This window comes from Calypte anna, chromosome 10, assembly GCF_003957555.1.
Source record: "Calypte anna isolate BGI_N300 chromosome 10, bCalAnn1_v1.p, whole genome shotgun sequence".
Classification (NCBI taxonomy): domain Eukaryota; kingdom Metazoa; phylum Chordata; class Aves; order Apodiformes; family Trochilidae; genus Calypte; species Calypte anna.
In genome coordinates, this window is record NC_044256.1 from 6,540,411 (window position 1) to 6,828,768 (window position 288,358).

Sequence of the window (288,358 nt, forward strand, 5' to 3'; positions counted from 1 at the left end):
ATACAATGAACCTCTACAACATAGCTCTTTGCCAAATGCAGAAGTCACACCCAAAGGATTCATCCAACCAAAAAAATGAGTACATTTTCATGGAAACAAACATCCTGCTTTGCTCCTCCCCCCTCATCAGCCTGCCCATAACCACCCCAAGCACGGCCAGTTCCCCATTTCCAAGCTGGTATCAAAACAGGATTGCAACCACAATACTAGAGAATTCATGAAATTCACTGGGGATCTGGTTATGGCCATTAATTTTACATGAAAAGAACTCCTATCGAACAGGAGCTGCTATCAAGACAAGGCCTTAACCTAACATCTGCTGAAAAAGAAAGGACTTTTCCCTGTCTGTTCTTGTCTCCTCCCTGATTCTCCCAGTATATCAGTTATAGCCAACCACTACCTCCTTATGGTCCATCTGCTTCTAATGGGCCTGGCTGTGCACACAATGCAGCGCCTCTCTCCTCTGGCTAAAAACTCCATGAGCATGGTGAGCTGTGTTCTGCCAGCTCACACAACAAAATAAAAAATAAGCAGCATGAGACTGTGACCCAAATAACGACTCTGAAGCTACAGACACTCCTGTGCCAACATGGCGCGCAGAATCTGCTCCACTGAGGTAAACCTCATGCCGGATGTAAGCCTGTCCCTGATTGGCTGGCCTTCCCTGGAAGGCTCCAGACCAGCCAATCAAATCCCACGAACCTCCGGTTGGGTGAGCGAGCTGCGCTGAGGTGGGAGGATAGTCCAGAACTGCTGAACCCTGTCATGGCCTCTGCCAGCACCACTGGGGGCAGGGCCAGGTTGCAGCAGCGCTTCTCAGCCGCAAGAATCTCTGGAAAAGCTGGTGGTACACAGCAGGGACAGAGACATGGCCAGGACAGTGTGTGGAGGAACATAACAAGATGAGACAGCAGCGAGGAGGGGCGGTAAGAGAGTGGCACAGCCATGGCTGAGGGGAAGCATGTGGGGAGGCACACAGAGTTATCAGGGTGCCCCTAGAACTTCTCTGTCAGTGCTGGTGCAAAGCTTGCTGGTAGTTGGCATCCAGGATAGTCCAGGTGTCCCTTTTTCTGTCCATTTATTGATAATAGTCTTTGACATTGGGGTAAGGACTGAGAACTTGTACATAAGCTCTGCCATTTCCTCACTCCCCTGACAGTGGCCCATGTTTCTCCTCAAATTGGAGGAGCTGCAGGATTTCTGCTCTGGATCTACAGTTAATTCTAAAGAACTGTCAGGTAGGTCTATTTAAGCAATCCTCCTCTGTCAAGGAGGAGGCTGAGCTCGAACTCAACTAAGATTGCTCATAATGGAAATGTTTTCCCCAGATTTCATCCTGGTACACATAGCTATGTCTCAAAATCAACCTTTTATTTAGAAATGTGTAAACACTTCCTGTAGATATGCTGAACAGGCCAAATGGTATGATATGTCTGCATCAAAATGATCTGGCTCAATTCAGCATTAAACCACATCCTTCCTCACTGGTCGTCTGCCTTATTCCTCCCTTTGCTGCAGCGATTCAAGCAAGGCTCACATTGTGCTGCAGTATTAGGAGAGCAGACCTGGAATACTGTGGTAGATACAGGTTAACAATGAGCCTGACTCAGAAGGGAAATGTTGCATGAGAACCTAAACCGTGTTTCTTCATGGAGTGCAGCAGTGTCATAAGCATACATTGCTCCCAAATAAGGCATTTTCATGTGCACAACACCAGCTTTTGTCTCAGCCTAACACCAAAAGCTATCTGAGCTTCTGCAACAGATGTTCATTTCCTCTTACACCCCCTCAAACTCCAAAATTTTCCATCCAGAAAGGCATCCAAAGAAGCCCTCCGGCTTTCTGAAAAGGTCCATCTGTAACTGAGACAGGAATTTCACAAGAATTAGTTTGGAGACACATACTGACAAAAAGGTTAGAGAGTTATTATTTTCATTTGTACTTTTAAGTAATTTGGATGCAGCAGAGTGCTACAGTGAGGAGAGTTTTGACAGAAAAGGGGTGATTTCAGTGTATTCCCTGTCAGCCAGCTGGCCTGTCACAACCTGTTTAAATCTACACGTGAACCCCATCTGTACAGCTGCACGGTGCAGCCTCGCTCTTTCCTGACACTTGTATCGGTTCCAACTTTACAATGCTTTTTTCATCCCTGCCTTTCAACAGTTCAGCGCCTGTTAAATTGTCCCTAGCGGTATCAGCTCTACCATGGCACGTCCCAAATCGTTTAACATCCGTCAGAGGGTCCGCCCCTTGCCAAGGGCCGGGACGGGAGCCCAGCCCAGGGAAGCCGCCTGCGCTATCCCGCCGGCGGAGGGCTCCGCACCCCGCAGAGGGCGGGACAGGAGCGGTGCCACCCCCTCCCGCCGCCGGCCCCCGCCAGCCAATCGGCCGCTTCCTTTCATTTGCGGACCGCTGTGGCGCGCGAAGGCGGGCCCGGCCCGGCCCGGTCCTGCCCGCGCGCCGCCGAGCGCCCCGCCCCGATGGCGCAGGATGTGGCTTGGCGGTGACGTCAGGGCCAGATGTTTTCCCAGGCCACGCCCCCGCAGGGGTCCGGGCGACTCCGAGGAGCGATAACGGGGAGAGCTTATTCTACTGTCACCACGCAATGGAAGGGCTGGGGAAACCGCATCTCTGTTTTCTGGGGCTCTCGAAAAACCAGCATTAATTCATACTCCAGGCAACAAGCTGCCACTGCCAGGATTTATTTGCTCTTGTTTCTCTTCCAGTGGACTTCCAACGCTCTTTTTTTTGTTGTTGTTTTTTTAATTTGGGGACAATCTGGGTGCGATCGTCACGAACAGTGTGGTTTTGATGGCTGCTAAATCAGTCTTTACTTCTACAAAGAGATCCAAGAAATAAGAGAGGCAAGAAGCCTGCTCCCATAATCGTTTTTAAAAGGGAAAGAGCAGTGTTGGGGGGGTTGTTTTGTGGTTTGTTGGTTGGTTTTTTTTTTTCCCTCTTGTTTGGATTTCTTTTTAAACTTACGAAAAATGGCAACAGCAGCATATGTGGATCATTTTGCAGCAGAGTGCCTTGTTTCTATGTCCAGTCGGGCTATTATCCACAGTCCCCAAGGGGAGCCTGATCCCAAGCCTCATGTGGGAATACCTTCTTCATCAAATGGAGAGGATAAGCGGGAAGTCAGAGAAACCGGGAAAGACAATGGATCATCATTACTTGTGGTAGCTAGCATTTTGGCAGATCTGAACCAGCATGTCCCAAACTCACCCACTCTAAGGACGGATAAAACAGAGACCTTTGATATAACAGAACAAATACACATTTCTATTGCTCCTAAGGAGTTTGAGGAAGAAAGTGTGTCTTCGGCTGGTAAGCGTGGAGGAGGAAGAGCAGCCACACCTACTAGCCTGGCTGCAGTAACTGAGCCAAGCCCCAGACAAAAGAACAAACACACGAGAAGCTGGACTGACCCTGGATCACCCCAGAAAAAGCACAAATGCCACTATGTGGGGTGTGAAAAAGTTTATGGCAAATCTTCCCATCTTAAAGCTCATCTAAGGACCCACACAGGTTAGTTACAATCCAGCCAGAGATTTATTTGTTACAGCTTGGTAATTAAAATGAGCATTGAAAAAGCAAAACCAAACAAACTTGTATTTGACGACCATTGTCGTTTGCTTCTCAGAACTCAAGCTCGGAAAAACCAAACAACAACAGCAAAAAAAAAAACCAAAACCAAAAAAACCCAAACCCTTTTGGAATAAGCCTTTACTGGGCACAAATTCAAAGCTAACGTTGCCCTTTTTATTACTTAACATCACAGTGAATGGTGTGTGGGTCATCTGTGTGGATTGTACCAAGCTGTAATTTTAAGTTGCTAGCCTTCTTGTTCCTTGCACCTTCTACTCTCCTTTCCAATGCTTCCTCCCTTCCCTCCTTCTGCTTTTCCTGTCACTACCTTTTTACCAGCATATCACTTTCCATACAAGCATCAATACTGCCGATACATTAAAATTAAATGTTCTAGAGGCACCTGAATGACTGTGTCTGTTTCTTTCTTTAGCAGACACTTGTGTGAAAGCTAGAGTAGACGCGGCAGCAGTTGAGAGGCTGAACATGAGTCACCAGGAGGCATAAGTGTAGAAAGGGGTACACAGGCAGTCTCAAAACAGCTTTTGGCAGCTCCATAAAACCAATTTCAAAACAAAAAGCATTTGAACGCAAACACTAACTTGTTCTGACCAGTGTTCACTGTTTACTTTTCATGAAGACTTACCTGCCTTGCTATTGTAATTCATGAAACACAGATAGAAAAAAAGAGGAAGTCTTGAAAGTTATGCACCAAAAGCATTGGGAGGGCCATCTTGAAACAGGCCCCACAGCTTGCCAGACCTCATGCTTCTGCCTGGTGCTTGGGGAACTGAGTGGCTTCCTGTGAGACACAAAGCACCAAACAGTGAGACCTATGAAGGCACTGATCACAGTGGCACACTGACTAGAGCAGGTTTGTGCAAGCTGCTTACCTGAGCAGCATGGTCAGTTCACTTATAAAGAGCATTTAAAAAAAAAAAATATCCTCAGAACTAAATATGATTTAATTACTCTGGAGTGGTTTTAGCTCAGAGGTGGCAGCTTTGGCCTTACCTCTTAAAGTGTGCCTTCAGCTTTTCCTGCTGCCTTCCTGAGATAAACCAAGAACCCTTCTAAATTGAGGGTATGTTTTGCTCTCCATGGGAGAGAATAAAGCCTCATCAAGTCTGAGCATATGGATGGACAATTCCCTGTGCTGCACAGCCAAAGGAACAGCATGTTCCTGGCACCCCAGGCAGCCCGCCCTGCTTTGCACTGTGTAACAGCTTTTTGCCTCCTGGGGAGTTACGCAGAAAAGGTGCTTCCACTTGGTTTGCAGGCATTGTCTCCATTAATTTTCAGTTCTTTTGCTTTCTTATTTCTGGCATTCACCGTTGTCTTAAAAGTGAAATATAAATTTAACAATGTTTCCGGGCTCCCAAATCAGCTAGAGACCAAGAAAGGGAATTCCTGTCTCTGATAAAGGGAGGAGTACTCGGCCTCGTCAGCCCTGCGAGGGGAGGAGAGGGAGGGCAGGGCCAGCGGGGAGTGTCGCTTGGGGCTGCTGCTGAGCAGAGTCATTCGGGGACGCTGGCTTGCCTCCAAGTTCTCTGCTGTGTTGGTTTTTTTAACTCTTCATGTACTGTATTTTTTTCCAGGTCTGTAGGGCTTAATTGGTTATTGCTGTAGCTAATGGCACTGAGAGAAGAGAGTCTGTGTACGTGTTTCTGAGAGCTAGAGGAAAAGCAGGGAAGGGACTGATTTTGCCCTGGGAGTGGCAGGACCCTTGAGGACTACAGCTTCTTTGTTTTCTTGCGTCTCCAGTGTCTGTGTGGGAAGCCGTAAGCAAAGCTGCCAAGTTTCCCTCCTCACTGGCAACAGGTCTGTCTCTCTTTGGATTGAGCTGGAAACAGGCTTAAATACCTCTTACTCATCTTGCAGAATGTTTCCTAAGAGGATTGAATTTTTTTCTTTAAAAGAAATTGTGTCAGGCTTGAAAACAGTTTATATGACACTAGGAGTTACCCTAGCAGAACAAGCAATGAATTCCAGAACTGGCAAATGTTTGTGTTTACAAAGAACAATGGGATTTTACTGATTTAGAACAAGGGATTTTGGTCTCCTCTGCTTTCTAGTGGTCCTGAACTGGTTAAGTAACATGTAAACCTCTGTCACATGGATAGGGTGATGGATATCCACCTCACCAAACAGTGGTGAATGTACTGCCAAGTACATGTGCAAGGTGCTTTAAACAACTTCCCAGTAACTCCCAAACCTGTTTACTAAGAAACAATCAAAAACTTCTGCTATGGAGTACAATTTCCATTTGCTGTATTACTAGATGATCTGGTTTTTAGGGGTGAACTGAAGGCTAAGAACAGTACTCCAGGCTAGAAGATACTGATGATACGGCTAGGAGATAACCGACTAGTGCATTTTATAACCTGCTTTAGAAACTTATCTGTTAACTGTGCTCAGAAACTAGGCTTATGCTCATCTTACTTGAAAGAAGGATAGACTAGATCACTGAGCTTATGGTGTGGTAAAGACATGAAGCCTTCCATGTACTGTTGGGTCCATTCCAGACCACTTCAGTAGGGACTGAAAGCTGGTACTATTTTCCAGCTGCTTGGTGCTCTATGTGAAATCCTTCTGATAGTTAAAACGAGATTCAAGTGCTCAAGTGCCCAAAGCAAGAACCACATTGCAGAGAATGATAATTATACTATTTCAAGTAGAAGAACCAAGATAGAACAGCCAAGGAAGCAGCATTTGCCTTTTGCCCTCAGGCCCTTGCTCCGAGTACAGCATTTTAGAATTAAGGTCTCTATTGGAACATAACTTGATAGAGCAGTCCATAGTTTCTTGTGTCTGGTACACTAGTGGCTACGCTATCTCAGCCTTATGAATGCTTTGTCCTTATTAAACTGACAAATCCTGGAACCAGCAAACATTAGTCACAAAAATCTTTGTCATTCTCTCCACCAGCTTTCAAACTCTTCCCCGTCCCTGTCCCCTTCCCTTCCCCTCCCCCTGGGTCTCTTTTAAATGTTTATGTTTTCCACCCTACTCTCTCACTGGGTGTCCTGGAGTTCAACATGATCATCAGCCACAAGGCTCTTGAAGTTTTGATGTTTACCAGGTTATATTTAGTGTCAGCAGTGGTAGATGTCAAGCCCACATTTTTTTCCACTGAAGTTCCTATGGACCATATAAGCTGTGTTGTGATCCACAGATGCAGCACCCTGTCTGTCCCAAGCTATATTGATACAAAAATTTCCTTGGCGTACTGGTTTTAAAAATCCTCTCCACTCCTGAGAAAACTCCTAAGCATGAAGGACTTCCAGAAAATGAGATAATGCAACTTACATGACAAAATTCTCCTTCCTCCAAGTAGTTCTTGAGCATGGGGTTACTGTGAAGGTTTGGAAAGTCTCTGAAGTTACTAGAAACCAGTTTGTCTCTTTTGATTCACCAGTGAGAAGAGAGATAAAGTGCAGAGCCTACTAGCCATTTATAGACCACAACCTCAAAACACATTGTCCAGGACCACTCATTTCAGAGACACTGTAGAGACCCCTAAATTATTCCAACATATAAACATGTAATATGTAGAGAAAAACTTGACTGGATTTTGGGCAGGAATCACAAGTATCCCATGTATTGCAGCCCACCCTCAAATCACTTATGACCTCTCAAGCTTCTAGCTAACTTCATTAGTGTGGCATCATGAATGCAGAGAAAGCACAAAATAAACCTCCACTTAATTCCATTGAAATGTCCCTCTAAACTTCCTACTTCTACTTACTAAGCAGTATGTCCTAACACAGAAACAGCTTTTAATCATCAGAACTAAATGTGTTTGCACAAACTGGCATAAGCTAAGGTTATGTGGGCAACAGTCTCAGCCTGAAATCTTACAGTGAAACAAACCTGGGGGCCAGGTGGCTTAACAATGGCTGCTCTGTACTACTGTAAACTAGCTGACTTCTCCATGGCTGTTGGGGCACAGGAAGTGAAGTGAAGGCCATCCTAACTATATTAATCTTGCTCGCAGATGTCAGATTAGGACTCGTCCAAGAGAAAGTGATCAAGACTTTGCTGGTCTCCAGCTGGCAGAGTGAGCTCAGGCAGCTCTGCATTCAGCTTATGCAACCTTATGGAGGATATGCTATTAGGCATATTGTTCTTTTTAATCTAACCCTTATTCACAAAACATCAGCTGAATTGAAATAGGTAGAAAAGACAGACTCATTTCCATTAACTTAACTTGTAAAAATATTGCCATTTCTTTATATTAAATCTCTACAATCACATTTAAAAAAACCCCAAACAGTAATAAACCCATATGAAAAAAGCTGGGTCTTAATTTATGTACCCATTTATTCCCCACAATTATTCTCTTTTCCCTAAGCAAAATTTTCTGATGACTGCAACTGGTGTATGCAAGATGGAGAAATTCATAATGTATTAGGAAGCAATATAAGAAATAAAACAATGAGACCTCACTGTGACAAGTATGGCAACAGCATGGCTGGACAAATTGGCATAGTATTTGGCCTGTGTTTAGGTTGGTAAAAAGGCCTTTATATCAAGTCTGGATAAAATGTTTTAAACAGGAAGTTGGCTTTCAGTTCTAGACTATCTGATTTGCCCCAGCTACATAAATCCAAAACACAGCAGTAAAGCACAACTTCTTTGAAATTGGTTTGAATCAAGATGCTACCCTCTGTGTGTTTGTGAAGACACCAATTAACCAATGTGAGGAGATGCAAGTTCACATATCAGTGAAATAAACTTTAATCTTCCATTTTAGCACACAGCAATTACCAAAAACAAGGCTGGTTTGCTAGAAAATGAGGACCAGATTTGGCTTGGGGTTCCTTTAGTTCGCTTGTTAGATAGACTGGGGCCCTAGGAGTGTGTGTCACAAGTGGGCAGTGTTGGTGAAAATCCAAGCCATTCCAGAAGATTACAAGAGGAAAAACTTAATCTAATGCCTCTTAATGACATTCAAGATAACTCAGGACAACAGGGCTGCAGATTGCTCTTGTGTAGAATAGGATGAAATGAGTGGGTACCACTGGTTCAGTCCATCCTGCAAGCTGCCAGTCAAGCTGCTCTGGATGCCAGGGTTGAAAGGGAAGCTGTGTTCCTCTGAATAAGACGCCACAGGAAACTGGAAAGGCCTTTCCCCAGTGCCAGTTTCCCACAGGCAAGAGTACAGACTGAAGTGAATTTGGCCCTCTGTGTTGGTCAGCAATTTCAATTTTAGTAACTATGCCTCCTGGTTTGGACTTCTTGTGCTGAAAGTTAGAAACAGCCAGCTGGCTCTGCATGGCTGCCTCCTTGCTATCATTAGCATACACTCAAATTATCAAAAAGCTCCAGAGTGCCTCTAGGCTGTTGTGTCAAATAATGCTCTTCTATTGCCTTCCACCTCCTCCCTCAGCTGAATGCATCAAAATCTTATGGGAAAAGCTCATATGGTAGCTTCAGAACACCTTCAAATGGCCAGCCTTGGGAAATAGTCTTTCCAGACTGAACCATAAAGCATTCTTAAACAGTTTAGCAGCCTGCTCCTGCACTTTTTGAATGCTCCTGAATTCTATCATTTTTCTAAAAACTAATTGCCTTACATGTCTTTAAATAAGCCTATATTTTTAAAAGCAATACAAAAATGCAAAGCATGGCTCTGGCAGGGGGGGTTGGATTAGATGATCTTTCGAGGTCCCTTCCAACCCCTATGATTCTATGATTCTATGGCTTTTGTTTGCTCTGAAAGAGCTTTACAATTCCTTTCTTACTTCCTCAAAACCAATTTCAACACATTAAAAAGAAAAATTACTCAATTGAAAACATGAAACACCTTCATTTTCAGCCCTGCCTAAATCCTCATCTTAATATGCAGTTCCAAAGAAGAAAGTTCATCCTTGAAAATACTGACCTTAAGGCTAGATCAAACAGCCAATGTTAACTGAAGACAGCAAAAAAAAAGCAATATTTGTGCTCTAAGCTTCTTAATTTTAATGTCTTTTAAATAACCACTGGGCATAAATTTCAAAAAAGATTTTAAAAGTTTTAAAACTTACATTTTTCAGAAGCAGCTCAAGGCAGAAAGAAAGGTAGATCAACTCCTGCACACTCCTTTTACCTGACTGAGTCAGGATTGATTAATAAGATTCAGTTAACACAGCTGCAAAAGAGTTAGGGTTAAATTGGTTGCATGGAGAATCCATTTGGCTGGCAAAGAAATTTACTACACACTTGAGCAGTATTAGCTACTAATGAAAACTAAATCTGATTGTTGTGGAGGTTTTCCTCTGAGAGGCTTCCCTTTCCTCATTTTTCTCCCCAGTCTTTACAGAGATCTTCATCATGCAGAAATTACATAAATAAAGCCTCTGATAACAATTAACAGAGTTTGGGTTTTGTATCTAAAAAGCCTTTAAAAGCAAAGCTGGGTTCACTGGGCTCATGTTTGTGATGGGCAAAGGTTCTACTAAAAACCTTCTCTGTCTTCTTGTTTCCTTCTCCACCATTGTTTTTGAAACAGGTATAATCAGCACAACTAAATGTTCCATCTCCATGATTTTCCCCCCCTTTTCCTCTGTTTGCTTTTGCTGAATACAGAGGGAAGAAGACAAGCTGTTAAAAAGATAAAAGAGCATTGCTTTGATTCTGAGGAGACACACAGACACACATGGTCTTGCTGTATGGCACTGAAACATACTCAATAAACCAGGAAAAATGTACAAAAAGAAATTTGTGATTTCTACAATTCATTGGAAATCACATTTTGCTGAGACCAAGACAGTTACTGAGCTGAGTCTAGCTCAGGCAGAGAGTTGCTGACCTGTGCAAACTGTGATCTTAGTGAGCAGAGGGTCATTAAGAGAAAACAACACAACACAACAATTCCAGTCACTGTCATTCACAGAACACACTGTTCAGAGACTGCCTTTTCTCCAGGGTGAAAACTTTGGATACATACTGGAAAATCAGAAACTTCACAGTATTCTCTTACCACAAACTATCTTCCTTTTAGCATGGAGGTGGTATTCAGATCCAGTATAATGAGACCTATTAGTACTGAAAGTGGTGAAGGTGCATCATCTTGCCATTTTCTTCATCATAGACACTGGTAGCAGAGCTTTCCTTGGGTCCTGCAAGACCCAAGTCTTACAGGTAGCATGGAGTAAATCAGTGTTTTTTAATGAATGGATGGGTGCAGTGGACAGCTGTGTTACTATTATAAATTAATCACAACTTTATGAAAAAAAGTGTTCTGCATGATCTGTAGAAGATTTTTCTGCAGTAGCACATACTGCTCTGTAGGACATTAGAAAGTATTTGAATGTGACATGATTTGGGCATGAACTAATCTTTTGCTGAACTGGAATTCTTTAAGATATTAACTCAAAATTGAATTTCATCTGAAAAGAAGGCACCTTTAACCATTTGCAATACCATTTCTGCCTTTTTGCTAATGTCTGGCTTGAACATGGTTATGGAACACCCAACAGCAGAAACCTGGAACTTGTTTATATTGGACATGTGGTTTCTAGTTCTGTTTTATAAGTTATGGTCCAACTTCCCCCCTGCTCCCTTCCAATTTTGGATCAGCTGTCTGGAAGTCAGTGCTGACAGAGCCAAAAAAGTACTCTGCTGCTCAAATGCAGAACAACCTTTGAAGGGTCCTTTCTGTAGTATTTCTATAGGTATACTTTTCTCCTTTGTTACCCACTTGGCTTTTATTAGATAGATTCGCATGGGCAGTGAGATCATTATCTTGCTGTGTTCAGTTTAACAATAGCTAGACAATGTGGGTTATTTAAGTGCAGGCACTAAAGTCAGACACACATATCCTGTATTTTTCAGGTCTTGCAGATTCAGCAGAGCTTAGAGGGCCTCCACTTAATATAAAAGTTTTTAAAAGTTCAGAGTGCTGCTGCTGTAGTTACTGCTAGAAAAACGACCTCAGAAGCTTTTTTGCAGCCCTACCATAAAAAACATTTACTAACCAGGAACTTGGCACAATTCAAATGGTAATAAAGTGAGCATATCCTGAAATGACCTCCAGAGCAAGCCAAAGATTTTTCTGTAATCAATTACAGCACTTCAGTAATGCTCTCAGGGATTACAGGAAAAATATTTGTGACTGAGTATTTGTTGACATTGCAGTCAATGAATCCATAAGCTATCTTAGATTAATTGCACACTATATTTTTACCAGACTGCTCTCTATTATTCGCTTATGTGAGTTTTTGAAATAGAGGCACCTAAAAAATTCACAGGAGAGAACAGTGCTTTGCAGCTTTCTGTCTGCTTTGGTCCTGCAGCCAGCTAGAATATCCCTGGACATGAAACATGCTGGTTATATATAATTTAATTACTTCAACAGCACCTTTTAAAACTGGTCAAGGAAAGAGACAGAACTGCTAATCACTTAGTTCTAGAGTAAGACCAGCTGAGGTATGGCACCCAAAAAGGAAGCACTGAGCTTTCTAAACTAAACAGCCATCAGTATTTCCACTAGAGGATCTTACAATGGAGCCAGCTGAGAAAAGTTAAAACACATCAGCCTAGTCCATCTTCAGATGTTTCCTGTAAAATTTTGCTGAAATGGTGAGCTCTTTGTGAATAGATCAGAAAAATATTTGTTTTGGAATCTGGGCTTAAATGAATGAAGTTACATTGGTACAAATTTATATACTAGACTGCAGCTTTATAGGTTCTTGCAAAACCTCACAGTGTATATGGGGCTTTCCTACATTCTTAATCTGGTAGTTTAGGATCCTGCTATAACAAATATGAACAAGAATGCTGCTAAAATCTCACTGAGCCAGAGGCTAATTCTTACTACATATTGTAGAGGCTAACTAAATTTAAATTTGGAATTTGTTCTAAATGCAAGCATAAGAACTGCAGACTAACATTTATCCATGATTGCCTGGCTGTTTTTTGATTGTTCTGGAGGCTGATATATTTTCCAAGACCAATGTGAATTGTACACATCTTTCTTCTGCATGCATGTGAAACTCTAATAGAGCCCTAAAAGCTCCTCTAAATCAATACAAGTTTCCATTTTGTGTATACATGTCCATACAGGCAGTGCCACTAGAATGTAGGCAGATAGCTCAACTTCCTGTATAATAAATACAGGATGCATTTGCAAAGTATGTTTTTTAGATTCACAGAACATGACCAAAACAAAACTGGATTTGATACCCCAAAGGATTACATCTCTGTCAGGATTCTTGGGATTCTTATTGATACATTTTTTTCCCATTTGTGCAGAGATGCACAGTATTTGCACCTTCAGACCAACAGACCATAAGTCTGTCGTAATGGAACCTATTACTCAAGTAATTACTCAAGTTTATGAACCTTGCAGCTAAGCATGCTGGAATTCCTGAATCCCAGCATGAAACCACTCATGGCTGCCAGACTTGTGCTCAGCAGGAGCTAGGAATATGGACAGGAAGTCAGGTTCAAGTCATTTTATAGTTCCCAGATTCAGGACTAGATTGACCAAGAGTCCAAATGGAAATAAGAACAGCTGGGAACTTCTATGATCTTTTTCATAATATACATTATGCCCTCTGCATAGAGTTTTGGAGCAACCCTGCAGACTTAGATGGCAGGAATATCTTTAGGAATTTGAGAGTAGTAGTTTAAAATAATGCGTGTTTCCTGTTGTATTTCACAGGTCTTTTCCATCACAGGAAGCTTCTTCTGAAAGCCTTTGGCCATAGTAAAACCCTGTATTTCATTAGCCATTCAGGTTTAGGCATGTGAGGTGTGCTCAGCTGATTTCCTGCAAACACAAGATGCACCATCTCAAAAAGCCAGAAGGGCCAGCAGGTTTCCTCTTCTCACCCAAAAGAGCAGACCTACTAACTAAGAGAATAGAGCTGCTAATTTCTCAAAGAAGTGTAGCAGAGCATGAATAAATGTGCCTGAGGCACTAGTAATGTATGTTTTGCCAAGTATTTGGAATCTTTCTACTCCACCTTGTCTACCTTTACACCAACAACATTTTAATATGATATGCATGATCTGTAGAATTCAGAATCTCTGCTCAGGAATCACTCACACAGTAAAATGGTTTACATATCAAGAGGGTTTTCAAATGCTTATAGGGAAAATGGTGGCTCTAGGCAGCTCTTCTAGCATGATTCAGATGTCTAAAGCACATTCTGTAGCAAGACATAGCTGGTTTTAATGCTAGACTGTCCTGTAAAGGCAAGATATGAAGACACAGGCGCAGTGTGCAAGAGAAAACAGAGTTATAGTTGGTAAAGAGGCCATGCTTCTATAGAGGTGTTGTCTGGAAAATTTTAAAATAGCAAAGTTGTTCCTTTCATTAGTACTTCAAAAAAGAAAAACACTGAAAGTAGTACTTTCTTCTGAAAAAAAAAAGTCCAGTTAATTTCTGTTGTATATATGTTGAGATAGTTGCTTCAAAAGTAGGGAGATGAGTTTTCAAAGTTATATATACTAAGATGCCTTTGGCAAGGCTGTCTTTGAATGATGTCCATTTTCTACTTAAGAACTTAGCTTTTCAATTATGTTTCACATCCAGAGTCATCCTCAGATAACTGTCTTGTACTCCTCCACAACCATACACTTCATTCATTCATTTCTTTCCAACACTCACCATGGCCTCTCTCCCACGCAGTGACCCCCATGTCAGACACAGCTGGTGAGGCTCTGAGGACCCTGCAACCAGCTGTCCTACAAAATGATCCTAGAACATGGAGAGATCACAGGAGCTGAGCTTCACCCAGCATGTGTTATGCTGTGGGTATTAACTCTCAGAGAAATGGTGCTCTAACAGTAATGCTGCTCTATTGCAGTCTGAATAAAACAGCCTCCCTTCTGCCACATGATGTACCCCCCTTCCATGTGACTTGCTGATGCCCTAAGTCTTGCAAGCTTAGGGAAAAGTTGTTTGGCAAGTCTGCATAAGGAGGAATGCTAAGGGAAACTCACTGCAACATCTCATTAGTAACCACTTGTTTCAGTTCTGTGTAGAGTGTGGCCAAGGTGGTCATGCTTTCAGAAACATTAGAGAGACTCCTGATTTTCTCAGAACCATCCTCTAGATTCCAGCCCTAAAGGTTCACTCCAGAGATTCAGACATTAAGACAGCCAAAATTAAGACAGTCTAATCGGTGATAAATGTTCAAAACCTTCTCTTATTTATATTCTGCTTACATTTGAGAATGAGGCCTAGAGATGTTTGTGCTTACATGCACTTGTAGTTTTAAAGAATTAACACAGAAAAGACTGAAAAACAAGCTGACACTAGAAAGGAACAGGTAACAGTGCTCATTTTTTCTTTTCATGCTAGATGAAATGCTAGATGGGGTGGTGCAAAATAAACAGGGAAGGTATTGTCAGAACAGAATGTGTAAATGTGTAAACTCAAAAGAGTTGAACACTGAATTGCAAATGTTGTCCTTTATAAAAAAGTTGACCTGCTTTAAAAGTGAGCACATTAGAATATGAATACAACTGTTATCATAGAATCTGATTCCTTTATTAAAACCAAAAACCTGAATCCTGGTTTAAACAGGAAGGGTGGCTTTACAATCTGGGCAGATTTTCTGAAGTGTATGTAGTGGGTTTAGGCATGCCTTGAAGCAGGCAGCTTCTTAGTGCCAAGCAACAAACAGACAGACCTACTGCTTGATTATCAGCCCATAAAACTACTTTCCAGAGCTGCCCCTTCCCTGAAGCTCCATGCTCCATACGGTCACATTGGCTGATGCTGCCCATAAACTACTTCAGCACCACCTTGCTCCCTGGCACAACAATCCATCCAGAATGAGAATAAAAATGAGATTCCCACTCCTTCCCTCCATACAGTTGCAATAGACTCTCAGTATCAGATTTTTCACGGAGTGTTACAGCTTTAGCTGTACTTACAAATGCAGAAGTCCCATGCTTCACGCATGCTGTGTTACTGTGAGGCTGTTGATTAAACAGTTCAAAAGTTCACAAAGAGACATTTCACAGTTACACCCAAGGGTAACTTAACCATCTTATGTTTGCTTGGCTTCTAGCAAAATGAAATCTCATCCTGTCCCCAAATCCTGAAAGATGCTGTGCACATAAAATGCCATAGCTTACCCACAGTATCTATTCATGCCAAAGTATGTGGACTTCAGCTGGAGACAGATTTCAGTCAACCTCTTCCAAAACTCAAATAAATAAACTATAGGTTTTAGTTTAGTTGAATAATCCTGTAGTCTGTTATTTTGCACAGCAGGACAACCTTTCATTAATTTTATAAGCTTTGCTTTTACAAACACTTTCTGTTTTTAGAAGAATAGAATAATAAAAAAACCATCGGTATGTCAACAGAGAACAGACTGATTCATGGGGTCATATGACTTCTTCTTTGCAGTTATTCACATAAATGCAGGGTAAATCTCATGGAGCTGAGATTTGACAATTTCAGCTTGAATTTGCCTACAATTCACACCAGGTGAATATAACTTTTTACTACCCATTTAACTGTGCATCTACTTAAAACATTTCCATTGTCATACCAAAGATCAGGCACATTACCATGCAGTTTTTTAATGAAAACCATCACAAAAGCCTGTGAGGTAGACTTTTACTGAAAGGAGTCTAAACCACTACAGAGGTCATTTCTGTGTTTATTATACAGACAGGTGTGGTATGTGATGTTTCAGTCTGAGTTCACATAGTCTTGCAATACAAACACCTTCAGGTTCAAGCTTTATGTTTGTTCTAACCTTTAAGTTCCTACCTGCCACAATGGTCAGAACTCAGATATAAAACCTAAGACCATCTGAGTAAGCTAGTAAGTTCCAACAAGGACTTGATGACAGCATTTTCAGGTAGAGAGAGAAGACCCTTGTTCATTAAAAGAGCAAGGAATAACCTGTATCCTATAAAGAAGCCTGAGGAAAGATAGGTGATCTCATTGATCAGAAAAGGAGAACAGTTATTTGTGGAGTTACATTCACAAGAAAACTTCTAAAACAGTTCAGACATTTAGAAGCCACTACATTGCATTTTTGGTTCCTGCCATTTGACCCATCAGTACCTATTGGCTAATTCTTTTCCATGTATAATTTCTCTGTGTTCAGACCATACTATGAATGGGTTGACAGCCTGTCAGCTCTGTTGCAATGTAGTCCTAGGTTTCAAGAAAAATTAGCACAGATTGGAAGAGGAGGAAGTGTCCTATAGTGAGTGAGCATGCAATCTTTTTTTCCACTGTAAGAGTGGGCTGGAGAAAGACAGGATGCCAAGGAATGTAATACTCTGTAGAGCTCCCATGGAGCTGCTAACAGTTAGAAGTCTGATCCAGAGCTGTTTTGAGTCTGCAGAGTGGGCTGGGTAGCCGAGTGAGCAATTCTGATGTAGCACAGGAAAGATCCAGGCAGCAATTTGTAATGGAAACCTTGTGCTTCTGTTGATACCTAGACTACACATTCCCTGTAGACATATTTGGTTCAGTTGTGTCAGCTCTTGGTAAGATTTTTTTTTTCCTTCCTGGAGAAGCAAGTCTGTGGAGTTTTCTTTCTTGGCTTCAGTTGCTGTCTGCATAACATTTTCATTAATCACTTTATTTGCTCTAACAGAGGGTGAGAGGTGCAGCCGAAATCATCAGCTTTTAGCAAACAACAGATCAGTATGCTAGCATGCTAGAACAGAAGTAACACAAGTCTGCAAATGGCTCAACGAGATCTCAGTCCAGCATACATGTCATCCATCAAGGTCCATATTATCACTTCCCTTTTCAAGTTTTAACTGGACTCATGTGATAAAAATACTGCATTTATTATTATTTATAATTGAAGAATCCTCTTCTAGACCCTTGTCACTTTAAAAGGTTTGAGTTGGCTCATCACTGTGACAAAAAAACGAACAAAATCCCACATATCTTCACTGCTGTTAGTCTGTTATGTCTTAAGAGGCCAGACTTCTCTGACCTATGCTGGAGACACAAGCTTTGTATGTAAGGAATGAAGAAAACCCTTGAAAAAGTTTTTGGTTCAAGGCAAGAATTCTAGGCTGAAATTCCTTTGCTGAGTGATACAAGAGGTCAGATTTGCTGATTAGCACTTACATTCTTTTGTTTTTGCAATCCCAGTATTCATTTGAAGTATTTTTATTAAAAAGCAGGACTGACCAATGGAAAAGAATAAACCCCCCATCTTTCAGTTTTGTCATTCAGTAACACCCAGATGTGCTTAGAGGCTTCACTTACGGTGTTTTGTTCTTTTATTTTCTGTTCACATTAGGGGGATTAAAAAACAGCCTCCTTTATTACCATCATAGATCTGAGTAGAAAGTACTGGAGATATACAGTAATTAAAGAGGTACTGTACTAAGCCCCAGAGCCTGCCTCTTTGCAAAGAGTCTGATACTTCAGTGTGGTTTGGAAATGATATATAGCTAAGACATATCTTCCTCTCCTCAGAATTCATCACTTCATCATTTCAGAACAACACAATTTAATTATCTTGCATTTAAGTACAAAGACAAAGGGTCAGATATTGATCTCCATTCTTGGAAGAAGCCACAGAAGAGACAAAATCAAGTGGAAGTTGTTGCTCTTTTAAGTTAGTGGCATTTCAGCTGTTTTACTGAGCATTAGTCTAGGATTTAATGCCTCAGAGATAGAGGTACCCAGTAAGAGTTTCAGGTTTACTGAACAGAAATTACAGAGAGCAATTGCAGGTGCTTGATTTTCACAGAAAACCCAACATTTAGTTTGTATTATTTTAGAACATATTCTCTTTGTCACTGAGGCTGTTGCCTTTATTTTCTCAATGAGTACTCTCATTGGTACTCAGTAAAAGAGTCTTGTTTACTCATAGATTCCAGGAGCAGAGAGGAAAAAAATGTTGCTTTTATAATAGGATGTGGCAAAAGTCCATGTAAACAAAGGCAGTGCACTTAATGGAAGCAGAATCAATAGAAGTTATTCCTGTGGGGCAGGCAGCATCCATTCTGGCCTGCACACTCACCAAGACATTGAAGTTGTCCCTGCTAGGTAGGATAAATCTCTGACCCCATGGGTATCCTACTAGCTCAGATGATCCTCTTTTCTTAAATGGGAGCTCACCATTTTGCCACAGAACTTTTGGTGACAGTTAAGCTTCAGAATTAAGACAGAATCAACAAAAGAGCAGCCTTAGATGACAAAGATAAATCCATTTGGAACTGTATGGGTATTTATCCCTTATCTTTGAAATCACATGCATTGTAAATACCAGCTCATACAATCATATATATATACACATATAGTAATATATATCAAATATAATCATATATACTGTAACATCACCATTTCTCTAGCTGATGGATTCCTGCCTTTTTAAGAAGTGCCAGAAGTTTTGATTACTCAGTTTTACAGACTACAAGTGTAAGTGACTTCAAGTGCACATGCTGTCAGTGCAGCCACATAGCAAGACCGCAGGAAATACAACAGAAAAGGGTCAAGAGAGAAGCAACGATTGTAGATTTTGACAAGGCCATCTAGAAGACAGAGCAGAAAGTTGTGCATTGTGTTTCTAACTGTTAGAAGAAAACTTTACCTGCTTCTGAGATACGGGGAATATCTTCCATGCTCATTACACTTCTGTGAAGAGAAAACATACATCTGCATGTTACTCTCCTGTTCCTTTTAACTATGCCATATTATCAGACTAGTGAGAAAAAAGATGACTGGAATGGTGACATTTGTCTAACACCATACTTCACCACCGTCTATTACCTTTCTAGTTTGCAACTAACCTGATCTACAACCTCAAACACAGCACAGCTCTGACTGACGAAAGCGAGATGTCCACCTTTTACAAAATGAGAGCATTCTGTATAAGCTTAAACACAAACCAAAAGATGTATGTGTATTATAAAATCACTAAGAGAGGCAAGAATATAACCTTTCTCGATGCAAAAGAAACTATTTGGATAGAAACAAGAATATTTTTTCTGTACCTTCTTGTCAAGGCTACTGGCAGTTCTATGCTGGGAAGCTGGAGAGGACAACAAAAACAAGGATGCCTGCAGCTCCCTTCATTTTGCTAGTAGCTGTAGATAGTCTGTGACCCTTTCTTAGAGGAACTATGACAAATCTCTACACCGTAGGTGTGTTTTCCAAAGTACATGTAACTGTTCCCTCACTTCAGTTTCAGAGTTGCCTTTCTGATGGCATTTCTATTCCACTGCATTCTATTCATGCATCAGTTTGAGTTGTTGTAATCTTACCTAAGTGCTGAGCATATGACGAGATTAATTATTCACAATAATGGTTCAAGGCTTTATTCACCTAATTCAGCCTCTTTACTAAGGTAGCTTTAAATACTTCTGCTACTTCTAATAGAGACAATGTATGTCAAAGAGATGTGTCTATACAGCTACCATGAAAGGAAGGAATCCTGAAGTCTAAAGCACCTTAGTTATTTTGTATCCATTTCTGTTTAAAGAGAAAAATTCTTTAAGGTATTTAACACAGAGAAATGCAACTACGTTTATACAGTCCCAGTTTTGATATAGTCTACAACACTTCAGAGTTCCACAAGCCTCTGGCCTCGTGACACTGATTTTCTTGTAGTTTCAAATGAAGAAGGAAAAAACAAGACAGGGAGGGGTTGTGTAAGGAAAGGAAAAGAGATAAAGTGAGAAGTCCTCTGAAACCAGGAAGTGAAAAACTGCAGTGGGGAAAGCCTGATACAAGCAATAACAAGTGCTGTGTGTCAGTACAAGGGTGGAGTACAATAAGTAGCATCAGGCTCTGTGCTGAGGTCTAAAGACACAGATATGAACTTCAACCTGTGGAATTTCGGAAGAGATTTTTTATGACACTTTTATGGTCTTCAATCAGTAAGAAAGAGTTTCTCAATTACCCAGCAGGATAACCTAATATTTGGAATACTGTCTAGCACAGAGAGAGACTACAATGTAAATGTGGCTGGAGAGAAGAAAACCAAATAAATGCAAACAACTACATATCCATGGAACTCTATCACTCTCTATCAGTCCAGAAAAGATGATAAAAATATATTTTCCTAAAATATGCTTGGTCTTTCTGGCATGGACTTTGGGTTGGTTGCTACTTTGCAGTGACAGAGTGAATCTTTACTTTTTGAAGGGACAACTCAAAACAGATACAGAGTTTCACAGGGCTGCATCACTTGCCAACAGTTTGCAAAAAGACTCAGGAGGATAAATGTACACAATACAAAGCAGCTTAGAAGAACACAGGCAAATAAGTTCCTTGTACTTGAGATGCTGTAGGGAATCACCTAAGATTCCTTGGGCCACAGTGCAATGCTAGAGGACATATTCTCAGTTACACTGCCAGCATAGGTCTAAAATCTTGCCAGGATTTATTGTTGGTTGTCCTTGGAAATCCCTTGTGCATATAAACACAGGGAGTCCAGTGGAACTTGAAAACACAAAGTTGGTCCTTTTGAGAAACAGATCTCCAGTTAGTCACCTAATAAAAATTTCAGGCATTTAATCTTCATGAAAAAAAATCTAACAAGAAATGTTAATGAAGAATATTAATAGCTTTGTGTTTCTTTATCAGCAAAAAACTATAGAAACTATTATTTTTGGTAAACAGTTGTCCATTGGCAAATAGCCTTTTATGAATAACAGAACCATATATTAGTTAAACTCAGGAAATATTTTAGTCCCCAAGCTAAAGGAATTCAGATAGAGTTACCAAAAATAATCCCATCATCCCAAAAGAAGTAAAACGTTTTGGTCAAGGAAAAATAAAATCAATGTGAGCTTCTTGGTTTGTGGCATTTTTCTGCAGTTCAAAGGGTTTTGTTTGGTTGTTTGGGTTTTGGGTTTTGTTTTTTTAAATTTTTGTTGTTGTTGTTGTTTTTATCAGAATAAGTTATCCACACAGCTCTAGCTGGTTTTTCACTCTTTCATTCAAAACTTCAGCAAAGCATGTGGCGCTGTTTCTTTTTAATGAATTTATGGCCATTTCATTTTAAAGCCAATTTGCTTTATGATTTATTTTCCAGATTCTGTAACATAACTTGTAGCTACTTACTGGTTGGTTTTGTGAAGTGGTCTGAAACCAGGCTTTAGCTGGAAGTGGAACACAGAGCTTAACGTACCAAGCACACACTGATGCACTTCACCAGAGATGAAGTGAGAATTAAAGAGGAATCAAACATGAGTTTACAGGGTAGGCAGAAAATTACTTGGTAAAGATAACAGGTTCAAATTTCAGATTCTGTGCAAAAATGCAGGATAAAAAAACATTGGTATTTTAAAAGCTACAGAAACTCACACAGAACAGTTCAGATTGGGCATCCCAGTTTGAAAAGCGATTGAGTGCAAATATGGAATGTGTATTTTAGACAACAGAAAGATTATGTGATGGAGTGGCCTAGGGGGAAAAAATGCCTAAAAAGGCTAGAATGATTCTACCTTGACAAAAGACCAACAAATGTTGCTGATAAAATTGTTAAAAACTGAGGTTTACCATCTGGCTGACATTACTGAACTAGTTTAAAATAAAGGCCTACAACCTAACTGAAAGAATGTTTTTTAAAAAAATAAATTGTTTCCATTATGTTGAAATTGACTGGGAATATTTTTAAGAAGTATCAGATAGCTGCATGGAACATGCCAAATCCATTATTTTGGGTTTTGGGTGGACCTGACTGTGGTTAAAGCTAGGGGAGGAATTATGCACTATGTGCACTTCTCTGGCATTGTAGCCATTATTATTATTATAGTATCTGAATGTTTGTTCATTATTTGCTATTCAACTTGTTCTTGTCAGATGAGGTTATACAGATAAGTCACATGGTGTATTCTGGGTTCCCAGATGGAGCCATACAAGTACTTCCAAGTAAACACATTCACCTAAAATGTAAATTTGCCACTTGGAAACTCTTTGCAGAAATATTCCTGCATGTCTAAATAACCCACTAAAAATGTTAAGGTACAGAAAATAATCAGAGGATTTAAATAATGGAAATTATGGTAGCTGTTGCAGCTCCTGGCTGGTAGTAGTGTCCTGTGCATGCAGAAGACATAAGATCCAATAATTTTTAAATTTTACAACTGCATTTGTTATTATTAAAATAAAGATTTTCCTGGAACTAGTCAAGCTTAATATAGCTGAATTCGCTGCCTGTTATATAGGGCTGAAGGTAGATGAGACATTCAAAAGACACACATAAGCAGATTCCAAAAACGTAGTTGCATTTAGCTTGTTTGGTTAGGAAATATCACCCAAAATTCATTAATTTAAAACTTAACTCGTTTCCATTTGTGAGAATTTGGAATTCTGAGGCTTTGAAATTTTTTTATTCCTTTTTAAATACTTGAGAAAGAAACCACTCTTCCTTCAACATCAAAGCTACACATTATACTCTCTATTGCACTCAGAAGGTTAAAGGTTTGGAGTTGAAGAGTGGTATTGAAGGATGACATTTTCTCTCTCCCTCTTTTTTTTTTTTTTTTTTTTTTTTCTTCTTTCTTTAAAATAACAGCCAGTCTCAAGAAACACAGTCTGGTTGACCAAGTATTTTTTGCCCCCAGATAGCATTTCCTCTCCTGGAGGAAGGCTGCTTCAGTCAGATCTCCATTTAACTGTCTACCCCTCAGCCTCTCCACCCTGCCTACTGATCTGTGTTGCCAAATATACCCTTAATTATATGTATGAAAATGTAGAAATACAAGAATAGCACACACTGGCATGTTCAGGTTTCTAGTCTGTTTTCATAACAACATACAATGCTTTGCAGAACAGATTGAAGATCACAGAAAATTGTTTCTGGCTTACTGTTTGCGGTTTTGCAGACACTCATGGGATTCCCATGATACAAATTTCTTTGTTACTACATGGCTTTGGCATATGCTTGAAGATTCTAACATAATGTGCAGAGTTATTACATGAGTTGGATTGAAAAAAGTCTCCAAATCATGGTTTGACTTAATAATACTCTAATTTATAGGCCAGTGGATATCACATTTCAAATTTTTCAGATACAATTGCCTAATTGTTTGCTTTGTAATCCTGAAAATGGTTGGTATCACAAGTGCCTCAACCTGTTTTGGCATTTCAGTCAGTATTTGTAGGTATGCTCAGGTCCACAGAGTACTTGGTATAATTTTTAAATGTTGGAGATGATACAGATGTAATGGTGAAACCATTGGTTCAGACTCCGTGTAAATCAGGGTAAGGACAAGAGTGCTCTACAAGTGTGGAACAAATCAAATTCAGTAGACATCAGATCAGTTTCCACCACTGCTGTAGTTTTTGTTGCCCACAATCACATATAGTTGCCTCAATATACATAATAGCTGACAAATACAGAATAATACAAAGGGACTTTATATAATATTATAGGAACAGGCTGGCTGTACTTCTGAATCCCTTACAGCAAGATGCATTTTTTAAATGCTGTTTCTATAGCCCAGGTAACCCTGCAGTGCATTTGGCAGTCTGCTCTGGCAGACAATGGAAGCAGCATGAGTAGCTGCTCCACTGAAGTGAATTCAGAAGTCAGTGCACCTGCAGATCTCATGTATGTTTACTCTGTGAGCACACAGCTTTTTCTTTTTACTGGGTAGAGCTCAGGAAGAAGCCAAATGTGTTCTTGCTCGTGTTATTTGCAGTTAAGATCAGTTGAATTTAATTCTCAAATCTGATATTTTTTCATCAGCATGTGTAACTATAACATCTGTGTGATGTCATGGTAGACAGAGGAGATAGAAAGGCTATACTTCAGTGGGACTTGTAACATGGAAATCCAAACATTTAAAATCACACCAAAAAAAAAAAAATTTACTCTGTTTCATACTTTTTAAAGGAATCTCTCGCTTGCCTCTCAAGAGTCAAGAAGCCTCAGCTGGTTTTGCTTCCTTTATTTCTAAGTATCTTTGTCTTTTGGAAACTTACCTCTGAGTCCTGCTAGTAATGTTCATACTGCACAAAAATCGTTCTGCTGCCAAAGATTCTCAATAAACACATTCACATGCGGACATGTTTCCTGATGTATTTAAGATATTCAGTAATATTTTCACATTAATATTTCAGATCAAATTCTGCAGTCATTATATAAAGGTAAAATTCTGTCTTCAACAGTGCCTAAGATGGAGCTAAAAATCTTTACTGAGTTGTGTACAGCCAGTCTGATGGTGAAAGCTCGTTGTTGAGTACAACATGACCATGGGTTACAGCTTATGCAAGACAGTTGTTCTGTGGTTGCATGTTCCCTAATGAGATTAGGCAATCAATTTGTATAATCTCTCATTCTGTTGATTGCTTTAGTGCCAGTTAAAGAACATTTATATAACTTACCTGCACAGAAAGCCACATCCCTTCTCTTTAAGAGATGAGACTGATGACAGACCATGAATTTCCACGTGTGGTTTTAAAGCAGCAGCTAGGTTATATCTTAATTAATAACCCACAGTAACTTTATTCCAGACTGTGTACTAATTTTTTATGAGCAATAATGACTTTTGTATCTTCACACAAGGCACCTAACATTTCCTAGCAATACAGCTTTTCTCTGAGGAGATATTACCAAACCTCAGCAAAGCAGGGAAGCACTCTAGAGAACCTTATACCACTACTAGAATGATGGCAGCTGTCAGACAGTGCATGGAAGGGAAAACCACTTGTCCAAGAAACTTAAAGGCAACAACCAAGAAGATAACTGGAGAGGACTGAGGAGAAACAGTAGTTCCTAGGAAGGAGGACAGGGAACAGTAGAGAAATGGGGGATGGAAGCCCACATCATCTTTGGCTTAGCACCCAAATTATCACCACCATCCTGAACATCAAATCAGGAAGGTGGTTAGCAACTTGGAAGTTCTCATCCACATCTGATGTGCAATGAGGAGAAGGGGAGAGAAGATACACATTACCTTCATCCCCTGACATCTTACACAGTGTTGCTCCAGAACCTTTTCTGTCATTATGAACTGGATTGTTGGGCCTACTGCTGGCTACCAAATGCGAGACATAGAAAAGAGCACCTGATGCCATGCTAACTAATCAGAAAAGGCCCCATTTTCTTTGTGCTTCATGGTGCTGTCAGTATCAGGAGCTCCATTTTAATTCTTGCCTTCCTTGTCTGAAAGCAGTCATTTCATGGCACGGTCCTTCTAGTGCAGGACTTTTGCTGACACCATTTGTAATGAAAACTAAATTAACTCGGGCAAAAGAAACATCCAAAGGACACTGTCTTACCAAAAAGATGCTGTAGCTCAGGAATGAGAAACTTCAGTCCTGCAGGCCAGATGCAGCTGTCAGAACATGTCTCTTGGCTTTTCTTCCTAGGGGTCCCAAAGTGCTCATAGAAGTCTATCTGAATTATCTTGGAGGCTTCATAAACAAAGTGAAAAAGAACCTACAAATCTTTTTCTGAGAAGGAGCCTCCTAAGTAGATCTTGGACATAAATGTTATGTCTGTGAATTTAAAACAGATTATTGGCTGTTTGGGGTCAATTTTGCTCTCAGACAATTTTAGTTAAAATTCACATAATATCTGCAGGAGGCTAGATTATTTATTTCTTTCCTATTTGTTATAGAATGTGGGGAACTTTTTTATTTTAGCACAGAATTTTTATAACTCTCTGGGCCTCCTGAACTGGCTATGCAGCAGTAGAAAGATTACAATTAGTGCAAGTAGGAAGTTATAAAAATTACAATTACAAAAAATTCGAAGTCTGTGTATTCACAAAAGAATAAGGTATTCTAGGTTAATAACACATAAAGAATGTGATGTTCACACTCAGTGACAGTAAGAACCAAACTGAAGTAGTGGACTGAACATTCAATTATTTGATTTTCCATTTTTAACAAGTGGAGAAACTAAGGATGGAAAGAAACAGTACAAGCTGCCTGAATTTATGCAGCGGATCAGTGATAACGCTGGGAATACATTCCAGGTACCCATTGACCCAACAATGCTACTTCTGTCAGTAACCTGGTACTTACCTCCCTAGCAAGTGGGCTGCTATTTCCTTTGGGCCCACAAGTCCTGATTTTTAGGTTAGCTACTGATAGAAGGCTGTTACTTTCAACGTAACACATTTATCTAGCTGAAATACAGTTGTTCTTTGCTTCACTTTTGAGGAGAATCAAGGCAGTATGCACAAAACAGGCATGGGTGTGGAGTATACAAGGTAGAAGCCTCACATCCAGTGCCTCAACATTGCCATTATGTATTTTCACCATAACTCTCTTTAAATTGCTGAAGAGAGAGACTTTGTCTCTTCTGAACTTCAACACTGAGTCACACAGGCACAGGGACAGCTTAGAGGAGGAAGTGTAAAGAGGAATAACAAAGAAGTTAAGTTCAGCAGACTGCAAGAGACATGAAATGTGACATCCATGAAAGGATCAGGAGCTCAGCATCCCTGAAGAACCAATTATCAAGGTATCAGTAGTTTGATTTACAGTACTTCTAAATAGGTTGGAATTCCACAGTGGCCTTCTCTGATAGAGAGTAGCACTTATCCATCCAGTTAGTGCCCAGTGGCTCCCAACCTTTTTCTCCCAACTTCCACTTATGAAAAATAAACCATGGAAAAATAAACCGCTGTCCCTTGTAACCACTCCCCCGTTTGTTTCCTGCAGGTGAGCGGCCTTTTGAATGCAACTGGCAAGGGTGCAACAAGAAGTTTGCTCGCTCGGACGAGCTGGCCCGCCACTACCGCACTCACACTGGAGAGAAGAAGTTCAGCTGCCCCCTCTGCGAGAAGCGCTTCATGCGCAGCGACCACCTGACGAAGCACGCACGGCGCCACGCCAACTTCCAGCCCAGCATGCTGAAGCGACGGGGTGGCAGCAGCTCCAGAACGGGCTCTGTCAGTGACTACAGCCGCTCCGACGCCTCCAGCCCCACCATCAGCCCCGCCAGCTCCCCGTAGACCTACCTGCACTGGATCTCAGCACTTTTTGCCTCTGATACCCAACGTGGAGTTTCGTTTGTGTTGCACACGTCTGGAAAACTCTGTCGCTTCCCGTTTTTTCCACCTCCTCCTTTTTTTTTTTTTTTTTTTTTTTTATTATTATTATTTTTTAAGAAATCAGTAAATAGCTGCCTCCTACTGCAATTTCTAGTTAAATTTTCTCTACCCAACCACACAAGTGGCTATTCTAACCTCATGGAAAGATAGACTTATATGTTCTACTTAGTGACTCCTGCTGTCTCAATGTTTCATACAATTTGCAACCATTAACACATCCTCTTGATTATTCTTTATAAGAAAACTAGAAATTAAAAAAAAAAAGAAAAGAAAAAAGAAAAAAAAAAAGACTCCATTTAATTCACCTCAGGTGTCAAAGTAGTTTTGTTGTAAGACCAGGTTGTACAACATGAGCATACATACGCTTACAAATCAACTGTGTTGGATTACATCCCCCTTTCTCCTTTCTCAGGGATGGATATTTATGTTACACAATAATTACAATGAAAATACACCCTAACCGCAGCCTTACTCTGTAAATATATTTGCACTCTGAAGCTTTTTGTTAGGTTCTTTCACACACTGGGGAAAAAAATAAAAAACAAACAATACTAAACCACAACCAGTACTGGAATCTAGCACCAGACTCTTGCATTGTTTGTTTTCCTAATCACGTACCTACATTGGGGAGCGTCCAAACAGGAGTCTTATCTTTCTTCAAGCTGCCCTCTGCTTTTGGTAGCAAGTCATCTGTTCACTTCATGCTGAAGATGCTCCAAAACCAACTCTATATCACAGAAGTCTCTGTGAGGCTGATAAACTTGTTTGTTTCATGCTAGATAAAATTCTGAGAAAAAAATTCTAAACAAGATGCCTTAAGTAAGTAACCTAAATCATAAGGAAACACATTTACACTGGGTAGCATTTTATTACATGGAATCTGGGAGGCATCCTCTCGTTACCCTCTCCAAGTTTTAAGCGCTCTGCACTGCCTGTTCAGTATGGGACCAACAGAATATTCACATCAAACCACACTGGCTTGAACTATTTCCTTTATTCTTTTTTCCTTTTTCCTTTGTTTTATGAACTGTGGAAATAGTATAGCTGAACCAATGCCCATCAAAACTTTTAACAAGGTACTTACCTACTGTTCAGCTGTATCTTAGCAAGGCAATTTGGCTAAGACACTGTTTCTGTATCCTCTTGCATCACAGTTGTGGTCACTGATAAAAGGAAGCAAAATTCATAAGGTATCTTCTGACTGGAAAAATAAAACATGCATTTTTAAGTTTTAGAATAAAATGACATTTCAGCTGAGTACTACTACAAGTTTCTCAAAACTGTACATACCAACATAAAGTAAGGTGCTCTCATTTCTGAATAAATGCCAAGTAACAAAAAGGGAATCCTGGCTAGTGTGAATAACCTTAAAATAGCAGTAGGAGGTAGGTTTTAATATTTTATATGGCAGAAAATACAGACACAGATCAGGAGCATTGTGGTAGACAATGACTGAGACGTCACTGACAGCAAATAGACTTTCATTGGTTTGGCTGGGTCTGATGGTGCATATCATAAATTCAGGTCCTTTTGACTCTGGAATTTTGGGGTTTTTTTTTTTGTTTTTACTGTATGGTATCAATGCAGTGAAGTGTAGCAGGGTGAAAAGAAACTACACCAAACCTACCTTTTATTATCAAGTGAATGCCTCCAATTTCCAAATGAACCTTTATCCTACTTGCTGCTTTGCATTGATCCAATTTTGCAAGTTTTTTGTTGTAGCAAATGTTAACTGTGAGAGGCTAATAGAGATTTCCAAGTAGTTTCATAGGTACTTCTGTAATCTTTTCATTATTCCTAATACTACGTATTCTATTCGTTGCATGGATTAGTACTTAAAGACAGTTCTAAGTGCAGGTATTTCAGTATTTTGTTCATGTTTATTTGCTTCAGATTTGACCTCCATAAAATCCCCTTCTGAATTGGAAGTCATGCAAGGCAAAATTCTACTGTTTCATTTCACAGAAAATAAGGCAACGTCATGAGGTTGTTTTGCAAGATGACAAGTTTTGTTGAGTTTGTGTGATGAGCTGCCTAACCACTGTGAGTTAGGGGAAAGACAGATCTGTTTGTAGATTTCCTCTTTTTTTTTTATTTCAAAAAAATGCATTTTTAATAGACACAATTTAATACACACAAATATGTATTTTAAAAAATTGTAACAACTTGAGACAATTCAGGCAACGGAAATTCACATTCCAATCATTTCTTTGATTGCTAAATGTGCTCATGTGCTGTAGTTAGTAAAGAGGCATTTGAGATATATAACTAAAGGAATTCTATGGCTCAGCAGTGTGTTGTGCACATACTTCAAAAGTAGTCATAAACATATTTCTCATCATTATACCTACATAGAGTGATATGTGGAAAAAAACAAACCAAACCAAAAGACACCTTCAAATCCAAAGGAGAACTAAGTATCAGCAAAAATCACACGAGAGCATCTTTTCTAACAAGAGCACCACTTAATCTCTAGCAAACGAGGAACCACTCCAGCCCATTATTAAGAGATATTAATTTAGCATGAATCAGTAGGTGCATTACAAACAAGTTGCTTTGAAGGCCCGGAGAAACAAAATTCACACCAGAGATTATGGAATATAAAGAATATGGGACAACGTATTCTGAGTGACAGAAAAATATGTAATCTTTAACCCAACACATAAACTAAGCATTTTGTGTATATTCCTCATAGAGATTACTAGTAATTTTCCAAGTTTTTGCAGGAAAAAAAACTGGTTCAGAGTTATATTTCCAGTTCAACCGGTTCATCTAACAAGAAGGCTGAGACTATATGTAGCTAACACAGATAGATTTTCAGAAAATTCTCTGAAATTCTTTGCTAAGACTTCCTTTGGTTTTTTAGCTGATAAAACTGTGTATTTAGGCTTAGAGTGTACACCAGGTTGGAAGTCAAATTTCTGTGTTTCAAAATCCTAGCTGGAGTTTCAAATATCTCCATTAAATGTTTAATATATGATAGCTTTAGGATAAAATTATGAATTCCAAACCACTAGTAATTTCCAAAACTTAATGTGAACACAACTTCTAATAATATTTTCATACGGAAAGAGAGTGTGGTTTTCTAGCATCTGCGAGATGAAAAGAAGCAGAAGCACCAGCAAGGTCATAGACTCCATTCTCACGATTTTTCCTCCTAGGTTCTAGAGATACAAGAAGTCTGAAAAGCTCAAATTATAGTTTGAAATCTGGGTGCTTAGGCTCCAATTTTTACCTTTCTATTGTTTCCTCCAGCGCTGAAACCTCAAGCAGTCTTCTGGCACAGCACCAAGCATTGCACACTGGGGAAATACTGCTCTGGCATGGGGCCTGTCTCTTCACAGCCCTCTACATGCAGGACCATGCATCTCTCCCTCTGCCTCCTTCTTTCCCCATGCAATCTGTTGAGGTGGATCCCTACAAACTAGAAAAATTTTCTCTTTCAGTTTCAGAATATAGTAACAATCTTATTACTGTTAAGAAAGCCCTGAAATTTTATTTTTCTCCAGCCATGATTCTAGTTCCCTCTCTAAGTCTTGAGCTTCAGTGCCTCACCATAGGAAACAGGTGTGAGGTAAAAATCCCCATTTCACTGCCACCACTCAACTGAAACTGAAGACACTCTTAGAAACTCATTCACCCCTTCCATTAACCTCATCCTCTGCTGGTGCCTGAAGTGCATTAATGACCACATGAATTCAATTTTCATCCTGCTTCTTAGAAAGCAGTCCTAGTAAACTCCTGGCAGCTAGGTTTTATTGCAGGAATTGTTTATATCTGTAAGTTAGTTGTTCCTTGCTTTTATAATATATGCATAATATCTGTTTACATTACATAACTGCAAAGGTATGTGTTTATAACAAGTCATCGGGAGCCTCTGATGGCAAAGCCTATTGCCTCTGTGTATCCTACCCTCTTTACCACATTAACCCTTGCAATAACTTTTAGCTAGGAGAGACTCCATGTACTTTGAGAACCTCATTACCTTCCATCCAGACATTCAGGGCCTTCTGTGTTTCCTGCAGCCAGGAAACAAAAGGCTATGTGAGTAGCTTACTCATTTCTAGATATTCACATTCACAGCACATTTTTTTGCAGTTCTTCGCCATGAGTTCTAGAATTTGTACTGTCTGAAGTGCATTGTTGTTTTGGAGAAAGAATATGGAAAATGAACTCTGTATACTTAAAGCTACCTTGCCCATTGGATTTACTGATTTCATCAGGTGAGGCCTACAAAACTGACTTTCAGGTGCTCTTTTACCCCATTACACCATCTGTGCATTGGGTGCTAACGTATACTCTATGTCAGTGAATGGTATGATGAACATATGTATTTTTATCTCTTTTGAGGATAAAGCTATAGCCTTAGGCAGAAGAAAACCAAATTATACTTGTTTAACCCTTAAGCCAGAATATTGATTGCAAAAGCCCATCCACTGGTGTAGGTTTTATATAAATATATAAACATTTATATATATATGGATTTATATAAGCATATGCACATATATATAAATAAGAATATATGTGTATATTGTACATTATGTGTGTATACTGAAATACCCAGCAGTGTGCATATGCTACACACTCAATATTGAAGGGATGTCTACAGTGCAAAAATGGGTATCCATTTCATTATAACTAGGGATGGGTCTGAACCAAAATCCTAAATCCAAATGCCATTGCATTTGGAAAGTTTGAAACTTTTTTTTTTTTTTTTTTTGAGATTTGAGGTTGAGTTTCATCTCTGGTTACAGCTGCAGCTAGTTGTGTGTATATATATATATATATGCACATTCTGGGGGATGTGTGTGTGTGCTCATGCATGTGCTTTTCCAGAAGCACATGACTGTGGGTGTGAGAGAATATGTGTGCCAGTAAGTGTGCACGTGTTTACATACATACTTCCAGCTTTGGTCAACTGTAATTTTACTGGTTTCATCTTTGCTTGTACAGTTTTATCAGCAACACATGAACACTTCCATGGGTCACTTTTCAACTCTTTGAATCACTACGTTGAAGTATTACAGTTGTACAGATATATGTTCATCTATTCTTGCTCTGCTGTGACTTTTTATGTATTTTGTACTGATGCATAGATTATATATTGTGATAATGTCCTATGCAACAACAATTAAAAAAGGAAAAAACCAGAAAAAAGGAAGAATATTAACAACTGTAAAATATTGTCTTAACTTGTATGCATGGTTAGTGATGTTTACATTTTGGGAATAAAACTTATAACTATGAAATACTGGTTTTCTTTAAATTTCCTTCTCTATGCATCTTTTAAAGCATCAGTCATTAGTATTTCTGCTGCTTGTTTGAGGCTTGATGTCTTGTCTGATATCTTGGTTTAAATTTCACCTTGTGCTGTTGTTTACAATGGAACTTTTTAAAGTTCCACAAGAGAGAAAGTGTCTTTGTTGTTTGTTTTCTACTCTCCTCTTCTTTAGCTGCCATACCATAGTTGCATAGAGAGATTCCTATCTCAAAGCTGGTACATGCTGTGTTTTTCTTTACAAGATGGTTCTGGGATTCATAAGCATGACTTTAAGTTCAGAGAGTTAACCACCCTTCCTTTCAAAGCTCAGCTCTTTACAGATATCTGATACCATCTCCACATGTGGCAATGCCCTATCAAAACAGTAGACATTTAACCTCACAGCACCCTTTGAAATGGTTCTTTCCTAATTTTAAATATGAAGCAATTGAGACACCAGAGATTTAAACTACTTTTCAGAAACATCAGGCAGTGGCAGAACTGTGCCTAAATATCCTCCTCTGAAAGTAGCACCAGACCCCCAGGAAAACAGTTTTGTGCCCTATAATGACTATCTGTATATAGAACTTGATAACTGATTGTAAAAACTATTTATTTTAACTACTATTCCTAACTACTATTATAAGATAAAAGCTAAAATACCCTTACTAAGCTAAGGGCAGTTGTGGGAATTACTTAAAAATTAGCACATTTTCTTGTGAAGAGCTCATGAGCACTGTTCAGAGCAAATAACCTGGAGAGCCACTATCTGCAGTAGCAGGTTGGTTTCCCCATGGATCCATTAGTGTTCAGCTGTCAGTGCTTGTCATGATCTCTGACCATGCTCTGGTCAGCTTGTACATCTGTATGCTCTATGAACAACTGCTATAACATGCATAAGAACTAGCTACAGCACACAAATGCTTAACTAGAGGTCAATTCAATGTTTAAGGCTTGTTATCTGAGAATAACATACTCTTGGGGCATGCAGTAGATAGCCCTGACTCATTATTAGCAAACACTAGAAGAGCAGTCTGAAGTTTCTGTCAGCAGAAAACCACAGGATTGTTTCATTCTCTTCTACTAATGTTAGTGAGACATAGCTTCTCACTTCCTATCTGTGTTGCATGTCTGTGTGGTTTTTTATTCATCTGGTGAGAATCCTTAGGCAAATCCTGGTAAAACATCTAATACCTGAGATGAAGTTCTTTTGCTGACCTTGTGTATCTGTCTTTTGTGCCTCATCCATTTTGGGCCCACTAAAGTAACTATCATCACCCTGCCCTTCCTTTCCTGAAGTCTTTCCTTATATGCTTCCTCAGATGTTGTCTCACCCCATTCCTAACGATTAGTTTGATTTTCACCCTTTAAAAGTCAGGCCAGGCAACTGCTTTGGAAGTCCAGTTGCATTTTGCTTTGGCCACTATCTCTATCTGAATTCACTGTTTGTACTAGGGAGACTAAGTTTTTCCTATTTACATTTACCTGTCTATCACTTCTGGTTTCAAAACCAGGGAGTGGAACATCTCCCTTATGAGGAAAGGCTGAGGGAGCTGGGTCTCTTTAGTTTGGAGAAAAGGAGACTGAGGGGTGACCTCATCAATGTTTTCAAATATGTAAGGGGTGAGTGTCAAGGAGATGGAGTTAGGCTCTTCTCAGTGGTGACCAGTGATAGGACAAGGGGTAATGGGTGTAAATTGGAGCATAGGAGGTTCAAGTTGAATATCCAGAAAAATTTTTTTACTGTAAGGGTGACAGAGCCCTGGAACAGGCTGCCCAGGGGGGTCGTGGAGTCTCCTTCACTGGAGACATTCAAAACCCGCCTGGACACGTTCCTATGCGAGGTACTCTAGGTGGCCCTGCTCTAGCAGGGGGGGTTGGACTAGATGATCTTTCGAGGTCCCTTCCAACCCCTATGATTCTATGATTCTATGAAAACAGTGCACACCTTAAGGTTAATCGCCCCAGCTTTTCAAGGAACAACACCCATGGTGTGCTTTGACTGCAAGACATTAAAGTGACATAAATCCACAGTCAGTAGAAACAGAGAGAAACACAAGAGAAGATAAAAACTGAGGAAAAAAAAAAAAAAAAGAAAAAAGAAAAAGAAAAAAAAAAAAAAGTTGAGTCCAGAAAGCCTCATAGGGCACAAGGATATGTATGGGCCTTCCTAAGCAATTCCAAAACAAGGGAGCTAGGAAGCATCTCCAAACAGCAGAAAACATATCATCTTTTCTAAGAGCAGTAGAGAAGGAAGCTAAGTCAAACAGTAATTCAAGCAGGCAAGGACACGTGTCTAGCCAGCTACAATGCATTGCTGGCACAGCTAAGAGTACAAAGAGAGAGGGAGGGAGGATTTTAATAGATTTCTCAATCTGTGCACCAGACAAGGGCGGGGTTTGAATGCCCAAACATCTGAGCAGGAAGAGGGGAAAAGGGAGGCATGAATGAGCACTGGCTTTCGGAACTGGATTTGCATTTTGGACAACTTGGAGAACAACATTACATTAAACAAGTCTGGAGGGGGGGAAAAAAAACAAACCTAAAGAAAAGAGATCTGAGAAAAATTCAATGGGGCTTTAAGGAAGAACAGGCCCCAAAGGTCCGATAACAAATACTGATTTTAGTAATGATTTTATGTCACTAAAAGAAAACAGCTCTGGAGTATGATTGCCGTCTCATCATAATTGTAAATAAAGGATCAACCTGCCCTACTTGGTTGGCACTGGCAGGAGTTTAATCCTTGCCTCCCTCTGGCTGAAATTAAGGCTCAACAGGAAAAGAGGGGTTAGCATCAGGTCCTGGCGAAGGGAGGCTCCGAGACCCAGTTGCTGGCACCTCTCTGCTGAGCTGTTTCCTCCCTGCATCATGGGACAGATGTGCCCACCTGAGCTCACTGCAGCAGGTCTGGGACTGCTGCACTGGAACTGGTACAATTCCAGAGGGTCACAAAGGCTGGCACTGCCCAAGCTGGCTTACTCAGAGCTAGCCTAAAGCTGTGGGTTTCCTAGGTATTTCTTCCCAAAGCCTACCTGGTACAACTGTGACATCTCCCAGGGGGAAGGTGCAATATGCTAAGTGGGTAGATGAGGAACACCATTGAGGAAAAAGGCTCAGTTGAAGGACAAGAGACATAGTGCTGGTTAGAGAGTTTCAGGTGTTTGGCAGCATATTATGGGGAATGAGATGAAAAAAGTGTGTGAAACAGAGATAAGAACTGCAAGCAGAGATGAAACATGAAAGGTAAAGGAGAAGATAAGCAAAGAAAAATAAAAAAGAAGTATAGGGCAGAGCGATTTGGTGTCATTTTCAAGAGAGAAAATGAAAGCTCTCACGTGCAAAATCCGAGGGGAGCCCAGAGGAAGGAGTAAGATAGCTCATGTGGTAGCATTTTCAACAGACTTAGAAGGTAAGGCATGTCAGTGCCTAATAAACAGGACTGTGCCTCTTTAAGAGATGAATGTTTGTGTTTTCCCATGCTCTCCTATTGTGGAAATAACTTTGAGTCATTTCTCTGATCCTGGAGACAAACTGAACAGACACAAAACATAACAAAACACAATAGCAACGGGAAGAGAGAAATTCCTCCCTCCCTCCCCCTCCCACCACAGACACATTTTATATCCACGATCTGAACACACTCAAAGCCTCCCAGTGGAAGGGAAGCCAGAAGCAGACTGACAGTGTTGTTTGGCACACACTTGGAATCAAGTTCACGTTCTCCACCACTGCATAAACAGTTAAAACATAAAAAGCACACTACTCCAGTCTGTTACTTTTACTTGGGTTATCCAGTGTCTTGGGTTAAAACTCTTACCTTCCAGATTTTCCACAGAGATCTGCAGCAGGAATTTGCTAGCTTTTCTAAACTTCAAAGCTTTGCACTTCAAAGACCCTGCAATTTTTTTCTCAAGCCTCATGCCCCACCCTCTGCAGAAAAGATGTCAGCTTGGGACTTTCTCAGAATGCCACATTCAAAACCTCACATACATCCAAAAATCAACATCACAGCTACGATTTTCCCAGAGGGGAATAATGAAATGGGCACCCCTACAAGTGACTGGCCCCAAACTCAGGCTGTATCGTGACTTCCCACACAAAAATGTGGAATCACCCTGATCATACCTGAGTCCATTTTCTCTGTTTCTTCCTTTAGGCTCTGTTGCTATGCTGAGAACTATCTCACCATCCCGTTGATACCACAGACATTAATGTCCCATGAAGTTGCAAGGCCTTAGGGGTCTGGTTTAACATGCAGCCATTTTGTTGTCTTTGGAAGTCATAAAACAATCCCCAAGCTTTCCCATGCCTACTGCCATCTGCAGCCCACTGGGAAGAATCAGGAAGAAAGTTCAGTTCAGGGCTGCCAATCCCTCCTCTGGCCCCAGCCTGCAGGGCTGGGCTGATGGCAGCTTTCTTGGGCAGCAGGTGTGGGCTGGCTCTAGGTTGGCAGATCCCCCAAAAGCAATGACCTACATCCATCCACCTTCCTCCCTGAGGGAGAAGTCACCCTTGGGGGCTGAGGGTTTGGAAGCAGGCACAGCCCTCCCCAGGCTTTCCCTGCAGACTGCCTTAGGGATGGTTTCCCCTCCCCATGCCCTCACAAGCAGCTGTACTGAGTAGCCTGGGAGAGCAAATAAGAGGCAAGCCCAGGAAACAGGAACCTTGTGGAGGGTGGGACTGCACAAACAACAAGACTGGGTGAATAAATCAGGCCTGGCTGTTGGCTTCCCTGTAAGAAGCCTTCCATTAAGGCTACACTGAATATTTTTGGACTCCACCTGTCTATTTTTAGAAGTGAAAATTAATGCCAAAGGAAATAAGGAAAAAAAAAATCAAGCTTTAACTCCAACAATGGAAGATTTAGTATTCTCCACAAAATTACTGTGATTAAGGAGGATTAAAAAGGAAGGCTTATATTTCAAGAGTAAAAATATACAAGTCACTTTAAAAATTGTATGTTACATGGTGTTTGCTAAGAGAGGGGAAGCATTCAAGAAGGCATCACTTCACCACTTAACTGTTATTAAATAGGAGTGAAGGCACAGCTGAAGGCCCAACTTTAAAACACAGCTGTACTCTGCTCATGTTTTTGTACAGCTCTTAGCTGTGCTGAGGCTATCATCTTCTCTGTGTGCTGTGATCTGGCTTTGGTGGGGCTGGCTCCAGAACAACTTGCTCAGGCTCTGCCCAGTTCTGTGCATGAAGTTACACAGCACCCTCACCAGGTCCTTAAAGTAATATGCCTGAAGTACAGAGCTTCTGTAAGCCTTGAAGATCTGTTTTATGAACTTAGATGGGAGGTTCTGAGAAAAAAAAAACAAACAAACAAAAAAAAAAACCCAAACCACAACACAAAGCACAAACATCCTCTTGGGTATCTGAAGCCAAAATAAGATGAAACAATTTCTACAATGCTTTCAAAATGAATCTGTTATATTGCTGATAGTAATGGTTTAGATTCACATCTCCCAGCATTATGGCAGTCTTCTTTCAGTGTTAATGTTACCATTGCCTGCAGAGGAGAAGAGGCTTTACTTGTCACCTTCTGTTCATGTGCTCACATCCCATCTTCCTCTGAACAGCAGCTGCTTCAGGGCAGAGCCTCCTTGCTTGTCTGCACAGCATCCTCTGCACAGCACCTTGCTGCCAACACTGACATGAATGGCATCTTCACCCTTCCCCAAGAAAAAACCTCAGGCTCCCTACTATCCAACCACAATCCTCATTCACCATTACCCATACAAATTTTTATACTGCAGGGGTCACCTCATCTTAAGACTGAGCCCGGCTTGTAAATTCCTAACACAACAGGGAACATTTGTGTGAAATATAGAACAGAAGAGGGATATGTCAGGGGCAATACCTAAAAAGCAGTACCTCCCTTTTAGGTGCCTTTAAAAAGAGTTACCTCTTTGCTATGGGGAGTATCACACAAAAATTATCTTTTTAATTTAGAACTGCCATTGCCTGTAACCATGACTGTGGTCTGGGAAGGACTGCTGCTAGGAAAAAAACCTGGGAATTATTCAGTATTATTTCATATTCATAATTTTCCTGCCTGATAGACATTGACCCTTGTGTCTCTAAGTACACAGAATCTCTTTGCAAACCTATGGGATGAGGATCTATTGATTTCTAAGCTCAGGGAGGTCAAGGTCATCTCCTGTGAATGAGACAAAACACCTGGAAAAATAAGGACATACTATGGAATGTCTTTTCTAATTTTAAAAAGGTTTGCAGGTGAGACAGGGTAATAACTAGCACTTCATGATAGAGATATTTTAATGATCTGAAGCACTATGCAGTAAAAGTGATGCTGAAGTATTTATATTTTATATTTGATTTCAATTAATTTTTATAATAAAATGTTCCAGCAGTACTCTCCAAAAATCCTAGAACCCCAGATTCCCAAGATATTTATGCTATGGCTTATGAACTCCTGGCTTCTCTGATAATTTGCTCCAAAAAAAAAAAAGTCATTGTATGAACAGCAGAAGCCAAAGAAGACACCAAGCTGTATCACTCATAAAGATACACTGACCCCTCTTGACTGTCCACATCTAACCCAGGGGGCACAGCAAACTCCTCAAAGGTCATCAGACAACAACAGATTTAATTTCCATGTGGGAAATTATCTCAGTGAGTTCACCCAACTCTCAGTTGGCAAATACCTAACAAGCAGCCCCTGGCATGGAGACACAGGCAGAGCTGACAAGCACAGGATGCTCCTCAGTCTGATCCTGATTCTGCTCCAGATAAAAGATCTGGATGCTGGAGCAGAATTAGCACTGTCTGGCTATAAGCACATCCCTGCCCTAGAGCTGCTTTCCTTCATGGATGTGTTCTACTCTCTCAGTCCTACTCCTTTAGCTAAAATGGCAAATTTATACCTTGCTTGATAACATATTAACCAGCCCTCTAAAGTGTTGATTACTGTATTAAGTCCCAGCTAGAACCCATAAATTCTGGAAAATTATCAACACAAGTGATGCGTCAGCTTTTCTAAAAGAAAGGACTATGGAGCTGTTCAAACTTTGTTGAAAAACACAGGGAGTAGTTACTTATTTTATGTAGTCACATTTCCAGCCACACATCCAGAATTTAAGTTCATGTCTGGAAACAATTTCCTTTTTTCTTTGTAATTTCCTAGAGCTAAAATCTTTCTTTAAAGAAGAAAAGCAACATATTTTTACACAAGCCTGCCAACATTTAAAACCCCCTATATGGTACCTTTGCCAGTTCTATATTTTCCTGGAATACAATGCAGAAGAAAAGAAGTCAGTAAAATATTTTACAACCATGATACCAAATTATACTCCTTATTCTTCTTCATTCACATAAAATTATGTCATTTGGCTTACACTCCCCATAAGCACTGCAGAAAGAGATAAAGGAATTTTCCCCTGCAGTTACATTTCCATCACTTATTAATTCCAATGCTTTGTACTCACCTTCAAATCAGATTCACTTCTAGAGCAGAGAAACCCCACCTGACTGTCTAGGCAGGTAATCAGACTTCACATCAATCAAGACTCTTTTGTTCTGTTCTTATCAGTGTGCCAAAACTACTGTGCTGAGGGCAGATACAAGCAGCAGAGGGTGCATAGCAAATGGCATTTGTGAAGATGTCTCTCCCTGTGCTGTCAGCATTCACCTTGAGGCCAGAGCACCTGGTGACCTTTTGGGACAGCTGACATAAGTGAAGAGCCAGCCAGGACAGAGCAAGTGTAGAGACTGAGCTGCCAGCCGTGTCTGCCTCAGGAGGTTTGGTCTAATGCCACCTCAGAGGGCATGGGCACTGACTAATGGAAGTGAGGATCATCTCTGAGGTTTAGCAATAGGTTTCATGGGGCCAGACTGGATGCTTGATCTCTCTGAAACTGTGCCAAGGAGTTTACTTGCTGCTCCTACCCATCTCACATGGGCAAGGCCTTAGATTGCTTTCTCTGGACCACCTATTGTAAATAGACTTACATACTTAGAAATGAAAATTTATCAATAACTGCCTTCTGCACTAGTTATTGCCATTTGCTCCACCTTCTTATTACTGACTTTGATTCAATGAGGAGGACCCAACCCAAATTATTCTATGGTTCTGCAATTTTTAAATTGTAACTGGCAGATGAAGTCTAATGTGTGGCATTTTACATTTCCAAACCCCATGAATGTACCATGACTTACACGCTGTTGAATCTTGTAGGAGGTATGGATGCTTGGGTCTGCCTTGCTTTAGTTCCAGTCAGTTGAACAGTTTTCAACCTTTGTGGGCCTCCTGAAGATGATTTACTGTAGAATAGAGAAAGTAAATTCAGTATTATTCTGCACAGCACTGAGACATGTGGCTTTTCTGTTCAGATGTTCTGCAACCTTCCAAAGTGAAGTGACTTATCATTTTTAGTGCAGGGAGACAGTATTTTCATCTTTGAAGTGTAAAATGGAGCATAGCAGAGGGAGGCTAGGTGTTTGTTTGGAATCTCTCCAGCCCCTGAAGCCATTTAAAAAGGTGACCTAAAGGAACTTATTATTTTTTAACACTGGCTTTCTTCTTTAAAATTTTTATGAGACAGATTAAGGACAACCAGCATAAATTAAAATGCCATTTTCCCAGACCTTTGGGTTGACAGAAGACTGCTCTGAGTACACTGTGAAAAGGAAACCTGTCGCAAAAACAACTTGAGGGAATCCAAATGCTCATATTCTGGCCACTCAGGGAGGTCAATCAATGCTGTATTTAAACATGTAAAGCCTTAAGTTGCTTTAACCCATGGGTTCTTCTCCCATGGGTTTCTGAGTGTAAGTTCAAGTTCTCCATGTAAGTCTGCCCTGCACTTACCTGAAGCTCTTCTGGAGTTGAAAAAGCTCTAGAGGGATTCAGGAATCTGATCATATTGAACAAACTGCTTGACTGTGACATTTGTATCAACAAAGAAAGGGAAAAAGGGTACCCAAGAATCATTTCATGTACCACTACAATAAAGGTAAAATAATTCCAGTATTAATCAGCCAGGAAGATAATTTATTACAATGTTCTTATATTTTAGAAACCTTTTCCTAGAAACTAGTAAGGCCAGCCAGCTGAGATGACTTCAGCAAATGCAGATTTGAGCAAGGCCTTAACTTCTGCTGAGTGAAGTGTGCTCACCCTTAGCTTCTCTTCTGTCTTTAGGTACAGCATGTCTAGGAAATTCTGACAGCAGGTTGGTGTACTAGTAGAGGGAAACCTTTGAGAGCTGCAGAACAGGTAATCATGTTCAAAAGTTTTTTTTTTTATCTTGTTCCCCTCTCCCCCAAACAATTGTACTATCTGATTTAGCCTCAAGTTTAAATTCAAGAGATATCAAACAGCAAGTGTTGAAATGTTGGTAAATGTGCTGTGAACACAGGCACAGTAATAAAATGGTTAATGTGGAACTTGAATCAAGAATGAAAGAAAGGTAAAATTAAAAATGTTAGTATTATGTTATAAAAAATAAGCCCTCCCAAACCTTTTTAGATTACCTGACAAGATGAGAAGTTAACAGTCACCAATATACTGTCTCAAGAGAGGGCCAGCCCTACACTAATATTTCTTTGTAATCAGTTTTATCAGTCACCAGGGGACAGTGCTTAAAAGAGTTATTAATAGTATTAGGATATTATATGACTGGATGCTAACAGAGGTTAATTTGAACAGCTCAGTAAACTGGGCACAAACAAACCAAGTGGTTCAATCCAAATCAACTCAAACATTCACAAGAGAAACAAAACAAAACAACACAGCAACTTGGCTATACTCACCAGAGGCAGAACTCCAGCTCAGGAAGCAAGCACGTGGAAAAACACCAGGTTAAAGAGCATCTGAATGTGAGTTCCTTGTACATCTTACAGCTAGAAAGACTAAAGACATCTTTGTGAATAAATATACAGTAATTTCAGTTAGGAAATAATCTCATACTGAAGTGTAGATGCTATCAGTTCCTACATAGTTTAGAATGGAGGCTAATACAGTCTGGAGCAGGTGGGCCTGAATAATTTCTTGTTGGGAGTTGGAGTGCATTTCACAAAAAGCTTCCAGTCTAATTCAGCTATCTGCAGGTCAAGGGAGATTTTAAAAGACTGGAGGAGACCTGAAGCACAGGCAAAAGAAATATCACATTCCAGGAACTGGAAATATGCTTTTGCAACAGCACAATCTGCTTAGCCCAACACAGAGATTAAGGGATGGCCCCATCAGAGGGTACATCAATTCAAGGGCAAGAGACAACTCAGACAGGAGCGAAATTAGATCCAAAGGCACAAACTGGACTTAGGCAAATTCAGGTTAGAACCAAAGTTTGTTTGCGGTTTTTTTTTGGTCTTTTTTTTTTTTTTTTTAATGGCTTATTAACTGTTGGAACAACTTACCACGTTAGTATAACTTCTCTGAAGTAACACTGTAGTTCAAAAATAGTTGTTTTACAAATACCTGTCTGCTGCCTGATTACAGGCACAGAATTCCTGAGGACAGAACAGTGACAATCAAAGCCCAGCCTGTCCTCCAGCAGCACAGAGCCACAGCAGCACTGAGCCTGCTTGCATGGGGAGGGGGGGGTGTCTTGCAGCTTTAAAGCCCAAGAACTTGGAAAAAACTGTAAAAATGATCAGGCCTGGCAGTGCCTGATTTCTGGCTTTTGCCTCAGAATGTCAGAGTTATCCAATTATCAAATTAATCTTCAAATTGAACTGAGTTAACTTCATGGCAGCAGACTGAAGGCTTGTGATGAGCCAATTAACAGCCCCCACCCCCTCCCTCTGGTTTCTGACATCCCCCTTGCCCCTTATTTTTCTTCCAGGCCTCGGTGATTTCTCAGCACACAAAAAGCACAAACAAGAATTCAAGCAAACAGATACTTTAGAAATAAGTTAATTTTATTGAATAGGCATTATAGCTTCTCCCAGTTTCAAATAATGGAGAAGCCAGTTCACACAGGTTACAGAGCTATCAGTTACTTTGAGTAATCTTTCATAAAAGAAAGAAATTAAATACAGTTCTGCTATAAAAGTGCAACAGTTATAACTGGAAGTTTTTCAAAACAAAAGCAAGTTTTACTACCTATTGCAAAAATTGGTTTAGTGCTTTAATACTTTACAAAGTAACAATCCAACTGCTAAAAACAGCTCTTACACATCATCTTTGTCAAAGTATGGATCAGATTAAAAATGACATTTAAGTTGAATTTGAATGAAAACCGCATCTAGAAAAGGTTCTCAAGAGCTCCCTCTTTCAACAACAACAAAAAAATCATTATCCTTTAATGTTTATTAATCCTCCTATTTCTTCTGAACAATGGATTTTAACATGATATGGCAATCAGCTTAAAAATGCTTACCTGTTTTGCTTGCAGACAAAAGTGACTGCAACAAATTGCATCTTTAACTTACAAACAGGAAAGGGAATGGGATAAGATGATTTCACTCTTTTCATAAGGGTTAAAAGCTTTGCATGAAAATAGCCAAACACAGAGAAATCTAAAAATCACTTCAGCTTCAAAGAAATATTGATAAAATCAATCTTTGCTAAAAGAGCATAAATTTATAGAAGACAAGCTCAGCTCAGACTTTGAAAAATGAGAAGGTTGGCATGACTATTAAGAAGCTGAATTCTTAGGGAAAAAAAAATCAACGAGACTTGCTTTGTTCCTAATTAACATTTATTTAAGCCCTGGGGAAAACCAACAACTATCATCTTGAACTATGGACTTGAAGTACAAGCACATTCATTGTACATGTCTACAGTGTTAAAAATGCTGACTATGATAGTTGATTAGAAAGAGTCACATTATCTGTCCTGATTTTTTAAACTTTATATAATTAGCTTTGGTTATAATTGAACAGAGACTATCAGTTAATGAACAAATGAATTTTTAGAATCTGTGTGACATTTGTGTTCTATTAACTCTTTTTTGGGGAGAGAAGCCACTCTGTATGCAAACTGAAGTGAGAAATCCAAATCTTCATTATTGGAAAATCTACCAAAGGCTTTAGGACAAAGAGTTCTAAAATTTGCCAAAGGAAGTAGAAGATGAAAGAAAAAAGTATTAGCAATAGAAAAAGAAAAAAAAAGTACAAACATTTTAGAGAGGTCATATTATGTAAAGTTACAATGAATTAGCTAAATGTAGCTCTTGTGTATGATAATTCAGACTGTCCTTCAATATTTGCCCATATCTGAGAGGCATTGGGTTTAAACAAAACAGAATTCTGTAAGAAAAAAGAGAAAGTACACCAAATGGCAGAATTACATGTTAACCGCATTGATATTTTCAATGTTTCATTCAGTGTTTTCCATACAAAAATGTTAGTCACAGGAATCAGTGAGGAAGAACGAGGCCTGCCAAGGAGAACAGTCTTTCAGCCACATAACAGTCAACTTCAAGGCATTATGAAAAGCTTTTAACACATTTTAGGTCTTGAAATGGAATGCAAAAGAAAGCTCTAGACGTATTCCAGTAAGAAAAGATGAGCTCTACACAGATTTGAAAAACTTCTTCATAGCTGCATCACAGTGAAAGTGGCACACTAGAAATGCAACTAGGAGTTAGCAGGTTAGAGCAAGGGGCCTGGAAAAGACACAAGTTATTGCTCCTCCCCAGGAAAGAGCCACAAACCTAATCTAGATCGTTGGGATAGAGTTTCATACAAAACTGTAACAGATGGCCTGGAATATCGTGGTTGGGAACTCCTAGCAGGTCTGTGGGGTGAGTTGCATTCAACATTTCATGTTGGCTTAAATCCTGTTTGTTCTCCTTGGCCTATGGTGAATGAACAGAGAGAGACTGGTGTCATGTACATGCAAAGCTCTTTGAGCGGCTCCAAGGGAAAAGCAATTTTTTGTCCTGCTCATGAACTGTGTGCATTATACAAAGACCATATTTACATGACTCAGAATCTTGAGCAAATAAACAATAAAATCGTTGCTTAATTTGTTAGTATTAAAACATAAGAGCACACAATTTGCAAAGTGTAGAGAGCTTCTACCACTCCCACATGGCTGTTTCAATTCATACCTGATTGCAAGCCCATTTAAAGGAGACATAGGGCATTCTCTGAGCCTGAGAAGCCGTGTGTTGGTGCTACATCTCCTGCATGTTTTAACCAAAAGCACATGGAAGAGGCTTTGTGTTACTTAAACCTGGAGGCAAATGACAACAAGGCAGTGTTCCACTTCATCTTTACTGCAGATACTGTTCAGACACCACAGGCCAGACTGAACTGTATCTGCTTTAAAGTCAAGAATGACCAGTTACTCTGTTTTGGCAGGCTGGCCATGGCTCTCGGGCTCTTGACGTACTGTCAGGCTTTCTCAGGCAATGTTCCTCTGCCAAGGGATTCTAATTTTATTTTGTGGCAGAGCAGTTACATGGGATTTAACTAAAAAGGGTGGCTTTTACCTCTCAGATTGCCTGTAAATTCAGTATAACTGCATTTTCAAGCTTATGCTGGAAGAACCTTCCAAGCTTAAACTCCCCATGCTCCACCTCTTTTTTTAAAGCAGGGGCATTTGGAAGGGACCAAATTATGAATATAAGAACCCAGCTTAGTTCTAAAGCTGGATCATATTTTTGCATTCTCAGATGATTCTGCCGGTAGAGTAGAATTTGCTTTGTTTAAGAAAGGAAGAAAACCTGCCATTTTCCTCTCCCTTCTTCCTCAATAGCAAGCCTCTGCAACAAAGTCAGAGACTATAACTAGATGCAGACGTGAATGGCAAAACATTTCTGTTTTCCCAGAATACAGGAAGATCTACATAACTCCCAGTCTGCACAGGAAATTTTTGATATGTCTTAACAATTTTCCTTCCTCTTAGTATTTGGTGCCATGGCTACTCTGCTAGATACCATTACCTGGTTTTACTCCTATCTCCTCTTCAGACACACTGACACTCAAAAAGAATTACAACTTTTGAAAGAAAAATTTCTTGCAAGATCACAGGTTATTCAGATGAATATGCATACACTTACAGACAACAGGAGGCCAGAGTGTTTTACAGACATAGTTAAGGAAGTGGGACAGAGGCTGCATCCAGTTAAGTGACTCTCAGTCCCCCAGAGAGTCATAATTTTAAGGCTGTTTGGAACGTGGTGGCTTTTACCCACATCACATGTTCCACAGTGCAAATGTGCATCAGCCATTTCAATTCTCTCGGCACAGCACGTGCATTCAGGGAATGGGAAATAAAACAGCAATCAGAGGAGCACATTCACTTCAGAGAAAAACTATCAAATGAAACAGTGATCATGACAGCCAAGAGAAAAAAAAAAAAAAAAAGTCATATATTCCCCTAAAAAAACAGTGGAATAAAACTAGGCCCTTTAAGAATGCAACAGTTGAATGCACAGTTATATGGTGTTTTGGTACAAGGCAAGTCTCTCCATATTCAAACAATCACCCTATGAATAAGCCCAATTATTTGTTCAAACATGGAAAGCTGCTAGAGAGAAAATGTAAATTCCATTGACTGAAAAGAAGCATAGACTAAAATAGGAAGCCCTGAATAAGTGCTGGAGTAGTGATCACTTGGTTTGCTAAAACCAAGAAAAGCTTTTGCTCGCACAGAAATTGATGCTCAGGACACCTGAAAACCAGTCTGTTCATTAGGAGAAACCTAGATGCAGAATCCTAACATTAGGAATCCATATTTCAGAATTTTGGTTGCAGTTCAAATCTTAATAAAAATTCTTAAACACACAAACCAGCCTCACCACATTAAACCACAAAAGTTATAGAACTTTAAAAACTCTACCGTGTCCTTTCTTACCATCTGCATGAGTTTGTGAAGTCTTTTTTGCACAGTTCATCAGTACAAAGAACAATGAAGAAATAAAACCTGAACACTTCACTCTTGAAGAAGCGAATTGGTATTTGATACATATTGGAACACAATGTATCTGCCATTTAGAGGATGACATTTCCATGATCTAGAGTGATTTTCTTCCCACAGATGCCAAATGATTGCACTGGTTATTCTTGATTTTTATTTTGAAGGAGTAATAAATCTCTGATTCTGTTCTTAAAAAAGTAACCCTACTCCAATGGGTTCAGGGTGTTTTATAAACACCCCAAGTCAGTAATATCTGTGCAGAAATGTTTCATTTGTTAAGAAAATATTCCAGATGAATGTTTATTCAGAAGCTGCTTATAAAAGTGGTTATTGGTAGGGACTGGAAGGAAGAGTGGAACTAAATGGGGGGGGATAGTGTTGTACCAAAATACATAAAGAAAAATGTAAAGGTTTTCAATTAAAAAAAAAATAATTGTATCTTTAACTTGCAATAGATATAGATGTGCACACCAGGCAAAGCAGTAAGAAACAAGTACATTTACAAAGCTTTCTATTCATGGTTAACTTCTAGCAGCATTTCTGAAGGTAACCTGCTAAAACCATGACCCTGGATATAATAAAGGCGGAAAATATTGCTCTATAGCATATTTGGAAATTAATATAAAAATAATTTCTATATTACAATTTAAACTTGGCTTGTAAAATTCCAACATAATACAGCCTTAAGTCTACAAATGGAACACACAAACATCTTTGTGTTGTTTTCCTCTCTTTTTCAATAATATAGTATTTTAGTCACATACACTGGAAAATAATGTGCAAATGAAAATAGATACTAGTGTTTGTTACTGAAATAATTTAAATTCTAAGCTATATACTGTTTGGTGATCCTCTCTGTATGCAGCCATACCCTAAAACAAATACTCTTCAAATACACTGACAGACTTAAAATGCACTAAGCTGAAAAGCCATCTACAATCAGCATCAGTTACTTTGCTTCTCTGGACCTACATTTATTTGAGATTATTGGGGTTTCTGTTCACATACAGGGTTTTACCTGTGCAAAACATTCCCATTGTTATGAAGACCTTGCTCCCTTGCTATCTCAAAAGTATTTTGTGTGACCACAAAGCACCTGGTTTAAGGCCCCCCCACTAACAGGATTGTCCCCAGATTTTGGAGGACAGTAGATTGAGCCCAAAGAGGCCAAAGGCTTTTCCCTCTACTCCTCAGGCAAAATGATGGATTCACCCACTGGAAGAGTCTGATCAGGCAGCCTGAGGGGAACAAACACTGGCAATAGGTCTTGATCCCACAGACATTTATGCTATTTCTGAACAGCTATGCTAGGTTTCTGAAAAAAAGCAGTCTCCTTACTGTCAGGGAGAAAGTCCTATTGGTGAAGCTGAGCACCGCTGTAACCTATTTACAGAAGTGGGGGCAGAGGGCAGGATTTTGTCAGAACTGAGCTGTGCATTTTTTGATATCTACACATTCATCACATGAGAAGTAGATTACCCTGAATATGCCCATATGTACAAGGACTGATATTGCCTCAGCAGACTGCTTGATCCGCAGTCAGATGGTGTGCAAATCCACATTAAGCATCTCTCCTTGATGCTTTCTCTATCAAATAATACTGCTCAAATCATGAGCTTTTGCAGTTTTAGAAAAGATGACTGAAGACTTCACTTGCCATATTTAAACTTCCTAGGAAATAAGCAACCCAAAACTTTCCAAGTACAGCATCTTTCTTTCATTGATCCCCTCAACATTACCTTTGACTTTGAGAGAAGGAACTAATTACTGAAGCACACACCATGTTTCCATTGCTTTTATAAAGCCTTAAGAACCATAATAACAAAAGATTAATCCATTGTTTTAGAAGTTGAAATATTTGAAATTACTTTTGATCACCACCTGCTTCTGAATGAGCTGCTTGTTAGCCATATGCTACAACGGATAACCACATCTGAAAAAATACTTGTAAAGCCTAGTAAGTTACTTTTTTAAAAAACATTTTAAATGGAACTTGAATATAAACTGACTGAAACACTTTATGTATTACAGGCATATGAATAGACATTGTAACATAGTTCATGAAAAAATTTAAAAATTGCATAATAGGTTTAAACGTTTTTTAAATTAGAAAAATTGCACATTCACACATTAAAAAACTCTGGCTTCCTCCAATCTAAATATCTATAGTATTTTGGATCTATTATGGGAATGTGTAGCCTACCCAGGACTTAGCCTGCACTTCTGAAATCTGGACAGCAGTGGGAATTGTTGAATTGCTGCAGAGGAGGGAGGGGAAGGAGAAGATCACATCCAAATGGAAGCATTGCAGCCACTGGAACTAACAAGAGAAATTAATCCAGTCCTGCAAAACTGGGTCCTGTACAGTTGGGAACTGAGCAGTGACTCCAACACTGCACAGTTTAGGGAGAAAATCAGGCAAAGAAAATGTCTTCCTGGCCTGTGGGCTACACATGCATTCAATGTAAGGAAAAATAAACCAAAAGAGTGGTCAAAGGTTAGCCATGCAGTGCAACAGGAAAATATATTTGAGGATTATTGCCCCTCATGCCTCACTAAGGAAGGACACAAATTTTTTCAGTGTTGGTGAATGCAATGCATGAGTAGCTGGGAATTCTCTCTGAAAAACATAGGTAAAAAATTAAATTTTGTCTTCCAACTATGGGACAGTAGCTTTCTCAGGATGAGGCCCTATTTCTGCATGATTGGACTGTTTAATACTGTGGTGTCCCCTTTTGATAACTACCACAAATAGGTCAGAAATAAAAATGAAAACAAACAAACAAAAAAAAAATCATTGTATTACTTATCCAGCAAAAAAGGACAACTACTGGGAAGAGATGGGTAGATTTTAACTGGAAAATTGTTTTGTAAGCCTGAGACTTCTTTTCAATATCAAATGGTAAGGGACAAGTGAGTAGTGGAATATCTGAAGAGTTCTCAAAGAAAAGAGCAATATTAAACAAATTATTCAAGGATAAACCAAGAAGGGGATTCTGAGAAGACAGGCACAACTAAACAATGTTTTGTCAGTACTCCCCATAACAGATATTTTTAAATGAGGAAGCAAGTAGTGGTAAATACTTGAAGAAACATCTGAGTGACCTGAATATGGTAGTAAACACTGGAGTTTGGTATCATGTAGAGAGAAGCCTGTTCTTATTCAGAAACCCAAGTAATTTTTCAAAATAATCAAATGCATAGGCACAATCTAGTCAGTAACTTAGAACTAAATAATTTATTGAAATATTGACCACCTGTAATCCTCTTCCTTTTGTGATTAACAGATCTTGCAAACATTCTATAGAAACAGCTCCTTTGAAAAGTGGGAAATAGCAAATATTTGTGGTAATTGCTTGGGTTTAGATATGTGCTGTTACTCTTTTCCTCATTACCAAAGGATAAACCTCACTGAAATACCCAGGCTGCTGTACTTTGCTGTTAATGTAATATTTCTTAAGCACAACTTTACATGGGAGCAGCTCTCAGATAATCAAATACTGCTACTCTAATGCTGTAAGAATTCTTAAAAAACTTCTTTCTTTCATGAAGCTGCATCCTGTCAGTTGTCCCAGTAAGAAACACCATCAAGTGTGGTATTCAATTTGTTTCAACGTTATCTGGCTTTCTTCAGCATAATCTGCAATTACAGGTTTATTTGGCAAAAAGAACTTTCAAGTAACCACAACAGCTAACTGGGAAAGACACTGCTTACCACTGTAGGCAACTGGAGGGGTTTTACAATGTGCTTACCTGAAGGACAGTCAGTCACATGGAGTTTCCATCCCTCACTACACATACCACTACTTCCCTTTTATTAAGGAACAAATTCAGTAACATTCAGTGTATGCTCAGTACATGGCAAGAAATACAAACTACAGGTTTGTATTCAGGATTCATGGAAGATTTAGCTTTGCAAAGACTGTGACTTAAACCTAAATATATGGTCAAATTTAAATACGTGCTCAGTTCCACAAGTTTCAGTGGTACATTAGCCAAACTTTTTGTGTTTTCCTGAAAGCCAGTACGTGCCAGCATAAATTTGTGTCTCTTGTTTCACAGAGCACTTTAGGCTTGGTTTCAAGGCTAACTATGACAAGGCTAACTAGGCTAACTCTATGCAAGTCAAATGGTGCCACTCATGTAAAGAGTAAAAATTGGGGTGGGGTAGAGCAGAAGAGAATCAGAAACAAAGTCTCTTTGGCAAAGAATCTTTCCTGTGCAGGCCAGAAAAGTGCTATTCCATTATGAGTAAGGCAGAACTCATATTCTGCACCTCTAGGTGGCAGAGTAAGCAGTGCTGAAAGTTGTACTTATTTGTGGACAAGGAGGGTGGATGTTCTTGTTTGGTTTTTTTTGTTTTTTTAGTAGGTAAGCCATTGCTTACAGGTGTAACAACACTAAAGATCTATTCCTACTGCTTTATGCCAGTTGATGGTGGAAGGGTGCAAAAATGGCAAGTTCTGTATTCAAGAAAACTCCCTTAGGTCATAATCTGCTTTAACAGTATTTGCTGTGTCTGCTTTACAGAAATGGTTATATAAATAAAGTTGTATTTTCAGAAGTTCTGCAAATACTTACGCAAGGATATGAATATCCCACTTGTGCAAATCTGTGCTAGGAGCTGCCAGTCATACAGGAGGTATTTTATAACCATCTTGGAACCCCCTGGCAGGAACATAACTGACTGCAGGAGAAGACTCAAAAAGAGGGGGAGCCAACAATTGTCAAGAAAGGCTCAGGAGTACTTACATTTGCAGTAAAACTGTCACTTGATAATGTTGAGAAAGGAAAAAACAGGTAATGGTTAAACTCATGCAATGGCTCATGGAATCAGCTGATGGAATACATTCATTTTGACAAGCAGTTCATTCAGCTTGAAAAAGATCATAACTTTCTTAGTTGGTCATAAGATTTCCCAAATGTAATAATTTTTTTATATTTTAACTATTTGGGGGTTTTTTGAGATGTGAAGTCTTGCAAGTCATAATGTATTTTTTACAAAAACCTGTTTAAAAATTCAGTACAAATAAATGTGGCTCAAATCTACTTCTTTATGGAAATGTAGAAATAACTGGTAAGAACTTAAAAGAACTACACCCCTCATGAACTCAGACTTTTCACTCCCATTTTTCCTAGAATCACACAATTTCAGACCATAGTGAGTACAAACATTAGTAGTAATGCAATATGCTGCCATGTTAAAAATGTGTAGTATGCAAAAATTGCTACTCTCCTGAAAAAAAAAGTCTATGAAAATTTAGGTTTTACTGAAGAAAAAATACTCTCAATAATAGCTATAGAATTTTAAATGTCTGCAAGGCAGATACTACCCTACTACAACACCACATCTCCGGCATTATGACTTTCCCCTATTATTCTACTACCTGAGTGATGTCAGTGTAAATTCAGGCACCGTTAGTAAATTTTTGACCAAACATATACACAGCACTGACAAAGGAGTAAACAACCCTTCAGCTTACCAGTGTATGTAAAAAAGACACTGACAAAATGGAAAATAATATTTTTTTTATGATAAATTAATTCTATTGTTTCTTCTTTGCCCCGGAAAAGCGAAAAGCTAGACACTATTTACTCATCAGTCCTTTATTCTTTTTTTAAGGATTCCTTTTACTGCAATTTAACACTGTTTACTTTGTAAGTTAAGAAAATGGTGAAACTAAGTAGTCAGGGAAGAATCCTCAATGCCGGTGTCCCTTGCTGTCTCTCTCCCTGCGCTTTATCTCTTCTTTGTAGCAGTATGAACAGTAATTTTCAGTCTCAGGACGACCATAAAAGGAACAGTTCTCCTTCTTACAGCGGTTCTGCTGGATGGAATATATTGAGCAAACTGTGCTTCTGCCTTGATTTTTATCATTGTTCAACCAGGTCTGAGGAGCATCCTCATCAGCATATTCTAAGCAGTCTCTGATATCTCCAGTATTGAATCCGTTTGTGTATGTCTGAGACTTGGGCTCAGTGGGCATGGCATAGCTCAGAGACTCCACTGTGTTCACGGTACGGATACCAGATATCCGGGCTGGGCTGTAGCTTTGAGAAGACAGGGATCTGTTTTGCTGGGGATAGGTGGCACAGGTTTTTAAGGTGCCAACCACTGGCTTGTAGGTATCATCTTGGAAGCTCAATGGCTTGGAGTTGACATCATGCAAATGGATGACACTTTGCCTCTGAACAGGTGGCGTATGGCTATAGTGGGCAGATACTGGGATGGGTCCGCTTCTCTTAGCACTGTTACTGGGTGAAGAAAATGACCCAGGAGTGGGACTGGTGCGGTCTTTAAATTTTAAAACCAGCTGGGTTGTATGGCTTTGAGGCAAGATGGGTGATGCCCTATCCTGAGAAGATGTTTCTAATTTTTCTTTCGAATATGCTTCTGGCTCCACTTTCCTATTTGATGACCCATTCAGTGCAGCCTTTTTCTCAGCATCCTTCCTTTTCTGTTCCTGTTCTGCATTGAAACGCTCCTGTGCACTGGTCAGGTAATAGCCAATCATCTCCTCATGGAACTGATGCCTGTGGCTGGTCAAAAGAAGGCCAGCAAAAATAAACTTGCGTTCACCCTGCATGGCAGCTCTCAAAATATTTAGGCTGAGTTTCACGTCAGTGCTGTACTTCCACGGGTCAGACTGCTTGTCAGAGAAGGATTTAGTGTTCATCTTTTCAGTGGGCGAGTTGCTAGCTCTGTCAGTTGGAGATGGAGTGGTCTTTTCAGATGGAGAAGTGCTTGCAGACTGGCCAGATTCCTCTTTGCTCCCTTTTCGAGACTTAGACTTCTTCTCTTTCACTTTCTCTATTGTGTCACCATTTTTTCCATTCCCTGAATTGGCTCTGCTCATTTTGCCATGCACCAGGCCTCCAAGACCACCCATATTCTTTTTCAGTTTTATTCCCAGGGTTTTACTGAGGCTTCCTATTTTATTGGCAACTGAATCCGTCCTGTTTTTGTCTTTATCTTTCCTCTGCTTGTCCTTTTCTTTCTCTTTACTGTTTTTGCCATTATTGCCGTTGGAATTACTACAGATGGAATCTCGATCCGAGTCCATTGAGTCAGCCAGAGACTGAACATCTTCTCCAGCTGAAGCTGTAGGGGATTCTGGTTGAGCCAAAGGGGCCTGCTATGGAAAAGTAATTGTAATTAGACACAGCAAAAACGGTTCCCTACAGGGGCTTGGTGCAAAAAAAAACCCAAATCCAAATACACCGATTTTTAATGTACTTTCTAACATATGCACAGACATTTCAGACTAGTTTCTTCACCAAATAAAACTTATTTGGAAGTGCTGACTATGCATCTCTCTTGTTCCTACAGTAGCTTCTGGATCATTTCAGGCACGTTTTTAGAACAGAGGTCAATCATTCAGAGGGTCTGTGCAAATCAGTGTCTGAATAATGGAGAGATGCAGGTTAGTGCTCCTGGCGAGCGGCAGCCTCTGGCACAGCCTCCCTGCTCGTGCTGAGCCACTGGCCAGCATAGAGAGCCTGCGCATCCTGCAGGAAGTGCTCTGGGATCCCTAAACACCCCACCACCCACCTGGGAGAAGAGCTTCATTTGGAAAAGGAGGAAGTGAGTGCTGAAATGATCTGCCCATGCTCAACTGATAAGTTTAAAGCAGGGAGAGGTAGCCCAGTCCCCACAAGTTTCAGGATCATAGCTTACATCTATAGGACCATTTTGCCTCTGTTGTTTCTGATGTGGTAGTTGCCAGTGTAAAAACTGTAGAAAAATGGATTTTTCCCCTCTTGCAGCTTGTTAAATGCTTTTTCCTTTACTGTTCTCTTCTTCCTTTCAAATCCCATCTGTGTCAGCTGTCTAAATCACCTCCATCCTCTCCTAGCAACCTTTTGCCTCCAGACTTACCCCTCAATCTATTCAGTGTAATTTGCAGAGAAATTTGGAGCTGACTAGGTGCCAGCTGGGCATGGTTCTACAATAGCTTTCTGAAGGAACCAGGCTCCAGTTCAGCACCAGTCTGGGGCTTTTTGTCAGCCACTCTAAACTGGGGGTTGTCCAGAAGAACAAATGTAGTCTCAGAAAGAGAAAGGACCTGGGACTGGGGACCTAACAGTGGCACTAGAAGAGCAAGCCTAATTTGTGAGAATAGGTCTGTTTTGAGACCTGAAATGAACTGCAGTTTTTCTTAACTACACAGACTACTAAGACATGGAAAGATTGTGGTAGAAAATACATTTCAGAAGAGTATGAGTTACTGTGTGATTAAAAAATATAACCAGAAAAATCCATAAACCTGGTTACTATGACAATGAGCGACTTGTCCCTGCTGCTGGGCAGCTTGGGTGTTTGCAGGCAGCTGACCCGACAGGCAGCCCACCCTACACAACATCCTGTTATTCCTTCTCTCTCTCCTCTTGTTTGCCCTAGGGGGGAAAGCTGACCTTACCCGTGTCTCAGATGGTATGCGTATCCATGTTACATTCATATAGTTGTGTAGAAGACTGAGCTTTGCCTCAAGAGACAGAATCAAACTAAGGATGAAAAAAGAAGGGAACAAACAGTCAAAAAATCTGAAAGAAAAAGGAATACTTCTTAACAGAAGATGTAACAGAAGCTTGAATTGTGACTGTCAGCTGGAGACCCTCCCATGCAACCACAGAACATGAACAAAGCCTCCACTGCCAGCAGATCTCCCAACACTTCAATCAGGTATGACTCAAGACATTTAAAACTAAAGTAACAGAAAGGTCTTACTTGGCCAGTCTGGTGTTATCATTGTCATCTTTTCCCCACTCCCAGTCTTTCCCAGGATCAACTGCAAAGTGCAAAGGCAGCAGCTTGTGTTCAGAGTCAGTCAGGGGGATCACCGCTGAAGTAGAGAAGAAACAAGGATTGGGGAAGGGGGAACAAAAACAAGGGAGAAAAAAAAAATACCTGTGAAAAGCAGCATAAGTGGTTGGAGAAGGGCACAATTTGAGTGTGCTGCAGAACTCTCAGCCAGAGCAGCACAAATAATTTACACCAAGCTCCATTTCCTTGTTTTGATGCAGGGGAGTGAGAGGTTAATACACTGATTGCCTCTGAAGTGAGAGTCACCTATGGAGGAGGTGAGACCTCTGAGAGAGCAACACTGCCATTTTGTAATGCACAATAAATATTTCCTGAAGACAGAACCATTAGAATAGAAGAAAACCATAAAATTTCAAATATTCCAGCCTGTCTCTCACACAGATGCACATATTCATTAATTATTTTATCTTTTCAGTTTAGTACCTTTTCATTTTCCACTGTCAAAGAAACAAAATATATTGATAACAGCATTAAGAAACAAAGCAAAAGCAGTTAGAAATTTTGCAGTTGGACTGTGAATTAACGTAATTGAGGAGCACAGATCAACATAAATACAGGGGTTAAGAGGTCAGTTTGAGGCCTATCTTGAGTGAATTGAAAAGCCCATGACTGCTTTACCCCAGCATTACAGCTGGTTTGCTGCTTCTGTCCTTTCCCCTCTGCTTGGGCTCTTGCCTTCTGACACATCTCTGAATGGCTCTGCTTTACACTCAACACAGGGCTGCACTCTGATTTCACAGGGTGCCTATCACTCATCTCCAGAAAGAAATGAAGAGAAAAGCACTGTCAGGTTTAATTAAAGTCAGCAATTTGCTTCAATTTCATTAGAGAAATCATGTAAAAGCTGTGGGTGGGATCCTCAGCATAGTGCAGGTCACTGCTGCTTCTCTGACAACCAATCAAGGAATTTAATTTTGTGTACTAGAAACCTTAAGGACTTCACTCCAGCAAAAAAAAAAATTTGACAACAGCTGCAGAAAGTATACATGTATTTTCATCTCTGCAGACTGGACTTAAAAAGGTCAAAACTCTACAAAAATTCATGGAAACGTTGCCCCCTACTGCTCAAATTAGGTAATTCTTGAAATGTTTTCCCCATATTAACTGAAAATACAGAACAGCTGGAGAATAATCAACTTGAGTTGCAGATACAATATTTATTTTTGTGCTTTCTTCTGGCAGTGGTAAGAGAATTTAGCTCCTTAAAGGAACTCAAAGTGAATAAGCAGCAAAGAGTCTAGCTCTACAGTTTAAAATTCACTCTAAAGTGAGCTCCTGAAGCACAAAACCATATATAATGTACAATGGAGGTGACAACTGAATACACTTTTTAACACTCCTGGGTGTAATATAAGGCCTTAACTTTCTGTAATCAATAAAATTATTACAACAAAAGGGCTGTAATAACCAAGAACACAGTTATCTGACTTGGTTTCCCAAATAACTGAATTACTGGCATGTACTGACTGCATTTGCAACTGACCTTACAATGCAACAGATCAACCTTTTTAAGGAAGACAGCAACTTAGAAAAGAGAAGCAATTTTAAGTTTACAACTGTTCCACTTCTGGTAGCACCCGAGCTTACAGGTACAGCCTGGCAGAGAACAAAGAATGTGATCCTGAGGCAGATGACGATAATTTATTGCACTATATGAAAACCATTTAGTTTCAAGCTGTCCTTAGAAAAGAAACTCAAGTTTACTTTTTGAGGTTTACATCCCAAAGAGACTGATTCAGCTCTCTGACAGATCTGTGGTCCATTTCACTGCTAAGCATCTGACAAAGCACAGGAGTGTGGGAAACTTGGTACGATGGAGCAGTCTCAGGGGCAGGTGAGAACTGATCTTTATTCTACATAAACAAATATACAAACCACCTACATAAATATATCCTGCAGGAACACAAAAGTATTTAATCAGATGTTACATATTTCAGAAGCATCAAAAAAGGACCATCAGAATGCCAGCTCTGTGCTGATCAAAAAGAAAACGTCAAAATGAGTTTAAATCCTCTCCCAACATGAGGGTGTTACCTCTTTTTATACAGTTATGGTAGTGTTAAAAATGATCTGATAAATGACTATATGCCAAAGCATAACTTCAGGCACTCATATCAGTGTTTATTTGACCACACATACTTCAGTAATACAGGGGACACTGTCTCCTGTACAGTTTCTCAGCAGCCCAAAGATGTATGTGCATGCATGCAGTAGTTCAGACAGCTTCCTACCTGGCTCCTGACATCCAGTTACAAGGCTGGGGTATAAATACTGTGAGATATGAGGACCTGGCTATCCGAAATGCTCCTTTTAAGAAGCTGCAGCTCCAAGCCCTCAGCTGCATTACTGACAGTTCGAAATCTGGCCATGTAGTGTGGCATCTTTGCCATTGTTTTCTGACTCTTTAACAACTGTGGCGCTCTCTTCTTTTGTGCCAAACATGCCAAGAGCTCTGTGCTGACAAGGTACAAAATCCCAGCACTATTAGAGCATCCTTGTGCCAGTTTATTTCCTGTCACAGCATTTGAAGAACAATAGCAATGCTGTGCTGGCTGTTAGACTGCTGCAGTCTCTAAGAGCAACCCAGCTTCGCAGCTGGAAGCTAAAGCATTCCTTTCATCCCTAACTTAATGCCAAGTGGTCTCTGCTGCTTCACAGAAGCTTCTTTATTTAAGGTCCTGCAGTAAAACATGTAAAGTCAGATCTTACAAATCAAATAATATTTTGATTCCTTGCAAATAACCCGGATAAACTTATCTATGAACAAAGCCAATTTTAATGTTACCAATGCTGAGCTGGATATTTGGTAGCTTTTTCTCTTATAGCACCTTTTCTCTGTGACTACAGGTATAGGAAACTGCAATAGAAAGACAGTTTCTAAACACAGTAAGTATACTTAGCATTATTTCTAGCACTTGTGAGAGAAATCAAATGTGTGCCCTTGTTACCAAACCCAAGATCTATCAGTGTGTAATTCTATGGCTTGTAGTAGCAGGAATATTTAATCAGGTAGCACTAAGCTCTACCACTGAGTAACACATACTGACAGGGAGGGAGGATCACAGCAGCAGAACAGTAGGTCCTCTCACTACCTCTTGTCAATCCTGTCACTTAAAGGATACCACAACAGAAAAAGATTTGATGGGTGTACGTCATCCTTTCTACAAAGTTATTGCAGAGATAAATAAGTTCTGTGTATTCAATAAAAAGGGTCAAACCCAAAGACATGGATGGATGTTCTACAAAAAGGCTACTCTATAATTTGTAATGTAGATGTATATGCAGGAGCTGCTTAAAAGCATGGTGACAAAGCTGTCCTTGATGCAGCATATTGTCAGCAACCACCAACAGTGAAACAGTATCCTTAAAAAGGCTCTCGAAAACTCTTCTCTTCATTCATCTTACAATATGCATTAAAATGATTTTTATTTGCTTTGCACTTTCATTCCTCACAAGGTATTTCACATCTTACCTCAGTGTAATATTTTGGAAATGGTTCCTCTATGAAAAACATTTTCCTAGGGGCCACTGTACAGACCGAGGGCTGAAAGTCAGTGTCTCAGTGTATGTTCAGGCAGACCCATGCCCCAGGCCAGACCCACTGCCAAGCACCTAACTCAAAATCCCTGAAATACTTATGTGCACCTGACAGCTGAATAGTTGACTGAATTAATTTCTCCACTGAATATCTGAAATCTAGATCAAACTTTTTTTCCATTATATTCTTATGATTCATTCTCCTCTTCACCAACACAAAGTTGGCCAATCCCAAATGCAACATTTTGTAGATTATTTCCCATCTCGTACAACCTCATATAAAAAACTACTCCATCCAAAAACTACTCCTTCTACTCCTTCCAAGCAGGATGACCTAACTAGATGTCAAATTCTTGCATGAAGATGTCTACAACAAAATCTCTTGTTCAAGAGTTTCTTTCCTCCTTTGCATCATGGACATCTTCCTACTTTGCCCAGCTGCAGCACACTGACTCCTAATTATGGAAAATGCCTAATACATCCCAAATCAGCTGAAATGTATATAAGGTCAGGGATTTAAATAAAGTATATTATTTGCCTCTAAACTACTCTCTGAGAAGGAGGACGAAAAGAAATTCCCTCAGGAGATCTTAACAGCCAGCACATATTCCACACTTACTGTACAGGTATATGGATCCATAAGGGATTTAAAACACCTCTGCAATGTAATCAGGCAAAAAAACCAACAAGACTCATACCAAACAGCAAAACTCCACTAAATTTTTCTAACCATGTGTTTTGGCAAAACATTTTTCCCTTCCCCACAAAACCAGCCAGGACAGATAGGAGTTCATCTCACAGCTTTCTACAATCAGGCAAAAGGTCTTCCAAATAAGGTCAGTGGTAGCCACCTCCTAGGCTACTGATGCAGGAACAAATCTAGTCCTGAACCTTCTGTCATGCCCAGTCCCATCCCCCAGGAGCTCAGACTTGACACAGTAATACCTGGTCAGACTTTGTTATTGCTGTTCCAAAGTAAAACAGAAGACAACAAGATGATAAGATAAAATATTACAACCAAATGTTTTTAAATTACAACAGTGCATTAAGCACACTAGGAGACAGATTTTTCTATTACATGAGTTCTCGATAGCAATCTGATTCACACCTAATCTCATACTTCACTAATGCAAACTAACAAAGGCCTTTGAGAATTCAGAAGCCCAGTGGGTAACTCATTTCCTATAACCTATTTACATGTGTGAAACCAACAGAAAAGGGTTAAGTGCCAGAGACAGACAGTGACAGCACAAGGATCAGGACAAGGATCCTGGCTCCCAGTCTTGTGATTAGACCACTCAGACTCCTAAGAATGCAGCAATAACACTGAGTGGATTTTGTTGCCTTTCTCAGGTAGAAGAATGTGTACTGTGTACATCACGTTCAATAAATAAACCTTAGGTTTCTGTGGTTATAGCATACCTTGTTCTCTCTGTTGATCTTTTTGTTCCATGGAAACAAGAGCAGAGAAATGGGCCTGATCATAGGCCAGCACAAGAGGTGAGCAGTGGCATCTGTTAGGTAGAACTTCAAGTGGCAAATAAATTCCTCCAAATGGTATAGGTGCAAATGCTGCAAATTTAAATGAGATTTTTTTTTTTAAACATTTCAAATTCAGTTTTTCAAAGACATATAAGATTGAGTTATGTAGTTTTAAAAGGCACCAAAATAACACAGCAAAATTAGAACCGTGTTAACCTAGACCAATGAGAAATGTATTGTGCTCTGTAATTCAGTGTTTTTTTAAGTTATCAGCAAATGTCCAGGATATATCTTCAGTGAGACTTATATAATTACCCTATATTTTCTTATTTTGATGTAACAGAAATTGATAGACTATCACTACTTTTTTTTTCTTTTGGGTTTGTCTGAAAAAGGCAGCAACTATCCCATAAACCCTACTAAATGGCACAGCTGAGTCTTTCGTCTGCCACAGTTTACCATTGATTAAAGTTACACAGGTGCATAAATTTCTAATTAAAAGCCCTTACCTTCTCCCCCTGAGTCTCGTAACATCGTGTCTGCTACTACAACAATTGGTCTTCTCAAAATATGTGCTAAGACAAAGACATGGAACTCTTCCAAGCTCTCATACACTGGATCTTCTGAATTATCAACTCTAGAAGACACAACATTGAAACTTTTGGAACCAACCATGGAAACTTTAGTGAGCCAACACACAGCAGCATCAGCTATGCCTTCTTACTTGTCACTCAAATTTCCACTCTTCTGTAACACATATTCCAGTTACTGAAAAAAATAACACTAGAAATTAGATAGAAAATGTATTTTTGGAAATAAAATAGTAGCAACAGAGAAAATGTTTTCACTTGCAGATTCCAACTAGTTCAGCAGTCATCAAAATTCATTACTTTCAGATACAGTATGGCAGCCTAATGGGAATATAAAAGATAATTCTGAGCCAGGGTCCTCTTCCTAAATGAAGGATTGATTTGGAATTTTGTCCTTAGCAGGATGGCAACAGTGAGCTTCCTAACAAAAATAGAGGCTATGAGACACTTTCCTTTTTTCAAAGCTGCTGAGTCAATTCAGTACCCCTGGTTTTCCTTGTAAATGGAGATAAACGAAACAAGGATGTTAATTTGAGGTTTTTTACGTTGACAGAAAGATGCATGAATCTGTTTCAGAAAGAATCTGCTTCCTAGTTAATTAGTTTGCTCTTCTGGAGAGCTTGAAGGATTTGATATGGTGGAAACAAGGCTTTAGAAAGCAGGTTTTTCTTTATCTTTTTCTCTTTTCCAGTTTCCAAGCCTCAGAACAAGAGAAGAAATCTTTGGAGATTTAGTGATGACTGCTGATCCCCTTTACATGTATCTCACTCTGAAAAATAACTAAAAGGAACTTGCAGGTGAATGAGGCAGCACAATTCCTCACTTAGGCTTGTCACTGAATTCTTTTGAAGTGGATGCAACTTTAGATGTTTCAACTAATTCTGTCACCAAAGGAGAACATATCATCTACAACTGAAAGACTAATTTGCAAGCTTTCTTAATACAGTACCTAACTAGAGAATGTAATATACCCCATCTCAAAATTACTATTTTGGTGTTCCTTTTTCTTCTCAAGGGCTTGGTTTTGAATATGGGTACATTAAACTGAGAAAATAATTGATTCTGGTACATTCATTCCATCTTTGAGATGACTGTAAGAGAAATACAGAAATACATAGAGATAGGTGAGGCTTTGTGCCTGGCCCCTCTTTCACAATTTAAATGAAAAATTAGCAGTTGACTACTTATCCTTACTTTATTTTGATTTTCAAAAAGATAAATGTAAACCATGATGAGAACATTAAAACCAATTGAAATTAATTCTTTATGAAACAGTGATACTCCCTGTTTAAGTATCTGGGAATAAAATATAAAGATCGTTGATTGACAGGCAAATGCAGCGTTTGAGGACATCTCTGACAGGTAGATAATGAAACTACACAGTACATGAAACAGAATAAGGCCAAAAAAATTGATGATGAATGACCAAAGTTAATAGAAACAGGAATTGAACTGCATTAGAAGACTAAAGAATATCAAGGGAAAAACTTCTGCATTCTTAAGGCTGGTCAATAATCCTGTGCTTTAGGAACAACTGCACTGAAAATTTAAAGATGGTTTATCATACCAGCTGTTTAAAGTAGATTCTATAAGTGCATCACTGGTATTTACATGTTCCAGATACATCCCAAATTTTTTCACAACTATGTTTCTTAAATTTTTTCAAATTAGCTTCTGAACATGTGAACTAAATGCATGCTATAAGTAGACAATCCTGCAGCCATCAAATTTCCTGGTACTGTTTCTAAGAAGCTAAGTGACTGAGAAGCTACTAAGTGAGTATCACACAGATATGACACATGCACAGGAAGCTGGTTTTCAAGAAAACACATTTTTTCCCAGTTTGCCTGGCTAGCACTGGGTATTATCTGGCAAACGTTGCAACTTCATAGAGTTTTATCAAGGTACCTACAATCAGCCATACTCCTATGGAACCGATCTAGATAAACAGATGTCAGAATAGATAAGAATCTGATGTGGTTCTTAGTAATGCAGACAAACCCCGTGCAGATCCTGCCAGTGACATCAACCTTCACTAGGATCCTAGTGAATCACTTTAATTTGAAATAAAGACTGATAAAATCTTAAAATAAATTCTTGCATTTGAGAGCACTACTTATGTGATGTGGACTTAACAAGTTTGAATAGTCAAAGAAAGGGCAAATGTTCCTACTGGAGCAAAATTATTTATTGTAATATTTAGTTAATTTTTCAACTGTTCAAAGATTAAAGGAACATATGGATTTTTTCAGAAGGGCTTCATGAGATCACAAAGTGTCACTCAGCATTCTCCTTTCAGTTTAAAATATGCTGTATCCAAATATTTAATCTTTAGCTTTATTATGTAAACTATTGATTTTCTTCCCCCAGTACATTTAGGGATAACAGCATTTTATAAGTAGAAAATGTGAAGAGCAATTGTGTGACTTGCCCTCAAAAAAGGAACTCTGAAGATTTTTTCTTTGAACTACAAAGCAAAAAAAAGAATTAAATAAGCGTACAAATATGAGAAGATGACACTGAAGCAATGCTAATGCACAGAAGAGGTGAGATCTGGGCACAAACTGCTGTCTTCTAGAATGCTATCAGAAGATGTGATGTTATTCTATTATTCTCATATTTTTAATGAAAATACCTGAGAAGTGGCTATCTTTCTGCTAAGTATTCCTTAAGAAATACTTAAGGAAGCTACGTATCTTCAGTGAGATGAGGCAGCTGAAGAAAAATGCCAACATGCTTGTTCCAGAATCCAAGTATTTAGGATTTGTTAAATCCAGATTCTTCTTAATGCCAAGTAACCTTCAAGTTACTGAGGAAACTGTACAAGTTAAACTTAATCAAAATGCTGAATATTGCAATGGGATGTTTAGGCAACTGTAGCCTGCCATGCAAAAAAAAAAAAAAAAAATCACAACTGGTTGAAAAGGCAGTTTGATTGGTCCCATAAACATCTTCATCTCTTTGTACTGTATTTTTTTTCCTACTAAGAGCAAAAACTAAAAGATTTTCTCATACTCTAAACTTACCCACCACCAGTGCCTCCATTTTTGCTGAAGTGCGTGCGAGGTTCACTTGATGCCAGCTTAAGCAGTTCATTCCACTCCCGTTCCCATTCTTCTTCTGTGTACACTAACCCTGACTATAAAAGAGAATAAAATACCTTCACAGTTGTGCTGGTAGGAAATACAAGTAGAGTTCTGCAGTATATTTACGTACTAGCTTATTCTTAACTTCATACATGACAGGGTTTGGTATCTTGGACCAATAACATGTCAACATTTCTATTCAGGTGAAAGAACTTGAACTTACTAAAAAAAGATGTGAAGCACTAGCTGTGCACTGGGTTACATTTCTAGATGTGGGGCTGGGGCTGCTGCTCAGACACTGCTCCCCTACAGGAGATTCAGTTACTCATACTCATTTGAATTCCTTGCAAGCATGGGTAGCATGCTTTACTGTCCAGTTCTGGAGGTTTGCTTTCCTCCCCAGTATACGGAACTACTATGAGTGCCCTCCTCAGCAGAGAGGTGATGCTTTCTCCCTCTGTTCAAGAGCAGAAAGGGGCTGTAAGTGCTTCTGTGCCCCTTTGTTTTCAGATAGCCTGAAGTAGCTGAGTCAGTCACAGCTCAGCAGTATTTGCACTGACTGCTGCCAACAAAAAGCAGATTACAAATAAAGTCAGGAAATAATACATGCTGAAGTTCAGCTTTTAATCAACAGTCAAACTAAATCTACAGATTGTTTTAGTTAAACAGCCACTCAATATTTTGTTGTATCTTTAAGAATCCTAATTCACCATTCTGGGGATTCTTAACTAAATGGAGGTTTCTTTCTTTTGTGAATTTTGCCTACTCATTTTATAACGCTTGTTCTAAATTAGCTAAATTATTCGTTTAATTTTGCAGCCATAATTCCCTAGGGTTCCAAACTCATATTTATGCCCACAAAGCTACAAATGCATTTGCATTCTGATGCAAAATTTCTAAATGCAAGAGTCTTTTTCCCCGTGAAAAATGGAAGCACAAGGAATTTAATTCATTAATAACTTTAACACCAAATTTCAGAAGAATGCCTTTGACCCTAAGTGATATTAACACTGACTGTCTTCAGTCCATACAGACCTCCTTATTCTGCTGGGTCTGCTGCCATCTCCATCTTCTTTTCAGTGCTTCCCTTTCAGCTCCACTTCTCATCATAGTATAGAGAGCTTTGCGTAAAACAAGGTCCCGGTCATGAAATCCCCACATCCCTGACATAGCAAAAGACAACATTCAGTTTTAAAGAAGCTACAGTCAAAGAGCAAAAGTACTAATACATTCAATATTGCTCTGTTATTGTAAGCATAGCTTATACATTATTTTATATTTGCCTTGGCAAATAACACATTCATTATTTCTAAGAAGCAACCAACATAGGTAAGCTAATGAACAAGTGGGAATTCTAAACAAGTTTAATATTTGATTAAGGAATTACTATGGATTTGAGTTGGTTCAGTGTTTGCTTACAGATAACTTCAATTTTGCTGCAAGGAATGGAATATTCTGTACACAGGTTGATTTTAGCTGTGGTTGCCAACAGGCCTTGCAGACACAAGGACATTGATGACAGCTGCAGGCACTCTGATGAACAACAAATGACACTGACATGCAAAGGCATCCATTCTTACACAGCATGATGGTGAGTTTCCTTTGGCTTCAACACCCAAATAAACAGACAAGCATTCAAAATCATTGAAAGGCTAAAAATACTCCCAGCCATAGGCTGACAAGCTCATTTTAAGACAATACATGTCTTCATGTAGCTCAGAGTAGTTACCTACAGCAAAAGAGTGCAGAGCTCTCATCAAGACATGTGCCCATGGACAACCATGTTTTCATTACCATATTGTTAGCTGCTGGCATTAAATATGTTTACTTAAGACTTTGCAAGTCAAAATACTCCAAATATTTGCTGTAAATAATATGCAGTTCCTCCTAATTAAAAGTGAAGTGGACAGAAAGATCACTGGGAACAGCAGAAGTTATTTTCTTATTATTTCTTAAAAAAATAAGAGCTTCTTCAAATATGGGAAATTCCAGCATTTTTTTTTTAAAAGACACGTTTTGGAGTTATGCTGTTGAACGGTTTTAGCAACTGCAAAAATCAATATGAGTTTCCTCAAAATAGGTGAGGACATAGAAGTTAAACCAAAGGATTTCAGCTTCATTGGTTTCTATTTATCTGATTTGAAGAAAGGCTTCAAAGATCTTGTAGTAATGATGAATTTATCAATTGCAAATTATTTTAAGTCACCCCAAACTGTATTTCTCATATACTTAAACACTACATGGAAACAAAAGATGTAATAGCTAAATACTGCAATACTGAAGACAGCAAGAGGACTGTTTAGCAAAAGCCAGAGAATGAATACACCTCCTTGCCCACAATGAGGACAGGACAATCCCAGAGAAGCACCTGGAATGTGCCTGTTCCAGAGCTGTTGGGTTTGGCTCTGTAAGGAGAATGCAAATCACTGGTGTTTCTGACTATGGTTTTTGATACTAATCCAATTATATTTCTTTTGTAACCTGTAAAACTGATAAAACATTTACCTTCATCCCTCAAGCATGCCTAAAGCCAATAATACTTAAGTGAAACATTAATAATATATTGCTCCAGAACCAGGTATTCAATGAAAGTTTTTGCATCAGTGTTGCTCAGTGTTTCTGAGCTTTTGTTGGGGATAGGGAAAATTGGTGAATGCTTTTTGGCAGTTTTCATGTACAGACTCTCCCTTACCTAAAGATGCAGCATGCAAGAGGCAGTTTCCATCACCTGTTGTAGCCAAGGGGAGCAGACGTTTGCAGCTGGTACAGACTGTGGACCACCAATTTAATCGTCCTGAAAAAAAGAAGAGTGAGTGCATGATGTGTACAGGGATACAGCCAGGATGTGTAATGTTGAAGGTTAATCACTAACATCCTTTCTGCTAAATAGATTTATATGTCCTGTCAGAAGTAGGAGCTGAAAAGATTAGAAATAAGAGGCAGATACACTTTAAATATTCTCTAGATGTATTCGGAATAAGAACCACCTTTAATTAATATGCATCTTCCATTCTCATACGCTGCATTCAAGGATGGATTCACAAGGAGTTCATGGACTAAATACTATTATGAGTCTTGGTATCAGTTCCCAAACATAATCGACATTGGCCATCCATATACAGATGGCAGACTGTGCTACAGTAATAAAATCTCAAAAGACAAAAGTAGTACATATTTATTAAATAAAATACATCACTGTTAGACAAGTTTGTTAAGCACTATTGCTTCAATCAGATGCATGGTTTCAATGGTTGAGTCTCCTCTCAATTACCAGCCTATATAGTGATCAGACATTTCTAACTCAACAGCTACACTGCCACAGAATTAGTATCAGATTAATGCATAGCCCGGGGCCTAGGATAACATGAAGATTTCCTCTTTGAGAACATTTAGGGAACCTGTTATTCATCATTTTTACATGAAGCACCATTTACAGATCATAAAACAGAGATAGATTATTAAAAGCCTAGGAAGAGGACAGATATTTGATATGTCTAATTGTATGGTAGCTTACTGTAGTGTCCAAGTCTTGGTTAAATGGCCATGTGACCATTTCTAATATAAAGAAAGCAAATGTGACTAATTCTATAACATCTTTGCTTATAAGCAAGAGCGGGTGATTAACAGTGATGAGCAGAGCTGGTATATTCTTCAAGAACTTTGGAAAGTCTGTAGGTAAAGCCCAATTGAACATCTGGATGAATAACTCGACAGGCAGTCCATGGTGACTCCAGTTCTTCCTTTGTCCTCTTCTGCAGACTTTTCCTCACTCCTTTACTTGCAAGCTGAGAGCAAACAGTATCTACATATTTGTACAGTCAGTCTTGCATTTAAGGTTAAATTCCCCAAAACAGAACCAAGTTCAAGTATTCACTGCCACAAATGTGCAGCAGTTGTTGGCACATAAATAAACCAAGTTCAAAACAAACATGAGGTTATCGAACACTAAAGAACCTTTACAGAAACTGTTATTAAATCCTTTAATCCCTCTTCATTTTCTCCAGTCCATATTTTCTTTTTTTTTTTGTGCTTTAAGCTACTAACAAACCAAATGGCACAGACTCCAATTCACTATAACTCTCTCTTGACAGGGGAAAAGGAGGTGCTACAAGGGCTGAGCCTCCTCTCAGGCTCCACATAACTGCGGGTAGCTAAGGTTTCACTGCAAAGCTGGAGGACACATTGCTACCTCCAAAGTAAGCACTTTGCTTCTTGCCTGCATCACCACTGTGCATTTTTCGTGTTGAAAAAGTAAAAATTCTTACAGAAAAAAATGGAATACACATCAAGAAAAAAACTAGGATGGCTAAAGATTGAAAAAATAATCAAAGTGCCATGTCAATTTTAAAAAGTGCCTGTACAATTTTAGCTCCAATTGAGTGCAATTGCCTTTTGACACACTGCACTGTGCTATTGACAGCACTCTGTCACACACACAGCTCAGCAAACCACTTCAGCCAGCTCCTCAACAACACTGAGAGAGCTGTCATCTCCCTGGGGGAAATAAGTCAATGTGTGCACACTGGGACACAATGTCCAGTTCCCTGTTGTATGTGTGGCTAAAGGCAAGAATTCTGATGGCTTTTGTTTGTGGTTGGAAATTCCAGAGGTCTTTCTTATTTAGACTGTCTAGAGATAGAGCTGCTTCTACACTTTACATGTTTCTTACATGTCTACCTTAGAGGATTTGCTTTGTTTTAGTCCCTGTCCTTTTGTACGATGAGTATATTTGCAAGTGCTGAACAGATTTTTGTACATGGGCTTATACTAATCGTTCAGACTGCTTATTCTTTAAAAAAAAGTGACCAAAAGAGAATTTACCAATACGATTTCTGTATGTGAAAGAAAGGACTTTCTTGTAGGGTCTCCTTCTAGATGATGGAATCATCTCTACAGTACCATATGCAAGGCTTTTACTGATGCAGAACGTAATGCAGAAATAAGTAAAAGTGAGCAATCCAATAAACATCTCTTTCAGCCTGATGCATAAGCAACACAGACTCTGTCACAGAAGCTACTGACCAGAATGCAGACCAAAGATGACAAAACAAGATGGCAGAGAAATATATGAGAATGTGTAAGTGGCTGCAGATAACCAATGTTGAGTTCAGTTATGTGCAGATAACTGCAGATCCAGTATTACCAGTTTTCTTCATTTGTTTCTATCCTAACCAAAGACAGACTGTTTTCTATGAAGTTATTGCATTTCATCCCACTCTGTGATATAATGTTTATTCACATCAGAACTGAATGACACAAGCATGTATTTCAGTGCCTGGAAATCAGGTAATACAGTTGTTCTGTAATTATAATGGTTGCTATCCCAGCACATACCATATGAAAATCTGTAAAACATTCTGGGTTAAGAAAATGGTTCTACTTGAAAAGGCATCATTTTTTTTCCGCAAGGCTTAATTTTTAACAGTTTGAAATCAAATATTTCAAGAATTCTGGAAGAATTGTTTTCTGGGATGTAAAACTGAAACTCAATAATGTACTACTGTCTATTTTCCCTGCAGCAGTATAAAATGCTCAAACATGAGCAGGTGAAGAAAAGCTGGAAAGCAAAGGTTCATACAGTTTACTTCTAGTGTTTGTATTGAACTATAATTCAGCCCTGCAATAGAAAGTGTTTTTCTCTTTTCATTAAAAAACCTGTGTTAGAGCAGCCTTATTTAGCCTACACTGTAGTTATTTCAAATCATCAGTACAGCAGAAGTAGTTTTCCTGGTATCTCTCTTTGTGTCAGCCTACACATTACCAACACACAGATGAACAAGTGCATATAATGAAAATTAACTCACTGCAGGAAAATATTATTTAGAATTTTAAAACTTCTTTCACACAGGCCCCATTTAATATTATCACTGTCTGAGCCATCCTCTGTTGAAGAACCACACTACGGCAAGAGCACTCAGATCAGGCTGCACATGGCTTCCAAGCTGACCTCATTCCAGTTCAGGAAATAATGAACAGCTGTTTGTAATATGCACAAAATCCCAGAATGCTTTTATGATTTTGCTGAATTCTATCCTCTAAGATAAATATACATAAAGGAAATCACACAAAGAGTAGAGAACACACTGCAGCAGCAGAGTGGGTAAATCATATTGCCTTTATCTGGGCCTTTCCCTTATAAATTCACACAGCATTTTTTAGTAAATGAGGAATTCTGCTCTTTCTGTACAGATAAGGTGTAACCTAAACATCCTTCCCCTTATAGATGTAGTGGTAGCAAGAGCCTAAGCATACAAGAGAATATAAAAACCTTCCAGGCTTTCATAGACATCCAGATCACAGAGCCACTTCAGACACTACACGTGACAATAATCTGTTAAATGTATTTTTGCTCTTTAAATCTATGCTTTGTGAGCAGGAACCTGCTCCATGTTCCTAATGAAGTTCCTCCTCCTTTAGCCTAATCATTTTTTTTCCTCCTTTATCTTCAAATTCATGCCCTTAAAAGCAAGCACACATCTCTCTCTTCCTTTAATAATATCTCCAACCTCAGCTACAGAAGCTATTGTCCTTTGTGGGATTTGTTTTGTTGTGAATTACATTTTAGGTTCTTTGCAGGGAATGCACCTTAACTCTTCAATTTCTAATGTCATTGACCAAAGCAGAGTCAAACTGATCCCCCTGTTGGTAGGAAACATTAAAATGTATAATGCTGAGTGACTTTCATTGTTAATTCATACTCTTTATTTCAGACAATGTGTAAAATTATCAGGAAAGAAAAGAAAACTTAATATCTGTCTTAAACAGAGACAAAAAGTCTCCCTCACTCTTTGTTTCATTACATAAATTTGACAGTTTCCTCCATAATGTTAAAGGAAACAGAAGATCAGGGTACATGTAATTTTGCAAAGAACACAGTATTTAAGTTTATTCTCCAGCATTTATTTCCTACACAGGCTGCCCGAGCTCCAGAAATGAAGCATGATTAGAAATGCCAACCCAAATGCCAGATTGCCCAAGGTTCTGACATCTGAAGTGTTTACTCACCTGCTTGCTCCAAAGCAACCATTGTTGCTTGCTCAATTAAGTCACGTTCAATGAAGCTTCTGAAATCCTCACTGTACACACTGAGGTCTGGCAGCTGGAATGTGTAGATGGGCATCTCCAAAGGAAACTGTTCATTGCTGCACTCATTTGCTACATGTGATCGAGCAAGGGAGACTATGGCTGAGCTGGCATGAGAAATACCTCTGGAAAGCCTCTTTTCTGTAGAAGAAACACAGAGATATTATAACCCATAAAATCTTTAAAAAGACCAGTCAACAGCAAGTCTGGCAAATGTCCAGTAATTTCACTTAGAAATTTTTTCCAATTCTTTTTTCTGTGTAATTTCCCTACTGTAAAGGATTGCTTTGCTCTTTGTGTGGATCCACAAGAACTTCACTCTCCTTCTAGCAAAATATATAATCAGCAAAAGTAGCAAGATATGAACGATGAATATTTTTAATGAAGACATGTAATGTGACTTAAGTTCTTAAGGAGGCATTGGAAGAAATGTTTACTGGCAGAAAATGAAAACTAGTTAATATTATGAACTCTTAATTTGAGTTGAATTCTTGTGAATCAAGAAACCCAGCATTCTACAACCATATGAAACATGCCATGCTGTTCCACCTCAGAACAATCAATCCCAAAGCAATTTTAATACTATAATGCTGTATGTAAGAAAAACTCAAGTTTTCATGCATATGTGTTTTCTATACTTCCAATAAAAAAAAAAAAAAAAGCAAAGCTAGTTCAATAAGAATGACAAAATAATGAAATAATCAAGCCTGGTATCAAAACAATTATGAGTTAATATGACTTATTATACTGTTCATTATGCTATATAAGGAGCAGTAAAGGTTCGTGAAAGCAAAATAAGCACTAAAATGTTAAGGAACAAAATATTACTATCATAATCCACTTCACTGTATGGCCTCAGTGCTGGTATCAGCAAACAGGTAGCAGAAACGCTCTTCAAGACTTTAAGCCATCAGTCAGTCAAAACTGACAGAGATATCTTCCCCTCTGCATAGTTACTGCCGTGCAGTCCTGTTCTTATTTTTAAAAACTGAAATCAACCTTTGGAGCTCCTTCAAATTTATGTTTATATAATGTTACTATTATTTTCTCAGGAGTTTAACATTCAGCAAGAAGCTTTTTTCTGCTTCTGAGAGGTGTCAAACAGCTTTTGTAAAAAGCTATTTGGTACAACTTCACTTCTGTAGTTTTATCAACACTACCAAAAACTATTCTCAAACACATACAATGCTACATTAAAATAAAAGTTCCTGTCCTTCTGTGCCTCAAAAAATTACGAAAGCGTACTGAAATACAGCTTACTATTTAAGATTAAAGTGTGTTAAAAACAATTCTTACCTGATTAGTTATTAAACATTAATTTTCCTGGAGTTTTTGAACTTTTCTTTATCTAATGGATCAACATGTTTCTAATTTTAAAAGCTAAATTGCACTCTCTAAAATATCCTAAACTGGGAGGGAAAGTTTGATTACATTTGCAATTTTTTCCTTGTGCTGACCCCATCCTCTAAGTACTTGCTCCATAACAAGACCCTTCTTTCCCTTCTCAGCTCCCCCCTGGACACCTCCACACTCCAGTCTCACTCTTCAGTCAGAAATGGTTCTCTGACTATGAAAGAAGTCAGTTATGCATTGAACTGGTTATAAAGTTATTGTCAGTCTGGGCATTTAAAGCCAAACTTACCCCACACTAAATAATGTGGGGTATTATTCCCCACTAAATACTTCTCCACTAAAATATCAAGCATAAACTGGGCAGTTTAATAACATGGAACTTTAGAGTGCTATTACCACCCTACAGGATGCAACAGTCTGAGAGAGACAGATCTGAAACAAAACCTACAAAAGATCTGCAAGTAAAAAATTAAATTCTAATGCTTATCTTCTTGTAATGGAAATCAACTTTTGTCCCATTTTTCTCAAGGTTTCAATTTCTGTTTGGTGGGGGATCTGAGGTTGACTTTAATTCTGTAGAACCATAGGAGAACAAAATCCTAAAGCTGAAAGTTATGCATAGATTTCACACAACCTAATCACATACTGTAAGAACACACAGACTGAAATCCAGATCTTTTTTAACCTTTTTTTGTCTCAATTCAAACTACGATCAATAGTGGCCTGTGACACCCTCTAATTAATTCCTTTTATATGTTCCAGCTGACTGCCTGGGGACAACATATTTTTGTGCTTTAATCACACATAAAAATATAACATGCAGAACTGAGGCAACTGAAATATGCGAAATGCAGGGTCCAGCAGCAAGTCTGTGAATCCCAGCACAGTAACCACTGCCAAATCACTTTGAATGAGCACAACTTGCAAGGAGCCAGGCTAGAAAGCTGCTTGTCCACAGAAGGCCTGGAGAAGAATCCTTACCTTGAGCAATGTCATCCTGCCTTTGCAGGCAGGGCCGCTCCACCTTTGTCACCTGGGGAGGCTGCTCGGGCTCCTGCTGCTTGTAGTATTTGCCCTCGTTGAACACCTGTGGCAAGTTGGCTGTGTGCACCTGCCTGAGCTGCTCATAGTCACTCAAAGCTGCTGTCAAGTCCCAGTTTTTGCCTGCCAAAGAGCAAAGGGGCATTCTGCTCACAGCTGCGTGTGATCAGATTGGTAATTTCAATACCATTTTCATATGCACTGAAAATATAAACTCAAAAAGAGAAGTCACTTTTATTGCTTTAAAGCATCAGCAAGGAAATGGAATTTCTTTAGATAAAACAGATTACAGTGACTTAACTCTCAATCAAAACGCACAGTTGATGAAAACATTGAAAGTACACAGCAAGTGGACAGAGCTAGTTTTATTTAAATTATATTTCAGCTTTACTTATACCATAACTGGAGACCAGGAAAGCTCTTGTCCTACCTCCTTTTCCAAGCAGCATCATGTATAACATAAGATTAGATATCTCAGAGCTTTATTTAATTTGGGTTTTTTAAATGCCAAGGATGAAGACCACACAACATCTCTGGGCAAACTGTTGCCATGTTTGACTGTCTTTGTGGGACCTATTCCCAACCTGAACCTCTCTTGTTCCAACTCTTTCCCAATGCCCCTTGTCCTCCTGCCATACACGCCCAGGAAAAGCCTGGCTTTGACTCCTTGACAACTTTCTAACTGGCACTGGAAAACTGTTGTTTGATCCCCTCAAAGCCTCCCCATTTCCAGCCTGAACAACCTCTCTCTTTCAGTCTCTCCTCATAGGCTTGTGCTATAATTCACTTAAGCTCAGTTGCAATAATAACAATTATACTTAGCAGCAACGATGGAAAGACACGACTTTTAGTGTTATAGCACAAGAGAGTAGGAAGCTTTCTTATTTTTCTACTTGCAGAGCAGCCAGAATGCAAATGCAAAATTCTTCAGGTCCCTTTTTCTTATACATCAAAGGGAACTTGTGCTCTCAGAGGTTTTAAGTGTCTTTTAGAAAGCAGATCATCAAGGACAGTATCTTGTAGAAAAACACAATGAGAGCATTCAGTTAATGTGGTTCCTTGTCTGTGTGAGCTGCTCATGGAACCTGCCAACAGAGAATCCTCAAAAAATTTTTCTTCCCATCTCCCACTTCATCATATGGCTGTGATCAGTGGTAACAGAACACAGGCTAAACACTGGAGATAAAGAAGTCTGTTTAGTACAGGTGATAACATGGTATTTTTCACTCTCAAGTATAATAATTAGAAAAAGATTAGATGTTTTTTATTTTCAAAATAATCCTGCTAAGTTAAAATGCACAGATGTCCCAGCATTCTCCAAGTACTTGCTTTCAACTAGATTACAAATACTTACTAGCAAGAAAAAAGACCCCACTAGTTATATGAGAGCAGTCCATGAGCACTTCTTTGGAGGTTTCAAAGGTAACCCAATTCTGACTAATACAGTATTTATTACAGCAAAAAAGGTTTTCACTTTATGTACTCTTAGAAGCTGCATTACCTGAGCAGCAGTTAAATATAACTTATTTGCTTACACAAAGGAGAATAAGCTAAATATAGTACAGAGCAGTATATACAGATAAAAGAAAGTAATTTACTGCAGCAGTCATTTCTATGAAGAACAAAATCCTAACTGAAGTAGGACAAAACCATCACAAGCAGCTGTTAACTACGGAATTGAGCTAAACAATCTCATGTTTTGAAGTACTAAAGAAAACTGTGAAAGGAAAATTAATATCATTGATCAAGAATGTTGTGTGCATCCTGAGTTAGTCCATAATACAACCACCATGTCAGTGACATGGGGCCATTATAGATGTTATGCACTAATCTTCTACTAGAAGGACTATAGGACAGAACTTAAGTTCAGTGAAAATTGTCAGAGATCCTAGTACAAGCACTTCAGTTATGGTCTGCATTTTTGTTCTGAACATCCCATGTAGATCCAATGCCTATAATCCAGTCAGAGCTCTGCTCAATATACACCACCTAAATCAAGTTGCCCAACCCAAACAGTTAAGAATGATGAGTGTTTTCCTAAGACTGATGCAATCATGTATCAATGTCTGGAGTAAGGATTGCTTTTCTTTGCTCCTGTTTTTAGGAGGCACTTAAAATATGCTTTTTACATTTTCTCAACCATGAGGTCAACAAAGTAAAACTTTTTTTAAAAAAGTGAAAGAGGTTAGGAAAATAATTCTGGCAACGTAGGGTTAAGCAAAACAGTGTTATACGAGTACTGGCAATGCTACAAGTCCAGTGCTACGTGACTCCCAGCAGCAGCCCAGGTTTACTCAGTACAGATCTATATTAATGGAACACAGATAACATTGCTCTAATGTCATGGCATCTCTTACAGGTCACCTGCTCAAGATATTTTCACGTTTAAGTTCTGAAATCTAACAAAAATCACTGTGCATGTACTGTGACTGAGGGATTTGATGCATGTAATAGGAAAGCAGAAAATCAGCAGACTAACAGAAATATTGCTGTCATTAGTTTCAGGCCAAATGTAATCATCTTATATAAAAGCTCTATAATAAAAATTGCACTCACTTCAGTAAGCAGGCTCACAGTGTGCTCCATTTAAAATCTAAATTGCACAGTGACTCTTGAGTTAAGCCCCATGGTACAATGTAGCAACAGAACTTCTAACACAAACTTTCAAGTATACATAAAATGTCTAGATCTGAAAGTATCTTATCTAGAGATACTTTATTTTCTAACCTACCCTTTCTCTCTGGAGTTGCCCCATCTCTTGAACCAAGGACCAATGAGCACCTAAGCCTTAAACTTCAGAGAATCAACATAGGAAATTGATTACTGGACTCACTTTCCACAACTTTGCTGAAGCCTCCAAGCATTGGAGGCTAAATTAGAGAACATATTAAGCACTTTTCTATGTCCAAGAAGCAGTGTTTTTGAACAATCAGTGACCCTGACTAGTGCAAGTTTTTTCAGCTACTTTGTGCTGGAAAGATGTAAGCTTTCCCTTTTTGCAGAAGCTGCTTCTCCTTTTTGTTTATATTATTCACAGGGAAATAAAAATGAAAGGCCTTTTATTTTTCCTATTGTCCATAATAAAGAATATTCATCCACTTGGGAGGATTAAAGAAGAAAATGCATAAGTCAAAGCAAAGGAAACCAGAAGCAGCAGAGAGAATTAGGGGAAAGGAAGAGGGGAAAATAGAACAGAGGCATTTATAAAGACACTATATGAAGAAGTACAAATAAGTACAAAAAGTTAATGCAGTGCAAAAAACCACTCAGAACAGAACATAACTACTAAGAAGTGTGAAGTAATTTGGACCACAGAAACGGACTCTGAAAATCTGAAAAAGGTTATTAAATCCAGAGATGTCTACAGCAGATGATCTGAACAAAGATTTCTAACATTGTTACATGGCAGGTGAGAGTTTCAGCTTGAACTTTCTCAGGGAAGTTGCAGGACTCGTGATGGTGGAGATGATTAGAGAAAACCCTGCCTAGCTCTCATCCTCTACACTTTGCATACCAAAAGCTTTTCAATTTCTAAATCAATACATTATTACATTCCAAAGTAAGTTTTGATATAAAAACCCTGAGGTCAGATGGGTCAGAAAGGAGAAAAATAAATTCATATAACATTGAAAACCAGCATTTCCCCCCCCACAGTGCCTCACAGAGTAGTTGTCCAGCCTTGCTACTTTTCCAACAAGTTTCAGCAGCCTTTTGGTCTGGAGCAGATTGCACACAGTTCTTTTTCTGAGTCCCTAGGAAAATACTTACTCTATTATCTAAGTTCTATTTGTATGTCTGTTCCCTGTTCTCTGAAATTTCCCAGAACCTGCTGCTCCTTATACAAGTCCTTGTTCTGCCACATCTTTTTAATTTTAATTGTCATCTCCTGCACATATTTTCAACAGAAAGCAAAAACCGTTCTATCCCACAGAGGTTACACCTGCCATAGGCCTCCATCCCAGAGCTGAAAGAGAAGCCACAGATAATTCATCTATTTTGCACTGTTTCATTAAAAAAATGAACTCAAGTAAGACTTTCTGTTGCAATCTGAATGACTAAACCGTAAGTTTAGTCATTCAGTCCAGTATTTTTTTTAATGTTACTTATCTGATGCACCCTACTGTCCACTGACTTTCTTCTTTTGTCTGTATGGCATATTACTGTATTTAGAAAGATATTCCACAGGCATTATTTGAGTACACACAATCACATCAGCTAACAATAGTAGCACCATTTCAGTCACCAGTGACTGAATTGCACAGACACAGTGGATTTTCATGAAAGGTTTTAAGTTTTTAATGGTCAGAGAAAATCAGTCAGCAAAAGCTGGAGCAGCACAAAGCTGGTTAGAAAACACAGGTACTGAATCATGATCAGGATGCTAGACTCAAATTAATTCACTAACTTGACAGAAAGAACACTCTTACTGAGCAATTATTTCCAGAACAGCTGCATGTGCTGTGTGAGTCAGCAGGTGTGAAATGTAAGAGGACTGAAAGGTCTCTGCTTTTAAACTAAGTGTGTCTAGTGTGGAGGAAAAACAACAGCACAAAAAAAAACAAGTGCAGCTGAGTAAGGAATGGAAAATGCATCCTGGTTGAGGGCTGGTACTGACATTTTAGTGTCAGAGACAGCAGGCATCTACATGAAAGTGATATTAAAAAATAAACTCAGTTACACTCTGAAGTTTCTGTCCTAAATAAGTTTCCTGAATAACAATAGGTGTTACTGTCATCCTGAAGAAAAAAAAAAAAAAACAAACAGCCTTGGATAAAAGAATATATAATTTAAGAAGCCACTTATCTATTTTTTGGTTTTCCACATCAAACTGGATTAGTGAAGGGTTGAAAAAAAAAAAAAGACACTCAAGAGCTGCAAGAGGCAAGAGTAGGACTTACCTCAGAAGCATTCCAGATGATTCAGTTTTTCCTGATCAGCAGCAGAGATTTCTGCCTTCCCCCAACCCCCACCTCTGTCCTATTTAGACAACTCAAGAATCCAAGAAGGGACTTTCAGAAGGGGCTTTCCCAGTGATCTGATGCTCTGAGACCAAGCTGAGAGACATAAAACTTTCCCAGGCCTTGTTCCTGGACCCAAAAGCGTAGCTTTTCTAGGGTGCCTCAACCAGGGATGACATAAATGTGCCATGTGTAGAAAAAAGGGGCAGAGGATGAGAGCCAATTCTGTGGTAGATTACCTGGACTATGAATTCCAAGAAGAAAGAAACTGAAAAGCAGGTGACAATTAAGACTGCAGGATCCACAGAGAAGGTATTCTCACCTTGGCACACTTTGAGCATCACATCTTTAATGAAGACTGGGCAAAGCGACCACAGTGTGATCAGAGAAGATGCCTCATTGTTTCCACCTTGTCTTCTTGTCCTCAGTCTGTGGATACCAGCCTCTCCTTAGAAAACATTTGATAAAAGAAAGCAAAGACCAAGATCTAATTTTTTTTATTTAGCCTGACTACTACTGATTTTCTCTGGAGCCACATCAGCAAGAAAATTAGCCCAGGAACAAGGCTGGGAATGACGTGGACAAACTACTGAGCCAGAAGGTTAGCCAGTAAATTTGAACAGAACACTGGGATTTTCCTCAGTTTCAGAGTATCTTCCTAATAAAGTCCTGATATTTTCTTTCAATAATTATATTTCCACCTCACTCCACATTTTAATAAGCTGATCAGCTTGAAAACTGAAACTTGGAAACAGAACAGCACTTGAACCTTCGGACTTTTTCTTTAAACTATTTGCTTCAGGACTATCATATATTATAATTCTTCAGATGAGAAACACACACTACCTTCATAAAAGCAATACAGTTAGCACCACACAGGTTTGCGATGGTTTTCACAGTGCTCAGGCAGCAACATTCATCTTTTTTTTTTTTTTTTTCTGGGGAATAAGGGTCCTTTCTTTTTGGTAACCTGGTCTTTCCCCTGTCAAGTCTCTGACTTGACAAGAAAGTGACTTCATAATGTTCTGCAGCACATGAGTAATCCTTGCTTGCTCAACGTTAAGCAGATGCTTTGTCAGATCACAACTCATACCCTCTAATAACAAGAATCAGGCACCCATTAAGCAGCCTACACAGGTTATACCAACACAAGATTTTACATTTTTCAGGCAGCAGGATCTGAGTGAAATGCTATTCTGTAGTCTTTGAGATTTTTTTGCATTTATTGTTTTGGCTAGAACTGAGTAGCTTAGCAGGGTAACAGCTAATAAATCTATTGCCTTTCAATTCTTAAAACAGATATAATGAAACTAGAGGACATTTATCATTAATTGGTACAAATAGCAGGCATGCAACTATAATGCACTCCCCCTTGCCAAGCTTTCAAATACCCACCCACTCCAATATGTTAAAAAGAACATTTGAAAGGTTACCAGCAATTCTTGATTTAATGATAAACAAAATGCTAGGAAGTATTTGAGATACAGAGAGCTAGGAAAGATCTAAATAGCAAGGACCACACTGAAGGGCAACTTGCAGCAACAACATATAGAGATGACTTTAGCAAATAAAATTTTAAAAGAGGCAGGAAATCCTACCTAAAGAGGACCAGAAATATATAAGAAAAAGGATGCAGAAGGGGAAGATTGGGCAGAATTTAAAAAATTATGATGCAGTCTTTGTTCACAGTTCATTAACTGCTGGTGCCTATATCTACCAAATGGAAGCAATAAAAATATCCAGTAAAGAATTACTGTGAAACTTTCATAACACAATAAAGAAAAAAAATAAGCCAAGACACTGCACATCTTACAGAGAAAGCAACCTGTTAAAGGTTGCAGAACTGTGTATTTCAGAACATAAAAAATGAGGTCTATAGAAGTACAAAACTTCTTGTTGAGTTTTGTTGTCTTTAAGCTGAAAGGAAAAGAGAGCATCAAAAGTATTTTGGTGAGACAGCAATAAAATTAAAATGGACACACCTTTTGGAATTTTTAACCATTCTAATCTGATAGAATATCTGCCTATCTACTTTACATTTGATGCTGGTTTTGTTGTCAAAAAACCTCACTCTTAGAGGTTTAGAAAACATTTTCAAAGAAGGAGAGTACTGAAGAACCAGTACCAGCAATGCAGCTTTCAAGGTTTCTGGCACATTTTAAAAAATATTTTACTATAATTGTCTGTTTTACTAGCAAAATGGAAAAAATACAACCCCACTAATACTAAAGCTGATGCAAAGCTTCCACAGGAAGAAACCCTATTAAAAAAAAAAAAAAATTAAAAATTCAGCAAATCATTCCTGCCCACAGAACAGGAAAAGTCTTGCAGGCCAATATTTTTGTTTGTTTTCAATACCATCCCTATCATTATAAATCCTTCAGATCTACTGTAGAGAACATGTCTCTGTGACTCAAGTACTCCACACCAGCACACAGAAAGGTGTCCTTAGCCCATTCAAAAGAATCAGTGTTTTACATGAGGCTACACTGTAGATCAGTAACAGTTCAGCTAAAGAGGCACAGGAATTCTCACTCAGCAGGAATGCTTGATTCACTCAGTCCTTCCTCTTATGAGGGTGAAAACTACTGGTAAGGATGTACAATCTGAGATGTTTACAAACAGCCAGACACAAATCCAGTGCTTGGCAGGCTGTACCCACATACTTCTAAAAACAAAATCTAGGGCTCTTATTCCATTTACATTCTTGTGTGCCACCTACCAGCTTAGATTTTGAGCAGTTATGCATGTTAAAAAGTAAAACAATATGAATCTCTACATCATGGTGTCTTCCTTCCAAGAACACAGGAAAGAGATGGTAGCTGCAAATGTTGGCTGTAAGGCTGAGAGAAATGAGAAACACAGAGTTTTACTGTTAGGTCTGAACAAAATAATTCCTCACAATGTTTCATAACATAAATCTTACACAAGTGTTATCATCTTGACTCACACACAAGTCATCTATTTGACACAGTGGAGTACAGCCATTCTGGGACAAAACAAAGGCAATAAGCCAGCTTTCAGGTACAGAATAACCAGGCTGAGGAAGGCAGTGAATATTAAAATGGGCACAATCTATGAAATGGACCTATAAGCTCAATTTGAAGCCAACACAGAAAGTAGTGCTCCAGGCTAATGCATTTATGGTGATCTCTTCCTAATTTACTGGGATTCAGGCTTCTTTGTAGTTTTACATTATGATGAAGTAACTTGCAACAATTTCCCCAAGAATTCTGCTTTTAGAGCTCCTCATGTACATGGATTTACTTAAGACAGAACAACTGATGGCCAACTGCAGGAAAGGAACCATTTTTGTTCCTGAAGATACATGGTAATTCAATTGTACAGAATTTAAAAAGGCCTGAAGGTCATGAACTGATTTAGCTCTCCTAAAACAGAAAAGCTTTTGAAATTCATCATTTGCCTATTAATGTCAATTCATTCTTGCCTAGGTTTCAAGGTAACTTCTGTGCTCATCATACTCTGTGCATTTGGGAAATGGACATGTTCACACTTGCCACAATGGTAATTAAAAGCTGAGCATGGTTAATGTTTTGTCATTGACAGGAATTCTCTCTGCATATTTGTCTCTCTGGGAGGATGGTGTCCTGTGAGATGCTGTTGGTTGCAAAGATTCAAAATTGCCAATAATCATATGAAAGCCTGAGTTTTATTTAGGTTGAGAAGGGAATATTATTGCCTTTATACAAGTAGGGACATTGTTCAGTCTTTCTACTACCTTGTCCAAATCTTTGCAGGAGTCCTATTTACATGTCTCATCTGAATCTAACTTCTATACTTCAGGGTTTTTTAACATAGCATGTGTTTTAAGTTTCATGTGCTAGTGAAGTTAAAAATACCTCTTCTAACTACCAGAGAACTGACACTTGGCCTTCACTGTTTCACAGGACTTTTTTTTCCATAGTAGTCCAAAAACGTAAATTGTTATTAAGGGCACAAAGCAGAATTATCATCTAACTAGTAGCTCCAGCTTCAACTGCAAAAGCTCTTTTACTTCTTCAGTTATTACTAGCACTGATAACTGTAGAAGTTCTTTTACTGGACACATGCTATATATTAAGTCCAGGAGTCACCCCATAGGTGCCTCTGCTGGAAAGGAATTTGGAGAAATTATAAGCAGCTTCTGTCTTTCAAGATTACTGATTGACTGTTGTCACCAACATGAAGATATTTTCATTTCTGCCTCTAGGCCTGTGCACAATGATTTTTAAAGTATAAATATTTTATATTATTTAAATTTATTTAAATTAAATTTATACTTATTTAAAATATAAAATTAAATCCCCCTAATGACCCAAAAGTCTGGTGAGATATAAAAGTCTACCATCAACTTCTTTCCCCTGTCAGGAAGTCTGTTCATACACACCAACTGATAAGAAAGCAGTTCACAAGCTCAGTTTAAATGCAACCATCACTTGCTTCTATTTGGCACAATGCAGATTAACAAATATTAACAAGCATTTTATAGGAAGAGGAACTCAAGACCAGCTTTATTCCTTCTGGAAAACTTATATGCAAAACAGATCAAGTTAGGTTTTAAGTGTAAAAATAAGATTTAATTTTGGTCCATGCTCTCAAAGAAAAAGAATATAACAACGACATTTTGCTAACATTTGCTTCATTTTCTGCTAAAATGCAAAGTCACTCAAAGCTGAACAGACAGCTGGAAAAGACAATTTTGATCTCTGTGTAACAAGACATTGGTGGCAGCACTGCTTCCTCTTCCCTTTGGCAAGCCTTCCACAAGAGAACTAAAAAAGGAACTGTCTGAGGGAAAGAAGAATAAGAGACTATTTTGGCGGAGGTAGCTTTTTACACTTCATCATACGACAGCACTGTAGATTTCTTTCTCCCTCTCCATTAATTACATACATTTCATTGAATTCTGCTTATATACAATATTTTTTCAGGAGACATCTCTCTGCTGCACCTCTGCCATTTTCCACAAGGTCAGGCTCCTTTGCTGCATACATTATATGATTGGAAAGCCAATCTCCTGACTCTTGACTTAACACTGAACTCCATAGACCTCAGTTAAGCACTTTATAAAGCTGGAAACAGACATCAAGTACTATATCATTTATTTATATGAATCAAACAACTTATACAAGTAAAAGGGCAGGTTTTCAGTTAAATATATTAACTTAGATGCAGCTTGTTTTTTTACTGTTTTCATTAATTTTTAATTTGTTATTAATATTGCCAGTGAATTTCATATATATCCTCCTCTGTACTGTTGGCATTTTAAACTATTTTGTCCTATGCCCTCCCCTTATATTCAAGTGGTCATTGCCTGCACACCTGCTTTCCTGAAAAGTAAGCTGTTTTCTAACTGATTTATTAATAATTTCTAAGTTCATCCACACCTATAGTCGTGGCATTGTAAACCAAATACAGCATAAATTTTTCTAAAGATTGAACTATTTACTTTGAGAGTTTTCTTTCCATTTTAGGCCACATTTTAAGTAGTTTATACTTAACAACTCAAGCATTACTGATTAAGGTTGCCAACCTAGACTACCTAGAAAGGACAAGCATTCCTCATTCCTGGATATTGGGGGAACTGGAAATCAAAAACAGCTACAGAGGACTCAATTCTCTACCATGCAGACCTATCTGTTTATGCTTCAGAATTTTCCCAGAGCTTAGGGAGACGAAGTTTCTCCACTGACACCAAGGTGCCTTTGGGTCTGGCTGCAATTAATAAGTATGTACATACAAAGATGACATCTGGAGAGTCTTGCAGCTGATTTCATGTTTTCCTGTGCACTAATTTAATACGTACCCCAATGTAATCCTGCACAAAGCAGCAGTACACATGTCTACCAGCATGAGCTACTTTTCAAACTATTTTGCTGAGATTGTTATTTCTTTTATCAGTGTCACATTTACTGTCAAACTACTCTAGAGGGAAAATGAGTATCAAAAGCAGAGACCTGAAAAGGTGATTTGGTGACCTGTATAATCTAACAGCATCAGGAGCAGATCTTCCAGGCAGTGAAGACTGAGTAGAACAGATTAGTTCATTCTGATGTGGAATTTTACTACAAAGTTAAACATACAAGTGGACTCTAATAGAAAGTTCTGCCTTTCCGGAGTTCTTTTCAAAAATGAGGCTGACCTAATGTAATGAAAGCACAAAATGCTCCCATTTAATGGAAAGTACTCGTCTACAATAACACAGAACTAATTGTGTTCTTGTTTTAAAGTATCTGATTGTCTTTCAACCATCTAGTTTCATATAGCTAGGAAGTTCCTCACAAAAGACAGGATAATAGTAACAACCCCTAAAAAAAGGGGTCAATCCATTCTGGAAAAAAAGACAAGGGAAAAGAATTTGTAATAGACTTGTCCTGCTGTGCAAGATTTGAAAGCAATATGAAAAGTGTTTTTAAACTTTGGAAAAGATAGAAGTGCTTTTGGATACTGCTAATTCAAAATGAAGCCTTTGTCTCAAGGAATTATGTGAAAGTTTGTTAGAGTAAGATTTACAGCGATGGAATGCTCTTGTTTTTAAGCAGATTGACTGAATAAATCTGCTGTGTTTTTTTTCTGGAGGATGACAAACTCCTACAGCCTTCCCTCCTCCAGAACAAAAGTACAGAGAGACAAGACCTCAGGTCTGCAGGTGCATAGCAGATGTTTTTGATGCAAAGCAGTCTGCTTTACACACTTATGATTCCTGAACCATCACAATGTGTAATGTCAGATCCAGTTTCCATGTCCCCTGAGTCAAAGTCTACTCAGAGAAACAAACAACTGTCACACTCTCTCAATCTGCCAACATGTCTGGTGCTCAAATATTCCCCCAACCCACGATTTTATTTATGATCTAGTACAGTCAGCAAGTAGCTTTTGGTGTCTTTTTATATGTGTTGGAACATACAAGTCAACCAAAGAATGATGAGTAAGTATTAACACAAAACCATCAGGATTTATGATGTCCTAGAGGTGCCATGAATTTGAGGACACTAATATGCAGAAGTGCAGGCTTTCAAAATGTAATTCCTACTGGATGTCTGAAGTCTCAGCAATATTAGAGAGTGTAAATATCTATCGAACAAGTGTCCTACCTGGAGGACAGACATTGCAAAGTCTTATATTAAATACCAAGCTAAAAGGACTGTGCTTCTCATTTTAATAATTCAGTTGCAATAGAAGCTCAGAATTTTGCCAGGACTGGTAGAAAGCTGTTTTATCAAATGAAAAGAATGATAGAAGTAGTCTGAGTGGTTCAGGACAACATCCAGACAATGCAAGTAGAGGAAGAAAAAGCTCTTCATTACAAAAAGTGTGGGAAGATACCAGGAAGAATAAGCAACCAAGAACAAGCATGAAGGGTTCTATGCACCATACACTGCCAGCAACTAATAAAATGGATAAAGAGTACTGCAGCTTCTGATGGAAGACAGATTCTGATGTGAAGACAGATCATCTGGAGAACTCAGCCCAGAAATAGCTCAGTCAGGAATACAGGTGCACTGTGGGCACAAGAAAAAATTTGTAATAGAGATAAGATGCTGTTACAGAATGTCCATGAAAAGATTTTTCTCATGATGTCAGTTACCTTGGGTTCTCACCCTAGAAGTGGGCTTTCAGTTATTGCAGTGTTCAAAAGCAAGAAGAAGAAAAAAGCTGGAAGCACAAGAGTATTCACACTAAAGCTATAAAGTCATTCTAAGATCTCATTAAACTGAGTTGTATCCATACTGATCCAAAGCACATCAGAGTGGAATAAGCTTTCATCACTCATATCATGAAATACATTTAGTAGATGCATGTGAGTGATTTTGTGCTACTAAAACCTCTGCTTCAAAACAATGCATAATCTATACCTAACAATTTTTCCAGTTCTATAACTCTACATAACTGTAAATCTAACATTTGCTTTGCTTAATTATTACTACAAATTATATAAATTTACAAAACACATCCAGTCATAAAACCATCACTGTTAACCTGAACAGTTGGGAAAAGGCCTTAGTTTTGATATATTTATATATTGTTTAATGAAAAAAAAAATCACCTAATCCACTATAAGAGAGCTTTATGATATACTAGATTGTAATATCAAGTTCCAAAAGTTTTCTTTAACAGCAGAAATGTTATTAACCATCTACTATATTATCAGAATGAACCATGTTCTTCACGCTACTCAAGAGAACCTCAAGTGAATCCAAACAGTAACGGAGATGAGTTACTAAGGTGTAGGTCTATCTACTGTCAAGTGCTAAGTCTCTTCTGCCTCCACATACCTTCCCTTGTACTTCCTCCAAGTTATCATAGATGTATCATATAAGTAGCAAATAGCAAGTAACCTACAACTGACCTTTCAGACTCAGTAAGTAATTGAAAAGTAGGAATGACACACAAGTTATGCATTGGAAAAACACAAACTAAGCATTTTCTAAAGCAAGTTTATCTACCAATGAATGCCTTCTTAGACAGGTATTAGGCTTTTCTGAACACAGACAAAGCAATGTAAGTAAAATAAAATTAATATCTTAGTCAGAACTAGGAAAAACCCATTTTTTATTTGACACAGCTTTAAAAGTCTGCAATCCCATCCATTTTCAGATGTCCATAGAAATTATTTCTTTAAGATTTTAAGCCTGTGAAACGTGGACTCTTGAACAGTCAAGCAACTGCACAGAATGCTAGAAGTAATAACCCTGAAATGTCAAACTCACCACAGGTTTGACCATGGGCTTCCTGTGCAAAAAAGCAACCTTTGTATTTACTGCTGGTTGTATTTTTGGCCATGTAACTGTGATCTTTCCACCACAAAGATCTATAACGAAATAGCCATAACATTTCTACATTCATTCTTACAATGACAGAGAAAATAGACAGAGGGTGAGACTTGCAGATCAACATGCTGAGCTTAACAAATTAGACAGAAAAGCAATTGGGTTTTAGTATTACTTACTTTGGAATACTAATAGCTGTGGAAAAAAATACAATTGGTATATGCATATCTACATATTTTTTTTAAAAATTAACCTCTCTTTATATCTTCATTTCAAATCAAGAAGAAACACTTCCTGAAAGATATGGATCTAGCACAGCAAAAACTGATGAGATTTTACCAGCAGCAGAGGCAGAGTACAGAAATGTCAACAGAGCCAACATTTAGGGCAACCTCAGGCAATTTATAATGCAATGTATTGATTTTTTTTAACTACTTGTACAAAGAGTGTATTTAACTTGCTCATTTGTCACCAGGGAGAGCACCACATATTGTGCACAATATTGTTCTGATGCATCTAGGACAATGAAAGCAAAACTGATTTCCTTGATTGTTTACAGAATAGTGGAATTCAAGAAATTTCTCCCAAAAGTTGAACAAAGTTAAGAGTAATAGAAAAGACTTTGAAAAATCAGTGTATACTTCATGAGAAAATTCAGTCTGAGGAAGTTATAAAAACAGAATCTCTGAGCAGACCAGAAGAGAGAGGGGCTATGGGACCCAAGAAGAAGCAAAAACTTGCAACTATCTGGAAAAAAGGCTGTATATAAGCAAGCTGCTTTGGCTTAAAGTATGCTGTGACAGTCATTTTGGGGGCTACAAACTACAACGACATCCTGACATTTCCCAAAAATGTTTGTGTACACATTTTTTCAAATTTTGAACTGAAAATATTATACAGACATCTCCATTCCAAGACCAGTTGCAATTATAGCCTTGTGTACCAGGAGTGGAGGATGTGTGCCTTGATCTACTGAAAACTGTTTAAGAAGATACTTCAGGGGTTTCAGTGCTGCTCACAGAGCCCACAGCATCTATGCACTGTGACAACTGTGCAAGACATTCACAATGGTGTAATGATGTTAGTCTCTTCTGTGTCATTTTTAAGCAAGTGGGAAAGCATTGGATCAATTACTGTGCCTCAGAACAAGAGATGGCCAGTGATAGAAGCTGCTATATGAAACTCAGCCACAATCATATGTGCTGAAATCTTCCCATGAGACATCTTATCCAGAACTAAGCAACAATCACTTTTACTTTGATAAATTCTTGTGCAGGAGTAAATAATTAGTAAATAAAAAATGCATACAAATGTTAAGCCTGGTCAGAATAATTAAATGGCTTAGTTCTTTCTTAATATGTATGGTGTATGTGTATTCATCTGCAGAAATGAGAAGTACTACACAGAAAACTACTATTCTATGTTTATCTGGAAGCCTTGTCCCTTTTAGCAAAGAAAAAGTATAGTGAGTAAAACAAGTAACTCTTCTGAGCCACCTCTGATATGTAGACACATTTTTTCAACTTTTGGCCATGCTCTATAAGCACAATAACTGACAATCTGTCCTGACACTGATGAGAAAAAAACTTACCCTTTTCCAAGAAGACCAACAGACCCAAGAAAGACTCTAGGCTAAAAGGACAGGTTAATCAAATCAGATAAAACATAGGTCTCATACATAGTGAGCCAATGCTGATGATCACAGCTAGGTATTCTAAGGTTTTTTTCCATGTAACACAGATGACTTGGGAAATGCTGCAAAGTTGTGTTGACCCAAATTACTAAGTCTTCTCTGCTTCCACAGGACAGAGTTCTCTGTTTATGACTGGTTCTTCTTTTAAACAAGCAGTGAACACTGGAAAGACTCGAGTCCTAAAAGCTTACCTTCCAGTAAGTCTCTTGCCAGACCTGGTTCTGCCCCTGTGGACCGAACAAAGTCTGACAGGACTGCATCCATATCAAGAGTCATGTGATCATTCAGAGATGCTGCCAGACATGCAGCAGCAGCAGGACTCACTGGTTGGCTAGAAGGCATCCATCTGCCAAGGAGAAAAAGAAACAGGATTACATATCCTCCGAAGTGATGCAAATGACATTGTTTTCCTCTCTTAAACAAGATTATTAAAAATGCAAAAACATTCAAATTCCAGTATTAAATAAAAGAGCATTTGTCACTCATCTCTGCCTTATCCTAGTAGCTGTTGATCACTCAGGCTGAACGGCTTTCTCTTTTTTAACATTTCATATTTTTATTGATATTTCTTACATGCAGCTTGCAGAATCCAATCCAGCTAAACACAGGCAATGTTCAGTCAGAGCACTGTACCATAGTCACTGCTCATCCTCTCAAGTGTACCAAGTATGTAAATGTTTAACTAGCTAAATTATACTATTAAGAAAATACTGAAATAAATAATAAATTTTCTAGAGTCTAAGCTAATAAATATAAATCCAAAATCAAGTATTTATTTCAGCATTTTCAACAGTACCATTGAAAAGCTATCTTTTTGACAAAAGACAACAAGATCAATGTCTTTTCACATTTATGACATCACTCATCACCTCACAATTGCCTCTTGATTACATGATTATCAGACCCCATATGGCAACCATGTCAACATTTCATTCTCAACATTTCATCCTAGCAAAGGCTATGAAAGCTGCCTCTTCCTACAAAAGAAGTTCTTTCTTGTAATGCTGAAAGTTCTCTATGTACAGAACACTTGTAATATCTGTGCATTGACAGCTGATGCAAACACAGCCAGAGATAGGCTAGATGTTGTTTAACTGGGAAAAAAAAGCAATTAAAATTAATTACTTAACCCTTAAAACACAATTAAGACCTTGGTTTTCACTCATTTTCTAACCCAATTTCTTCTGTAACTGATTTTTTTATTGAAGCAATGCAATTAAAGGGAGGCAGTTCAAGAGAATAACTTGCTGTATATTGTAAGAAAAAGCATTTTAGATGTTTGTAAAGAGAAGGTATTGATTTCTTCTAAACATCAAGATGGGTTAATGGGACCTGAAATGAGTTAAATACAATTTCAGTTATATTTGACCTTTTCTTCTCCTTTAAGTACCTCTCTCTTAAAACTGAGCCATACTTAGAAGTAAATAGTCTTCATCTGAAGCCAAGTATGACATCTTTAAAATCTTTTTTTTTTCCAACAGATGGAAAGAGATGCATAGGGTTAACTAATAAAGTTAACATGAAATCCATGCCTTCAGAACACAAATATCTGACAAAACAGAGGTGAGGAACAGGAAGAAAACACTGCACAGTGCACAGTGAACAAACCCTCTGGAAGACAATGATTAAATGGCAAATCGTATCTTGGACTTTCATAATTTTCACAGGAAGGATGAAATAAGCACCACCAATAACATACCCAGTCTCAGTGCTCTGGGAAGCCAGTGAGAGGACACTGAGTGCATTAATTCAGTTCTCCCCTCACTTTTATTTCCCTGCAGTGTGGCAAGGCTAAATGCCTGTTAACATTACTGATTCCTCTCAGCTGGTTTGGCAATGTGCAGGTTAAGTGCAGACCACTCTTTGTTCAGTTGTAAAGACAGGAAGACCACGTTTGCTCAGCTCCAGACTTCAAAAGTATCTCTTCCATGCAGTCTTTGATGGAGATCATGATAATTCTCCAATCTTGACCATATCATGAGGTTTGAACCAAGTCACCAAAGAAGATTGTTTCTTCTCAGTGAAAAATTGAAATTTTTTGAGCTCAGGCTGTGTGATTTTTCATTCTTTTCTGCATTGATTTAAAGCTTCACACAGACTTGAATTTGTTAGTAATCTAGACAATTTTTATCTGGTTCTTGCATTCCTAAAGCTGCTCCGTTCTTTATTAGATAACACTTTGCCAAATGCTCCTATGCATGAAAGCCACTATTAAGGTAAAAACTGTAGTTAAACAATCAAGTCCATTAGAGAAGATTGGTTTAGGAGAGGAACATCAGCTTTAAGGGAACGGAAAGTTAATGGAGGCACTGAGCTTTTCAGATTGCCAGTGCCACCATGTTTACAGAAGGGTAGTTCAGAGCATTTATTGCCCAGGTAAAAGGCAATTAAATACTAAACCCAGGACCAATCTGAGATATAGACATATAATGCTGTGCCAAGAATAGCTGAAAGGAATAACATGGAATTTCTAATGTTTTTGCACCAATGAAGACAGAATACTGTGAATGCTGTAGTTTGCCTACAGGAAGACTGCCTTATTCCCAACATGCATTGACTCAACATTACTTAACACACTATGACCTCAGTTCAGTGAAGCTTTCTATTCAGAGTAACACTTCAATCTTGCTTTGTTTCAGTGTTGCCCTGAATAGCTGTGGACTTTTATCCCTATTTTTAGACACGTATATTTTTATTTCTGTACAGATATAGTCAGTTCTGCATCCAAGATATAATTGGAAAAATGAGAAACAATAGAAATATGTTTCTTTTTTCCAGTATTCAAAATTGAACCGAAGGTAAAAACAAAATACAGATGTTCTCTTCTAGAATGCTGGGAGCAAGTTCAGTAGCTTATTTTTCAGAGAGATCAGCTCAGACACAAAACAGGTGAAATGAAAGCTACAGATCATCAGTAATCAGGTGTTTTGTCTTAGGACAAGTCACTAAAAGGGCCTGGGCTACAAAGCCAATGAATCACAGCCAAGACCTGGATTGGCACTGCTCTTCATAAATACACCAAGCCACAAGCAAATGTTGTCTGGAAATAAAGACAGTGCTCCCAATGACAGAAGTACTGGGCAAAAACTTTCCCTAGAAGCTGGGAAGAAAATAATAAGTTCTTTTTTTAAAAACAGAGCTACCTAAGTACATGTAAAGTACCATACAACATCCAGCAGTGATGGGAAACAACTAAAACTCAGCTGTTGTCTCACAGTCCTGTGGCCTCTTTCTTTAACACTAGCAAATGAGCTGAGTTATTAGAGAACATTTTCAGGGGCTATTCTCACTGGGTAATGGAATAAGATGGTCCTCATTACAACACTAAAACATTTCTATACAACATGAAAATCTGTATTTAACCTCTTCCCTTTGTCTCTATAATTTCCATTTGAAAGATTTACATAAATGATTTACACACGTAGAGGAATTTGCTTACTTGTGTAATAGGACAAATATGGGTGGGGTTTAGATATTTTATTAGATCTTTTAGATAAAGATTTAGGTCTTTTAGATAAAAAGAAAATAATGTAAGTTTAAAAGTGCGGTTCTTTCCAAAACCAACTTTACATAGTAATTTACATTGCTGAAAAACAACACCCAATTTCCTTCTAGGTTTTTTTGTTTGATGGTTGGTTGGCTTTTAAGTAATATTAGTCTTACTACAGTACTTGCTCTTCGAAGCATGAACTTTTTTTTTTTTAATAAGCTAAAAAAATAACCAGGAGGAAGAGCTCAATTTCAGAAGCAGGCACAAAAAGGTATACCTAGTGCTACTCTAGGTATCATGTAGTACCTTCTGGGTTTCAACTACTCCTCCAGAAGTATATGGGTCTGTGTCATATTACCTATTCCCATGTGGCCATCCCAGATAATACAGAGCTTTTAAAATGAAGATACATGCCAGTGTGTAGTAAGGTACCCAGAATCACCTATTTCTGCCTATGAAACTGATCAGGCATGTATTTAGGTACCTGAACCACAGCTGAAATACTGAAAGATCCAGAACTTTGAGTTTTTTATTTATTTACTTATTTAAATGTTCACCTTCATTTGTCAAGACTGCACAAGACCAAAAATATTTTTAAATAATTAATAATGTTATAGTGATACTAAATAATAATAAAAAAATAAATAACTGCATAGCACTGCAGCTCCCTCTGCAGTGATTTCACTGTTCCCAGAGATTCCAGCCCTTCAGCTTCTACAAAATTGCTCTAGTATTGTCCTAACTTGCTTGACACTGATGCTGCTTAACAGCAGGATACTCCAACTCACCAGAAATTAACATTCAACCTTTAATCTCTGGACACAGACAGCTTTTTAACACAATGAGTAGAGCTGAATAAGCCAAACACTCTCACAGAACAGATCTCAGATCATAGTGCACTTAATTATTCCAGCTAAAAGTAGATGGTCATGCTCAGACTCCCATAACACAGAACTAAAAAGGCATTTTAAAAACATCTTTCAAGTACCTTATTTTTACATTTTGCATTTACCCCAGTCAAATTAGAGATTATTTCTCCAGTCTCACACTTGTTTTGTTTTAAAGAGACTTTTATCTTCAAATAGCTTCCAGTTTTATCTGCCAACAATATCAAGATGAAAGCCAGCTTTTAGCCTCACAGTCAGAAAAACATCTGCAATAAAGCTGAATGTGTATTATACACTTTTACCAGAGATGAAGAGGACCTAAATTTTGCCATGTTTTCTTCCAATAAGCTCATACTACTCACAAAATCCCGATGAAAGAAATAAAATATTATTCAGGAAATATATCTGTACAAACAGTACCATTTAAGCCATTGTACGCTTCATAAAAATAGTCCTTATATAGGAAGACCAGCTCCTAAGTCACACAAACACCTTTAATCTGACTCCATTAAATTTAGTTGCACTTGACTGAGTTCTACCACCAGAATGGCAAATCACTCCTTTAAGAGGCACTGTGTAGTTTTATTATAGAAAAGACATGGTCACAATTTATCTGTGATAATAATCACTCAGTGATGCAGAATTAGTGCTGCAGTACTGCAACTTTAGAAAGTTGCTGGATGGGTAAGACCTTGACAGCAGATGTAGTTATGATAACTAGCTAAAAATAAAGATAGCATGCACTAGACTGATGGCAAAGTGGATTATTTGTGTGTTAATTATACAAAATGGCATCTCGAAACATGTAAGACTAACAAGACAACATTTAGTGATCAGTACAATTACAGGCATTACCTTCTCAAGTGAAAAATATCAATGTTACAGGAACAGGAGATGAAGGAATGTAAAAAAGAAAAAGAAAAGCTCCACTCAGGCAAGCTCTGAACTGTTACATTAGACACAGAGGTGAAAAACAAGGAATGAGGGAACCTGTTGTGGAAAATCCTGAGTCAGAACACTAAGTCCCCATGAGAACCAGCAAAGAAGAGCTACTATCCAAAAGAAGAGCATTGCTCAACTACTTCATGGTCAGTTCTAGGAAAAATACCACCAAAGTTCATAGACCAAGTAGGAAGTGTTTTAAAAATTCAGCTACATTTCAGTTTTCAGAAATGGTATTTATTTAAAAGGTCTACTATTTGCTTATTTATTTCTATTCTTGGAAGCTAGAACTATTGATAAAGAACACCATTAAACCATCTTTTGGGGTGATTTATTTAAGAATTAGAGTCTATAACCTATTATTGAATGCTAAAACAAGAGCAAGTAGAAAAGAAAAATTGCAAATATCATTCTGTGTTCCAGAGAACTAACACACTCCTACTGAAAAAGCATTATGGAAAGCTATAGACACTCAATACCTCAGAATACCTGAGTCCCCATAAAATGTTCTGAAACACCTACAGTCACTGATAACAACTGGGAGGTCCCCTGACTTGCACTCCACCACTGGTGACAGCCTAGCAAAAAGCACAGCAACAACCCTATGTCATATGCACGTGGAGGAGGAGTAATTCATCTGCTGAGGTGTTCAGCTGGAACATTTTTACAACTGTGTTTTCATGGAGCTCCAGAGGGTATGCATGATGCTATTGTTCATGCTCCAGAATGATTGCATTCTCAGAGGGAAAAAGTGTCATAAATAAATGAGAAGTCCACAGAAACTGGGCCTGGAACTGAAAGTAGAGAGAACCTTTCTAGGTAAGGACTCTCTGTATCCCTTCATCAGTATTTTTTCGGGATTAAAAAAAACCAAACCCAGAATTGTTATAATGTTTCTGCTTTCATACAGGACAACAGATAAAAAGCATAAACATAGGGTAATGACACTATTTCCTTGATTTTATTCACAAGGCTCTTCATAGTGCTTTAACTGTTATCTGGCAGAAAGAAGCACAAGAGATAAACGTAATGCCACTGACAAAATTGGAATTTCCCTAAAAGTAAAAGATACATTTTAAATCAAATTCAAGTATTAAATTATTCTTTAATAGGGGACACTGATAAATTAGGAGGCATTAATATACTGTCCTGTAAATATAATCATTAGGGTTTCAAGTCTTAATATGAGACCTCTTATTAAATTCAGTTTCATTAAGTAATGTGAATCTCCTCCCCATTAGAATAAATCTCTAAAGAAGCAACATGAACAAGCTAGATTTATTCCTCATTGAGAATTTTTTCCTTCCCCTTACTTTGCTCATTTATAGGTTTTTCCTGACATTGCAAGAACATACTGTTTCCAAATACTGAACATATTCCTCCAAAAGTTATTCTTCCAAATAAAGAAGGTATGCTGGCAAAATCTCTAATCCTAACACTGTTTTCTCTCATAAAAATATATATTGGATACTCTGCATACAAAAAATTTACTTTGGTATGTACAAAGCACAATGTCTGAATAAACATTTTAGAAAATATATATAAATATATATATATATATAAGTGGAGGGGGTTTTAATTTTTTTCAAGTTTGTGTTGCACTTGGAGGCATGAAATGCACACAGCTCAACCAACTGTAGTTTTTTCGATTCTCAGTTATTTAGCCCCCTTTTTCTACATTGAGAATTCTAAAATTAATTGCCATAGCAACAGGCATTTAAGTCTTAATTTACAATGCAGATAATCTTTTCCATCATGTTACTCAGGCATAACCCCACAGCTTCTGATTTGCAACCTATCAGTCAGCTTTCCGGGGGGTGTGGAGCAGGGAACAGAATGCCCAGGTAGGACACACTGGCACACAGCAGTCATGGAACAGCTCAACCTCTGCTTCACAGCACATTATTTCCTCCTGCACTTCCATTTAAAAGCAAACAGCTGCTGCTGAAAAGCCAGACTGCTAAGATTAGTTATCCTGTTAAGGCTGCTCATTCTTGAGCTGTAAATAGATACAGAATGGATTAAAGCTACCTTTAAGCAAGTTTTAAATTTTACTTACTTACAACAGACTTTAAATAAGAGTTCCTTGAGGCATGTGTCAGATGGGTGTTATGCTGCTGGTTTTTGGTGAGGAAAAAAATCCATTTTTGCCACAGTAGAAGGTATGAATAAGCAAAATTTTGTCCCCTGAGAAATCTGGAAGGAAAGAAGTATCATATTAATAATTGTTTTTATTCTGTGCTATGTGAATAATAACAACTGGCAAAAATCAACTTCATCTTTGACCTTAGGAGCCTATTACTCTCAATGCACATAAATTATCATATACAATAATTTGCATCAGGAAGTTTACTTGGGCACAATCCAAAAAATTTGAGAAAAAAACCCCAAAAGAATAACAGAGGTACCAAAATATCCTTATGCTATCCTATGTAAAAATGGTAATTCACACTTAAAAATTGTTCCAACAGTTCTCTTTATGATTCAACAAATACACCTTTAGAACTTCTTCTCATAAGATAACAACATTTAACACTATGAACTAGTTAAAAGATATCCAGGAAAACACTCAATTAGGACTGCAATTTTCTCTCATGAAAAAAAGAAGACAAACATGAAGAAAGGAGGAGCACTATCTCATGGGATTTATTTTTAAAAGAAGCAGCATTTCCCTTCCTTTTGCATGTAATCTACTCCTGTCTCTTAAGTATAGGTCCTGCTACTTACAAATACATAATCCAATTACTGTAAGCTTCACCTTATTTTAAAAGGAACTTAGAATCAGTTTTACTGTTCCTGGATTTTGACTTTTCACAGAACTCATACACTTGGAACCGAGTCCAGCCTTACCAAAATCAGGATATCTGCTCAACTCTTTTCATCATGGAAAATATTGCTTCCAGTAATGCTTTTAAAACAGATAGATATATAACAAAGTCCATAATTTTAATGACTTTGTGAGAACATTATATTATTTCTCATTATTTCCTAGAAGACACAAAGAAATAACAGAACCTCAATGGGTAATAGTCCCTGTGCAAAAAATCCTTGTTATATGTACATTAATTCAGTGGTAATATGAAGTGTTTGTGAGCTAATATATAGTACTTAATAACATTACTAGATTTTTTTTCTCACCATGATATATTTTCATGCAAGAATCATACATATGACTGAAGAACTATCTTCAGTTCTTTGTTGTAAATTACAGACACACCACGTTACAGATACCCTCATGCAGAAGCAGATTATTTTAAAGTTCAGAATAACACAAAAATAGCCTTTTCATAAATTGCAAAGACAATAAAAGCAGCAAACTACATTCACCTATGAACCTTGTCTTTATCATTCTCGGGTAAACTCTAAAACCCTCATCAACTTACAGGACTAACTTTTCATAGCTCCATTTTCAAAGATACTTGAGCTGCAGTTGAGAAATAACCACTAGGTGTGAGTTTGCCTTACCACTTCTGTGTCTACCATGTTAAAAACTGAAATACCTACTTAATGAAACACCTTTTAACTATGGAGAAATCACTAAGAACTCTGACAAAGCACCTTCAAAAGCAAATCAGGTTTCTGCTAAGAAGAAGTAGCTTTTATCACTGCCCTTGAAATAATCAATCCCATATTCAGTGTGTCTGCTACAAACTATAAAGACTGAAAACTTTCAATACTTCTGTTCAAGCATGAGCTGCACAGAAAACCACACGACCTCCTACTTGAGTTAAAAAAGATTTAACATGTGCTTGCAAAAAAGATTTAACATGTGCTTGCAAGTACATACATATTTTCCACATTTTTAGCAATTCACAATGTACCATTTAACCTACACTAAAAATCATTCCATTTAGTTTGCTGTTGTAAACACATGATCCAAAGATTACTACAGATCCTGTGATTTTTAGGGTATGGGGAAAAGCATTTCACTCAGCTCTTTTTGCATTTCATACGCATTTCAGCTTCAAGATTTAGTTCATTTTCTGTTTCTTTTTTTTTTTATTTCACTGAAAACTAACTTGATATCACACTGTGCCAAATCTCAAGCTTTGAGGTAACTTGCAGTGAGATTTTCAGCAGGTATTGCTATCCCTGCAAATGATTTCTTCAGTCATTTTCTGAAATGCAAAATATTCCTTACTAATGGCAATTCACCTGACTAGCATATGGGAGACTATAATCATAACCTGTGTAGGATTTGAACATTAAGGCTTCCAATCTTAGAGAACTTAATTTTTTTCAGGTTAGCTGATGTGAAAACACAGTTTAAGATCAACCTTAAATACTGCTTACTCTGTCTTGTATTCCCCTATACTGTGAGCCAAAAAACTGAAGCATACTCCCCATACAACTACAACTTGGTCTGTGACAAATGGTACAGAGATACGAATTTTCAGAATAAAATTATCATTAGCCAGAAAAAGGTTTCAGGTGTGGAGTAATTTCTGCTGCAATTCCTTTATAATTCTGGGGCCAAATTTTTAATTTCTCGCTTCACATTTGCATGGTCCCTGAAATAACTTGTGTGAAACTAGCAAGGAAAATGAGGAAACAGAATAAAGATGCTACATACTTAATTCACAAGGAAGAACTTATCTTATACAGGTCTTTTGAGGAGAAAGAGTCTTAGAAAAAAAATCAGATGAGGCCCAATGACAAAGTTCTTCTTTAAGAAGGAATACTCACAATTAAATTCCTCAGCTTTTAACTACTTTTTTCTGACATTTCTATGTAATCACTGACAAGAAGATGGAGAAGCTTCCTTCACTCAGTTTTCAGGAGTATTTCTCTTCTGAGACTCCCATGCAATCCTTATCCTAAACTCACTAGAGATCCCATTTTCCACTTCTGGTTCTGACAGACAACTGCAATCTCAGCAGCTCAGAAATAGCTGCACAGTGCTGAAAGCTTTCTCTGCTTTTATTCTGTTGAACCTTGATCAACATCTCCCCTCTAAGTCTCGTGTGTGCTCACTTCCATTTTTTGTTTCATGCATCCATGAAGTAGTTTTAGGACAAGACAAGAGCTTTTCTTTTATAGCATTATCTTTGTGCTTAGTTTCTGTTAAGGTTTCTTCAGTTTTAGTTCTGCATTCAGAACTAGGGCTTACAGTCGCCTAACTCAGTCACTCTTTTCAAGAATCTCATTTGGCTCAAGCAACACAGAAGCAAAGAGATGCTTCTAATAATAAGGACACAGTAATATTCAAGAACTTATAACAAGAGCACCTAAAGAAAGAGGTTTTTATGTTAAAGATGAAATTAGAATCATTGACAAAATGTATAGAAAGTGGTTCTGTCATGTCCTGCAGATGTTCATGTTGAAAACTGTGAGGAAGGGTACAGAATCTGTCACACACCATCTGCCTGTAGCCCATCCACAAAAGATCTATGACTGGCTAACTTTTCACATTCCTGCAGACACTGTTCACATTAAGTTATTCCCCAGAGTAAACCAACATTTGATGATCTAACTTTTTTATGCCCAGGTCTTCAGCAGAATCTGAAGTGCTACTTTTTTTTTTTTTTTTTTTTTTTTTTTTTTTTTTTTTTTACTGAACCTTTGTCACTGGAAATCTCTAGCAATTGCATGCCAAACATGTAGTGTTTTATCTATTTTTTAGGTCTCTACAGTCTGTCACAAGCTACTGATGAACTAGAAGACTGTTCCTCTAGCTAGAAAAATCAGTTACCCTGACTAGTGGAGTTCTTTCATGTGGGAAATGGAACACATTTCTCCCCTCCTTGGTTTATGCTAGCTTGATTCAGAAAATGTGTGCAGTGGATTGAGCTGACAGGGATATGAAGACAGAAGCTTAAAGGACAGGAGAAGTGTTAGCATTATAAGCTCTGTCTAAACAGTCTTATTGATATGATTCTCCGAGCACCCTTTATCTTCTTGTACTCAGAGATTAGAGCAAGGCTCAGACGTTTAATTGTATGTCAAGTGCACAGTCAAAACACATAAAGAGTTCAGCTCAACATTTTAAAATGGAGTTTTCAGCATCTTCGTTCCTTAAGCTAGGCATTTCAGTTGCTATTTTAAACACAAGGCTTGACTGTCTGTTACTTCCAATTTGCATTGCTCCTCACATCAAGGCAAAACATTTAATGGTGATTTTTCCATGGCCCCTTAAAAACACTGATCCCACCACACAATTAGTTCATCCCATAGCTTCAGTGACAGATTGATGGGAAAGTTCCCTCTCTTGCAAGTACCCTAAAAATAACAGCAGAATTGAACTACTGAGGTTATGTACAAAGAGGAATTCCTTGTGAGTCCCTAGATGTATATAATGCAGAAAGAATAGCAACTTAGTAGCTTGCCAGGCTTTCATATAATGTGCTGGAATTCAGCAATATGCCTATCAATTCAATGTACAGAGCTGCTAAATAATCTACAGCTCACACAGCCACAGGATGCAGCAAAACAGAACTGGTGATTTTCCCCAGCCCTGTGGCTCCCACCCTCACCTCTGTGAAATGTGGAGCTCCCCAGTTACTGCACTTGGTTTGGAAAAACAAACTAAATGGAAAGCTTAATTCTTTTTCCTACTAAAGACCATGTGTTAATGTCATGTCCATGATTTTTAGAACTAGAGATACAAAGTGGAAAATAAATATGAGACATGGAATCTGGAATGATGAATTTCACATAATTTTGAGGATGCATATAGCAACTGTGTGTTTCAGTAAAAGTACAGAGGTAACTAGCACTCCCTGAAGAACCCATTAGGAAAACTGAAAACCATGTACCAGAAAAGTCTAAGAGAAAAGAGTCCTCCTCCGTTTGAATAGCATGGAACAAAGTATCACTGAGGCAGGATGAGAGGCCATTAAGCAAGCCCATGGCTGTGCTGGGGACTCAGCAGTCCCAGTTTGTCATGCAGGTGATTGGAACCTCAGTCTTGAACTTCTCCTCAGCTTAGGATGTCAATCTATAGGAAACTCATGCAGTGAAGGTCATAAATCAGATTTCATACTGAGAAAGAATTCAAATATGACTTTAATCATTCATAAAGGATACTAACCAGTTTTAAGTACTCTGAAGACACTCATTCCTACACTACACTACTTCACTACAGGAACATTAAAGCATAATTCTTATAAATCATGTTCCACTGTTGGAATCTGCTTATGCTAAAAATCTGCAAGTTAGGTTTTTTTCAGTCATGGGTTATTTCTAAAACTTTCTGCCAGGGTAGAGGGGGCAGGAAGAGGTAAGTGGGTTATTTTCAAAGCCAGCTTAGCAAATTACTTTTCATAGTGGCAAGAGAGAAAGATGTGAAGTTTTTGTTCAACCACCCCAAAGAGAAAAGTACCAACTCTTTATTAAATCCTGAATAAATGGCTGAGACATCAAACTGCAGTTGTCAAGATCTCTCTTTTGATTCCTAGAGAAAGAAATCATGTGGATAACTGTACCAAGTGAAAAGCAATGTCAAAGGAACATCTTGGAATAGGCTAAATACCTTGAGTTTGGCCTACATAGAAGATTTCTATTAACATATAAAATGTTTTTTTAAAGAGGAGAGGCAATTTCTCTGTGACCAACAGTCAAATGCAGCCACAGTTGCACTGGATAAGAAGTGTCAGTGATGGGATCACCTAACTTGTTTGGAGAACTGCTCTAACCGACAATAATAAAATCAGGGTTGACAATCTCGTATTCTACATTTCTATGGCTTACACCCCAGTGCCCACAGATGGGGGATTTGCAACACTAGCTCTGACAGCAAAGTTCTACTTTCTAAGAGTGTTAGTAGTATTAGACCCCTTCATCTAAGGAGCATTTACTCATTTATATGCTGCTGTGAAACATCAGTATGGCAATGATTAGGAAAGACAAGACATAGGCTAAATATATTTTTCAAAACTTGTCAGAGACCTCTCACACTCCACTGAGAAATATCCTGGGGAGACAATAGGAAGAGGTCAGAACAATTTTCTTCAGTGAAATACCAAAGTAAGCTTGGTCATTTGTGCTTTTGCCCTGTTTCGTTTGGTTGTGGTTTTTTCTTGTTGTTTTGGGGTTTTTTTTCCTTTTTTGTGTGTATGTGTCACGTAAGAACACAAAATATGGAGATCTTTTCTTTAAAATAAAGGGAAAAGTACTACTGCACTATTATAATTCTCTGCAGTTTGCTTGGAATCTATTTGTCTAAACTTCCCTTCATTTTCAAACAAAATGTTCAACGTCATTAAAACTGAGAATCTTTGCATGTATATTTTTTCCTAAAATTCAGGCAACATTTAAAAAATAATAACCAGGAAATTCTCAAGGTGAACAAGGAGAAGTGGAAGCTGATGAATTGAGGGAAGCTGTAAGGAAATATACAGAACTGTACACCAAAAAACCAAAAAGGATCAGCAACTAAGATATTAAAAAATCATGTTATTAAGATAGTGCACCCTGATTTTTGAGAGCTTTTGAACATTTCAGACCTACTTCAACAGGATTAAAGGATATTCAATATCTCTAAGAAGCAGACCATTAGTTCTAATTGCCACTGTCACTGTTATCTATTATGTTCTATGAAAAGCAGGACACAGTTGGAGTTAAATATCAGTGTGCAAAACAGGAAATAAAGCCAGAAGAAAATGGAAGCTGCTACTGATTGCAAAAGAAGCCTAAGGGTGGGGGAATAAAACTCTCACCCACACTGAGTATTAATGTCTATGGGCAACAGCTAAGGAAAATAATAACAGTGCCTGTTTGTTATGGGGTTTTTTTCTTACATACTGAATACACATATGCAAACAGTGCCTGTAAACTAAATGAAGAACAATATCTTCTGAAACAAACTATTTGTATCCTCCTTCAGCCTTAATTAAACAAACATGATAACAACATCACTCTAAGGAATTAGAACATGTTTTGTAGCCCTTACTGCAAGCTTCAGCACATAAATATCTTTCAATCTACTGCAGAAGGAATTATTTGTACATTTTAAGACCTCAAAGACATGGATTTCAAAAATACCTGTATTTTTATCTGTTCTTCTAGAATAAAAAAAAGCCCTGGAAATTAGGCAGATTCATAAAACAAAAATTCCTTGAAGCTATCCAAACTGACATTCTTTTTCACACACTTTTTTTTCTTTATTTTAAAAGACTCATTAAACAAACCTCTCTGCCTTACTGCTGGATCTGAAGCTGCACAGCAAAGCTGACTGAGAGTGACAAATAATTATTTTAAGAAAAAATGTATCACTAATTTGGACAACACACACTGTCAATTTATTAGAAATTTTTCAAAGCAGCATGGTAGAAAATTGCTCCTCCTGACTAGTAGGTTTGCCTATTAGCCAGAATAGCAAGGAAGAAACAATGTCTTCTGCTGCTCTTGCTTCAAAATAAAAAGAGATGGGGAGCAGAATTTTTTCAGTGATGATCTAAAATTTCAGTTAGGTGTTATAAAGAACACAAGTGGCTGAAGGGGAAGGAAGGAGAAAAAAACCCTATTATTTGGTGGGGGAGTTGACCCCACAACAACAGATCAGTAGAATGTGTTATGCTCTGTTTTTTCTAACAAGTAAGACATATTTTTCTATTATTTTTGAGGCACGTGGGGAATTTTGAAAGTTTTTGTCCTTTCTATACTGCAAAGGATTTGATACAACAAATAATGTGTTTGTCTGCTTTGGTTTTTTTACTGCTCTCATGAGTGGTTGCAACCCCAGCAATTTACAGAGTATCCCTGTATCACAGTAAGTATCTACTTATTATAGATAAATAAGATGACATTCAAGAACACACATGCATCCCTTAGTATATTTAAGGTCTTGTCAGTCCTACAACAAAAGCTGTTCCTGATAAACAAAGGTAGTGGGTAGTTTGGCTTCACCAAATCAGAGATACAGGGAACAGACAATTGGCTTGCTCTTGGGTGGCATCTCCCTTTGGTGATGCTTTAACTGTCAAAAGAGTCAGAAACATATTTAACACATTTAAAATGTCTTGTTCCACCACAGTACCAAGCAATTCAGCACTTCCAGAATTTAAAAAAAATTACTGAAATTACTTCTTTGTATTTGCTAAAATCTTTGTTAACAAAAAACCACTGAAAGGAGTGCAAATCTTTCTTAATTTCTGCATAGCAGGAAAGGGCACTCCCTCACAAAATAACATCTCATGATACAAATTAATCCAATTACTTATGCTACTTCTCAACCAAGATGTTTTAAGACATCCTTTCAATCCCTGCCTAATAGGAGCAATAAGACATTTTTTAGTTTATTATACCACCAATGCACTATTTCTTCTTAAGTTATTTACTGCTGCTGTAACTTAAAAACACAAATGAAACAGCCAAATCCCAGAGCTTCCAGTGAAACAATGTATGGAACATAATTATATGCAGCGCACATTTTGCTGAGGATGTTGACTCAGTTCCAAGTTTTGCAAAATACCACCAGGAAATAAGTGTCTGGAAGTTAACCACAGTGTGTGCTTGACCCTTTTCAGTCTTGAAATCTCCTATTTGCCAAATGTAATTTCATCTTATAAAAGTGTTATAGACCTTCTAGTCCTCTGTAAAGAATTAACTGCTCTGTGAATAGATGTTCAGAAACTTACTGGTTTAATTCACACGGAAACTTATTTTAGTGACTCAAAAAGATTTTCTTCTGTCTGGATAAAGCTTTCAAAGGTTTTTAACATCCACATGAAACCAACAGTGTCAGCTTTTCATGTCTGAAATATATGCAGGTAATTCAAGATGAAATGTGAGAGATTTTACTTGCAAACAAGTTAGTCCCTGTCTCCTTCATCATTTCAACTGGCTCTTCCTTCCTTTAGCTATACAAACAGTACCAGCTTCTCCATCCCTGTGCTCTTTGTTCTTTCAGAAATTACTAAAACTGAGATATCAGGTAAAGATGGGGTTTGTCTAACTTTACTGAAATTCTTTTTGTCTGCACAAGAGGAGTAATACAAAACTACATTCATTTACACATAAGTTTGTGAATCTCAATGAACTTAATTTGGGTATAGTTTGGAGGTGCAATGCTGTAATATTATTAGATAACCTATCCAGCATCCAGAACAGATGAAATTTATTTTAAATTGCCCTTATTTTAAAGGTTTAATACATTAGAAACTTGGAGTTTCTAATCATATGATCTAAAAACCTAATACTTTGAGAAAGACAAATATCATACCTCCATCTTGTAGAAACTGTCTCCTAGCCTTGTCTGTAGACTACACTAATATGCACATCATATTACTACCAGTATAAATAATTGTATAGAAATTCTCATGGACTCCACACTAAATAAATATAAAACTAGTATTTAAATTCTATAGAAGTCTTAACTAGCAATTAAATCTCAAAATAGTGGAACCATTGCCTGTAATTAAAACACACTTCTTCCATACACGTTAGGCAGAGCAGCCCAAGTATCTTTATACAGCAGTTAGTCTGTATTAATTGTTGCTTAATGAGGATTCCTAAGACAAACTGAAATTCAAACAGTCTACAATCAAATAGTACATAGCCTTAAATTAGCCTAAAATTAACAGTAACTGCCAAGTGATGCATTCAAGAGTAAGCTGCCTGTAGAGGCAGGTAATGTGTCCTGGTTATTTGCAAAACTAAATAGCACTGCTCTAAAATCAGCCAACACACTTTGGTAAAAAGCCCAGCACAGCAATGGGCAAGATGACAGGTCAATCTAATGGAACAACGATTTCTGTCTAATCAATCTGACTTACAAGTATAACTGCATCAGAAAATTAAAAGTGAGATTTGTTTCCTGGTTTGCTAACCACCTCCTCATTATTATTGGAAAATTCTGTTTCCTGAAAACTTAGAAGCAGCAGTTTGTTATGCTTTGTTATCACCATCCCTGAGCAAGATGTCTGATGCAGATGTGTAAAACAAATGAGAAGTTACCAGAATCCTCTGCAGAGGATGAGCCCAGATGAACACAACACCACCTTTAAACTTTAGCAATCTAATCCAGGGTTTTCTATACAGAGTTCTATCAAGCTGGTAGAAGGAATAACCAAGGACCTCTTTTCAGAAAAAATTACTTAATGCTCAGAAGTTTTTTTTGTCATCAAAAGATTTTTAGACTGGTAATGTAAGGTGGAATAAGAGATCACTGAATCTGCAGGTTACTTGGTCTGCTCTAATTTCCTACACTCTTCTATTTGTTGAAAAGCAAAATCAAACAAAAGCATTCCATACAGTTCTATACTATTCTATACAATTTGATAATTCAGATGCATAGATGAGGCATAAACACTTTTAGAAGATTAAAGAAGCCATTGATGTGGATTGACTTTGCCCTGGCAGAACAGAACGATGCAATCTGTTCAGTGCTGGTGACCTGGCAATTCACCAGGTGAATTCAAATTCATGCTGTCCCTTCCCTAAATTTTGATGACAGTTAAGATGACTAAAATGTATGCAAATAAAAAAGAAATATCACGTCATATTTAAAAACTTTTCTCATGGTTTATTGATATTTTTACATTTCCCTTCAAATTGTAATTGTGTAACTTAATAAATACATTAGCAAAGACCTGCCCAGGCATTATTTTTTAACATCTAGAATTGAGGGCCTGATTGGGTTTTTTTAAACTCAAAATCCACTTTTTTCCATTATTTTTAACTGATCTTTCCTAAGCTTTTCACTACCTGCAAGTTAATGACGTTTTTCCAGTAATCTAATTTTTAAGATCTGTTTTAAGGTGTGTCAGCACAACATTTATGAAAGCTCAGAACTCTGCTACTATTGCCATTCTGTTAAAGACTGTAATTCTAGCAGCAGAACAAGGTGTATGCCTCAGGATTTAAAAGCACAATCTCTAATTTAAACAGAAAAGATTAGTAGAAAAATATACCACTTCAAAGGCAGCTAAAACTGGCACTTCCAAGAACTGGAGCTATGAACAATGATAACTATTCACCATCTTTGATACCCAAATTTCTCATATTTGAAACAGATTAGAAGATATCAGAAGTATTAAAAATAATTGCTTTGAGAGAAGAGCAGATTAAATTAGGGTTAACTAGTTTACAGGTTTCTTCTGTTTAACCTTTTCTCTCCCTGATTCCTTTCTAATTGGAATACCATGAAACTGCCATTATGTTCACTACATTTTACTACAACTGTCTTGATATTTTTGAGCTCTGCTTCTCCAACTGATCCATTCCTCATGGTCAACTTAGATGATGTTACATGCTCATGTTATCCTGAGCAATAAAAAATAAACAGAAATAATCCAAAAGAAAGATTTTTTTTTTGTATCAATACAAGTGACTAGGTTCTTAACTTCATTATTCAATACTGAAAAGACCCTTCTCTAAAGCAAACCAGAAAGCAGATGCTGTGAACTTAAGCATGTTAAACACTACTGAATTCCCTGACATCTTGTGGTATACACGTGGAACCGAAAATATAAAATATGTCTCTTGAATCAGGTTTTTTTCTTTCATCCGGCTTGTAATTACCATATGTTTACATCTACATGGCTGAAGTTTCAGTGCTGACTGCTACAGAATAAACAGATATTTTAAAATGTCAATAAGGTGTCAATCAAGACACCTAGATGTAAGCACATCTACTTCAAAATCAAGAGTCCTAACAAGAAAGAGCTTTAAATTCTGATACTCCAAACCTGACACTGGAGTGAGCTGAAAACCTCCTCTCCTCATACCTGCACTTTCTATTAATAATGTCTATCTAACAACACCAAGTACTCCTGGAAAAATCTGCAAGTCCTGAAGGACCCCCTGCAGACTGGCCTTATGACCAGCTTGTCATTAGTGACAGCAGGGAAACAGGCACTGTTCCTCTGAGTGACTTCATAACACTTGCCTTCCACCCTGTTAGATTTTATCAAAAATTGAACTAAACACCTTTTTGTAGTTTTGGCACTCTCTCTTCTGTTTAAGAATGTGTTTCCTTGTTTGCAGGACAGCATCCCCATTATACCCTCAGCAGCACTCCAGATGCTCATTACAACTAACCAGTTCATGAATAAAAAAACAAGATGTATTTTAAAATTATTTCTCTGTCTTGCAATCCAGGCCCAATTCTAACTGGTTCTAAACCACTTCACATATTTCCCAGGTTTCACCTGATATAGGTGCTTACACTAGAGCAGAAAGCATGCTTTAATCATGGAATCCTAGAAAGTTAGGGTTAAAAGGGAAATAAGCCTTTTCTCATTGCTCCAGCTCAAGGAATACATTGTTAAAAATACAGTCAAATCATTGTTTATTTGAACACCTCTTGTGAGGTTGATACACCTTGCAAATACTGGATAGGTTTGGTTTTGCAGTGGATCCAATACAATTAGTTGTTCATAAGTACTGAATCATGTTACAAGGATCTACAGACTAGTACAAAGAAAGATGATGTGTTCCATGAAAGCTGGTCGTGATAAAACTATGAATTTTCAGACTGACAAAGGTTAACAACTTCCTTTACTGTTTCAAGAACCATGCCTTGATTTGCTTTTGCTTAAATTAGTTCTGAATTAACTCAAAAGTGTAATGTTTATAGATATACAAATGCTCAGGCCTATCTCTGTGTGCAGTATGTGAGAAGCCCCTGCCCAGAAGCTTGACCTGTTGCATCTGAGAGGACATATGTGAGATATGGGACAACACAGAAGTGGGAATCTAAGAAAACCTGAAGAAATTAAGGCAAAACTTCCACTTAATGATCAAAAAACTTAGGATTCATAGCAGTGAACAAGAAAAAAATCACCCAGCCTCCAAAATGAGGGAGGACAGTGAGGGAATCTAACAACAGAATTACTGCTGCTCTTTATGAAAATTTTATAGGATACTTCATGCATACCAAATACAATAAAATGAGTTCACACACAAAAAACCCAAAAAGTTAGAGCTTCCACAGCCAGAAATATGCATGGAAATCCTCAACGTTTTTATCAAGATATTATACCATATTGTTCATTCTAGCAAAAAAAATTAGATTTAAAATTTGAACAGCATATGGCCTGGAGGCCACAGTGTTCCCCCAGTGATATGCATAGCCAAAGGTGTTAGAAGAATATTCTGACTGTAACTCCCTGTAGGTCAAATTTAGTGAATTCATAAGCTCAGAATTTTCATTCAGTTCTCTCTGGAGTAATCATTATAGTAGTGTCTTTAACTGCATCATCAGCCTGGTATTTTAATTCAAAATCTGTCTTTAAATGCTTTGTAAAACTGACAGAGCTCACTTAATCAGCAGGTTTTTTGAATGTTCAGTTGAACATGACCATGCAAGTGTGGACCCAGAAATCTGACTTATTGTAACCTTTTGAACCTCTTGATAGGAGATGCAGGATTTTTTTCTTTCCTTCTGTGCTCATCTGTTCAGTACATACATGTCTCACAAAATATTCATGAGCTTAGTTAAGAATGTACCTGCAAGGTGTGCAATTAGTATACTCTTTCTAAAGGGGAGCCAAGACAGACTGATTAGTTTAAAAATCATTACTTCCTAGTCCCCTCACTGTATTACAATTTGAGAGGGTATTTAGCAATTCAAAATTAAAAATCTAGTTCCCACATACTTAATTTTCACCATCAAGTTCTAGACACCTGTGGTATCAAGAATAAAGACCACATTTCTCATACTATTCCAACGTACATGATACAAAGTAATTATTTTCAGCTCCTCTTAGTTTTCTGCTTTAATGTACAGAAGGTCTCCTTAAGCAGGTCCATGGACTCAACATGGCAGACAGCAAAAAACCCACAAAACTTCTCAATCCAGCACTGCTGCCAATGAAGTGTTACATGTAACATACTGCCAGAGAGGGAGTAATGTTTGTGTGAAATCTTTGGCTTAAGCCATGTATCACCGAGAAATTATGTAGCAGAAGCAGACTCCAACTCACCATGGTAGGTTCTACTTGGAAAAATCTTCCTTCTCCCCTGCATGCCCTATCTCATTTTGGTGAAGTGAATGAGGCATCCACACCAGTAAACCCACTCCCTCCCTACAAAAAAAATAACAGAAGTGAGCAAGTAAATGCCAATTTACAGCATCTCAGAATCCTGTAAACACTGCTTATTTTAGCAAATGCAGCATTTACTTCACTGTCCTTACCAAGATCACTACAAGTATCTTCCACTCAGTCTCACAAGGGGCTGCACCATATTATTACAGAACGAACTCTTAAGAAATACAAAAGCAAAGAACTAAGCCCAAAAGAGAGCTTCTACAGTGACAGATCAACTGCTGCAGTGGTTTAACAACGTAACAATATGGATGGTTTTAGGAATTTAGCACCCAAGCTTTAGGAAGCCCAAATAAAGAATCATATAATGAGTAACACTGCATCATCCATCAGGCCTATGTTGCTACAGGCAATAGGCAGGCTGTCAGCTTGTTAATAATTTTAGTTGGTTACACTATATTGTTAACCAGAAAACAAATTAAATTCTTGTTTTCTTTGCAAGGCCCTTATGCTCAGCGTTTCAAAACAACTAAATGACAGATGCTGATCTGGGGGGTGGAGGGGATGTTTATAGCTACTTACAGGAATGAGATAGGTAGGTCCCTGTTTCTGTTTCTAATATGTTTACCTATTTAGGAAGGCAGAAGGCAACTGTCCAGCTGACTTTAGTTCTGATTTTGAAGCTCTGCAGTATCATGTGCCTGTGAGAACAGAAAAAAGATGAGAACATGTTTTACTCCAAAAGTGGCACTATGAAGTACTGTTATGCACCCATTTATCATTCCCAGTACAGAACCTGACCCTGAAATCTTAATCTGCAAAGCTATTAGGGAGAAAGAAATTTCTTCCTTTCTTCCAGCCTTGACCATTCCCAAGACTGTTACAAGGATTCACAGTTGAGATCACAAATAGCTTTCCCATCAAGAACTTCAGCCAGAGCCCAATCCAATTCAGATCGAACAAAACAAACATTATGAGAGAAAAAGAAAGCTGATTTTGTTAAAAAGGTCATATGATTCAAAGAAGAAAACCAAAAACCAAGCAAACCCTACAACAAAGAAAGCAGACGGCTCTACAAGAATTCTTAATATTAATTAAATTAACCATGAATCCTAGACTGAAGTGGTTTAAAGAACAATATGATGTTTTCCTTCCTGACTGGATATATGAGCATGTTGTAGTTTATTTAGCTTTTTTTCTGGTTAACATCTTAAGAGAGCAAATATTGCCAGCACATCTCATCTTTTAAAGCCTGTTTAGTGATACTCTGCCCAAATATCATCCTTTCTGACCCTGACTAAAGTTTCCTTCTCTAACAACTTAAATACCATTAAGGTCTTAAATAACAAGGTTTTAAAACATTGTCTCTTGTAAAGTTCTTATGGATACAATTCTTACACTTGCTTTCCCTCAGTTTTTGAATTTTTTGTTTCTCCTATTTACAGCACTTAACACTTTCTTCTCTATATGGAATTCACTCTTTCATAACAAATATATGCATATTTATAATTACTTGTATATTTATGTAAACAAATCCACATATTTGTTAAACATATATTTTTTTATAAAAAGGCAGACTAACAATGTCTTTTCTATTTTCCTTTTCCACTCTTTCGTTCTGTTTTTTCGAGTATATGTTGTCACACAAATTTATTTCAATAACACACCTTCCGCGGTCATTTTTAAAGCCACGAGACACTGTTTGCTTTTTGGTTTCAGTGGAATATTCACCTGTTTATCTCATGTCAGCCACCTAGAACACTAAGCTCATTTTTCTGTGAAATTTTCTGTGAAATTTCACTGAAAAGGGAGAACAGGCATGGTAGGCTAATGGCAAAGAATTAAATATGCTCTGTATTCATACACAAAGTATTTGGATACAGTGGTAGTCACAAAAATATCATCTTTAAGGGCTGGGAAATGAACTTCAAACTGTATTTATATTTTTTCCTAGTTTTCACATCTTTGGTTCCCAACTTGGTAAGAAACAAACCAAATGCCAAATTAAGACTGTCTTTCACTCTTGCCAAGGTTTCTAGATTCAAACATCACCCAAGCTTCAATCTCACTGTGGTGTTTACATTGTTAAGTGAAAATTGTACAAGTACACAAAGTTACACTAAAATTCTTGTAGCTGAAGAATGGTGCTCAAGATCTTTGAGTCTGCCTGATTCCATTTCACCACCACCATTTCATACACAAGACACATCATACACACACACAAATCATGGAGAACAAGTGGTGCATCAGTAAAGCTGCTGGTGGAAACAAGAGTTGGTCTGGTCTGATACCCCCACATTTAGGTGAATCACTCGACTCTCACAGAACTCATTAAACAGTTCTAGAAAGAGCACATAGGGGAGAACTACTCAGAGTATTTCTGTCCATGTATTTCTCTTAAGGACAATTAAGAACAGCAGTTTTAATTGCAGAAGTCTAAAAATAGCCAGAACAAAAGCTCTTTCTAGAGACTAAAAACATGAAGAAAAGAGAAAAGTATCTCCAGGTTTCTTCGTCTCCTGCTAAAATCATCCTTGGACATCTGCATGCACCCACTGGATAATAAAATAGATGTTAGGAAAATGAGAGGAAGAATATTGGTCTCAACTTGGTGAAATTCAGACCAAAGCACAAGCAATAGACTAGGGGACACAAAACTTGTCCTTCCATATAGAGGCCATAGCAAAAGCCATTAGTTATCTATGATGGTGAACTCCACATTTAAATGAAATTGTAATTGCCAACACAAGCTCTTAATTTGACCTCAGTATTCAATTCTCTTTTCAGTTATTTGATGAGTCTGTCCAAATGAGTCACAAAATGAAAAAACCACAAATGACAGCAGATTCAAACTGAAACAATCATGAGAAAGTTTTTCTGCAAAGAACAAACATTTCCACTAGGTTCCTATAAAGGTAATTAATTCTTTCAAAATTCAATCCATGTCTTCTTTGTGGTATAACTGAAACGTGACAATCTCTAATGATTCATGCAGGTTTTGGTGTAGTAATACACCAGTGTATTACATGATTACACCCTACCAAGCATTGTATGCTCTCACATTTGATTACATTATACATTCTACCAGGGTACTAAGTTATTTACTATATTACTGTTTAAGCTCAGTTTTAAAAATCTCTCTTAAAGTAACAGACACATCTACTTACACCGATGATGGTTGCATGTGTTTTTTCATTAGCCCAAAGATTCATGCACACTGGTTTTCAATTTCCAAATGCAAACAAAGACATTTGTGAACAATTTTATCCTGATCAGTTCCATCACCAAAGGCTGTAACAAGTGTACTGGAAGAGCCCATGTTTGTGGTTTATGGCCAACATGGCCATATATATATGATATATATATAATGATTATAGTAGCTCTTGCAAAACTATTTTAGTACCTAATTGAACACTGACAGAAACAGTATCACCAAAATATTAAAGTTTTCTGTATGTTCCCTTGAGCTCTCAGTAGTGTGTACTACTCTGAGGTAGCTCTTTTTGTCCAAAGCTCTAATTTAAGACATAATGAACCTCTTGGTTATGTTTATTGCTGCTGACTTTTATTATCTATGCTAACATCATTCAGTCACAGAAAACAATGATTGTTTGAGAGCCAAAAGCTAAAGATACCTTTTTACCATGGAAAATTAGCTTTTATTTAAAGATCCTATATACAACACATCCTTCTATATCACATAAAGCAGAGACACTTCTTCCAGGCCCATGCTAGAAGGCTACCAAATTTAAACTCTCAAGTTTATCAATAACCAACATTCATCTTCTGAAACAAAAGTTAAAATATTAATTGATCAAACTATGGATGTTATCCCCTGTCTCTACACAGCTTCTTTATACTTTCTCATAAAAACTACTCTGTACTGACTCAAAGATGATGCTAAAACCTAGTAGGTTTGAAATTGGATTCCTCCTCCTGGAAACTGGATTCCTCCTCCTTCTCTCTGGCACTGGTTCGGGCCACTTGGTGCCACTTGCACCTTTTTATTTGCTCTGATACTGTCTGAACAGTCTGTGGACCACATCATCTCACTCAGCCAAAAGAAAAAAAACTACCTTTGTTTTTTTTCTGGGGCAGATTGAATCATCACACAGAAGTGTCTGCAAAAACACCATAGGCAGTAAAAATCAGGCAACATGAAGCAAGTGGGGTCAAGAATCTCATTCCTTCAGTGCCACTCACTTTCCAGATTACCTCTCAACTTTTGTGGATCCATAGCTTCAGTATACTGCAGCTGCACTGCCTACAGGGCAGAACTGAAGTCTTCTCCACAGTGCTGCTGGCCCAGGGAGCAGGCAGGTACCTTCTGATGTGGTGATACCTCAAAAACCAGCCTGTGCCTTGAGTCGTATACAATTCAGTTGGGCTGGAGCTCAGGTCTGTGGCCTTTAGTTCCATCTGGCACACAGCTGGTGTTCCAAAGAAATATTAAAATTCAGGTCTGCACACTTCTCAGCAATCTCAAAAGAAAAATCTGCAAAAATAGCACCAACCCTACCTGTTCTAGAAAACTGATGCAAAAAAAGTTGATTGGAATCTCTTCCTTTTCTTCAATAGCCAAGAAGAATTTTACCAAGACTAAGAAAGACTCAAATACTTGTCTAGCTACAAATCATTAAATTAATCTAACCCTACGTGCTGTCACAAAAGCAGCCAGCTACTCACATCTATCATAAAACGTGGTTTTATCTTCCCAATACTGTGAACATCCTACACTTTAATGTACATAATTTTTTTTAAAATGCCAATAAGTAAGAGCTCTTTTTTTCTTAGCCATTGAAAACTCAAAATTCTCCATTAAATGGATTGGGGTTTTTTTGCACGTTAAAAATGGTATGGATCTAATTGAACTCCAGAAGTAGATTGTGACTATGTAATTACCTATACAGTTGCATTAAAACATCTTAAGAAAATAGGAACAGAGGAACACAATGATTGGAAAAATACCTTGGAAAAAAGGGGTAAATTTTATAAAGTGCCTAGCCTGATAAACTCATACCAGTTCTGTTTAACCTTATGAAGAAAATTGGTTTAGTTTTTAAATACAGAACTGTCTGAATTATCCTATTGTTTCAATAAAAGCACATTCTGTAGCCTTAGTTCCATTTAAGGAATGCATCTAAGGGATTAAAAATGATGTCAATAAAAGCACATTCTGTAGCCTTAGTTTCATTTAAGGAATGCATCTAAGGGATTAAAAATGATGTCACATTCCACACCTATAAGAGCCCTGAGATAGATAATTCAAATCTTAATTCTTCTTCCCCATCTAAACCACCTACAGGACTTCTACAATACCTTCTGGAAAATGCTTGTTTCCCCTTTAATAGTCAGAAAATTGAAAGGGAACCCACAGAAAATGATCACATAAAGATTATAAGTAAACGAGAACATGAATCTTAAAAATAATATTCAGTATAGGGCTTCCTAGCTTTTTGTTAGCACATGAATTCACTTTTTCCTTACAAACTCTCAAGAATTGTACTGTACTGTGCACAAAATCACAGACATTAAATTCCAGTTCTAAGTTGTTGCTCTCTCTCACATCACCACTGGTAGCAACATAAAAATATTAAAGCAGTTTTCTATATGAATAATATGAAGTCAGCAAGTGCATCGATGTAGGCTTCAAAATAATTGTAATTTGGCTTATTATACATAAGGTTTTCTTTTAAAAATCCCATTTTCATTTATTTTGTCTTGAAGTTAAGAGTTTAAACCCATACAAGTCTCCTTCCATTATCAGCTTTATTATCATCATAAGGCTGTTCACATAAGAGCAAACACCTAGTCTCCAACATGACACTGCATATCTAAGATCTTTTGGATCATACAAGAAGAAATCTTCAATTCAGCAAGGTCAGGGAAAGCTTTCCATGAACTTCATCTATAAAAAACCTTCAAATATTGTGAACTGTATTACTAGGAAACAAACAAGAACCCCAGAGAAAGATCAATCAATAGATTTCATCTTTAAACAATGCTAAGAATAACTGACTTTGATCTGTGGAGTCTCATTTTCTGTGATTTGAAAACTTCCATATTATCAAGTGTTTCAGTTTAAAACACAAATGTAAAACATACTTCTCTATTTGTGTGTGCATAGGCATGTATATATAAAGTAATAAAATCTGCCTTCCTTGTTCATTATCGTTGCCCATGAACCTCTCAGATTTTGGTACAAGACAACAGATCCTGAACAAGTACCTAATCAGTAGTGTTCATTCTCTAATCGAAGACACTAATCAAAATTTCTAATTGCAAATCTTTTGTATTATACTCCATTATGGGCATGCAAATTTTTACTAATTTAATAGTATGTCCTTCATTCATACATAGGTGATAGAAGATAAACGACTTACTTTAAACATATCTTAATTTCTGGTCATTTCTCACTTATCTGCAATAAATTTCTTGGAAAAAGCTATTTCTAAATATTTTACACATGCAAAATACCCACAACAGTAACTGAATGAAGCCAAATTATTAACTTGCTTTGAAAGCTATCAGCAAAGCAACTTACAAGCATGCAGACACTTCAGTGTTAGACTACACTAGGAAAACCTGTTGCTAGAGAGCTGTACAAACTTAAGTAAGTGGAGTGCATTGTAATTACAAGCTAAGCTACACTCTTCTCAAAAATATATAAAATACAATCAATTCAAGTTACTCCTTCACTCTAAACCAACCACTCGGTTTGCTGATTTTGTAGGGAAAACAGTGCCACAGTTTTTCTCTTCAAGATTTCTTGACAGACTTCATCAGCTGCACAGGAACAGCTTCCCCTTCACAAATAATAAATGCAAATTTTCTTTTAAAAGAAGCACACTTTATTAAACACATCTCTAGATACAAACCTTGACAAGCTCCAAAGCCCACTAATGAAGCACAGCACTATACCACCATATTTAAAGTATCTGCTCAGGTGTGACAGGGTATTTCCAGTCACTACTGGATGAGAAAGTACAACTCAAAACCAGAGCATGCAGTGTGTACTGATGCCTAAAGACACACAGCATTGAGCACAGTCTCCTATTGATTTTAGTTCCAGCTCATGAGACCAATTTTCCTTTAAATCCTACCTCACCAAGTAAAGCTATTTACCCATCACCACTCACTCCCTGGCTAAGGCAAAGAGTGTATTGACTTGGAGGTTGCTGAGAGCTTCCTTTAAAAACTGGGAGTCTGCTCCTGCTTTGTCCGCCCGCAGAATCATCGCTTCTGCTCGGTCAGCTTCCTAGAACTGAGGACAGGGAGAAGCAAGGCAGCCTGTGCCCTGCCCCAGCAGCACGGTTCGGTTCGGCTCGGCTCGGCTCAGCCCCGGTAACTTCCAGCGGCTGCCTTGCGGGAGGTGCTTGGTTTGCCGCCCACCTGTGCCTCTTCCCGGCAGCTTCCCAGGGCTGAGGGGTAGGCGGGGAAAAAAGAATAGAGAGCGTCAAAGGGACTGGAACCCGGACAAGTCTGTGCTCTGCTCAGCGATTGCGTCTGCATCGTGAAATGCCAGCGGAGCAGATCTGACCTCCGCACAAGAGAATTAAGGCAAAAGAATGACTAGGGGAAATTCTCTCCCTGGTTTAATGAGGTGGGGGAGGGAGGCTACATTTTGAACCACAGACAATGACCCTTCTATCACCCAAAACGTGTATCTGTGAGACCAGATGTCACTGAAGGTTTTAGAAAAAATTACTCCAAATCTCTTGCTAAAACAAGGAAAAAAGAATTAAATCTTCTTGTTTTTCAGAGATGCTCTAAGTGGAAAACATGATGATTATACGATGAGCTGTCGCTCAGTTACAACCCACTCAGTTCTATTACTGCTCACACTACAGCTGCTTTAACATTCAGTCAGCTCCATTACCTTTTATATTCATTACATGCAGAAATTCTCAAATGTCCTTTATCACACAGGGCAATCCTTGCCCTCAGAGTCCTAACCCATTTCATCTCTTTTTGCTTTACCGGAAATTTAGGACTGAGTTGTGAAAGAGAGCAGGAACCCTGCTTCCATATCATTTGAATTTCTGCACCACACACATTTTTCTCTGCCCTTTCTTTTGCTCTCTAGAAGGCTGAGGTTATACAGTACAGTGCACCGTTTGCATATCAAAAGAAACAGCACTTTACACAAAAATGAAAAGCAGCCATTTTTCTGGTTTTAGTGACTAAGAGCTTAAGACATGAAAAGAATTTCCTTCCTCTAAATCTTTAGCTCCAAATGTAGGTGTAACTCAGTTTATCAAGACTTGTTCAGATAAATATCTTAAATATGAAGAAGCTTCCCCACTGCCACTGTTACCTGACACTTAACTGCTGAGGACAGAACTCATTTTCTTTACAGACCTTTTCCTTCTGGAGCAGTTAGAGTTCACTGTCTTACCTAAAACAACTTAATTGAGAAAAACAAGCAAACAAGCTCACAGGTCATCAGGTAGCAAATCCTTACTTATACACAACTGCCTGAATGGTACTGGCCAACTTACTGGGGTATTTCAATGTCTTTTTTCAGCTGGCCACCACGGCCTCAGACATACCTGATTTTGTTATTTAAAAAAGGAGGATGACTCTTCACTTCAACAAAAGAACACATACATGAACACTGTTCCAGGTTGGAGTAACATCATGAGAAGGTAGGCAACCTTGCCTTAAGTTTCTACATAGAGGTGGCCTTTTCTGAAGCAAAATGCCCTAAACTGGTGTGCAAAACACACACACAAGCTATAAGGGCAGAAAAGGTAGCACACCATGAATTCTAAGCTAACTTGTGAGATTCATCAAGTTTTGTCTGTGCACCAAGAGACACAGGCTGAATACTGTATTCTTGCACGTTTTTTCTCAGCTGCTGAACCTTATACCCTCAAGGCATCAGATCAAGTCCATTAACCTAAAATCAGCATCTGTCCTCCAGAAGGCAGACAGGCAAATAAAAACACAAAGACACTCATAGTTCCATTTCTGGGAAAGATTCTTCCTGAACCTGAAGATGAGTCTGGAGCCTAGTGCTTGGCATACTAATAGACAGGATGGACTAAAGGTACAACCTATCATATCTGCGTGAGAATAATTGGCCATCTTTATGTTATTCCCCTACTCTTTTTACTGACAATCACATATATCAGGCAGACGAGTGCATAAAGGCTTTAAAGGGGGTAAGAGAATGATGCAACCATGTCCCCTCTTCTGCGCTACATGACTGATTTTTGACATCAATTTGAATGGCTTCCCTGCCTAGAAACATACCTAGCCACCCACTCAGCCTATACAGAATGACAAATTGGGATTAGCAGAATGAATGACTCAGGGAAATACCAGTTGGTTACTCCAATGTCACAGTAGTACCAATACCAATAGTAGTGGGTGGTATCTGATCTGTCTTTGACCCTCGAAATCCTTCTACATCTACTTCCCACTGTTACAAATGTAGATGTGTTTCCAAGTCTTTCCATGAATACATTACTGATTTCATGAGGAAGATGTGTCTGCTTCAAACGGTTTAAAAGAAAAACAGATAGCAGACAATTGTTATTCTGAAGAGGACCATGCTATATCCTATGAGTACACTGTATTGCACATTCATTTCAGTAGTATTTACCAGTCAAGCTAGTTTATTATTCATGGGACATCTAAAACCCTTCTTAAATCTTCAGAGATGTCTGACCTATTTTCCTGTCTATCTTCAGTTACACTCTCATCATTAAAAGAAATTGAACTGGACCAGAAACAAGAACCAGGTTTTAAAAACCAGTCAGTGCTGGCAAACTCCCATTTTTCATGTTTCTTACCTAATAAAGTATAACGTATACAGTGCAACAGCATGTTCAGTTAACATAAGAAAATGTGTTTATGAGTGCATTGCTATTTGCATAGGAATCTCAATCCATTTTCATTCAAAAACAAATTTTATACAGTTCTCAAAACACATTTCTGCCTGACATGAAGCCAACAGTCATGTAACCAACATGGTTTTACAGATGATAAAGAGGATAATGGATCCACAGAAGACTGAGATCTCCGATGCGGAATTAAACACATCTTTCTAGAAGTACTTGATCTTGTAGGTTCTAGATCTGTGCTGATTTTTTCAGGACGCTGAAATCCGACATTCTACACAGGCAGGAAAAATAAATTAGAAATAAAATAAAGCCAGGTGTTGGAAAACCTGGCTTCTCCATAGCCTGGCTGGACATGGTTGGTTGGAGGGTGCCACATTGCCATATATTTAGTCCTACTCTCTGGCAGTTTAAAACAAACACAAATTAAAGGTCTTTCTTTAAAACTTAATAAACTAGTAAGAGATAAAAAGGACAAAGAACATAAATAGGTACTGACACTTGCCAAAGACCAATGTGATCTAAAGTAGCATAGCTAACCACTGACAGGTTCACAAGAACAGTCGAATTCAAACCAAGGATGATTGGATATGTATGAGTTGGAAGAGAGTGTTTTTCACAGCTCTGTTTCTCACTAAGCACAGAGAAGAAACTTAAAATTTCTAATTAAAAAAGCACGTATAAACCTCTCTGAGAAAACTACAAGCCAGGTGTCAAAACTGTCTTTTATGCCTTGCACCATCTTCAGTCCAATCCTGCCTTTCTGTCTGCCTGCCTGATGTATTCAGAGGTCATTGCTGGAGTCACTTCCTCTTGTCTGTCCTATTTAACTAATGTAATTCAACAGAATAAAACAAACTATTCCTGCAAAAGCAGGAAGCCACATGGTGAACTGTAGAATACCAAATATACCAATTCACTTGACTCAGTGGATACAAATTTTACCCAGAATACCTCACTGTAACCAACTGACACGAAAACAGAACAAATAATTCAGTAATCACACCTGCACCCGGAACACTCTGTCTTGTTCAGTTCTGAGGTCACCCAGAAAGGGGAGTTTGGAGTGCAGCTGCTGTACTTTACATAAACACAGAGCTGCCATGGAAATGTGAATGCTTGCTGTTCCCTCCTCCATCCCCCATTCCCTTCTTTAAAAAAATATAGTTTTCCCATATTCTTTGGAAAATATAAATTTCTATCCCACACTGCCTTTTGTGGGCAGCTGGGTTGCTGTGTTGGGGCGGGGTTTGTTTCGGTTGTGTTTTTTTGTTTGGTTGGTTTTTTGTTTGCTGTTTAATTTGAGAATGAAGCACATCACAAATATCCTATTGTAAAAGACAGAACCAGCTGATGATTTTAGTATAACACTAACAAGAAGATTCTTTACTGTTTCTATAGCAGAAGAAACAAAAACTTTCAGACCTACTTTTTCAAAAGCAGACAAGAGAGTGTCAAAGGACAAATGCACAACAATACAGAAAAGTGTGACAAACTGATGTTATATGTTTACATGGTTATAGACTTCTGGTGGCAAAAATGACTCAGAGCATGCACTCCTTCACAATGCTGTTGCTCTGACCCTCCTCCTCCACATCTGGCATTATACTAACCAAACAGCTTACACTAATGGAAAATAGTTACTGCCATTTGTCATGTGCTAAATGTATATTCACCACATCCTAAATACTTCACTTCTATGAAAAGCATTGCTCAGTATGCAATACCTATGTTCCTGAAACAAGCTGCAAAAGAGAAATGGGGGATGTTTCAGTATTGGCCAGATCCATTGTCCTAACAGCCAGAGCTCCTCACTGAAGCAAGCTGGGAATCCTGCTTCAATAAGCACGCTTAATGGCACCCATTCAAATTCTCAGATACACTGGCACAATAAGCAGGAAGTTCAGCAACACACACACAAAAATACTTGCACATTTCAATACATTAAAATATGCAGGACTTCCATTCTTCTCTATTCAAGTTCCTGTATATGTGTAAGAGGAGGAAGTAAAATTTAACATTTCATCTACAGATTGTGCTAGAAGCAGCCTCATGATGGGAGTGTGTCTCTGCCAGCCCAGCTGATGTCATCTACTGAAATGAGCAGCAAAATTACCATTGCCTTCAATAACAAAGAATCCTCTCTCAAGCTCAAAAATGCATCACAGTTGTTTTGCACTTTTACTAAGTGTGCTCACATTACATCAGCTTTTGCATCAAAGCTGGTAGTGCAAAGAGGAAAGCAAAGCCAATTTTATGAACTGTTGTAATCAAGCCTAGCATCATCTAGAGGGGTTTTTTGTTCCCACAGTTACAATGACATCAGACTACTCTGCCTATCTGGTACTTGGGGGCAATGATAGTTCTTCACCTCTGCTCACACACCTCTCTGTTCTTTTCCTCCTGTTTGTACATCCTGACACTTTAAGAGTCAGCTTGCAATGAGACACAAAACACTTGCCTCAAATCTCTCCCTCTTTTTCCCCTCCTTTCTCTCCATGTTTCCAACTATCACAGGCAAAGTCAAAACTTGACTTAACAAAGTGGAATGGGAGGAAAGAGAAATCTCAGGAATTTAACAAAGCACACCTAAAGACTGAAGTGGGTCATCATCTGCACACTGGAACACTGTTCAAATAACAGCTGCATTTGAAGCATAGCAGGTATTTATCCATACACAGAGCTGGCCTGGAAAGATTATGAAGCTGTCTGTCCTCCTGACAGCATAGAGAGATATTTAACTGGTACTCCAGCCCCACAGGCACCCCCACTGCACTTCAACCAAAAGGCCTGGTAGCTCAGCTTTCTGGTTTGCATGGGTCCATACATACGTTTCAAAAGGCTCCTCACAGATTTAAGTAACTTCCCTGCTCTGTATCAGTTTCTACACTTCTAAAATGGAAATAATTATACTAATCTTAAAAAGAACATATCAACTGAAGAGAAATTTATTCACTTTCTTTCCACATAATCCAGCCCTAGAATTCCCCATCTAATTAATTCTCTCATCTCAGACATAACCTCCAGGCCAGATATATTTGTGCTGGGCTCTGAAATTATCTTAGAATCCAGACCCCACAAACATAGAGTAATACCTCTAAAAAATTATATTTTGCAATTCTCATATGTACAATTTCTCATTTTCAAGCTGGGGGAAAAGCAGGGAAAAACCTCACTTTTTTTCCACAAAGTGAGTTCTCTTACACAGCCTTACCATTTACGAACTTGAACAGAATGTATTAAAGAAACTATATTTACACAAGGAAAATACTGTAAAACTTACTGACAAATTTAATGTTACTGAAACCTACCAGTATACTCTCAGTATACTTTGTAAGCTTTCTCACAAAGAGATTTCTAAAATCTGCCCAGCTGTATAGCACACACATATGTGCACAGTACTTGATATCAAAACTCCACTAAAAAACCCAAAGCATCCATCATCAAACCAAACAACTTATTCACCAGACAACCTCCCCTTCTTCCCATGTCTTCTTCTGTGTCTTAGTCCTTCCTATTGGAAGGAACCAATAAAGAGAAAAGAGCATGTTAGATACTTAGGTTTCTAGATTTTTTTCTTATGGATTGAATTAGACCTTTTGCAAGGCTTAAGAAAGGCAAGATTGTGAAACACCTAAACCACAGTAAAAGTAACCTTGACATATACTGAAAAAGACTGAATGTCATGCTGGACAGTTCTGTACATAAGATTAACATTTATTTCTTTTGTTATCCATCTCCTATATTCTGAAGTCATGTAAGTATTTTTAACAGTTATAATTTTTTATAATATGTAGACAATAAAAATAATATCTTATATAGCTGAACTGCTTACTTCAATCCCTAAAACAGATGCTTTTTATTTGCTAGTAGTCTTTATCATTAAGCAGAGAGAGCACAATCCCTTCACATCTGCTATTACTTTCCAGCAGCTTACTCAGTAACATGCAATGAATGTACAAAAATTTTAATAGCTACAAGTCAAATGCACTAGAAAAGAGGTATTATAAAAAATGGAAGTATGTTTTTATGGACAGAAAATAATATTATGTACATATTGAAATGTACATGTATATTACATGGATATATAATCTATTTTATATTTATGTTGCATTTATACATCTGTATACTACTCATATTTATCTAACCAGACATACTTTTATCTACAGGTAACTAACATCAGTGTTATTAACACAGGTTGTAACATTTCATTATCCATAGGCCTATTCCACTGAGGCCCAGATGTTTTAGCAGAAGAGGGAGAGAAGTAGTTCCATAATTTTAATGTGGTTGATAGGAAACATGTTTATAGCAAATATCTTTGTTTTATTAATTTCTACCCAAAATTAAGAGGTATCAAAATTATAATACTTGGTTCATTAGCTTGCTTGCCTTTTTTTTTTTTTTTTTTTTAAATGTCTGTGTCAAGGCTTTACATTGTGCAGAAACTAACAGAGATTTTCTAGAGGACATTCCATAATATCCATCAAGACTTTTTTTCCCCTAAACTTTTCAACAGTTCTTCTCTTCCTTCTCTGGCAGAAGAAGTCAAATTACAACAAGATGATATGTGTCTCCTTCTAGTTTTACGTTATGTGCATTAAGCAGTATATAATAAAATACAGCTAGAATAAATTGTATTAATCCATCAAATATATTGTAAGGTAATTATGTTCCATTTAATTTCAAAAATCTTCCAGCACCATTGATTTCATGCCTTTATTTAACATGCAAGATCTTGAGATTTTTTTATTTTTTTTTTACAGACAAAAAGATGAAGAATTCTGTGTCAGAGGCAGTGATGAGGAAAGGCAAGAGTTTTTAACAAAGTCACACATTCCACAGCTCTTCACAGTGGCCAAGATGAATCTGTCACATGTTCTGTTGGCAGGGTGGAGAAAGATAATAGCCTGCCAGGTATCTTGAACTTGATCCCACCCAGGTTTGCTCCTTTGCCAGCTCCACTCAAAAAGAGTGCAATCACCATCAGGTGAACCATTCCTTTATAGAAACACTTTTCAAGTGCATAAGATTATACCAGTAAAGTCTTTCAAATAACCAAGTAAAACATTTCAAAATATAGTCACCTGCTGTAGAGATACACAAAGCAATGAGCTACAAATTGCTGTACTAAAGTAAAATGAAGAACAAAAAAACTGATAGAAGTACAAAGTGATTCAAAACATTCAGAAAGTACAATTTACAGGTAATTTAAGCAAGCACAACTTTTCAATGTAAGAACTACAGAAATTTATTGGAAACTAAATGAAGTAGGATGGTATGTATTTAAAGATGTTTTTTCACATTTCAGCTTGCTAATGATTTCATTTCTTGTAAGCAAGACAGTGGGATAGAGATGAGTTATGGACTGCTCAGAAAGAACAGAATCTATAATATAAAAACAGCACTGTCTGGTAACATAGATACTGTCCTAAAAGAAGAAAAAAAAATTTTACCCTAACTATAAGTGACTGAATTCTGCTCAAGGAAATACTCCTGAGTCTACCTCAGTTTCATCAGCTCTACCTTTACACTGAAAAAAACCCCTAATCTTATATGTTAAAAGACTAAACTTCTATGCTGTTGACAACTAAATATGTCAATTAACAATGACATATGCAGCAACTTATTATTTGTAAACTTCAGCAAAAGAGATCATCCTTCCAGGAAAGACAACGGTGTTCCATGATGACACTGGCAGAGCATCTTTACATTTGAATAAAATCAAAATGGATCCAGAGTACTCACAGCTTCACATTCAATGGAAAAATTGTCATACTGCAGAAGTAAAACGCTGCTCAGATCAAGAACAGAACAAAGTCTCTGCCTAAAATCCCTACCTGTGCAACTGTGCTGGTGAATAGAAGGACACTGGGCAGCACAGGAAAAAACAGACCAAATTTGAGCAGTCACAAAATATAATGGGGCTTGAAAGTGGAAGTGAATTAAGTTATAGGCTGGAGTCAAAGCAGAGCAATTGACCATAAACAGAGTCTCAAGTAGTACACAGTTATAGTATCATTATACCAAATAGCACAAAGGAGCCTGCAATGTTGTTTAAAAAACCCTTCCCTTATAAAAAACAGGAACAATGGCTGACAAAATCAGCCCTGGTCTTCAACTGTGTCCATCTGTGACAAGTTAATTGTGGTATTTCCCACTGACACACAAACTGAATCAGAAAAAAAAACAAACACAAAAAGAGGATGAGCTGTCTAATGCAGAAGACAAGAAAACAAAATCTAGTTTTTGTCTTTCAGTATCTCTTTTACTATGGTCACCTATCAAAGTTGTCTTACAGATAATATGCCATGGCAACAACATAGCAGAAGAGATGCCCCATCCTAGGCTCCTGCTTTGCCAATGTTTTACCTGGGAGGCATCCTAAGAATTGAACTACAGCTCAAACTTTAAACAGAACAGAAAAGCTTTTAATATACTATGCAAAACATCAAATCAATTAACACTGTAGATCATCTTCGGGATATCATTCACAAGTCTTAAACAGCTTCTGAAAAGCCCCAGCAGAGATGTACTTTGTGTGGGATAGTCAGATGTTCCCAAGGGCTGGTGCTGCTCAGTGCAGCCCACGTATTTCAGAACAAAAAAGTCCACAACTTGCACTGTGCTTCCCAAGAATCTATGCAAGCTGCTCCAGATACAACAGGTTTCTAGAATTTTTTTCCATCTCTCTAATTACATCTCAGCAACTATTCACAATAGAGGGTGAGTGCTTTAGGGAAGGACTCATCACTAAAGGATTTCATAGAATCATCATTGAGATGAACAGGAGCTCTGGAGGCCACCCCATCGAAGCCCAAGCTCAGGCAGGGCCCCCTAGAGCCATTTGCCCAGGACCATGTCCAGCTTTTAAGTATCTCCACTGATGGAGATTTCACAACCTCCCTGAGCCTGTGCCAACACTCAAGTCACACTCACAGTGAAAAAGATTCCTGATGTTCATATGGCACCTCCTGTGTTTCAGCTCATGCCTCTGCCACCAGTTCTTCAGCACTGTTACTTTTACAGAAGTGTCACACCTAAAGCTTTAACTATCCCAAACAGGCAACCACACAACCCCCCGTGTTTACAAAGCAGTTGAAAGATAACAAGAATCATTATAAAAGCCCAAGGGAGCACATGAGGACAATCATGTTTAACCTCAGTCAAATAAGATTTCAAAGCCTAAAAAGGCATAACTCAAACAACGTTATTGACTATTAGAAATCAGAGTTTCTCTGAAAGGAGACATCATCCCAGTGCTGGATGTATGGAAAGCCAATAATCAAATGGCTCTGAAAGAAGATCGAGCTTCATTGCTGCCTTACAAATGCACACAGCTACCTGATCTCCTTAATGCTTGCTGTCCTATTCCAGCTGGCACCAAGTAGAAGACTGACTTGCTCCATATGCTGCCCACTGCAATATGGTCCCACCCCCACCATTTCAATCTAGTGAGATTCACTAGAAGCTGCTGCATAGGAAACTGACATCTTTAATGATGCCTTCCATTGCCATTTAGGATTTTCCTGATACAAAAACAACCCCAGTATTTAGGTCAGATGGGACACAAAGTTCTCTGTCATGTCCAAGCTGGGTTTATCAGCCATGTGCAAATCACTCCTATTGCACATACATGGTGCATCTGATCTGAACACATACTGTCAAAACATCTAGGATTTCTGTGCATCTGTAGCTCCAGAGGAACTATGACTCCAACTGAATGTCCCATGGCCTGATTAGAGCCACTGCAGGAATTCCCAGGCAACCATCCAAATGCCTTACAAAGCACCCAGACAAGAACCAACCTCACACAACTGTCAGACGCAAAAACCCACGGTATCCCTGAAAACAAATCACTGAAACAGGACAGAAAGCTCTTTTTAGGTAGAAGCTGAATTTCTGAGAACTGGCCATCCCAACAACAGCTTCAGGAAGTTGATACACCATAATACTACTTGTTTGGTTCCAATTCACCGGAAATTTTAAAGCCCTGGTGTGTCTGTGTGTCTACAAGTGAGCAGAAAATCAAGTTGTTCTTCCATCACAGCTTTACCCTCAAAAAGGAATGAAGCAACACAGTCTATATTCTCCTGATCCTTGTGAAATTTTGGTTCTAGACAAATGTTCTTTATTGTTGAAGAAGATATTAACCAACATATTCAAAAGAATGAGCTCCCTGTTCAGATTATCTACATCTCCCTTTTAAAAACATTTCTTAACAACATGAGAACAAAACCAAAAAAATCACTACCATCTTTCAAGAGGGTTTTTTTGGATAGATTAGCTTTAGGGTTTCATGCACATACATGTATTACAGAATGTGAATACTTTGTCATAGTAAAAAGAAAACTCTACTTCTGTAATCATGTGTTCCAGGGTCACCAAAAGGAAAAGACAATTCCAATTCTATGACCTGTTTATAGGGGCAAAACAAACACCAAACTGCCAATTCCCACTGTTTTAACCTGAACAGCACAGGGGTCTTATGGACAAATACTGAAGAGATGGCTGGTGAGAAAGTTCACTACACTGTAATCAGTTCTACCCCACAATCTGTGAATGTCTACAGATGACCAGAAAGAACTTTTAAGAACCTAACCTGAAACATGATTTTTTGTTGAATTTGGGTGAATCCAAACAGACTTCCAGCAGAGAAATTGCCTACACAAGGCTTTTACAACCCACCATAAAACGTGCATCTTTTATGTACATTTAGCATTTCAGTTTGTTTTCCTAACAAGTAAAGGTTTCAAAATTATTACCCAAAATGAAACAGGCAGAGAACTGTCTGGCAGCTCAATGAAGACATCTGCTTCTGAATGAATACAAAGAGCAAATATTAATAACATAGGTGTTTGTACTTGGACAAGGCCAGTATTTACTCTATTGGTAATCCTGTCCCCCATGGACTATTCCAAATGCACAGACAACTGGAGCCAAAGAGAACAGATTGCAGACTCAGAAGCAATAGCTGAACAATGCTTCTCTTGACCTTGCAGGCACTTGTCAGACCCAATTGAGGGCTGTAAGCACCCTTGTGCAAAAAATACTGCAGTGCTACCTGACTTGGAGAGATCACTGAGAATCTCTGATCAATCACTAGGAGGGGTTAAGATAAAGCCACTAATAAAGAAAAGTACTTGTTTTCCTCATAGCATCATATCATCTTGTACATCTAAGTAGAAGAGATAAAGCAAAAAAAACTTAGAATGGAATTTCCCTCAATCCTGCATTTCCTTCCTTCTGTTGGCTTACAATACCACATGAAAATAGAACAAATAAGCCTGGAGTTTCTTACCTAATGGACAATAAAGTTCCTCAGTCAGATATTGCAAACTTGAGCTAGCTGCTTGTGAGCATGTAAAATTTCCTATGGAAGAGTCCTGCTGAAGCAAGTCAGCAATGACCTCAGCTGAACCCTCAAGCTATTTTTTTTCTTAAACCAGATAATTAGCATAATTTACTTTCTATACAGCTCTATATAACCCAATATATTCTCCATTTTAATACCGATTTCTCACATTTTCTTTCTAGGTCCTCGAGGCGCCATAAATTCAGTTTAAAAACACCGTTTAGTTATTGCAACAGATTTCAAGAACTAATAAATTACCAAAAGAAAAAAGGGTCAGAAGATCTTCAGCAAGTCTAGGAGCACCTGATGCTGTTCTGTGGATCAGAAAATTACCATCACCTACTGTATGTTGTTCGTAGTTTACTGGCATTCATCCCTATTATATCTCTGCACTGTGCCAGTGGACAGATGGTAGAAAGGTGCAAAACACGTAATGGACATAAATCAGCTGCATGATAAGGAATTGGGATATTTTTCCATTATATGCAGAGTGATGTAAAGAATTTAGAAACAGACACTTCCGTTATGCTAGAACCAAGAGCAAGGAATAGCAAATACATTTACAAGCATGTATATATAAAGCAAAGGTGTATCAGTATATTCCTATGTTTTTAAAATTTAATTATTTTAGATGCCAGAAGAGAAATCTATTTTTCCTTCCTTCTCTGGTCTTCAATTACACCCATAATGAGCTATACAGAAAAGTGGTGAAGCATATTTATAGCTTGTGCAAAAAGAAAGAAAAAAAAGGAAGTTGGTCAAAAATTAGCAGAGATGGACCCAACAAAAGCCTGTAGTATGTCCTGCAATCAGCTTACAATGCTCATCGGTTTTTACTCACATGGACTGCCCTGAAGGTCAGTACCTTAGGATTTACAACAGGTACAAATTCATACAACTAGGCACTTCCTCTGAAAAAAAACATCCAAACATTTCTTTATTTATTCTGTTAGTGGCACTGGGTGACATGAAGACTGAAAAAGCTTTTTTTATTAACCATTTTTTCATTACATGCAATGACCAAAGGAAAACTTTTTTTATTTAAAAAAAATATAAAACAGCAAAATCGATTTTTCAGTTAAGACCTGTAATGCTAAAAATCATAATTAGGGAGCTGCACTGAATTCACTCTGAAAACTTGGCCAAATGTTTACTTTTTTAACCTGAACTTACAATGTGTTCTTATTTAGACATTTTAATGTACATTAAAAGAAAAATTAAAGTTACAACTGAACCCATATCATACATAAATATATACTCTTTCTTCAGTTCTCTGGACTGCTGTTTGGGTTTGGTGGATTTGTTCACTTTTTGCTGCTTTTTTCTTACAACTGAGTAGTTTCTGACATGTAAAACCTAATTTTTCATCCTGACTATTTAAATACCTTCAGAAAACCCCAAATTTTAGGAAAATCACTAGTAATGATTCATCATAGTTAGATAACAAATGAAGGGGGAATCTTAAACAATGCATTTTTAACTCCAGGGTTTCAAACAATTAAATTTATCCTGAGTACACCATCATTATAAAAATTGCTATTTAAGCCTTGTATAAATTTCAGAACAACATTTGAGCAATTAATAAAATTAATTCAGAGTACAGTAGTGTAATTCAGGGACATTGATCATCTAGCTCCTGTATTCCACAAGCCAAAGGAATTCATTCTGTCATCTCTGTATCAAGTCTGTGACTTTAATTCAAGCTATGTAATTAATTTCAGGAAGACAAACAGCAGTGATTTAAAGCCTTGAGCTCATGGAGAACACATCAGATTTCAGATATTTAGTTAGACCTGCCACTGAAAATCTGGAGAACAGCCTGCACTACCTAGCTCTGGTTTCCAAGTCATGGTTCTCATTATACTATCCCCATGCTAGACTTAAAAATCCTCTCATCAGAAGTCTATAAAGAAAACACTTTGAGTTTTGGAAAGCTTATTTTGTAAGAGCAGATTACAGAAACTTTTAGCTTCTGCTCTTCTTTCACATATTTGCAGATCACTGCTCCTACAGCACTGAAACCTGCTCTCAATAAATAAATTATAAAAGATTTCTCCCGGTACAGTGATACTTTGCTGCAAGTTATAACTGCAGCTACCTCGGTGCTGCAGGCAGCCAGCAGGATGATGTGTGACAGCACAGAAGGCTCAGGCATTCAGAAGGAGGACCTGACAGTCACAGCCATTTGGTTTTCTCTCTGCAGTGCTCACTGCCACTTTGTACCCTGACAGCTGAGGGCACCAGTAAATCCACTCACACGCTCACCTTGCTTGTTTTAAACCTTTGGACTGTCAGGCATAGCAAGAGGCTTTTATTTTAAGACATTTTGTCAGGAAGTAGTGCAGCTCATAAGACATCACAATTTCTTTTTCATTCATAAAAGGGCAGCCTGAGACTTATGGGAAAATATTTCAGTAACAAATACAGATCTGTCCAAATTGCACACATTTTCATGGCTCTTAGTAAGGGTGATGTGTGGGCCCTGAGAGATCTTGGACCTCACATATACCTTTCCAGAACAAATTTCACAATTTTGCTAGGTGGCTTCTTATTTAAGCCAGTACAAGAGACAAAAATTTCAAATAATGTCTGTAAAGCAAAAAGAAACACATCTACTGATACGGAAGAGGAACTGATCAACAGGTATTCAATTGATCTTCAAAAAAAAAACCAAACCCAAAAAAACCCCCTCACACCTGTTTGAAATAGAAAAATCCTCTGGGGACACTCTTTTCAGAGATGTGACATGCTCAAGTTAAAATCTTGAAACTAGGACCTACTAGGTTAAAATCACTAATCAGGTTAAAATCACTAGTAAGTGATATTATTACAAAAGGCCACACTGTGATAGAAGTACACACAGGGCACTGAGCTACAAAACTCCAGATAAACTTCTTTTTGTTACTTCCTAACTTCTCAGTCCCTGAATGCCCAACCATAATCTTTCACTAACACAGCTCTGGCTCTTGAAGAATGTTTTTTTTAACTGTTAGCTTATCATAAAAACACATAAATTGTCTTTCATCTATATATTACAGAACAACAGAACAGTCTTTACTGTGCTGTTTGCACAGCCACAAATGCCTTTTTCAAACAAACTGCTGGAACTGTTAGATTAATTTTTATTATCAAGTATGTTATTGGACTAGAACCTGACCAAACTGCCTGAAAAAAATCCATATCTTGATATTTAGGTCTCAAAAAGGATACTATCAAGGGCCTAGAAAGTTTATTTCATTTAAAATGGCTGTTATAGGAACTACTGATAATAGCAGGCAACCCAACAGTGGAGTAGAGTTAATGGCTTTGAAATCCAAGAAGGATTAAAATCTTAATTGCTGTGACATCCAGTAAACAATGAAATGGATCTCAGTGTGATTTTGTCTCTCTGATGTCAAAATGTCAATAATAAAACCCTTCTATATTCTAATTCTTATAGTTGCATCCTAGCAGATAAGCATCCTCCCATCTCAAAAAAACCAACCTAGATATTTTGCCCATTATTTCTGCAGTACAGATGAGAATTACTGAGTCTCTCTACAGAATCTACTATCTCCTGGACACTTCTCAGAAGAATTTTAGTGCTCATTAGAAGAGATATTTCAATCTCAGAGACAAAGGTCTTTGAGAAACTGCAACCACTGCTGCAATACTGATCTTGCAAAGACAGATTTTGGCACCCAGAAGGTGTAAGACACCACGGCTCTGCAAATTATTTGCCTTTCCAGTATTAGCAAATTAGAGGAACAGAAAGAGAGTTACACTCACTGAAGACACTGACACTGCATACATCTAATAGGGAATAACAGCTATTCTTGACTAGCCTTTAAAAAGCCTATTAAAAAATAAAACCAAAACAAAACAAATAACACCCCCAAAGACAGTAACTAATGAAAACAATTATGTCAGCTTCAGGTAGAAACACTTTGGTGTCACACTCATTTTCAAGATCTTTCTAGCTGAAAAGAATGAGAAGACCAAGACTACTGGGGAAACAAAGCAAAAACCAATAATAAAAAAAAAAAGGACAAGAACAGAGATACAGGCCACAAAGGAAAGAAAAACATAGTGTTTTGGGTATCAACAAAACAAAAGGTATAGCAGCCTACACCTCTTTTAGAGGCCTTTCTTACTGCATGATTTTGATGAGCAAATAACTTCAGTGATACCACAGACACTGTATAAATGATAAGACTTTTTTTATGCAATTAGGAAGCCTTCTAGTAAATAGCACTTAAGTGCAACAGAATTTTCTCAATGTCCAAATAATATCAGAATATTTAGTGTACCATACTGCATCTGACAGAAACAGCTGTTTCTCCAACACTGGACATAGCTGTCTAGGAAAGCTTCAAAGTCAAGTGTTACTATGGCTGGAGAGAATCTTGTGTTTTAGCATTCCAAAATCCTTTTCATGAGCTTGGCTCATAGAATTTAAATTCTTTACCTTTAAATGAAACCTGGACAAGGTGATAAATATTTCACAAATATGAATATGTTAATGATGGCAAGGAAAGTTATCCTCAATAAAAGTTGCAGAAATTGTAAGGTCCCTCTCCTCAGTAAAGAACAAGTGGACAGTACACTGAGAAGACTATGGGCATATACACAGAGGCTGGTGAGAAAAGAATTAACAAGGAGTCTTCAAGCTAGTCAATTATCTTCTTTGGTACTTAGCTCAAAGCAGCATATTGGAAATATACAAGATTAGTTATTTACGCCCATCTGAAACCTTTTTTCCTCAGCTGCAGGAAGCAATCACGTCAAAAGCTGTTTGGACTTGGATATTCCACAAAATAACACATGCTGCAGAAACGCTCTTTCCTATGTTCTAACTTTTCCTGCTTTTTTTCATTTACACAGATATTAGCTGCCAAAATAAATTTCAAGTTTGATGATAAGAAAACACCTTCTAAAATTAGCAGTAAAATAGCTAGAGAAGCAAAGTTGCTGCCTTGGTGAACCAGTAATTCATGCAAAATCTGTCAGAGAATCAAATTTTGATATTTGCCAGAGATGCAAATATTACTGGAAGCTAAGCTGGCAAACCAAATTATCAGAATACAGTCCCAAAAGCCTCTTGGCTTTTGTTCAATCAATCAAATTATTGAGAAGACAGATAATCCTGCTGAGATAAAAAACCAAAAGAGCGGGGAAGAAGAAACTGACAAAATGCATTAAAGTTACCAGAAATAATGTTATTTAAAGGAAATAATCCAATTCCTGAAAAGAGAAACAAATATAAAAGCTCGAAACACAACAAGTACATCAAGTTACCAAATTAATAGCTAGAAAGCTACTGCAGCAATATATATGTCACTGCTAAATTCCCTTCTCAGTTAAAAGATAAAGGCTCCAAAACTCAGTATTTCTGCTTTTGTATTTTTGCTTTTGTACTTTTCCTTTTGTATTAACTGCATTTTTCACTGAATACAGCTACAGCTCAGCTGTTGCAGAGAGACAATTACAAATGCAGATCCAGCAGTGAAAAATCGTTGTGTATGTTTTCAACAGCAGCTCTCAAGCAAATGCAAACCCTATTGCCAGAGCAAAGGAGAACTCTTGGAGCAGACTCTCCACCTCTCTCTTCAGGAACAGCAATTTCTAGAGTACTGCAACAATAGTTATTTGCCTCAGTACCTAAAAAAACCCAGCCTAGCTTATCAATCAGACATGCATTCTCTGTAGGGAAAATATATATGGGTACCAAGAAAAAAAGAAAACACCATTCCTTACAGGTGAGCAATATTTTTATCAAAATAAGTCTGTTATAACTGAACAATAAGATCTTTACACAATCTTTAACTACCCAGTTGCACAGATGGCTGTATAGACACTATAGTTAAGTTACCAGGCTTTCAGGCTCAAATTCACAGCCTAAACTGCCCCATTACAATCTGATACTTGTTTGGTTAATAAAATTAATTTTAAAATTTAGTGGATTTTATATACCATGCAAGAACTTAACCTCAAAAATATGGAAGGTTTTGAAGCCTAAAGAAAAGAAGATGGTTAAGTCATACATGTACACTTCTAGATTTGAGGTATCTCTTTTCCATTTTTATGTAGTTGCTTTGGTTTATAGCTCATTCACTTAGATATGTGTTAAATCAACTTCTCACTTTAGTCCAAAGCATTTTAAACTAAGCCTTAAGTATCAGATCTCATCCTCCACTATATGGAATCTTGTATGTTAAAGCTGATTGTTTTTCAGAAAGATGCCATTAAAATCAACAGCTCTTCCTAAAGTGAAAACACACCAAACTATTCACAAACCTTGTTTTAACATCTTACAGATTTATAATCTGGCCTAATAAAAAAGATAAATTTTTCAAACTTAGTCTTAATGTATCTACCGAAAATGTGAAACATGGAGGAAATGTAAAAGGAAATTTTCCAAAACAATTTTCTAAACAACCTATTTATTCCATTATCTGAAGTAGAAATTGGATCTCCCATCTGCCATCTAGTACTGGTAGCCTTCATGACATTTCTGATTAGATGAAAGTCCCCTCTCCTCAGATAAAGCAGTTATATCCAATCATGCAAGTCAAGCTCATTTGAATCTTCTAAAAGGTAAAAGAGGTAAATACTTCTTCTGAAAAGGACGTTTTCATCATCAGAATTATGATAAAATAACGGCATGAGAAACAGCAAGTCAGAACTTTTAACAACTCTACTGCTTCACATATTCTGGATTAAAATTGTATTAGTGACTTTAAAAAAAAAAAAATAAGCATGATTTTTACTGTCCTACTTCTCAAAGAGTTAGGAAATGCAGTGATTGTGTTCATCAGAAGATGCCTGCAGGCCTGTGGGAATATGCTTACTTATACTTTCATTTGTGATCCAAAACTGCTTCTTCATTTCTGGGGCCTTGCCCACAAGAAGGCTCACATACTTTTATCTCTGAATTTTGTGTCTTAATGCCTTTGCAGAGATGGTGTTGTACAGCCTTTGATTTGTGCAATAAAAAAAGGACTGCATTAGTGTCAGAAATTTCTGAAAGAATTGGAACTTGTGAGCTTGTTTATATCTTCAGGGAGGTGGGGGATGACAGATTTCACTGACATTTGTGCTCTTGGATAGCACTGAAATGTGAAACCAAAATGGTCATGCCGTGCATGTAACTTTCTCCACAGCACTGGAAAACAACTACCCTCTTCCAAAATTACACATAAAAAAGAACAAATGCTCCATGATAGCTGCTTTTCACAAAGCTCATGTAAATGGTTTTTAACCACCACTGTCTGGCCCAAAGCTTAATTCCACTGAGCTGCTCAGAACAAAGGATGGTGATTAAAGGAGCACAGTGGCACTTCACATGCTATTTTTGTGGTATACTAGCAACAATATCACAGATTAGCATCCCTAATGTATTTTGGAATTCCACTACGTGGCTGCAGTGTACTCCAACCCAAAAATCTGACTGACAGGCTACAGTCCACACTTGTCAATATAGCTGAAAACTACTGGTTTCATATAAAGCTGCATTGATCTGATTTTAATACCTTGCAGCACAGAATGTGCTGGATCTGATTACCAATGCTGAATTGCAGAAAGAGGTTGAATATGCAATTGTGCTGAGCTATCAGGTAAAATTCAGTATATCAAAGACTTCTTATCCTTTTCAGAATACAAGTATCCCTGCCAGTCAGTCTCTCCTCTGGAGAGATGTAGTAACCCCTTCTTTTTTTGAAGACATTTTCCTGATTATGAAATCCAAGGGACTCACTACACACAGTAACTTATACTTTATAATACACACAATGATGAGAACAGATAAGTTGACTCCAAACCTAGTAAGTAATCTGTCCTTGCAGAATTTCAACATTTTTTGAACATCAGCATTCATGTATGGAATATTATGCTATTAATCTTTAACTACCATGCTCTTTTTGATACAGAAAATCTTCACATCTTACTTACTGGGACCTAGTGTCAAAGATCTCCAGAGATCCCTTCCAACCCCTACCATCCTATGATTTTATCAGACATTGTTCAGGCTTTTACCTCAGATTCCCTTTGGTAACATCCAGCTTGATACACACCTAATAAATTGTCCCATCTAAAGAGATTTCTCAGTTATTTTTTACAGCTTAGTTGATTTTATAAGACTTTAATAGCATTTATGCAATGTCCCCTCAGCCCCACTAGCAGCACTTTGACCAGTTTCCTCCCACAACTGGGAAATGCTCATTTCACAAGAAATCTGTCAGTCATGAATCTGTCATGAATCATTCAAAAATCATTGAATCATTAAAAAACAAGTTCCAGAAAAGAACATTTTACTTGGAAGGGTAACTTTTTTAATTAATCAAAGGAAATAAATTGATTCTGCTTCTCTTCAAAGCAAACTAAAAGGAAGAATTCCAATGGATTTTATTTATACTCAAAATGTCCCATTCATGTTTTCCCTTCCTCCCATGAGCTTTATGTATTAATCTGTTGTATGACTGAAAATTTTGGCACAGCTAAAGACCCACAGTAAACTTCACCTACAGGCAGGCAGTCAGTGTCAATTTCTGCTTACAAGAGGAATGTCTGCCTTCCGTAACAGATTCAGATTTGGTTTTTAGTAATGGGAACTGCAACATACATACTTTCTGAGGCAAACTGAGTGAAAAGAACGAATCAAGTAATTCAAGAACATCTCAAGACAGAGAATTGCTACTGATTTCAGTGGAAGGGAAAGGGTCAGAGAGATGACACTAATATAAGTATATGAAACTTTAGAGTTCCAGTCCAAATTTTACAAACCCAAAGCTCTAAATAAGAGTTGAAAATTAAAATGGCATAAAGAGTTAACCATTTGTGTATTGCAGTTAATTTAAGAGACAGTTTAGTTACTCAGTTGTGTGAAAAAACAAAATCACTATATGTTTACATCTCGAACTGACACTCTAAATTTAAGGGCTCAGTTTTAATATATCAATTTTCTGGACTTCATGCATCAATTTTCCCCCAAGTTAAAAAATCTGCCTCAGGTCTCCTTGTTCAGAGTATTCTCAGTTCCCATCAGAAATAACACGACATGCTTATTCAGGCTAGTCAAGTTAGGTTCTTCTCTTACCATGGACACTTATACAGCTGATTAACACATGTATTAAGCAACTGTTCTCTTCCAGCTTTTGTAAGATTATCAGTAGTCATAGAATCATGGAATAAAATCACAGAATGGTTTGAGTTGGAAGGGACCTTAAAGATCATTCAGTTCCAACCCCCTTGCATGGGCAGGGACACCTCCACCAGACCAGGTTGCTCCAAGCCCCATCCTACCTGCCTGGAACATTTCCAAAGAGAGGGCAGTCTCAATTTCCCTGGGTAACCTGCGCCAGTTTCTCACTGATTATCACACTGATTATACACTCCCCAACTCTCTGTTTAAGTGATCCATCAAGGGAAATACAACTCAGAATGTGAGTGTTAAGACACCAAATATTCAGTGAGCTACTTGATTGGAAATTGTAGAACTGCTGCTGGAAGCTGCACAGAGAGGTTAATGGGAAGCCATCATTTACCAAACATCGATTTCCAAAGGAGTGAAAGAATTATTTTTTCCTTTTTTTACTATCCTCTCTTCTCAGCCTTCAGAGAAATTTTTAACAGAACCATAAAATAGAAAGCATTTTCTTGCCTTTCCTGAGCTAGTAAGAAACAGCCTGAGACAGATTAGAAAGATGACATCCATGATTACGTGAGAAATCTACTGGGGACTCCTCTTCTATCCTTCTTTTGCTACACAAGTCAAAACACAACCCACTGCCTCCCTGTGCATTTCACCCCCTTTTAGAAGATGTGGAGCTACTACATAACCTGTCTACAGCACCTGATTCTTTAACTCAAGCTGAGCAGGCATGCTGTTAGCATTCCACATCTGCACTTCAGCACCTGATCTAACAGTCCAGACTGTGATTATCAGAGTATCATTTTACAAATATTCTTTAAGAGGCAAGAAAATACTTTATTAATTAAAGGTCTTAGACAATATGCCATAAACCATGTCACCACTTAGCAGAAACCTAACTCCCCTTCCAGTGCTAGGTTTGCTCCAAGAAACACCCTGCTGCTTCCCATGACGTTCACTGCCTTGCAGAATCAGAGGTTATCTGTGACAGATCACTCACAGCTTCCAACTGTGAGGTTATTTTCATCACAGGTCATATATATATATTAACATGATAATGAGTTGGGTTTTTTTTTAAATCAATTAAATTGTCAATGCTTGCTACCAATGATCTTTACATCAAGCAGTGTATTTTCCTACATAAAAGAATGCAAAATCCACCTTAGCAAGCATAGAGGTTCTGTAAGTTGAACAGCTTTCCTGCTTCTCAAGATATTTCTTTCCTCATAGTAAAAAAAACCCTCAAGGGGAAAAGAGCAACTTGAATGCACTGTGCTTTTATTAGGCAAAGGCCCTTCCTCATCACCTCACAAAAAAGCAATTAGTTTTACAGGGGATACAGTTAGATCTAGGTTGGTTTCTTTGTCTTTCCAAGATGACAGAAAGAAACTTGTACCAAAAATGTAAAATATGGGATTTTGTTTTCATCAACCATTTTGTTTAATGCACTATATTCTGCAAAGCGTTCAACTCACCATTAGTAAGTAGCTATTGTAAACACATTCTCTCATTTTAACAGAAGTAGCCCAGACAAGTCCCTACTAGTTCCCTCAGTTTCCAGATCTGAGCAACAAATAAATATTTTGGTACAGATGTAACTTTCAACAGATGCTACCTCTTTATTTCTAAGATTATATAGGAACCTTAAGCAAAAAGTCATCGACACCAAAACACTTCAAAAAATCCACACATTTCAATACTTTACCACAACCAATATTAATTATGTACAATAGCTGCTAAAACTGCATTTTAATGACACTAATGAGACTATTTGAAACAATAAATTGCCCATATGTTGCTTGGCTGTCTGGTAAACCACAATGAAAATAATTTACCTGAAAAACAGCTTAAGATTTCGGAAAGAAACTAGCAGATTATTATGGCACTGATACCAGAACACTGCATTGGTTCCACAAGTACATTACCCCTCCGATGTGCCTTGTGATTTCCTTCCACATGGAACAGCACTTTTAATCAGCACTGTGGTAAGCATACATTTTGTGACTATTCCCTTGGTTTCAGTCAGCAGTACAGTTCTTGGAGCTGGCTGCAACATTCTTGATAAAAATTGATACTCAGCAACAGAAAGGATGCTAAACCAAGAGATAAAAATATCAGACTCTGTATTTTTTTCTCCCTGGAAACCTGGAGGTCCAAATAAATGAACGAGTCATCAAGAAGCTGTAGAAACAGTGCAAGGAAAAAGCAAGAGATCTATACCTCAAAAGGCTTATGGCATGAGAAAATGATGTTTCCTCACCCCTGAAGCTGTTCTTCATACTCCAAATGTTTTCTTCTCTACATATCCCAAAATACAAAATTAATAACCAGAGAAAGTACAGCACTGCTTCTACAATGCAATCTAAGTAAGTTCATTAACATTTATTTCAAATATACAAGCATTTTAATCACAGGAAAAAGTTTTGGAATGCTAAGTGAAATGCAGAAGCAATGCTTTTGGATTCTGAATTGACCAGAATGCTTATGTTTCTGAAGCCTGTTATCTCCAAGATACCACAGAACAGCCAGCTGGACTGCTGACTCTGAGAAGTGAGAGGAAACAACCCTTCCCCAGTCCAGCAAAGGGACATCTGACAACCACGGAGGAAGCACCAAAGAAAAAGTCATAAACAAAAAGCTGGATGAAAAGTTAAAAAGCAAATAGCAAAATTCATAACAAAACTCAAGACATGTTTTTGGTACTAATAGGGCACCTTTCTTTTTTAAAAATTATACCTGTATGTTTCTACACATCTAGTAAATAGGGGAATCTTCTGCATAACTAAAGAACTGTTCAGCTACCTGAAATCTGTCACATTAAGTATTGCAGTATGAGAAAGTTCTCACATTATTTAAGTCCTCAGAATAGAATAAAGCCAGAAATTGTCACATGAGATGTAAACTGACAGTCATATGCTGTCTCTTGTTTCAGTGCCAGCCCATATTTGGATTCCTTCCCTACCGAGTAATCTTAGAAACCCAGTTCCTGTAAGAAAAATACAAAAGCTAGATCTTCATGTCAATGATGAGACTATAACAAAGTGAAACCAAGCTGGCACCATAGTTTTCAGTGTAAGTAAATGAATTACTGTCATAGTGAAAAGAATAGCTTCAATTCTAAATGCTACCAGGCAACAGATAACTGGACATATGTGTGAAAATGTGGCTGAATGTCTGAAAGTGAATTTTGCCCTCTGAAGAAGACTGCAGGCTCACTGCAGGCTCCACAGGATGCTTCCAGCATTTGATAACACCTGGATTACACAGAAGTGCCACATTCTGAATCCTCCCATTAACACAGAGGTTGAATGTGCAATCAAAAGGCTGCTCATATAATGTTTTTCTGCACGCTATTTGAAGTGGGGAAAAAGAGGAGTCTGGGTGCCAAAAATAAGGGTTTCCAAAATGAAGTAGTACTCTCTGAATGAAGAAGGGGCCAGGAAAGATCATGACTGGAAAAGAGACTCTGGAAGCAAGGGAAAACCCTAAAGATCAGAGATGCATGGAGGGAATGAATGCCAGAGGCCACCCAGAGACCCTGGCCAGTGATGTCCAAGATTGGTACAAGGAGATACACAGCATGACCAACAAAACTTTCTACCCAACATTCCCAAAGCAGAAGTGATCTCTCTGTCAGGAAGGGAAGTCAGGATTAAGCAAATGCAGTGCTGGCAGAACAGCTGAGTGAATATGAAAAACGAAATTGTCATAAAAGCTTGAATCTTGTTGGTTCTTAAATAAACCCCAGCATGCAGCTCCACTATACACTTGTTTTACTCCTTTCACATTTGACAAGCGTACTACTTAAGTAGTCTCCTGTTAGTTCTCAGCATGCTAGGCTTATCTTCTGAAGAGTCCTAACTACTTACAAAAATGTAACCACATTTTAGTCACCATTCACAAAACAAAAATGGAAGAAGAAATCAAACTCTTCCAGAAAACACTTACACAACTCAACTTTTTAACTGCTGGTCTCAAACTGAAGATTTGCATTGCAGTCACAAAAGCATTTTGTTAGAAAATGGGAAATAAACTCTTCCAAAAGAAAAATTTCATACTGCTCATTGCTGCTGCCCCATGGAAAAATGCAGCCTACGAATCACTAAACTAAAATTGAATTTCACAATTAATAATTTAAAACTTATGAATCCACAGAAGAGTATAAAAAAATTATACTTTTCACAATTTCTATTTCACGTATCATGATATGAAGCAGGCAGAAGTATAACAGCTTGGGCAAAAAAAAGAGCATTTTAGTCTCTTGCGAGTACATTTTATGACTTAATTGGTGAAAAGCCTTGCTAAAAAGGTTATAAATCCCATATTAATTTCATTAGGAAAGCTCCCATGGCATATTAACTTAGTTTCTGGTGCTGTTATTGCCTCTTTTCAGATACATAAAATCTTATGAGGTGATTTCCTTAACAGCAATGACCTGAGAAAGGCAACTATTTTAAACAGATTGGTGTCAATTCAGCTTGGAAACATGCCTGTTTATTAATACGCTATCACTCTCTTCCAATTAACAACAGATTGACACACAAGAGCTAGCAGGTTTTGCTATTGAAATTATGCTATCCTCAAGGCTTCTCTATTTACAAGGACTGCATGAACAGCTCTCAAAAGATTTATGACCTACTCCTTTCTTTAAGGCAGACACTCATCTTCAGCGATTGCCTATGAGCTCTGAAGCTGAGCATGAAATGTCTAAATGCTTTGGCACACAATGCTAAGAAACAACTTTTATCCCAAATCTCTTGCTACACTGGATGCTGTAGGCAATTTTGCATGTAAAAACCACTTACAAGAGCCAGTCTATACAACAGCAATAGCAGCTTCTCCTACCTAGCCTTGATTCTGTAATCTGATTTATCTCTGCAGACCTCTGAAGCTACCAATGGTCTCCTCCACCTGTGAGTCCAGAGGGAGCTGGCAGAGTAGCTTGCCAAACCACTCTCCATCATTTCTCAATAATCCAGGATAACAGGGGAGGTCCTCAGCAACTGGAGGCTCACCAAGGTGGCACCCATCTAAAAGAAGGCCTGGAAGGAGGATCCGGGTAACTACAGGCTCACATTTGACTCAGAAATATAAATGAGTCCTATCCTAGGTATCTCTTCATCGAAACACTAAATTCTCACAGCAGCCAACAACAGACAAAGTTTTTGAAGGATTTACCCATTAGTAAATAGAAAGTAAATTCTGGACTAAAGGACATAACTTTAAAGACCTAACCCCCTGTCCACTAAAGCAAATTTTATTATTTTCAGTATATCTGCCCATTCCTTAGGCAGTGTCACTTGAATTTAATCTTGAGAGGTACTAAAAATAAATCTTTCTGAAAATTTATTTCATGACTGCTCATTATTCACAAGCCAGTGTAACCCCAATGACTGGCAAGCAGGGGATACACAAGACAAAACATATTTAGAGCAGTCCTGCAATATTTAGATCCACAGCAGTAGGAATGAAGTGTAACTGGTGCTTCTGTTATTTTTAGAAAAATCATCTGAAATCAAATTACTTTAATTACTTTAACCTAGAATCAAAATTGGAAATAAACCTAGTAAAAAATATATTAATAAACTTAAACACTTTTCAACAAAAAAAGCATGCGGTATTTCTGAGTACACTGGATTCTTAGATAAGCATGGACAGAAACACTGTGTGAATGGTCGCTTCCTTTCAACAGCCTTCTGGATGAAATTAAGAGCAGGGATGCCACGGTATCACACATGATACAAGGAACCTGACTAGAGTGCTCACTTGGATTATTCTTATCAAAGTGTAATACTTATTGAATTAATCTCCTATCTTGCTTTAACATATAAATAAAGTAGGTGCTCTCAAGCACCTAATCAGTAATTAACTAATGCCAACTTTAGGACATCTTAGAATTTATGCAGAACCCCAACTCCAAAGCTAGTAGAGAAATAAAGATCCATAGCCAGGGAATAAAACCAAAACCAAAACCAAAAACCGTGTGAGTTCAGTTAAAAACAAAACAAAAAGCTTGCCAAAAGCTTGCCATCTGAGCTGACATGGAATACTAACTTCTAAGTTACGGATTGTCTTCAAAAAAATCCATATTATATATTTATGGACAGCAATGCTTGAATGGTCTAAAATCAACAAGTACTTTATCACACATTCTAATCCTATTGATATATAGCAGCAGAAGGAATGCCTAGCAGAGACATGGCAGTATGAAATGTATTTGCCATAGCTTAAGAAAAACTACATAATTGCAGGTTCAGATTTAGACAGACGTGTCTAAGGGCTAGAAAACTTTGTTTTTATAAACTATAGAAGAACAGAGAGAATAAAAGGTTTGGGGCTGATACACAGCTCCATTTTTTCAGGTACAGAATCAGTGTTTCAGTTGGGGTTTTACAGCTTGACAATGAAGTTAAAGCTGTATCTGGCAGGTTAACCATCAAGACAATAATACATCATATGCCCTAGAAGCCTAAATTCCATTTTAAGAAGTTATGTGAATTCTTATGGACCTGTAGCCAGCTTCTCAAATGACTCAAGGAGCTTAAGAAACTTTCAAAACAATTCCCTCTGCATAGGCCATATAATAAATTAACTCATTTTCATCTGTCTCTCAAAAAAAAGTACAATTATCTCAACTATTAACAGAAAAAAACTAAATATTCTGTTAAAAGCACTAATGGAAGATCCACCAAGCCACTGAACCACAGTCTGCTTCCTGTTACATTTGGTAAATTTTATTAAATCAATCCTGTCACATTTACATCATTAGGAAGATGTATTCTGAAAGAATACATTACTACTATTAATGTCTTTAAAGGAAATGTGCTAATTCTTGTGTCTTATAAAATTCTTGTAATACTATTCTTGTAATACTATGCTTGTAATGCTATTTAAGTAGTAATACTATTAAATAAATACAATTTCTGTAATACTATTCCTTTTCTGTAAAGTAACTTTTTCTGTAAACACAAGAACTTTGTTATTGGCCTTGCATTACATGCTGCCATCCAATTTAAAAGTGCAAGGCTTCACAAAAGCAAGCGCTTTTAGACCAGCAGATACACATCACTACATTCCAGCCAAACAGAGGAAAGAGGCAGAAGCAACACAGAAGGAACACTGCATATTATTAGCAGCTCTCTCCATCCAGGTATTTTATTAAATGGGTTTTAATAAGTCAATAAGCCTTCATCTTACCCAGCCACTCAGGAATTTATAAAAATAATTTTAAAACCACTTTTCTGGCAAACTAGTGTAGGATTAGCCACTTCCATACTTAGAAATAATTGTACAGTTGGATTCTACAGTGTTTTTAATAAATATTTCTGTTATTTGACAATAACATTCTTCTAGAACACATACAAGCAAATCTTCAGCTACATTTTCATCAACCCTTTCCTTTTCTTTCAGAAACACCCATAACCCCTCAGACTTAAATACATATATAGTTCTATCTATACAGCAACTGCATTTCATTTGCTTTGTAACCTCAGCTGAATGATAAAATAAAGGTCACATTTTGCACAGACATCTGTACAGAAAGTTAAGTTCTGCTCTGGCATTTTTACCTTCATAAAACTAACAAACCTCGTTCTCACTGTTGTACTTCAAGAAAAAAAAGGAAGTGGATTATGTGCAGTGCTCATTACCTCAAATTACACAATTACAATTAACACTACATGAAATTTCTCATGGTATAATGACAAAAACAAGAAAACCTCAAGCTACCATAATTAGAGTTTCACTTATTAGAAATTTTTTCATCTAGATATCAGGGCTTTACTGAATAGCATTGTATCAGTTACAATCATTTATAAAAATTACATCTTCTTAAGACCATGGAATATACTATACAAGACTGCTCTTTTTTTTTCTCTCTCTCTAAACATACTATATTTTCCACAGCCAAGAACGATATGGTTCACAGATAAAAACACTGCCAAGCAATCACACCTATATAGCAAACTATTTTACAGAGCTACACTTTGCCCCACTTCAGAAGTGAATGCACTGACACAGCATCATTCCCACATCATTCCCATTTTTCCACAGATATCGTCATAGGAAGTGTTCTAAAACATTTAAGACTTAATCTGAAGCTTTGCCAAAAGCAAAAGACTTTGTTTTCCTGGTGTTTACAGAGTAATAGTAGCAAGCTAAAGCCACTGGTTGGCCATTCACTATTTTAGCATTTCAGCTTAAAAGGTATTTCACTACCACAACTATTCCCTCTGAGGTAATTTTCTGCCAAAAAAGAATGAGAATTCCATTACTGAAAGGCTATTTTCTGGCATTGTTTTACTAGAAAAGAAGGTCCATTTCAGTGGTTTGGGGGAGGTAGATTATTTGCTTTGTACTTTTAAAAGTCTAGAACTCCTTTTCTCTAGTTCCCAAGAACAATTGTCAGCACGACCCTCAAGCACTTTGTTACAGACAGAACAATTTGCTGCTCCATTGATAAGTCTCAGATTTGTTGAAGAAAACTATTTCACAGAAAACATATCTTTATATATGCTACTATAACTTCTATAAGATAATAATTGAGGTAAAACCAGACATGGGGTTATTTCTACCCACAATGGCCTACAGCACGCAGAGGTCAATTGTGTGCTCTACCAACCTTTTCCTTAAAAAAAAAACCAAAGCATCTTTTTTATGGACAAACTTTTTTATGAAATCCAATGAAGAATATTTCGTGTTTTTCTTCAACAACTGTAAATATACATTTAATTACATCATATTGGCTTCAGAGATATCTTCTCTCATGAGTCCATATCCCCCTATTTATGTGGGATAGGAAAATATTTTACATTAAATGATAGGCATATGGAATGAAAGCTGACAACTGAATAGCTCCTGAAGGAACCATTTCTCCCATAATCATGTAAAGCATATTTTAGGAGACAGAATTGAAAGAAGGAAAATTATAATGTGTCTGCTACTCAAACTCTACATCAAAGAAAGCCAAGAGATAATCAGCTAGATGTGACCATCTTATCAAGTCCAGATACTTACAACTGAGCTGTGCAGGCATTAATATTCAGCTCCTGTGGTGACAAAAGGCAATAATTTATATTTCCATGTTAATTGAGGTCTACACTTCACCAGTGCAGTATTTTGTGCTTGTAAGAGCTTATGTCAAGCACCTGATCTACATTAGCACTCAGGGAGAGCAGCCAAACTAGCAATACCTCAACTAGATGCACAACCATCAGGTTTTCCAGCATGACTACATATTGCTTATCTGCTGACGTGACCACACCACCTTTTTGCAGTCAGCATGCTACCAGGCCTGCAGATCAGCAATACATCATCTCAGTAAGGCACACGTGCCAGTAAATCAGCACCTCCAGGCCTGCTTTAAGAGATTCTCCCATGTGTAATAAGTAATGAATAGTTTGTAGCACGTGTTTATAATCACAAAGACGGTTCAGATTCCCTTGCAAAGTTGTTGTTAACTCTCCCAATCACAAGTTCTGAGATTCAATTTCCAGCTACTGGCCTATGTTTGACCCATCCTTTGTCAACCACAGGAATTCTTCCTTTGAGAGGTAAAGGAACTGAGAAAAGTATTTCAGAGGGATTAAGTGAAAGAAAACCAGCATCTCCTGGTACAGTGTAGCCCAGAGAGAGACAATGCACCAATTGTCACAAACACCACAGCCAGATGTTATGGTGCCACTCTTCAGTCTGCACATGCTCTTGTCTATCATTGTCAGAAGAAACTTCCAACAAAGCAGGTCGGTAAAAACATGAACTCTGTTGTTGCCCAAGAGATATTACAGACTTGAACCTGGGTTTTCTTCAAGACAACCTTCACTACTGAAGAAGGGGAAAAAACTCTAACGTGCACAGAACATGTTTTTGTCACAGCCTTTAGTTTCCTCCTGTTCTTGCCAAGAAGCAGCATAATTACTATTACTAATACTGACTAAATTCTGCTCTGAGCATTTACAGTCTGCCTATACACTAATGAATATCTACCTTTGTACTTCCTGCTCAAAACTGTTAAACAGTCTTCATCTATTAAGCATCCTTAGTTTGGAATGTTAGAGTGAAGCAAGACAGATACAAGTATGATCATAGTCAGAGGAGAATATGGGAGAAAAAGAAAATCTGTAAAGCACATCTAGGTGCTTCCCAGAAGAGGACTTTTTTCATATGAGCACAAACAACTATTCCTAGCTGATTTGAAACTATGCCTCCCAGTATTTATTAACAAACAGAAGACAGGAACAGTACCATAACACAAATATACAAGAAAACATCAATTATAAACAGATGCATGCCAGTTCTGTATACCTGAGGTCCTACAATATTGATTTTATTTAAAGAAGCTTGAAAGAAGCTATTGCTAGGAAACACATCTTCTACAGGACCTGTCATTCCAAGTGTTCCTCATCTACCAAAAGTCATCCCCAACTACACAACTCAAAAATTCATTCCTTCACACAGGTCTTTCAACATAGAAGAGACGTTGTATAAAGCCCAATATCTGATTTCCCCCTGGGATATCAAAACTGTACACGATAAGCTGTGAGAATAACTCATAGGACCTCAAATCCTTGTGGCAAACTGTCACTCAGAGCTGGAACTTATCCTAAATGACTTGGCATTGACATGCCCACCATGGCTTTGTTTCAAGTCTCACTTTTATGATTATTGAAAAACCAAACACAAAACACTGAGAAAAACTGAAACTGAGATGAGGCATCTCAGCACTTGCCATTTTTGTATTAAATTCCAAATTTTCAAATTAACCTCAATCTCAGACATTAATCCTCAGCTTGTAAATGCTTGGGAGCTCCAGCACTCACAGCTAAGGAAAAGGTTCCTGCTTTCCAGTGGCAATTTCTTAATAGCAAACAGCACAACTTATCAAACTGCATTCACTATATCAACCTGACTTGATTTAAGGTTATGGTCTTGGCCTTCACTGGGAGGCTACTGTATTACATGATACTCCTGTTTATCTGTTCTGAAAGGAAGTTTCTCCCCAGCACTTACTTCAAGTGTACTTCTAAAACTGATGAACACATGATCCTTCCTGAAGCTTTCCCAAATGTAAACTTCTAACTAGATTGTATATTGCCTTTTTTTTCTGTTAAAACTAAATAAATCTGCCTTTTTTTTAAATTCACCGGTGCTCTTCATGAGACAAAGATGGAAAGAGTTATTTAGAGACACGGGTAGCAACTCATTGCTTCACACTTAATTATAGTTTGCTAAATCAATGCTTTCTTTACACTAATATAATCTAATAATAATAATCTTTTCCCATTACCACAATGTTATTTAATACACTTGTATGTCCTCCTTTTCTCTGGAATTGAGGATGTAACAGCTCCAAGATTAAATTAGAAGCTACTGGGATATTAAATATCCTCAGGAGACACGGGAAGGTTTGTGGTAAGGGATAGTACATCTGAGTCTAAGTGTTCCTGACATATCCATGTGCAACGGTTTGGTCTGGGTTCTGTTCTCAGGTAAAGATGTAATTCTGATTAGAGCGAGTGAGCTGTCATAGCTGTAGCAGTCTAGAGATTGATAGCCTGTGTTTATTCCTGCTGTTTGCTGCTTACTGCATACTGAATCTAATAAACTCAAGCTTAACACCATGAAGAATCTGTCCCCTACACTGGTCTTGGTGGTAACAAGGAAAACCATTTAACATAGGATAAAAGCTCCTTAGCAGTATATTTGAAGGAAATATAAGTGTTTGCACAGAAATTTAATGAGTACATACCTAGACAGATATACCTGGGATCACACCCACCATGTCCTTGCTTAGAAGTTCCCAATAGGGAACAAGTACCTGACAGAGCCACTTACCAGTAATAGAGAAATCACTCATTCCAACCCAGAGACAGAACAATCCAAGTCTGGGACAGTTTCACACTTTGTTTCTTGTTGCAATATATCTCAAAAGAGAAGGAAAAAGCTAATCAAGTAAAAATATTACTGAATATATAGTTGGCATTCTTGTATTCACATTTTGAGTACTTTGAGACAGACAAAATCCTTTACAAAGTCACACTTTCAAATTCAAGTTCTGTCATGTGCTTTGAGTGTCTGTGTAGACACTGCCTATGGGACAGTCAGCCCTTCTTTGCTGGAAGAGCATTGTTGAAGAAAATTATACTTAATGCACTATTTAGAAAGCAATTACAGTGGAGAGAGTAAAGTGACTTAACAAAGATCAGTGCTGTAAGAAAGGCCTCTCCTTGAATGCCTTTGTTCTTAAGATGAGAAGTAGTTTGCAGAACGACTGAATTGTCAGTCACTGATGCATTTAATGTTTTAACAGTACCAATACCATAACCTTATCTTTGTCTGATTTGTAACACAGAGCTAAAGAATTTGTTTTATAATTTTTTCAGTCAGGAATATAACATCAGCCAAGTGTCATTTCTGCTAAGTCACTAAAACATAAAAAATAGAAAAATTATGAATAAGTTTTTCATTCAGATTTCCTAACAAGCCATGATTTTTTTACCAGTTTCTATGGTACTATCACCATGGCAGCTACCCATTTTAATCACAGGCATTTGTACACATCTCTGATAACATCACAGCAACAGCTTAGAAATATTATTACATCTCCTGGACATTTGCAGCATTAACAACTTCATAAATTTCCAAATGACAGAGGTTACTTATAGCATCAGCAGGATTAGGGAAGTGCTATTAATTAAGCATCTCTAAGTGTTCCTTATACTAATTGTGAAAGCAATAGTGGAAATATAACCATTGTGACAAAAACAAGAATAAAAATTCTTTCACAGCTTGCTTGATTTCTACATGGTTTTTTCCACTTCTTTGACTAACTAGTCAATGTATATGATTACTCAGCAGATCCTAAGACAACATGCAAGAGAAAAAAAACTGACCAAAAAGCACTGAGTAACTGTGAAACACTGGCAGATAAAAATGGCTACTGTACCCTTGCATTATAAAAACCCATGCTTTGTTCTCTGTACAGGTTAAATGGTACTGAAACATCACATGAGATTGAAATCATGATCAGAGAGCATAACTCTGTGCCATGACTGATGAAAGTACCAAAATACATTGCAAAACATACTGATTTTACTAAGTGTATCATGTCATATTTGCAGATATGCTCATTTTGAAGAAACCTGGAAGCATTCAAAAATCCTTTCAGCAACAGCAATCCTCCATTTCTTCTAGAAATTACATAAGAAATTACATTTTCAACTATCTTAGAGCAAATTCATACTCTTGTCCCAGGATTTCTATTTTATTTTTTCAATTTAAATGGTATTTCAAAAAGCTGACTCTAAAATATTAATTTATAAATCCTTTTAATAAAAACTAAATAGCAAGTTCAACAATTTCTCCATTTCAAGCCTCAAGTTCTGCAACCTGTACATCCAAGAGATTTTAAGTAAGACATACAGATAATGTCAATAATATTCTACAGTAAAACACTACAGCAAAGCACTATGACTATAAATCACTAGTACAATTGTATCCTAAAATAGACAGCATTGACCTCAAATAGAGGAAGAACAAAAATCTCAAGTAAACCAAGAATGACACTTGAAATAAGTGACATTTAGCTTTATCTCTTCAAACTACTTAAAAATGAAAAAACTCAAAACAGAGCAGTTGTGGTAGGAGAACAGTATAAAAACAGAACTGTAAATCAAGTCTTCCATATCTCCAGTATCTCAATGCTTGCTAGATTTATAGTTTTACTCCCTTGGGTCAGTAGTTGGGGAAGGACAGCCAAATAAAGCAACTAGAAAATATCTGATAGTGAAATAGCTGTATGCAATGCATACACCAAATAATCTGCCTTTGAAATAAAAGCAATTAGTTAGTATCAAGGATCTGATGACAGCTCTGCCACCTCATCTGAGGAAACTTGACTTCCTCAGTTTTGTGTCATGCTTCATCTTAGGAAACCAAAAATAAAGCAATAGGGAAAGATGCAGTGTAACACCTATGCAACATTCCTATGGCACTTGAACTGGTAAACTTCTACTCTTGCATAAGACTATGCTGAAGAATGTTCAGACCATCTAAGCAGCCTGGGTGATGTCCCAGTGTTTAGAGCAACACTGATTAATTTATTCAGAAGGTCCACGTACCATTTAGCTCTGTGCTTTGGTCCAAGTATCTATGAATGTATTTGCGTGGCTATGCAGTTCACATCAATTATAAATTAACTGGTAGACTACAAAATCTTCAACAACAACAACAAAAAATTCTTTCTCTGCTTCTTTCAGTCCTCAATTTAATAACAGTTGCATTTGGTATTTTAGGGGCTTGCCATTTTCTTAATTAAAAGTTCGTTTAATTTTTGTGTAATATGAGCCCCAAGGTATTTTATAAAATACAAGTTGAAAGAAGATTCAGATTTTAATATACTCTGCAGTCCCCAAAACATCATAAACAGATGGAGATGTAATTAAACACCAAGATCTGACATCTAGGTTTTCTGGGGACAAATATTCTACTAGTTCCCTTAGTCCTCTCCACCTTTCAACTCCAACTTTCTCTCCAATACATTACTCCATGGGAATACCTTGACAGTATTTTTCTTCTCCCATTGAGGCTATAGAGGTTACTATGTCTAATGGCAATAACAAACTAAATAACAATACCTGACAACAATATTATATACACATTTATATGTCTAAAAAGTAAATTTTAAAACTTTTAAAATACCATTCTTCCCCAAACACAGACATGATACCAATAAGCTCTTAAAAGACTCTGAATGATGTGAGGATACCATAGTGATTAGGTTTAAAACATACATCTTAAAATTAAAATTAGATGTTCTACACAGAAGTTGCACTAATTAAAATGGATTCCCTAAATTTTTATTAAGTAACATTAAAGACAACTATGGCAATGGTTGCCTCTGTATGATCTGAGTCAAGGTTCATATGCTTGCATGTGTACAGCTCTACACAACTCCTCACCTGGCATCCTGCTCACTGAAAGTCTATTCAGCCCCTGGCTTTTTTGCTGAATCTGCCAACTTGACTATAAGGGAGATGTGCCAGAGTCAAAGAAAGATGCAGAAGTAGGCTTACTATAAAAAGGACTCAGTACTATCGCACCTGCTCATTCCACACTTACTTGGCATCTGTAACATCCAGCCATCATCATCTATATTTGAATTTGTATAGGTAAACCAAGAGCAAATTCTTCTAGACCCTATTTGCTAAAAGCCAACTTTTTCAACAATAGATACATTATAATAAATCAGTTATTTTTGCACTACATATATAACAAATTATTGGTCTATTATACCTGATCCCTACCCATCCACATGCTCTTAACACTTACTGTATTATAGGTGATTTAAGCTGTACTGAAGATGACTGAGCTTCTTGTAAACTATAAACTATAAACTATAAACAGGTAGTATCACAAAAGAGCAAGATCCACAAAAACACTATTTCTATTCCATGTCACACCATCATTTCTGCTGTGTGGGCATACACAGCTCTCTTTGGTTCAATGCTCCACACCACAATCAATGTTACAGCTTGTGACAGAAGTATACCAGAGGAAGGTAGGCATCCACATTTAGCCACATTCCAGATTCAGATGAGGAAACGCTCCCCCTGCTCTAGCAGCAGGTGCACACCTGGGCAAAATCAGGCCTTCATCCATAGAGATGGGAGACCATTTAGTCCACTCACAGCAACAGAAGAAAATATAACCAGATTCAGTCTCAAAAGCCAACATTCACATATTTTATTAACAGATTATAAATAACAAAGCAACACACTTCCTACCAACAGCATTTTCAATTTCTGAAGCTTAATATATTTTGCTTTAAATCTGTGCCATAGCAACCTTTTTTAAAATCAATGTCATCCTTAAGAACTGAGTTAATAAAAAATGTGGGCCAAACTTATCAGACATCAGTTTCCTTTGGCTACAGAGCTCAGAACACTGATTGTGTGTCATCCTAGATGTGACTGAGTTACATGCTTCATCCAGTAACATATTTTAAACCAGTCCATGGCAAAATACTTTCCTTCATCATCTGTTTCAAGTACTTCTCTGAGATGCTGAAGGTCAAATGAAAAGTGTGCCACATTTCTATCTGTTTACATTAAACTGATATCTGTATGCTATAAACTACAGCACTACTTAGGCCTATGGAGAGAAGCCTGAAGAGTTTTTGTTAAAATGACATCATTGTAGTTGGTGAATTTAAAGGTGCACTATAAGGGAGAGACCTTTCCTTCTTGCAGTATGGAACTATGCATGCTCAAGTAGCCATGAGTGTGTGTGACACTGACCAGTCCTGAGGAACTTAACTGTTGCCAGAACTACAGCAAAAGTAGTCAACAATTTATCCATTTATTTTCTGCACTGGCTCAAAAAGGGCTCTGCATCTTTGTCGGACAGATACCTAGGAAACCTCCAAAAAGCAGCTTAGAACAGACATATTCCTACAGTCTCCTGGGTAAGCGTAGGGGTAGTGAGCTTTTTAAATTTAGATTATGTAAGGTCGTGTGCCTCACTGCATTATGTTTTATATGCACATTATATCACACTGCAATACATTGCATCCTGTGAACTCCAAATAACCATTATTCACACAGATCCTGACAGACTCTCTTTTGTAGCTCTTTCAGAGCCATATGCATATCTAATATTTATTAGAATCAGGTCAAATGCCCAAATGTCCCGACAGGGTCGAGAAACCATAGCGGTAGCTACCACCTGCCCAAATCGGCCTCCTGGCCGACCAGCACCGGACCACCCGGCCAGGGAGCAGGCTCCTTTTATCAGATAAAGCCGCGAATGGAGGAGCGAATCTCAGGGCGAGAGTCTGCAATGCAGAAGCCCTCCCGGAGCTGATCAGTGAACTGGGGGAGACGCGGAGGGGGCAAGGCCAGGAAACCTGCTCACAACCCCACCATAAAAACCCGAGCCACGGGGTGCTTCTAAACGCCCGGCTATGCCCTTACCGGCCACGGCCGACAGCGTTGCCCTCCGCCTGTCCGCAGCTCCGCACAGCGGGAACTTCTGCAGCCGGGGCGGAGCGGGCAGCCCGCAGGCAAGGACACGGCTGCGGACCGGGCCCACCTGTGCCACCTGCAGCCCAACGACACCGGCCCCCCGCCACACTGCCCTGCCCCGCTCCGCTCCTGCCAGGGGGCAGGAGGAGGAGAGAGAAGCGGCTCTTACCTGCTGCCGCTGCTCCTCCCGCAAGCCCTTACTAACCGAGCTCCATCTTCCTCCGGCCGGGGAGGGGGCGGGGGAAAGGAGGGGAGCCAACCCAGCCGCCGCCGCCGCCGTCCCCCCCAGCTGCCGCTTTCCGTCACCGCTGTCCCCCCGCCCGCTCTGCCCGGCGGAGCGGCCGCCTCTCGCCCGCCCTGCAGACGGCACCGGGAGACGGAAAACGAGACCCACCTCCCGCCGCCGCCTCCTTCCCATGAAGTCACCGGCCGCAGGGCCCTCCCCTCGGCCGCCCGCAGCGGCCCGAGAGCCGCGCTCCGCCCCAGGCCCGCCCCCGCGGCAGCGGCCCCGCCGCGCCGAGCAGAGCCGAGCCCACGGGCAGCGCCACGGTCGGGGGTGGCCCCGCAGGGCCGACGCCTTCCTCCCTCGCCTGCCCCTTCGGCAAGCTCGGCCACGATGTCCCCAGACGGAGAAAGCGACGGCGGAAGTGCCGGGGCGGCAGCCCACGGCCCGGGCAGGGGGGTCCGCCCCGGCAACACCAGCGCTCCTGCGCCCCGGGATGGTCCCACCGGAGCGGGAGACAGGCAGTTGATTCCTTTCCTTCCATCCTCGCTCTGGAAACAACCATGCTTGGCACTGCCCTCTGCAAAGAGGCCGTGTTATTCTAAGTTACCGCTTTTCACGTGCCTTCTATTTCGATAGCTCATGTTTGCCCAGGGCATCACAGCAAAGTGTACTTCAGCCGACAGCTGCTTCTCTTGTAACCTGGTTCCAGAGACTTCAGTAGGCACACGGGTGTGCACTGCCTCACTTAAAACTGCCTCCCCCACACCAAAGAGACCTTTCACTTCCACTCTTCCCACAACACTGGAGTTGACAAGGAGCTAGATTAAGGAATCCATCTCTAGAACTGAGCATTGCTTTTCTCCACTTCCTATGACCAAACCAGAAACATGTGAGACCAAGAACTAGGCAGAATACGCAGAGTAGAAGTGGAAAAAAAATAAAATTAAAATTGAAACAAACAAACAAAAAAACCCAGATACAGGAGTTCCTGTTCAAAAGAAGCCTTCTTATCAAAAACCATTGAGAATTCTCATCTGAAATCAGCTACTACAGATGGACACAGTGTCAGATAGGAAACGCTAAATATTTAAGGAAGCACCAGAGGTAAATAAAATGTCATAATAAATTTTGTACCAACACAGCCCACCTGTAGAACTACACCTGCTGACCTGTGAAGACAGTTTTGCAGGCACACATTTTCATATCCTAAGCAAGTGAGGTTTAATGGTTAGGGAACAAAACTAGATCAGTTAGCATTCTAGTTCTCTGCCAGAGCGTTCAGCTTGCAATGATGTTGAAACCCCCAAAAGAATCTCACCTTACCTTTGAAACATGTTTGCAGCTAATGACAACAGAAATTAAAACATTTGAAAAAGTTCCCAAGTGTTCCATAGGAAAGCTTTTGATGCAAAAGCAATGAGCTACTAGCTTGTGGCATTCAGACCATGACAGGCAAAAACCACAGGTTTTGTCCAGGACTGTTTTAAGGCCTGCATAAAATGAACTCTCATTGTTTGCCCCTCCCATCCTCTGTTCTTAGAGAAATACTTCATGCTTTACGAGGGTTGAAGGGCACAAAGTGGTGTCATGGATCTATGGTAAATTTGCTGAAAATACGTTCCACGCTCTCACCTTGCACATACATTAAAAGATAAACACAAATCTACTGTAAGTTAAAGAGGAATTTATAACAAAAAACCCTCTTAGGATAAAACAGGCAGAAATTAAGCAGCAAATGGGGTTTTGCAGTTAAGTAATAAAAGAAGAAAAGCAAGAAGGCAAACTGGGTTCTCCCTTCCCTTTTCCATATATGGAGGAAAGATGCAAGTATAAGGGTCTGTCTCCCATTAAGTATTCATATCAAAGGAAGTTTGTAAACTTACTAAATTCAAAGACAGCAACAAAAAATTTTGTATTCCAAATGGGCATAATAACCTGTGCTCTTCAAGCAAAGAAATTGTAATCCTAATAATACAGATCAGGTTGAAATTCTGTCAAAAGAAAGCATGCTGCAATAGTAATGGAATGAGGATTCCACAGCATGGTTTGAATTACAGTGGTTGAAGCTCTTACAGTTGGGAGGCAGGGAAGAAAACCCAGATCTACAAAATGTATGCTACTAAAATATATGTGAAGCTGATTTGAGTCCACATGACCTTATAAAGAGCACTGAACACTGCAGGTACATACTAAAATTGAAGACTTAGCTAACAGAGAGAGAGATGGACAGTGGAAGAGCACTGTGATTTACTTAATTGTATCTAAGAAAACAAATCGAGTGGGTACCAATTTTTTGTAATCCAAAAATAAATGGTGAGGTACTATTTGCATCATTACCAATTTTCAAGTTTGTAACAAAATACTATGAAAATAGCAACCTTGTGCTGATACAAACATTAGAGGAAATTAAAAATCATTTCTTTCTGTTTTCACTCTCTCATGCTAAGTTTATAGTAATTGTGGATATGAGCCTGATTGTCACTACCATGTTCACAAGGTTTGAGGTATACTTAGGTGACCAGTAAGAGTTTGACTCCAGCATTTGCTTTAACCTGGCTACTGGTAGCCAGAGCCAAACAGCAATATCCATACACTGTTACTTAAATACTGTAACATCTCAAGAGACTTACAGAACATACACAAATGAGCCATCTTGGCATAATATCCACTAAATGACAGAAACTATATATTTCTATTAATGTCAAGGCACTGAAACTCCATTTTATTTCATTGAAACAATATTTGGGTTGCAAGTTTTGGTTTTGTTTTCTGTTTCACTGTCAATGACATTGAGATAAAATCAGTTTACAGTTCAAATATGCCACATTATTTATAATCATTAAAGTGATATGACAAATTATACTTCTAAGAAGCACACATACACTAAAATAACACCAGTGTGGTAACTGAACTGAAGGACAAATAGTTTAAAGGTGCAGCTTCTGTATAATAGTAAATTTTTACTACACAAGTGTGCTTGCTGACAGTAATGACTACAAACCATTTGAGAACACTTTATATATATATTCAAATTCTTAAACTTGGATTTTTTTTATGAAGGATATTTCATTAATTAAGTATTTGACAATTTAAGAACACTATATTTTAATTTTTTTCCAAGACTGCCTTTTTATTTTTATGATAGATATATTATTTTATATATACATATATATACATATAAATGTGTCCTGAACATATGTATATACATGGTAATGGCACTGGGTTTATCACCACTCCAAAAAAACCCCAAAACTTGTTAGCCAAAAAACCCCCACTTTGGAGGACATTAAAATTAAAAATAGGGCTAAAATAATCAGTGTTCAGGTATAAAGAAAGTCCATTTTACTAGTTTAGTTCCAGTTCAAGTTCATTCACTTGTTCATTTAGTTCCAGTTCATTCACTTATTGAAAGCAGAGTTGTTTCATCTTGGCTATGTATTTTTTGCTCTCAAAATGCAGTTTTAAAGAGAGGGAGAAATTTTTATCTCCCCATGTAGGATGACACTGAACAAGCTTCCAGGTTGCTTATTCTCAGCAGGGCTTCTTTACAGTGCAGCCTTTTGCTTTCTTTCACTACTGCAACAGTAGCAGCAACTATATGCATGCAGACTGCATCTCATAGAGCCCTGTAATTCCCATTTCATAAATGTACCAGTTACACAGAGGTTAAATAATTTGAACAAGAGGAACTTCATTACCATCTTGTGTAAAGACATGGAATATCTTAGGCCTACTCATGATTCTTAAGAGTTTTTTTGACAAAATCTTGAAAACATGTAAATATCATCTACTATAAGTATTCCATGACCTCTAAGACATCCTGCTGTTGGTACAACAGGCAAAAAGGTCACTGTCACAGTTAGTGTGATCTGTCTACAGTTTTTAAATAATCTAGTGAGTAAGGTATTAACAACTGCTTCAGTCACTTACTACCTTAAGGTATTATAGACATTAACTGCATAAATCCATTGTGTCTGCTTGCCAAGATCCCCAACCTCTTTCAGGCTTTCTCAGCGGCCTCAAAACCCCACTCATGTCCTTATTTACTCCTCCCATCTCTTGCCTTCCAAGCGTCGGTAGAAAAGAGCTGTTTTCTAAGGAGCAATCAAGACACAAAATTCCTATGATTCAGTGGACAAAATGAGTTTAAATGAAAATGTGATGAATCCTTAACTTTGGATATTGTTTCCTGTGCAACACTTTCTATAGGTACATCTACCTGAATTATTTTGATGTTTTCTTCATCCATCACAATTTTTCCTTCAGCCTGTCCACATTTCTACAGCTCATTGATTGCAGGAAGTTCCTTGGAAGACCACAGACATCCTGAAGCTAAGAAGAATATACATATATATGACAAAACAAATCATGGAACGAGGTATCTAATCAGACTTCATGGGTCTATGAACCCATGATATATCACCTTTATAAAATTACTTTATTTCTATTCCATGTCTTTTTTTCTTTAATATAATGAAGCATCCACTTTAAACTATCACTTCAGAAAACAGAAACTGGAGAAAACCTGTTAAAGACACGCTATGTATCACAACTTAAGCTACAGAAATGCAAGCTGGATTCTTTCTAATAAATGTCATTTAGAACAAAGCACATTAAATTACAACTGATCTTGAATATAAATGGTAAGCACAATTTTCAGTGTTTCTATAACTGCTAATATCAGTCTGCAAGATCATTAGAGACTAGATATAAATGGACAGAGAACACTAAGTTGATCTTGCATACAAATGTAATGAAATATTTATGCTTATAGATCAATAGAAAGTTTTTCAGAAACTTGGTCTAGTAAAGTGAGTGAATACACAGTCAATTATCTCTAACAAGAAAAACTCCTCTATCCATCTTTTAAGGCTGCTACATGAGCAACAACCCTTAATGACACTTTGATGGTAGCTCTGCAGCACCTGGAGGAGTTCCTAATGAAAAACCTCTTTTTATTACTCCATTTGGACAAAGTAATTTAACAGACAATATTCACAGAAAACTTCTTCCTCGAAGGTCTAGGAAAATCTTAACTCTAGGTGTAAATGGAAGCTTAAAATAAACAAGGCCACACAGGCCAGATGAAAAGGTAAAGAGGACATACATGAGTTACAAACACCTCGAGAATTAACTTGCAATGGAAATAAGGGGAAATAACTTCTATTTTTAAGCTGGTTTTGAGTAATTGTAGATACTATACTTTAAAAACTGGGTTTCCTGTGAGCTGCTGATTCCCTTCCTAATGTTTATACAGACAAAATTATCAGCTTTTTCACTGCTGAATCCTCCATTGTTTGGAGCACATACACTTAAATCCATGACATAACAGGGGTGGGGGAAGAAACCAGGCTGGTTACCTCCTCCTTCTGACTTGCGAGACTGGGACCCACAAGATGTTAGCTGTTTCCCAATTAATTTGGTATTTTAAGTTCTTATTATTAAATTACACTGAAAATAGCAACAATACTTGCCAACCATTTGCTTTTATTACTTCTTGACTCTGGAAATATCTGCTTAACAAGAACACACTTCCTTATCAAGTGAGCTGGAAAGTTTACTTCTCCTGTCATTACATCAGATTATTATTTTACAGTTTCAGACAGATTGTTATCAGCCTTCAGAGCCTTTAAAAATAATACAATATGTTTCCTGGCACTCCCGAGCAGACTGAGAAATGCCACCCATGCAATTAGCAACACATTTTTTATACAACAAGCAAGATTTTTTTTTCTACAGATGTTTTGGAGTTAATTCTGCAGTAAAATCTGGCAGAGAACAGAATCGCTAACGCACAGAGGCATGAACCTTCTGCTCTGAAACCTACAGCAGATTTGCAATGCTTACAGGTGAGAAATAGGATCACTTCGAATATCCCTCAAGATACCTGATTTAGGACATTTCAGTGAGTACATGCTTACAGCTGTACATCAGTAACAGAGCACTCTTGGCAGCAACAAGTTAGGCATTACAGAGTATCACAGAGGTATATGCCCTGATGACAAAAAGCATAGACCTACAAGCACCCAGTGTTAGCCACACACTTGCTTCATATATCTCTATTTATAGAACTGTTAGGAGAAGCAAAAGATCCCATTTCTAAATAACCCTCCTGGCATATACAGAGGGTCTGGAATTTGTGACAGACAAAGGTGACAGAAGCTGAAAAGACTGAGAAACACATAAAGAGTTCAAGGTGAGAAGACACTAAGAGATATATAGTTAGTAAAAAAATAGTTGTGGGCTTTCATTATTATCCTCACAGTAGAAATACAAAGGAACATGTCATTGAAATAAACCCCAGTCACTGAAATTACAATACTTCCCCCTCCTTTTCAATGCATTAACTGACACTAGAACTGAAATTCACAACAGATCTGAGATCAAGAGATTGAAACAAAGACTGGACAGCTGGACAGCTCTGGAATTCTCAGAACTGCCTAATGAAATCATGTGCCTAATTCTCAAAATATACACAGAAAATTATTAGGGAGTATTTTCATCTATTTGCTCACAGAAGTTATTTTATTCATCCTTAAAAAACAAAAACCCCAACCAACCGAAAAAACAAAAAACCCCAACACTATGAACTATTAAAAGAGTAGTTATGGTTATTCCTGCCAAGAAAGTTTCCTTCTCTTATCTTGTCAGCACACCTTAAGTTAAATGTCTAATAAAAGGTACTACCTTCTCTATGACACAACTTTGTACAAAGACGTAAGTTTTCATCACTGAGTTGTTTAAAGATCTCAATCAGCCTTCAGTCATGAATGCTCAAAATTCTGATCAATCTTTAGCTATTGAAGATGAACATACTCAGTTCACATATTCAATCGTAGCAAATGAAAAATAAATTTCAGATGTTTTTTTACTTTATTTAATATTATTTTTAAAAAATTTAATAAACTAATTGCAACTGTGCTAAAATTCCTACATCATTATTTAATTAGCAGCAAAGCAATTCCTGAACATGGCTGAAAGACTGACTTACTGGTCCAGAGACTGGTTCAGGAAGTCACAATGAATTAGAAGTGTGAATAGGGAGGCTGGAGACTACTTTTCCCTGTGTGAACATGTAACTCCTACATGAACAGTGTTATCAAACACATTGAGAAGAAATCTGGCCCCATTAAATGAAATATTGTTGAACAATATTAACTGGTTTCCCATGCTAGATGGATGGAATGGAAGTTTTCAACACTGATTCATTGAAGAATGTAAGATCACACCTGCTATTAAATTAATGGATGGCACAGAAAAGGGCTGAAAGTCTGCCTGTGGAAACAAAGGGCTACAAAGATCAATGCCATATCCCATGGATCCTCTCCTTCAGAGTCTGGACAAACTACAGGTCTGGGAATGAGGCTACGTGGCCCTCATCCAGGTTTCTGCCATGGATGCATGCACTATTAACCACACACACAAATCTCTTTAGGGAACATTACTGCCACCTAACACAGGCATCCAAATTTGAAGCCTTCACTCTTCATTCAGAGCCTTCAGAGGGCTCAAAAACCAAACTCTATCACTATACATTAGATATTAAAGAAGAGCAGACTTCTGCTGCAGATGCTTAAGTATAAATGCTTACATTTCCACTAGAAGCAAAATACAGCAAAAATATTTTTGCAAGTCTACAGGAAGAAAAAACATTGAGGAAGTATAAAATAAAAAAACATAGACTATCTCTCATTCAAGTAACAGCACAAGAACACAGCACATGGCACTGCAGATCCTTCTCAGAATGTGCCAGTATTGGCAGACATGTCAAGGCTACCATGAGTCACTCCTCCTGATGAATAAAACTCAAAATGAAGGAAGAACTCCCTGAAAAATTATTACCAGCAAGGGTATCTCACCACCAGATATTTTTAAAATAAGATCATAAGGATGAGAAGTCTGAAGGACTGAATGCCAGAAGACAGACATATGCATTCTGTCTCCCTGGAGCATCTGCCACACATCTCATCACCATCCATGGCACATTTAAGAGACAAAACGTGACCATTTAGAAGCACTGCAGGTACATGGCATGGCAGAAGAAGCCAAGAAGGTACAGTGTGTGTAGTACAACTGGGTCAGTGGAGCATGGAAGAGGATGGTATTTCTAAAATAGTCTTCTAAAGAACAGCAAAGAAAGCCTGTCCTATGCAGGGTTGTTACAGCTCTAGTGACTAAATTTCTAACCTGTATGCATGCAACAGTAATGAAATATCACAGTCCCATGTCACATGAACAGTACTGACTTTTACAGTTACTATTAAAAATAAGAGGATAGGAAAAAAGCCTGTATTTTAAATACATTTTTCCCCATTAAATAATTTTGGTTTCCCTTGTCACAAGGGAGAAAAAGAGCAAAAAAGAACCAAAGAACCTCATTCTGGTCAAGCTCCCTTGTGGGATTTCACCTTTATGACACCTTGTCTTACCTTCCCTCTAGCTAAGACAAGAAAAGTGATACCACCTTTGTTGTAACAGCTTTTTCCCTGTTCAAATGGGCATCTTTAACTTCATTATTTAGTTTTAATAGGTTATCCAGTCTGATAAAATAATGAATCATACAATAAGAACCTAACCAAGTTTATAGCCCTATTATGATAATCAAGGGCTGATTAATATACAATAAATCTATTCTACAATAAATCTGATTCCTGGATACAATGATTTAAGCATTAGAAGAGAGAACTTAAGCCTGGGATTCAAAATCTGGGGATCTTCAAGCAATTTATTCTTCATTATTCAGATTTTACTATAACCTGGTTCACAAGTCAATGAGAGGATTATCAAAGGTTGGCAATTAACCAGACTGAAACAAAGAACAAAAAACCCACATTCAACACCAAAGAGATACTAGGGCTAAACAATCTTTATCTGTTTAACACCAGTATCAGCTTGACAAATCTCTGTAAACAACAGTTAAATCATAATAATGACAGTAGCACTTTGATTCAAACCAATGAATTATGCTTATCAAACAAGATCAGAGCACACTATGGTAACTATAGAAGCAATAAAAAAAGATCAGATGTTCAACATTAAACTGCTTATTTGTAACTCACATAAGAGACCAGGTATTACTACATAACCAATTTCACAATGTTGAATCAAAAGACTATGTGTAGATGATAGACAGAATCAGGAAAATTAAGAGCAAGCCACAAATCCAAGAGAAATCCAGAAATCCAGAAAAAGCTTTACTGTTGAATAAAATATGCATCATTGGTGAAAGGTTAATTTTTTTCCAATAGGTTGCTTAAGCATCCAGTAATTTGTGATCAAGAGACTATTCATGTCCAAGTTGTTCTTGGATAAAAAATTGAAAAAATAAAAAAAACCAACAACCAAACAAAAAATACCCCAACTGGCAAAGTAGCCAAGTGGAAGAAGTAGTTCCTATTGTTTCTACCCAAGCATTACTGCTTTCAGTTTAGTGACAGTGAAGTATTTATTTTCAAGATTAGCTTTCTTGGGTAGGGATTGATTTAATTTTTTATTAAATTGTGTGCACCTAATGAGAAAACATTTTCAAAGCAAGGACACTGTACCCATTCTTCATCTGTCTGTACAGGTGCTGTCCTGTACCACATTCAGTTGCTACATAGAACAGGAATGCCTGTACAAGGATATGGAAATAAAGAACAGTGAGACTTTTTTTTTGGTTCCCTCCATTTTCTTCTCTCATCACCGTTTGACAGAAAATAACTTAGGTTTTTTTTCCCTGAATTTGAAATAAAGTGTGTCTACAGTTACTTGTTTTGTGTTGTTCCCTTTTATCATCTCATTAAGCTGAAATACCCTGAAAACCAAAAATTATCACTAAAAAGAAACTGCTGCCTAGAGAAGCAGTGCTATGTGAACTACTATTTGACAATCACAACCTGATGTTTTGGGTGTATCAGCTTGTCTTTCTGTCCTGTTACAGGCTACTGGAAGGGTCCTTGTCACAACCTAAATTCTTTCTCAAGCGTCTCTCCAATAGAGAACAGAAAATTATCACTCCTCTGCTGCTCTCAGCTATTTAAAAAAAAAAAAAAAGCCCCACCAAACTACTTGCTCAGCATTAACAGACACTTAACACAGCAGTATTTAGCTCTTGACAGCTCCTGAGCTTTAGCAAACAGCACCTTCCCCCTTGACTCTGCACAGGGCTGTTACTGACTCCTGAAGAGGAAAGGAAGAATTTAAGGAAAGAAACAGCAGACTGGAGGTTCTTTATATCAAAGGAGGCAAAACTTTTTCAACACACCACTGAAATACACATCAAAACACAAAAGGCAGGATCTTTCTCATACCAGTCTTTACTGTTGGGTTTACTCAAGGCTGAAATTATCTACTAAACTCTCCAGTTTTCTGCACGAGTTCAGAAACTGCGCAGCGAGTGGGAAAATCCTTAGTCTTTATTGCTTTCCTTATATTTCTCAGTTCTTAATCCCTTCTCCTCTAGCAGAAGCAGGCTACATGCTGACTAAAGGCAACTCCAGAGTATGTTTGAGCTCAATATTCCATAGCACTGGCTGCATTCCTTGTACTGGGCTGGTTTCCCACACTGCCCGATACAATCCAGTCAAATCCAGCAGAACTCACCACCATGTATAGACTATGAAAAGAGGGTGGCTTTTGCCAATAGAATTTACTAGAAGTGCTACCTAGATAAAAACCTCAGAAAAACAGCTTTGGCTGTTATTACAGAAGACCTAATTAAATAGTTTATTTTTATTGTTTTCTCTTCTTGCAAAGAGCTCAGGTCCTCTCAGAGCTTTGCTGATAGAAAGAATGTTTATTGATAATACCACACAACTCCTGTAGTTTACTTATATATATGTAATGCAGGCACTCAACTAAGAGCATTAGGGGATCTGAAAATATGGACAGACGTATCAGGTCTTCCCTGCTCAGATTTTTGGGAGAAGCACAGGATGTATTCAGGATGCTGGAGTCAAAGGGACAGCAACATATCCAAGTTTTTCTCCTCCTGCAGAAGCTCAGCTTAACCTCAGAAACAGTATCTGATCTTCCTACAAGTAGCCACTACAAACTGTCCTAGTCCAAAAAAAAAAAAAAAACAAAAATCAATATTTATCCCTCTGCTGATGTGGGATTATGTGCAGAGGCACTGACACATGGTTAAGCTTGATCCCAACTGTAACAAATAAGAAAAGCTTCCTTTGACTTCTACCACACAGGATTAAACTCTCAAACAAACAGGCTCCTTGAATATCCAAATGAGACATCTTGAATTACTACAGAAAAACACACCTCATCTCTTTATAGTTTTCCACTAATATGCTTCTTGCATCATTCAAGAGGTTGTTTTTTTTGTATGAAACATATCCAGACTTACTTTGCTCAAATAGATAACACTTCCATGAAAAGTAATTGGACATACATTCTTTTTGGTGATATCAGCCTGTCAACACCTGTTTAGACTGACTTAATTTAAAATAAATGCTTCTTTTGGCAAATAAGTATTTGCCAGCAGCTATAGTTCTTACATGTAATTGCAGCCAAATTGTGGACTTCAAGCCTGAAAAACAATTAAACCAAAATATGTACACATATATACACACATGCAGAATAGTCAGGGACAGCATACCTTATTTTTTGGGTTTTTTTTTTATTCCTCCTCCCTCCGTTGTCATGTATGTTACTTTCTGACATGTATCTGCAGCAATGCACAGCTGTGATCACCTCTGCTCCTAGGCATACACTCTGGACAAGAGTTGTGAGAAAATGAATGTTCCCAGTGGTGAGAAGGAAAAGAGAACTCCAGGGCTCTGTGCTGATCCATGTCTTCATCACCCCCAGGCTGTTCTAGAAATAAGCCAAAAGCTGTTTTTCTTGCTCGCTACATTATTTTCTGAAATCCACAATAAAAATGAGACTCATTTTCACCAACTTTAAATACAGAGGAATTACTGTCATCAAACACTAAACATTTCACGACAAATATTTATTCTGCTCCTGTCTTCTCAGGGGTGCCAATACTTCTACCTACCACTAGCACTGCCTGCTGGATAACCTACTAACTTAATGAAAAGCACAAAACAACCTTGAGTTCTGCCACGAGGAATGGCATTTAGTTTATGCTCAATTTCAGAGGTGGCTGCAGTTTAGAGACACGAGAGTTTGTATCATTCTTGGTTTATTTTAAATTTCCTCTTTTGTAAATGTGTACAAGAGTTAAAAAGTATAAGAAACAATACAGATTACTCCAGGTCTCCAGTCAGTCATTTCTGTTCAGTGACCTGCCTTCAAACCCTTAGTATATCCTTTACTGTGGCTTGAAATACAGTTCCCACCAGTTTTTTAAGCTACTGGTACCTTCCACAAGATAATATACAGAAAGCATTGCCTACCAATAGGAAAAAATTTAGGAAGAAAATTACTCATATGCAGGTAACTGGATGGGGACCATCATGTCATAGCTACCTATACATTCACAGTACTATTTCCATACGCCTCTTAAGTCAAAATAGTAGTTAGGCCAACACTGCAGCTGAGGAAAGAAAGAAAGTATTTTATCAACTGAGAGAGAAGTTCATACAGTCATAAATTGAGTTTGTTCAGTATGCACCAATGTCCAAGACATTTCATGCTCACCGAGGCACAAAAGCTTTGAGAATGTCTGATCAGAACTACAAGTCTCTGCCAGGATCAAGGGCTTCCATGAAGCAGAAGAAAGAAAAGCAGAAAGGTGTTCTGCTGGCTTGGATTGCTTCAGGCACATGCTGTTCCCTAACAAGACAACAGCTGCCTATTCACCTGCAGGGGAGAGTCCTGCATCATCTCTGAGGATGGTGAAGCTGAAAATACTATGAGAGAACCTATTAATAGCAAATAAGAAACCAAAGAGACACTGGTGTTAAAGAGAAATATTTTAAAAGGTACATGGCTTGTAACTATTTTCACATGAAGGATCATGACTCCTGCATTTTGTAGAACCATAAGATCACAGCCAGTGTTGGTCTGAACCAACTGAGGATTCTGACAGATGCTACATGTGCTACATTTGAGGATCCAAACCAGAAGTTTTTCTCCAGACCTCCACATCTGTGGTAAATCAACAGACCTGCTCTGCTTCATGTGCACAGGACTCCATGAAATAAAGACTCAGTCTCCTTCCCTTCAATAAAGGGAGACTTCTGTTACCAAGAATTTCTTTTTTTTTTTTTAAGCATAAAAATCATTGTGTTTTATCCCAAGGACTTTACAGTGTCAATCTTTACTGAACTCTGTGCTAGCTTCTTAAGCATGTTTTGCAAAAGACGTATCAACAGCTGTCCAGAGCAACTGCATTTGAAGAAAAGAAGATTGAAGAAAGATCTTTATCCCAAGGAAGCTACTAAAATGGTATTTTCCTTATTTCATGGGGAAAGCTTCCAATACAATGTGCAAGGAAAGGCTAAAGTGCTATCTGGAATTTAAACCCATCTGGATTATCCAGGATAGGCCTTTATTTATTTGTTTATTCAAGTATGGAAAACCAGCAAAAAATGAGCAGAATTTCCAGAATCAGCTATTGGAACAGTGAGGGAGAAAAGCATTTTCTCAATCAAAAACTAAATTCAGATTTTTTTTTCCAGTCTATACAATTCTAGCTCTAATATTTTCTAATAGAGTTGCTAATGAATGAATAGTTGCTTATTTAAAAGCATGATCAGAGAGTCCATCTTAGGGCAACTTCAACTGTAGCACTGAGTCTGCCTGGACAAACACCAGTGATATTTCCCCAGTCAGTTTTTCTCAAGCACTTAGGACTGTATTATACTATTTAAATGAGAGGCAGAAATATATTATACAAAATGTAAAGCCATATTAAGAAGTAGCTAAAAAACAGGGCTTTTTGCTCCATATCTTACACCTTTCAAAATGGAAATCTGAAACTTAGAAAGACTGACTCATAATAGCAGTTAATGAATATCTAAGTAGGCTGCAATTAAGCAGATATGGTGTTTTTTTAAACTTCCCTTCTGTACTAGTCTTCCTTTTTGTCTCATTTTGCTCAGCCCAACTCTTCTGACAACTCTTGACAGTGATAGCCAAAAATACCCCAGGTTTTCTCAGAGAAAACCCTACCCTTCCTGACTGGTAAATCCAGTGGTGCATGTCAATTTGACGACTCACATCTCTTATTTCACTTTAATCTCCTTTCCTTTCATGTTGAGGACCTGAAGTTTTACAGTTTCATTACAGTCTGCTCCTTTTCCTTCTCTCATATAGCTAAGACTAAGTAGGACAAGCCCACACTGGCTGTCAGTAGCAGCATTCATGCTGTTGTGATAGCAGACTTTAACAACTTAAAATTTCTCTAGAGCTTTAATAAAAAGCACAGAGACAGGAACAACTGTCCGGAATGCTACTCTTATTGCCACAGAGTATTAAAGTTTAAGGAGGAAGTATCCTGTTTCCTCTTTCCTATTGCTTCCTTCCCTACCACGCTGAAGTCTGTAGAAATTAGAGGAACAGCCACACTCGCATTTTAAGCTGTGCATTAAACACAATCAAAATAGACATTCAAATCTGAGATCCGAGTGTCGATATCATAGGGCTTGTTTTTAACTTTTCTGCTCAAACAAAACTAATAGACTTATATGTAGCCATGATTAAGGCTACTCTGTCTTTTATAGTATTTAAAATAACCATACCAGTTTGGGGTTTCATTAGTCATTTAAAGGTCAGACCAGTTTATCTTGTCATGTGTTTTGGTGGAGTCTGGAACTTTGACAGGTAAAAGATATTTCTATTATACATTTTCATTAAGCATGTGCAGCTGCCTCTAACTTTCATTAGGTTTGGATACTAAAACACAGTTACGTGAACTCCAGCATGCAGGCAGGCCTCCAAAGCACCTAGTGTTAAAAGAAAAAAACGAAACAAAAAACAACACAACAAAACCCCCCAAAACCCAAAAGATAGTTCCTAGACATTACAGTGCTTCTTTAAGGACTAATAGTGCCTGCTAAATCAACTACTATGCACAGTTCTCTTAGAGATAATGGCATCTAAAAATTTATCCTCGTGCTCATTGATATTCTTTGACATTTGTGGACTGACACCTACAAATACCCAAATCAGTGGTAACAAGAACCCTGTTCTCATTCATCCAAAGAAAACTGAGAGGAGAAAACTGAGTACATGGTATGTTAGCAGATGGTAAGTGTTTTCCAAAAGCAAAACAAAGCTAGTTTCTCTAGGCATTTTGACATTTAGAAATACAGAGCAATTTCTACTTTAAGCCCTTAACTGAGTGATCTATATAATACAGCCACCTACAGCAACCAGATCATCAGTGAACTGAAGAGATAAGAGCAACATCTCTTCCCAGGAAAATGTTTTGGGGTTTTTGGTTTTGCAAAAGGTTATTTATAATATAATTAATTCTTACAATCTAATTATTTCCAGGTTTGTTTTTTTTTTGTTATGTTGCAATGAAAAACAAACACAAACTCTGAAGATGTCAGGTAACTGTCAAGCTATATTTAGCTACCACTTTTCACTTATGAGGAAACATCATTTGAATAAACAGATGGTGTTGCTATGGGGTTGCCATCATTAGTAGATGCTGTAGAAGCACACGCGTGACTCTAAAAATGGCAGACATAAAGGACAAGAAAACTATATGCAATCTTGGTCATTTTGACAAGAAAATACATGGTTATATTAAATCTTAGTTTGTTTCATTACCCACTCAGTAGCAAAGCTTTAAAGTCAGGGTTGCTTGAGAACTGAGTCTTGCTAACTAGTCTCAGTTAATTTCAAGAGAATTTATACTCCAAGCTCCTTTGCTCCCTCCTGTGAAATGCCTGGGAAAGTAAATTTTCAGTTTTGGTTACTACATCAAATAATCTGTGCAGCTGTCAGTCTGTTGTAAATACATTGTCATACTATTTCAGGAACATGAAAGCCACTAGCCAGCAAACACATTTAGTCAATGTTCTTCCAGTGTTATTTAAACAGCTATTACGGAATTTAAAAATAAAAAGCTATAAAAAGAATTACACTAGAATATTCCAGTTCATCCAAAGAAATGCAAGTAGAACTGTAAAGATGTTTATGATGAATGTCATTACTTGTATTAGAAGTTGAACTTTACTAAAAATGGACATCACAATAGGCAAGAGACACTGTCTTATTTCCAAGAATTGCCTTAAAACTTCAGCAGCTAAAAATTTTCTGAAGCATGACAAATTTTTCATTTGCCTAAGAACCCAAACAACATTTTAAATTCCAAATTAGTACCAAGAGGGAATGAACAGGTAATCATGAACAGTATTTAATCATCTGGTTATACAAGTTAATCATAATTCAATGCTGAATATAAATGTGACATTTTACTTGTGAATTACTTTGAGATTTTTAAAGTGATTGGTTAGATTTCATTTTGACCTTGCTTGTATTTCACACAGGTACACTTAGGAAAATAACAACCATAACTAATCAATTCAGCAACACCAAAAAGAGCATTTTCACAAAACTAATTCCAATATGCAGAAAGGACTGCGATTATTACTTACTTCAGAATTTCTCTGTGTACTAACAGAAGGATGGACCTGCAGAAAAAGACTAAAGCTCCCTTGGAAACCTTACCGGTAACACACTGCTGCACTACAAAGTCTAGAAAGGTCAGATCAGTTGCTACAAAAGATTAAAACATGGCAAACAGGAAAATACTGTTATTGACATAATGGCCTCATTGTAGTTCAGTGTCAAAATCTTTGTGAACTTTATATATCAAATGCTATCATTTGTCTTAACCATCACCACGGCAACAAAAACATTGAGCAAAATGAGGGAACACAAGAAATACTCTAAAAAGTTAAACTGGGTAAAAAACAGACCATAAAAATATCAGTGGGAACATCTTTCCAGTATAGTGCAGCAAAATAAGAATGTGAAAAGTCATGTATTGAACAGGATAGAGAAGAGCAACAGGATAGAGAAGAGCAAGGAGACTGTGAAGAGTCTCGAGCACAAGTCCTATGAGGAAGGGATGAGGGAGCTGGAGGTGTTCAGTCTGCAGAAAAGGAGGCTCAGGGGAGACCTCATCACTCTCTACAACTCCCTGAAAGGAGGTTGGAGCCAGGGGGGAAGGGAGTTGGTCTCTTCTCTCAAGTAGCTCTCAGTAAGACACGAAAGCATGGACTTAAGCTCTGCCAGGGGAGATTTAGGTTAGACATTAGGAAAAAATTCTTTACAGAGAGGGTAATCAGACACTGGAATGGGCTGCCCAGGGAGGTGATGGATTCTCCATCCCTGGATGCTTTTAAAAGGAGACTGATGTGGCACTCAGTGCCATGGTCCGGTAACCAGAGTGGTAGTGGGTTAAGGGTTGGACTTATGATCTCAAAGGTCCTTTCCAACCTGGATGATTCGGTGATTCTGTAAATATGCTTTATTAACAACAAATGTATATCGTGAGGAAGCTTACCTACCTTCCTAGGGACACCATAGAAATCACTTTTAAACTTAAATTCTGATAATTTTTTGCTGCTATGATAAGCCTGGTTTTGATCTGGAGCAGAAGACTCTACACATTATGACTGGAAAAGTATTTCTGTGTTTACTGCTGGGGTGGAACTGCTATTTCCCTGTGTAAAATAAATCCCCAAGGCAAGTGGCTGTAAAAATTTGTTCCCCTATCATCTTTCATGTTGTATTGTAGAATTATGAGCAACTTCTTATCCTCCTTCCTTCAAAGCAAGACGTAACTGCATTTTATTTGCATTACACTTGGCAGGGATTGTAAAGTTTTTATAATTGAATGGTAACGAAAAGACTGCAAGCATAGATACTGCATGTAAGTAGAACCTCCTTGCCAGACACAGCCCTTGCTGCAATCTTCCTCAGCAGCCGCTGGGGGGTTCTCCTGGCCTCTGTATTTCTGTAATTTGGTTCAATTTACTCCTCCCTCCTTGTAAACTTCAATCACAACTATGATATTTTTAACCATTGTTCTGCAATTACCTCTGTTTTGATTATTATAATCCCAGTTATGATCGACCTGAGGCCAGGCAGTCCAACTTCCCCGTGCCTGCTGGATTAATCCCACATTCTTTTCTATTATTTTTCCGTCTGGACAAAACAGCTCTCTCAGTAACAACACTGGAGATGAGAGAGGAACTCCCTCACACCCCCCCCCGCTGCTGCTGGTTGCTACTGTAAGAGGATTAGGGAAAACACTAGAAACCACAGGGCAATGCACAATGGAAACAACAACCAATGCAGAGGGAGTCATAGAGGGTGGTGCCGGGCCCAGCTCTGTGGGCACCTCAGTTTAATTACTTGCTATGGCTGTTGCTCAAGTTCTTCCTTGTTGTTTTTGTACTCATTTTTGACCATCCATCTTATGGTGCTCAAATGTCCAGTTAGTTATCCCATACATTGGCAGGACAAATGGATTACTGGTATTAGTTCTTTTGATCATGCCACAAAAAGGATTTTGATAATCGTAAGTCTCTTATGCATGCCACCTTTCCATCAGGTTTCCATCTCCAGTTAAGAGCAGCCTTCTTGGCATAAAGTAGCTGCATGCTTCTGATAGATTTGCTGTACAAGCTTTTCCAATTTTTCAGACATGGATATTTCCTTCTCTGTGCTGTGTAGATTTCCCATTGCTTTCCTTACTTATCCACGTGCACTTTACACTGAGCAGGCTGCACTTTGCCAAAAAGCCACAGCAAGAATCTTCCTCCCCTATTTCCACTCAGTCCGCACAGAGAATTTTAACATTGACCCTTCACTGCCTCCCACTTCAAACATCCCAGGTGAACTCACATTGTCTGGAGACAACAGAAACCAAAGTGATGGCCTAGAGTCCTACCTGATTCTCCAAACTGTTAAGGAACTAGTATTCTCTGTGCAGGAGTCCTACACTACAGCATCTTTCTAAGCCACAGGTATTTCAGTGGAGACCGAGTAGTACAATCATTAACTTCAACAATATCATGAGCCTAGCAGGCAGATATCCTCCTAACATGCTCCAGATCATTACCACTAACCAGAGATTAACACCACAATATTTTAGCCAAAAAAATATTCAACATGCAAACAACTTCAGTGTGCCTGCAAAAACAAAGCCTCCCAGGAAATTCAAAATAATCTGAATGGCATGTTAGATCTGTAATAATGAATTGTAAATAGCAAGTTACTGTAATGGTTATAAACTATCTTAGAACATTCACCCAGGAGTCGGTTTGTAAACAGTTTTTATAAGTCTTTCAGCAATGGAGCAAGTAGCACCCTAGAAAAAGCAGCTTAACTTCAGAAGACAAGTTAATGAAAGCATACAAATTGAGATTCCTCCCCACTCCTCTCAGAGGCAACACTTCCTTCTCTCACAATTTTATCATGACTCTCACTATTTTTAGTGCTATTCTTAGTCTCTACTGCTAGAATCATGCCTGAGAGTCGTAGCATTAATTTTAAAAGAAAAGATTTCCACTCCTCTGCATCTTGAGAAAAGCTTGAAAGTGTGAAACCAGTGCATCCCACAGGCTAAAAACTTGAAAGAATACAAGAAATTCAGGGTGGGTTTTGTTAAGAAACTCCACCCATTATTCCTTGAGTGATAGGAGTTAGATAACGCACCAACTCCTCAGAGCTGACTGTCCCCTGGAATCCCTCCAGAGCAGATGTAAGGTACATCAGCAGCTGTATATGAAAAATTATGCAATGCCACTCTCACTGCTCTTCCCATGCAGTGGATAATCTTACTCTTGAGAATGCTAATTCAGCTTCTCTTAAAAATCATACCTTTTAAAGAGAATGCTTGACCTTTTGCATTGAGAATGAATATTATCTTGCACATAAACTATTTTTGTTTTACCACAAGATAATTTTCTTTTCTTTCTCTGAAAAGCTAACTCTTCTGCAACTAAGAGCATCTTGCATGAGAAGATAAAAATAAGAGTTATGTTACCTGCAAGAAAGGTGTAAACATGTGGGAAAAAAGTCTGCGGAGGCTTAAGGATTCCAAGTACACATCAATATGATTGTATGAATTCGTTTATTAACAATTTGCACTTACTTATATAGAGAAGCCTTGTTTACACCATCATATCATGCAGGTGGCTTTGTATTCCAATTACACATTGCATTCTCATGGAACCACTCTTCTCACATAATTATTTTTCTCTTTGCTGCCAATTAGTTATCTCTCTCCCATTAGCTCATTTTTAGAAACCTGCAACTAGGCCTCAATAACCATTAACCAATGTAGCCTAAGCTGAAGTAAGTCAGGATTGCTCACAACCTGTGTATTTCTTAACTGTTTCCCCAGCATAACCATATTGTTAAGAAGGAATACAACAGCAGGCTTTTCCTTAGGGGAAAGATGATGCTTTTACATTCACCTTAATACAAGTACATGCTTTTAATTACACAATCATTTGAAACTGGAAAGTGAGAGTTAAATCGGTGACCTGCTTTCCTCTTAATACATGATTTAGCAGCTTTTTTTAAGAAGCTACCACTAGATGGTGCAACAGCTTAAATAATTCACAAAACTACAGCACTTAACCATGCCTCATCTGTCCCCGAGCTCAGCAACAGCAGGAGACACACAACTGGGAAGCAAATTTACCTTCTCTAAGTTGAACATGTCAACATAGCAGTCAAAGCTAGCTTTCCAGGTAATATAATAATTCACTCATTTATTTGGCATTTCTTTTAAAACTGAGGTAGCAGCCGTTGCTCTACAGAGGGAAAATTGAATGGTAATAAAGTGGCTCTGATTCCCTATGACTCCCTATGACTGTACAGGGGTACAGGAGGAGGGGAGTGAGTGACGACTGCAGATCAGGACACCCAGAATGCTACTCTTGGACATAAGAAATGCAAATTCACCTTCCTCTTCTGGTGGACAGATTAACTCCACAAACCAAAACGCAAGTCTGTCAACCTCACTGCATCTTGGTTCTCATCTCAAAGTAAAAATTACAGAGCTGTTTGTTAGTACTTGCAACCTCAGATAGATGCTGAAAGGACAAATACATTTTAAAATTATGCCATATTACAGGACTGTGAAGTATTTCAGTATATGTATGAGGCATGTAATAACTTTGCCATTCACTTTCCCTTGGCCTACAGTAAATACAGAAAGTTCTGAGCCTACTTCGTTCACAACTAACAGAACTGGAAGCCTGAACTGTATGTTTTTGCAGAATATATTTTTTACTGATCATCAGTCAACAGATTGTAACCAAAGCTATGAGTAATATGCATCCAAGCCTATAAGGAAAGGAAAGTGTTGGGCAGATAGCACAAAAGGTAAGTCATATAGACAAGCTAAATTTTCTATCAGCTAGCACACGTCAAACAGACTAATTAACCAGGTATGTGAGATAAAACACCGAAAGCACACACCTGCATTTCAGTCAAGAAACCTCCACCCAGACATAGTTACCCCTCCACGTGAACATTAGGATGAGAGGGAAAAAAAATGCTGAGTAACACACAGACCTATGACATAGAACAGGAACTGCTACAGGAACTAGGAGAAAATTCCCTTCAGCACATACAACTGGAAGGGAGAATACTAGGTAAGAAAACCTAGGTTTGGTAAGGTTTGAAAAAGAGAGCAGACTGTGCCTAATACATTAGCAACAAAGACCTGAAAACCAAGATAGCTGAAAAGACTCTTCCCACTCTGGATATAGACAGGCAATTTGAAAGATTGTTTTGTTTATCTAGTGTTGTGATTAAGTCCATAGAAGCTAGTCAGAGATGATAGCACTGCACATTTTTTTTAGCATATCTCTAAACATTTGCAGACCTGGGGTGCCCAATAATACAAAAAGCCAATCCAAATGCAAAAGATTTCTTTAAGGCTTAGGTACTCGCACAGCACCTCATACTGTAAAAAAGATTATATTGTGAAAATATTTAACTTCAGAAAAGCCTTGAGACCTGGAAGATGAGTTCCACAAAAGTAGTATAAAAATGAAGCATTCAAAATTAAATTATATTGCTTTTCACTGTGCCAAAGTCTGCCACTAAAAAAAAAGCTGAATCTTACTTTTCAAAACTTCAAGGTTGTTCACTTGGAACAACCTTATCTTCTGAGGTGGAAACAGTCTCTTATTTTTTTGTGTACCTTAACTCTTAAGAGGAAGCAATAGCACTATAAGGATACCAAAATATATGTACAGATTGTATCCAAATTCTATCTAGTCTCAAAATACTAGATTCCAGATGAACATTCTGTGAAATCTGTAGGATACCCAATTGAAGGATGGAATGATCAAAAATTAGTCAGTCATCAGTTAGGATAGAGCAAGGTCAGACAGCATAGCTACAAAATCTCAAAAACATTTTCTCTTTGCTGAAAAACATAAAACTTTTAGACTATTTAGAGCACTAGAAGTTCAGACTTTAGCCCAATTTTATGTGTACACTTGGGTATTATTGGTCATAAATACGGACTTGTAACTGCTATCTTAATAGACATCAGAAAAGGCAACTTAAAAGCTTCCCTTATATCTCCCACAAGCACTTTCTCCTTTTTAATCCAAACTATTTCTATATTCTCATAACAAGTACCACTAAGTATAAGAAAAGATTAAAAGAACTGAAGGAAGGTATAATGTGTGTGAAAAATGTAATTTCAGTTATTCTAATAACTTTGAAAGGTGGATTTTTCTAAGACCTGAACTGATGAACTCATATGAAAGAAAGCATTTCCAGTGTATTCCTTTCTGGAGTTCAGTTAAATATTTGTGAAAGGAAGCATGTGGAATGCAGAGTAAAAACAATCCATCACCCCTTCTTTCCCCCCAAAATGAGGTTTATGTAATTCTGACTTCTAGGTCACTGAAATAATCTGATAAAGAAAAGTGAACAGATGAAGAAGACAGTCTGCAGCTGCTGTTATCTTCATCAAGTTGAAATCTTGATTCCTTTCTGCTATGACTGCCATCATTACAGTCATCATATGCACTGCTGGCATGGACAAGAGAACAAAGACCAGGCAGGTTTAGCCTTTCTTCAGCTTACAGGAGAGTGGGCTTATTTCATCCAGATAAGTGCTATACTAAAAGCCATGGCATTCTTTAGAAAGACATTTCGTTATTCTTGCATGACTAAGCAGGTGCTTGCCCAAGAACACTGTATTCACATATTTTGAAAACAGAACTTGTTCTGTAGTAATTTATGATTCTGCAAGTTGAAAAAACTAATTAACTTTGTCTACTCATTTCATAGAAGGAACTGAAAATCTGCAAGAGAAAATACACCTGTATTATATAGACATATACAGGCAACAATAGTTTTTCACTTTAAAAAATAGGCAGATTACTTTGCACTTTGATTTGAAAACAGTGCTGCACAAAGCAAACAAATCCACCCAGAACCTGTAGTGTTTGACAAGAGTTTAGACGCAAAGTTCTTCCTTTCTAACAAGCAGTACTGGTCTTGGTGACAGTTTTAGTCAGGGATTATTTTTCCCCTTGAATAAAATAACTTCCTTTTCCTTTTTTTTCCTATAGGACTAATTAATAAACTCTATTATTACTCCACATTAAAAGTAAGCTAGAGTCCTGTGTCACAGTAGGGTAGAGATTTGGACAGACAGGACTGTGGGCATACAGAAAACAAAGTCATAGCTTGCTGAGGGAGAATATTCTATGATACACACTGAGAACACGAAAGTTAACAGGCCCTGTGCTACACATAAATTCAGTGTTAGTGGGAGTGTCTTGCTCAAATCCTCATTGAGAGACAGAACAAGGTTTGTTGACAAAGAATTAAAATTGTCTCTCATCATACTTTTTTAATTGATGTTACTTGTGAGCATATTGGAGACCACTTACAGATGACAAAGGAACACAGGGGATAACTTGATAAAATTCATAGTAACCAAGGAGACACATGTAGCTTTTTCACCACAAGAGTGTAATGCTGTCAACTATCACACCTGACACTGCTTAGAAGAGGTAAGATGTTTTATGTTAAGTATATTTATATGTACACATATAAATTATTTAATTGAAGTTCAGAATTAGCAACTGGCAGAATGTCTCACACATTATTTTTAATCATCTGCTGGAAACAATAGATGATTTTCAACTACAGTTGAACTCTTCACCTACAATTGAAGAACAGGGCAAGTCAAGGAAACAAAGCCAGTTACCCGAGTTGTAAATTAACTTCAGTTTAGTTAGAAATATGAGTCAACTGTGAAACAGTATTAGAGACAGATCCTGAAATACATACTGGATTTTCCAGATACCCTAACTCTGATGGCAGACAGAAGCTCTTGATGACATACCTAGTAAACTGGATATGCTACAAGTACTTTGAATGGGTCTTTGTCTAGTTTAGTCCCACTATTTAGCCCTTTAATTTGATGTTGAGGGCTGCAGAGGTACCCACCAGCACTGGAACTCTTCCAGTGTTTCATGGATCCTGAAGCTGAAAGAAAAAGAAAACAGTGCTAAGATGACTCAGAAATACACTGAAATAGCTTGGTAACAAATACAACATGCATTGAGTGTCCTTCATTGGGGAATCTGAAAACAAAAATTATTATTTAAGATTTGTGTCCCCCCCTCAGCTTTATTCACATGGTACTACTGATGCAAAATAAACAGTTGCGAAGTGGGACTCTCTGCAAATATTTGTATCTATATGTGTAACTTTTTGACCACATCTACAATTTTAAACACATGCAAAAAATTAGCAGCAATTAGAAAAATGGCAGCATACAGATAATCCCAAATTAATCACTAATGAAAGCTCCAAACACAACTGGAAGCGACATGTAACTTTTCTTTTCCTCCACTACTTTGCACAGTCACAATGTTTTTTATCCTTTGTTCAGCTGCATCCCTCTTGTATATAAAGTATATATGAAGGCATTTATGTAACAAGCTATTTCAGGGCTTTTCTCTGATTTATTACTTCAGTCATGACTAAAGATTCCTATTTCATAAAGAAGTGGCTTTGCTTGATTAAACAAGTTAGCACTGCTCCTAAAGCAAAATGTTTAGAGAATAGAAGGCTTTTCTCTAGCCTAGCTTGCACATAAAACTGTTGTCAAATCATGTGGTAAAATTTTAGTGATGAAGCTTTCCTCAAAAGAGCAGAGGCAGGAGGACACAGACAGCATGTCAGAAAAAATACCAGACAGAATGTTGCTTCTTACTTTACAAATCTTCAGAGAGATTACTCTAATGCACTACAATGCAATCACTACTATGCATGTGTTTCAGTAACGAAAAAAAAAAAAACCAACAAAACAAAAGCAGGACATGTTTCCATTCAACAACATACACATAGTTGTACAATGCAAGCAAGCACTGATGAAGTCTGTATCATCCACAGAATGTATGAAACTGTATGAAGAGGAAGCTGGACAAGCCTACAGAACTGGAAGAGTACTGCAAACTCTCTGTGAGTCAAGGAACATTCATTCCTTTCTCAAAAACTCCATTGTTTGTTGCATATTGCCCATAGTCTTTTGGTGTTTTTTTTCTGCAGTAACTGGTGCAAGTTTTCCAGATTACTGATAGCCTAGAGATTGAGCACTGCCTCCTCTATGAAAGGACAAAGGGTTCTCAAGTGTCCATAACATGCTCAGCTGTGAAACTCCACACAAGCTCAGCCATCTTCTGTGGCTTCTTCCCTCACACACCCTCCACATTTACAACTCTGTAAGGAATACAGAGACAGCAACAACAGAGGAGGAAGTGTCTCGAAGTGTATCACTTTCACCTGTTGTTCTCTACCAATTTAAGCTGAGAACACATAAAATCGTGTAATTCCTTAAGGACTAGATACACACATCATCATCTACCTATAATTTTTTCACTAAGGCATATAGAACCATTTCCAAACCCTTTGTGTGGTTTTGGTGCATTTTTACCTCAAACTTTGGAAAGAATGCAACATTACATAAGGTCACTTTCTGTACTTCAAAAAGCAAGAGTTGGCTTGCACTGACTGATAAAAACCCTTGTCATCTCAGTTCCTGTTCAGAGTCAGATGTATTTTCAATATGCACTAGGCAGAAGACACTGAAGGAATGGCAAAACTACATACAAAGACTGTAGTTCATATTCTCCTCTATGTGAAAGACAGTTTTTCCTCTTTGGCAAAGATACTTCAGTCTGTGATGTATATTTTTAATTCAAATGAACACAACCACATACATAACATTTACTGATCCAGTAATCTGCTAAGTGCTAAATATTCATGCTAGTAAGAAAAAATATGCCTGTTGAGCCTTAGCAGTAAAGCCATGAGGGTATCTCTAGTCAGACTTAGGGTTTCAATTACACAAAGACCCTTGTAAGAAAAATTATAAAGATATACTTTTAAAAATCCTAGCAACAAACCACCAAACTATAGACTCCTGATACCCTTCATTTCCTCTTTTCCATTAGCTTTAGCAATAATGGCTGATACCGTGTCAGCAGCAGATGGACAATGCCATCAGCATTTTTAGCAATTCTGTCCTGCAGAGGCATGGCAGAGGGCATCATTCCACAGCACTGGTCAGTATTTGTACACCAGTGATAGGATCTCACCATTTGAAAGGCAGAACACTGTAGCCCTTCTTGCAGTATTATTTTCAAATAGTCTCTAGAAGATCATGAACCATAACCTTCCTGAAATAAAGGAACATTTGTACTTCTAAAGAACACATTGTGTCCGTATGTAATCTATTGTTTGCTAAAATATGTGCTTACAAAGTGTGGTCATTTTTTTCTTGTTGTATTTTCCCAAGTCTAACTGGGGGTGGGAGCAGATTAAACTTACCATCTTGGTAGAACCCAGCCTTATTGCCCAATTGCTCTATAATCTGTCAGGCACCCTTTTTTCAAACATTCTCACCTCTTATGTGCTTAGATATGGAAAACTTTTTTACAGTATCTTGGCAATCTTGATGAAGGAAGGGGGGAGCATGGTTTTAGTGGCAATTCCAGAAGCTCTTCTCTGAAGCAGTCACAACTAAGATGAAATTTTGCATGTTAAGAAATTAGTCTTACAAGCTAGCTCAGTTAGCCCATGTTACTTTTTAACTGAAAATATTCTATAGTGCTACCTCACTCTTCTGCAAGCTGCCTAATAACTAGAGATGCAAATACCTGTTAGAATATATATTCTTATTCCATTACCTAAAGACATTGGCTCTATAACTTTCAGTTGCTGTGACACAGTCCTGAGGTAAAGTGATAAATTGCTGCTCATGACAACAGCACAATTGTTTTAAATAGGTGGGTGAAATGACCTGGAAATATTGTTCATTGCTGGCATTAGATGGTATTAGAGACACCTAAAATACAGCACACATGGCTAATCACTGAAATTTTCTCTCATTCAACTATTTGGTCTATTCCAACAAGCAGAGTGAAGACACTACACTTTTTAGCTAATGACTGAGCACACTCGAACTAAGAGGTTCAGGTGTAAACTACTAAAATTATCCCTTTTCAAGTAAAATGCAAACCACCTGCTCCATTCTTCCTCTCCACCTGCCTTGAATTAAAAAGAGTTCTTAAGTTCATGTACCTCAGTTCAGATTTATTTTCACTGTTTGTGAGGGGTTGATGTTGACTGGATGCCAGGTGCCCACCACAGCCATCCTATTACTCCCCTCTTCATCCGGACAGGGGAGAGTAAATATAATAAAAGGCTGATGGGGCAAAATAAGGATAGGGAGATCACTCATTAATTACCACCACAGGCAAACCAGACTTGACTTTGAGGAAAAAAGTCAGGCTAATAAGAAATAAAATCTTAAAAACACCTTTTCCCACCCCCTCCTTCTTCTGAGCTTAACTGTATCTGTGATTTTCTCTACTTCCTCAGTGCCAGTGGTGCAGGGGCATGGGGGTCACAGTCAATTCATCACATATTATCTCTACTGCTCCTTTCCCCTCATGGGAAGGACTCCTCTAAATCCTCCCATGCTCCAATGTGGGGGTCTCATCCTTGGGAGACAGTCCTCAAACTGTCCACAAACTTCTCCAACCTGAACCCTTCTCAGAAGTGCTGTCACCTGAGCTGGATAAACTCCCTGCCCAAAGTATTCTTATCCAGCCATGGGGTAATCAAAGGCAATCATATGAACTGTTGCTCTAACACATTCAGGTGTGTTTCTGGGCTGCTATACTCACATGAAAAAAAAATTACCACAGAGAAGCTTTGGACAGAATCTGTATATTAGGCTTCACTCTGTGTATACATAGTATGATGTCAGACTCTGCATTCCTGACTAAAGAAGACTGCACAGAACATTGATAAATTAATGCAGTTCTACCACAGAAGAAAAACACCTCTGTTCAGAATACAACTTAAAAAAACTACCAGAAAGGTAAGAAACAAAAGTTGCTACCTGCACAAAAATCTTAAAAGCATAAAACTCTCAGTAGCTCTTCTCAGAAAGTCCTTAATCTTTAAGAAATCTTCCATAGGTTACTTATCATGGGTTATCCATTATGAGACACGTACAAAAACAATTTTTTTTTTGTTCTTTATTCCTAGTTCCATGAACTCTTCTATCATCTAACTAGGAGTTTTGTTTGCTGTTTTGTTTTTACTTGCCATGCTGTATGAAACAATCCTTTTCCAGAAACAATGAAGCATGAGCTAATGTATTTATTAGCCCCAGTATCACTGTGTTTCCTTTGTGTTACATCCTTCAAGTAAAATCAGGTTCTTTTCTCAGGACAGTCACATTTCCAGTGTTGGACACCACAGGCAGAAACAATGTCAGTTTTGAGTGGTTTAAAGGAATTTTTTTTTAAAACACCTTTGCCAATGTTGATCCCGTCATTTGCCTGTCTCTTCATCAACTTGCATAAGGTGAGTAATGCTTTACCCTCCTATTTTGCAGTACTCTACAATAGATGATTTAGGAAACTCATTATGGCTTTTAGCAGAGCTCAGCTTTTGTGTAAAACATCAGGTAATGATAACTAACATCCTGCTGACTACATGTCAGTTCTGACACACTGCTTAAGTTTTCTTCAAAGTCATACTGCTGCTCCATACAGTCCAGCTATTTTCCCTGGATAAAAGCAGAAACACTTCTCCACTCCAGTAAGATTTCCACAGAGACAGAACATCAGATCAATAAGCCTGCAACTGGGAGGTGATTAGCATCAAGCAGTGTTCAGTTACAGAACAGTGACTGCTAAACATGCTAAAAATATATATAATTATGTGGATGCAGTGTTAGCAGCTTGCAAAGATACAAGCCAACCCTTATGGACTACAGGACTGAGCCACATATTACAGTTGCAATTAAACTGAAACAAAACCAAAGATAAAGTTTGTAATCACATAGTTTTCAATTTCAAACAGTAAAGCCTGCATAAAACCATATTAATCACATCAAAATTTTACAGATAAAGTGTAACATAATACATACATATTTGCATATGGCTTGTTATATTTATTCTGAAATCTCAGGACTTCCTTGTTCAATCCTATGGGAAAGTAAGATCTACCGAAGACTGCCACAAAAAGAACACTGAACTTCTGATCTCTGAAGATACACATTGGGAAGGTTTGAATAACATTTCCAAATGTTTATGGTTGTAAAACTGTTGAAAAATCTTAAACATATAACTTATATGTGATTATCTGATCTTTACATAACTATCACAATACCAGCACAATCAGTAAAAAGAAGGTCTGAAGGGCCAGTAAGATATAAATCTAATTTCTTGTCAGCACAGTTCAAGGGAATTATTCATTTCTTTAATCAACATATCTCAAGAAAAGATTTTTTGGAAAATATGCATTTCTACTTGACATAAATAAGCAAAATTCCCTATGTGAACATACATGAAAAAAGCAGAATGTACCTCTTCAAAACAGAATACTGTATTTTAGCACAAGGTGTGTATATAACAGCAAATTATGTATAGAATATATTTAGCAACAATTTTACTTGAGTACAAGTGAGAGAATCACTGACTTCATTTGATACTTTATTACATAGCTATTAATTTTAAGAAAATCAGAGCCAGAACAAAGTATTCTTAGATGTGAACCTGCAAAATAATTTTACAGGCCTCTGGCCAGTAGATATTTCTCACATAACCAATCCATAATAACATTGTAAATAAACAGCAAGCTGATTCTCAATGGTTTTAGGTTACTTTTTATCTGTAAACCTGGATATTCACACACATCTTTGACATGGTAGCTATGACATATATCATCTTATAATGGTAAAATACACTAGGGGACACAAGAAGACTAGAGCCATCAGCCTCTTTATGCAAATGTGTGGCTAGCTGAGGGTGACAAGATGAAGGGAAAGACAAAAGCAAGGAAAAACAAAATCCCATACAAGCTTTTCCAAGTACCCTTTGAACGCTCTCTGCCATTCCATTAAGATAAGAGAAGCAATTAATTTACAAAGGTTAATCTACTGAGTACTACAGCTACTAGAAGCTGCCCCATGACCGACAGAAGAAGCTGAGCCAAGCAGTGAAGCTGGCAGTGCCTTTGTAAAAACACATTTCAGAAAAGGTAAAAATGAAAAAAAAAAAAAGAGAGAGAGCAGGAAGAGAGCTGTTGAGTAGCTGGTGGAGTGGAGAAAGCGTGGGAAACAATCTTGGAGACATCAAGGCCATTGAAGCAGGTGGTGCAGGATGTGTGTGCCCTGAAGGAAGCTGCAGCAGGTGCAGAGATGCCTGCACAGGAGAGTTTCTGGTAGAAACTGCTGCCTGTGGAAGAGCCACACTGGAGCAGGTTTATCCTGAAAGACTGTAGTCTGCAGACAGGACTCACAGTGGACCAGTTTGTGAAAGAAAATCCATTGCTTTCTGATTACAATTAGGCCTCATGTACTTTGTTGTATTTAACTCTTCACTATCTTGATGACACATAAAAACCACAGCACTGTCAGAGACAAGGGTTAAATGACAGACCACATCACAATGCATGGTATGCCTCCAAATAGATCAGCAGGAAAAAGGCTCTCTTCCTCTTCTGAAAACCGAGATGATAAAAAAGGCAAAAAAATCACAGAATAAGAAAAAGAACAATGCCCAGAGAACTTAAAAATGGCATTATAGCTCAGAGGTAGAGTTCTTAAAAATGCCTACAGACTGATCAGTAACAGACTGATCAAATTCTAACTTTAAAAAATAAATAAATAAACCAAGCAAGCAAACAAAAAACCTACCAAACACAAACAATTATCAAACCACTTGAGATCAAGAAACTAAACCCAAAATTTTGAGCTCACCCAAGCAATGGAATATAACACATAAGTTTATTTTTTTTGTAGCAGGTATAAGCCTGGTCTCAGATATCTATTTGATTAGGTTAACAAAACATACTGCTTCTATGTATTTCTTGAAATTCACACTAAAGAAGCTGACAGTACATGCATGCATATATATATATATTATTTTCTTACAGATAGCGGTAGCCACCACATCAGGCTGATTCCTCCAAGTGAGTTCTGTTTGTCCCACTTTCTTAATGCTGCTTTCCCAGGGAAAACCCTGTTCCTAACTGTGTACAGGTGAACCCACTGAGACTGTTAGCCTTGCCATGACAATCTAAATTTCTAGCAGGTGCTTCACCAGGTGTGGCATCACCAGCAAACAATCACAAAGTAACCTTTTTTCCCTTTGAAGAAGCAAGCACAATGTTTCTTCTCTGCTCTTCAGTGCACTTACATGAACCACAACCTAAAAATTACACAATTAGGCAATTAATAACAGGTCACCTTGTGATGATTCCTTTTATTCCTAAACAGGAATGAACAGGAGAATTCTGGAAATTAATAGAAACACAAGTCTGTTTTACCACAGAACAGTGATACTTAAGCCACAGCCATCACTGCCAGACACCTAAACTCCTCCCTATGCCATTCTGTCACCATTTCCAGTACACCACCATTTGGCATCTCTATGCCATTCCCTCACCACTTTATTAAGTTATGGTCTGTTGTACATTTCTGCAAAAAGGCAGCATACCACAAGAATCTTCATTATGTAATATCTCACAAATAGTGTTCTGCAAGATGATCTAAACATGATCAATCAACTCTCTTATGGTGCAAACTACTGTTGTATCTCCAAAGTATCAATTTCTTTATGTAAGTAATCAAGTGCCTGCTGCTTACCCTGTAGACAGTGCTTGACTCTAGTATCCTTGTGGTAGGACAGTTATTTATACACTCAGTTTGAAAGAGAGAATTTTAGTATTCACTGAGACATTCATGATCATTATACAAAGTCACAGGCAGTTATGTGAGCCCGCGATGTGTCTTTTGGAAGTTACAGTTACACATAAGAATATCAATATTAACTGTTTTTAAGATATTTCAGTCAGTATAGGCTTCACTTCAGCCTCCACTTCAAGCACTTCAGACTACTTGGTCTCCTGAACTTTTTTTAACTTGAGATAAAAGCCTACACATAAGGAGCTATGTACTACAGAGATGATGTGTGGCCCTAAGTCCACACTGCTAGCCATAGAAGTCTCCAGAAGTCTCAAGTTTCTTGCACTAAACAAGATCAAAATTATAATAATAAGCAACAAACTTCTTCCAAAGAAGTTTCATGTTGATGAATCTATGACTATATTACAGAACACTGACAAATTAATCCAAAGAAATTTATTTTCTTACTCAGTATTGGGCTTTCCTTGAAAAAACATTTACTGTCAGATAAAGTTATCAACAAAGATAACTTTTCCAAAAATAATTTTCTATGTGGCTGATATCCATCAATGTGTATGACAGCATTTTAAAGCAGCATATTAGTCCTACAATCTACTCTCTCTCTGTCCATGCATATGACTTCTGCCACCAGGCAACATAAATTAAAATACAGCAGCAATCTGCTGTCATTTCACACTGTTTTGAGGTGCTAGGTGGGTTGGGGTATTCTTTTAGCTTTTGGCACTTTTCAGAGACAGAATACACTGTTGGATTTGAAAGTACAGCTGCGAACACTGAAAACACATTTTTCAAGGCTCAGGTTAGACTTCATAGTTGTTGACTCTCAACAAAGAATTATGGATGGTAAAAATGTGATTAAAGAGTTAGTTTCTTTTCAAACTCCTGAAAAACACCTTTGAGAAAAACACCATTGTATTTCATAGAATCACAAAACCTGCTGAGTTGGAAGGGATGCATCAGGATCATCAAGTCCACCTCCTGTCCCTGTGCAGGGCAGCCCAAGAATCACACCATGTGCCTGAGAGAGTCAACCAAATGTCTCTTGAACTCAGGCAGGTTTGGTGCTGTGACCACTTCCCTGGGGGTCATTTCTAAATCCCATCACCATAATTTTTGAAAGATTACTCAATAATACACACTACTGGAAATAACTGCAACCCATTTAAGAGCTCCCATGTGAAACCACCATGTTTTCAGCATTTCCTGTGGGACTGGGAATTTGCGGTTTCCTCCACCACACTATTACACAGCTCGACACATACAAAGCAGCTAAAACCTCAAAGTAGAAACAACTGTTCTTATAATGCTATACCATATGTAACACATGCACTTGTTTTCCAAGTCCACAAGCAGTGCCTGTATGAAAGAGGATTTCTGAGTATTGAAATCAACATAGAGGATCAATATAAAGACACTGCTTCAGAAAAGGAAAATCCCAAGAATACAAATCTTGACATTCCTACATACAATACTGCAAGGATACAGTCCAGCAGAGGTGACCTGGAGGGGAAGAGCTGCTTGGAAGTGCAAAAGATGCACCCAGAGGATTATTATTTTCCTACAATGAGAGTTTCTCAGAAAACCCCTTTCCTCGGATGCTTTGACATTGTCCAGGTGAACAAGCTCTGTAGGGCAAGCTGAACATTGCTTAGAAACAAATTTTAGTGCATATATAAATGGGTTTAGTTACTTACTTGTACTGAGAAAGCAGCTGGCCCATCTAGTTTACATACACAAGCCTTTTTCCCCCCATGTTTCTTCCAGGCACATTCATTTTGGTACTTGCCACAGGCAACGTGACAGCTGGGTATATAGGAATACTGTATGTATATCATCATTACCATCCATAATGCCCATTAGAATATCTGAACCACGGATGTCTAAGACAATTATTTACTGAACTGAACAAAATTAATAATGCAACAAACACGCTCAGTTGTGAAACTGCAGAAGTAACTGCTGCTGGCTTCTAAAACCTGCACAGAACAACACTTAAACCAACTGTCCTCAGTCCAGTTGCAGGTTACCTGTGTATTTGGTTCATTGATACATCTGAAGAACGAAAAAAAAAGTACTGTTTGTTTTCATGTTGGAAACCTTCCCCCTTAGAAATTTTGCCTCATCACTGAAACTGTTAAAACTGGACCTTGTTTTTACAAACTTGGTACCAAATATCATGTTTGGTTCAAACCACAGAGTGGTTCAAGATGACTGCAAAAGCAAGGAGACATTACTTACTCAGAGTACAGGGCACATTTTAGTTCCTGGTAGTTGTTCCTCTTTTTCTGTAAAGTAATCCTTAGCCAGGAGGTCCTGACCAATATTCTCCACCAATATTCTCTCATCCTTTAAGCGGTCTCTCTGCTTCCACTGGAGAAGCAGAGATTCCACTTCGACCAGTTGTTCAGCATCTTTTGCAATAATCCTTCATTAAAGTTCAAAATGCTCCAGGCCAGCAAAAAACATTCTGCAGCTGGGCTTCTGGACTACAGAGCTATTGCTGTCACTTCCTTAACCTCTATGTTGAAATGATCATAACACCAGAAAAGCAGGTTAGATCCCAAAGCCATCTAATAAACTATTTTTTGTAAGTGTATTATATGAGGTTACATACTACAGGAATTTTCCTTGTGTTACACACTGGACAGGGGTAAGATAAAATATTTTTTTTTAATCAGACACGCAAGATACACCACCACCTCCAGGGCTGACAAAACCAAACCCAGTCATATCACAGGGAGGGAGGAGACTTCCTTTACTCACCCATTAATCACCTGCAGTTATGCTGAGCTCGCCCTGCCACTATTACACCACTACCCAGGAAGCAGGCACCGGGGCTGCCAGGTTACTCCCAGCACGGCACCAGCTTCAGCAACCTCCATCAAGTCCATCTGAGAGCCAAGACTGAGCCTGGTGGAAGCCGGTCAGCTGTGGGCTGGGGTGCACGTGGTGGGGCAGCAGCACCATGCGGCTGTGCGAGAGGAGCCCCATGTCAGGGCGGCGGCGGTGCGCGTTGCTGCTCGGCTCCCTGCTGCTGGCTGCTGCCCTGGCCCTGCGCAGCGCCACGCGGCCCTGCCCCGACACCCACCTGGACGCTGCCACCCAACCCCGCTGCCGCCAGCTCCTCTACCAAGTGCTGGAGCTCTCCCCCGGCAGGAGGATCAACTGCTCAGGGATTGTCCACGGGGATGCAAAAGCCATCCAGGAGGCCCAGCTCAGCAACCTGGAGGTTGGGAAGAAGAAGGTTTCCCTGACACCTACAGACTACCTGAACATGACGAAGGACTGCAGCAACTTCAAGGAGACCCGGAGGTTCATCCAGTTCCCACTGAGCCAGGAAGAGGCAGAGTTCCCCATCGCCTACTCCATGGTCATCCACAACAAGATTGAGATGTTCGAGCGTCTCCTGCGGTCCATCTACACCCCACAGAACATCTACTGTGTCCACATTGACAACAAGTCTCCGTCTACCTTCCAGAAGGCTGTGAGGGCCATTGTGGCCTGCTTCCCCAATGTTTTTGTGGCCAGCCGCCTGGAAAAAGTGGTCTATGCCTCCTGGTCCCGACTGCAAGCTGACCTCAACTGCATGCAGGACCTGTTGCAGAGCCCTGTGCCGTGGCGCTACATCCTCAACACCTGTGGCACTGATTTCCCCATCAAGACCAATGCTGATATTGTCCGTGCCCTGAAGCTCCTACAGGGCCAGAACAGTATGGAGTCAGAGAAGCCCTCAGCCATCAAACAGGAGCGCTGGCACTACCATCACGAAGTGGGGGAGTCTATCTCACGGACAGCCACAGAGAAACTGCCACCACCCCACAACTCTCCCATGTTCACAGGCAACGCGTACATCGTGGTCTCACGGGCCTTTGTGCAGCACATCTTTGAGAACCCCACGGTGCAGCAGTTCCTTGAGTGGGCCAAGGACACCTACAGCCCCGACGAGCACGTCTGGGCCACCCTCAACCGCATGCCCGGTGTGCCAGGTGCCATGCCCCAGAATGACAAGTTCCATCTCTCGGACATGATTGCCTTGCCCCGTGTGGTCAAGTGGCAGTACATGGAGGGTGACACCAGCAAAGGTGCGCCCTACCCGCCCTGCACCGGCCAGCACCAGCGGGCGGTCTGCATCTACGGGGTGGGTGATGTGCCCTGGCTGCTCCAGCAGCACCAACTCTTGGCCAACAAGTTTGACCCCTTGGTGGACGATGCCGCCATACAGTGTCTCGAGGAGCACCTGCGCCACAGGGCCCTCTACGGCCGGGGACTCTGAGGGGAAGCTGCGGAGTCCCTCGCCAGCACCTGCTTTCTTCCGTAGGCGAGTCCAGACGCGACGCCTCGGGGGCCGCAGGAGGGGCTGGAGACCCGTGTCTGCGGCGAGACGGGCGCCGGCGCATTCTCCGCGCTGGCGGAGGGAGCTCGCCGCGGAACGGGCGGGTGGGCGCCTCGCGGCCCTTGAGGCGAAGGAGAAAGGGACTGCGCTTGGCGGGAAAGTGCTGCGCGCGGTCAGAGCCGCCGGGCGCGTGAGGTACCGAACTTGGTTCGGAAGGGCTGGGCCGGGGGCCGGAGCGAAATGGCCGGCGTGGAAAGGCGGGAGGTCTCCGCTTCCCCTCGGCCCTGCCTCCTCCCCTCCGCTGCGCTTCTCCCGCGCTTCTCTGTCCCCTCCCCGGGTTCTCCTCAGAGATGCCGTTAGGAGCGCGGCCTCCAGCGCGGCACCCCGGGCAGCTTTCCTGCAGTACGAATTCTGTGATGTCTGGTTCAGTTCATTTCTTAACAGTTTCTGAAACAAAACAAACCAAAAACCAACATGTAGGGCCCAGTCCCAGCAGATAATGTCTGCTGATTCCAGCAAATCTGAAAGCGTAACTAATTGGGCTTTTCCACAAAGCAGGCCACCTGCACCTGGCACTGCTCAGCTTAACACCTGGCACCTGCTTGTGTATCACTTTAAAGTTCATTTTTTGTCAATAGCCATTAGCAAAAAAACCCCATACATCTGTCAATAAAATCGAATATAATAAAACAGATGGCACTTGGGCATTCTGTATCCTGTAGTCCTCCTAGGCAGAGCCACTAAACCAGTTAACCTCTCCACACCCTGCTTCTCCATCTGTAAACACAGGGAAAGGAATGTTTATGTATTTAATGGTGATTAAACATCTTACTTTTTCTGTCCCTCCCCTGGAAAAGAGATTTTTGTGAGGAGTGCTCTCAGTAATGTAACTGGTATGTCCAGTATTGTATCTGGACTTTCAGATGAACAAAATCATCATCCAATTCATTTTCTTAAATTTCTAAAAGCTGAAAGATTTGGGAACTTTTGTATTTTACCCACATGTATTTTTCCCACTTTCTCACATTAAATACAGCTGCTTTCCATGGACCCTACAGCTTTTCATTACCTGTAATACTGAGGGATTGATTTCCTTGTCTTTGTACTAACAAAAATATCTTCAAGTAACCTTTTTGTCAGTTAACACACTCACCTTTATACATAAATCCACCAAGATTTCTCCAGTGGAAAATTAGCATTACACAAAGAGCATCTGAAGCAATTCAACAATGCCAGGCTACATGTAGATGAAATGATAACTGTGATCCCAAAGATCTTTAAAACACTGATTTAAATAGGATGAGAAGATGAAATAACTGATTTGAAAATATGTCATTGTGATTTAGTTAGATAATTTTAAATTAACTTGGATTAAAATACTAATTTTTAAAATGCAATGGTCATTTCACAGCAAACATTACAGGCAAAACTCACAACTACTGGCAAGAAAAAGCTCTCAAACATAAAACCCCAACATATCATTGGACATTTGTTTATTCAAAAAAGGGAATTAAAGCAATAGTCTATGTTCACTACATTTCCTCTTCCAAAGATAGCAGAAACGTCAGATTTGTGAGTGCAGACACGTCAGAGAAATGATACAAAAAAAAAAACAAACAAAAAAACCCGTTTCCTTAAAATACAAATTTCAAGTACAAGATTAGAGAGAATCAGAGAGATCTCAAAGTATCTTAGCAATAGGCTAGCTAGCATCTTAGAAAACTGGCAACAGGGCAAAGAGGAAGAATGTAACTTGCCCAAGCTAGTTGCTAAACTGAAAAAGAAATAATCTTTGAATAAGAGTAGGACAAGCTGTAGCCCAAAGTAACACTGGCAAATCAGAGTATAGAATCACCTCCTAAAAACAGGTTAAACCCCAGATTAACTTCATCAGTAAAAATTGGACGTTGTCATATCAGAAATATTAGTGTTAACTTTGTCTGGCACTTCTGTCCACAATCATTAACTAACAGCCTGAACTTTAAACAAACCATCATCTCTCAAAGGAGGAAATATGTTGTAAATTCCCATTGGCCTTTCAAGACACTCAGAGGAAGATGAAATTGTCAAATCTAGTAACAGATTTTAACTCAACTCACTTTTATTTGTATTTTATTTCCGAGAGCTGAAACTGGCATAATACATATTTACACAGTGGTTCCATGAACAGCTTTTCTTAATTCTAATTAGGAGGGTCTATTCCCTTATTGCTTTGCATTTCTTTTATACTCTATATTGTAATCTCTGAATTGCCCTGTAATAAAAAGATTAATTTATTGAAATACATTTAGAGAAAAACAGGTAATTATCTCTCAACTAGAAGCAAATCAGTAAAGTATTTGCAGTCATTTTGGTAAGGTTGTTGTCCTTCTGGTTGCAACAGCAGTAACCATGAAACATTAACTGGACTTTCAATGAACAATTTTCCACTTCCTTAGAAGGTGCAGACTCCTTTAGTACAACGTGAAAACTAAATATTAATACATCTGTAACATACTATCTACTGAGCCATAGTAACTAATTTATACAGTAAAATTATCTTTAAGCAAAGCTATTTTCCTAACCAAGATAACCCTTTAGATTACAGTGAAGGAAAAGTCCATATTGCACAGTACAGTCTTATTAAAATTAAAAGGCATTTTACAACATCTCTATTTTTCTTTATTTTGCCCCAGAAATTTTGAGTTCAGAATAGCAAAACCAAGTCCCTAACACCTTAACTGGAATAATGCCTCATAAGCTGCTGAGATCTTTCAAAGCAGGTATCTGTGTTATAACTAACTCTCATCTACCTCACTGTACCCAGTCATTGTGTGTACATAATGACCCTGATTAAACTTGTCTTACGGGATTTCATCACAAATTCTTCCTGCTCAGTACTTGCCTTTAGTTTGTGTCTTTGTGATAACATTTAGTCAGGCACTGACACCCCTGACTGCTCCAACAGCTTCCTTCAGTGCAAACAGCTTACCTCAGTTCACATCCTGGTTTGTGCACTTATGAAATTCACAAAATCCTTTTCCATGGAAGCCACATTAAACATAGGCAGTCACCCACAGCCACTTCTGTATTGATATTTATTTCCTTCTCTCAATTTTCTTCTATTTAATTTCTGCTCAACGTCAAGGTGCAAAAGTATCTTTTACTTTCTCTGTTTTACCTATAGGTGGAAGCAACTGTGACCTTTCTGAGGAAAATCACCAAGAAACCAAATAAATTAATCAGTCCATAACACATGCAAGGAAGAACCAAATAGCAGCAAGCGTACTGATGCTGTAGCAAGTGAGATGGTTTTGTCTTCCCTTGGATATTAAAATAGCTTAGCATAACAAAAATGCAGTTAACAATTTTTTAGGTCTAAGTTCAACAATTCTTTCAAGACCACAAGGCACATTAATCATATGAGCATGAAGGAATTAGCACAAATTTAAACACAAAAAGTAGAAAATGGCAAAAAAATCATGGAGAAGCAAGCAATAAAACTCCCTTATTCTTCCCTTCAGTTCTTATTTTCATTTGGTAACTTCTCACCTGTTTGGCATGAAAGGCCTTCTCAGACTGTCTTGAGGAAAGAAATCTTTAGATTACAGAAGCATATGCAATGACTGCCCACTTGTTCCTGATAATTGGCTTGTCTGTTTCACCTAAAATATTCCTTTCCCCATTTCTGCATGCTTTCTAACCTTTCACAGACTAAATTACAGAGATTCCCTGAGCACATGGTCCCTTCATTATCACTGCCCAGGAATAGATTGCTTCCTGTCCCAAAACACTCCAGTTGTTTTAAAAATCTTTTTTAAAAAACATGTACAATGTTTTAAAACATGTACTAAAGAACATGTACTAAAAACATGTACTAAAAACACGTACTAAAAAATGTACAACAGGCATTAGTTTGTACATTTCTTTTAAGATTACATTGCTAGCAAAAAAAAACACCTTACACTAGTTCAGAAGCTTCTCATCAACCAACAATCCCCAAGATTTAGACTGATCTGAAAACACTGACCCCCAATTTTTCTTCTGTAGACATTCCAGTTTCTAGTGGTGTGTAAGTAGCCTACTGTAAAAAAAAAATGTCTGTGACCCTGCTGAGGCAGGTAGCATTCCTATAACCACACTGCTGTTAAGTCAGACAAACAAGCTGTCAGTATATTATATTGATATTCCTAGTAAATAAAGTACTTTAAGGGTTTCTTGATTTTAGTTATTTATTGGACGGTTTAAGTCTTCAAAAAAGAACAAGGTTACCCATTTGCTATCTAAAAATTCATAATTCCTTCACTGAAATCCTACTGGCCAGGTGTTCAATTAAATGCATTCCATATAACTACAAAAAATCAGACAAATATTAAAACAAGCAGTACTAACATTTGTTGAGAATGCGGGACAATCTTGCAAGACCCAGTGTCACCATTTCATTTTGATTAGCTGTGCAATAACTTTGAGCTAATGTACAATTCTTGTAAAGTACAATTCTTGTACTACTAATCAATACAAACATACTCAGAACCTTGTGACTGAGACCTCTGAATTTACAACCTTACTCTAAACACACTTAAGGCAGTACTAGGAAAACACACTATCAATGTTCAAGTTTTCCAATGATCACTCATTCACAAGTTCTTAAATAAAAGTTTATTACAGAAATTATTTTGAAGAAAAAAGGCAACAGTATCTGTTGTAAAAAACAAAACAAAAAACCTCAAACAAACAAAAAATCAAACAAAAAAACCATTGTATTCATGCCCTATAAGGTGAACTGAAGAAATGCTACAGATTATTTCTTCTGCTGTCATTCCATGACACTTTGTAGTACATACAGATTAACTCCCATCTGCATCACAAGAATTAAGTATAAACACAGTCCCTTTCTGTGCTTCTCTCCAGAAAGTGCTGCATATTAACAGAAAATATTGCAGACAAACCACACTTCCATTCATTCTGCAGTATTGGAACCAGTGTCTAGGAAAGAAAAAAAAAAAAAAGTGTCAGTAATACATTGCCCCACTACAGCAGAGTATAAATTAAAGAGAACCAATACCACTTTGTAATCCTTTCCTCAAACTCAAAAGCCTCCCCCCAAGCATTTGAGAACATATTCTGTACTTATCCAAACTCCAGTTAACAACAGTGAAAAGAGCCAGCACAAAACTTCAAGGTTGGACACACACACCTTTGACTATTAAGGCATTAAAAGGCAAGAAGCTTTGCTCTACCTTGTAGTGATAACACAAACACTTTTTTGCAGGCAGCCACAAGCAAATCTGGCTAAATGACATGATGTACTAAAGAGAAAGGGGTTGCACATCCAGTAACTTGAGTTCCTATAGAGTGTGGTCTATAGTTGAATTTGCATTTTGAAATAGATGCAAGAATAAGCATGATCTTCAGAAAACAACTGAGAGCAATTCTCTGTTCTGAACTTTTCTAAGAAGCGTCAACCAACACCAGTGCAATTTCTGGTACTACTACCATTACTGCTTCTGTATTCTTAAGAGCTATGGAAAAAATACCTAATTTGGATATGGATTTGGTTTACTACGTTCCTCTAGCAAGGCAACTTCTTGTGGGGAAAAAACGCTGTAACATTAACAGCAACTTTCAGTTATCCAGTTCTGGATATCACAATTAAAAAAAATAAATACTTGGAAAGTAAAGTTTCCTCTACTAGCTTTAATAAGCAACAGAGTAGGGTCATATGCTTGGCCAATACCAGAAGCTGACCAAACAATTTAGGACTACAGCTTGAAGTGACCACTACAATCATGCCAGGGTCAGGAAGCCATGAAGGCTTTTGAGGTCTAGGATACATTTAAATAATGCTTCTTCCATTCTCAGTTCTTCCTTCTAGCATCACTCCTTTAGTGATGAAACAGATGGCACCACTTGACACACCTTTAGTGATACTCTGCCACATGGATAGTTTTAGAAGTTACAAACCACAAAAGTCACTAAATAAGTTTTTCCAGTAAAGAATTTCAAGGAATATTAACAGAAGTAATGAAGTCAAGCAGATATTCAACATAAACTCCTGTAAGCAGTACACATTCAGTAGGCCTCTTGAGCAATATATAAATCTTATGATTTTCAAATGCCAGCATAAGGTTTTCATGCACCTGGGTCCCCCTGCTATCAACTCCAGCAAAAACCTGCTTTGGCAGCTGTCTCAATTGCTTGCTCAGGCTGATGAAGAACTTCCAGAATTCAATAAAACAGGGTGCTGTTCTAACACACAGGTTCACATTTAAAAAAAAATCACCACACAGAAATTCAATTAAGATTACTTTCAACATACTAAATGTTGTAGTAGTATGTGGTTCCCAATGACGGGTGCACAGCAGTCTCCAGCATGTCCCTACTTTGGTGCTTATGAGTTGGGAAACAGCTTGCTTTTGTTTAATTTCTCATCATACATAAAAGAGAATGCAGAGCCCTACTTCTGACTGAATAATACAATCAATCCAGCTTTAATAAGACATTCGGTCACAGCTTTCTATAAACTATCAAGTCTTGTGTCTCAGCTTATTTACATCATATTCCATACTTACTTTTTCCATCACATGCTACGATTTTCACTTTGTCCACTTTCACAAGTTCAGTTACCTCCCTAAATTCAACATCATTCAGTACAAATGTCCATACGTTGTCACAGAACCTGTATGTATTCAGAGACCCCTATTAAAAGAAAAGAGATTTTCTGTAGGAGGCATCTCAAAAGTAACAGAAAATATGATGTTTACTATCTACTGAACTATATACCTGCTAGAACTAAGTTTGACATAAAGCCAACAGTGAATCTGGGAGGATACAAACTTGGCAGCCACCAGTTCTGAGGAAAACTGTAGTTTAAATGCCCTCCAGTGGTGGAAATTTTCAAGCCCAGGCAGCGACATGGTTGATCCAAGGGGAAGCTTCACAGGTATACTAAGAAGTTTTGTAACTTTTGTCATGTGTATAAAGGAATAATATCCGAAGGTTTCTTAAAACATGCCATAACAAAAATCAGTTACAGCAGTGACCATAACAAGATGTGAATTCTATAACTGTTTACATTACTTAAGAGTTTAAATAAAAAAAAATCATTACAAAACTGACCTATGTGACAAAGAATGCTACTCTTGTGTTTGATACATTACTGAGAATGATGCTATGTAAATCTTTTGGCCTTTATCTTCACATATTTTAAACTAAAATTGAACTTGAGCTCCAAGTCCCTTTTTTTTTTAATTTATCCACATTCCAAACAGTTTTCTATACCATGTTATATACAAAGAAAGTTAAGGGTGGTAGAGAAAATAAGTGATGTTCTTTTTAATAGAGAATGGCAATGCTACCCATTAGCATTTCCCTCTTCCACTGTTTTCATCCATTCACCAAATGTGTTTCTAATCTGTGCATTCTTTCAAAAGATCTCTGGCAGAATAAAAAAGATACCAAGCCTTCCAATTGCATGCAGAATATACAATTCACAGTCATTATTTCAGAATCAAAATTGACCTTCAAAAGTTTTTGCTTAGAACACACAGCTCATAACAATACTGCATCAATAGCTATTTACTGTACCTCATTAAAAGCTTTTATATAGTTATCTTACCCTGAAATTAACTCTGTTCCTGACTCGTTGTGCCAGTGCCAAATTTATAGCTTTATCAAACTGAAGAAGCACCTGAAGGGCCAGCTGAGGCGTGATTTGCTGGGACTACAGTATAAAAGAAAAAAGGTTTCAGTCGTTTCAAAGTAAACTCAAAAATACAATACAAATTTAAAACTTGAGAATAAAGCTAACATGGAGCAGACAGATCTCTAGAAGAAAAGTTTACACCAGTATTACATTCCTGTCTGTACTTCCTTTTTCATATTCTAGCTGTGAGAAAAGAAACAATGTGCCAACGTGACATTCTTGTGCTACACAAAGATTTCAACTGATACATACTCTTCAGAAGCAACCAGGAGACCTGCAAATCGATTACAGTGTTCCAGATTAATCTGACTGTTCATTTACTGGGCCATGCAACAGGGAATTTTTCTACTTACATAAAACATTTTCTTTTATCTAGAATATTGAGGAAAAGACTTCCCAGACACAAAGAAACTAAAAGCTGTTGATTTCAATCAGTAAGTTTCCCACACGTTCATCGAATCATAGAATGGGCTGAGTTGGAAGGGAACTCAGAGATCACCAAGTCCAACCCTTGATCCACTACTGCTGCAATTACCAGACCATGGCACTGAGTGCCACATCCAGTCTCTTTTTAAATATCTCCAGGGATGAAGAATCCACTACTTCCCTGGGCAGCCCATTCCAATGCCTGATCACCCTCTCGGTAAAGAAATTCCTTCTAATATCAAACCTAAACCTCCCCTGGCACAACTTAAGACCGTGCCCTCTTGTCTTGTAAGTACCCTGATACTGCAACCACGAACCCGATTTAATAAGTAACCTCTCATTTTATGAGTTTATCGCCCAGGCCCCAAGCCCCACACGTACCTGTATGAGCTCATCCAGACTCTCCTGCAGACTGTTCCCCAGCGTGGTGTTCCTGTACAGCTGATACGCCATGGTTTACCGAGACGGGATGGACACCATCCACGACTCTGGACGCCTGCTGTGTCCTCGCTCTCGTAAAAATAAATAAACAAATAAATAAAATTCTAGAAGACCCCTCAGCGCTCTTAATGCACAAGGCACAGAAAGAACAAGTAAGATTTCAGCGATGGTTCCGCCAGCACTGAGGGGCGGCCCGGGGCGCTCCGGAGCACCAGGCCCCGCCGGCCGGGCCGACACCCACCGCGCTTTGTGCCCCATGGCCGCGGCGCGCCGGGTGCGGGTCGGCTTCGTTCGCCGCCCAGACGGCTTCACACCAGTGCCCGTGCCACCCCCCCCCCCCCCCAGGGACAGCCCTCAGGGAACTTCAGGAAAGCGCTGGGGACAGAGCAGCCCCCGCGTCCCGCCCCCTCCAGCCCCGCAGCGCGCCGACCCCATCGCCTCCCTATGCCGCCCGCGGTCCCGGGGGAAGGTGCCGTTGGCCGCTCCCCAGACACGGTCGCCACCCCCGCCTGCAGCGGGAGCCGCGCGGGCAGCCCGGGGCTCGGATCCCGCTGAGGCAGCCCCCTCCGACGGCCCCAGCCTCACCCGCTCCGGCGGCAGGAAGAGGTAGCGGCCCCGCCGCCGCCCCGTGCGCCGGAAGCGGAACTGCGAGCGATGGAGCGGGCCCGCCCTCTGCCCGCCTGACCGCCGCGGATGGAGGCCCAGGGGCGGGGCGCGGCTCCCGCCGGGGGGGAGCGGAGCTCCGGGACGGCTCTGCCCGGCCGGGGAAGCGGCGAGGGGCCGAAGCAGGGCAGCTGCCGCCTCAGCCCTTCAATGATGAGCTACAGCTGCAAGGGATTACAAGTTCACCTTTGTAAAATTACGAAGTACAGAACAGTTCAAATGGCTGCAGTTGAAGATTCCAGTTTGTTTTGCCTATTGGTGAGACTGAAATAACCCGTTTTCCACCGTATTCCAACCTGCACCAGACTGCCACGTCTTAGAAATACTCAACTCCAAAACTATCTTCGAAATGATTATTACACTGCACTGGGACTAGCGAACTGGCACCTATAGGTTTTGGGGACCAAGTTAAAATTTCATGTTTTCAAAAGGTGATGCATACAATGGCAACAGACTTGTTACCAACACATTCCTAAGCAGTAAAAGAAAAGATTCAGACCTCTTCCAAAGGTGTTTATTGCACATAACATTTATTTTTTTTTCTAAATAAAAAGTTTCCCATAAATATTAACAGCTAGCACATTCAGAAATGTGTTACATCACAATACTCTATGACACCTTGCAAGACAGAGAACAGAAGCTCATTTTAAAAGGATAACATTCTTAAGAGGTAGGTGAAGAGTCTTGTACTTATGTAATTTTATATTAAAGGGCCAAAGGAAAATAGTCACATTTGTGAAGAATATTATATACTTTTAAGCCAGTTATATCCTCAATGATTTACAATCTATGTTTTTACCATGACTACTGCAGCTTTTCATAAACACTGCACATTCCCTGTATCACACATTTCCCATTTACTAACAGACAATATTTTAACCCTTCTATTCACTTTCCAGCTCACAGAACACCATACTACTTGGGCTTTTCTTTCTTGAGATGACCAATTATAAAGCACTGCAAACTAAGCATCTGTCCTCCATGAGTTTTTTTTTGTAGTTGCTAACCTGGAATTTCATGTCATAAACATTAACTAGCAGCTCAGCAAGCTAGAGTAAGAAGAAGTATGGTAAGATAAGGACTTGACTTTCCAAAACCACTCCAGTAGCTTCTCCTCAAATCTTTTTCAAAACTGGAAAAAAAAAATAGATCAGTATGTTTAAATCAGAGTAACCTGGGCAGTCCAAATAAATACCTAGCTGAACAAAGAATGGCTTTAATTTCACTGACCTCAGTCATGCTTGAAGGGAATGATAAAAAACTGACACGACTGTACCCTCTTCACAAATGCCTCTTTTCCTCCCGTTAATGAAACATAGGGAACAAAATACAATAAGGGAAACAATGTAGTTCAGCTCACAACTTTGAAGCTAAGAAAGCTGAGAAACCTGTCACTTGGAGTACAAATACTTAAATATTCCTTCTATTTCAGCATGCTACCCTGACTAAAACCAGGTATCCTTAAAAAGTATAATTATTAAAGCACTTATTTCAAGCATCTCTGACAAACAGTGAAACAAATCCTCTAGAGAATGACCTGCATCCACAAGGATTGGGCAAGAATTTTCACTGAAAGCTTTTTAAGACTTCCACAGTTACAAAAAGCATGCAAGCTATTATCCCTCTCCCCCCTTCTCCTCATATGAGACTCTCTGAGGGAGACTGGAATGACCTGAGAATTAAAGTCACTGCCAAAGACAACAGCTTTAGATGAGAGATGCATTTAAGCCACCTTCCTACAAAATATTGTATAACTCCATAGAATACAGACAAAAATTTGACACTGGGAAGAAATACACTTTCCACCAAGAAACTTTTTGAAGAAAGTGCCTGTTCACATTGCAGAGCCACTCTTTTCTGTTAACTACAGACATTTCAGTAGGTGACATCAGTGAAGCTGACCTATGGCTACGCACCAATGCCACTCTCCTTCCTGTAACAAACCCTGAGGTCGTTTCACAACAGATTCCATTACCACCAACACATAATCTAACTTTGAAGACAGACACAAATTACCTGTTGAAATACATGAAGCTGTCATTAGAGCATTTATGTGTACCAGGCAAACTTGCTGAAACATGTTAACAAATACAAGCTGTATACCAATTGTGTGCAAATCAGGGTATAACTACTGTTTCTCAGTACAAAGTCTCTCACAGCAAGTAGTACTATTCCTCACTTTTTCACTGAAAATAAAGGGAAAAAATATGCATTGTTAAGGGAAAGCTTACATATTATTCTGACTAGGTCTAAGCTTTCTGGAACCCAAAATTCTCCCTTTCAGCATCTCAGAATCTCAACAACTGCAGCTGCTTCACCACTAACTCCTGATACATTCCTCTCCATTACTTTCTAACAGAACATGGCTTTGCCATACTACACAGAACAGCAACAACATTCAAGAAATCTAGAATCCACTCACGTCAGTTTTTAATGACACTTTCTGCAAAATATCTTTGCCACTTCTGAACACTTATCTTGTTGTATAAATCAATTTACAAAATGCCACATCCACACACAGAGGCCACTGGCCCAAACATCTCTATTTCAGCTCCACACAGTAATAACAAAACACAACTAACAGCTTATTCCCACATAGATGTGTATAAAATAGAAACTATTCAGACCTCCAAATCAAAGGTAAATAATCATTCATGGAATAATCTTTTCTTTAGAGGGCTCAAACTGTATTTTAGCAATCTAAGTTTTACTTCAGAAGGAAGTGCCATTGAAAGGCCAGTTCCTCAAAATATTGTCAGTAAGGTTTTGAAATAACTTACTAAAGTATGACACTCCAACTTACTCATGTTTTAAAATCTTAAGATATATTAAATTACTTCACAGATTTTTTTTTTAAAAAGATAACTTTCACAAAAAGTTACACATTTGTGTTCAAGATAACTTTGGGACCTCTTTGCTTTTTGTAAACATCCAACTCACCATTAAATGATGAGGTGCAAAAGGTCAGAGGGGAATAATTCTTTAGCACACCTCTCAAGCTGTGTATCTTTAGGGACAGAAGAACTGTTGTGCTGTATATTAACTCACAAGAACTTACACTAGAAGAGTAAACCATTAGGTAAGCAAATACACATTTCCCAAAGAAATAATACTACTGCAACATGAAACTGCAGAAACACTCAGCCACCAGAAGAGACAAGAGTAACAATGCCAACATTTGGTAACACAGCCTATAGAGGACTGGCTACTCTATACTGCACTATATACATAGGAAGCATAGGACACATGGAAGTACAATCCTCTAAGAATACAATTTCACTGTGAAAAATACTTAAATTAGGAAACATTTGAAGCAAGATGATCAGAATGCTTTGCATCTAGCTTAGGACCCACAAAGAATCAGTAAAAATCAGGAAGGTTTCCAGGTTTGCATGTTTATAGGCACTGCACCGTGAAAGTATCACAAGTAACTAAGCTGTTAAGTGTGGAACTGAATGGAACTTTACATTCATCTGGATCAACACTGAAACTGAAGCAGGAGATAAGACTCCCCCCAAAATGCCAGTTCAAATTTGTGTTCTGCCTTCAGAGCAGATCCAAACCTGACAAAGCAGGTGCAAGGCAACTTGAAATTAGCCTTGCCTTATGAAGGAAAACACCCTGCATATTATCTCTGAACATGTGATAGAGAAACTACTATAAAAAACACCTAGATCTTGTGATGAAAGTCCCTGAGTTGCAGACAAACTCCCAGAGACATAGGCAATTTGCCCTCAACTGACATGAATATGTTCTCAATGGTCTATAGACATAATCTGAAAGAGTGGATTAATTGGTAGTAAGTCTTGACCATGGAACTTTGTCAACTGCTATTTAACAGTGTCAGGTAGTAATCTAGGTTGAAAATAACCTTTTTAATAAGATAATGGTGTAACACTAACTTTTAATATAATTGAGAACAATATTTTTAGCATGACAAAGTTGTGAGCACAACAGAAACTGAAAGTGAAGATTTAATATATTTGCTACAATAGTATAGTGCTCAATTCCTGAATTTATTTGCATGCACCTGTCCTTACAGGGAAATAGCAATGAGTAGCCAACAACATTACAAACTTTTGCAGCATATCAACCAGTGCATCATTGTTGCCCTGATAAACCTATTAACACTTGTATGTCCAAGAACATCTCTTACAGACACAAGTTTCCTACAGTTGTGGGGAGAAAAAAAAAATCATTTAATCACTTTGTTGTTAAACTAAATTAGTGCTGGAATCATGTGCCAACTATAAAGCTTTAAAAATGGGTATTTCATCTTTACAGATGACACAGGTAGCCTAACACTGCCCATACCTCTGCAAACAACTGATATTATAGCTAGAGTATCTATGTAACTCACAAGATCTGAGTATGACCAGAGCTCCAACTTGTGACAACAGATAATCATCCAGCAAGAACTGCAATGACTTCATTCCCTACTGGTAGCTGAGATAGCCTTAATAAATGCAAACAACATAAATTTGCAACTTAAATTAAGAAAGGTCTGACATCTTACCAGCCATTTAAGCAGTTCAGCTTCTATGGTGGATTAGACTTAAATCTTTTGGCCAACAGACCAAATTCACAGAACTTGCAGTTCTGTATTCTGGAAAATAGACTAAAAGACACCAAAGCTCAAGCCCACTCTAGTGAGGTAAATGAGTATTGCTTGTATTTTAGGCATGTGATCAAAGATCTCCACACTTGTGAAAGACTACATTATGTGACTGTTAATATCCAAACAAATTAAGGTTTCTGTGACAACAAAGAAATGCACTTGACCATTTACAGCAAAACAGATTTATACAATAACAAGTAATTTATGGCCTTGTCTACCTGCAAATGAATTCCTTCAACAGGTACACACAATATATTGCTCAGTCATAAAAATATATATTATCTCTTTCCTTTAACATTTAGGAATATAAATATTTTACTGAAGAACATGCATCATTTAGATAAACAATTGCAAGAACATCCTCTGAAAACATATATATAGCAGTATAAAATGATTACATAAACACAGCTATTAACTTCAAGACAAACCAATACAGCAGTAAGCAGTCAATTGTGTGCTAGTCCAAAGAAAATAAGCACCTTTTGCAATGGGTTATATAACATAAACACACAGAGAATGTAAATGGAGAAAAAATAGCATCTTTCCATCTGCATATTCTTCAGTCTTGTTTGGGGTCCAAACTTACTGTTCACTTTTCTGTTCTTGTTTTCCATTCATCTCTTGGTCAACTCTGCTTAGCAAAGAAAGCAGTAAAAGTAAAAATATTTAAAAAGTAGTGAAGTTTGATAGCTCACATATCAAGCAAGAATTATTATTCTTAACACTAAAATACAAAGCTTTTACATGGCAAAAGTTAAGTTTTAGTAAATAAATAAAGATTATTATTGAATGAAGTCACAACAATGCTTTAAAAAAAACAATCTGTTTTCCTACCTCCCCCTGTATTCAAATTGTTAAGAAATCATTTAAATAACTGCAGCATTTATAAGGAAGCATTTGAAAAGTGCACATGATGTCTGACTACAGAAGAAGAAAAAAGGCAGATTCTGTGCTTTTATTAATAAATGCAAGCAGGAATACAAGTTTACAGGTAACAAGGCAATACACTTGAGCACTACCACTTTGATGAATTCATACACTGTAGAATAAGCATGTTATTTCATGTTACAATAAATAAGCCAAGAAGATAACAGCACCAGCTGAATCAACAAAGTTTAGTGGGTTCTTGACTGCCATACTTGTACTATTTTTAACTAGTTTTAGCAGGAAAAATTCACCATATTGCTGTTAAAACTATTTATGGGCTTTTTTTTTTTTTATCTGCCTTGGGACTAGCAAACAAAATTTTGCATTGCAGAAGCTAGTGGATGGTTGACACTCCTGCCACAAGATTTATTTTTCCCCTTTAACAGCAAAAGCAAGTTGTCTTAAATACCTCTTCTAGAAAATAAGTTGTGCATGGAGGTAAATTAATTTGAAAACCAAAAGCAGAGAGACTAAGGGAAAGTTTGCCTAACAACCAAATTCTTTATCCTATCTGTCCAGTCTCTCTAACTATAACCAGCTGCTTTTTCAAAACGATCAGCAAGGAGAGCTATTCTAAGCCATGAACCCATTAAAAGAGGAGACCATTTGAAAAATTTTTTTTATAACTGTAAAGAATCAAAAAAGTCTAGAGCAATATTGCCAACAAGCAACAGTCTGGTCAAATAGCTCTTCACCTGCACAGTACTGTGCAACTGATCCCTGTCCTCACTGTAGCATATCTTAGGAAGGAATGTTTTGATAGAACTTCCAGGACTAATCACAGAAACTGTAAGAATACATGGTAACCCATACAGATACATGGTAAGCTATACAGAAAGACACAGCAGTCAATATAGATCTATATATCACATTCATTACATCGGTTTGAATGTCCCAGGTTTATACCCCTGAATATAAAGGGCCATGAAATGTAACTGGGTCAAATAATGCACACTGGGGAGGGGAAAAGAAAAAAAACAAATCAAACAGAACTGTTGCTTAGTATGTTCTGAAAGGGATTCTTAAAATTTTACAGGCTTATTACTTCAGTTTACACACTGAAAGATTATCAGTGAACTGTACAAATTTATAGAGAATAGTCAATATTTGTCTCTAGCTTTACCTGCTAACTTTCAGAAATAATTTAGATTCCTTTTATTTTAACCTGTGTCCCTCTCTCCGTCCAATGCCAGTTTAGACAAGCCTTCCTCAGTAGTTGGAAGAGTAATTTAAGAAGGAGTTAGTAGCAGAACCTTTCATTACATTTATTAATGGTAGAGTGAAAAATAATGTATCCATTAAAAACAATTACTCAGCTGAAGGAATAGCTTGAGTAGTTAGAGCAGGAGACTGAAAATTAACAAAACTAAAATCTATTGTTCATTAGCAAGGAACATAGGCACTGCAAATACAAACAGCACTAAAAAATACTAATTTAGATTGCATCTGTGCAAGTTAATAACTAAAAAGGCAGTGAATACCCAAATCACAAAATACAAGATTCCATATTAGAACATTTTCCAGAGTTATTTTGCTGCTGATGCATAGCTACAGCTTAGCACCTAAGCCAGCTCTTCAAACATCACTTCCTGTTAGAAACAGTGAAACTTTACTGATTCATACAGATGTAATACTTTTGCCTCTTGAAGATTCAGTTGAGAATCCACATATCCCCTTAAAAGTGAGCATCTCACATAAAAGAGCAATAGAGACTCTTCACAGACATGTTTTAGCATTCAGGGAGCATTTTAGGTGATACACTGTGCTTGCAGACAGTGTAGTCACTTTCATGCATAAAACCATTGTCTCCAGTGCATGTTTATATTTACAAATGCTTATTCCTTTATGCAAGCCAATCAACTGGTAGTTAGTTGCAGTGCAAAATGTTTTATCTATATGCAACCCTAATCAAAATATGAATATACCTTTTCTGTTTCTTTCTAAACTTTTCTTCTTCATACCTTGGTGAGGAAAAGTTTGGTTTCAGTAAATATAACACATGAAGGCCAAATTCAACAGTAGCTGCAAACTGGCATTAGTGTCAAAACAGTTTTTAGAAACATACAGTTTTAAAACTGATAAAATTAATAAATATATTGTACCTCCAACATCTATAAGCACTAAAGGAGAAGCATTAAGATTTAGTTACTGTGACAAAACATGAATTCAATACAACTTCTTTCACAGTAATAACATGTAGCACTTAAAGGCTTTATTCATTAACCGTTTAAAGCCAGATCTAAACATCCACAGACATCAGAATTAACTGTAAGTCAATCAACTTCAGCTTTTGCAGAACAGTTAAAAGTTCATTAATACAGAAAGGAGTATTTCAGGACCTAGAATGACAGTCTGTATTTTTCATAACACATCCTTCCAAAAGCCCCACTAAAGGAAAAAAAAATACTCTGAAGATGGCACAAGGTTGTTTTATGTATTATGTCTTTCCTCCCTGCCCCAAGAAAATGGCATTTTCTCTGTTGTATAAGAATTTAAATTGAGCAATTGATACTAGCTAGACATTTACTGCAATAACCAGCCAGGAGCAGTGGGGATTTGTGGATTTGTCCAACATGGCTGTGCCCTTTTGTCAACACAGTGAGACAATGCCACCTTTCCTTGGAGTTCCCAGATTGTGATTACCTATAGTGATGCACACTCCATAGGTTTTGTGTGTTATATCCTCTACTAGGCTGATCAGTTTATCAGAATTATTAGTAGTTTCATGAGGCTTAAAAACCCAGTTCCTGGTTGCTGCACTATTACAGCACCCAAAATGCTATTGACAAATTTATCATATTTGAAAGCAGAGTTGTACTGACATTAAAAAGAGTATTTATAGCTAGAGGGAAGGAAGAGGATAAAGCCAAGGACATTAATTACAGAGGGCATTATCTCTGAAAAACCCCATACATTAACATTTTGACTACACTACTGCATACCAAACTGAAGTTAGCCATGTAGTCAAACATGAATGCTCCTCTTAGAGCTAGCAATGATGCAAGGTAAATGAAATTTTATTAAATGCAAAGTATTACATTCAAACCATTAACTGAATACGATATATACCAGTTCTAAAACATGATCAGTGTAGAACATGTTTGAATAATAAAACGTACTGTTTTATGCATTCGGGGATGCCAACGTATTCCATGGGGATGAGTTCAGCTAGTTCTGCCAGGGTAAAGACATACCTAATTTTTTGGCTGAATTTTGAGCTGCGGAAGAACAAACGCAGGGTACAGTTACAACCTAAACATTTTTCAGTAGGTCAACATTAAAATAGTTTCTGAAGCTTAAAGTACATGGCTGTTAGGACTTGTTTCTAAAAAGAAAGTAGCTTCCAGAGTATTGAAGGGACTCGAGCATAGACCCTACGAGGAGAGGCTGAGAGAACTGGGGTTGTTCAGCCTAAAGAAGAGGCGGCTCAGGGGAGACCTCATCGCTCTCTACAACTACCTGAAAGGAGGGTGTAGCCAGGTGGGGGTTGGGCTCTTTTACCAAACAACTTTCAACAAGACAAGAGGGCATGGACTTAAGTTGTGCCAGGGGAAGTTTAGGTTAGATATTAGAAAGAATTTCTTTACGGAAAGAGTGATCCGTCATTGGAATGGGCTGCCCACTGAAGTGGTGGATTCTCCGTCCCTGGAGATATTTAAAAAAAGACTGGATGTGGTACTCAGTGCCATGGTCTAGCAACCGCAACGGTGGTTCAAGGGTTGGACTCGATGATCTCTGAGGTCCCTTCCAACCCAGCCAATTCTATGATTCTATGATTCTATGATTCTATTACCTGATAAAAGGTTTTGTGATGGCCAGAAGTGTCCTGATGAACCAAGAAGGATGAACTATGATTAATGATTTCAGATTTTTCCTCAACCTGGAAGATTAAAACAGTGGACATAATTACCAGAACAAAAAGGCAGCATGACAAGAAGACTTTTATTAACATATAAAGGGCATGTTTTTGCAAGTACAACTATTATATAAACCCAGGATTCCAACATTGTTATTAGAAATTACCATCTGTCAGAAGAAAAAAATGCCGTACAACTGAACAGTCAAACTTCAATATATAAAGTAGTAGTCTAACAATAATGACAAGGGGAATAACATGCCAAAGAGAAGTCTCCCTGAATCTTCTTACACACCTAATGATGAAGTGGCTCACTATGGACCTCCTTTTGTTACCTTATCATATTAATACGGGAAGTTTTAAGGATATACTACGTGATAACAGTATTCAGCATTCTAACACTATTATTTTCATATTGCAAAAAACAAAACAGTAAAAAAACCCCACAAAAACTCAGGCGTGCCTTTAGCATTATTCCACATTGTCTAGCCTAGGAAGAGGTTTTCAATGCACAAGGCAATTTGCTTATTTAAATCTTAACCACATTAAAAAGCAGTTTGTCCTAAATATGTCTATCACCGAGCATATGAATATTTTAAGAAAACACTGCAGAACTCCTTACCTTCTATCAATTTGCTGGTAACATTTCCTAAGCCAGCCTAAACTTGGCATTTTTCTTCGTGTCGTTGCCCCATTCAGGTAAACTATCATATAGTTCTCTGCTACTAACAGCTCTAAAGTGCCAATTACATACCTGCAGGGACAAGTAAAGAGAACTTGCAAGTGAACATCTGTAAATACTAACGTTATTACTAATAGTGCTCAAATATATTTAAAAACAATAGAACTGGCAGCTGCTCTGAACAACATCTAATAATTTTTCTTTCACCTGGAAGGAGATCTAGTTGCTTTTCTATTTATTACCCTCCCCTCATATGAAATATAAAAAGCTTTATTACAGAGGGAGAAGTAATTTCCCTGACATTAAAAGCCTAAGTTTTACAATGTGAAATAAAGTATTCAGAGCAGATGATGACTTACTTAAATAGATTGTCCATTAGGTATCTGTAGTTAGGTTGGCTGCTTTCAGGCATAAAGCAAACAGCAAACACAACAATGGCATTTAACCCATCACCATAATAACCTAAAAAGAAAGAAAAAGCAGCAGTAGTTACAAAGGTTACTACCTTTACACAAAGTCAAGTAAGCTCGTTCATTATTCATCTTAGAGATTTACAAACATCTATGCTCCATGGGTAGATTAATACAACTACAAAGAAAATTAATCAACATTTCTTTTTCAATTTCTCTCTTAAAGAAATAGCTGAAGTTGATGTAAAAAAAATACGCTGTACCTACAATCAGCATCTCTATATAGTACCTCAGTATATTTAGTAACATTTTATACAGTGAACTTTTCTTCCAATCTAAACTCCCACAGTCTGTGGGACAGAGTCATTAAACTGAATTACGCCTTCTCAGATCTACAGTTAATGCCTTCAGTACTCAAAAATTATACTGCTAGTACTGACACTGTAGAATAGAAGTCTATCCTATTACATAGTTTCATCTGAACATGTGTACCCTTAGCTTGATTGGAAAAAAATATGACATCAACCACATGCCTTTATACTGCAACAAATGAATCATCACCTGAGCCTTTATGCCCAAAGCTCTTCCTGTGCCACCCCAACTCAGATTACAGAAGTAGTTCCTCAACAGTTCCCCTAAACACATCTGAATCCTTACCACCATGACTGATAACTTTTTTATATGGTTCAATTGCCTTCATGTCCACCCTATGGTCCTGTTCTCCGATCCTAAACATTCGCCAGCGTCGACCATCGTCTTTCTCCTCTGCCTCAGTGTATTCAGGAAGTGATCCTTTCCTAATTACATCAGTAGTTTTTGGTTTTGGAAGATCATCTGCCAAAGTTAAAACACATTCAAGATCCATCATGAATACTATGTACAGTGATAATCACTTAAAGCACAGGTTAACCACTTTGCCATCTGATCTAATTTCATATTTTTCAGCCAGTCAGACCTATCAGTTACTGACAGAATCCCTTTGGCTATTTCAAGACTAGGGTCTCATGGGAGCCTCATTTTATCAAAATAATCTGTGCTGGCAGTTATTCACCTGACTGTAATTTTCTGTGTTAAAGTAGATGATAAATTTCCATTCATGTAAGAAACCTACTTAACAGGAGCCTTTCAGAACACAGAACTTCAAGAATTTCACCAGAACAGACAAAGTGGTTAACTCTGATGAGAATTACACAAGGTGCTTGATCACAGATTTACATAAAAGCATGATTTAAAACATTGACAGTACCTGGCAAGCAGACATGCAGGCAAATCTATTAGAAATTAAATCTAATTCACATGTGTGCAATCAATATACATGAAATTTATGCTGACAGCAATCTGTAAAACAATTTACTCCAATGAAATTATGATTCTTGACAGTGTTGCACAGACCTTACCCAAAGCGAGAAAAACCTACTGCAAGTTAGTTGTCTGTTTCCAAGATAAAGCTGTTAATTGAAACTATCCTTCCAGGAAAATGAAGGCAGCAGCATTAAAGGAAGAAAAGACAGAAATCCCTTTCAGCCACTTTTAAAAACAAGGCACAAACATCTGGAACATTTCCTTTGCATCATGGCAATACTAACCCTTAAAAACAAATTCTTCTTCCCTAAATGATGGAAATCCTTTTCACAGGTAAGCCCAGTCTCTGTTATGAACCTGCAGTATGTCTTTAGCCATTTAAAACAAATCCTTAATATAAAGTTTTTCTTTCTCCATTTATGAGCTATCTTTGAATGAAGAACAGGTCATATGTCATACTTAATAATTAAACTAGAGCTTGCTATTTAATCAAGGATCAAAATTATTTTGTTGACAGAATGAAATAAAAGTAATAACTCAGTTTACATGTTCACTTGGTAAGAGACATTCTTTAGATGTGAATTTTCACATTAGCTGAAGATTCCAACTGTTTGACCAAGACATCTGTTCCAGGCTTATATAAAGAGCCTAAAACCACAATTAAAATGTAAGTTTAAAACTTGTACTTTAACTCCTACACAGAACAGTTCTGCCTCAAATAAGATTTGTTAGAGGCTTCAGGTTTTGCCTGTAAGATCAAGTGTCTCTAATTACTTAAAACTAAGATCACTAAGTGTGACTATAGCCAGAATTTCTTAACACAAAGCAGAGGCTCTTCTGCCACTTCCAGTTAATGCAGGAAACATGAAAATACGAAGGCTACTGACCTTTTGCCATTCTTACCACAGTAAGATACGAGATCAGGCGTTACTCAGTATTTTTTAAAATACCATTTAGGCCTCCTAAAATACAAAGGCTTGCAATTCATCAGCTTCTGACTAGCTTATCTGTAATCTACATCCTCTCATATGACTCACCTCCATTTAGAACTGACATACAGTACATGTAATAGACTTTTGATTTTTTTCCCCAAGGTTGGTTCTTAAAAGCATTCAGTAACAGAGGATTTTCAAAAAATTGGGAGTCTTAAAGGTGATAGTGGCATTTACCTCGAGTGTCAGACAAAAATAACAAAATACTTACCTTCCCATTCAAACTCATTGCTGTTTTCTGATGGAGTGTCTAAATCATCCAAGTCTATCTCTCCACTCTCATCCAAGTCATCAGACAAAACAGATTCCTCACTGTGATCCAAAGTTAAGCTAATATCTGGAGCCATTAGTTTCTTCCTTGCTTTGGTTTCATTAACCTCTGTTTAAGAAAGCCAATTGTTTATTTCAAAAGCTAAAGCAGGTTTGGATAAGCATGCTAACAAAACAGAAGAGTGCAGTGCTTCCTCAGAGTGCATATCATTTAAACCATTATCTTGGGAATAAGAAGTAAACACGGGGTGAAAATAACAGCTTTGAGACACAGGGCAAATACTTGTGAGATTTAGACAGCAGTTGAAAGCACAGAATAAAATAAAATTACTCATCCAACACTGGAAGTGCTGCAACTAAGACAGACATTTACAATGTACAAGGACCTCAAAACCTCTGTATTATTTCACCTCTGACCATTCAGACAGAACACGTTCTTGAAAGGCTACAAAGATCTGAAATTTAGAGAAAACTAAGGTAGACCCTGATGCAAAGAAGCCAAATAATGAACCAAGATTTTAAGACAGGCCAGGAAGTGAGCATGATAATTAATTTTTGTAATAATTAATTTTTGTCTGGTATCATCAGGACAGCTCTCTTCACATGGAGGATGAAGAGTCTCATTTATTCCAGAACCTTCTTTCTAGACAAGATGTTCATAATGTCCCTGTAGAACACTGTTTCCTCAAACCTGACTTCAAAATAAACCAAACCATATCAAAAAACCCAAAAACAAACCCAAACAGTGGAGCTTTGTAACAGCCATCTAAGTAGGAAGCAGTCAGCTGGACTGGAGGGGAATGTTCTTACCAGCTTCACTATCTGCTCCAGATGCAGCCAATATATCTGACTCAACAGGATCATCCTCTGGCAGGGGCCTGGTGCACAAAGCAGTAAAATAGACAGCTAAATGCCAAATATTTAGATTTATACACTGCTAAAGAAACCACTGTGGGTTAATACTCAGCTATAGGTACTTATCGCCTAAGTTCCAAAGTAGCAGAAAATGTCTTTACAGCATTCAAGTGACCATATTTTGAGGTGGCAAACACTGGTTGCTACTAATGTGTGCCATCCTCAAGAGGAGTTGGCATATTGCTTGAGAAAATTTGACATCAAATACATTACAGAAGTAGTTTTGTCATGTTATTATAGAATGCCTCTGAAGTCAGCTGTTTAGTTTCTACACAGACTCATTAATCACTAAGTCTTAATTGTTAAAATTTTTGCTCAGAAGTGTTGCTTAATGAAGCTCTTGGGCTTTCAGACAGTGCTAATAATAATATGCAGACAATGTACTTGCAAAAGGTTACCACAAACAAACACAAACAAAGCCAAACCTAACACCAGAAACTTCAACAGTGGCATTCCTCTATTACTTCACTTACACATGAACATGAAGTGATTCCCTTCCAAACCATAAAGAAACATGCCACAAAACCTTTTCAAAACTACTATTTTAATAAAAATCACTTCCAGATTATTACTGAATGTTAGTTTACCAAGAAGATAAAGAGGTAGCTTACTCTGAATGTTCTGTATCTGATTTAAGTTACATTAAATAAAAAAATAAAAACCTTGGAAAATCTTCATCTTGCCATTCCTCCTTAAACTCAACACCTTCCATTCTCCAGCCAACCTGAACTCCTAATCAGAACTCCTGAGCAGCCAGAACCTTTTGTCTTCAGGACAGTGCATTTAAGAGGAGCTGTAGGAACACAAAGAAGATGCTACTTCAATACTATTGTAATTCCCATACTTGCAACACATTCTTTCACTTATCACCAAGTTGAAGCCTTATGCAAGAAAAACAAAGGGGAGAAAAAAGGCAGTAAAAGGTTTATGGTTGCTTCCTTTTTTTAATACAAAAATCACTTATATTTTATAATACCATAACTTAGGTTAAGAGGCTCTTGAAGCCCACTATCCTGTTTAAGCAGAATTAACTTCTCAGTTAAAATCAAGGCACTGAGCAACCTCATCTATCACACAGAATGACACCAGTATACCAAGCTGCAAGTAACTTGCCTGCTCTCTAGATTCTATAGCTGATATCAAGTATTAGTATATTTTTTGAGGAAAAAACCCAGATGGTCAGATTTAAAATATAATCTAATTACTAATAAAATAGCAAACTTTTTAAAGATAAATATTTCAAAAGATTTTGGAGAACTCACCGTGTGATGTGCAAGTCTAGCTGGTTTTTTTCAGGTTCACCCATCACCAGCAACAAGGAAATCCCAATGATGGAACACAAAAAACCATTCTGCTGATACCCAAGTCCAAGCCAGTCGAAACTTTGGCTGCACGGTCTCTAAAGATTGGCAGAACAAGAACACTTAGCAATGAAGATATTAAGAAAATCAACACTAATCAAAATAGGAAACTGAATAACATTTTACAATGAAAGAAGCAGTCAACACAGAACACACAAAAAAAATCAAAGTTAAATTGCAATCATACTTCTACTTTGGGCAGAGACAATTTACTTTTCACATGGCTGGAAAAAAACAAGTTAGACTTACTGTTCTGTAGGACCACCTTTCACAACAAATCTCAATTTCTCTTCTCCTGACCTGATCACAACCAAAGACTGATTTTAAAGCATCCTTCAGTGCTTAAAGCTACACTAGACAAGCCGATTAATAATTAAAAAAAATTGAATTTCTGATTTATTTTTTTTTTTGTAAAACCACAGTACCAGAAGCAAATTAGATGCTAGTGACCAAAATTTTAATTATTTTACAGACATTTCGCTGCTTTCCTCATCCAGGAACTTGAAACAAAATTGCTAGAAGGTAGCAACCTTGTTCCTCATTAGGGTCAGACCCTCCTTGTTTGAACTGTTCAGCCCCTGCACATCTCAGCTGATGGCAGTGTGTGCCTGTGAGCATGATCTCCAAGAAGCTGCCCCCAGCAACCTACCTCCTAGCTCTCTGTCTTTCTTTTTGTCCTTTTTAACTAACATGCTGTCTGGGATAGTTTCTTGCTGCATGAATCATATGACTTTGCTCGTGAAACATGTAGTCTCTTTCATTAATTTGCTGATACTCTCAGCATACAGTCTCTCTTGGGTACTAACCTGCTGAGTGATTGCAACAAGAAATTTTAAATATTTGCTTGAAGATAAGAACATATTTTAATTAGTATAAGTGACTATGCACATAGCTCTTCATGCTTTTGTTTCAGGACAGCGAGGTGAGGAATGAGAAGTTTCACAAGGTATCCTACACATAGCCAAGAGCTCACTGTAAGCAGACATTAAACAAACAAACAAAAAAAGTAAAGTGATTTTATTCTTAAGGGACAGATTTAAAAATAAAGAAAAGTGACAGAGAAAAAGAAAACAAACCATCACACAAACCCACCCTATCCTTGTGGTGGTGGCTCTAAGGTATTACTTTTGAGCTTGCCTGTACTGCATTTATAATATAGTTTAAACAAAACAGTTTAAAGTATGCTTTTTTCCATGACTTGAACAGTTTTCTCACCATGCCTTTGAAGAATACCAACCAAACTTCATTAATTTCAGCTGTACAGCATTTCAGTGCAGAGCAACATAAGACAGTGAATGAATGAAACTGAATCAATGAGATTCATTTAAATGTAAAATACTAATTCACAAGACAACAGTCAAAAGGGACTTCTACTGCGTCTAAATATAACCAACATTCCTTTGTGATATATGGATAAATATAAATATAAATGGATATGCATAAATATGCATACAGGTTAACAGGAAATACCTACTCATTATAATAGCCGTTTATACGGAAGGACCCAAATAAAAGTCGCCAAGGAGCAACTCCAACTTCCGCAGCAAAGCTCTGTGCCCTGCATTTGCTAAACCGACACCGGAAAAAACGCTGTTGCGCTGAACCCCCGCTCCTTGTTCAGAGAATAAGAGAAACGGGGGCAAAAAACTCTCCGGAACTGACGGCCCGGGGCCCGCCGGCTCAGCAGTGAACGCAAGGCCGAGGCCTGCACTTCCCGGTGACTTCCCCGTCGGGGCTCGCAGCTCTTCCCGCTGGCAGCGCCCACCGGCAGCCGCTCGGGAGACGGCGCTCCGGGCAGAGGAAGCCGCCGCTTCTGGGGACCCCAGGACAGCAGCAACCGCCCCCCCCTCGCAGCGCCCGACAGCTCCTCACGGAACCACCCTGCGCCTGCACAGCCCGGTCGGGTCACAGCTCCCGACTCACCGTTATATCACCTCACCCGCAATGGTACCGGGTGGGAGAGGAGCAGGGCCCGGGCCGCACCGAACAGAACCGAACCAAACAGAACCTTTGCCGCCTCCGCGGGAGGGTCCCACTGCGCCGCGCGCCGCTGCTCACCCGGAAGCGCATAGGCCGCCAGGATCACGTGACACCCCCCTCTCCGCGGGGGCGGGCGCAAACCAACGCCACGCCCGCGCGGCAGTAGGCGCGTGTGTCCTTTCTTCTCTCGCGTGCGCGGGTCGCGTGAGGCGTCGGTTGTGAGGGCTCGCGCCGCTCTGAGGGCTGCGGCGGGAACGGCGGCTACGCCGTCCTTCCCCTTCTCTTCCCCCTCCTCTCTCCCCTTCCGCCCCTTCCGCCCCTTCCGCCCCTTCCGTCTTTTTTCTTTTCTCCTCTCCGCCTTTTCCCTTCCCTGAGGCCGGGGCTCACCGCTCACACTCCTGTGAGCGATGAGGAGGCGTCCTGCGGCCCGAGCAGCCCTGAGGTACCGGCGTTGCTGCTGTCCCCGAGCTCCGGCAGCTCTCGCCCCAGCTGCCCGGGACCGCCGTTTGTCACAGGAATGTTAAACCGAGAGGTCGAGTCCTGGGCCGTGACAAATGGAACAGAACGGAAAATGCAAAATCTGCTCACTGGGCTCTGCGTAATGAACTGATGTGCTGTGCCTGGGACCGTGGCCTCAGGTGCCCAGCAGAGCGTGAGATGAATGTCAGAAACGAGGGGAACCCGCTCCATGAGGAAAAAGAGGACAGGTTGTGTCAGTATTACACACTGGCGAGGCAGCAGTAGTGGAATTATTGAGGAAAAAAGCTGAATCTCCACATCATTTGAAACTACAGCTTCTGCAGTAGTATAAATATGGCATCTGAAACACAGTCCTTCATGACATAATGTAGTAACTCTGCTTTTTCATGACAGGAGCACAGGAGGTTAGCTAAATCTCATTCCCATCTTTCTCACATACCTAAGAATGGTAACAGTAGTCAGCGTTAATGGGAGGAAGAGGTCAAGATGGACGAAAGGTTTTGGCTGAGATTTAGAACTCACCACAAGCACATTGATGTAATATACAGATGGCTGCTCACCTGGTAACAGCTAATAACTCACGGCAGGTCTGTTGCCCAAAGGATGAGGACACAACAGTAGCCAAGTTTTTGCTTTACTGTAACATACAGAAGGAGCTTGAGATAAGTATGATGGATGTGAAGTATGTAAATCATTTAAAAGTGATAGGAGGGGAAACAAAAGGAATGGAGGAAACCATAAGAAAGAAAAATAACACTAAAGAACAGAAGCACACCCACCCTTAGCCAGCTAAGATAAAAATCTACAAGTAACAGGAAAAAAACCCCCACTTAATAAGGTAAATTCATTAAAACATTAGAAATATATTTAGAAAGAATAAGTATCATGCATACCAAACAGCCTGAAGCCTGTTTATTATTTATTATTCCAAATAAATTTATTATTTATTCCAAATAAATTCCATTTATTTGGAATGATCTGTGAACAGTTGGAATTATTCCAGAATGTGCAGGGTGTAGAGATCAAGGGTGTCTGTGATTCCTAGAGATGCACATTGCATTACAAAAAAGAGCAGTTCCCCCTTATGGGCTGCTGTGGATTCTAACATATCTATCAGTCTTATACCTGAATACCCTGTATTTTATCACCAAACTTAAGTCATAAAGTTCAGAATAGAGATTGGTTTTTTTTTTAATCAGTACTGTTCTATTTGATTTAGAAAAAGTAGAAAATACTATAAAAATCATGCTGTAGAGAATCATTTTACTCTTACAACAGAGCAGTAATAAAGGGCCACCATGACTTGGTAAGTCAAAAGGTTGAAGGATTTCCAGCAAGTTAATGTTTTAAGATAAATTAAGTCTCATATTATATTACTTTCATGCTATTCTAAATGTGCTTCCATAAACTCGAAACTGTCTTCAGAATGCACAAATGTCACCTGCAGGACACCGGTGCCAAACTCGTGTCATGACGGTCAGAGAAGGTCTGCAATTTCCCGTCTCCTACGCGAGGTGGCACAATATAGCTGGAAATCAGCAGGTGTTCAAATGTAACCTAGAAAACAAGCAAACCAGAGGTCAGAGCCAACTGCTAGGGATTGTTGAATAATTCTCTCTAAATATCAGACAATTGCAAATATAAGCAGTTTCTCAAATGAAAGCTTTACCAAAGAGAACATGCTTGAAGAAATAATGTTATGTCACATGAATTTTGTCCTGTACGTAGGGAAAACCAACCATTACACAATTTTGGGTCTGACATAATTAATTGAATAACCTTTAAATAGAAAATAGTAATCAAAAGCAACAAAATAAAAAACATTCACCTTTTTCATGGTCTTTTCACATTTTACTTATTAGAAAATATTTTCTAATAATCTAAAAAGAACCCAACCAAACACACAGCTAGATTAAAAGTGTCCCCCTTTCAAATTTTCAAGCAACAGCTCAGAAATGTTGGAATTTTAAAACATTCATTTGAAGGTCTGTCTCTGTGGGGTTGGATGTAGAGACTGCATTTGTATAGAATTCCTCCTTGCCATTTTCCCTTTGCAGAAAGTATCAATCCTGTTTATTTCTAATTTCACATGCCCCCCCCTTACCCCTTTTTTTTTTCCCATGAGCTTTAAGCTGTACTTTACCTCTGCTTTTATAGTCCATGTGTACAATTCAGCTCCTGTCCTAGACACCTGTGACAAGAGCAACTCTATAACAGAGCAGTAGCTTTGGGATACATGGACAAGAAATAGTGCATAATGTTTTGCCTCACCTCTGCTATTCCTGTCAGGTAGATCATCACCTCTTTATAGCCATTCCATTGTCATTTTCTGCCATGCTACTGTAGCTAGCAGAATTTCATAGCTGCGTCTTTTTGCATATCATGAAGTAAATTACCAGTAGAAAGTGACATCACAGGTATTCTATGTCCCTGTGTACTTTCTGTGTACTGCCTGACCTCCTTGATATACAACCCATGGTGCTGTAGTGGATTAGTTCTTTAGCAGCCTTGCACATCACACCTGCAGGCACTCCTCACTGATGTTTTGCCTTTTGCTGTATCTAAATATATATCTTGTTGCTGAAAAGAACTCAAGGTGTAAGTCTGGTGTAAGTGAACATCTAGTCCTTAGAATTCATCTGAAGTATAAAAATATGAAGAATGTGCATCTTTCAGTCAAACCAAGCCCCAGGCCTCCACACGAAAGAGAATCTATTCTTCCTCTGTGTGAATGATTTTCATTTTTAAAAACAGACTTTTCCTATCAGATAGCATCACAGTTTGTTGGGTACAAACAGCCATACTGGTATAAAAGAAAGCAAGAGCCAACTCTCCAGCCATGAGAATCTTCATATCTGCATTTGTGTGTGTGTGTATAATGATTATTTTGTTTACAGAAGTTATTTAAATACTAATGAAGAATATCAATAAGACTTCTGTATCTGCAAGTGAAAGGTACTAAATACATTGCTATTAATTCCATATTTGCTAACTACCATGCCCTCAAGAAAAATACATATTAATCCTAAAATTCACTTTGGTTGAAAACTGCCAGACCCTTTACTGTGGGAATAATGTTGAAAAATAAAACCAACAGATCTCTGCCTTTTCCAGATAAACAACAATATACAATTCCAGTGCATCAGTAGCTTTGCAGATATATATTTTTGATATGGTAAATATTCTTATCTTATTGTGCCTCATAAAAAATGTCGAATCTTTGCCATTTGCTGTGTTGCCTTAACGTCTGCCATAATGCTGTGTTAACAATACAATTTTTATCATATTGTGGTCTGACTCCAATATCAAGTGTGGATGAATCACACTAGAAAAATATTTATGGATAATAAAAAAATCTGCCATTTCCTTCATATGAAACTGTTGCATTCTCAATTAGCAGTTCTGTGTGTTCTGATGGTCAGGCTGTTATTCATACTTGCATGCAGTATGAATTCAGTGATACTTGGTTTATCTCACTTCTTACAGTTTCTGAAAAAAACATGAAGTACCCTGTTACATGGACAGAAGATATCTTTGCTGGTTGAGCTTGAGGGGAAAACTGGGTACAATTATATATTCTTTTAATTATTCATGAATTGGGTCTGAAGTGAATGTGTATACGTTTTTCACTTATTCACTTTATAAAATTCAAAACTAAGCCCAGAAGCAGTTTTATTCTTGGCAGCATGACAAGTTTCTTTTCCTCAACGAACCAGTCAAAGGAATTGTTCCTCAGAGAGTTTGTCATCCTCACATATTCCAGAGAGTCAGGAGGGGAGCTGGCAATCATTACACCCCCCATCACACATATGCCTATGCACTCCCTCCCTCTTTCTCTCCCCTTCTGACTGTGACAACAAGCCCATCTCAGAGGACTGTATTTTATCTAGCATGTGGTTTCATTTGTGTAGCTCATTTGCAGTTCATTAATCTAGAAAGCATTGCCCAATCCTGGGAATGACAATGTATTCTGCTTATTCCACCTCCTATCCCTGATGCAACACAATTCAGAGAGAGGGAATTTGCTCTGCTTTGCAGAACAACTACAGGAAAAGCAGCTCAGGAACCAAAGCTGATGTAAACATACATTAGGAAATTGTTTTGATCTGGCCTACCAGACTGCTGGCAATGCACCCTTCTTCCTGGGGAGACATGCAAATTTATGGAACTCAACTTGACATGATTAAGGCAATGCATACAGAAGAGGTAACTGCCCTTTGGCAAGAGAATGATGGCAAGAGCCAATGATTCTTTATGTTCTTGGCAGTGCAGGTAGGATCATGAAATTAGGAGCCTCTTGCAGATTCACTGTAATTTAGGAGTTGGGTATTTTTTTTAAACTGTATTTCCAGCTTTTATGGTTGTATTACTTTTAACTATTTGTCTTGCTGGGGAACCTAAGGATAACAGTAAATTTGTAGCCTTCAAAAAGCTCAATCTTTATCTGCTGATAATATGATAGTTCACGATATCTTGTTGAGCCTAGAGACAACAACAACAAAAAAGAAGAGTTAAAATAATGCCACAGGGAGGCACCAAATTCTGCTATTCACTCACAGCAGTGGGGTTCTTCACTTTAAAATTTAATTATCAGAGACACTGACACTCCTTGTTGACAGGCATGTTCTCAAAACTCATCCACAACCCTGAGTGGAGTCAGATTCATCTTGTGCCAGGGTTAATGAGAAATTACTGATAACTACCTGGGAATTTGGGGGTAAGAACAGCTGAACTTGAGGTGAAAGACTCCATATCCTATTATAACTCCCCTGAGTCAGCCTAGCAAATAGCTAACTGTAATATCTTAATTAACCATGTGTTAGAATCAACCTTATTCTCCCTTGCAAGCTGTACACATTGCTAATTACATTAGGTAAGCACATAAGAGCACAAGGGAAGCAAGCATTAGTTCTGTGGTGGAGCAGTTACATTTCCCACTATACTGTATAGCAAGGCAAGTCTGATGGCAATGGGGTGATGTCAAAATTGCACCCTTTATTTTAATGGAAAAATAAGGTTAAAGATGTATGGTAGTGACCATTACCTTTATGACCTGCTGGACAAAAGAGGTACAATAGACATAGGAGGCTGTCTTTAAGTTTGGCAAAGGAAGAAACTAGTTTGAAGAGCACAGTGTGTAGCTCTGGAAGCTGTCAGCTTTGATATGCCTCCTAGCCAGAAAGCCTCTAACACACAGGTTCTGCTGCTCTGGATGCTCAGGAGCCCACCTCTCAATGCAGTTTCTCTGTCCTGGGTGCAGTGAGAGGCAAGGGGAAGTGTGGCTGGAGTGTGTTTTGTTCTGGCTGTGCACAGCTGGCATATGATTCATCAGGGACTTGTACCATCTGGTGCAGATGAGAGTCTATCATGTTACACAGTGTCTTTATCAGAAATAGGGACTTGGAAGAACATCACAAAGCTATGATTAGTTTGCTGGTGGGAATTAACCTTTTGAAAGACAAACTTCATATGGAGAGCCTGACCACTTCCAACCATCATATTCTCCAATTTGTCCAATGCATAGATGATAAATACTACATTTTCTATATTCTGATAGTTGGATAAAACTTCAAAAAGTGTATAATTGCTTGAAGCATTTTTAGATCTAACAAAATATAGTGCCAAAGTCCTTTTTTAGAGCTAAAATACTTTAAAATTCTTCCTTCCATCCTTCTCCATCACTACACAATTTATTTGATAAGTACTCCACTGGTATCTGTCATGCTCTCCTTTAAATTAATTTTTGTTTGTTGCTCTAAGTATTAAACAAAAATTTTTGTGGTAATTCCCATGTAAGCTCTGTCAGTGCCTGGCCTTTCCATCTCTAAGATTTTACTCAGTTAGAATACGTAGATTTTATCCTACCCATTAATTTTAATTATCAAACAGCATTTTTTGAAAATTAGCTAAATTAAATCATTTTTGCAATTAGTGTCAAATTAATCCATAATGGAGGGTAGGTAACAGCTGAGATGGAGTCTCTTAGATTTTGACAGATACCCTCATTGGGTTTAATGTTTTGTATAATATCTCCTTGCCTTGATGACTTCCTTCCCTCACACCTAGGCTGCTAGCCATGTAGAAATATCATCAATGATTATGGAGAAAACTAATTCTCTTCTTCCATTTCTGAATTCTGAGAAGGAGGAAGGGTTTTTAACTCTGATGATACTAAAAACCTAAAATGTCTACTAAAATATCTTGCCATTTTTGAAGCCATACCTCTGGCACTTGATGGTTGCTGACCCTCCATGGTTTGTAACATAAAAAAAGCTACGACCAAGAAACTAAAGTTGATTTCATAGTGATAGGTGAAAAAGAAGCCATGTGATTAGTTTAATCAGTAGAAATAAAGGCATAGTAATCTCTAGTAAGCAAGCCACTGGAGAGAAGGAGGCTGGCAATGGGATAACAAGAACAGCCATCTCAGGATCACTAAGTTCATCAACAAGAGTTGGGTCTGAACACACCTTGGTATCTTAGCACTTTGTCTTTAGGCTGATTGAAATAAAATGAAGAAAACACAATGGTATTTCTCTAAGGCTCATTAGTGTGTTTGGCTACAGACACATCTGTGCCTTAACTGCTTTAATTTGAGGTACCTGATTCTGAGCACACCTTCAGCTCTGACCTGTGATTGATTTCAGCTCGACTTTCTCTAATGATTAAATGCTTACAATTGTCTGCACTGGGTCCTCAGATAGTTTAATTTTTAAGAGAATTTTTTATTTTTAATAAGCAAAGACAAGGCTGTAATGGTTCACTTATTCTGGAATCACACAATATGACTTAAAATTAAGTGATTGGGTTATGTCAAAACTTTTTGTGCCTGATCTGGCTTACCTGACTTCAGTAACAGTTTTGTTTAAAGTGGCAGTGAATCAAGAATTACTGTGATTAATAAATAGGTGAACAATTTCTAAAAATTATCTGTGCAAGTTTGAGAAGACAACTAAGCTGTTCAATTGTGCTAAAATTAATTATTTATTAGTTACTGGTTTTGGATGAGCTTTTCAGTCTGTAAATGTACTTTGGGCTTGGTCATACCCTAATAGCCTGGCAAAATTCTCACAGAATACTAGTACAGCTGGTGTACAAAAAACAAACAAAAAACTTTATGAAACCAAACACCAACATTCCCCTCCACAATTCAAAACATTAGCTAATGTCACCACAGGTAAATACATAAGCTTTGAGATACAGTATTAAACAAAGGTAAAGGTAAAGAACTGCAGTCCTTCAGCTAGGAATAGGAGACTTTCAGCAAGCAAACAAGATTTTACCTTCCTGCATGTGTAAGGGTCCCAGGTCATGCTCCACAGTGCCTGTTGTTGCACTGGCTGTTGAAGTTACCAAAGGTAGCTGCACCCATCTAAGTTGAGGACATCACACTGCAGAACAAAACATTGTCTGTTCCTTTCCTACTCCAGTTTTACAGCCTGCTTTATCCACACAAGTTGAAAGCTGTGGCAATTTAAACCAAATTATTACATTATTAGGTTAATGCGTAGAGCTCTCTTTGCTGGCTCTAATCATGGGAAGCAGTAACAGGAGTAGCAGTCCTGATAACCACTGCTGAATTAGAGATAATCAATCAAAAGCTTTTGGTGCCTTTGAAACTAAGACAGACATATAGAAAACGTGTGTTATTTTCATTTCTGCACTCTTCATGAACTTGGCCAAGGAAGGTCACAATCTAAGGTGTGGTCCCTTATTAGTCCAATTCATAAACAAACTGTGTAGACTATAAATTCTTTCGAGCAGCAATGATGTTAAGCTGTTAGTTTTGCAGTGAGACCTTGACTTTATCTGGAGCTGCTCAATGTTAGTGTAGTACAGATCAACAATGCCAAACTATTGATTTAGGGATCATTTAAACTCAGCGCTAATGATATTTGTTCAGCTATAGTCTGGATATGAACCTCACAAATTAAGAATACTCCAAGTCATAGAAACTCTGAAACTGCACCTGTTAATATCTGCTGTAATATTTAAGCCTTTCAATTTACTTAATGTTGAGCTGAATGTGTGAGCTCAGCAATGATTATTGAGATATCTGAGAATTGAGATGTCTCCCTCCAATACTACTGCCTTATAAAGTTTGCACCTAAATGCTTCCAGAGACCTAAAATTATTGTTTGTGGGTATCAGTCTGTTCTCTCACAGTTCAACAGGAATAGGACAGTATTTTGCAGCCAATTCATGACATACGGAATTGAATCAGTCCTATTTGTTAGCTAGTACATGGGGAAGGGGGAGATTTTTCCTGAGAATAGAATTGAAAATCCTTTCTATCACTACTATTCAGCCTTGGTAAGCAAAAATCAATACAGATTTGGCTACAGGTGGATTTTGTTACATTCAACGTCAAATAAAATGTGAAAAGCACTGTTACACATAACAATGTTGTGGTGTAATAGGCACCATAAGAAAAGAAAGAGACAGTAAGAGATATGTCTGTTGTGTTCCACTGTTTCCAATTTATCCCTCAAGAATACAAAAGAACTGAGCAAACTAGGCAGCACCTTCTGCAGTGGAGCAATCCAGAATATTGTCCTTTATTTCCAGCACATTTACAAGCTGCTATTACTAAATATGACTCATCAAGATTAAAAGAAGAAAAATAATATAGTCAGAGCTGTTGTCAAGTCACTGTTTAATGTTACTTCTTGTATTTGCTGTGATAAGCACTAAAATTTGCATATTCCTTGATAAATCATTGTTTAGCGATGTCTAGAGGGTCCAGTAAATGGTTTGAAATTGCCAGAATGTAATAAATGGTTATTTGATAATGAATGAAATTGTTTGAAAATACTGTTAAAATGTCAAGTTTTAACATATAGAACATTAGTCAAAAGGAGAGCAAACATGGAAACCGTAGTGACACTGTAAATATACTGCAACAATTGCATTTATTTGTACAGGGCAAATAGTAGATGCTGTATACAAACCAGTATAAATTGATATATGAAGTTAATTTCAATCTGTGAAAGTAATTGCATTGGTTTAACTTATTTAACTCTCCTTACAATAATATTTATAGCAGAGCAAGAAAGTAAAGGAATAAATTATGATAAATATATAAAATACATAGGAAATGGGAATTGTATTCCAGTTTAATTACACTGTCACATAAAATTATCACAGAAATACACTATGCCAACAAGAAGAATACATTAAAATCCCATTACAGTGTGCAGAGCTGGCTGGCTTTTGTTGCTATTTATTCTAGAAATAGCTTTTAATATTTTCAACTATTATGAACAGTTAAACTTTGTTAAAAAACACAGCATTGCACAAAGGACAATACAGGTGTGCCAGTTGAGAACAGGCCTTTATCATGATACTGGTAAGCAGGAATGTCATATCTTTCTCTTCAAGAATAAACCTGACCACATAGTAAAACTGTAAAATTTTAAAAGTAATTTTCCTTTTGTTTTTGGTTTTTTGTTTTGTTTTTGGTGGGGGTTTTGTTTGTTTGGTTGGTTTTGGTTTTTTGTTTTTCTTGGATGTAACTCCAGCTGGAGAGTTTTTGTGTGGCTGTAGTCTCTATATAACATGTTCACATACCGTGGTGATGGGACAGTTATAACTCCTTTAAGAGCAGGTGCAACAAGCAGGCAAAACATTATAATGAAAAAACATTTATTTTTTTCTTCCAAGCCAGATATCTGTGGTTTCAAAATGAAGTCCAGCTTATAATTTCTTTTGATGATGAGCAGCATTAATGTGATACCTCCTTTCTCTGTCTTGGGCTGAGCATCAAATTACAGCCTCACAAAAAGCAGAAACACGCATGTATTCCTCTCAAGGGGACTTGATATTTCTTACATTTTTTCAGGACGGTTGAAGTTTATTTTGTTTGCAAATAGTTATCTGCTTAGAATATAAGTAAAGAACACTATAATGCAGAAGTTAATGCTAATAATACGTCTGCTTTTTTTCTTCTCATTTATATAATAAACCTATTTTTAAATTTACAACTTCTAAAGCTGTGTGATTAAGTAGGGGCTGGTGCTTTACTTAATTAAAAAATATATATACTACTGTTTATGGTTCCAGTAAAAATCTTGAAAATATGATTCTTCTGAGTCTTCAACGTCAGAGGAAAATTTTTAATACAGGCTTCATTAGTTTTTATCTTCCTATTATTTTTAAACCTACTTCATAAATCTTTAGCATCTGATTGACAATGTTTCATCAATGGGGATAAGCAATACTCCGAGTAGAAAGGAAATTTCTAGAATATGAAACATCTGTGAAGAGTCTACTGTGTGCAAACTGAAATCCTCAAAGGTAAGGCAGCTTCCAGGGTATGATGAGATTTAGGTTATCAAAGATATTCCTAGTACTTGTCATACTTGAATAAATTAAATGAATGGACTTGCTCCAAAACTTCATTCCAGCTCTTTAAAATTATGTGTATGCTGTAAGAATGGTTTTTATAAAGCTGTCTATTGCTATAAAAAACCTGCTGCAACTAAAGTAAGCTATCATTACATTTTGGAAGAGATCATTAATCATATTTCAAAATAGCCTGTTATTTACTGTTCTTATTAAAAAAATTGAATGTGGAATGCATTCAAATTTCACTGAAGTTGTAATACTTTTACTTTGTCTTCTAACTGTAGCAAATTATATTTTAGCTCACAAGAATGATTTATAGCCTTTATATTACCATATGAGAATTTCAAAAGGATAAAAAATGAAAACATCATCTGAATGTTTATGCAAATCAGAGACAAGCACCTTAATTTTCTTCTTTTAGTAATTTTCTGATCTGATATTAACCCATAGTATCTTCGGTGACAAATATACAGTTATTTTGATTGGTTGGTTGGTTGTTTTTTTTTGTAAAGTGACTTCTGATTTTAGCAGTCCAAAAATTAGATAAAGCCTGCTTTTTAATATATATATAGCATCTAACTACACTGAAAGCTGGTGATCATTTTCAATAGCTTCAGCTGTCCACCTCGAAATATTTTCAGAACTGGAGACACGAAACATGACAGCCATAACTATAACCATCTCTCATTAAAGACTTTGAGAATCAACTGCTATAATAGTTGGAGTTTAGAGACTATCATTATGAAGACATAAAAAGAGATACATAAATTAAATACACCTACTCCTAATGAAAATTTCATTTAGGTTTTGCCCTTTATAAATAGTGGCAACATAATTTTTGCTGGGAGAGCTGGGTTTAAACAAATTCAAAAATCTTTACCAGATCCAAATCTCATCTATTTTCAGTAAGAACCATTAACTTGGTTTGGAACCACCATATTTAATTTGGTGGTTCTCTGAGATTTGCATTGTTGTAAGCACTTCATCCAACAGTAAAGATAACATCCATTTAAAGGGGAAAAAAACCAAAACAAAAAGCAATCTAAATGATAGTGACTTACTAAGGAACAGCCCAGAACCGAGTGATGTCAGGAACTGCTATCTTATTAGTTGAAGTAATGTAAAATCTTTGAAATATTATCTTTCTATGAAAGATGGAGGAAATTCATACTATTCGCCTCGATGCTTTTCAGCCTTAAGACTGATGCACACTTTTACCCACCTTTTCAGGATGAAGTACTGTTCAAGCTATTAATTTATAATAATTAAAATATCACAATAATAAACAAGTAACAGTGTGTATTACAAACACACCAGGTAAAAAGAAAACAAATTACATCCATCAGATTGACTTATTGCTATTTTCCTTCAAACTCCATTTATCAGCAACATTGTGCAAAAACACCCCACATTCACTTCTTTCTTCTTGAATTATGGCTTCGTGGCCTTCTGTCTGCTCTTACTGCAGCCAATAGGAACAAAACAGGAGCAGAATACTGGCCCTCTGGCCACAGATGTGACTGAAAGCCACTAAGTTCTAAAAGTAAATTAAGCTTTCACTTGAAATTCCAGCAGTGGTGGTTTTGTGCCTCTTCAGTTGGGCAAGTGACTTGGCATAACAGAAATGCTGCAAAACCTTATCTGCATTTTCTAAGGTCTGCATATGTCACCCTTAATATGTTAGGGTATTAAATGGTGCTTTTTGTCATATTTTATGTGTTCACACCTTAAACAATAGCAGAGACCCTCCTTATCTCTAAAGATACTCCCCAAATCACAAGTAATTAAACAGAAGTAAAAATCTCTGTCTTGCTAGTTTTTTTAATTTTGTAGAAAATGAAACTATGTATGTACAGAATCAAGAATTTTTAAAAGAAAGGAAAACCAGTGACAAGCGGCACTATGGGAAAAAAAAACACAACTTGTTATCTTGTTATCTTCAGAAGTCAGGTGCAGAGAACTGTCTCTAAAACTGAGGAAACTGTTGTTCCTAAAAAAATCCTTCCACACTGTCATTGAAGTAGAATATGGAATTCTGGTATGCTTTTCCAGCACGCACCATAAGTTGTACTAAAATCTCAAAACTGTCTGTCCTGGACTTGAAATCTTTTTATCAAACCCAGGTAAAAGCAAAAGAGACAAATGAGTCAGAATGTCTGTCAGCCAATGTTGTTTTAATACTGTAGCCTACTAATACTTTGGGTCATCTGTTTGGTAGTAAATAGGACACAAAGTAATCCCATATAAAGACCCCAACTCAATTTAATACTTTATTGAGTGATCCAGTGAGAAGCAGAAGGGCCATTGCTGTGCTTGAGCCTCACCAGCTGTGAGTACCTTGCTAAACCAAGGCCAAGGCAGTGGCCTGAATTTATGGGTGATGTCACTGTGAAGCCTGTAGAGGTTCTGCCAACTGTACCATGACTGAACATTTCCAGTCTGGTTCTCCTGTAAAGGCTATGGCCTCTTTGCCACAGAATGGAAGGGAATAATGTGCCTATGATACTTTCTGATTTGTCAGTTGTGCATTGATTAGAGTACAGATGAGCCATAATCTGAATTAAATTGTTAAATGGATTTTTGGGGAAGTTCAGCTGCGAGGAGTTTTACAAGTGCCAGCTCAGATTTTTCTTTGAACTGCATTAACCATAAATATGGATTACTCCTGTAGGTCTTGCATATGGAGAATTGGATCTGCTTTAAAGGTTCACCAGCAAAATATGAACATAATTATTTACCAGGCAAATATAAATGAGTCACTTCAGTAGACATTTTGATCAGGTGACTTAGAGTGCAGAAAGAATTAAATATTTCCATCCCTATCTGCTTGAAACTTTTTCCATTATATAAACACACACATACATGTAATTTTATATAACATACACTTTAAAAAAAATTTGACAGCCTAACTAGGTCATTTTGTTTGCATAGCAAAGCAGCAAGTAGGTTCCTAACCTAAAGGGTAATCCAATTTCATTTCTAAAATCTAAAGCGAATTCAGTGTTTCCTGCTATTTGTGAATAACTACTATCTGAAAATATTAATTTATTAATATTATTGAGCAGGTGACCACTCAGTGCTTAATAGGAACTAGCAATTAGTGTATGTAAATCAACTAAGGCAGCAGCATCTCAATTGCTGTTCTGCATAGAGGAATAGTTAATTTGTAGGAATACATTTTTCCAGCCCAGATTTTAAAAAGTCACGTTTTCCCCTGCTGAAAACCTCAATACCTATCATATTTGTTGTGCATTTTATGATTATTCTTAATGCCCTTGCAAACACATGTAATAAAATGCTAACAAACCATCATCCATTACTTAATTATGTTTATCTAGACAGATAAAGTTGGGGTGGGGGAGAGCCTGCAGTAAAAAATATTGTTTCCCATTTGGCAAACACAGACTAAATTTACAGCTTAATTATTCCTTCTAGTGCTGTAGAGAGATTTTCCTGTTAATCATACTCAGGTCTAGAGTTGATTTAAAAAAAATGTTATTGAATATTTTTTTTTTTTTGTAAGCTTAAAAAGTATGTTGACTCCCAATTAAATCAACTGCCCCTCCAGTAGAGGATTTAAATGTTTGTGAGGATTCAGTTGGAACTACACAGGGAGTTTTTCTGACAGTGATGAAACACCGTATGTAAAGCAAGACAAATATCTTGGACAGTAATGTTTTGGTTGCCTTCAAAAACTTCCCCTATGGAAAATACCAGAATAATTCATCTTAATTAATAAAAATACCTCTATTTTTCAACAAACAAGCACAAGAAAATAGAGGTCATTTCCAGAAACCTTTATTCATGAGAGCATTCCACTAAATTCCAAAAGATCACTTGTGTGCACAACAATGCCCATGTGATTAAAGACTGCAGTTTCTCTCTTGATGTGTTTTTCAGTGCTCCATGAGATATTTTTTTTAATTTGAAATCTTTAAATAGTATTTTTTTGCTACATTTTTTTTAGTCATTAGGAAGAAAATATTCACTGTGACAGTGGTGAGACACTGGCACAGGTTGTCCAGGGAAATTGTGGCTGCCCCTTCCCTGGAAGTGTTCAAGGCCAGGCTGGATAGGGCTTTAAGCAATCTTGTCTGGTTGGAGGTGTCCCTGCCCATGCAGGGGGATTGGAACAAGATGTTCTTTATGGTCCCTTCCAACCCAAACCATTTGACAATTCTAAGCCAAATTTGTGCCAATCACCAGGACAAACTAGACATTAAAAACAAAATCAGAGATGGCATTTTGTAACACACTTGACTCTTGTTGCACAGATAGTTTAGGAAGTGCTTTCTGAGAAAAATCATTACTCAATCCTCATAGTATATTCTTCAGTAGTAACTGAGCAAAACTCATTAAAATTGTGCCTTTTACTCCTGAACCTTACAGTCCTATAGCCATATGATAAATCTGTACATCAGTTAGCTGCATTTGAAATGGACAGGTTGTCAAAAGATTGTTTGGCTTATCTGTCTTGGCTCTAGCCAGCTGTGATTTGATTAACTTCTGTGTTAAGCAGCTCATAAATTGCTTTCTGCTAAGTATTTAGAAGTATATACAGTGAAGATTTACTAAGTTCCATTCCTCCCAGACTACCTTCCAAACTTGGCACAAAGCCTGTCTTTGTTGCACAAACACAAAAAAACCCACATCAACATTTTTAAGGGTGTCTGAATTCTGGATATGCATTAATGAAGTACTTTTCCTGATTATTTTTTTCCTGACATTTTGATATTTTTTTCTCGACATAGCAATAATCTGTAGATTGTTAAGAGCCAGTAAGAAAAATATACTTTACTTACAAGGGCTGAAAATCTGTTCAGTGACAATATCACATAAGTAGAAAAAGCTTAATCCAAAACCCATACACAGATATTGCTAAGATCTCATTTAGCAGGATCAGTACAATGCTGAAGTAGTCATTTTTGCATAGATTTGAACCTATACTACCAGATCATTTATGAAAACTAGAAATTTACTACTTGAGTATTTACGTTCCATTTTTAGAACACCAATGCTTTTTTTTTTTTGGGGTGGCCTACTATGAAATATTAAACAATTACCTGCATTAGTAGTTCTTGAAGCCATAACTGGATTGAACCTGATTACACTAAGAAAAACAGCTGGAAAAGCTTTTGCTCTTTTCTTCGAGTATTATCTGTAAGAAACAAAGCAAATATTTATTTCCATGGTTTTCTACAGATCATCATCTTGCAATGAAGAATCTGTAACAGCACAATCAGACCAAGAATACTGAACAGTCACACCAATTAGTTACAGAGAAAGGTGTGACTTGTTTTTTGGATGATGTTATCATGCCAGCAAAAATTTTGGCATATGTGAATGTACAGTGCTTTAAAAGGTGCTTTTAAGGACTTTGAACAACTTCATTCATAGGAATTTTGTGTATCAGCATAAAAAATGTAATACTACATTAAGGACACTTCTGTTACTTTTCATTTTCATTAAATCACTATAAAGGAGGAGCTTTTTTAAAGTATTTTTTTTAAGCTGGAAACATGCCCTAAATGAAACCTGCATTTTTATATCAGATTTGTTTTAATGCATTTCCTTTAGAGGCAGAAAAAATAGGGGGGGAAAAGGGTATTTTTACATCAGACAAGTGAGCTTTGAGGAGAACCACTTATAATACTGGATGATAGCACACATGATTAGGAAAAGGTAACAACCAAACCTAAAAATCCTATAAGGAGCCATTTGCATTAGGGATACAATGACTTAAAGCGCTTGAAGCTTTAAAAGCTCTTAAAGCTCTTGAAACTCAATACCATGTATCCTACTGCAAAACAACAGCGCAGTTTCATAGCCTTAGAAGTATTGCTAAAAGATTGCCATCTTTCAGCAAAACAAAAAATATCTGTCTTTACTGATCATATTTTTCCTGCAGAGGAATGCATTTCCAGACATTGATCAAATAGTAAACAGAAGTAGCATCAGAACTGGTCAATAGTAAAATTTTCAATAGCAGATTCAGAGACCTATAAAACCTAGTGATTTTGAAACCTGGCCAGGAGGGAAGAGGAGTTAAAAATCAGCAGTCCCTGACAATCTCTTCCAAAATAGTTGAACATGTTTCTCATTCTCTGAAGGAAGGAACTTAATATTATAAATGAGGAAAATGCAGACCTTCAATATGTTAATTTGAAAAGCTGAATCTTTTCCCCAAGTTAAGTTGGTGTGTAGACATAGCCAACCTTATTTAAGTCATAAGAATGATAATGAGGGTCGCTCTAGAGGAAAGCTCTTAATCATATGCTTAGAGAAGTAGATAGCTTGAAATACCTGCCTAAGTGCTTACCTGAAACGGGCCTTACTAGGTGAAAGTTAACATATGATGATCATACAGAAAGCATCTGAATAATTTCATGCTTATTTATAGTCCAGACAAACATGAACTCTCATTTCTTAGTTTTCACGTGTAACAGATTTAACTGTAGTAGGAACTGGTAGTAGTTGGAATTTTTCAGCTGATGACATCAGCTGAAGCGTCAAGCAGCTTATGAGACGACATTCACTACATGCTGTGTCTTAGAAAATCTGTTATAAAAGTGCTATACAAGCTCAGAATATTAGAGCATCTTCTTTGAATGAAAACCAGCTATCAGGAAAAAAAAAAAGTAGAACCCCCTTCTAGGGAATTTAGCCTAGTTATAATACCATCTAAGATTTAAAAAGGCTTCTTCAACATTTCAGTCTCATAAAAATTCTCCTGACAGATTTAAAAGGTAAGACCTGTTATGTTTATACTGATAACATAATAATTTTCTCTTAGGATCTGGATCAGCATTTAGTGAATAAGAGCTGAACTATGAGTATTGCAGTCTCTGAGCTTAACGCTAAATCTTATAAATGATAATGCTACAGAATATAGATTAAAGAACCTGTAGCACATTTTGTCAAAACCAGATTTGGCTGTAGACTGTGTAAGATGTTTTTGTTTGCATAATTCCTATACCCTGAAATATGAACCAAATCCATCTGTTTTGGTTTTACAGATCAGTACCATCTATATACTCTTGAAGAGCCTCTTAGTAGTGTTACGGTGCAAGGAGAGAAAAAACCACCAGATAGATCACACAGTCACAGGATGGTTAGGGTTGGAAGGGACTTTATCCAACACCCCTGCATGGGCTGGGATACCTCCCACTAGACCAGGTTGCACAACGCCTCATCCAACCTGGCCTTGAACACCTCCACGGAGGGCACATCCACAACCTCCCTAGGCAAGCTATTCCAATATCTTACATCTTCACTTACATGGTGAAGATTTTCTTCCTGACACCTAACCTAAATCTACCCTTTTTCAGTTTAAAACCATTACCCTATCCTATCGCTATCACTTCCTATCATGGAAGTCAGTAACTGTCTCAAGGGAGTGAAAGCTGTCAGATTAGGTATTAGCAGGCAATTTGGGCTAGCCTGTCAGAAGTTTTTAATAGGGGTATTATTCCATCAGGAACTGTCAGCTCATATATGCAGACAAGCTCAGGCTATCACAGTGCAACTGGAAACCCAAATATTCCCAACAGGCTGTTTCAAATTCTGTTAGTAGAGATACAGGTGCAGCCAAGAAGTAAGGATACCATGTGGCAGTTCATGACCAGTGAGTCAACAAAATATAAAATTATGAAGCACATTTAAAAATATTCTCCAACAGTTAAGTTTTTTCTCAATGGAAAATTAAAAGGATGACACCAGACAGGATCTGTAATATCCATAATATAATCTGCAGCCACATGACAGTCTTTCTTCTGACACACACATGTATGGACTAGAATGAAGCTTCTATTCAGATCAGGATGCTCACAAAAATCCAAGCTATTGAGGAATGTAAATACTTGATGTTCTGGATCTGATGGTGGTTTTATTATGGTTTAGGGTTAGATTGCCTGCACAGACCCATTTTGTTCATCAAGTGCCCTAGATATCTTTAGGTTTATCTGGTAACTGTATGTGAGTAAACCTCCTGTACTCCAGAACTGTCTCCCCATAAAGGAATGTTGGTGAGAAGGCTAAATGGATTCACTGGTTGTGTTGTGTAAGCCTCCTGTCTGAGTTTGAGGGAGTGCCTTTCAGCTACTGTGAAAATAAGATTTGTATTGAGTTCTGGTGAATTTCAGGATTCCTGAAGAAATTTCTTCAGAAACTGAAGCCCTTCACACTCAGAGGTAAAATTTTGGTATTTTAAGGGGCTGTGTTTGAAGAGAGAGCAACCTGTAAGTCAAAATGGCAAGGAATGAGGACTTTCCCATCCTATTTTACTGCATCTTTTATCTGATTAAGATCACAGATAATGAAAGCAGATTTAAAAACAAAACAAAAAGCCAAACCATACTGCAGTCCCAGAATTGTGCCAGGAATGGAAAGTTAATAGTAGCAGCATGGGCCACTGTTTCTCCTCCTTTATTCCACTAGCAGTAATTCAGATAGCAGATTTGTGATGTGTTTGAAAAATGCTCTACAAAAAACCCAACAAATCCATCTTCAGCCATCATAGGAAATAAGACCAAAAGAACAGGTTTTTTTCCTAATCAATGTTCCTACTGGAATCCCTCAGAGTAAAAGGCAAGCTAAAGTCCTTCCTGATGGGACAATAATGGTGCCAAGAAACCAGTGATGCCTAGAAACTATTAATAACTGCCCTTCCATCCCCAGACCAAAGTTAGGTGATAAATTCTGCAGATTTAGAATGAGGAAGCAGAAATAAAGCCAAGCAGTGGATGGAGGAGCTTTCAAATTTTGACTTTTTTAAGATTTGAAATTAGGAATGAATGGAGTGACATAGGTATCAAGACCACTTCCAGTGGGTCTGTTTTTAAGCCTATACAAGATGAGATTCAGGAACTACAGTATTTATGTTTTGGGGGGCAGTTGTAGTAGGAATAAGTCAAGTTATTTAATCAGTTCAATTTATCTGCCAATACAAATACAACACAACAGGAATACCCATTTCATAGCCATATTGCCAGTTATCAAAAGAACTAATTTGGAAATAAAATGGAGGGCACAATAGCAGAACAGTGTACACACCAACTAGCAACTAGCACAATACACACCAACTAGCAACATATTTTTAAAAAAAATTTCATTAGGGAAGAAATACATCTTTTCACACTCTTCTGCATGAATTTTTACCCCTCTCTCATAGAGGTCAGGATTTCAAGTGGGGAAAAAAATACAAAACTGCTCTGTGGTACTAATATCAATGCTTTGGAAAAAAAATGGCATCTCTCCTTCACCAGCTGAGAGAGCCATGACAGCCTGGATCAAAGCTCAATGTCCATTTACTACATTTAAAAATTAAATCAGAAATAAAAATTCATCTTTGTACATCCAAAAAAGAGACCTTTTAAGCATGATTAATAAAATGGGAAACTTCTTTCCCAAAGACAGAGGCAATGAACCTTTTTCATCTTTCAGTAGTGTTGCATGTGATGAACTGCAAGTAGTATGTTTCGTGGACTGCTGGAAAGGTGTATTTTTGCCTAAGATGTAGACCTCTCTCCTTTAAAAATAATTTTAAAACATTAATATAATACATAGATTTTATAAATCATATACTTTGGTATTTGAAACTTATCACTAGGTGTGCAGGGAAACCTCTCATACATATGTTATTAAAGAAGTTGATAGATGCATATGAATTCTCAAATGCTAGTGAGAGACTCAGCAGAATTTAATGACTTACGTCAGTCTACAGTAGTGGAAGGCATGATCCAATATTTGCAAATAGATATAAATTCCTTAGCAGTAAGCTTAAGTGGAAACTTGAATATCATTACTGGGAAAAATGTGGGAAAAAAGAAAGGTCTAAGTTTAAAGTAAGGTTTTAATTCACAGTGTAAGTCTGTAATCTCTGTTTTAGTGTGGTCTTGTCTCAGTCCTTTGCTCCTGAGACAGAGTTCACACTGTAACTCACACATTAAAGAGACAATTTAGATTTTCCAGTACTTTGCACAACTCAGACTTCTGAGGTCTCCTTACCTTGCACTTACCTGGCACTGAAGATTGAATGGAATTAGTCACTTCAAGTAGTGATAAATCTAGAATTAAGGCAGAGGGAAAAAAATGATCTGCATCTGAGTGATTTGCACAAAACCTAATAGAGAAAAAATGCCTCATTGCTGGTGATGGAATGAATATTCTATCAAAACTGCAGTCACAGTCTGTTCTATTGAAGTTAAATTTACTTGCTGAATGTTGTGAAATTTATTTCAGTGGCCTATGACCACCATACATCAGCATCCGACTCCTATCCATATAAAACAATAAGCATGATCTTAAGGCTGTCTTAAAGGCTGTCTGAGAGATGTATATTTACTGACATATAACCTGACTAAAGCCAAACATCATTACCCCTGTGACTGATTGGAGGGCAGTCATAACTTAACAGTTTTATTTCCCTTCTACAGCTGAGCTCCTTGACCATGCTAACCGAGCTGACACGGCATTTCAAGTCTTGTTACCAGCTCAATGGCTCTCGAATATAAAATAAAATAAAATAAAAATTAAAGAAAAAAAAAAAGGGACAGGGGGAAGAGAGACTGGAGAAGAAAAAGAAGAGGCATCTTTTCATTTAGACTCTCCATCTTGATCATTACTGATGGGCTATCAATAATTTCAACTTGGTTAAGCAGCTGGCTGAAGGTTAAATACATTCTGCCTGGTTGTTTGCGTGATCATCCCTGAATTCAAGAATTCCAATTTGAAGCAGATTTCTTTTTGGCAGCTCCTGTCTTACAGAATCAAAGATAGGATAGAAAAGAAGTTAGTTGTGAGGAGATGCACAAGAAGAAAATTTGAGTTGGTAGGCAAAGCAACCTAAAGGAAGGAAATCTGAAGAGACAATACAGGCTTCATATATGAATATACACATATATTCACCAATATACACCAATTTAGATGAGGACAACATGAATAGAGGTCATCAGTAATCCTCTAGTCAGGAGGATTTTGTCCAACTACTTTAATAGATTGTTAAAATCTAAGAACAGCTATCCAATGATTCATGAATGAATCATGATTTAAAAGAAAAATAAACTGGGTCATGCCATTTTGCCTGCAATGTGTTCAATTATCTTGCACACTACTATTTTGACACTCAGAGAATTATTTACAGCATGCACAAGTACCTATGTGTCTCAGCCAATGTGTGTACTAATATGCTGTTAATAATGCATTCTGTGGACTCAGCATTCCTCTTACTTGCATCAGCTTTATTGTTTATGTAAGTATTTATTCTTGGGAGTATTCTTGTTTTATTTCAGTACAAAAAACTCCAAGCTCAATATGAATCAAATACACATCCCTTCACATTTAGCTGTAGAAGGGTGATTTTGAAACAAACACGCCTTGTTACTTAGACACAAGGAACATGCACACCAAAATTTATCTAAAATAATAAGAATAGCTAGTGACTTAAATAGCAGGTGGTGTCCTGTTAAAGGAGGAAGAGAATTATGGTTATGTTTTGAAGACTCATATAGCTGCTTGCCTCATACAGTTTTAAGAGTCTACTTCTAAAAAGAAAACTGGTAGCCCAGGAGGCATAAATCAGATTTACTGCAAGAAAGAAGAAACACTGTTTCTTTATCAAATTCCTTTTCTTTAATAGTCTCTCACCTGTAAATTTGATAATGGCTGCTTGATTCTACATTCAATCAAGGGACAATTCCTGTTCCAATCTACATTCTATATCTGTTAATCTCATGACAGAATTTGTTTCCTCTGGTAACAAATTTGGGGACCAAAATTTATCCATCAGTGAGTTTTGTTCCAGTGAAGGGTGAATTAAGGTGAATTTGTAATGTTTTTATTTATCAAAAAATGTAAAGATGTTGAAAGAACTTGAAAGCAGATTTAATTTAAGAGAAAAGGTCATTATAAAACAGCAGATCTCATCCAGACATGTCACATAAATATCATACCATCAAACAAGAAATGTAAATTATCATACATACTCCATAATTGAAAAGTGTATTATACATTAGTGAAGCCACCCATTTATCTAATCATAATCAGTTCCAATATCATCTCATTTAGAAAAGTTGAATGTAGTTCAGGGTGGATGGTTATGAGGGTATCAGTCATGGGAGTATACAATGAAACATTTTTGAAAGATAGTTCTTATACATGGAAATCCAATCATTGCACACCTCATATGGAAGAAACTTACACTGATACGAGCATTCTGTGGCTGAAGCCAAACTGGCATTTGAAACTAGAAAAAAATTAAAACAATTATACTGAATAACTGAATAATGTTTTAATAAAATTTTTACTCAAACAAGATTCTACATTTGCAAGAAGCCATTACAAGAACGATATGGTGTTTAATGGTTCAGAATCGTGAGGAAAATTCTCATATATCATTTGAAGGTTCTGATCATGTACAGCTTGAATCCAGACCTCCCACACCTGGTTTCAGGAATCCAAGCTTCCAGTAAAGAGAAATTCTGACTGGCCAAAGATATACAAGTTTGTGGTATGCAGGTCTGTTACTAAGGGAAGTAAATTGCAACCATTTTCTATCACTGCTGCCCTCCTACTATAACATTTTAGATAAAATATCCCCCAGACATGAGGAATAAGTGGTTTAAGTTGAACTTGTTGACATAAAAGGACACGAAACAGACTTATTTTGCTATTCATACAATACATCATTCTACATGAAGTGCAGCAACATTTGCTACTTGGGTTTCAACAGAAGTGCTGTGACTTAATTCATCAGTAAGGTAATATGAATAAAATGTATATCATGACTACAGCTGAAGAAGCATCTTATGATGAAGACTTAATTTGGTACCATTGGCCTGTTCTGAAATTGTCATTCATGATTTTTTACCTCTGTTCCTTCATTTATTTTGGACAGCTGCTCTTGTAATCACTTTCATAAACTTATCTTAGCTATGGATTATTTAGTTTACATCTATTGCTCTTTTAACAGTGATATAATCACTGTTAAAATAATCAGCTATACTGATTTTCTCTCTTCTGCATGTTCCAAAATTTAAGCGTTTATCTGATAATCCCCATTCCATTGTGAATACTCATGTATATATGTACTGATGGCGTTATTTGCATGCAGATATATTCAAATTACTTTTGAATCCATCAGTAGCACAGAGAATAACAACTCAAACATCTAAATGTTCTTCATTAAAACGGGATGCAACATGTGAGAAAACATGCTTGACAAAAACAACATCCATATATCCTCATTAAATTTTTTGGTACTTACTAAAACTCCAGGTATAATCCTCGATTGTCCTACGTGGGTTGAGGATGGCAGACTGCAATGTATGACGCAAAATAAATTTTTATTATAAATTATAATAATTATGTGATTGGACTAAAGAACATAAATCAGAGTATTAACTAAGTCATTCAATGATGTAAGTGATAGAACAACCACTTATTAGATAGCATTTACTAGATCTGGAACAATAACCACAGCAATATTTTAAAGCAATATGTTAAAGCTATAGTTGAAAGTCAACTTAGTTATTAAATAGGGTTTGATGTTACTTACCCTACCCAATGACTGTGGAGCAGCTCCCTTTCTCTCAGCCTCTGAGGAGTTCAAGGGGTGTCCCTCCTTGAGGGGGAAATACCAAACACACCCTGTGGAGAAAGTACATAAGAATCCTCCAAGATCAAAAACGAGAGTGGGCTTTTACAGAATAAAGTAACTGATTGTCAGTCACTTATTGCTAAGCAAAACCTTTCCTTTCTCAGGGATCCTTCTAGATTAGCAAAATACTCTTCTCATAAAGACACTCTCTTTATCAGTTTTCTGTTTTTCTCACTGTCTGGGCACAGCTGCTCCAGTGTGTCTTCCAACACACTGGTAACAGGCAGGTAACAGGAAGGTAACAGGACAACCTTCTATCTTACCTGGTAATTGTGTTTCACCAGAGAGCACCAAGTAGAGTGAATATCAAGTGTTTCCCTGAGAGGGCGACTGAGACAGAGCATCTTGCTACATGCATCAAATACTGATATTTCTCCTTTTTCCCTATATACTGGCAGATTTATTCTTCATTGTGTGAACTCTAATACCCTCACACTCTTAGAGAAAATTTCTTTGCCATCCCCCCACCAGATCAGGTGAACTTTGAAGTGTTTCATTTGAAAAAGTTATCTCTGCAGTAGAAAACCTTTCTGTGAAGTTACACAGATGCTGAAGCCTCCTTACTGTCCTCCTTCACAGTTCATACTGTCCAACATAAACCAGCAATGAAATATGCTGTGCTTTAGCCAGCAGTTTCAATGACTATATGTGATTTAGTTCATATTTTCAAGCCTCTTTATTAAATACCTCCCAGTTCCATCTTGCCTAATATTTGATCCAGCAAGTTTAATGACCATTCCTTCATTAAACATTACAAGCTTTTTAAGACCTTGGCAGTGCTGCATTTCATTCAATAACCTAGTACTGCTACAAAGTCAACACTGAGTGCCAAGTTAATCCCTCGTGTCCACTAATTATGTCCAGTACTACAGCATCTTGGGTGAGCCTTGAATCACCAGGGAAGTGCAGGATTTCCAGGCCAATGGATTCAGCACTCCAGCTATATCTCATGTCTTGACACTAGATGTCAGCGAAGGGTAATTGTCTCAATTTAGAGGCCAGCCCAGGTAGCTCCTAGCAACCTCTGTTAATGTTTTATAGCAAAGGTGAAGTATAGCTTAATACAAGCATCTGACATATATTACAATAAAAAAGGATATAGTTGTCTAGTGTTTTTAAAGTCAGTCGTAAAAGATGAATAATGATGCAGTTTAAAGCTAAAAGACAGCTGCCAAGCTGAATGGCCGTGATGGATGTCTAAACATCCAATGTAGAGAAAACCTGCTCCCCAGAGACCACCATCCAAAAAATTAATTACTACGATTCAGCATCTTTAAATGTGCCACTTAATATACTGCCACCATAATTAAATTTCCAGCCCTGTGACCTTGAGACCATTTCCTGAGATAATAAATGAGATCAAGGTTTAATCGATGCAGATGCAAGTAGAAACTGTCCAAGGAAGCACAAAACCATCACAATGTAGTCAAGGTCAGGAAAGAAAAACCAAGTGAAGCTGAGAATCAACACTAATTGGTTTCTTATGATAAAATATGTTTATTTTAATTTGCTTTATTTGCAAACAACTGTTCCATTGTATACTCTCTGACGGCAGCTTTTGAACTCCAGCTGCAGATGAAGTCAGTAGAGGGCATATTTGCCTCCTTGTGGATAGCACTTTTTGTAGCAAATGAAGCTATAAATTCAGTGGTACACTTAGACCTGATAACCATGCTCATCACACATCAAAAGATATAAAGACAAGATACAACTGACTGCTTCAGGTACACTCCTTCCTCTCTAATGGAAGAAGCCAAACAAAAAGGAGAGATATGGGGTAGAGATACAGAGCTATTTTATATCCCTTTGTGGAGGCTATTTTATGTCCTGTGGAAGTCTGAGTGACACAAAGGGTATGGTCTGACTTCCGCTGCTGGACTTTATTATGTGCAAAATCAGACACCATCTTGTGTGATAAATATCTAAATATCTAAATATGTAATACTGCCATCAATATAACACCATCATCAATATAAAACATCACCTAGCAGAGGACTTATTTTAACAGAAGTAATTATTGGGGCTATCATGCAGACTTCAATGAGCTGAAAGAGCGTACAGCAAAGTGAAGTCTCCTTAATCATATGCTGTTAGAAAAACTAAGTGAGAGTAGGGTCAGTATTTGTTCAAAAGAAAAACCAACCCAAGATTTTCTAGCTTTTTGCTACCAGCCTTGTGTAGAGGTAGGCATCCTTTCATTCCAAGAAGCCCAAAGGGGGAAAAAAAATCCATGTGTTCTGACACCTAAAACCTCAGAACATTAAAAAGCATACAAGCCATCAGTAAGAGGGCAGGGAGATCAAACCGTGCAGTTTTGGACACCACAGTATAGGAAGGACACAGAGATGCTGGAGAGAGTGCGAAGAAGGGCAACTGGGCTGACAAGAGGCCTGGAGAAGAGGCCTTATGAGGACAGGCTGAGGGAAGTGGGGCTGTTCAGCCTGGAGGAGGGTGAGTGGGTGTAGGCTCTCTACAACTGTCTGAAAGGAGGCTGTAGTGAGGCAGGTGTTGGCCTCTTCTGCCTAGTGACTAGCAATGGGGAATGGGTTCAAGTTGCACCAAGGGAGGTTCAGATTAGGTATCAAGAAAAATTCATTCACCAAAAGAGTGGTGAAGCAATGGAACTGGTTGCACAGTGAGGAGGTGGAGTCACCGTCCTTGAGGCTTCTCAAAAAACAGGCAGACATGGCTCTTCAGCAGATGATTTTCTGGTTACAGTGACTGTAGAGATGACAGTTGGACATGATGGTATTAAAGGTCCTTTCCAATCATGATGATTCTGTGAAATGGGAAAATGTAGACAACAGATCTTTAAATAATAGTACTTGGATATAATATTTTGTAAAATAAGTATTAAATAGCTATATCAATCCTGTCAACATCAAATAGATTAAATTTTGAACCATTATAAATTCCAAGTTTAAAATGCGACTGACACTGATACAATAGAAATAACAGCTAAACGTATCTCCAGTAAATCAAAGGGGCTGGAATGATATCTAGAACCCCAGTATCAAAATCAAAGACTGTAGAGAGCTCTGAAATCACTCCATACCAGTAGGACCAATGTACAAAAATTTGTACTAAAACAGAATAGTCCACTTATCATCAAGGACTTGGGACTACCAGGCATAAAAGAACTGAGAAAGACATGGGGGGATGGACACGACAAAAATAACATCTAAGCTGCTGTGATGTAACATTAACTTCGCTGAAAGTTCACAGAAATAACTATCACAGCACTTTTTCTGAGCATATGAGTGAAAGGAGAGTGGCACTTAGATATTTAACATTTATGCTAATTCTGTGAGTGGGGATGTGTGTGTGTGAAACATTGAGGATGATTAAGACAATTATTTCCTGGTCAAAAACAACCACTTACCCTTGAGAAAGGGAAATATTAGTAAAACAGCTATCACATGGACGAAACAATTGAAGAAAATCACCTTGTGGACTGAATCCAGCTGTAGCTCTGAAAGATAAGTAGTAGTAACCTGGAAAAACAAAGAAATCAGAACCCTCAGAACAAAATCTTCTGGGGGATGGAGATAAACAGTAGAATTTGACTTGATTTAGCCTGAGACAATAATACACTAGAAATGTGTACTTACAGTTGCTTTGCCTTATAGTGTAACACAGCTGAAGTTGGATTTAAAAGAAAATTACTGAAGTTAAAACTTTCAAAATTTCCATAGCTATATCAGTGTGTTTGTAGGTAAGCAAATCCACTCCCCCATGTGAAACTTTTCCTTCTGTCATTCTGTACGTACCAGTAAGACCTCTAGAGAAGCAAGGGGAACCAAAGTCTTTACTCTTATCAGACAGGCTAGTGCTGTAAATAAAGCACTGTTCTAACACTATTCTCAAGAAGCAAGAAGTCTCATTGCATGACAAATGCCACAGACTGCCAGTGAGTAGTTCCCATCTTTTCTTATTGAAAGATCTATTCAGATGCACCAAGACAACCTGAAGGCTACTTCTGATAAGAATAATGGGCAGTTTCAAAGGAGAACAGGCAACATTTCAATTACAAATTTTTATTTTACATTTTTAGCCTAATTTGGTTTCTTTGTGATAAACAAGATGTTTTACATATGCCTAGTAGGAATAATTGATATTTCATGCTTCTGTGTGTTATACTTGTTAAAATATTTGCATTTAAAAGCCAAGTTGGACTTTTACCTCTAGGCTACTTATGTATCTTTCCTAAGGAGTCTCAACTAGAAGAAGCATTTTGAATTATAATTGTCTTCCAAATCTCAAATTAAGAGAGACAGAACACTGTTAACCCTTCATTTAGATCACTTATCCATGTGAAAACAAACTGTGATTTGGGAAAGTTGAGTAGAAGACCCAGCTGGAGTCACTTGACTCTTCCTATATTCAGCCAGTAAGATTAGCCAGGTGTGTAAAGAGTACTTATGCTGTCAGTGGTTGAAGATCAGGCCTCAGGTAATTTAGAACACTGTACTCTAGGAGGAGACAAATTTTACAGAGTAAAGCATTATAGCTTGATTCAGAAAAGTAAATTACTTGAAAATCTGCAGAAAAACAAGTGTTCAAAACACTTGCTGAACGTCTCACAGAAGCATTTCTTACTTCAAAAAAGATGTGTTGTATAGGATGCTTCCTATGATGGACTTGTGGAACTTCACCACTTAGGCACTGCAGATATAAAAAATACGGAGATACAAATCAATTGGGTTTTAACTGAGGGAGCTATAGCTATAAGAAAAAATGACATGTTTGTAGGCTAGGATTTTCAAAAGTGACTCGTTACTTTTCCATGTCTCTCTGTGGTGCATGTGGAAACATCAAGAATACTTTTTCCCAAGAGGCTGAGCAGATGAAAAAAACTCAGAATCTTCCTACTCACAGACTTCTAAAATACTTGAGCTCAGCATCACAAAACCAAGGTGTAAAATTATTAGTTCCTTTTCAACACATAATCGATTGGGTGTGTTTTTTTCATTTGAGATACTTGATGACAGTGAATGAACATGCAAAACAGAGGTTGTGAACTATTGAGAAAGCTGCACAGTGCTGAGCACGACTTGCCAACCCCAGCTCAGCGGCTGTGTCTCCATTCCCGCACAGCAGCATCTGCTAAACCTGGCAGAACTTGGCAGCTGCAGCAGCGTGGCTCTCCCTGTTCCTTCCTGAGCTTAAACATTCTCAAAACAGACTTTGTGCTAAATCCCACCTCTTTTCATGTCTGGTGTTTACTGTATGTTGCTCTACTAAAAATAACAGAGGGAAACTGGCCAGGCTCCTGCCTCCTTCCTAAGGGAACTGCCTTCAAAGAGCAGAAGTAAGCAACTGCTGCATCTGTTGCAGTTCTGCAGCAGATCCCCTGGAATGGGGACTGACCGTATTCAGCTTCACTATCAGCTGCATAAGATGTTTTATGTGCATTTAGTCAGAGCCTACAATCAGCCTCTGATTGTAGAAAAAGTGCATCTAAAACCTAAGAAAGGCAGAAACTTCAATGCCATTCTGCCTTGTCATTTATTATGCAAATGCAGAGGGATTTGCCTTACCAGTTCATATTTTCATTTTAACTAGAACGTTGCTGTTATTACTGTTAGATGCCAAATGAAGCCTATATTAAAAACAACATCAAGGAAGACCAGAGTCTAATACAGTTAGTAAATACATTGCCTAGAGGAATAAATGTAACACCTTGACAGTAGCAAGGTATCAGCTACTTCCTTCTGTAGCCACAGAAGGACATCATTTTGCAAGTTTTCAGGTACACTGGGAAAAAAATAGAGCAGATCAAATAGCATGTCTGTTATTCTTTGGCCAAGCAAAAGGACATTGATCAGTATATCATGTACTGTATCCAGCAGAGGGACTTGCCCACAGCATCATAATCAAAAAAAAAGAAGCTTTAATTAGCTTTGAAATACTTAAGTGTTCTTAGCAAATACGGACACCAACACATTTTGCTGGAATTAGAGACTTTTTAAAATAGATTCTTGTTCCATGTTCTACAGTGAAGATGAGAGAGGTGAAACAGTGGGTAGGCTTATTAAATCAATACAGATATGTTAGATAATGGGCTCTAAGTCAAGAATGTTATGCTGAAAACCTTTCAGCAAAATGTTGCTTGTTTGGCACTGTTTTCCTACAGTTGTTCCCTCGTTGAAGAATCCCCTCCAGAGCTGACCATCTATTTTGTAGTGTTCAGTTCCTAACAAGAGTATCCAAATACCTCTGCCAAATGAAAAATATTTTCCAAAAATCTCAGACAGTATTCTCAAGTATGCCTGCCAGTGACAGACAGCAAGATGCTGGGAAGTTTGAATTTCTTCATCCCATAACAGAAGGTTAAGGCCTTAAGAACACTAAGTAAGCTAGAGACAAAAAAATCCCCTACACTAGTTACTAGTGTACTAGTAACCTGTAACCACATCAATACATCTGCAAAGTTATACACAGATATGTATCCACACATGAACATAAAATATAATTATGTATTAAGTATATATTTTATGTCAGATGTAAAAAAGACTGTAAAAAGACTGTTGGGACACGTAGCCTTTTCTTGTGTGAAATAGTCTGATCTCACAGCTCAGTCAGCAAACACAATGCTAGTTTGCATTCTACCCCTCCAATACAAAGTCTCTCTAGGTAAGTTACTTCCCAGTATGTATGCACCAACCTTTTGTCTGTCTTGCTTATTTCTGCTATAAATAGTATGAGGCAAAAGTTGCCCCTTGTATCTATGAAATGTTCAGCAGTTTCAGTCAGAGCCCCTGGGCACTTCTGTAATAAACATGACTAAGATAATATTTACCCAGTTAGATATGGGTAAATATTATACCTTTATCACCATGAACACATAGTTGGATTCTTAACTGTGTGTTTATATTCGCACAGAATGTAACAGTAAAGAAGCTTAAAAATTAACATATTTAATAGATGTAACCCTAATGAGTGGGTGCCTATGCAAATAAAGTAAGATGTTCTGGAAAATGGTAGGGAATGCAGAAAGATCAGCTTGTATTTGTGAAACTTCACTCACCCATGTCATTTCCATAATATGCATATGTTTGGCTACTTCTGTAATATTTTAATTCATTCTTCTTGGACATGCAAATGTTTTTTCTGCAGTGGAAAACAAATGAAAAATGTACACATAAGGCCATCATCTACTGTCTCATGGTAAATCCTGATGCAGTGGTTTCTGCAATAGCACTGAGCATATGCAGCAAAAATAAAAGATGGGTGGTGTTTGCACACTAAACAGTGTGACTAATAACATGGTATCAATATTAATCTATCCCTTATGAAGTCTTAAGACCTTTTCATTTAATGAATAAGATGCTGCACAACAATATAATCTGTACTTTTCCAAATTGGTTTCTCTCCAATTACTTTATTTTTTTTTCCCATATCTCTAAATGTTACTGACCTAAAAAAGATTTCATCAAAGGCTGTTGGAATCCTAACCCCTCCAGCAACTGTTAAATTGGTCCAGTCTGTGTCCTGTGCTGACAAATCATTATACTTCAGAGCCTTACAATCCATGGTAGTATCTCAATTAGAGATAAAGGTGAAGCAACAGTGTTCCAAATTCATCTATCCATCTAAATATTACTTTATTCTTAAATGAAACAGAAAATCTATATAGTGATCTCTAGTCAGTCATGGCTAAATTTACTGTTTCTGCAGTAAGCTAAAGGAGTGGTTTCAAAACAACAGCTTAAAGCTATGTGAAGTGTCCTGCTGAAGTTAAACAGCATACTCTTACTTCTTTCTTATGTTTGTTTCCAATTTGTATCAAGCAAACTGGATTTGTGCATAGCTTTTAATTTGGAGTTTGCCTTGACAAGTACCCTGCTTAATCAGCAAAGACAGGATCACAAAAGTAACATATCCTGAGATTCAGGGCATCCAGAAGATAAAATTGAACTGACTGAAAAATACACTTGCTGAATTTTAATAATTTCTTCAGTTTTTTTCCTAGCAATGAGACAAAAGCTCAGCCTTTCCATCTCCAGGTGTTAAAGCTATTTCTAAACATGTTGTGAGAACCACAGAATCTATTATATTTGGCACTAAAATGCCAATATTTCACCAGCAGTTCAAGAGATTCTAAGTAAGCTCAGAAGTTAAATGAGATATTCTTTTTCTTCTAATAGGCAAATATTACACATATGACTGAGCCACGTCGTCTTTAGCTCAACAAGAACGACCCAAGGAATACTAACTGTTCTCCTTTTGGTGAATCTTCTAAACTCGAAGTTTCAGTAGGCTGAAAGTAGGCCCTCGTGTCAGCAGAAGCTACTCTGAAGGAAAAGAGCACTGCTTATTCCATTTCTGTAATGCTGCTTTTTAAAATGTATAAATCCAGTCTATTAGAGGCAGAAGCCACTAAGTGGCAGGAATTACTCAAGCCTCAATTAAGAAAAATAAGCAACTCTATTTCTCTTAGAACAGTACTTGACTTGAATCTTTAATTAAAAAAACAAAATAAAAATTAGAATAAAAAAGTGCTATTTCTTGCAGTGGGACTTGTACACTTTGACCAAGTAATCTCTGTGGAGTTATAATGATCCTTTCCAACCTACTACAGATTTTCTGGTATGTTGTGTCACTGCTACATTAATTATTTTTGCCTTGTGGAACAATCTAGAGGCTGTTAAATGCAGCCATATTTCACTACTAAACCATTTGGCTCATACTGGAGCCTTCGGGAAATTATTTGGCAGCCTCTCTGTACTTATTTTTATTAGAACATGAGAACTCGAGTACAAGAACTTCTCCTTTAGGCAACGGATTCTAATTTGTCTATGTATTTGGGATACTGTAAGCAAATCAATGAAAGCTATCTTGCAATGACAGCTTTTCCATGTTGTTCCATCCCCCACCACTTGACTGCTCTAAAATAATCATGATTCTCAACACAAAGTGTCTCTCCTGAATGGCTTCCACAGGCAACGAGGACCCATAACTCCTGGAGTTACTTTGAACCTCTTGAGATGCTCAATATATTTTGCCAGACCTAGACTCAGTTTTAGTCTCTCATGAGATAATGCTGAAGATGTCTTAAACATTTTACATCTTCCTGAGATCAAATGCTTATAATAAACTCTTTAAATCACATATTTCTTCGTATCTCATAGATACCTCAATAAAAGAGTGCAGACTGCAAATTACATTTGAAATAGTCTGTCAACCCACAGTGAGAATGCACTGCTTATGTTTTACCAGTATCTTCTATTTGGCAGTCAATATTTTGCTCCAAGGAGCTTGGTGGATGCCACACACACACTAAATTCACTAGCAGATAATGTGCTGATCTTATTGCTAACTTATCTAATTACTGACAAGCTGCTGATCTAGGAAGATTAATTAACTGTAGGCTTAATTATTTCCACTAGTTTTATCCTTGTGAAATACAACAGTAGTTGATGGAAAACATTCTCTCTGTTTGTATCAGATTCCAGTATCAGAATGTAGCTAGCTGTCTATATAATCCATCCAGTGGGACATCTGATGCATTTCAAGTCATGGTTATTTTTATCTACCACACATGAACCACTCCATTGGCTTGTCACACCTGAAAAGGAGCCAACAAAATGTATTTGCCATGGGTAGACAGTAATTTCCTTTCAAGGAAGGAAAATGTTTAACTTCAGCCAAGGAGTACTGTGGCTGCAAGACACACATTAATTAATTAACAGTAATTGATCTTGCTGTTTCAAAGTAAAGTGCACGTGTGACTCTCAGAGTAATGCTGACAATTCATCCAGTTTGGGACAGTGCAGCTTTAATGGCTTACCTCCACCTTTCCAGTTATTTTCAGATGAGATTGCTGTCTAGGATCTTTGGTTGTTCTCTGAAAAGGACCACTACTGTTCTAATACCAGAATTTTCGATTTATTCTGAGTAAGCTTTTGAGTCAATGCTGTTTCCTGTGTATTGTTGGGTCAAATTTCATACTGAATTTTAAGTTATCTTCCTAAAAGATTTGCACAATGAAATGTTGCATTGTATTCTGGTGCCATGTAACAGGAAGCCTTCAAAGACAGCTGTTCCTTAGATATGATTTTTGATTGTAAAACCATTATGCTATTTTCCCCCACTGTGGAGTTCAGAATTAGTTACTCTACTAGTTACCAATGTTTTGCTACTATCAGTGTGGGAACAGTGAATATTTACATTGTAGGTGTGAAGTTATATTAAAAACACACTTCTCTGGAAGTCTCATCAGCTTCAAAGGCCTTTGGGACAAGTCCTGATTCTGACTACAAAATTCATTTTAATTACATCAGTAACTGTAAGGGAACAGCGTGATATCTACTGTGAAATGAATATTCCTACCATATCAATCTTTTTTTAAATTTAGTATCTTAATATGACCCATGACATAAGTCACCTTTTGTACTGCTTTCTGTTTGATTATAATTTTATCTATTAATCATGCTAATCCAATAGAATCTCCCTTAATCAAATGCAAGTCAATTACCCAGTTCGTCAAATTATATTTTTAATGAAAGACATTTCTTAAGATTGAATACCAATTAGGGACACGTTTAGGGAAATGTGGCTTGCTTCAGATCACAGGGAACACTTGGCTCTCCACTGATAAGGCAGTGTTCATATCCACTTCCAGGTCAAGCAGTTTGAAGAACACTCCTCAAGAGACAGCAGGCAGTGGTTACCTAAGCACATGGGCACTCTCTCTTTCTCTCTCTCTGCTGTGTGATGACAGAGAGGGACTAGGTTAGGTAGACTTGAAAGGACAGATCATGACTTGCCACATGAGACTTCAAATGAAGGCTACACTGGGCAATGGTTGAAAACCTGGGATGTGACAATCAAATGTACCAGCCTAAAAAATGTCTGGGTGTTCAGACCTCTGTCCTGCAAGGGCTTACTCACTTCCATTAAATCATAAACTAAAATTCAGGCTTTGGAACATTATGCAAAAATTACTCATGCTTCCTTTTGTTTTACCATATGATCACACCTGAAAATGAAGTCAATGATTTGATAGAGGAAGAATGATAGACTCCAGCCTTATAAATTAAGTGTGTGAAAATTATCTTCACCTCTCTGCATTTTATTCTTGTCTCTTCAGTTCTCACTTTCCTGGGTGCCCTGCAACCTCTCACATTCTAGAGTGGCTTCCCTGAAAGCTCCAGCGAAATCTGACAGCAATGGCTTAGTCTGTAGGCAAGGCAAGTCCACAGAGTAGTCCAGAATCTGGTTATTCACACCAATATCCTTTTCTTTGGTATTTACAGAGTACAAAATAAAAAAGCCACCTCTATTTTAAGTTGCATTTACATTACACTAAGGTCCAAGCAGTACCATTATGCGAAAGTTCTGCAGGGAAGAAGGGATGATTGGTGTTAAAAGGCAGACACACAGAAATGCAGCCAGTGCACACAAGTATTTCACTGGCAGTAGCCTCACAGATTTAGAGGTTAATTAAAACAAAGACCAAGACAGACAATGCTCTGTAGATATGTACACTTATGTGCAAAGTACACCTAGCATAAAGTAACCTGAATTTGTTCCCTCAGGAAGAAGGATGGTGCACTGCACTTAGCACCTACATAGTTCCTTCAGAGTTGCAAATGAGTCTACACAAGGTGTGCATTTATCAGGGTATAAACAAGTTTATAATTAAGGAACTGGAAAGAATAAAAGTAAACAGACTTCCCTGATGATACAAACCAAACCAGTGTCAGGGATCTTGTCAAAGTGGTGAGAGAGTCCAGTCACCTCAGTACTCTGCATGGAGTGGAGAGCTTGTGGCAATCACAGTCTTGAAGGAAATTTTTGTTCACATTGACTGGATTAATAGTTTTGAGAAGCAGAAACATCTTGATTTTTAACCAGGCAGTTCTTTTTCTCACATTCTAAGCCTTAAGAAAAGCTGTCACTATCCTCTCTTGGTGACCTTCATCTCTCTCCTTAGCAGACTGTTGACCCTGCAATTCTGAAACATGACTGTAGCTCATTCAAGTTCACCTGGACAACTTCATAGAATCACAGAATACTAGGTTGGAAGGGACATCAAAGATCACCTGTTCCAACCTTTCTTGGCAAAAGCACAGTCTAGACAAAAAGGCCTAGTACCCTGTCCAGCCAAATCTTACAAAGTGCCCAGTGTTGGGGAATCCACTACATCCCTGGGGAGATTATTCCAATGGCTGATCCAATAACTAAATAATATGGTTGATTGCAGGAGAACCAAGGCTTGCAGAAGGGGAAGACCATCTTGACAGTTGCTCCTCTCTTCTTTAAGCCTCATTTTTCCTCCTTATTGGGACATGTCAAGCTGATCCTTGGTCTTGTCTTAAAATATTCCGGTTTTGAATGCAAACATTTGACATATAAAGCGATTATTCTGTGGTTTAAATGGAGGTTGTAAATTAACTAAGGTCTTTCAACAGTTTTTGAAGGACATTTTATAAGTCCTAAGACAGTACTGCTTTCTTTCTAGGATGAATTTCAAATCTCCCAGTTTCAATATTTATGCTAGATCAGAAGGAGTCTTACTGGAGACCACGTCTGCTTATATCCCTTCTAATTATATACAGAGCACTTGGAAGGCAACAGCTTTTCAAACTTTCAATTTACACAGCAAAGCAAACACTGAGAATGCAAAAGACTTGGTCGAGTATTATAAAATGCTGAATTAGGTACAGAATAAGAGATTTTGTCTGCAGATACACGACAAGCACAAAGATAAGTATTTCAAAATGCTAACCTTGATAACTTTGATTTCATCTGTTGCATTTTTATTGACAAATACCTTACTAAAGACATCATCTTAATACATAATATTCATCTCCAATTTTAATTAAATTCACACTCACTAGGTATGACTTTCCTTCACTGAATTTTCCATACAGTTCTTTTATTCACTGTGTCAATTTAATTTCATTATTAAAATTTTTAAAATGTGAGTTTTAAAGTACTATATTCTTTCACGTTAAAAAAATCTATCAGTTTTAATTTGCTGTTAATTTAATCAAAATAAAAATCAAGCAACAGAGACAGTTGAGGCTTATGAGAAAAATTATGCCAGTCAGCCAAAGCTCAGGTTTACTCACTAAGCTGATTGATGACATGTGACATAGTAAATAATCAATTTTCTAGCTCCTAACTACATAATGTCTAGCTACATAATGTCCTTATTTCCTATAGTACCTGGTTTGCCAATACAATATCGACAAAGCATCACTAGGCTGAAGCCAAGCTGACCTTGTTCCACCATTTTTCTTCCTGGACATGTAACAGTGTAATGCAGGGCTCTGGGTAACAGCATGCCCAGATGTGCAGCTTTCAGAAAGGCACAGCTCTCACAGTACCTTAATAGACCAAACTTGCATTGACTGGATAAATAATTCACAAGCCACTTATAAATGAGACTGTTTGGTCTATTTAGGAAAGCTAGGTATCTGTATCTCCAATCTGTAGACACTTGTTTGGGTTTGGACTAGACTGCAGAAGATGTTTGTTACCTAAGCACTTTTTTTGTGGGTGGAACCACAAAATTTTGCAAAATTTCTAAACAAAAATATTTGCTTTCACAAAATTCCATAAACTCCAAATTCCAATTAAAAAAAAACAAAACACCTTCATGGCCCAGGACTGGGTGCCAAATAGTGGTTAAAACAATGCAAGCTAAAAGAAAGCTTAAACAACAGCAATTATCTTCAGGATTTTGTAGAATCTAAATATCCTGAATATCTTTTGATGAGGTTACATGAATTTATCCTCTGAAAAGATGAAGATAAAAAGAAATCACATAAAAAATAGAGTATATACATTAACTCAACTCACTGTATACTATGTTTTGGAGAAAACTTGGGTACTGCAAAGTATCACAGAGCTTCCCTTCAAAGGAAGCTGAATTTGTAAATATTCTTCAGCTCAGTACATCACAGTAATTTTGTTCATTTTTGAAGCATCCATTACACTGCAGTGCTTTAGTCCTTTATCAGGACTACTGATTGTTCAACCAGAATAACATGGTTTTGGAACAGTGAGCACTGACTTCTCTAAACATCGTCAGGCACTTATATTTTTACAACATAAAAGATGTAGAACAGATTCTTACAGAAATTAAGTCAATTACAGTATATAATTGACACAAAAATATTATCAAGGCCTATCTGTCCAATGCAATTATAAAGCTATAACTTTTCTTTTACATAGCTGTGGTAGTGCGGGTAGGATTAGGCACAAATTTTTGTAGGATTATCACACACCAAACTATTGCTGAATTCCAACCTCATCAGTTTTTAATTTCTAACCAATATTTCACCCCCTCCCACACCCAATCCCACCCCTCAAGTTCTTAAAAAAAAAACCCTGTATTCTTCTTTGTTAAAGCCTTTCTCTCAGACAGTTACAAGTGAAGAGTGCTGGCATCTGCCTGTGCTCTTGCAATTTATTAGCAGGCTTGGGATAAAGCACTTTGGGTTAAAGATACTTGATTACTCACTGCTACAAAAATTCCAGCCATACTTTTTAATTCCTCTGCTCACCTGATTTTTTCATAGTTCTAACTATACAGTTCTAACTTTGTTCCAGTCTGTTCAGTTCTGGAATTTTCCCCACCTTCCTCCCTTTCACCACCCCTTTATTTTGGGAATGACGAGCCAGCTGGTATTACAGGTGACTGGTACACATGAAAAACAAAGTCTACTTAAATCTTACCTATTTGATTATCAAATTCAAAACACAATGGAAAACATCCAAGTAAAATAATACTATATTTTTATAATGTATCTTTTATACTGAATTCAATTTAGGACTGTTAGCAACATTGTCCTTTATTTCTGCAAAGGGCTATTTTTATCCAGCAAATGCATGTGGCAGAGGCAGCTGAGAGGGAGGGACAAGGAAGAAATTGCAGGGCTAATAATGATATTAAGAGATTTAGACTTTAAGGAGTCAAGTCAATTTTCATCCTGATTGATCATAATCAAATACAATAATTGCCAGCTAAAATACCACTCCAAGAGGGCACAATGCTGTAAGCTCACCTTCAGCCTTCCCCCTTACTGATGCTAACAGAGCTACTTTCACAAACTCAGGCTTTGCATGAAACAGCCCTAAATCACAAGCAAACAAATATGGAAATGGGGAGTTAGGTTGATAAAACAATCCTGCACATTACAGCCTGACACTTTTCTGGTAATGCCCAACACTGAGGGCACCGTGCATTCCAAGCAGTAACAGGTACTGAGGTTTAGTTTTTGTAAGCCCTTATTAAATGCTGTACTTCTTGAGACTTCCTGCGAGCCTGATTTCCTGTCACAAAGCAGCCACCTTTAATGTCACAAAAATTTATTGGCTGCATCTCAGTTGCTGTTCTGGCAGTTTTTATACTGGCATTTGAAAATAATCAGATAAGTATTTCATGGAAGGAAGGAGAAAGTTGAGCTGTTTGTTTCAGATCTTTTCCTCCTTTTGTTTTGCCAGGAATTATGAACTTACAGCTGGAAGTACAGAAAATTTTTGATCTTCACTTCAGATATCCTGATGTACATTTTAGATGTGTTTTGGTGCAACCAAAACCAAAATTATAGTTATTGATTGCTGGCATGAATTTTATTCAACTTTTAGACACTGATCTGCTACACCAGACCCATGCAAAATGGTTCAAGTTAATAAAGGTCCATCAGGAGAAAGAAAACCCTTCCTTGTGCCTCATCCAGACTTAACAAGGAGAAATTTTTCAGACGAGCAATGAAAATTATCAGTTCAGCACACATGGTACCTGAATGATGAAAATATGTATTTATATTATGACAGTTACATCTGTACATTAAATACTGTCATAACAACTAGTGTCTGATATTTAGTGATTATCAGAACTATCCTTATTTTCAGAATCACAATTATAAAATAAATTCCAATCAGTAATTATTTTTATTTTCCTAATTTATGTTCAACTTACTGTAGTTATCCATGAGAATACTTCTTAATATTTTTTCTGGTTTTATGTTTTGACAACAAACAATCATGTCTTTCTAATGATTATATAAAAATGTAAAACTAATTGCAGATAGTAATTTATAGTTGGGTATCCATAATTATATCTATATCTAAGTATCCCTGAGTATAGCTAAAAGACAGAAGGAAAAGGAGAAATGTATAGTTTATCTATACACATAATACAGGCAAAATAAATAGAGGGTAGTCATTTTCTATTATCCTTTTGATCTATAGGCTACCAGTGGAAGACATAATCTTTTATTTATATTATGTGAGGTAAAATTTTGAAACAGGATTTTCTGTGTCTATCTTCCTGCTCACTTCATAATTAAGCCTGCAGGGCTGCATGGTTTATTTTTTAATGCTGCACTTGTCAATTTCTGTTATCACTAATTTAAAGTTCACAGCTACATATATCATAAAAATATGAGGGCAAAACAATTTATATTAAAAAACGTTCTGAGTTGAGGGGGTGGCTAAGTTTTCCTCTGTGCTCTCTTGAAGATTTCAATTCAAACAGTTCTGAATTACAAAGCCAGAAAGAAAGTACAAAGCTCTAGCGCTCTTTCCTCTATACCTCCATATCTTTCCCCCCTCCATTTTTCACCATTTATGCATATATGAGATAGTTTTTTACCTTCATTAATATGCTAGCCTTTTTAATTTAGCTCCATGCTTGCTAATACAGTCAGTCCTACCAAGATCAACTATGACACACACTATGAAGAAAAAGCATCTCTTATTTTATACAAAACATTACAAGGTCAGATCAGTGTCTTTCATCTCTTCCCACCTTCACCAGACTGAACAATAGGCAGCAATAATCCTGTGATATCCACAACTAATTTATCCAGCAAGAAGACAGGTAGCACTCTGAACCACACTTCTGCCTGAATAGGTGCAGTAAATAAGCAGCTTAATGGTAGCCTTTCAGGCAGGAGGGCAACATATCACAGCATGGCATTTTTATAATCTTCTTGGCATGCCTACAGCCAAGAGCACATAGCTGAGCGTATGTTCCCTCTTCTGTCGGGCTTAGGATGCATGTAATCGTTAGATTGTGACACATTGTGCCTTTAAGCAAGTTTAACTGTTTTATATCCCCTCTGATCTACAGCTTTGTACATCTGTTAAGTTGCCTCTTAAACTTCAGTCAGCACATCTGTGGATCTGATCTTTCTGAAGCTCATTGCCTGGCTTGGGTTTTGCATGGTGTTTCTTTGTATCTGTCCACTGTTTATTTGCAAGGAATACCTTTTGTATTAGTGATCTTGCTGAGGTAAAGCAAAAGACCAGAGTTAAATCTAACGAGGACATCTTCATCAGGCAAAGAACTAAACGGGGCACCAGGAACTTATTCCAATAATTTGAATTATAAATTGGTGAAGTGAGTAGGTCTCTTTTCTTTATGTCTGAACAGAAGGACTATCTTCTCATCGAAAAGACATTTTGCTCCAGAGGCATAAAGGAGCCAATTACCAGACTTCTCCCACAAAGTCCCCTAGGAACACTGATGAAATAGCCCCAATTATGGATAGATGCACTAATTTGCGTGTGCACCGACTACCCTCTTAACCTCCCACTGATGTTGGCCAGATTTCAGATATTTATTGCATGTCAACCAGTCTCTCAATATTTTGTCCTCTAGCACAAAGCAGCCCTGTGCCCACCAGCATTCCCCAAAACTATTCACAGAGCCTGATTCAAGTAGCGCTGGGTAGAGGATTGAGCCAGCAATGCAGAAACTCTCTCTGACTCCTAGAAATACTTTCAGAAGTCTTTCACCAAGGAGGACACAGCCAAAATGGCAGCCTGACGATCTCTGCAGAAAGGCAGATACTAAAATTTGCTTTATAGCCCTGTGGTTTTTTTCTGTGTTACATTATACAGTGAAAACCTTCACAGAAATTACAGGCATATGGGAGGAACATTCGAATGCTTCCTAATATAGCAGGACTGAATAATGCAGAGACTGGCTAGCAACACCCAGAGATCCCTGCAAGCATAAACTCAAAGTCAGAAGGGTACAGAACAGCTCCTACCATGCAGCCACCAAAATACAAAGATGCTACAACAGTAAGCCTTAGACTAAAATAGTTATTTCTGCACATACTTGTCTGCTTGCTTTCTGCATTATTTTTTTTTCTTGGGAATCTTTTCCAAGTGTTGGAGGAAATACTGGACATAAATAATGTAGAAGATTATGAATACTGAGATTTATTCCTACCTTGCATAAAAAGCTGTGAACTATTATTTTTTCAGTGAAAGTGAATTGTCAGTGAAATTATCATTATGAACTGATAAACAGAAGCCTGGGTCAGCCAACAGCATCAGTGTATGTGTGAATGCAGTTCTTGTCCTGCCCCAGTGGGTCAGTACAGCTCACTCTACCCTGACAGTTAAGAGAGCACAGAAAGCTTTCACACCAGCAGAGCAGAGAGGTGGCTTCCCCAGCCAAAATTCCTTTGTGCAAAATCTTTCCTACACTGACATCAAGAACAAAAGTTCCCCATTATCCTTTAGTAAGATAAGAGAAACTCAAACATTAAATATCTGCTTTACTGCAGTAGTTTCTTTCGAGTTACTACCCAGATATGGTTACAGTTTTTAGTTAATATTGTACCAAGATGTCAGTAGAGACCATGTAACTATTAGTTAAAAATCCAAACCAAAACAAAACTAGAAAAAATGTATTAAGCTACATGAACTGCTTTTTGATTATATTTACAGCTGGGATTTCGTCCACTCATAAAAATATCTGCACTTCAATCCTAGTGGCCCTAGAACTGAAATAGAAACCTTCAGATTAGGCAAAATCAAACGAGACCAAAAGCAAGTCTGGGATGAAGTGTGTGTTTCTTAAAATTACTCTGATGCAACAGATCATTATCTAAAGGTGAGCACACTGCTAGAGAGGATAAAGGAGAGGCTTCTGCCCAGGTCTCCTCCTTGTGATCCTTTCATACACTTTCAGCAACTGGATGAATATGAACATTTGATTTATAAGCATCACAGGATTGCTCAGGAGTGTCAGGACCACCTTTTCCCAACACAGGCACTCAGCTGCCAAGTTTGCCTCTTTCAGTTTCGGCTTTTTTAACACTTTGTTACCCACGAGTTTCCTCTTTTCCTCAGTGACAAAGCCCTGCTCTTCCCAAAAAGATGCCCTATGTTCAAATATGATGAATTTTCCAGAACAGTGAGAACAGACTTCTTAGTGCAGCATCATTACCCCTTTGCTTGGCAGAGGAGTAGAGAAGAGCTTGTCTGAGCTGGCAACCATCAAGCTTTACAGTCTAACAAGTTCCACTACTATAATGAAAATCCAAAGACCTGGAAACAATATACAGAGCTTCCCTGACTAATTTTATTATGCAGACACACTTAATAGCTCCTGTTACAATCACATTTATAGCAGGAAAACAGTATTGGATTGTGACTATCACACTAAATCGACACGGATTATCAGTCATTAAAAAGGAACAGAATTAGCAGCAAGCAGTAATATTTTACACTTATCAAATCTACAGCTGGTCAAGGTTCATTACAATACTGTGCAATAAAGTCAGGAAGCATTGGCTCATTCTACAGAACATTTAAATCTCTATTGTATTTGTGTAGGATATAATTTCTGATAGCAATAAAGCCTAATAAAAGTTACACCCCGATGAATAAAGTGTTAATAAATTGACCCAAGACATTTAAATGGCTAATTATATTTGAGATAAAGAAGAATTCACTTGTTTCTGTAGATTGTTTGAAGCTGTATTCTAACCAGCTAACTAACCAACTACAGAATTATTTTATATAAATATATCTCTGGGATATAAAATATTAATATTTCTAGCTCCTTTTCCAATAGATTAATAATTAATCAGAATTTCCTAACACATTTCCTATTCATCAAAAGACTCATACCTCTCCTTAAAATGTCCAAGCTTTGCATAACTTAGCTTTAACTATTCCCTAGATTTTATTTAAAAAGTATTTGCACCAACTATGCTTAGCTTTTCAATGGACCCTTTCAGTAATAAAAAGAGGCACTTCATCATAAAATAATACTACCTTATTACAATGCTAATAATGGTATTACAAAATGTATATAAAAAGACAGACCCAACAAGCACACTGACCAGGTCAAGGTCCTCATGCAGGATAATTACTGTCATGGGCCTCCCAAGATCCTGGGCCTAAGTCTAAAAAGACATTATCCTTTAAGAATGAATTAAGAGTTACAGTATAAAATCCATACTTCCTTGAACTCATTCCTTATATAAAAATATCATGTAAATTTTGGAGAAGCTCCCTCAGCTCCCACCATCATATCTGCAAATGCTCACATACATCAAGCCCCACTCCTCAGTCTTTGGGAGGGTTCTGATTCCAGCTCCACAGCTTGCACAGGCATCCAGAGAGGTGTGAGGATCACGAATGATCTATATAACACTTAAGTCCACCAAAAAGATTTATGAACAGAAGTTAATGAGCAGTAAGGACCTGATAGATTCTTGGGCTGGTTTCCTGCATGACTGCACAAACAAACACATAGTACAAAACCAATCTCTTCCCTTCTTTCAATTCTCAAAGCCCTAGGACTGAACAGACTTAAAATTGAAAGCAGGCCAAAGCACCTTCAATAACATAAGAAAAAAAAATACTGATCGTATATTCTGAAATAATATAGTTAAGTCTTTGTGTGACATCATAATTACTAGGCATCAAATGAAATAAAAATACTTTAGTAATACAAAAATAACTTCCTGTGGATTCCTTACTGAGCTGGTAAATTCTCTAGATGTACTACAGTGGTATGAAAGCCAATCTTTGTCATTCTGTTACACTGATGTTCTAACACACCGTGTTAGACAGAACAGCATCTGTCTGTACAGCACATTTTCTAACGCATGCAAAAGTCAGCCTGTTTTCTTTAGCATTCATATATTGAAGGAAAATAACACTAGGTAAACACACTAAGACACAAATAAGCCACTTAACTCAGGAAAACTGCTTTCTTCATTGAAAACCTTTAAAAAACCCCCTACATTGTTAACCCTGTCAAATTCTGTTAGATACATATCTTTTATTAGTGATCATGATAAAAACCAGCTTTTTATATAACATAAAAAGATTATGCCTATTTTTAGAAGTAAACAATATAAATAAAAAATATAAATAAAAAATAAAATAAAAAATATAAATCACAGTTGACTAAAGTTTAATTGGTTACATTGCACTTACATAAACGTGCAGAGGTATTAAAACTTCACAAAAAGGATACGGCACCTGCACCTTAAGCCTAAGCCAACTTAACAGCTGATGTTTGCAACATCTTCAGTTCCTAGGTCATACATTTCCTGTGCAACTGAAGGTTTAGGATCTGATACAGTAAAGGCAAACATTGTGGAACTACAGCTACTGCTACTGAAATGAGACAGCATCCCTACATTTTCTACAGTTCAACACAAAAAGTCTGATTCGACGTTCAAGAGCAAATGCTTATCTTGCTAAGGAAATCACACTGTGAAACATCCAATTGATAGTGCTGTTGTTAAACAGAATCTGAAGTGTCAATAGCTGCAAAACCAGTATTTACTTTTTTGCCTTTGATGTTTTTTCAAAATTCTGTACTAAAATCCCAAAAGCCTAAGGGTGTTTGTTCTTATTCAAAATAGCTTCAGTCTCATCAATGTGCTACCTTAATTCTTTGCATGCCCAATTTCCTTCTTAAAAGATATCTACACTGTGTGTTTTTTAAATGGGTTACCAAGCAGGTGTTAGATTTGAAAAGCAGTATAAAGCAGAGGCCAGCAAGTAAACTCCCTGGTAACACCCTGTCTGCTGGGAGAGGAGGAGGCAGAGGAACAGGGGTGGCTCAGATGTTTTATCCTCAGTGCTAAACACAAACAGTAGGTTTTAAAAAGCAGATTTTGCCAAGACTTTGCATTCTCTTGACTGTCTGTCTCTGGACCTCAGTAGCCCCCACCTGTTTTACAGGTATATAAATCCTTAAGGAAAGGAGTTTGGGGAGGTCAGTTAAGAGGATTTGGGACTTTGAGTTACATACAACTATCTTCTACAGAGAAAAGGGGAAAAATATTTTCCCTTTTCCCTCTGGCCATGCAGACATGCAAATTAGTGTGCAAAGTGTGCAGAAGTGCCCACCTCTTCTGAGAAGCCTGAGGGGGTCAGACATCTGTCTTCTCTACCTTCTGGGAAGTATCTTTAACTTCTCCAGCAGTATTAAACTGTGTGACTCCTAAACTGTATAGCAGATGTTCATCTGTGTGTTCATCTCACACATTAAATATCTCTACTTTCTCACAGAAGCCTGTTTAAATAAACAGCATGAAATACTATCTTAATTTATTTAAAATAGTGTTATTTCTCTCTGTTTCTCTTAAGCAATGGGTTCCACAGGTTACTACTCCACTTCCATAGTTATTCAGGAAAGGTATGCTATAGAGGTTTATTTTTTCTGTTATACTGATCTAGCTAAAAATAGAGTAATTCTAGGACTATAAACATCAGTTAAAATATATAAACTTACAAACTCTTGAACAAGCAACTCTTTGAGTGTCATTGGGACTGTTCATAAAAACAGTCAGATAACCTGTCCTTTCTTTAACATGCCAGTAACAGCCATCAGACTACAGTGTTAAAAACTTATTTGTGTTTTAGAAGCAGAGACCATGAGCATGAAGAGAGTCCCATGAGAAGTGGAGGAATCATCTCTGGGAAGACAGATCAGTTCAGTTCTTGAAAGACAAAATGCAGTAACATTTGTTCAAACATGGCTTTGATCTTTTTGGCTGGAACATTATGAAGTTTTCATTTTTTTTCCCTAAATGTAAAAATATTGCCATACAGCCTGGTTCCTTGAACACAGACAATACTGAGAACCCCAGCTTACAAAGATCTGTGGATACCAGAATTTCAAACCATTCATTTGCACTTAAGTCAATCTCTGGCAAAATCAGGGAGTTTTGTATGCTCTATTTATCTATAGCATTATTTCTTTATTTATTGTAGCTAGCATTTCTCAGCAAGTCTACTATGCATCCATACTGGAAATATAAATTACTGATGGGTATTTATGGCCTGAATTCATTCTCTAGAGATTTTTTAAGTAACCATAGCTGTAGGGAGGAAAAAAAAGCAAAAGAAAAAAGCATCTTCAAAACCACGGCAGCAGTAATAAATATATGAAATGCAGAGAGAAGCACTGTTAGACAGTTAGACAGGAATCTTCTCTTAAAGAGAAGCCAGACTTAAGTTCCTTCAAACTTAACCTACTCACAAGTGTCACACTGCCTTCTGGTGCCACCTCAGCAGAAAGCAGAAATATTTTGCCCCAGCAGAAAGTATCTTAATAGAATCTTTAGTCCAGTTTTGCATCTCTAACTCGTCTTGTGCAGCTTTTTGTGTTGGCTGTTAGCCCATGCCTGTGGGCATGCATTCATGACCATTCTTGATTACAAAGGAAGTTCAAGGTGAACGTCACGTGGAAGCAAGGGGCTAGCTGCTAGCTTAAAAAATTGTGCTCAAACATGCAGGAGTTTTGCATTGATTGTCACGGAAAAAGCACAGACAGCTGCCAACACTGAAACTCAGCAAAGGAAAGAGTGTTTCTTCATGTGAAAATGCTGGTCTGCAGTAGAGTGGTCAGCAGGAAGATGGACTCTTACAGAACCAAAAATTTGTACAATATTCTTACACAAAAATCGTCAATTGTGGCCAGGTTGAATCAATAGCTCCCCCTGTTGAAAAGAACGTCATGGTTACTTGAAGAAAACTCCTAAAACACTTCAGATAGAGTAGCTTATAGCAGCAAAGATCCATTGGTTCAGTGCTACACAGCTGTCCCACCAGAATCAAGTACATTCTTAAAAGCAGATGTGCTGTTAGACAAAGCACTCTCCATGAACAGCACTACAGTCATAAGAGACCTAGAACTACTCACAGGCCTTTGAACTACACATTGTCAGGGATTTGATCTGATGCCAGCTGGGGATGAAGACACATTCCTTATTTCTAACTTGCTTCAGCTCTGGGGACTCATAAATTGTAGCTGAGTAACACAGCATAGAAAACCAAAAAAAAAGCAGCAATAAACAGGTTACTGGAAAACAAAAGTAAAGACTCACAAATCAGAAAAATGCTAGTACCTGAATGGGCAAATAGTGTCATCCTGGTGAGTGAGGAACAAAATAAGAACAGATAAAAGGAATATTACTAATCAAACATGCACCATTTAGGCAAAAATCTTTGAATTATAATGGAGTTAGAGGAGAAAATAGGCAAGGGACAAAATAAAGCTTTAAATGTAACCATGTTTATGCAGATAAAATATTGCAACAGCCAGTTTCCTTCAATTCCACCCACCCTGTCTCTCCCGTGTTCCATCACATCTTGCATTGTAACACTACCTTGCACAGACCTACTGTGGATATAATACAAACCCAACATGTGAAAATGGGTATTTGCCCTGATGGGGTCTGGCCTCTGGGTGTAACAAAAGAAAACTCTCTCTAAGGATGCATGGGGATGGCAGAACACTGCTGTACTCCTCAGCACACAACTTTGCAAATACCTTAACAGTGAACTGGAAACATGCACAATATTTCAAGTCAAGTTTACAAGAACAGTAACTGCTCTTTCTTTCCTAAGTAATCTAAAACTCAGTAAAAGCAAGACTTATGTCCCTTCACCATCCCTACTTGCAGTTTTCCTCTGAGCAGGAATCAAAGTGTGCAAAGACACAGAGATAACTTATTGAATTCTCAAGGACAGACCATTCTCCCAGATTAAACAACACTCACTCTCTGTCAAAAGTGCAGCTTCAAAACCACCAAAGCATGAGCAGAGTGAGGTGCTGCTTAGACCTTTTTGTGCATGACAGAATAAAATGCAAGACTTCTTTGCCTAAAGCAATCCAGATAATGAAATAATCTTTAATCTTTGTCCCTTCAAGGCACTCTCAACACCTGCTATCCTTGGTACTGTCACAGGCAAAAAAGGTGTGTGAATTTATCTCAAGGCTGGTAATTATTTCAGCTAATTACTCATTTGGATGTGGGGTGATTACCAATGCTCCTTCAGGTACAACACTGGTCACTTTTACTCTAGCTGATGTTTCTCAAAGCAGGAGAGCTGCTGTTCTCCCCTTCTCCATTCTTACAGGAAGATGAATTCCCATGCTACTTAAAATCGGTGCTGCAGCGAAATAGCTTGGCCAAGGGGTTAAAGCCAAATCTTCAGCAATTCATTTTATAGTCAAACATTACTGACTTCATTCAACCTTATTATATGCAGCAACATCTCAGTGTTCAGTATCTTCCTGGATGATTATTTTTATTTTATCCCGTTCCCAACCCTCCCTTTTCTTAAGCCAGAATCACCTTCCCCTCTAGAAATATGATCCAGATATCTAATTAATGTGTTTTAATTTGACTTTTTTCTTCCTAAGTCACCAGTAGTTACAAATCACAAATACTCATGATAGACTGAAATACCTGCTGAAATCAGGCATTTCAGTGCAGCTCTTCTCAGGCACAAAATACGAGAAATTCAGTTTTACGAGTCAAAGATGCCAAGACAGTGCCTTTTCTTCCTAGCTTCAAAACTCAGACAAAAACTCCTTTCCAGGCCCTTCCTAGAACCATATGCTAGAACCAACCCAGTTGTTTTCTTGGTGTGATGAATAGCTCAGACAGTTTCCCCTCTACTACAAGCTGTGTTTCTCTATCCTCCCAGGAAAATATTGAGCAAGTGACTCTCAGCTTTGAGGCAGGGTGAAAGAATACAGCTACGTTTTAGTGTGGAGACCACTCATCAGTCTGAGCTCCTAATTTCCAATTTGCAACAACAGTAGTTGTTATATCCATACCCAAATAGAGTTCAGTCCAACCACAGAAGTAGTTATGAGGACAGATACTTATTTCTGAAAGGTGATGTTTAGAGGGAAGATGTTGTGTTCCCAAGCTCTTCAATTCTGGTAGATGCAACACTGAATCCAGGCTCTGGAATGATCAAGGAAGAATGCAGGAGTTTTCCCAGTTTTCATATTCTGATACTGTAAGAAAATTCAAAGATGTGGTCCATCCACTGCAACCACAGCAAAAGAGGATCCTCTTCCTTCACCTTTTATACTGGGAGACTTTTCCTCACCCTTCCCCCTCTGTGATAGAGGAGAGCTGTGAAGTATCAACTCTATCAAGCTCTTAAATCAACCCTGCTTCCAAAGGTTCCATTCAAGCTGAATTATTCAGTGGTCTTGTCTGTTTATTGCAGGTACTGGTATTACTGGAGGTACACCTGCCTTTTCTTGAGCATGAGTATAAATAAGTCAGTCAGTTGAAGGTCACAAGCCTCCTTTTCCAGGCCATAACTGCGGGAAGCAAGAGGAACTGGGTGGGAATACCCAGGGCCCAAGCAGGGAAACTACTCAACAGCCAGCTGGTATTCAATCAGCACAGAGCTAACATTCAACAAAAGAAAGGCAAGAGCAACAGTGGTTCTGCTCAGCTTGAATTTCCATTCATCTGTCTGGACAGCACAGCCACACAGGTCCTTCAGCACTGCTTTTCTCCACAGTAGGTCAAGCTTTTTAAAATTTCGCTCTCATAAAGAGAAATAAAACAATATTACACTCCCCGTTTCTGAGAGAAATCACCTTAAAGATTTGTTCAAAATAATAATAAAAATATTTTTTTTGAAAGAACAACTTGGAAATAGGAAAAACAGATTTTTATTTATTTGTCTTTAGTTTTCTAAATGTTAAATTACATTAAAACACTGTACTATAAACCAATCATTTTAATGCACAATATACCACATTGCTTTGATTTTCCTTTTTAATACTCACCACTCAAAGACTGCTTCAGGTTCTTAAATAATTGGGAAGACAACTGTAGCCTCTCAGAATCCAGTGGTCATTAGCAGCTAAAGATTCTAAAGAGCTGCACTGCTCCAAGCAGCAGAGTGGTTTTATACTCCTAAAGAGGCAATTAATACTTCTCTATTGTTTTGTTCTCATCAGTTTGAGAACTGTCTGTGCTTTGGCAGAGGGCATTATTTATGGTCTAGTTTGCTATCAGGTGGGATTCTTTGCTGGCTGATTGATGTCTTCTGACATGTCTCTTACAGAAGGGATAGAATATGGAAAAAAAGAAAAGTAGCAAACAGTCTGTAGGCTCCAGTTCTCTCTGTAAAAGAAGAAAGTCCTTTGAGAGTCATCAGTCAGTAGTAGCACATTCCCTTGTCATTAGCATCAGTACTACATTCTCTGCAGCACCTTGTTTTGCCTGAAGGATAAATTGTATGAGGGTGGGATTCTTTATAATATATTTAGGTCATCAATATTATACTAACATCACCACATCTCTCTTCAGGACATGATCTAAAAAAATTGTCTCTGCTCTCCCCGTATTTCCTGCTCACCTCCTGACCACACCACGGGAATTCCTCTTTTCCTACTTATTTCCTACAGTATAGATTCATGGACATTTAATCCTCTGGCTATTCTTCCCGTAATGCTAAACAGTCATCTCTTAGCTTGTAATGATTCTGATCTTGTTCTTCATGCTATCTGGTCAAACTGGAGTCAACTGTGGCCACTGCCATCAGTATCTGACCCTTTCCTCAAGAAATTCTCTCCAACCTACTAGTGCCTAGAGTATTCCTAGGGAGCCTTGAGCCCTTCCTTGGATTTTTATCCTTATTCTGGTCTCCTTTCTGCTCATCACCCCCTAGAAGTATCTTGAAACATACAAGGGAAAGGTCTATTTATTCCTTGCCAGGAAACCTACTTTATCTTTTCTGATCTCACAAGTGTAGACATCAGAGGCTTAAAGTTCCAGTGCCTTACTGCCTTTTCCTTGCTTTCATTTTTTTATTAATAAGCTGGGAGAATTTTCTGGAATCTGGTCCCCCAGCATAAAGCTTCCTTTTTCTGTATCTCACCTCAGAAATTGCTCCTTTGGTCTTTTTTAACTATCAGAAATTTGGTAGGTGTCTTCAGGATTCTTTAATCTGGTCTTTCTTTAAATGTCACCTTACACTTACTGGTCAGAGTATTAACCAGACAGTGCACTTATCAAAAAAGCTTTGTGTAAAAAGAATAACTTGTCATGGGAGACAGCTCAAATGCAAGTGTAGACCAAAGTGGTAGCACCTGCTTATGGAAGATAAGGTAACATCTTCCTTGTGTAACACGCAGACAAGGCTAAAGTGAGACCTGTGGGACACCAGGAAGATGGAAGCCAGTGTACAATGCTAATCTATAGGATGTCTCAAACAAAGAGTCAGTTCTATGGTCTACAGTCAACAGTATCTCCTAGGTGCTTGGTGCTGAAGCATTTCAGAATTGCAGTCTAGCTGGAAATATCCAAGTTTTGAAATTAATATTCTTCACTGACTGAGTGAATTGAGTGACTGAGTTTTTACTATGTTAGCTCCCAAACTGCATGATCACAGCTCCTTCTCCATCACACAGAAAGGTGTCAAGAGAAGTAACAACAGGGGACAAGCCAGATATATAAAATGGATGTGGATCAATTGAACTTACTATTCTATGTATTAAAATCCAGATAGTGTGTGCACACACATACAAATTTTCCTCAGTTTGAGGAATAAACAGAAGAATTTGATATCAGAATAGTAAGATTCTGCTTAGGTTTTCCTTTTTGAATAAAAGAAACCAATCTTAAGAGAAAAGAGAAAACACACAAAAAACCCCATTCTGGATTACTACACAAGATCTCAACTGATGACTGTATATTCAACCTGCTAATTATTTCTGCTATAGATTTAAAATTATGAGATTTCACAGAACTGCTGACTTCTAAATTATTACAGTATCAAAAAGTGTAAGTATTAAATCAAGCTGCTACATGAAAATATGAACAACTTTTGGTATTAGCTCTTACCATTGAAGAAATTCTATGACATCTATAAAAGCCCTATTATGAAAGTTATAATTCCAGTGTCTTGAGATGCCCTGTAACACAGAGGTGCATGAGGTGCACTTGTATCAGATGGTACCTGCAATAAGTTGACTTAGACACATTGCAGCAATATTGTCTGTATATCTAAAGGCAACATTCAAAGTAGATGGTCCCAATTTCTTGAGCCTACTAGCAAAATATTCCTTTTCTACCTACAATGCTGCTCCTCAGAAGCACTCTGTATTCTTGAACATCAGTTGAACACACCCCTCAAGATTACCTTCAGCACTTGAGAAATTTTACTCTTTCCATAACTCTTTTCTTGGCTTAGAATTTCCTTGCAGAGTCTTACTCTCTTTCAACTTCAGTTTAACAAAGTTGATGAATGAGAAAAACCTGGGGTTTCAAGTACAAGAACAATTTTTAAGTTCCTGCTTAGGACTCACATTTTTTAATTCCATTGTATCACACAGATCTTTAAGAGATTTATGAAACTAATGAGGTTTTCTCCCCACAAAACAAAAACCTAGGAGTATAAAACAGGTGAAAGCAAAGGTTCAACTTCTTTTTTAAATACACCACTATTCCAAAGGCCAAGTGTGTCTAACCAGGCTTGTTCTCCTAACATTGCAAAAGGTATTCTTGGGAACAGGTGATTTTTCAGGAGCGGAAAATGAAGTTTTTGTCTCCTTTTTTTTTGCTATTAAAAGGCTTTTAAAATCGTGAAAGCACAAGGCTCCATGTAAATAATGACACTCATCTCAAACAGGCCTTTACTTTGGAAATTGATCCTGGTAACCCACTGTTAAAAGCAACTGTAAACCACTGACAGCCACAGAGCACTGGAACAGGGGGACTGGAAGCAAACACTATAATCTCTTTGCTCTTACAGCCAAGTCATAACCATACACTCATGATACCACAAAAATGGTTTAAAAACAGATATTCCACTTTTCTGTTTACCCTAGTTTTTACAAAGACACAGAGAGAGGCTGTGGTGCTGTTATGTGTTATATTTCAAAACTCTTAGCACTAACAAGGATAGTAAGATGATTTAAGAAGGTATTTTCACATATTTAATGGGGCTTTTTTACTCAACCTGTCCCACTTTCAGTATTCACCCTTCAGCTTGCCAAACTTGTGTTCCTTTTTTCTTTTTGGATAGTCATTATGGTGTTTCTGTCCCTGGATATCTGTTGGTTTTCCTCACAATATTTCACTTAAATCCCATTTTCTTTTTCCAACAATCATGAAAACAAAAACATTGAGCTACTGAGAGACTCTGTATTACTTTGCCACTTTGTATGGAATGACTCGAACACATAAACAAATCTAAGATCGCTATTACAGCACAACAACAGTAAAAGAGGCAGTACCTGACCTGATTTATTGATTTGACTAGACAAATAATATTCTGTAATTTACTTGTGTTCTGAAGCCAGAATTTGCTGTGACTGACAAACTCATAGTCAAGGAAAAAAGCTGCCCATTTAAAAACATTTGTGCAAGACGGAACACTGCAAACCTCATGCAGCACAGCCTGGTAACAGGATATGTGTGTATTACAGATAGAAAATGCTTTGACAACTTTAATGTGTCCTTTCCCAGTGTAATGGTTTGGTGCATAAAAATTAATGTTTTTCTTCAACATGATCCCTCAGCTCCTTACTTAAAGATTTCAACTCATTTTCCAACACACGATGAAGCATCTTCCCTGTTATAATGTGACAATGGCACTACTGAGCACAACTATTTCAGTCTGAATATGCCACTGCAAGACAGAAAAAATCTGAAGAGGCAATTCCACCTAGAACTACACAGCAGATGCATAAGAAAGAGAAAGAAGAATGATTAAACATGCATTAGCTCAGTCTGAAAAACAATGCTCTTGACAAAAGAACCCTCAGTGCATCTGGTAAAAGGGGAGCAGCACTAAGATTAGCTGAATGATAGATAGGCAAAGAATTTGAGTGGTTCTGATACAGTGTCTTTGAAATACTTGAGATGTAAATGTGTCTATTCAGACAAAGTCAACTTTAAAATCATCTCACTCTAAAATAAATCACTTCTGAAAAGTCTAGAAAAAAAACTTCCTAACTAACCAGCTCAAGTATTAAATTTGGCATGTGGAATAATCAAAAACTAATGACCCACATGCTTTTATTTCAAATAAATCAACATGCAACACACTGAACATCACACACACACAACTGCTTTTTTTTTACCCCTACAGCGTGGTTATTCTATAACTGGAGTGCAGTTTTATAAACTATGCTTAAATTATGTATTGCCTCATATCACCTCACAACACATCATTTCTCCTGTACCTTGTCTGTTTGATCTCAACTCCTGACCAGAAAGAGTCCTCATCCCAAAAAAAAGCAGCTAGTGAGATCTGATTCAATCCAGGTCACACCCCTAATAATTAATATCTTCAGAGAGATATTGCTGCTTGTATATTTATTTCGGATGGACTAATTTTGCCTTGTGAAGTACCTTTAGAGAGATTGCTCACAGGAATACGTAAGATAAATTTAGAAATAAAAAAAATTTTTTTAAATGTATTTGACACATTAAACCCCACATTATTTTTTCTCCAGGCCCTATATCTGCTATTTTCCAAAAGAAAACCCCACATTCAATCTCCTCAGCTAAAAAGACTGAAACTACAAGAACATTCTCTTTATTGCAAAACTTCAGGAGAACCTATATACAGCCTCATAAAAGGACCAATCCCATAATCTTTATTTTTACATTTGAGAGGAGCTAACCATAACCATCACTTGTACACTGGTTCCTCACCTATCTGGTAGCTGCCTATTACTGTTTGTCAACCTTCATCAAAGTCTCAGGACTCTCAGAAGAGAAAATCCTGCTAACTGCTGAACCAAGTCAACTGTTTCTTCACAGGATTCTTTTTAAAGAATTAAATTGAGAAAGACACCTGCTTTAATAACATATTCTAATGAGTTTCAAAGATCTAAAATACAAAATTTTGATAAAATCAAAACCTGAAAATCTTATTGCTGCTCCAAATCTGTACTGTTCTTAGCACAGTCACAGTGAGTACCCTCGTGAGTCCAGGAAAGCAGAACCATGCAGATTCCCATCCCAATTCATTAGCAAGTTCTGCATCGTTTACTTGTGTTTTCTACAGAATTAGCTTGCAAAAAGCGTGGGAGATTTCAGGAGTGATGAAACACCACAACTATCCTGGGTCTGCTGCAATGTAGGAATGCCTAGCACCCTGGTGTGTCTCACAGGGATGCATAGCCCAAAGAAGGCAATCTGAACTGATGAAGATATTCCTGAGGGAACTCTTCATTAAATCCCAGCCATTTATAACACTAACTCATTACAAGAAATTATTACTATAGCAACCACTGCACACCATGCATTTGCTAGCATGAACAGCAGTGTGTCAGCTTGGTGCAGGAAGTGGAAAGGAAACAAGCCAAACCAAAAACTTCTGGAGAGGTTTAGCATAGTCAGTCATAATTAAATTATATTTCCCTGAATTTTATTTTCATCAAAAGAACACATCTTATATTAAGTGTACTGTTTCAAGCAAATAGAAAACATTTCAAAACTTATAAGTGCAACAAAGCTTTGTACCAAAGCCTGTTGGTGCTGTTACTTAAAATTGCACTTTACATACTCCATTCACCTGATTTCATCTAAGATGCAAAGTTAAACTATGCTGCTAGAGGAAGTCTTGAGAAACTGGGCTTTCCTGGGCTTTTTCCCCTCTGTAACAGAACTCCTGTGTAATTCCATTTTAACCTAGATGCTCAGAAGACATTTAGATTCTTAAGTCCCTGTACTTAGGTACTTAGGACCCAGTCATATGAAACAAAATGCAATTTCTCATCCATAAAGATGGCAGTGTCACTGCCCAAGCTGCTTTATTGCAAATGTCCTACACACTGTCACATGCTCAGGTGCTCAGAGCAGCAGAATCACACAACAGTTTGGTAAAGACTGGTGCAGAACTAAGGCCAAAAGAGTTGAACAGGAGACAGAGTGGGGGAGCTAAGATCTAGACAAGACATCTTCAACAACGTGAAAAACACAAGTAGAGATAAACTGGCAATATCTGTTGCTTTAAGCTATCTTAGCCATCATTATCAAAGATCCCTTTATGCTCCTATGGGATTCACTGAGAGCTTTTTTTATCACCTCCAAAGGCCCAGAATCTGTTTCTGCTGGATGGGATTTCAAAGGCTGCAAGACCAACTGTGAAAGGACAAACTTGTGAGACATTTAAAGTGTCCAAAGAAACCTGGACAATTCTGGAAAGCAGGTAAGCATGCAGTCTGCTGGTTTAATGCTTAATTATTTTAGAATTGGTAACAAGACCCAGGATTTGTGAGGATGGTGTTGATCATCTGCACAAAGAAGTAGAACTGCTCAGCTGAAGGTTGTTCAGCCAGTTCTAGCACATTCTTATATTTGACAACTATGAGGCTTGCCTACAAAGTAAGGTTAGCAAAATAACTTTGGAGGTTCTGGCCTCCAAAGGCCTGAAAGAGTGCCTTTCATAAGGAAGTCTTATAATATCAATTACTGATTTCAAGGAGCTGTAAAGCAAAAGGATTTGTCCACTTCTGAGCTCCTCCCACTTGCCAAGCTTTCACTTCCTTTCTTCAGAGAAAAATCACTATTATTTTACTTTACAGGATTAAAAACTGCAAGAAAGTGAAACCCTGGGGGCTGGGAGACTTGGATTTTAAAGGTCTCTGTAATGAACTGTTTCATGGTAGTTAATCACTTTAATCGTGCTTCCTTTCCTCAATAAAAGTTTCCCTGTCTGTACTCTCCAAGTACTCTCCAATCCTTCTCTGATACAATGCCCAGAGGGCTAGAGTGTGCTTCAGCACTGGAACATTGGTCTGAGCAAAGGGCAAAAATCCCTTACTCCTCTGGCTGGGTTTTTTCCTGATGCATTCCAGGATGATCACCAAACTTTAACTCCAGCACCATGCAGAACTTGCTTTTGCTAACAATTACAGTAAGATCGTGTCGTGTTGCATTGCTTTTCAGTCACTAACCTTCCACTTTGTATCTAGGTTTTTCAGTTACATTTCACAAAGGTAATACCTTTTAAAAACTTTGGATGAAATCCTGGACTTCTTTCACGGACATAACTCTCCTTACTTTGGGAAAAGAAGTTTGGCAGAAAAAGACAGAAAAAAGAATTTGAGACCCATTCCAATGGTTTGGGCAAAGACAGAGAAAGGAGAAAATACCTTATGTGTCTATCTCACTGAAAAAGGAGATGAGATTCCCAGAGAGATGCTACTTACACCTACCCAAATTTGATCATTTTCTGCATTGGAAGGAAGGATTCCTGACAGTAGTGGAAGCTTATTGGCCTGGCTTGGCAACTTCCAGACCTTTCCTTCTGGAGTGCTTGGTTTGTACACAATTATAAAGCATGAGTTTTTAAGTATTTCTTGGTATTAAAAAAATGATTAACACCTCATCTATTTATAAGTCAGTGATACTTTGAGGGGCTGTTATTTTTGAAATGTGTTTCTTTTAACAACTCTGTCTACCTTCCTGTTTGGAATTTGACTTAGTTTATTGTCCCATTAGAATAAGTTCATCATCATTTCACAGCATTGAAGAGAAGCTATTTCTGTCCAGAAGCTGTGAACTCTGTTCACATAGAAATAAACACTGCAACTTACAGCAACATCTCATGCCTTCACAACCCCTTCCTCCTCCTGCCTGTGCTTCTTGCAAACTACTAACAGCAAATGTAAAAGTAATCCTAGTTTTTTATTTGAAGTTATCTCAGCTTTAAGAGAACCTTCCAAAAATGATTGATGCTATGATTTAAACCCACAGGTAACCCCTGAAATCTGCTTTGAATAGCAACAAATGCCTAACAATATCTTGAGCGCTTGTAGCAAAGAAATCTAATCTCTGCACTCCTAAAGGTCAAGATTTTGCTGCCTGGTAACATGGCTCAAGTGTAAATGCTCTGTAATGCTGCACTAGGTGATTGCTTTGCTCTCTAGACAATGTCAATTTTGTCCAAGTAGCAGCAGATGTGCCTAGCATTAAGTCAGAATGGTGTCAAGGGCCCTTCTTGAACACTACTGCTTCTCAGAGAAACTGGTACTAAAGCCCTAGTCTATTAAGAACATACCCAAAAGACAGACATTTAAAAATTAAAGGAGGCTGGAGAATCAGGGTGCATTAGAGCTCTAATGTTTCACAGTCAGAAAGCCCAAGAGAAGAAATTCTCTTGTGATACAAATGCACATCCTCAAATTGCAGAAGCTTTCCCAGCTTCTCCATAGCCAGTGCAGATGAAGTAAGTTACACCAGAAAAGTATTTGGCTCCAAATAGTCTTCGTTGCAAACTTCTCCCTCCTGAATTTCCTCAACAAGGTGCTGCTGTTCACACTCTCCTACCCCACAGGGTACCTCTGTATCCCCTGGCTCTTTTACCCAACCTATTTATGCCCCATTCTCATGGCAGCTATGAAATCCTACCTAAAACTACTTATTTGAAACAATCCATCACTCTCTGACCTCTCCAAGCTATAGAGACACCATAATCAAAGACTTCATTACATTAAATGCTACCTATTTGATTATACGTCCAAGAATTAGAAGATCAAGAAAATACATCCTATTTGCAAATAAATAATTGCCACAGCCCTTTAGTTCCACTTCTGTAATAGAACCATCTCTTATTTCACTCAGCTGAGAATTCTTTGAACTTCACCATAATGCATCATTTCCAGGATGGGCCTTCTCTGAGCCGCAATTCCTGTTTGGGGTGCTTTGTGCTGATTTAGTGCACACACACACACACACACACATATCACATCTATAACATACTTAAAATATCTCCTAGGCTTTTAAGCCCAGTTACACACAGAGTCCAGTGTCACAGTGGCTGAGGTCTCTGCATTTCAGACTTGCCCATGAGCAGGTAACATTTTCTCTCTCAAACCAAACTTTCCATGGAGGTCAGCAAGCAGCCTTTTGGAAAACAGAATCAGAATCTGTTTATGTGCATAAGTCATTCTGAGGTCACTAAAAAAAAAACAAAACACCAAAAAAAACCCCAAAACCCAAACCAAACAAAACAAACAAACAAACCAGTGTAAAATCCTAGTGCAAACAAGAGAGATTAAAATCAATTACATTGGCTGAGTTTCTGGCTTTAAATCACACGAGTAATTTCACCAGTGCTACCAGAGTAGGCATTCCTGCCAGACCTCACTGAGGGCTTACTCACCTATATCATCCTTTGGAAGCCTTATTTATGGATGCATGAAAAGCACGATGCCAAACAGCCTCATGCTGGGCATGCTGTCATTAAGCTCTGAATGGCAGCAAATGTAATTTAACTTCTCTGAACAGCATCATTTGGAATAGGCCCAGGAAAACCCAGAATAAAACTAATTCCTAGCAGCATCTGATATCTAAGTATTTACAGAGCTCTTTGTAAACATGCTGCAATTAAAAACACTTAATAGAGTGCAAATCCACTTTACCATATGGCAAATCATCTTCAGTTAAGGCAAGAGAGCCTTAGTGTCTGACAAAGAGGGCAAGGGAGACAGACTGTAAATTCCGAAGACCTGACAGAGAAGGGGCCCCCAAAATAGCTCATCTATGTTGGAATTATGGCTATGACAGAGAAAAAGTATCTCTAGGCCTCAAATCTTTGCCATGGGATACAAAGACACCTGTAAAAATTCCCTGTGTAGGACCAACATATCTTCCATGAAAAATAATTGCTTTAAGCAGCAGGAAGAGTGAGGTGCAGCATTATCCCAGAACATGACAGCCTGTTAGTGCTGTCAAGAACTGCATCAGGAAATTAATTTCCATCTGTGCAAGGCTACCTCTGGAGTTAAAATTTCACATGCAAAGTCAGTATGGAGGAGAAGGGCAAGCAGTGAAATGGAAGCTATTGCTGATCCCTGCAGCAAAGCTCTTGGAATCCTTCTTCAGGATCCATTTGGTACCAGGTAAAGAAAAGCGAACTCCTGAAATTGCTCAGAAATACAGGTTTTTTCCAAACAAAGCACACTTTGGGTTTTGGGGTTTTTTGTTTGCTTGTTTTTAAGACAGAAAGATTATATGGTGACCTAAAGAAAGATACTTCTCTTCCTTTGATGCCAAGCTGCTTGCTGAAGTCCTGCCTGCAGAGTTCTTGGTGATTAGAAACTGTCTGTACAAAGTCCAATTTTTAAGTAGCTTTTACAGGATACAAACACTATAGTAGTAAATGGCTCAGAAACACCTGAGTAGTCTTCAGTGGGTTAAATGCTTTCATAACAGGTCAAAATTGAGTGACATTTTTAAGCTTCAATTTGTCTTAAGTGTACCAATATGCAAAACTAATGAGATAATAAATTTTTTCTCCAGTAAATGTGCTAGGTGGAGGATGGAGAACAGGGGGAAGCAAGAAGATGAGAGGCTGCCCAAACCCATGAACTTGATTAAACTAATTTAGTCTGCAACAAAGAATAAGACCCATAAAAGCAGAGACATTATTCACTGGGATATGATATTCATACACGATGGCTTCAGCAGCTCTGCCTGCCCAGGATTCAGACTAACCTCATCCTTTTACAGTTACAGAAAGGAACTAAAACACAAGGCTGTCTAACTAAAGAGCCACATGGGCTCCTTAAAATAAAAATTAAAATAACATAAAAATTTTATTTATTTTTTTTAAGGTTCAGTACAAAAAAGTGCTCCTGTCACAACCCAAGAACTGTAATTTTCTCAATGTATTATCTCTTTAAAACCATAGGTATGGTCTAGCAATGGATGCCACTGCATGAATTCTGGTAACTTCTGTTTGTACATTGACTGAATTGCTACTCCTACAACTACAGCAAAAATAATATACAGAGAGCATCATCCTGCCTTAAAGCAACATAATCTAATACTTCATGTCTATTACCATGCATCAACAAATACAGAGGAAGCCTGAAGGAACAGCAGGTAGATATGGAAGAAACCCAGAGAGCAATGCTTCAGCTTACCATATCAGCTATGGTCATCACATACTGAAGCATGAGACTGTGTTTCTGACAAATTCTTGAGGTTTTGTTTTTTTTTAAATCCTTACAGCTCCCACCTAGGATTAATCTGACTGGAATTTTCCAATAAGAAAGTATTGGCTTTTTTATATATACACACAAACACACCAATCTACCAAAATTAAACCTATGCACATGAGATTACTTTAAAAATGCTCTTTTTTTAAAAAGTCTTCTTATTAAAAAAAAAATCAAAAAAAAAAGCAAAAAAAAATTTATGAACTAATTACTTATTTTAAAATTCATTATATTGGCAAATAATTGAGAAAACCCAAATTATATCTAATTAGATTTTCTCTAAACTAAATGCCTTCTTTATTTTACTTGAATTTGGGAGTTGATAATAAACATGTCAAATGTATATGGACTCAAAACTGGATAACAGGACTATTATGTAAAGTTATGAGCATTGCTATAGTAAGCCTAAATCTTGTCAGCAACAGCCTCTGGAAACCTGGAGTGTCCAGGCTGGGCCTCACTTCACCTGTTTAGGGCTTCCTCCAGTCTGGCCAGACATGAGAGAGTACATCTAAAGCATGGTGTAATTCTGGTGTTATCCATATGGTGCCCAAGGAGGATGATCAGTTCATCAGGACTTCAGACGTGTAAATTAAATACAAGATAAACAAGGTCCATGTTCATCTGAAGTTAATCCACTTTGCCTAAATACTCCAGCATGGGCTCATGGCCATTAATATGGAAACAAGGATGCATGCTCACTGCAGCATCATCCTTTTGCACTTTTGCCTTAGGGACAGCCAAGGTATCAAAGCACAAGGAAATCCCAACCAGTCTGAGCCAAATACTTAGGTCTGTAAGTCTGATCATGAGAACTGCTTTTCTGATTCCCCTTTAGCAGACCTGTAAAACCTCCTATGTTTCTTCTGTTTCCTTGCTTATTTCTTATTTACTTTTCACAATTCAGGAGTGTAATGCCACTACACAGCATTCTCTTTGTTGGTTCTTTCGCCGTTAGTAAACACTGGTTTGAGTTTCCTTCCACAACAAGGTTTGTGTGCCTCAAACTCACAATAAAGACAGGGAAAGGAAAGTCCACTAGCTGGCCTGGAAACTCAGGGCATGGCAAATCAGATCAGCCCCACATTCTTATGAATTCTGGTAAATTGGATATGGCAGGATTTTCAAGCTATGGCCTCTGGGACTCAGCTCATTTTTCTTCTAAAAAACAGCATTTTCCTTTTTTTCTTTTTTTTTTTTTTTTTTTTTTTTTGTAGTGGGGATGGCTTTCTGAGGATTACATTGAAGAGTGCAAGGTCCTCAGCCTTCAGAAATGGAAGCAAAATACTTAAATGACAAAGTCAAGGCAATAAGACCTTCCAGGGGGTAAGGCCAGAACACAGATGCTGCTAGCTGGGCAATGCTATTTGTTAGCCATCACTTCCCCCATCACCCAGCACACATGATTTTTGCATTCTTCATGTCGACACAAGTCTTGACCAAATCTTGACCTTAACCATACCTTTTCCCTAATAATGCCTAAATTGTCCCATTGCCTAACTGCAAATAATTTATTTGCTTTGTGCTGTGCACCACTGGCAATTAAAGACTGAAAAGAGACCAACCTATTTCTCTTATATCCTTGGATTTGAATCACAAAAGTGTTATAACTCTCAGCATGCGATCACAACTGAAATGAGCCAGTCCTTAATTAAACAGAGGTTGAAGCTCATTGTTTAATTAAAGGGATGTAAATGCCTAATCATTCAAGTATTCTGAGCATACTCTGCATATCGTTTAATCTCACCACCCACACGATGAAGGCACAGATCTGAGACTTCGTTGCAATCAAACTATTTGAAACAATCAGACCTATGCTTTTTACAGAAGATTTTTTCCAACAAGATAAAAGAAATGTGAAAGTGAATTCATTAAGAGAGTCATTTCCAGTAAAGTGTGTGTGAAAGGAGAGAATCTGTGTGGAGCAGGAAATGGCCTTGCAGCACACCCACAGTTTTTGCTTTTTCTCTCATACAGAGGTTACACTCCATAAGGCTTTGTAACACCACCTACACCTTTCAAATAACACTCCAGTAAAGTGTAGGACACTGCGCAGATCCTTCTTCTGGCAGAGAGGAGAGATTTTCCTCAGGACACTGTACGTTCATACATGCACTCAACAACTCAAAGATCTATGAGGTGAACACACATTCAATGCTAGACAGACTCACTTGGATGTTCAAAGTAATATTCCCAATTTTCTGTATATCCTTTTTTGTAGTAGTCCTAAAATAATTACTTTCTAAAGCAAAAAAGTTTATCTGAAAGGATTTTGCTGGAAGATAAGCAAAGACTGAGAGCTTCAGGAGTCGGCTTTTTACCTCTACCTGACAGATACAATTGCTTACAAGGAGAGCAGGAGGAAAGGCACGGACAGATTCCTTAATAAAAACAGGATAATAAAATAAACAATTCCTGATAAAAACAGGAGGGATCCCAGCATGGATTAGAAAATATGGCTAGAGAGTCTGAATTATAATATTAGCAGCGAATGGAGCTTGAGACATAGGCAGAGGAGCTGGAAGTGCACTTCTGTGTTTGACAGGAGAGTCACCACAAAAGGACCATGTTAATTTTCTGCCTCCAGCCACTTTCTTCTACCCATTGTGCCAGTGGCCTCTTCCCTCTTAGACTGCACTGCAGCATATTCTGAGAGAAGCAGTGTGACAGAAAGAGCAGCCCCCTGTCTCCCTCATCCAGTGAATTCAATGTTAAACCTCTTGGTGCCACAAGAGCATTTGATAGCAGGATCATTAGAAATTGGGGCTGAAAATAACTCCCCCACCCCAAAATAAATGTCCCTGGCCTTGTCTGCAGAAATACCTATATCCTGTCCATCCTATATATGTCTATCCCTGTGTAAAGCACAGGGAAGGTGTGAAGATGAAGAAGGTGCTGGGAGTTGGTTTGGTTTCTTGGTTTTGTAAAATCCATCCATGCAGGCTTCAAAATGTATATAAAATTACAGTTTTGTACATTCTATGACTTGTAATCTGCAACCACACAATAACGAAAAAAAAAACATTTGTGTTATTTTAAACAGCAGCTCATTCTAAGTTAAGAAAAGTGAACTGTCATTTTCTGCAATGTGTTCAAAGGAGAGAGGAGACAGCAGCTTCAGCATAGCAAGAACACGAGGCAAGTGTAGGAGAGAAAGAACTTTTCAGATTAGCTTTACCAGAGGCTTCAGAATGCAGAATTGCCTGTGCCTACCACATGCTAACACCTTGAGCTGAAGACTCTGGTACCTGTGGAAGAAACTGTGCTACTTTTTTAAAGTGAGATAAACAGGTGGATTGTTCCCTGTTTTCTCAGAGGATAGGCTGGATCCTACCTTTTTTAAGGGAAAAGAAGTAACTTAACAAGTATCAAGCTAGTAGCCTAACATACAGCCTGGTGGTGCATAGATCATCGACTAGTGAGCAAAGCAAATAGTCCTACTACACAGAAAAGAATGTGCGAGAATTAATCACTCCAGCAAAGAGTGGGTCATTCATGCTTATTGCCCAGCTAAGCAGTCCAGGCTTTAGCCCTTACAAATGCCTACAAAGTGTCTAAACTTCTACAGATAACCAACTATGAAGCTAATTATTAAAAAAGCACAAGAAATTCGCAGCAATAGCTTTCTGAAATCACACATCAAGTGGAAAATAAAAATACAGGAACTGTTACAAGGGTGTCACGGTTTAACACTGGCCCGGCAATTAAACCGAATAACAGACGCTCTCTATTAATCTCTCTCCTTGATAGGGAAAGGAGAGAGAATAAGGAAGAGAGACTTATGGGTTGGAAACTAAACTACACAACTTTAATGAAACAGTAATGATAAATAGGTAAAATTACTAAATATATACAAATATACAGGAAAATGGAAACCACATTCCTCCCCCTTTCTCCAATAACTCTCACGTCACCACCGAGGCTGTAGGGCAGCCCTGGGAAAGTCCAGGCTGGACTCCTGGAGTCGGCAGCAGTCGGGAACCGGAGGCAGGAACACACAGATATGGGCTGGCACGGATCAGGACCAACAGGCAGACGAACGGACAGGATCCTTCCAGGATGCCAGGTGAAGGAAGGGAAGCAGGAAATCAGGAAATCCGGAAAAGATCTGACTCGGCCCTCGTGATGCCTCAAATTTATACTGAGCGTGACGTATATGGGATGGAATACTCTGTTTGGTCAGTTCTGGCATCTATCTTGTCTGTTCCTCCCCAAAGGAGGGCTCAGGCGGGACCTCTGTATCCTCCTGGACGGTAAAATGTTTTCCTCAGAGCTGAGCAGTGTCCTTGGCTCTGCATACCAGTCTCTAGCAGTAACTATAAACATCAAGTGTTATCAATCCTAGAAGCACACACTGTCTGAGAAACTTGCTGTTAATTTCAGCAAGTGCAAGTAAAAGTACAAAACAGAAAATCACCTTTATCCTGGCCCAAACCAGGACAAAGGGGAAGAAGCAAAGACATTTGGAAATGAGTTGTTCTAGCTCAGCTTTTCTTTTCCTCATAGCAGCAAAGTTACCTTTGCCTGCGTGACTCTCCACAATAGTCCAAGACATTTTGAAAGGTTTTAAAGTCAATACCACAGTGCAATCATGGTGTTTTGTTCCCCATCCATAGAGCCTTCACAGGGGTAAAGGATGTGCCAGTGACGAATAATTCCACAATATCGAAATAAAAAGGAAAACAGAATTCCAACTTCCCATCAGCCACTGGTAACAAATTACCTTGTGCTGCCAGTAATGTTACAAAGCGACAGGATTCCTGTTGTTAAACCTGATGATCAGCAGCATCCTGAAGGAACACATAACAACAGTGAACTTTCCACAAAGACAGTTTGCTTCCCATAGATCTCCATATATAACCTTTACTGGTCTCAGTAGGATCATTACATCCATTAGACTGTGGACTCAGCACTGCTTTAGCTCTTAAGTTAATGCAACTGAGACTTCTTTTTTTTTAACTTTCCTATTGGGAAGGAGCATGTGCAATTTTAGTGATTTCTTAGATCGTTCCATAAGTAAATCAAACATTCTTTCAAGCCTAGTTATCAAAATTGTGTCCTTTGATACTACATCCTCCATCAAACTGCAGTAATCCAGATCAACACATTTTAAACCTTCACTATCTCTCCTAATATCATTCTAGCAGATAGAGTAATTAAATTTGTACTTTTTTTTTTAAGTCCTACTCAATAAATCTGAATAAATTAACAACGCATTACTAAGGCTGCTACATTAAATTTGCATAGTGCATTTAATGAATATGCAACTGCAAGTGAAAAGGTCTGCTACTGTGAACCTTCCACATTAGCATAACTACTTCCAGCATGTTTCTTAAATAATGCACTCATTTGCACATCACTGACTTGGCTAATTCTGACTTCAGTCAGGGTAGCCTTGTAATTAAGACTCTTGCTTTAATTTTTAATGAAGTTTATGTTACATCAATCCTGACAGTAATGAGGGGACATGGAAACAAAAAGGCTGCTAATAATTAAATTCACAAACCAGTTTGAGGGATAATAATTCCTGAGGAGAAATTACATGACTAATTATTAATTAAATATTCATACTATTGCAGGGCCATCTCCCTTAACTGCTCCTTCTTGTTGGTAATAATGCTGAGATGTGGATGCCTTCCCACAACCATTCTGATTTTAAGGTCTTTGGTTAATTTTAGTGCACCATTAATCAATATGACACAAAAAATAAAATTGCCTTAATTGGTATCATTTTATTGTTTCTAAATATTACTACAGTTGGTTTAGTTGTGTAGAATTAATCTAGTTAGTTGGGGCCCGTTTTATGGGAACATAAATCCAGTTTATATCCATAAACTTCTAATGGCGGGACAACTTGACCTTTTTTTGTAACATTACTGTTTACAGATAATTACACCAACTCTTTAAAAGGTTGTTTAATAGCTTTGCATTCATCATAGTAAAAT

At 38.0% G+C, this 288,358-nt stretch overlaps 5 protein-coding genes across 16 annotated transcripts; 2 read left to right on the plus strand and 3 right to left on the minus strand.

Moving 5' to 3' along the window:
- Positions 1-2,381: 2,381 nt before the first annotated feature.
- On the plus strand, positions 2,382-27,591 carry KLF13 (Kruppel like factor 13). The gene is made up of 2 exons (XM_008504667.2): positions 2,382-3,531; positions 27,158-27,591. Exons 1-2 carry the CDS (start codon positions 2,991-2,993, stop codon positions 27,448-27,450), a joined length of 834 nt encoding a protein of 277 aa, XP_008502889.1. The 5' UTR covers positions 2,382-2,990; the 3' UTR covers positions 27,451-27,591.
- A 25,595-nt stretch (positions 27,592-53,186) lies between these two features.
- Positions 53,187-193,417, minus strand: OTUD7A (OTU deubiquitinase 7A). 9 transcript variants are annotated; one of them, XM_030456739.1, is made up of 15 exons: positions 193,352-193,417; positions 111,946-112,018; positions 111,255-111,356; positions 97,448-97,584; positions 90,261-90,415; positions 74,588-74,770; positions 72,176-72,394; positions 67,863-67,964; positions 66,206-66,333; positions 65,111-65,223; positions 62,004-62,131; positions 61,435-61,584; positions 56,380-56,494; positions 56,072-56,156; positions 53,187-54,787 (listed from the first exon to the last, which is right to left on the minus strand). In XM_030456739.1, exons 5-15 carry the CDS (start codon positions 90,409-90,411, stop codon positions 53,354-53,356), a joined length of 2,808 nt encoding a protein of 935 aa, XP_030312599.1. In that variant the 5' UTR covers positions 90,412-90,415; positions 97,448-97,584; positions 111,255-111,356; positions 111,946-112,018; positions 193,352-193,417; the 3' UTR covers positions 53,187-53,353. The 9 variants fall into 9 exon arrangements, with proteins under 9 accessions (XP_030312599.1, XP_030312601.1, XP_030312604.1 ...); XM_030456741.1 differs by lacking the exon at positions 193,352-193,417 and adding an exon at positions 156,838-157,033 and having other exon boundaries at positions 97,452-97,584; XM_030456744.1 differs by lacking the exon at positions 193,352-193,417 and adding an exon at positions 156,838-157,033 and having other exon boundaries at positions 53,187-54,784.
- Positions 191,748-193,361, plus strand: GCNT3 (glucosaminyl (N-acetyl) transferase 3, mucin type). The gene has a single exon (XM_008504677.2). The coding sequence runs from the start codon at positions 192,015-192,017 to the stop codon at positions 193,320-193,322; it is 1,308 nt and encodes a 435-aa protein (XP_008502899.1). The 5' UTR covers positions 191,748-192,014; the 3' UTR covers positions 193,323-193,361.
- A 4,162-nt stretch (positions 193,418-197,579) lies between the features above and the next one.
- On the minus strand, positions 197,580-202,595 carry GTF2A2 (general transcription factor IIA subunit 2). Of its 3 annotated transcripts, none has more exons than XM_030456879.1 (5): positions 202,519-202,595; positions 201,874-202,004; positions 200,980-201,084; positions 199,934-200,060; positions 197,580-198,347 (listed from the first exon to the last, which is right to left on the minus strand). In XM_030456879.1, exons 2-5 carry the CDS (start codon positions 201,943-201,945, stop codon positions 198,322-198,324), a joined length of 330 nt encoding a protein of 109 aa, XP_030312739.1. In that variant the 5' UTR covers positions 201,946-202,004; positions 202,519-202,595; the 3' UTR covers positions 197,580-198,321. The 3 variants fall into 3 exon arrangements, with proteins under 3 accessions (XP_030312739.1, XP_030312741.1, XP_030312742.1); XM_030456881.1 differs by lacking the exon at positions 202,519-202,595 and adding an exon at positions 202,437-202,511; XM_030456882.1 differs by lacking the exon at positions 202,519-202,595 and adding an exon at positions 202,364-202,383.
- A 514-nt stretch (positions 202,596-203,109) lies between these two features.
- BNIP2 (BCL2 interacting protein 2) lies at positions 203,110-219,979 on the minus strand. 2 transcript variants are annotated; one of them, XM_008504664.2, is made up of 14 exons: positions 219,853-219,979; positions 217,831-217,967; positions 217,231-217,361; positions 216,464-216,531; positions 215,595-215,762; positions 213,747-213,923; positions 213,039-213,141; positions 212,620-212,751; positions 211,935-212,021; positions 211,261-211,359; positions 210,067-210,102; positions 207,801-207,845; positions 207,113-207,214; positions 203,110-203,728 (listed from the first exon to the last, which is right to left on the minus strand). In XM_008504664.2, the coding sequence occupies exons 3-13, from the start codon at positions 217,278-217,280 to the stop codon at positions 207,136-207,138; spliced, it is 1,044 nt and encodes a 347-aa protein (XP_008502886.2). In that variant the 5' UTR covers positions 217,281-217,361; positions 217,831-217,967; positions 219,853-219,979; the 3' UTR covers positions 203,110-203,728; positions 207,113-207,135. The 2 variants fall into 2 exon arrangements, with proteins under 2 accessions (XP_008502886.2, XP_030312747.1); XM_030456887.1 differs by lacking the exons at positions 203,110-203,728; positions 207,113-207,214; positions 210,067-210,102 and having other exon boundaries at positions 207,244-207,845; positions 219,853-219,975.
- Positions 219,980-288,358: the final 68,379 nt, after the last annotated feature.

Bases quoted from the DNA above. Each gene is read 5' to 3' on its own strand.
- KLF13 (XM_008504667.2), top strand. From the start codon at position 2,991: ATGGCAACAGCAGCATATGTGGATCATTTTGCAGCAGAGTGCCTTGTT. The intron at 3,532-27,157 runs GTTAGTTACAAT...TGTTTCCTGCAG, and splicing joins TCATCTAAGGACCCACACAG to GTGAGCGGCCTTTTGAATGC.
- OTUD7A (XM_030456739.1), bottom strand. From the start codon at position 90,411: ATGCCTTCTAGCCAACCAGTGAGTCCTGCTGCTGCTGCATGTCTGGCA. The intron at 72,395-74,587 runs GTAAGGATTCTT...TTTCTTCTACAG, and splicing joins GCAGGATGACATTGCTCAAG to AAAAGAGGCTTTCCAGAGGT. The intron at 56,495-61,434 runs GTATGCTATAAC...TCTCTACTTCAG, and splicing joins AGATCAACAGAGAGAACAAG to CGGTGATCCCCCTGACTGAC.
- GCNT3 (XM_008504677.2), top strand. From the start codon at position 192,015: ATGCGGCTGTGCGAGAGGAGCCCCATGTCAGGGCGGCGGCGGTGCGCG.
- GTF2A2 (XM_030456879.1), bottom strand. From the start codon at position 201,945: ATGGCGTATCAGCTGTACAGGAACACCACGCTGGGGAACAGTCTGCAG. The intron at 201,085-201,873 runs GTACGTGTGGGG...TTTATACTGTAG, and splicing joins GTCTGGATGAGCTCATACAG to TCCCAGCAAATCACGCCTCA. The intron at 200,061-200,979 runs GTAAGATAACTA...TTCTTTTAATAG, and splicing joins GGAACAGAGTTAATTTCAGG to GGGTCTCTGAATACATACAG.
- BNIP2 (XM_008504664.2), bottom strand. From the start codon at position 217,280: ATGGAAGGTGTTGAGTTTAAGGAGGAATGGCAAGATGAAGATTTTCCA. The intron at 212,022-212,619 runs GTAAGGAGTTCT...TTAATCTTCCAG, and splicing joins TACCAGCAAATTGATAGAAG to GTTGAGGAAAAATCTGAAAT. The intron at 210,103-211,260 runs GTACGTTTTATT...TTCCTCACCAAG, and splicing joins ATCCCCGAATGCATAAAACA to GTATGAAGAAGAAAAGTTTA.